This window comes from Parasteatoda tepidariorum, chromosome 7 (assembly GCF_982258835.1).
Source record: "Parasteatoda tepidariorum strain Cologne lab strain chromosome 7, Ptep-v5.0, whole genome shotgun sequence".
NCBI lineage: Eukaryota > Metazoa > Arthropoda > Arachnida > Araneae > Theridiidae > Parasteatoda > Parasteatoda tepidariorum.
Genome location: NC_141761.1, coordinates 94,612,419 through 94,878,402, shown reverse-complemented (window position 1 = coordinate 94,878,402; position 265,984 = coordinate 94,612,419). Strand labels below are relative to the sequence as shown.

At 29.3% G+C, this 265,984-nt stretch overlaps 5 protein-coding genes across 5 annotated transcripts; 2 read left to right on the top strand and 3 right to left on the bottom strand.

Annotated features, from left to right (window-relative positions):
- The first annotated feature begins 15,607 nt into the window (after positions 1 to 15,607).
- On the top strand, positions 15,608 to 36,363 carry LOC107449728 (uncharacterized). The gene is made up of 6 exons (XM_043046867.3): positions 15,608 to 16,100; positions 24,105 to 24,163; positions 28,180 to 28,227; positions 30,201 to 30,233; positions 32,091 to 32,129; positions 34,588 to 36,363. The coding sequence occupies exons 1-6, from the start codon at positions 16,040 to 16,042 to the stop codon at positions 36,163 to 36,165; spliced, it is 1,818 nt and encodes a 605-aa protein (XP_042902801.2). The 5' UTR covers positions 15,608 to 16,039; the 3' UTR covers positions 36,166 to 36,363.
- Positions 36,364 to 49,255: 12,892 nt separating this feature from the next.
- On the bottom strand, positions 49,256 to 59,054 carry LOC107441548 (uncharacterized). The gene is made up of 5 exons (XM_016054855.4): positions 58,974 to 59,054; positions 57,506 to 57,754; positions 54,148 to 54,327; positions 51,865 to 52,102; positions 49,256 to 49,592 (listed from the first exon to the last, which is right to left on the bottom strand). Exons 1-5 carry the CDS (start codon positions 59,026 to 59,028, stop codon positions 49,403 to 49,405), a joined length of 912 nt encoding a protein of 303 aa, XP_015910341.2. The 5' UTR covers positions 59,029 to 59,054; the 3' UTR covers positions 49,256 to 49,402.
- A 7,394-nt stretch (positions 59,055 to 66,448) lies between these two features.
- LOC107440577 (all trans-polyprenyl-diphosphate synthase PDSS2) lies at positions 66,449 to 75,758 on the top strand. The gene is made up of 6 exons (XM_087168297.1): positions 66,449 to 66,598; positions 71,255 to 71,640; positions 72,738 to 73,071; positions 74,235 to 74,462; positions 75,241 to 75,402; positions 75,485 to 75,758. The coding sequence occupies exons 2-6, from the start codon at positions 71,357 to 71,359 to the stop codon at positions 75,656 to 75,658; spliced, it is 1,182 nt and encodes a 393-aa protein (XP_087024423.1). The 5' UTR covers positions 66,449 to 66,598; positions 71,255 to 71,356; the 3' UTR covers positions 75,659 to 75,758.
- Positions 75,404 to 90,008, bottom strand: LOC107441550 (all trans-polyprenyl-diphosphate synthase PDSS2). Its single transcript, XM_016054858.4, has 5 exons — positions 89,273 to 90,008; positions 86,436 to 86,769; positions 85,532 to 85,780; positions 79,483 to 79,650; positions 75,404 to 78,456 (listed from the first exon to the last, which is right to left on the bottom strand). The coding sequence occupies exons 1-5, from the start codon at positions 89,575 to 89,577 to the stop codon at positions 78,304 to 78,306; spliced, it is 1,209 nt and encodes a 402-aa protein (XP_015910344.1). The 5' UTR covers positions 89,578 to 90,008; the 3' UTR covers positions 75,404 to 78,303.
- A 4,130-nt stretch (positions 90,009 to 94,138) lies between these two features.
- On the bottom strand, positions 94,139 to 259,877 carry LOC107441545 (agrin). The gene is made up of 28 exons (XM_071183122.2): positions 258,988 to 259,877; positions 218,023 to 218,238; positions 216,266 to 216,481; positions 194,751 to 194,963; positions 174,527 to 174,621; positions 171,803 to 171,917; positions 170,225 to 170,443; positions 167,391 to 167,621; positions 166,152 to 166,304; positions 158,847 to 158,939; positions 153,727 to 153,888; positions 147,403 to 147,546; positions 145,495 to 145,743; positions 136,230 to 136,391; positions 127,778 to 127,976; positions 126,273 to 126,485; positions 124,673 to 124,797; positions 117,494 to 117,601; positions 114,752 to 114,892; positions 112,562 to 112,808; positions 108,570 to 108,681; positions 106,163 to 106,469; positions 105,993 to 106,074; positions 104,389 to 104,622; positions 102,427 to 102,530; positions 97,366 to 97,661; positions 94,670 to 94,800; positions 94,139 to 94,328 (listed from the first exon to the last, which is right to left on the bottom strand). Exons 1-26 carry the CDS (start codon positions 259,319 to 259,321, stop codon positions 97,516 to 97,518), a joined length of 4,620 nt encoding a protein of 1,539 aa, XP_071039223.2. The 5' UTR covers positions 259,322 to 259,877; the 3' UTR covers positions 94,139 to 94,328; positions 94,670 to 94,800; positions 97,366 to 97,515.
- Between the last annotated feature and the right edge of the window lie 6,107 nt (positions 259,878 to 265,984).

Genomic DNA, 265,984 nt, shown 5'->3' with positions numbered 1-265,984 from the left:
ATTTAACCTCTGCTTAAATCCATGAAATAACTGGAGACTGGAATTTATTTATAGCAGCCAAGTGCATTTTATACAATTAACATGTAAGATGGTGTAACGATCTGCACAACGGATGTAATGTGTAAAATATACTAAAAATGTGCTGCTGGTCTAACTTTTGCACACAACTGTATATAATGGTAACTTCTTTGTGTGCTATTGTTTGGAAACTGCTCACATTAAAATTCAAGTCTTTCATCAATGTTACTTTAATCGATCAACAATGTTACTTTATTAATTAAGTTGTGAAAATAACATGATATTAATATTATTAAATTGGAATAGCTGTACTTTAAATAAATCTGTTCTGCAATTATAACTATCTGAATTGTTATTTGCTGCTGTGTTATGGAATGCTAGTCGTTAAATGTAAAATTATTTTATAATACTCCAGATTTTTATTTTAAATTATTGGTATTTAATTCCTGTGATGGTTTGATATTTACAGAGATTATTTTACTAAATGTTTTGCTCTTATTTTGCATAGACTTATGAAATGAATGTATTAGATAAAATAAAAAGAAAGTTTAGTGGAAGTTTAATCTGTTATTATTGTTTGTCTCAATTTATGCAATTAATGTAGACAAATTTTTAACTAAAGAATTATTGTATCTGTGTTTGAAATAGGCCATCAGCTGAATGCTTCAAATTATAATATAATGGATGTTATGTTTCATTGATACATGTATTAAAAAATTTCCGGTCAAGAATGGAGTAGATTAAACTCACACTCTTTTTGTTTGCCTGCTGTCGAACAATTCTTCTGACAAAAGTCTTAACCAATCAAATAATCTAAATTTTTATTTACATTACTTTCATCTTTTATGGATATTTAATAGTTGAATATAGATCTATTTTTTATAAATGTGCTTTGAGCTCATAAGCCTAATTTTTGGTATTAACTTTTTAAAATTTTAAGAATTTGAGAAAAAAAAACCCCATTTAACATGTTTGTTAACAAACTCAAAAGACTGCAGTCTAGTAACAAAGGCGCCATTTGATTTGCCATCTCACAAGAATGTGATTAAAATGAATTATCTTTTTAGGTTATTAGTGACTATCGAACTTATTTTTTATTGAGGAGCTATTGCATTTTAAAACATTGTGATACATTTTTTGAAAATTGATATAATATCTAAGTTTCCCTAGTTCCTTGGATGGCAATTTAGCATTAAATTTCTTTGCCTCGGTGACTATGTTGCACATGACAATTATGATTAATTCTTTAGTTAATAACTGTTGGTACTTCCTGTTACTCAATGCACTGCACTTCACATTTTAAAAGCACATTCAATTTCAGGACATTGTGGAAAATATTTCAAAGTTAAATTGATTACTACATTTATATTTTATTTTTACTGAATTTACATTTGACATGAGCTAAATTTTTTTTTAAATATAGGTTTTAAAATACTGGCACATTTTGTTGATTAGCAAAAATTTAAGTTAGAAAATTTTATTTGATTTGAAAGTTGATAAAAATTCTTTGTAACTTTCAATATTTCTTTTCTGTAAAATTCATTTTGAAATATCAAGTGCTTTTCAACCATTTGTTGTGGATAGATTTACCTCCTGGAATGATCACGGACATTAAATGATAGGCATTCAAGAACTTGTATTAATAAAGGAACAGTTTTCATCTGTATACTCCTTTGCCATCATTCTTCAATTCACACTCTTCAATTTTATCCACATCTGTAAATTTGCTCGTTGGAGGCAAAGTGAAATTAATTATTTATATGTTACACACCTTTCAATGCTTCAGAAAATAGAAAATTCTTAATATTCAGACTAGAAAAAGCAGAATTTGCCATTTTTGAAGCATATGCATTACAAAAAATTTGATTTTACGAAACAGCAATGATGATTTTATTAGAGCATGGTTTTAGCATGTTTTGATATTGTATTAGTTCGATTCTTCCAGATATGATTTTTAAAAAGCAGCAGATTTTAGAATACTGTGCTTTTATTAGTGGCGGACACTGTATTGGGTTTAAATTATTTTACAATTCTAAATATACAAATTAAATAAATAAACTCGTGTAAGACCAAAAAATAAAAAAAGTATTCCATCAATAGCCTAGTGTAGAGCAAGGGGGGTTATAGAAGTTAGCCCTTTGACGCAGCTGAAAAACCAGTGTCCTTTGCGTATATTTTTTTTTTTTGGCACTTACGAGCAAAAATATATTGCGGTATTTTTTAATAATAAAAAAACAGCAGAATAGTCTATAAAAAAATCTGTTTGATTATCGGAATTATGTTTGTAGCAAAATGTAAAATCCAAAAAAGTAGTTCGAATTTTTTTACCATTTGTATTCGAAAATGTATCAATAATTGATTTTGTAAGTTAAAGAAATTTCAATGGTAAATAACTGATTCTTAGATCTGAAAAAGTATAAAGTTGAAAAATTATTGTTTTGAAGTGATCTGTGTTAGGAAGATTTTTCCTTTTCACACAAAGAAAGTGTTTTATGCTGCATTTCATAACCATAAATTATTAAAATGCTAATATTTTTCACTTATTTTGACCTAAATTAATACAAAATAATAAAAAAATCTGAGTCAAAGGATTAAGGCTCCACAATTTCGTTACGAACAGCATGATGGTGTCAATGTGGTCAGCATAATAGGTGGCTCTTAAAGGTGATTTCCCATCAATTGGACTTAAAGTTACGACTGAAGAACTTAACCACTGTGTAATCATGGCACCAGTAAATAAGCTAGAAAGCTACTTTATTTCTTAAAAAAAAAAAAAAAAAGATTTTTATTTATTTATTGAAAGCTTGTTTGTTTTAAGTTAAAATCATTATTTTAGTACAGTCAAACTCAGATCTATTGAAAACGAAGTAGCATAAAACTATATTTTAACTTTGTAACTACGTTTAACATAAAACTATATTTTCTTCGATTGCACATGTTATGCATTCTTTAAAACATAGATAGGTATGAGATTCGAGTAAAATGGTGTTCACCAAACGTAAGTCATTGCATTTCGTTCCATAAAATTTAAGTGAAGAACTTGATTATAAATATTTAAGTTCCCAAATTAAAACATTTGTATCACAATAATTTGAGTGTATTGTTTATGTTACTTGTAACTATAGCTATACTAACTTTATAAAAAGTTCAATTGTGTATTTTTCGTCGCTTAACGTTGATTTTTCAATCGGGGTACTTGCAACTCGAGAAGAAGTGATTATGCCTAATCACGTGATTTAAATCGGATTTACTTGGATACCTGTAAACGATGTAAAGCGTGTGTGTTGAACCTGGTTGTCTTCTGACTGGACAAATGATGCGATTTACATACGATGACGTCATTTGAAGGTACCCAATTGCACAGCAAAAAAATGCTAGACGCGTAAGCAACGGACGCAACAAGAGGTAGGATCTATTATTAAATCATTTAAACGATTCCGTAGATAATGAAATTTGCACAAACAGACGAATACTTTTTTCTAACAACTTTTACTAAATTCTCTAGAAGATTAAGAAAAATTCCTTTTTAAATTTGAATTGCGCTCGCAGTAGTACTGTATTTACGTCGCACTAGATCTGCGAAATACCAAAACATGCCATGACAATTTTGATCATCTCCGGTGAGACGGCTCCCTTGCTTTTGCACTAGATCTGCGAAATACCAAGACATGCCATCACAATTTTGATCATCTCCGGTGAGACGGCTCCCCTGCTTTTGCACTAGATCTGCGAAATACCAAGACATGACATCACAATTTTGATCATCTCCGGTGAGACGGCTCCCTTGCTTTTGCACTAGATCTGCGAAATACCAAGACATGACATCACAATTTTGATCATCTCCGGTGAGACGGCTCCCTTGCTTTTGTAGCCAGACAACCACCATGCAAAGTCGAGTACTTAACGATAGAACAGGTTGAAGAGGACATATGCTATATAGACAAATGGACCCTCTGTATTTTTTTACGCTAAATTGAAAGTGCCCGAATACAAGGGGAAAACGCCTATGCCAAACTAAGAAGTCATTCAAAAGATTTTAAGAAAGGTTTAATAAGTAACCATACATTTAAACAATTTCAGTATTCTCAATATTGCGCCAAAATAAACGACTCCGAAAAATAGCGTTTATTAATCATTTCCCATGGAAACGTGCAAACTGCAGAGAAAAAAAAAAAAAAAAAAAAAAGGAAATTACGATCCAGATCGGTGCTTCAGTTTTCCAGTTATTAGACTATATCCATACCCATTCACATGTAAAGAAGTAGGTTTAATTACAAAAATGTACTTTTTACAGATGAAAACTTTAATATTTTTTGAACTATTAGTCTTACCGACTTTGTTTTGATCTCGTTCGATTCAGCGAAGGAAAATGCATAGGGTGTAATACCTCAGATACTTCAGACGCAAAAATCGGTATAATAATTTTTTTAATACTTCCATTTTACTAAATCCCTTATAACTTTTGAATCATTAGCACCATCGACTTGGATTTAATTGTCATTTGATTCAGCATAAAAACATGCGTAGGAAACAATACATCCTTTTATACCTAGGAATAAACGATATCTCTTTTTTCTTTATAGTAAAGTTCAATCCTCTTTTGAACCTCTTCAGTAAATTCAAGATGGCTACTAGAATCTCATAGGTTGAGGCCCCAAACCACAACTTTTAAAACAATTTTCATCTTTCCCCTGGTTATTTCCGTGTTTAACTACTTATAAACTGGTGTAGAATGAGCATTCTTTTATGAAAAGACATGTTATCCAGATTTGATGCGGTAGAAATACGTCTATAAATCTGCAAAACGCCTCCTTATGTTTAAAATTCGGATTAGTTATGCAGTCATTAAATTTTCTAATTTATTTTTTTAACATATAAATTATATATGGTGAAGATGGGGAGGGATACCTCATTTTAAATGTATATGCAGAATCCCCATATATGCTGTTATAAGTGTGAAAGCTGGGATATTATATAATGAAATAAGCGAACTCTTAATAGTGGAGTGATCTAAAAAAAATGAACTACAGTTCCGAGGTTTGCATCAGTTATCGGAGCCTCCTTTTATTACCACGTTTATATCAACTTGCCTTCGTATATGTCTGTTCAGGTGGAATTTTTTTATCGATTTGGATTTTAAACTAACTTTCCGACTAGCTACAGACTTCAAATTTGGCACATAGTTCAGAATTGGATGACAATGCATGAAAATGAAGAGAAAAAAGACGTACAAAGTAAAATAAAGAAAAATTAGTATTTTCACGATTGTCTTTTGTTGTCGATTCGATTATTTCAAATTAGTGTCACATATCAGTTGAAAAGTCTTGTGTACAGTGAGTAAAAAAATTGAGATTTTGGAAGTGAGTACAAAAAAAATCGAAATAAAAAATATTTTTAAAAACCACGTTTCTGTAGTGGAGAATAATAATTAAAAAATAAAAATTTGAAAAACGTGGGACGCATAAAATACATAACAGTACATATACACATTTTCTTACTCATACACATACACATCCACATTCAGATACAATTACAGATATACATACACATATTCTCATGAGCACGCATACTGTTACTCTTATGTATTTCATGCCCCCACCCCCGTTTTTCGTTTTTCATATTTTTGTTTTTTAATTATTATTTTCCACTACAAAAACGTGGTTTTTAAAAATATTATTTTGATTTTTTTAAAAATAAAATAATAATTTGGAGTATTTTTTTCACTGTTATTTAATCAGATTAAAAGCGATTTGATATGCTTCGATTATGGTTTCATTAATAGGTTATTATTTTTTGTGACAGCTGTACTTGTGAAAAAAAGAATTAACTGTATTTACAAAGTAAATTCTGCTATCACGTCAACTCGTGGTTATGCTATTTTACTTTGACCTACCTACGACTTTTCTTGTTATTGAGACGGGATGTTTTTCTTGACCGATTTGCACATCATTCTAACTTTTTAGGAATTCGGTTACCTGATAAGAAAGAAACTCAATTAAAAATTTTACGTTTTCAAATTTTTATACTGAAGAATTCAGAAATCATACTATATTATACTGCTGAAAATAATAGATCTGTTTCTTATATATGTGAATGACTGAAATTGGCGGTTGTTGACTTCCACTGGTGAATGTTTACAATCACATAGTTGCAGGCCAAGAGGTCGTGGGTTCGATACCCGCCAACCAAAGACTCCCCGTGTAGTAAATGGTGACTGATGCACGTTAAATCTGTCTAGTCACAAAGTAATCCATGTTCTCATAACAAAACATACCTCTAAGGTTGCTGATCCAGGTGTTTCCTTGTTTTCTGGATTGGTTCAAAATTACAAGGCAACGGAGTTGAACATCAGTAGTCGTAAACCCAATATTGGGTCGGCTGTTCAACGACGGATATAAAATCACATAGTTGCTTTGGTATATGTCCGAATTATTATACTAGGTCCAGTTAAGTGCCACTACCCGGTATGCCCTACAGCTTTTTTTTTTTTAGTTCAAGTTCCACTGACCAGTATGCATTTAACCTGTACTCCCTTCACTCATGTTTCTCGTTATCTATCCTCAGCAGATATTCGAATAAATATAATATCAAATTGGACATAACAAATATTTCGGACATACACCAATGCGACTATTAGATTGTTGACATTCACTGGTGAAAGTTGACATTCTTTTGATTTCGGTCATTCACAATAACATATGTACATATTTATTATTTTCAGCAAATACAAAAACGAATTTTATAAATGCGAAGTTTGGTTTTTTCACAATTATTGATTCGTCTCTTTTTGAAAATGATCGATTTGAATCAACAACGCAGAAATAATATCATACAATTTTTAAATGGTTATTTACGTAATCATCCAATATATAGTTGTTTTGCAACCGTCGATTCACGGGTTATTATTTGTATTGTAATTAATATAAATTTTATTTGTATTCAAATAGGTTTAGGTTCAAAATATTTTTCATGAATAATTGAAAACAAACTGGTTAAAAACAAAAAAAATGTTTTAAGTGTCCCACTTTTGTGTATGTAAAAATTATACCAACAGTTTAAATTACTAACCTTACCAGTTCTTCGAGTAAATTGGATTGAGAAACACTGTTCTAAACTACTATTACACTATAACGTTAACTCTGTTTTTCGAAGCTCTGTTGCCAAAGGAAAATAAAAAAGCTGTAGTTTAAGTAAGTGCCTTACACTTGAAGCAATGCGATGATTTTAAACTATATGCATAATCTTGCCTTAAAGAATTATCTGGGCCTTAGAACAGACGAATATCTTAAATATTTTAAAAGTTAAACTTTTTTAAAAATCGCCTATTTGGCGATATTTTCCCTCCTAGATAAAAATTATCAAAATCACTGCCTTATTCTCAGTTTTTGCATATTATTAAGAGCCCAGGTAATGCAGCATTGTAGTAAGTTTTTAAACATTAAAAAATTAGACCGCAAACGCTTTTCGGTTTCACAAAACTGCGGCTTTTCTCCGCGTTAACGTTTAGCGCCATTTTCAAAATAAGCGTTGACAGAGCTGGCTTTAGAACTTCACCTAACAGTCATGAGTAACAGTTGTAAACTCCCAACAGTCAAAAAAACAAAAATTGCTCGTTATTCGCAAAAGATGAATATTTACTGTGTTTTCGTTTCGAGATTGTTGATACCCTACATTAAAACTAAGTTTTGGAATCTATTACAATTTTTAGTTTAATTAGAAGGCCCCACTCCTCGTAATTGATTCTCATTCATTATCGTTTATTTCATTTTAAACGTCAACGTTTGCCGCTAAACACAGAACATTTTAATTCAAAATATAAAATTATTGTAGTGATGGAAAAATAAATTTTCCACAACAATGGATAAATAGTCAATATTTAAAGCAAAATAAAAAATCGCGTAATAAAGCACTTAGATTTACAATAGCTTTTGAACAAATAAAATTTTCGATAAAAACTCTCGTTATAGGGGTCACAGTACCCAAAAAATGCTTTTTTATTGCTTATAATAAAAACTTTTTTTTCTCGATTTTTTACAAAATAATCTATAAAAAATATTCTAATTGCTATATCAACAAATCAATGCGCAAAATTGTTAAGATGAATATTGTAAGCGCTAAGAAAAATTTTTTTTTGAAAATATGTTAAAATAAAAAAGCCTTAAAGATTTAAAAAATTTGAATTTTTTAAAATTTTTAAAAAATTAAACAGTTTAATTATTTTTTGAAGATAAATTAAAACTAGAATACAAAATGGACCATCACGTGTAACTTTTTTTTAACTACGAGTTTAGCAGTTAATAATTCTGGAACTCCTTGCACATTTTCCTACATATTTTTGTAAATTCAAAATCCTAAGTCTTATAGATTTTAAGTAGCAAAACAAAATGTTACGTAATAAAAATAAAAAAATTCGCAAAAAAAAGCATTTGAAATTGTTATAACTTTTGAACAAATAGGAATTTCGAAAAATTTACAAATTCAGTGTTCAGTTTAAATGTGGCCATATATATATATATATATATATATATATATATATATATATATATATATATATATATATATATATATATATATATATATATATATATATATATATATATATATATATATATATATATCCTCTTGATATTAACCTCTAACATTCAAACTCGGTCAGCCATTATATTATAACATACTATGCAACTATGCCAAAGGAAATAATCATACACAAATTAGGGGTCCCACAATGTGGCATAATAAGTAAGTATATGCACATGTTTATAATTACGATTTAAAGCGTAAATTACAATTAAAGCGTAATAGAAATTTTGAGCATTTTTTTAAACACGAAAACTACTTAAAAAATTGCTTGAAACATTTTAAATTTTTAAGATATTCAAATCGAACTTTTTTTTTAATTAGTTGCCAAATACAATTCACTTCAAAATTAAGATTTTTTTTTCATTTCACCAGCGCATGTGCAGTATCAAAAACTATTTTAATTGCTTATATCTTGCGCAGTTTTAAAGGAAATTTTGCCAAATTTTGAAGGGAAAAACAGTTATGGCAAAAAAATTAGTTTTTTTAAATAAAAATGTCTATTTCTCCATAATTATTTAAGATAGGCTTAAGAAGTTTTGTGTAATTATTGCTTATAATAACCAAAATAACTGTCACAAGTTGGTATTTCTTGGCATAGGGTGTTCAAAAACATTTTCCGTTTGTAATTTATTGTCGGTCTTCAAACCTTTAAACTTCATTGGTTCAGAGTTGGTCAAAAATGTAATCGATTACATTTTTTGATTACAGTAATCAATTACTTGTAATCATGATTACAATTTTCAAAAACTTTGATTACAGCTGTAATCATGATTACAATTTTGATTACAGTAATCAATTACTTGTAATCATGATTCCAAGTAATTGCGATTACAAGTAATCACAACAAAAACGATTACAAGTAATTATGATTACAAGTAATCAAAATATATGATTACATGTAATTTGATTACATGTAATTATGATTACATGTAATCTAAATACACGATTACAAGATTATATTTCACAGTAGATAGTAGAATGTATTTTATAATGATACATATTGCACGTATTAACATGTACTGCATTTTGTACGTATTTGTATACGTACAAATGAATGTAACTAAAATGTATGTACATATGATTTTATCTAGTGCATATGTTCAGACATTTTAGTTTCACACACATGTACATACACTTATATTGTAGGTATAAAATATATGTACGTATGTATATAGATAATAATTACGTATGTATGTGCAAACAATGTAGACATGTACATTTATACACAATGAATATATGCATTTTATGCAAATATTTGTGTATGTAAAATGTATATCTATGTTCATGTACGCATGTATATACAAGTACTTGTGTTTGTACGAACATACATACATTGTCTGTACAATGTATGTCCCATGCATGCATGTGCAATTTATTTATGAACAGTATAATATATGTATGCATGTACAATATAGGTATGTCTGTAGGATGTACAATATATGTATGTATACATGTACATGATATGCATGTCCAGTGTATTTATGTACATATACATAATATGTTCATGCTCAATGTATGTTTCCAAATATGCATAATACATTTGTGTACGATTGTACGTACATTGGGCGTATTTATATTTTACATATATTCATACATAAATTCGACATGCATAACGTACGTACATACACACATTTGAGATGCATATATTGTACAGATGTATATACATATAGCGTACAGATGTATATTCATATAATGTACATATGATGAAATGAACATATAATGTTCATATAATGTACATATGTGTGTACATATACAGTACATATGTGCATAAATATATTGCGCATAATTCTTTCGTACAAATTTTACATGTGTACATGCATGCTATCCCTATCTAGGCATATGGTGCAATGTATATATGTCCAATGAATGTATCCACACATGAACAATACACGCATGTTCCATGTATGCATATCCATATGTACTATATATGCACGTACAATACATGAATGTATGTACATACATTGTACATGCGTACATACATTACACGTATACATATGTACATTACATTTACGTCTAAATATGTGTACAATGCAATAAATAAAATGCATGTAAGTTAACTTTTAATGACTCAAGCAAGTTAAATGACAAAATCAAACGATATTTAAATTTAGTTTTCAGCTTTAATTGTTCTATGTCATTTTGAAATTCTTTGAATAAAGAGTTATTTTCAGGTATTTTCATGAAATGTTTGACAATACAGATTTATTATTTTTATAACATAATGCATGATTCATAGAAATTTTTTAAATGGTAAGAAAAACTGTAAATTTTATGTGTGGAATTAATATTTAGATATTCAAAATAAAATTATCGTTTGCTTTCTAAAAAATATGAGGTCGAGTTTCATATGCCTTAGAATAAATTTTAAAACAAATTTTAATAACTTTACTAATATAAATTTTTTTAATGTATGCACAATGTATGTGTATATTGTAATTACATATATTTAAATGTACGCATGTATTTGTACATTACTTGTAATTAAATACATGTATACGTTGTATGTACAGTCCGCAAAAAAAAAAAGATATCACCCTGAATAACTTTCGTTCTAATGATCCGATTTTCACGAACTAAGTGTCAATCTTAATGGTTCCTGGGGGTGACCTCAAATATGCTAATTAATTAGTGCTAACTATTAATTAAGTTACGAAATCAGACACAAAAACGTACTTTCTCTGAATAAACATATATTTTTTTTTACATATTTGGAATCTAGACACTTGAATTAGGGGGGGTAGACAAAATTTTAAAACAATTGGGTCGTAAATTGGGTTGCAATAAAGGTTTATATATTTGGCGATAGTCCAGAAAACCGCCAAAAAAAGTCGCCTGCGCAAATAAATATTTTAAGATAACCCTTGACTGATTAAAATGAGAAACGCTTAATTTTACTAGGTTGCTAGGCAACCAATTTCTGACTGTAAAAAAATTGAAATAATGTGTTGTGATTGCTCTGAGAGGTTTAATTAATAGTTAATAGAAAACACCTCGAAGTTTCTAGGCAATAGACAAGTTCATTTATGTCCAAAAAGCAAAAATAAATAAATAAATAAATAAAATAAAAAATTATTTTAATCTCTTTGGAAAAGAAAATTTGAATCGATTTATAAGTTTTCAGAATTTAAATACATGAACTTTTTATCTGATATTATTTAGATTATGCTATTTTTGCTATGTTTATTCGAGGATTTCATACTAAAATCAAATTAACATAACTTATAATAGCTATATACAAAATTTTAGGGATAATGATTTTTACAGCTTTAATCGAGTCTTCTAGGCATGAAAGTTTGAAGAAAAAAAAAGTGCATGAAAAATAAAATGTAGATTGTATAGTAATTCTAATGCACATTCACAAGGTTTTCTGTAATTTACGATTTCTTTTTTCTATAACTCAATGAATTGCTGAATGTTTAGTGGCATTTTAAAAACATTGAAATATGTTATGTTTAAGAATAAGATATTGAAATAATATGTTGCATATTGTATGATTCATTGTTTAAAAAATTGCTTCATTTTGCTAGATATTTACGTTACATGGTTTTCTTTGGATAAAGATGATTAGCAAATAGCATCCACATGTTTCGATACATTCTGAAACTTACGTTCGCAAATTCACCATAAAATGTCGCACAGCATATTCTTCAATTACGATAAGCTACATTTACCACCAAATACTGCTACTATGATTATTTTTGTTATATATATATCAGATATATATATATATATATATATATATATATATATATATATATATATATATATATATATATATATATATATATATATATATATATATATATATATATATATATATATATATATATATATATATATATATCTGATATGATACTCTCTTTTTAAACAGAGCTCGTAAGGCCCTTAAGATACTGAAATGGGGGCACGAAAACTTAAAAGATTTTTTTTTCCTAATGCCCGCCTGATTTAACATCAGTCAATTCAGGCATCTACAGGGCGACAGATATCTGTGTGGCCTAAGTATTCCTAACGAGCATCAAACATTCTCAAAATTAAGTGTTCATTCACTGGAAAATTTAGTGTTTATTTAATTTAAGAACTGTTCCTTCACTTGGTTATCTTACTACTTATTATTTAAACCACCAAAAGCTTAAAACAATATTATGTAAGTTATCTAAATTTTTTTTACATAATTTGCATTTAATAACAAATATGTAGACATGCATTTAATAACAAATACGTCATTTAGCTAAAATTACAAATTTTGAAATTTTTATGATTTTTTTTAAAGACAAGCTAAGCTTAAGTATTCCTTCACTGGTTAGTTTACCCTATAAGATTTTGAGAAATTTGCGATGTTGTGAGAGATGCTTAAAAATATTGACTGCGTATTTTTATTCATATTTATAAAATATATATTCAAGAATTTGATGAATATTTTATTCCAAATTTATTCATTCGTATGTATATTATTGAAATTTTATCAGTTATTGAGAAAAAATAAATAAAATATAATCACATTAAAGAAGCACAATCTGTTGTATAATCATATTCTATCGGAAGCATGCTTTTATAAAACTCCACATTCTCTGAATAAAATGTATTTTATTCAATAAAATGTTTTATTCAAATTTCTTTACTAAATTTCAAATAGAATTTTAGACGACTAAAGAAGAAACATCGTATTTTATAGCTTAAAAAAATAAAAATGAAAAGATAAGCAAACGATTATTAGCGAAAAAAATATGAATGAAATTTTATGCTAGGCGCGCGAAGTCAAGTTCCTCGCAAGTTTATCACATTTTAATATTAATCGCTCCATTTAATCATTTCTTCATTGTCGCCAAATTATTTTTTTAAAAATAATTAATTTTAATTTTTCTCAGCTTCTAATAAATAAAAACAGTTGAAACTTTAGATTTTTCAATTGAAAAATATGTAGATTAATATGGTATAAAAAAATTCATACCTTATGATTCAAAAATTTTTCATCCTTAATTTAATTAAATAATAAAAAATAATTAATTATTATTAAAAATTATTTTTTTCGTGAAATTATCTTTGGGTAAATGAGTGTTATGACTGGGTGAAATTTTCTTCGAATTGCTTTATTAGTTTTTAAAATATGACTAAAAACGTAAAAAGTGAAATTAACATTAAGGGGTACGAACTTTGGATCGCTCTCCTGACCAAACTATGGGGACCATATTTCCCAGATTGCGGCTACCCCCTATATTTTGAAGGTTAAAAATCCAAATATGTAATAAAAAATATATGTTTATTCAGAGAAAGTACGTTTTTGTGTCTGATTTCGTAACTTAATTAATAGTTAGCACTAATTAATTAGCATATTTGAGGTCACCCCCAGGAACCATTAAGATTAACACTTAGTTCGTGAAAATCCGATCATTAGAACGAAAGTTATTCAGGGTGATATCTTTTTTTTTTTGCCGACTGTACATGCGTATATTGTGCATATAACTATTTTTTTGTACATCCATGCATTACATGCGCATAAGTATTAACAAAGTATGTAGTTATACAAGTACATACGTAAGTTGTACATAAGTACATACTTTGCGTGCACATATATCGATGTACCTATAAATATGCATGTATACCTGTACGCATTTTATTTACGCAACTATGTGCATATATTGCACCTTTAAATAAAATTCTTGCATATTGTACGTAAATACGTACAATTTTATCTACATACGTACATTGTATATACGTGCTATTATCGTAAATTTATACAATATATGTACTTAAGTGCATAAAAGCATGCAAACGCATAAACATTATTTTCATATACGTTCATACATACATTGTCTATGTATACAAAGATACAAAATATTGCCTTTTTGTACAAACTAACATACATGCGTACATGTATCATAAATGCATAATTATATGTACTAAGCATATGCGCATTGCATTAAGTATATTACAATATAATTATGTTATGAATATTGTACGTACAAACAACGTTTGTGCATACATTGTATGTATAGGAATCGCAAATAGTACGTTCATGCGTGCGTATACATTCTATGTACATAAAAATATGTAAACACATGAATACTTACATAAAAAATTTGACTATAGTATACAATCGTAATAACTTGTAATCGTGTAGTTTGATTACAAGTAATCACAATTGCATGTAATCAAATTACATGTAATCATGATTACATGTAATCATATATTTTGATTACTTGTAATCATAATTACTCGTAATCGTTTTTGTTGTGATTACTTGTAATCGCAATTACTTGGAATCATGATTACAAGTAATTGATTACTGTAATCAAAATTGTAATCATGATTACAGCTGTAAACAAAATTTTTTGAAAGTTGTAATCACGATTACAAGTAATTGATTACTTGTAATCGTGATTACAAGTAATTGATTACTGTAATCAAAATTGTAATCATGATTACAGCTGTAATCAAAATTTTTTGAAAGTTGTAATCACGATTACAAGTTATTGATTACTTGTAATCGTGATTACAAGTAATTGATTACATAGCTGTAATTATCTGTAATCAATTACAGTTATAATCGATTACTGTAATCAACGGCCAACTCTGAGGTACGTATGGGAAATTTCGTGATCTAAACAGTTTTGAAGTTATAAAATAATTAAACTGGGATGTTTCTCTATTCGCAACACTATTGCTAATATTTATTTTGTTAGGTTGTTTTAAGTAATTATTTACGTAGTATTAAACAGTTAGTTACTTGTTAAGTATTTATTTAAAATAGTTTTGTATTTTTTATCAAAATAAAAAGTTATTGATGAAGTAATTATTTCATTTTTTTTCTCTCGATCTTTTTAGAAATTTGGCTGCAGAAATTATAAACATAAACGGTGTTTTCAATTTTGATTTGATTATACATCCTGGTATAAAGATCTTCTGATTGGGCAATTGGAGATCTTAATTTGCTTTTCGTTTTTATCTGAAAAAAAGTGTTTATACAAGTATTGCTTCTATATTATTAATACATAAATCTGCAAAATACATATCAGCTAATGATGTTTTGGAATCAGAAGTTGGTGATGAAATATTAGAAGTAAATGTTAAAACAAATCTCAAAGGTCCACATAGGGGCATAGTCCAAAGGATTATTGCTATTCTCTCATTTGCATTAAAGGCAAGAAGGTCCTGATTCAAGACTTAGTACACGCCATTTTCAGCTGTGATTATTACTATAAGATAAGTTCTTGAAGAATATGGCTTACGTTTAATTTACAATAGGTGATATCGTCACTGAAGAACATTGGTTTCACGTTCTTTTTAAGCCACTGTAAGCATGAACACCTGCCACGAGATGATTTCGACTAGATGAAATTCTTCAAGATTTTACGTCATTACAGTTCGTTAACAAAATTCTTTTTGGTGCACGATTCTCACTCTTTAAACTGGAAACTAACACTTCAAATCATTATCAATCATGAATCGCTACAGCGCCTTTGCGGTTTTGCTAATATGCATTAGTATATCGGGTTATTATGGTAAGTATGATTTAAATAATAAAATTTTTATGACAATGAACTAATTAAGCGAAACAATTTTGGCAACATATAACGAAAAGTATTATATATGGTATAAACATAAAAATTTTAATTATTAGAGTTAAGTTTGTGGATTATTTGTATTCTTTTTCTTAAAATCATTAAATGCAAACGATTTTTGTATGCAGAGTTTTCTATTTTAAATTTTGTACTACGGTTTTTAATTTGGTTTAGTTAAACGTAAAAAATTCCATTTTTCTCACCTAATAATATTACCATTCGTTTTTAAACAGCAGTTAATAATGCCGAAATTCAGCAATTGCTGTTTAAGAATTGGAGTTGTTCAAAAGTCAGTCTTATTTTTAAGATTTAGAATAGTAGGGTTGAGGTTTCTTAATTTGTCTTCCTAACTCCTGAGAATCCGCTTAACGGGGGACAACAATGCAGTTCTGTGAGTTGAAACTGTAGAAAAAAGTGAGTTAAAGTAAAACCATGTTGAAAATTGTTTTTTAAAATGCAAAGGAATTATGGCAGGATAATATAGAATTATTCATTGAGTCATTTTTGCTCAGTAATTCTTGCCATGATTCATTTACCTTCTAAATTTTTGAAAAATTGCTTTTGAAGCTTTATAGTTTACTCGTGCTTTATCTGAACTTACTTTTTTTTCTATACTTTAAATTTTAAATTACTAATGTAAGCGGAGTAGAATTTGCCATGAAGAATTTCTCCCGTATTATAGCGTCCTCATACCTTTAACTAGATATAAAGTACTACACTATTTGATTCCATTATAAACAGGCTACTTTGGTACTTTTATGAGATCGTTTTATAGATCAATGAAGAAGCTGATCTCTGAATAAAGTTCTTCAATATAGGTCACGATATCTGGTTTCAAGAAAACAACTAAATCTATTTCATTAAGTGAAAATTGTTTACAGAAATTATTATAAAATCTGTTCTGAAACTTTTTTAAACTTCTTTTACGACCATTTTTATTTGACACATCTTCCTCTCTATTAATGTGTAAGAAGAACATTATTGAAAAAACAAAACTTCAAATGATACCAATATTTTTTATTGCGTACTATTTTAGAGATTATTGAGCTGTAAATTGAGTCTTAAGAATGGCACAAAATACTCAGAGTAAAGATAAAGTTTGCAAAAAAAAAAAAGTTTTTAAGTGGTGTCTGCGAACAATATGAATTTAAGAAACCATGCAGTGGAATATTTAAAGAGTGTAATTTTTATTAATTTGTTTTACATAACAGTTAGTGATACGAAATTATGTGTTTCATTTCTTAAAATAAAACATGACATAGGCTTTAAATGTAAAGTTTATCAAATTAGAGGTGACGCCATAACTCGGATATCCCTAGATTATTGGCCAATGCTCGTTCTCCGGAGACTAATCATCGTAGCCTAGTATACTTGTTTAAGCAATATATTCGTACATAGCACTAAATTGTCTGGCATTTCGACAGTACTCGGACAACAAACTTGTACATCCTAATATATTAATGACAATAGATACAATAGTTAAAAATAAAATATCGATATTTCTCTTTTGTATAAAAATATACCGATCATATCGCATACACAAGCATCACCCAACCATGTCCAAGTAATAAGCTCTATCTCTTCACGGCCCATGGTAGGAATGGCGCATAATTTTGACCCCAGTCAGACGACGTGAGCAGCATCTGAACTAGTGCCATTCCACTTTCTACTCCACGATCAACTATTGGACTTTAGATACGACAGATTCAATGAGCACCTTGCTGCGTATATACGCTGGTTATTTAGTAGATTTCCAGGATCGAACTCACAATACGCAGCTCTCCAGAAACGGAAAGAGCAAATAAAAAGAATATAATGCGAATTTTCGATAAAAAAAAATTTGAATTCAGATCAGGAAATTTTATTTCACTTACAACTGAAACAGGGTATCAAAATTTAAAATTTAATGCTTTATGATACAAATGCTTTGGTGTTTGTTTGCCAATGTCTTAAGTGACGTAGAAACTAATAGGTGTAGGAATAAGGGCCCGTTGAGCCCTATTCTTTACTACGGATATTCAGTAGTTCTTGTAATAATTTTAAGAACATGTGCTTTAAATTCTTGCTTATTTTAATTTCAAATAGTTTTATATCTCTGGAAAGACTCGCATGAGATTCCGACATCGTTTATTTGATTATTATTTTTTAAACGATCGGTGAGAAACGCATTCATTATATGTATTTCGACTGGGTATGAGATGAACTTAATATGAAATGAATGCAGCTTTTGTATTTCATATCCTATTTCAGCAATTTCGGTGTAGTTCAAATGGGAAAAATTTTAATTTTTTTGAAGTTATACTTCTTATGCGACTTCCAACAAGGTTGCGTTAAACGTTTAACACTACATTTTTATTGGCCGGGAAATCACGTGGTAGGATCCAGTTTTCCCTAGCTCGCCGCACTTAACTATACTCAATGATCAATATTTTAGTTTGATTAGATACACATATAATTTAATAGGGTAGTATTTTTTTATTTTTAAACTTAATGGATAACAATTGTAAAAAATGAGTGAAAACAATCCCACGGACAATGCGACGGATTTAAGGTTATGTCAATGTACGTCTCTTATGAATATCAATTGATTGTTAGGTTTTCTCTTTTCTAATTGCCATTTATATTTCACCAAATGCAGCCATGAGGGATATTAAATTATTTATTGCAAAATCTTTATTGCCGCTATCCACTGCAGGTTCACAAGCTCTGGCAAACGTTGCTGGAGAAGAAATTGATTATTGTGAGCGGCCTGTGATCCTTGTAAGAGATTTTAATGTGAATTTCTAATTACCTGAAGCTGAAACATTATAAACCTTCCTTAAAGACAAATTTGGATTGGAAATGATGATTGGTAGGAATGATCCAACAACCAAAGGGGTAACTACCATTGATGCAGTTTTTGCAAGAAATATTGAAAAAATAGAACTCAAACATTTCGTATCTTACTTTAGTTATTATAATCCCATTGTAAATGTTATAGATTTGGATATTTCTCCACTCGAAAATGATAATTAAAAGATGCGATCAATTGTGAATTGTAAGCATTGTTAATAAAGTTTGTCTTAAAGAAACTATATGATTTCACTAAAAATCAATTTCTACCCCTTCCTATTTTCATTTCCACATTACGAAGTTTAACTTCCTACGCGCGGAGGGACTCCACGCACTATTTTTTTTTTAAAAGGTCGAAGTTGAAAATTAAACAAGTTGGACAAGACTATAAAATGATAACTTATCTAAGCTTAACAATTTTCTGTATTGTTCTTGAATAAAGTTCCTTAATTTTTATTTCATTTAATTTCATGGTTTGGTTTCCAGTAACCAGGGCCCGTGCTAAGGATTTCAAATCAGATGTCAGTAAATTAGCCAAATACCAAAAGTATTCTCCAAATTTTCGTAAGTTTTCGCCAAACGCAAATATTAACAATTTGTTACGATTAATTTTTTTCCCCATAGAAAACTATTTTACGGTAGTATGTTTCAGACTTATATTATTTCGACCCGATTCTAATTGGTTATGCGGTGCATTTACCGAAAAATACGGTAATCTAACAAAAAAATATGGATTTGCTTAGACACAAATTTGAAGACCGAATTAAATATATATTTTTCTTTCCAGTGGAAAAAAAAAATCATTCACCAAATCTTTCGTCCTAACACAATTTTACTCGCCAAATTTACGATTTTATCGCACAATGCGAGATGGCGAAATGGCGAAAGCTTAGCTCGCTTCCTGAAAGTGATTCATATTTTGAAATAGATCATAAATAAGCTGAAATAAAAAAATAACGTGAATAAAGTAGAAATGAAAGTGAATTAATGGACTTACTATAGTTTCAGTTCTATAAACAAGAACCTTCCTCACTGTCTAAACGTTGTTCAATCAATATAAGTGTATTAAATAAACCTTAAAATGATACCATTAAATATTATTGAATTGCTTTCCTCTTTTATAACGTAACTAAATTTTGTGTCCCTTTTGTATTTTAAAAAGACTTAAAAAAAAAAAGGAAATCAGAAATAAATGAATTATCATAATGAAGTTTTCTTCTACGATATAAAATTATTACTATTATTTTTTCTTCTTCTAATTTTGAAACACAAATTTTGAATAAATTTCGATGATATTTAAAAAAAATTAGATTTAGCGTATTATTTTTATTTGTAAATTTTTCTATAGGCACTTAGAAAACATTTTAACTTCCGAATAAGCTAAAAGGTAATAAGAAGATGGAAAGGCACTTTTCTTATTCTCAATAAAAGAAGAAAAAAAAAGGATTTGTGTAATAAGAGAGGCATAATTTCATATTTATCAAAAAATAATACATAATTGAAGCATTCAAATATTTTTGATTTTAGTGTCGAAGAGTTTATTTCCTTCCCTCATCTTTCTTATACAGAAATTTCTTCTTTGAAATATCGTTTTTCATATAGCTGTTTGTTCTGTTTCAGTTAATTTAAGTAACTATTTTTCTCTTTTTAGGGTCTTCTCTTTTTATGGAAAATCGCAGTCTTAATATTTTTATTTTGAAAAATGCGAAAGAAAGGGACCACCTTGAATAACTTTTGATCTAACGATCAAAGTTATTCAAGGTCATTCCTAAACTTTACGTTTTAGGATTCAATCTTAACTGTGCGAAAGGGCAACCTCAAATATGCTAGTTAATTAGTGCAGACGATACCTTAGATTACGAAATCAGACACAAAAACGTACTTCCTCTGAATAAGCATACCTATTTTTATGATGGATTCAGATTTCTGACCACCAAAATATAGGGAGAAATCGCAATCTAGGAAATATAGTCCCGATAGTTTGGTTATGAGAGCAGTCCGAAGTTTGGGTCCCTTAATGTTAATTTAACTTTTTGCGTATTTCACCATATCTCGAGAAGTTTTTAAGTTTTTAAGACTAATTATATTTGCTTATTTAACTATAATTCCATGCAAAAAATAACTATCGGTCAAATAGTTCTTGAGAAATAGAATTTAAAAACTTGATTTCTCAGGAACTATTCGACTGATTTCTCTCATATTTTGCTATGAAAAAAAAAGACACATTCTTTCACGTGATTTTAAAAAAATATATACCTTAAAATTAAAAAAAATTTCGACTATTATTAAATAAAATTAAAAAAAACATTTACTTGAAGTTATTTTTTGAATGGAATTGTCTTTGGATAAATATGTTACGACGGAATATCACTTTCCTGACCAGATTATAGAGACCACATTTCTAAGATTGCCGCTACCCCCCCCCTATATTTCGGGGTCTGAAATCCGAACCCATCATAAAAAGGGTATTTGTTAAAAGAAAAAAAAAAAAAGATATCACCCTGAATTACTTTCGTTCTAATGATCAGATTTTCAAGTGCTAAGTGTCAATCTTATTGGTTTTTGGGGATGACTTCAAATATGTTAATTATTAATTGAGTTAAATCAGACACAAAAACGTACTTTCTCTGAATAAACATATATGATACATATTTGGATTTCTGACCTTCAAAATATAGGGTATAGTCGCAATCTGGAAATTGTGGCCCCTATAGTTAAGTTAGGAGAGCATTAAATTTTGGTCACCTTAATGTTAATTTCACTTTTTGCTTTTTTAGTCATATCTTTAAAACTGATTAAGCAATTCCATAAGCAATTGAGCAATTTATAAATTTTTATTATTTAATTTAATTGTGGATGAAATTTTTTTTAATTACGAGGCATAAATTTTTTTATACCCTATAACTCTGCGTATTTTTCTATTGCAAAATCTAATGTTTCAACTGTTTTTATGTAGTAGAAGCCGAGGAAAGTTGAAATTAATTATTTTTGAAAAAATAATTTGGCGACAATGTTAAAATATTTAAATGAGGCGATTAATAACTTACGAGGAACTTGACTTACGCGCGCGTAGAGTAAAATTTCACTCATATTTTTATCGCCGATAGCCGAATGTTAAGTCTTTTTCTTTTCATTATGAAATACGATATTTTTTTAAAGTCATCTGAAAATTTACTTGTAATTTAGCAAAGTGATTTGAATAAAACATTGTATTCAACGGATGATGAATTTTATAAAAGCAGAATGTGGTTATACATCTACTTTTTTAATTTTATTTTTAGTAGGTTTCTGAATAATTGATACGATTTCATTAACATACATTCATATGCATTGATTTGGAATAATATATTTATCAATTTCATCAATATAAATTTTATAATTATCAAGAAATTACAACTTAAATGAAGATGAAATATTTATAAAAGGTATCGCTATATCTCCTTGAATAAAATTGTAATACCAACAATGATTATGCGAAATCGTGTTTTGAGATTCCATTTCACAGATATTTTGATTATCCATGATTTTGAATTCGATACCTTTGAGTTCGCCTTTACCTTTTTTTTTATCATCTTTTTTTTCCATACACTTTGATGCCTTTTCATGCATGTAAAATTTCGATTTGTTTTACTAATTCATAACTTCTCTGCGAAATCAGTTATTTTCGTAACTTTTAGGAATGATTGTATGTAATAGTGATGAATAAAGATTTATTAAACTGTAGGAATGTATATTTGCAACTATTTTAAAATATTTAACTCTCAAATACATACATCTTGAAACACATTTAACATTTTTTCAATTCAAACATTTTTTTAATGTATTCATTGTATCAACAACTTTAAATAGGTCTTTTGTTATTATATATATATATATATATATATATATATATATATATATATATATATATATATATATATATATATATATAATACAAAAATTAAAAATACTTTTGTATTAATAACAACATTAAAACTCTTTCGTTGTCATAAAATGTCTTTGGTAAAGAACAGGAGTAGAAATTCTATTTTGGGATTTCAAGGCTGAAAACATACCATTGAATTATAATTAGATTTATATTTCAAAGGAGGAGTTATTTTTAGAATCTTGTCCCTTTTCACTTCCATATTAGGAAGCATTGAATGATTTTCCATAATGCGTAGAGTTACAAGGTATGTATGACTGGAACCTGTTTACATCAAAATCTGTAAGTATGACCGAGTACGTATCATGTATTCATTGTAAGATCTGTCCATCCGGAGTCTTGTCCACCCCCTCCCTTGTGGAGAGTGGATGTGAAATGTTATAGTCACCAGTCTACCTTTAAATAAATCTTTTGATAACTTATGACTGCATTATTAAAGCTGAATACAACAATGATAACAGGGATGTAGCCCTGTTATTATATATATATATATATATATATATATATATATATATATATATATATATATATATATATATATATATATATATATATATATATATATATATATATATATATATACACTAGCGTGCAAAAGTTTTTGGTCAACACATGAAAGATATTTTAACCTTTCTATGCGTTTTTTTTTTTTTTTTGGTGTAGGGATGATTTCCGTTTTATTTAGTCAAGCCAACTTACATATTACATTTGATTTCAGAATTTTTACTTTACTTGCAATTTAATGTAAAATTTTATCTTCTTTGGATTAAATTTAAATCTTTGCACTCAGTTCCGTTGAATATTTCTTTTTTTAAAAATATAATTCGAGTCTTGTGAGAACTTATTCTTCAAAAATAAATGTCAATAATAAATTGAAGTTAAAATCACGATTTCCTTAAGCAAATATGCAAAACGTATGCTTATTTGTTAAAATTGTATCTTTCAATTGTATTTTCTTCCAATTCTTAGATGTAAGAAAATCGCTTCACGAAAAACAAATACCCGACTGATATGAAAATTGAATTTTGATTTAAAGTAACTATTAAAGCTAACTTTGCTTTCTAGTTGATAAGCATATCAAGAACGTTTAGGAATAAAATTATACATTATTTATTACATTTCCAATCAACCGTCTATATAATTGTGTTTGACCATAGACTTAACTAAAAATACTTATTTTTTTGCAGCTGAAGATTGTTCTTACTACAAAGTGGGCGTTCAAAACTATTTTGAGTGTATCCTATCTGTGAGTAAATTTATTAATTTAATTTTACGGTGCTCATGAAATGATCACTGTAAGATATGTACTGTAAATTTGATTAAATATTCGCATCTGTTCAAATAAAATAAAATAAAATAATACATTTCTAAATTACCAGTGCTACAAAAGTTTTTTTAAAAGATAAATAATAAAAATTAATCTACCAGTTTTGATTTTATTTTTATAAAATAAAAGAGTCATATTTCAAAGTTAGAGACTTAAGGGTAACGCAAACAAATTATTTTTTCCTATGTCCATGTATATAAATTTTTTTTCACCCCCGCAAAGTTTGTCGCAGCTTTTAAAACATCTATCAATTTTTAAAAGCTTAAAATGTAAATTTTAAATGGATGCTTTCGCACTTCGTATTAATTCGAAAACAAGAACGGATATTGTCAAATCAGAATAAATTAGTTTTCCAGAATTATTTTTCACTCATTACTTACCTGTACTACTCATTACTTACAGTTTATCAAGTAACACACTCGTTAGAAATCGTTAATAATTCTCAAAATTCACTAATCACTACTACAATCATTTTCATTGTAATATAATGATGTTTTAATTCAAAAATGTATTCATTAATAGGAAATTCGCTTACGATAAAGTTGCATATATTTTTTTAACAATCATCGTGCATAGTTCAATGCAAAAAGCATTTTGCTGAAGAAACCAAATAGTCGAACTTGATTGGCTTTCTTAATCAACAAATGCCACTTCTTATCTACGATGAATTCACTTGCCAGAAATATTTCTTAAATTACAATTTTTCTTAAATTTCATTAAAAGCCATTAAAACTGCATTTCATAATTTACTGATAATTATGCATATTATAGTCCAATTATGATTATTAGATAAAGATTTTTATATTAGTTTAAAAAAAATCAGATTTCTCGGGAAGAGATCTTATTTTTATCTTATATAACTACAAAACAATAACTTATTCAGCTAAGCTTTTAAATTTTTGTATTAATATTTTTTATTAATAATATACTATATTAATAATGATTAATTTAAAAAAAAACTTTGTAAAATAAGTAATTATTGCATAGTTATGTTAAGAAATATACATTATTACAAGGAAATTTATATTTAGTTCTGAAATCATGCAATTATTATTTCATCAAATTTGAAGGTAAGAAAATAAAATTATAATGGGTTAGCAACAAAGTTCTCACAGTTTTAAATTTTTTTTTGAAGTTCAAAGCTTGAAATATTCGATTTTTTTAGCCTGTCCCGCTACTGTTTGATATGAATTTTTGTGCAAAATTTAGCTTAATTACTATTCGTCCAACTCAACTGGGTGACCAGAATTTCGGCCTTTGAAGTCAAAATTTTCATTTTTTAATTTGACATACCAATCTCAGGCTGTTCTTTTAGCTGTTGCACTCTCCCCATACACAGCAGAACGAGCATTTTTTTCGGCCTTATAACCTTGATTAAAAGCAAAAACAGAGGTATCGGAAAATACTAAGTTTTCGAAATTTATCATTCCATTTCGTTGATTTGAAAATTAGCATAACTCGAACAAAAGTTGGGAAAAAAAACATAGATTGCTGTTGAACAAAATATCCTCTTTCGAATGATTAAAACCATTATGCCATGGAGAAAAAAAGACCAGGCAATAGGTTGATAAACGCCTCTAAATTGACCAACAATTTAGAAATTGGAACATGACAAACTAATCGTAGAAGCATTGTCATTGTTCCTAAGTCCTATCTTAGCAATACATACTATAAAAATCTATCTATCTTATTATATAAAACGCTAATAATTACGTATGTATGTATCAATAAAACCGATGATATTTCTTTTCTCGCGCTGGCAACAGTTTTCATTTTTAATTGATTGGATTCGGCGCGCAAGAGCACGTAGTGAGCATCATATGGCTAATCCATGTTATATAAAACGCTAATACGTTTTAATTGATAGGCTTCGGCGCGCAAGAGCACCATATGTTAACAATGACTTAAACAAAAAGGTTTATTTTAACTGATAAATACTAGAGAGCCTAGAGTAAAAGAGAGTGGACAAGGGAGAAACGATTCCTGATTGGTGGACAGAAAAACTTTACCGCCGGAGGCAAGAGTGGAAAATTCGCCATTGGAATTACATGGAGTGAAAATTATCTGACTCAAAAAAATTATGTTCTGTATTAATAAATGCATGTAATAAGTTCATTACTTACTTTTTTTCAATAAGAAACTTCACAGTTACAGTAAATGTTAAAATTATGGCTGAAAATTTGGATAGTTGTTAGTTATTAGAATTTATCCTTATTATCACTTACTTGCGTGCATATAAAGTTATGTTTATCTCATTGTAAAGAGAACAAGGTGATGAAATAACTAATGGTTAGATAAGAATAAATGTATTTACTTTTAATGCACATAATTTCTATCTAAATTACTTATAAATTTTAAGATTTGAGCATCTTTTTATCAAAACTTCAGAAGTGCAGAGTTGGCGATATTACTTTGACATGTTGGCGCTTTACAATGTTCGCGTTACAATGTTACAATGCGCGTTACAAAGTAGCATTTGTTTACTTTTCGTTACCAACTGTATAAAATGCTAGTTTGTTTTAAATTTCAACTAATTATGGAAATTTTTGTTGAAATAAACAATACCTTTTCAGGTGAATATGCGATAATTTTTTCCTGAAAAAGTAATAAATAATAATAAATTATATAATTTGTGTTATTAATTATTATTTCTGAAATAAATGGCATAATCATTATTAATTTTTATATTTTATTTAAGGCATTTATTAAAAGCTGAAGTCTTTTCATTAGTCTTTTTTTTTTTTTTGTCATTGACGTTAATTTTTTAACAATTTCAGATGCTAGACAATGTTTCTTAAAAAATCTGTAATATCATGTGCTTTCCAATCTTAAAGTTTATATTATTGATACTTTAGTATATACTCTTAGAATAACAGAACCTTCAGAATAACACCAAATGAGCGAGTGGCGCCAATTTCGGTGTATCATCTGGCAACCCCCTTGGACAAAAATCTGACGGCAGCGCATGCGCTCTTGGATATTGTCATCACTCTTTTCAATACAGGCACTCTAATAAATACTATATTATAATTTTAACTTTTTCTATCACTATACTCATTTTCTTACTCTTTGTTTTTTATACATTTTATATTTTTGTGATAAAATAAAAAACTTATAGTTGTTCTGCTTCTGAACATTGATGAAAACGCAAAATGATGGGCTTCATCAACAATCAAAAATATATACATTTATTTTACAAATTCCATATTAGGGTGGCGCCATTCAGAAAATTAAAAATACAGAATTATCTTTAGCGAAGCCGATGCTTTACATCCGGCGTTCAGTGGCAGACTACTATTTCATATTGTTTTACAACACATGGCTTTAGCCCTTTTGTGGGAAAGACTTTAAAACAAAACTTACAACAGTTACTTTTCTCAACAACTGAAATTTAGAATAGTGTGATTAAGAAAAATATGTGAACTGTTTGCAATTTCAAATTAATATTGAAATGCACAGGTTTAGAATTTTCTACAGTGAAAAGTTTTCGGAACTTCAGTGTTCAAAAAAGTATACAAAGGCTAGACGTTAAGAACGTATCCAATGAGCGAGCAAAGCGAGCATCGGATTGCAAAGCAATCCGAAATGAACTGCTAAAGCAGTTCCTGGGCTTGGCGAGCGCCAGCGAGCAGGGGGCGAAGCCTCCTAGTATATTTTATTTTGTGTTGTTATTTCAATAGCTTGCAATTGGGTATTTGCAACTCGAAAAAGAAGTGATTATGCCTTACCATGTGATTTAAATCAGATTTAATCGGATACCCGTAAGCGACGTCACGCGCAAGTGTCTAACTTGATTGGCCACTCTTGGAACTTGGCTGGCCAAATGTCGCTCTTTATCTACGCTGACGTCACTTGCAAGAAATATTTAAGCATATATGTTATATTGTTGTTATGCTCAATATTAAGACGTTTTATTTTTTATTTTATTTTTGCAGTGCTATAAAGAAGCATTTGTAATGGATCACATAGAAGGCACTATCTGCGTAAGTTTTTATTTTAATTTTCTAAATGTTCTCTTTACTTAAAAGCACTGAAGATATTATTGTGAAACAGTGCAGTAAGTCGTAAAAATATGTTTGCTTTGGAGTCGAAATGTTCGACAAAAAGAGCGACTCCGACTGATAAGACTAGGGAATATTTTTCTTCTTTTGTTGCATAAGATTTTTTAACTTAGAAACTTAAATCTAAATAAATTTCATATCGCTGATTTCAAATCTGCGATAGGTTTCTCTTTCCAAGCTAAGCATTTTTTTAAATAAAATTTTTAGTCTAGAGTTTGACGAAATATACAAGTTTAAAAACGTTATATACAACAGGGGATTGCGACTAACTTCTAGGGGAGTTAGTGCACATCAAGAGGATTAAAATTGCTTACTAACCAACGTGGGGAAATGCCGTCCTACGCTGCTAGGGGCGATTTCCCCTGTTATTAACTGTTTCTTCGACTGTTTCCAAAGAGTTCATACTAGGGAAACACCACTAGCCACGTACGATGACATTTCCTGGCATGGGCTTTTGTCTTATCTATGATATGTTCTAGGGGCCAAATCCTCATGATGTGCCCTCATTCGCATAAGCTAGTCGGGGATAGGGCGTTCACCTTCCTATGAGGTAAACCGGGTTCGAATCCCAGCGATGGCAGGTTGATACGATTCCCGCACCCGGCTTGCGCCGACCACAGTGCTGATGTAAAAATATCCCCAATGGTAGACGGATCATGGGCTAGAGTCCCATTGCTGTCAGGCTGACCATAAGTGGTTTTCGTGATTTTCTTCACCATGTAACGCAAATGCGGGTTAGTTTTCGCAAAAAGCCCTCAACGAAGGCCGCCAAAATTTTTCCCGATACTTAATCCAGGAGTTCCCTTGTCTTCTGGATTGGGTTCAAAATTACAAGGCTACGGAATTGAACATTACTAGTCATAAACCCCCCCAAAAATGGGGTCGGCTGTTTAAGAAAATCTGTAGCTTTAGAGACAAAACTAATTTCAGATTTGAAATCCTCAAGCCCGAATTAAGCAAGATAACTTATTTGTATGAATGAAGCAAAAAAATAGTTTCACAGTGCATTCAATTAAAATTATAGGGTAACAATTAAAGAAATAAATATTAAACAATATATTTGTCCAAATTACTGAAATTGCTCAAAAGTACTAAAGAAAAGAGTTATATATCAATATTTCCCACACACAGTATAGCATACATAAACGTTTGATGACAAATTTTATCTTTATAGTAAATATAATAAACTAGGAAACTGTTAAAAATGAAGCTTTAAATTCATTCGCTTACATTTTTTCCCAATAAGTAACGCATAAATTAGAATTTGGAATTTTTCAAACAAAATTATAACTTATTAATATTTTCATTTGTTAATCTCGATTATTCAATAGTTTTAATGATTTTCTGTGTTTTTTTGCTCTATAGTTTGGTAGTTAAATATAACTCAATGTGGTTAATTAAGTTTGTGATAAGTAATAAATTAAATTACCACACTATTCATTATCATAATATATTTATCTACATAGTTATAAATATTCGTCTAAATAATTTCCATGGGATCATCTTCTTTATTATCTCTTTTAATCTATATGACTTAACTTATACTTACTATAGAGTAGGAGTTGAAAAAATGTTTTTGATCCCTTCGAACTTCTGCACACCCCTAATTCTTAAACTTAGTTTTTTTAACGATACATACAAACATTGAAAAAAATGTTTTATTATCGTCATGCGAAAAGTAAACAAAATATTTTGAAATAGTTGTTTAATTTATTGAATTTTATGGAATTTTTCTTAGGTAGCTTTTAGAATGGTAAAAAGTGCATTTTAATTACATGTCAATTTTGTACTAACTTTTAATGAAATAATTTCAACCAATTAGCTTTATTAAACTGATATTAATTTTTAAATTTCTCAATTTATGCTAATCTACATTATTTTCCATCTTTTTACAGTCTAAACAAATCTCCCTTGGTGGCCATGCACCGGTAAGTACTAACTTACTAACTAATTACGATAATTCACAATTTTCATACATTTCTACATACGAAATACTTTACACGTCATTTATTTACGATAATTATAAATTTTATGTACTTTTACTTTCAAAATACTTTACACGTCATTTATTTATGATAATTATAAATTTTATACATTTTTACTTACAAAAAAGTTCAGACATAATTTATTTACGATAATTATAAATTGAATAAATTTTTACTTGCAAAATAGTTCACACGTCCTTTATTTACGATAATTATAAATTTTATATATTTTTTTACAAAATACTTTACACGTCATTTATTTACGATAATTAAAAATTTCATCCATTTCTGCATACAAAATAGTTCTCAAGTCATTTATTTACGATAATTATAAATTTTGTATATTTTAACTTACAAAATACTTTGCATGTCATTTATTTACAATAATTATAAATTTTATAAATTTTTACTTACAAAATACTTTACACGTCATTTATTTACGATAATTAAAAATTTCATACATTTCTGCATACAAAATAGTTCTCAAGTCATTTATTTACGATAATTATAAATTTTTTACACTTCTATTGTCAAAATAATTCACTCGTCATATATTTGTGGTAATTATAAATTTTAAACATCTAACGATCATTATAAATTCTATACATTTCTATTTGCAAAATAGTTCTTACGTCATTTATTTACATTTAATTATTCATTATTTATTTTAAAATGGATAGCAAACGTAGAAACATTTTTTACTACTCATGAACTAAGTTTTTTCCACACATTTCAGCTGCTTGGAAAAAAAAATTTATGAAGAAAAAAAAAGTTTTTAAATAATTAAAAAAAAATATTCATAAATCTTTAAAGATTAACTGTACAACAAATATCTCCAAAGTATCTCAATGTTTTAGCTACTAATAGCTCGTCAAAATAAGAACATCTTTAAATTCAAGATTTATGTTACCAATTCTGGAAATAGCAAATATTTAAAATTTTTAAATTTAGGGAAATGTTGCTATCAATGAGATACTTATTTTTGGATATTAATTATGGGGTCTGTGGGGAGAGTATTTACAGACCATGTCAACTTTAATCTATGAAAATGGTACCCCGACATAGAGTCGAGTTAACATGTCTTATATACTAGTGAATTGTAGTTGTAATTTTGTAGTGGTAGATACGCTACAGGGTCCAATTTTCCCTACTGACAGTTTTGCTCATGTTAAGGTAATTTTTGCTTTCCATACTGCGCATAAGTTACAAGAATAAAATGTTTGATAATTATTAGAAAAATAATACTAAGTAAAGTTGGCACAATGAAGGAAACACTTCATTGAGTCTGGGAAATTCCACGATTGGGCCGGTACCAATTTAAATTTTAATGCCGTATCACCTTATACTCTTTGTAAATAAAATAGTCGTCTTAAGGTTTCTCGATTTCTCTACTCTCTACACGTTTCCCCTCTCCAATACTATTTTATCGCAGATATTGCTTTTCCCCCATGCCAGAATATTCCCAGTTTTTACTGAAATTGATGTGGGGAAAAGGAAGAGTGGAAAAATGTGAAGGGTGGGAAAATTGCGGAATCTTGAGACGCCTATTTTATTTTCAAAGAATATAATACAAGTTAGTGAAATGTTTTGAAACTGTTATACGTATTAGTTATATTAATAGAATTATTAAGGAAAAATGAGTTTGCAACAGAAGACAACATTTTTAGGAAAAATAGTTTAGATTCCCAGTTTAATAAAGTTCTTTCTTTCTTTTAATATTAAATTATATTAGAATGTACAATAATTTTTCAAAATTATGTAATTAAATATATGGAACTTGTTTTTTATTTTTATTTTTAGAATGGATTTACTGCAGCCCAAGTCGAGAATTCAATCAACGTGAGTAGTTTCAATTTCATTATTTGCAAAAAGTGACTTTAACTGTATGTTTCTTTTAACGAATTTATTAGGTAAAGTAAAATGTATGAGTACGAAATATATTTATAAAGAAAAGGAAACGGCAGCATTTAATTTGAATTGGAGATAAGGGGAAACACATATTAAATTGCGCAAAATAGTGAGCACACAGAATAACTTTCGATTTAATAGTCTGTTTTACACTTTCGAAAACTCAATACAAAGAGGGGAAAAAAAGAGAAACCAATGAATTTTTTTTATTTGGTACCACTGAAACCATACCGAGAAACCACTGAATTTTTTTTATTTGGTATTTTTAGAAGAAACACGCATTTTAAAATATATATCTGCGAATATTCAGCCCAAATAATATTTGCTTACTTTCAAAATGAAAAAATTAAACAGTGCGAGTTTCAGAGTGCAATGGAAAAATGAGAAAATGCCACAAAAACTGTTGTGGCACTGGTAGTGACTGAAGGCTCAGAAGCAAATTGCTTTCGTTTGTCTTTATAGTATGCATCTGCCTGAATCTTTATAGTTCGAAAGTCTATCCCTAAAAGTACTAAATAATTCGATCATACGATATTTAAAATTCCGAAATCAGACACGAAAAAAAAAAAACACTTTCTCTAACTTTTTTCGAAAGTTTTGGATTCTTGACCCTGTGGGTGATAGCCGTAATCTGGAAAATATAGTCCCAATAGCAGGAGAATGATGGTAGAAAGTTTGTACCCATTACTATTAATTTTACTTTTCGCGTATTTCGCCGAATCTCGAGAACTTCTTATGCGAATATTTTTGTAACAATTATACAATTTGTTTCACCAAAGATGAACTCAAAAAGTAATTTTTGATAGTTATTATATAATATTATTTCAATTAATAATAATTGTAATTTTTTTTAATTGTGTGGAAATTTTACACCGCTTTAAAGTATGTAATTTTAAGTGACAAAATGCAAAATTACCTAAAAGTTTAGATATGTTACAATTCAAATGTTTTTTGACCATTGTTCAATAAAATGATAAAAGAATAACAAAAAATTAAAGTGGTGGCGTGGTAGTTCTTGCTTTCGGAAGCAAGCAGTCGGCAGAGGCTTGCATTATCTTCTTCGGCCGAAACATGGTCAACGCACTTGTCTTTACACTTGTTGAGCGTGGAGTGCCTCATAAGTTTCCACTTGTATGATACTTTTGAACAAGTTTTCATTTTAGAAAGCGCTTTAGAAAAGAATTTATCAGTAGATTTTATCGAAATTGATGTATGACACACCACGCGCGCCTGCTTGTGTGAATATTTTTTCCCGACGGAATGTATATATATGAGAAATTAATTTATAACATATAACAGTATTAATATTTCTTCAAGATTTTTAAGTTTTTGAAGAAACTGAGGCGACAGCAGAAACAGACACCGATTATATCTACAATTAGATTAGTATTATTCTGATGAATACGTTGAATCAGCAAAAGCAGCTGCATCTGCTTCCTTTGGTAGTGTTGAAGCAGCACCAGTTGCTTCTGAGAACGCATCTAAACCACCTCTTGCTCCAGACTCAGCACCTGCTCTTGCATTAGCTCCAACACCGGCTCCAGAAAAAACTCAGCACCCGTCCTTGCATTAGCTCCCGCACATGCTCCAGAAAAAACTCAGCACCCGTTCTTGCATTAGCTCCCGCACATGCTCCAGAAAAAACTCAGCACCCGTTCTTGCATTAGCTCGCGCACATGCTCCAAGAAAAACTCAGCACCCGTTCTTGCATTAGCTCTCGCACATGCTCCAAAAAAAAAAGAAAACTAACAGATGCAAATGGTAAAATGTTCTGGTCTGAGTATTGCTGTAATAGATGCTCGAACTATTTTTCTTTCAACTGCTAATTTTCGCCCAGATCTATAAGCAGGCAATAAAAAGTGGCATCAGACAAAGATGGGATATAAATACGTAACTGAGAAATTTAAGCACTCTATGTATGCTAAGAAAAAGCAGAAGTTTCGAAAGAATCCATGACATTCGAAACGACAGAATACAAAAGTGTGACGATTGCAAACTAAGGGCAGTAAAACTCAATGAAAATACCTAAAATATAAAACCAACTCTATGCAATAGTCAAACGAACGTATTTTGTTTAAAGTGCCCGCAGGCAAAATATGCGTTGAGTATTAGTGCTAATTTTAATAAATTTTTTCGACTCCGTCGAAAATTTTTTTGTTTAATCACAGAAATTACTTTTTTATGTTTGATTTCGTAACTTGAAATATAACCTGCGCTTAACATATTTGAGATCACTCTCTAAAAATCTTAAGATTGAGTTCTGGGACGTAAAAATCGAATCCTTAGATCAAAATTTATTCAGGGTGATTTTGCGCGCTGTACATTTAGTAATTATTTATCAATTGTTGTAAGTTGTGTGTAGTGTAACTAATATTTTCTTTTGTTTTAGTGTATATCTGCCAGATGCAGAGCAACTCTACCGTCAACAGTATGCGAGATCTCAACTTCTGGAGGTGGCTTTATCTTTGGAGGTGGCACTACTTCAGGAGGTGGCACTACTTCAGGAGGTGGCACTACTTCAGGAGGTGGCACAACATCCGGAGGTGGAACTACTTCTGGAGGGGGAACTACTTCTGGAGGTGGAACTACTTCTGGAGGTGGAACTACTTCTGGAGGTGGGACTACTTCTGGGGGTGGAGGTTCCAGTTCAAGCTCAAGTAGCGGTTCAACATTCGTAACAGACGCTGATGGTAATGTGTTTGAGTATTATTATGACTGCGATGAAGAAACTGAAGCGACGGCTGAAGCAAGCACCGATTATTATGATTCTGATTATTATTATTCTGATGAATATTATGAAAGTGCAGAAGCTGATGCCTCTGCAACTGCTTCCGGTGGCAATGCTGCAGCAGCTGCAGATGCATCAAGTGGTTCAGAAAGCGTGCCCAAACCAGCTCCAGCTCCTATTCCAGTACCAGTTCCTGCACCGCCACCCAAACCAGCACCCGCTCCAGCTCCTATTCCAGTACCAGTGCCTGCACCGGCACCTCTACCTGCTCCAGCACCTAACAATGGAGGAAGCTTCTGGAATTGGAATAAAGGTTCGTCTGGTAATTCCCAGGTTCAAAATAATGGAGGACAAGGAGGAGGTACTCCAGGAGTCACTCGAATTTACTGGAAATGGATACCTGGATCAAACGGAGCACCTGGCAATCAGGGCAATTTGAATACTGGTAACGTGAACCAGGGTGGATCGAATGGTGGAGGAGGAAATCAAGGAGGTTTCAATGGTTTCGGTGGAAATCAAGGAGGTTTCAATGGTGGAGGAGGAAATCGGGGAGGTTTCAATGGTGGAGGAGGAAATCAGGGAGGTTTCAATGGCGGAGGAGGAAATCAGGGAGGTTTCAATGGCGGAGGAGGAAATCAACGAGGTTTCAATGATGGAGGAGGAAATCAGGGAGACTTCAATGGCGGAGGAGGAAATCAAGGAGGTTTCAATAATGGAGGAGGAAATCAGGGAGGTTTTAATGGTGGAGGTGGCAATCAGGGAGGATTTAATGGCGCAGGCGGAAATCAGGGAGGATTTAATGGCGCAGGCGGAAATCAGGGAGGTTTAAATGGTGAAGGTTCACATACTATAATCAGATGGGTACCCACAGGAGGAAACGGCGAGAATCACGGAGCATTTGGAAATGGTGAACAATTTCAAGGTGGTGCAAGCAGTGCAGCAGCTAGTTCAGCAGCATCGGCCGGTGCAGGAAATAGTGGAAATAATAATGGAATGAGATGGTTATCACCAGGAGGAAACAGTGGAAATTTAGGAGCTCCTGGAAATGGCCAATATCTTGGAGGTGGAGCAAATAATGCAGCAGCTTCAGCGGCAGCTAGTTCAGCATCAGGTGGAAATGGAGGAAACTTCGGCCCACGTATGGGAGGTTTCGGAGCAAGTGGGAGTAATGCAGGCGGATTCGGAAATTTTGGAGGAAGTGGGAGTAGTGCTGTAGCTTCCGCAGCAGCAACTGGATAAAAATTCAAATAGTGTTCTAAGATCTTTGGCAGCACAAGGCGATAACCAAAGATCAGCAATTTTTAATAATTTTGGATGGAATGGACAAAGTGAGCCTATCACCATAGAAGGAAATCAAGCTTATTGGCACAGGAACCGATGAACACATTCCAATTGAATAGATAGTATAGTGTCAAATAAAGTATGCTTATTCGATAAGATATGTTTTTTTTTATTTTATAACATGTTGTGATGTTGTCCTAACATAGTATAAAACTAAAGTAAATAGTAAAAAATATTTTTTTGACTATACAAACAATAAACAACAATATATATTCCATAATGATATGTAAACTATTTAACATTACTTATGAAATATAATCATATTTAAAAATAAATCTTATGAAATTACGATTAAAAAACTTAGAAATTATGCTTTTCATAATTTATATTTACTGTTAACACAAAGAAAAAAACAATAAAAACACATTGAAAAATGTATAAAACTGAAAATAAAACATTAATTTTAATTTATTTGAGAAAAATAAGAGGCTATTCTGCACAGTACTATTAAAGTAATCGAGCTGTTTCTAAACTTTTCCGCAATGACTCAAGTTTTACTATTCTGGATAATACAGTATAGTGGTTATAAGCAAAATAGGAAAGTGGGGGCATGTCCTAGTATCGAGAATTTAATAGCAACTCGTGACTGAAAACACTATATTTCGCCGCTTGAGAGCTTTTTCTATTATGAGCAGGCTTCTCATGCGCATTCGGACCTGTACTTTTATTTATCTATACATCTTCAATTTTGTATATTTTTAATATTATTGTCGAAAATTGTATTGATGTAGGCGAAGAAATATCTGTTTTACCGTAATTTATCGATTTGGAGATCAAATTGGAGAGTTTCACTGGTTAGTCCCCAAACAAAAACTCGGATGAAATAGCTTTAGTTTTTGACATGAAACTAGCCGCCTTTTTGTGACCAGCTTGGCACTCTTTCAAAACTATCTAGTACACATTAACTTTATGGTAATCAAGTCGAATGCACACACAACTGTACTGATATATACACCGAAGAGCCATTACATTATGACCACTCTGCTAATAACATGTAGGACCACCTTTAGCCCTCAAAACTGCTAGCACCCGCCGTGGCATTGAGTCCACAAGGTGCTGATAGGTAGTCTGAGGTATCTGGTACCAAGCGCTCACCAACTGGTCCTGCAATTCCCTCACATTGCGAGGGGGTAGCGTGGCAGCTCGAATTTGGTTTTCCAAGCAGGACCACAAATGCTCTATTGGATTAAGGTCAGGTAAATTTGGGGGCCAAGACATGACTTGAAAGTCACTGGAATGTTCCTCGACGATTCGGCCCTTATGACATGGTGCATCTTCCTGTTGGTAAACACCATCCCCTGCAGGAAAAACTGTTGCCATGATTGGGTGAACCTGGTCTGCAACTATGTTCAAGTAGCTCACAGACGCCAGGGATTATTCTATGAGGATTATGGGTCCTAATGTGCCCCATGAAAACATTGTTCCGGGGCGAGAAACCATGAAAACCTGGGAGAGCCAATTGTTATAGATGGAGAGTGGTCATAATGTAATGGCTCTTCGGTGTATTTTGATTCTTCATCCGCCCCGTCACCTCTAATTCTAACACTTTAATTGGTTATAAACAATATATTAACCTAATTTTTTTCCGTCTAGCTGTTGTCCGTCGTTTTGCTAGCTGGAAAATACTTTCATTCCAGTTTTAACTATTCTCAAGAAATATCCGTGATATTGTCAAAGTTCATTTATTGAATTTTCTAAAAACTAATCGCACAAAACGTATTATTTTGGGACATAAAAGGTAGTAAAATAATAAAATTTATTTCTATCTTTCCTATGAGATAAGATAGAAAACTCATCCCATTGCTCTATTACGTAATTTACTACTTCCTCATGTAGCTCTCGAGCTATAACGTGAGTATCGTGTAACTTTGCCATTGCTGGAATATGGCTAGTTACGTAACCAACAACTGGTATGACAATATCCGGCACCATAGCACCGTGTATGTTTAAAACTTCAACAGCGCAATTTAGAAAGGATTAATAATAAATCTAAATAATTACTTCGTAACTAAGCTCTAATTTCTATAAAAATGAGAAATTATTCTAACTAAATACTTAACGCATATTTAACTATTCAAAACGACTTAAATTATAATTCAAGACAAACCTAACAGAATGAACAAGGTTTTGCCAGTAGATCGAGAAATACCTGACTCTATTGTGCCACATAAGAGAAATATATATATATATATATATATATATATATATATATATATATATATATATATATATATATATATATATATATATATAGCATAAAAAGCTTTTATTAATCTTTTTATGTTATTTCTTTCCTATAAAACAATTTCTTATTAGTTATTCTAATCGAAACACTTTCTCACACTTTTAAATTCACATCCTGTCCTTAAATGTACTTTTGGCTCAAGTATGCATTAATTAAAAGTAAAGACATTTCCCCCTTTACTCTTTGAGGAAATCGCGCGACCTAATTAATAAACCAATAGTAATTTCTATAAGATTTCCCTCTTTTCCCTAAATTGAGACATTTTCGGATTTTTTGCAAGATTTTCCCTACCAGAAAGACTGAACCACGATGGAGTAAACTTCACTTTTCGCTCATCATCCATTTGAAAATGATCAAATAAAATTTATTTTGCTTTTATTTAAGTCCTGTGTCTGTTTTCCTGCTCGGTCCGACTGCCATCTATTACATAAATATGGGCCGGGATAGTCTGGTCGCTGGGCCCATGTCCTAGAGTTCGTGGGTTCGAACCCCGCAGACCGAAGACTCCGCGTGCAGAAAAGTGATTGATGCACGTTAAATCTGTCGAGTCGCAAAAGTCCTTCATGTTCCCATAACAAATCAACACCTCTGGGGGTACTGGATTGGAGATCGATCGTTCTCTGATTCAAGTCAAAATTACGATCTGAGGGATGAATGAATGGGTCCGCCCTATAAACGGGTGCGACGTATGGTGTGGCAGAAGTCGAATTCTTGGCCATAAATGGCGCCACTAAGGAACTAGAAACGCTCTGCCTTAAATTTGCTCGGTTCCACATAGCAGGCTTGCCCGTGTGGAAAGTGACATTAGAAACAACAACAACAACACACAAACACATATATATGCATAGTGGAACCCCAATTTACATTTTCCGCCGGACTAGCGTCACAAAACACATGAAGCGATGTGGTATTAAAAAAAGAGAGAAAATGCTTCAAAAATCGACACTTACAAGATGAAATGCTAGAAAAGATGTGTAATCTTTACACGTTTTTTGTTCTTAGAGACAATTACAACAATATCCCTCTCAATAACTATTGTTAACAAATTCTATTTATGGTTTACTTTCGCAAATGTCTCAAAGATTTTATGCTTTCATCAGTTGAGGGTATACGCTCGGGTATGTTCTGCTCATCTTCATCGTTATCATTACTATCACCGAGAGCAGATATTAAAGGAATTGAAAAGCAATGGAACGTATGTTGCTGACGTATACACGTCACAGACTTCGGAAGCTCTTCAGACATTGATGATTGGATTTAAATGATTGGATAATTCAAAAGATTCAAAAGTTGAAGTTTGCTGGAACCAGATAGTTTAATAAAACCGAACATGATATAATCGAAAAAAAAAAGAAAAAGAAAGTTTGTGCGAACTTTGAAGAGAAGAAAAAAGATTTTAATCTGTTAGAAAAACGCATAGAGAGGGATTTTCTTAAAAAGGGTAACGTAAAGTCCGGGTTATTATTTTAACATAATGAGAACAGTCATTCCATAAGTGCCCCTAAATATAAACGATGGTGATTCTGGTTATAGATTGATTTGCAATTTTCATTCTTTATAATGTGTATTTTCCCCCTTCTAGGTTTGTAACCATTTCACAGAATATTTGTATCTATATCTGACTTGGAAAAAAAAAAAAAAAAAAAAAAAAACACACACGCACGCACGCACCTATCTATCTATATCTATATATATATAATAAATACAAGAAAACACGAAGAAAGTTAAGAAAAACAATAAGTTTAAATTTTCTTTTTTTTTTTAAATAAACTGTTTGTTACTTTTTTACTTATTATTTCCCCCCCCCTTTTTTTTCTTCATATGTCTATAATTTTTCTTTGTTTTATTCTTCATTTTGAACTTATGTATGGATGGTGTTTTCTACACTAGGGAACGCTGCAAGCTCCGGACTGCCTAAATTTCCGGGTTACTGTTTCAGTTGTATTTTAAAGCCATTTGGCATCATTGTGTTTTGAGATTCTTGCAAACAATGTATTTGATTACTTATTACTTATGTTTACAATGCTAACAATACTTGTGTTTACAATACTAAAGGTGTTAACACTAACGTAAGATGGTGCACAGCTTGCAACACGAACAAACAGTAATAAACAAATGGACAGAGGCCAAATCAAGACTGCCAAAAAAGCGAGTTATTCAAAATCTAGAAACCATGTCACCTTTTTTAATAATTAATAACAAAATAACTAAAAGACATTTTCACTCCAAACTCCCCAGAATTACATAATAACATTAATATCTTATGAAAGACGGCAGATTTGAGATCAAAAATTATCTAATTTATTTCTTTTATTGAAAACAAAATTATCCGTTTGAAAACATCGCCTATTAGAATAACGTGAAGCAGCTGCAAACTTTTTAACCGGAACTAGAGTAGGTCCCGAGCTCGAGATTGTTATTGTTTACATTTCTATTGAATATATATATATATATATATATATATATATATATATATATATATATATATATATATATATATATATATATATATATATATATATATATATATATATATATATATATATATATATATATATATATATATATATATATATATATATATATATATATATATATATATATATATATATATATATATATATATATATATATACCGCTACAAAATGAAAGCCCATCATGCAGAAAAATAAGATGAAATGTAAAGTAATTTTCTTCCAGAGTTTTAAGCATAACTTTTTATGAAAATAAGTAAAACAGCATTTAATGTTTAAATAGCAAAATTAATTGGTTACCAATGAAATTTAAACTCAGCATTTATGTATAAATCTTTTTTTTTTTTTGCTCATAGATTATGCGATTCGTGTGAGTCTTTAAATGTGGACGCAATTCAAAATGCGTATTTACGAAAATGAACACAGATCGAAGAGTGTGTATGTTTGAAAATGAACAAAATTCAAAACGATTGTTTGCGAAAATGAACATAGCCAAAAATACGCATTTTCAGTTTTTAATCCAAATTTAAGAACTAAACGAGAAATTAAACGCTTATTTAAACACTAAGCATAATCAAAACGGGCAAGCCGTGGTGGTTCAGGGAATGGAGTGCTCGCTTCTCATTAAGATGACCCAGGTTCCAATCCCAATGGTGACTGGTTGCTACGAAATCTGCTCCCGGCAAGAACCGCCCACAGTGCTGACTTGAAATATCCTCTGTGATAGACTCATCCTGGGCTAGAATTATCTTGCCGTCGGGCTAACCGTATGTTGTTTTCCTTCAAAAAGTCTTCCGCGAAAGCTAGTTTATCACAGTTCCAATCCAAGTTTCATTCAAGAATTCCCTTGTCTTCTGGATTGGGCTTAAAACTACAAGGCTTCGGAGTTAAACATTGATAATCATAAACTCAGAATCGGGTGGACTACGCCGGTTATAAAGTAAAATCAATACTGCGTCGGGATGGCTAGGTATATAATGGATGTAACTTTTCATGGGATTAGACTAAAAAAAAAGACTAATTTAATAAAATGTACCAAGTGAGTTGGGCAATTGGAAGATATCGCATTGCGAATTTATTTGGATGAAAAAGAACAATACTCATGAAAGAAGTTTGAAAAACTGTACTAAATACCATGACTATTTTCATAAATAGCTGTTGTTGTTGTTATTAATTTACGTCGCACTAGAGCTGCCCAATGGGCTATTGGCGACGGTCTGGGAAACATCCCGGAGGATGATCCGAAGACATGCCATCACAATTTTGATCCTCTGCGGAGGGGATGGCACCCCCGCTTCGGTAGCCCGACGACCTGCGCGCGAAGTTGAGCACTTTACGGTAGCACAGTTTAACGAGGACCAATATTGCACACCCTCGGTCCCTACGCAGACTGATCCAAGTGGTCACCCACCCGCACACTGACCACAGCCAGTGATGCTTGACTTCGGTGATCTGCTGGGAACCGTGTCTTATCGATCAGTCCATTGTTCATAAATAGCTATGTGCATTTTCGTAATCATGTATTTCGAACAGTGGTCATCAGGCTTATAAACTCACTGACGAGTTGCTTTTCGGATTTTAACCATTGAGCTGAATTCTGCATGTGACCGGAAATAACACAATGAACAAATATCAGGAATCCCATTTGCTCTGAAGATCGGAGTTTTGTGAATTTAAAGCCATTGACAATGGTTGAAAGGGGTGATCTCAAATGATTTAATTAGGTAGTTGCTACTATTAAACAAAATTTAGAGGCACGACAGCCCATAGAGGGCCAAGGCCTACTGTGCCCATCTCAGTTTTCTTGACCTTGGGCTCTGGGGTGCAGGAGCAGATGTTCCGGTCAGATGGTCAGCCGAACGCGGAACCCCCAGTGTTTAATTCCCAAGCATGCTTGGCACTCATTTATTGACCCACTGAATTAAGAATTAAGTTTAAATTTCGTAGAAATTTGTATGTCTTATAATTCAAGACTTTCGCAACTATTACAAAATATAATAGGAATAATAAATTATGAAACTACTACTTATTTTTGGATAAATAATGTTCCTAATTGAGTGTAAAAATGTTTTGATACTCCTTAAATACTGTCCCGCAGTGGACTGATCGTTAAAACACGGTTCCCAGCAGATCACCGAAGTCAAGCATCACTGGCTACGGTGGATGACCACTTGGATCAGCCTGCGTAGGGACCGAGGGTGTGCGGTATTGGTCCTCGTTAAACTGTTCTACCGTAAAGTGTTCGACTTCGCGTGCAGGTCTTCGGCAGAGTATCAAAATTGAGGCCATCCGCTCTGCAGAGGATTAAAATTGTGATGGCATGTCTTCGGATCATCCTCAGGGATGTTTCCCAGACCGTCGCCAATAGCCCATTGTGCAGCTCTAGTGCGACGTAAGTGAACAACAACTACAACAACAATCCTTAAATACTTCCGTAGATACAGTTAAATACGCAAAAAAGTAAAAATATTATTAAAGAACACAAACCTTAACTAAACTATAAAACTTAATAATTTATTAGGAAAATTCTGAAACGTGAGTGATAATTAATTTTAAATAATGAAAACCTTCCACTTGAGAGAATCTGCGTCGGCTTAAAAAATAATTGCATTATAAAGTTTTCATATCTCGATAATCACTGGATTTATTTCTTTGAAGTGTTATTATTTCAAAAGTGTTTAAGAAATTTGCCTCAAATTGTGGATTTTGTCATTTAAAAATATTTAACTCAAAATGGTGCGAAAATTGTAACGATGGGCAATATACGTATACCTTGAAGGTCAAAAATTCAAATATGTTAAAAAAAATTTTATTCTGAGAGAAAACTTGAAAAATATTTTATCAGCTAATCAAATAACATATAGCATGCCCTTAGAGTTATTTGCATGCCCTTGAAGCATGTTAATACTTTAGTAATTCGTTCATTAGATGAAAAGTTATGGAGGGTGTGGCATTTATTTTTTACGCTTTAAAGTTTGCAAAGTTAGCCATCAAAATATATTCTAAGTCAAATAGATTTTAGGTTACATTGAGCTAACCATGCTAAATTTTCGTGGTTTGCTACTCCAAGTGAAAAAAATAAGTAGTAGGATTTACTTCTAATTACAAATTTCTCAATAAAGGTGTGTTTCTTTTTTGAACTTAAAATATTAAGTACAAGAGTCACACGTGACTATACTGCCTTAAATTCAAGATAAGAAGTTCCAGGTAATAAGCATTCACTGGAGCATAATCTAAAAGTGCTAGGAACTATGTCTGATACGTAAAATGAACGAGTGCAGTTATAAAAAGATCACGTAAAAAAGATTGTGGAACCCGTGAATTTCTAAAAAAGATAAATAGTTCGGGTGGTTGTAGATTCAGAAGTTCCCCTGTATTTTGAACTAAAAATAGATTCAAATTTACCAGAATAGTAACGTAGTCGTTTATTATCTAGTGCGTTGATGGTGACGTGGGCGATGTTAACTGTTAACCCGTTTTGGCCTACGATACCATGTATGAAGCGAGCCTTTCAGACTCTAGCGTCCCAAGATCACGTAGAGGTGATCTTAATTCTCTACTCTCTTATTATATCTCGTATAAATATGCATACGTACGTTTTAGAATGTCTATAAAAATATGTTTATGAAAATTGCTTTACCTTTCTACTTCACCGGACAGTCAAATAGATTTTGATGCTTTTAATCTCGCTCTCCTTAATAGTGATTTGACAGGTTTCGATAACATTTTTGTTTCTTGTTCTGTTCTTGCTAGCATATTAACTTACCAGATAACGAAATTAAATAACATAAAAAATAGAAGAATAAAAAATTACATAATAATAAAAGTGTATATATGTACAATATTTATCAATTCACATATTTATCATATTTCATTCTGGTGTAAATAATGCTCGTAAAATGTTTGTTATCAAATGATTTCTTTTTTCAGTAGCATCAATTTAAAAACATATTGAAATGATAAATTTCATTCTATAAAACGAAGTTTATCTCGATCATTCTTTATATTTATTGATTTTAAATAATGGCAAATCAAACATGTTAAACATGAAAAATCTTAAGGTAATAAATTCGATGAAAGATTCTGCACATCTGTAATTTTATTATTATTTTTTTCCTTTAAACCTTTTGATACAAAATGTGTGTTAATTCACAATTTCCATACTTTTTTCATTATTTTTATTAATTTAGGTCAAAATATATTTGTAAATTATGATATAATATTTTATTTTAATAATTTATGGTTATGAAATATAGCATGAAACATCGGTGCCTTATTCTACGTTCATGATCAAATCTTCCAAACACGGCCATTTCCTAACAATAAATTTTTTTTATAAGATTTGCAACGATTTGCAGTAATTTAGATCTAAGACAAACAGTTATTAATCGCCTAATTTTTTTTTAGAAAATCAATAATTGATTATGAATATGAAAAATTTTTTTCAAATTACTTTTTGGATTTTAATACTTTTGGATTTTAGTACTTTTGAATTTTAGTACAAATATAATTACGATAATCTAACAGATTTTTTCAGTAGTTAAAATTGTTTTCTTATAATTGAAAAATACTAAAATATATTTTTGCTTGTAATTAGAGAGTAAAGAAAAATTCATGAAAGGGTCACCAGTGTCCCATTTACGTCAAAGAGTTAAAGAAACAAAGAAAAGAGTAATACTGTAAACCAGTGGTGCGCAAACTAGGGGTCGCGACCCCTGTGGGGGTCGCCAGAAGTTTTTTGGGGGTCGCCAAATTTTTATGAAATGCATTATCCCTGCATGTTGCATACTATACTGTGTACATATAAAGAGTGAAGCGCCGTCACTCACTGTTTAATTGCAATTTCATGCTGTCCACTCTTTCTTTGACCGTAATGCGTAATGTATACTCTATCTGGCTATCCGAGGAAAAACAATATCCCGTTTTATGCAAGAATGCTATCAGAGTGTTAATACAATTTGCATCAACGTATTTATGTGAAACTGGATTTAGCAAACTAGTTTCAATAAAAACTAAATACCGCTCGCGTTTAAGCCCTGAAGATGATATGCGAATTGCAATTAGCAACATACATTCAAACATCGATGAGATAATTAGATACTTGTAGCCACATACATCTCATTAAAGGGCAATTACTGATTTTTGTGTTATACAAAAAGTATTTTCTTAAAATTATAAATAAAATTAATATGAGTCAAATATGATGATGTTCTCATTCGATGCAACGAAAGAAATGCGCGAAATATACATCGTATTTGTGAACATTTATCTCTAGGGGTCGCCAAAAATTTTCTCTCTACAAAAGGGGTCGCAGTCGAAAAAAGTTTGCGCACCACTGCTGTAAACAAACAAACCGCACATAGATCTCTTTTTCATAGAAAACTCATCATGACCAGAAGAGCTAAAATTAAAACACAAAAACAACAAATTTCAAGAAAAAAAATATTAAGAAAATTAATGGACGTTACTTACTCGTTGCTATATCTCGCAAATTTGCCTGTCTTGTAATAACTTTGCTGTCTTGTGAAATTGAAATTAAATACAGTTTAAATGTCGTTGAAACTAAGTAATCTCGTAATCTCCAAACGCTTTTACTTGCTCCTACACTGAACCAATATAAAATGAACTTACATAAATGCCTTACATAAATGTAAATAACATCAACAATCATTAAAAAACTTACGCGAAAAACACAATCTTATTTTGAATTTAATAATTATTTTCATACACTTCCGACCACCTATTTCAGCGAATCTGAAAGCCTCACATTAACCAACGGAGAACCTTCCTGGCCGAGTGGCGTATCACCTGACAAACGCTGTGTAAAGCGTGGAGGTAGCGGGTTCGAATCCCGATGTTATTTTGGATGTATCTTCGTGCTTTTAGTCTCTGTATTGTTCTATCTGTCCTTCTATTAGACAAAATTTCATAAAGCAAAATTGAGCGCCCAAGCCTGCAAATGTATGTAATTCCAATAAACATTAACTAATGGGACTAGTGAGGATTAAAATAAATATCGAAATAAATTGTGTTTTTCCTGTAAGTTTTTTTAATGATTGTTTGTAAAAAAAAAAACTTTACTTTATATTTGTTCAGCATAGACGCAAGTAAAAGCGTTCGAAATTATTTAGCTTTCACGTGGCAGTGGAAAATTGTTTTTATGCCATATTGGCGGTAACGGGCTCGATACCCTTGGTTTTTAGGATCTTTAGATGTACCTTTGTATTGTCATTCTATAATTTTTGCTATATGTTTTTCAACTTGACTAAGGCCTACTATTTGAGCATACAAGCCTGCAGTTATATGTAAAAAATGAATAAAGTAAAAATAAAGAAAGAAAATTAAAAAAATTTTCCCCTACAGAACGAGGTGACTTCAATTTGAAATGCTTTAAAGATAATGCAAAAATGTCCGTGTCAATACTATCTATTGCACGATCTCAAACTTTTGCGCTTTTTACCGAATTATTTTTCAGAAGTAGTGAAATAAGATTCGAACTCCGGTTTAGAACTTCAGCAAACATTTGGTAACAGCTATGATGACTATGAATTAATTCAAAATCATGAGGCTGAAACATACTTGGAAACGCGCCTGGAAACGAACTTGAAAATGAACAGATGTCATGACCCCTTCTCCTAAAAATTTGAAAATTCGCATTCGACTATTTTGTGAGTGAAATGTAACCTTAAACAATTAGATCGATTATTTTCAATCAATCATTCAATTATTAAAATAATATTTGTTAATATTTAAAATAGATACAGTTTTCTTTAACTGAGATTTAACTATATCAGTGACGTAGCTGTTACATAAAGAATGTTTTACAATCAACTTAAGCCTTGTCTTACAGCAATTTCGGTTGAATTCAGTAGCAGTTTAATAATAAAACCTTACCGCTAGAGAAGGTTTTTGGTAAATTAGACATAGCAGTACATGATATTGCATCTTCATATTGTTCATCAGGAAATTCTTTTTAATATTTTTTAGTTACTATAAAAAGACTTTTAATAATTTATAGTCGAATAAATTCTTTAATAATTGTGCAATAAGTTAATTTCCAATATTGCTGTGCAAACTTTATATACTTAATTTATAGTTAATTGCAATTTTTTTTAAATGTATTGTATTTTTATATTTCTCACTATAATGAGAAATGATCTCTCTATCTCTCATTAATATCATGCTGATGGCATTTTTGTTTATCATTTCTTTCTCCTTTGTTTTCTTTATTTCGTAGTTTTGTTTGTTTGTACAATTGTGACCAGCATTAGCTGGGGTAGAATTGTAAATGCGCAGATTTCTGTGCAAAAGTTTAATAACAACTAAAGCAAATTTTAAAACAAGGGCAGAATTGTTATTTTATTTTTAAGTACAATAATAAATTGTTGTTTCTTCTTATACAAGTTGAATGTGGGACAAAAAAGTTGGTACATTATTATCAAATTTGTACATTTTTACATTTTATATTAAGAGCAATAGAAATGATAAAAACAACTGTAAATTTGTACATATCAAAGTTGATAATTTGAAATTCTCAGCATACTAAATGTTGGTATGAAGCAACATGCTGTTTCATAATACAAAATTTATTAAAGTCAACTCACACACACGTACAAACTTCACTTGCAAATAAATATATCAGGCAGTTCGGTATTTATTAAGCATGCATTTCATTCGCATCATTTCAATTTAAAAAATTACAAATCACACATAAACTTCAACATTATCACATGAATACAATGCGCTCTACTTTTTAACATTTAAAATTGCATTCACTCACCAAATTCGCTGTTAGCATGCAAAGCAGAAAATCTAAGTGGAAACTTATTCACAGCAAAAAAGTAACATAAATTAATAATTTAAAAATTCAACATAAAAGTAAGGAAAAAAAAAACAGCATGACAGCTGTTAATAGAATATGCGTTACGAAGGTACGTGATTTTCCCACTCTCTATACTTTTCCCTTCTCCATTTCCATGGTATCAACCAATCTTGCCCACTATTCACACTTCTATCTAAAACGAATTGCTAGGCGAAAAAGACGAGATTATCCGTTATCCTGGTAAAGGGAGAGGGAAACATATGGAGAGTGGGAAAATCGCGTATGTTTGAGATAACTATTCTATTTACAAAGAGCATAGTAAATAAAATTATCTTGCACCAGAGTTGAATTTTAAATAATTAAGTACGTAATTAAGTAATTTTAAATATTAAGATAAGTATTTGATTATTCCTGACATGAAGTATATATTCTTGACATGAAATATAATCGTACTATTTGCAGATCGTGATTACTTGTAATTACGCGACACGTATATGATTACTTTTAAACAATTGCGTTTATTCATTTTTCGTATTATTTACCTAATAATTTTTTTTTAACAGTTTTAATAGAAAAAATATTTCAAATTCCATATTATATAATATATATTGGACATATATTATATAATATTACATCTGACTTACCTGTAGTTGAAATTTCACATAGGAAAAACAACCTTTCATTGTCACACTGCACGGAACTTAAGCTCAGAGTTTTCGCATCTTCCATTAATTTCAAAACCCCACAATTTCCAAAGCCAGGAACTTCAGCTTCTTCTTCATCTCTTTACAAAACAACATTTTTTAAACATAATACAACACTTTATAATAACATAAAAAAAATTAACAATCACGTGAAATAAAATTTTTTTCAGATTAATTATTCGATGTTTTTAAGCAAGCTGTGAGAAATATACATATTAAACTCACACCCATTCGTGAAGAGCAAAAAAATAAATAATGTTAACAGATTAACGGAATAAACTCAACTGTTTGAACGATTCGATGCGCTCCACTTGTACAGCTTTCTCCGTTATTTCTGCATAATTTGATATTCTGTATCAGTTGTACAGAACCTTATTCTGAATTACATTTTATGAGTCCAGAAGAAGAACCTACTATACTGACGTGTTGTTGTTGTTGGCTAGTTTACGACGTCTATGTAGATAAGTTTGTTTACTCAACTCTCTTATTTCTTAGTTCAGCTTATTATACACTTACTAAAGATTCAAACAATAAGGATTTCGTCCAATAGAACCACCGATCTGCTTCGTTTCGATAACCTCTGGTCTCGATATAAGACTGGGTGTCCCCTTTTTTTTATATCTTATATCCGTCGTTAAACAGCCGACCCAATTTTGGGTTTACGACTGCGAATGTTCAACTCCGTAGCCTTGTAATTTTGAATCTAATCCAGAAGACAAGGAAACTCCTGGATCAGTATCCCCCAGAGGTATTGATTTGTTATGGGAACAAGGAGGACTTTGCGACTTGTCAGATTTAACGTGCATCAGTCACCATTTACTACACGGGGAGTCTTCAGCCGGCTGGGATCGAACCCACAAACTCTTGGATATGGGCCCAGTGTCCTAGCAACCAGGCTATCCCGGCCTTTGGGTACCCCCTCTATGTGTGTCCATAATGGGCCCACGAAAGCTGTAGGGCGGCGGAGGAGGAAAACAACTACATCCAAGGTTGAATAATGTTTTATGTGAGCATTTACTGTAAAATTTACGTGAAAATTTACTGTGAGCATTTTTTTTCCAAACACCAAAAAGCCTTATTTTCATATTTTGTAGAATTTTTGAAGACTAAATCGTAGATTTTATACTGATATAAAGAAATTCTCTGTAACTTTCTTTACTTGCCCTTTTCTCTATCCTCCTTCAGTTTGGCCTTGACTGCATCACATGTAAATTACATGCATAATTTTCTTAAATTGTTAATAAAATAGAATAATTAATTGATAATAAAACAGAAATGGAAGCTACCTGCTCACTAAAATTTTAATACTACTAAAGGATCCCTGCGCAAGTCTTATGGAAAAATAATACTCTGTAAAATGGGCTGAAAATTTAATATGTTGTACTTCAAAACATTCTGATCAAATGTTCTCATTGACACGAATTCCAAAACTTGATAGCTTCCGGGATGCGAAGCCTCAAACCCTAATATTCATATATAATAATTCTTAATTCTCTAATTCCGTCACGTCAATAGAATTAACCAAAGAAATAGAAAAAAAAATAGCTGTTAATGATCTTTCAAATAAGTATTGAAAGTTAAATTAAATGATGAAAAAGCTTGTAACACGCCAAAATGTCCAACGCTAAATGAGTAGCTAGAATTTCATCGCCTTCTGAAGCCAATGCTGCACTCTTCAAGCATCTTCTACCGCAATGATAGTTGCCTATATCTCTTGTGTTTGAGGCTCCTTATCTCGGAAACTATCCATTTTTAGATTCTGTGTCAATGAGAACTTATGATCAGAATGTCTTGAACTACAACATTAAATTTTCAGCCAATTTAACAGAGAATTGTGCAAGGTCTTTTTCTATAGAGTAAGAAAATGTAGCCAGTCTTACCCTAGCGGGGGTGATTTAGCTTTTTCTGGAAAGAAAAAAATTCTTTATAAGAATACCAGTACATCAACCACTTTTTAGGAGGGATACATTGTACACAACTAAACAATGAATATCTTGATTAAATTTGGCAGTTTCGAACATTTTAGCTCCAACAGACCTTCGAATCTAAGCTACCCGGTAGTGATTTTTAACGTTTAACGATCGTTAACTGGCGTTTACCGATCCCCTGTTTAGCACTTCTTTTAAATAAAAAAAACTTAATTCCTGACAATGTGTTAACTCAGGTAATACATTTCAAAGGAAATGAAAGGTTGTATTATTATCGGGACCAATTACAGTAAAGATTTAAAGTCTCCAAAAAACGAGAGCTATTCATTAAATGCCTCTAGATAGCAAATTAGATATCAGGTATTACCTCACTGCTCTCTGCATTTTTAGATAGTTTACAAATTTTATAATGATAAAATATTACCCGCTGTTGTAAAGCCAAGTTCCATCATCTTGTTTTGTCAGTCCTATGTAAATACCTCCACTATATAGGGTATTGTAGAAAGCTTGGATAACACTACTGCGATCCTCTTCAGTTTTCATAGAAAATAACTGTCCTTGTGTGCAACCATCTAAGGCCGTGTCATATATTCTCGCATCTTTTATAACTGTTAAGCAATGTCCTTCGTACTCCACATAATTGACCTCATCTAAATAACATGCTAAAAGAAAATAATTACAAATATAAATATAAAAACATCAAGGGATGTTGCAACACATTGTCAAGATATGAGGAAAATAGTCTCAAGCGAACAAAATATCGTTTGGCAAAATCACTATTGGTTCAAACACCATAAAATAGAACTTCATTCGATTAAAATAACGTTGGGTAGATTATCCTATAAATAAGATATTGAGGGACAGTCTCACTTGGTTAAAATGTCGTAGGGAAGACTAGCCTATTTATCTTATGAACAAACTGTCTAGGTCAGAATACACCTCAAGAACAAATTATCTAGGACAGAATACGTCTTATGAGCAAACTGTCTAGGCCAGAATACACCTCAAGAACAAATTATCTAGGACAGAATACATCTTATGAGCAAACTGTCTAGGTCAGAATACACCTCAAGAACAAATTATCTAGGACAGAATACATCTTATGAACAAACTATCGAGGGACAGAATCAAAGTTAAAATAGTGTAGGACATAATATTAAATAAAGGGGACAAAATATCCTATCGAGGGACAGAATCAAAGTTAAAATAGTGTAGGACATAATATTAAATAAAGGGGACAAAATATCCTATCGAGGGACAGAATCAAAGTTAAAATAGTGTAGGACATAATATTAAATAAAAGAGACGAAATATCCTATCGAGGGACAGAATCAAAGTTAAAATATTGTAGGGCATAATATTAAATAAAAGAGACGAAATATCCCATCGAGGGACAGAATCAAAGTTAAAATATTGTAGGACATAATATTAAATAAAGGAGACGAAATATTCTATCGAGGGACAGAATCAAAGTTAAAATAGTGTAGGACATAATATTAAATAAAAGAGACGAAATATCCTATCGAGGGACAGAATCAAAGTTAAAATATTGTAGGGCATAATATTAAATAAAAGAGACGAAATATCCCATCGAGGGACAGAATCAAAGTTAAAATATTGTAGGACATAATATTAAATAAAGGAGACGAAATATTCTATCGAGGGACAGAATCAAAGTTAAAATATTGTAGGACATAATATTAAATAAAAGAGACGAAATATCCTATCGAGGGACAGAATCAAAGTTAAAATATTGTAGGACATAATATTAAATAAAGGAGATGAAATATCCCATCGAGGGACAGAATCAAAGTTAAAATATTATAGGACATAATATTAAATAAAGGAGACAAAATATCCTATCGGGGGACAGACTCTAGGTTAAAATATTGTAGAACATATTAAAAATAGGAGACAAAATATCCCATCGAGGGATAAGATCTTATTCCATCAAAATATTGAAGAGACAGAATATTTCACAAACTGTAGCAAACCTCTTACTGACAAAATATCTTAGTCGGACAGATATCGTCAATCTGAATATCTTATGAACAAAATACAAGTAGTTATATAAATAATAATTGCTATAGCATTCCGTACACTCAGGATTTTGCCTTAAAAAAAGGGTCGGTGATCCTTTAACCATGAGGACATTTCCTCTGATAAAACATATTTTATGGGCTGCACTCATTTCATACAGATTCGATTTCGATTTTTGACAAACGAGGAGAAAATATAGTTTTAAATTCGTATAAAATTATTTCTATTTATTTAAGATGTATTTATGATAAACTTATTTATTTAAAGGTATGAACGAAGAAACTGTTATATTTTCTCTTTCTACATTATTTTTACAAATAACTTAAAATGAGATATAAGATATATTTTAGGTCAACTATTTCTATTTTTAGCGATAGTCATATATGTCCAGTAGGACTTAATGTGGTGCCACTCTCATGTAAGTCGTTGAGAATCTTAAAAATTGATGCCTTGACCTGCGACAATTTGATTTTACAATTTTCATCCTAGAAAATGATTGTTCACAAATATGTCCTCCAAAGTCAGAGAACATATCAGTAAACAAGCCGTTTTATGCTTAAGTACGATGATAGATGGTCATGAATAAATTGAAAAAAAAAATGGACAGTTTTGGAAAATGTCGTAAATAAATGGAATAAATAAAACTAAAGGTTAGAGATAAACTTACGTGAACTAGTTTTTTCGCACAACAGCGAAGCCCCACGACCACAATTATCAGGATTAGCTAAAAAATTATATCCTCTTCCAGTAGTTGCACAGTCTTCGCCGTTTGGATTCCTATACCAAAATGGGTAATCTCTTTCTTCAATTTCAGTGTCATCCCCATGATGCAGCCACGTTGTTTCTTCTAAAATTTAGTAATAATAGTATTAATACAAATATGAACATTTTGAGTGAACAGAAAGATAAAATCACTTAAATACTTAGGCAAAATCTAGGCCTCGTTAAAAAAAAAGCAATATTTTGTTAAAAACTTAGAACTTTGTATCCTGTATAGTTACAGTTCTCCTTATCCAGGAATTTCGGCCCTACCCTGGTGTTACTTTTCATAGTGTAATGCTCACAACAGCAAAAGAATAATTCAAGAACGATTGCTCGCATAGTTGAGTAAAAAATAAGTCTTTTCCAGATAGTTTAAAGACAATGATTACCGTACTCCTCAAACTTAATATGAATTATTAATTTCTTTAAATTTAAATAAAGGAAAATAACACAAAATGTGAATTTATTTACTATGGTTTACCTAACTCACTATTGTGCCTTTGCTTAGCAAATCTTCCAACTGCAATCTTCCAATTTCGATCACTTTCTGACCAGCTCAATCTCAATTCTATAGTCTGTTCAACGAGAACTGATAGTGGAAGTAAATATAAGGGTTGCTATTTGATAGCCAACGTTTGCCACTTCAACAGTTGCTTCACTGAATGGGCGATTTCGTTTGAATCGACAGAGCTTTCGTTTTTATAGAAAAACGATATTCGGTTTTTGATACCTTAAAGTTAGATAAGAAAGAGCAAAATTAAAATATTTGCATGAAAATAAGTTTCTAATTGTTTCAGTAAACTCATAATTTTAATTTGAGAATAGTTTTAATGTATTTTTTTAAAGTTTAAATTAAATTAGTTTTATTATATTTTGCTTAAATATCTATGCAAAACAACTTTTATAATTCCATCGTAAAAGTCGTATAGAATTGAAAGAATATGTTAAAAAAAATACTCTTTATTTTCATAATAACAATTTTTTTAGAAATTTATTAAAAGTTAAATAATATTTAAAATAGTTTTATATTTCCCCGATTGATTTAAAAATATATTTGAAGGAACTGCATTTATTTGCATTAAACTGTTATCTTTATTTTTCTAAGGGAAGTATGTGTGAAGCCTAATTTTTTTCTAACGGTAAACAAAATGCCGTTCTTTTAAAGTTTGGTAAATTAGAATCATCGTCCACAGCTTTCAGAACTTTGTTTATTGTCGGAATTTCGTTACGACGGAAAAAATCATGAACTTTTCTTCTTACAGCATTTTTGTCGAAATCGTCAATATCATCCAAAAAAGTTTTACGAGATATAGTCTTCTTCGGTGAAAGCAATATATTACCCCTTTTATATTCTTTAATAATTCTGAAAACAGAAGCTGTGCTAACTCCCGATGCAGAAACCGCATGGTCAGCCACATCAATGATTTGAACATCTGGTTTTGAATGCACTTCTGGTTTATAAATGTTCAATATTATTTCCTTCTCAGCTTTACTTATGAAAGATTTCTTCAGCCGTTTTTTAGGAGGACATAAATCTATCACTTTATTTTCCATATTGCTCATGAAACACCTGCAATAAGACACCACGGCGAAACAAACAACCCTCTAAGAAATAAGAGTTTTTGCTTGACTGATAATACTATTTGCCATTAATCCGGAGCCAAGCAGGCAACGGTATTGCGCCAAATAGCACGCCGCTTTGTTTACTTTCACTATCAGTTCTCGTTGAACAGACTATAGTGCTCAAATTTCAACCCGAGCTTTGCGCTTAAAGGCAATAAAAGTTGTTTTAATCATGTACTGATTGTTACAAAAAGCATTTATTTCCTTGTACATTCAAATAAATTTCTTATAGACAATAAAAACTTCGACCATTTTCTGACATGACAGAATGTTCTAACTACAACTGAAATTACATGCTTGATGGAAATATCTGTTTCAATAATGTTCTGTACTAGTACTCCACAAACAGAATTCACCATTATTCTGTCGCCAAAAAGAAATTCCCGCCAATGAAAATTTCGACAATTCTCTGACTTTACTCTGGATTGACAAAGTTTAATTTTTTCTTGATCGTTATAAGCAGATTTTATTTTCATTTCTCATTGAGATTTCGCTAATTTTCGGGCATTAATAAAGGAACGTTCACAAAACTCAATTGAAAAATAGTAATAATGAAATGAAAAAATGGCGTATTATGTCACCATCCAAAATAAAATCTTTTTAGTCCATTTAATATATTCTATATATATATATATATATATATATATATATATATATATATATATATATATATATATATATATATATATAGGTGTGTGTGTATAAAATTCTGTTCCTGCTAAAAAAGAAGTGGCGTAAACAACTTAAAAAAGGAAGCTGTAAATATGTAAAGTCTATTTATGTTACACGCACCTTAGACGATATGCTACATCTGCACTACTTTCTTCAAAGGAAATTAGAAATGGTAGAAAAATTACATTTAAAACAAGTACATACTTCACTTTAGTTTTGATCTCATAAAAAATTAGAAATCTCATAACTTCCTAATTGGTTACTATGTTCTAGTAGCCAATATCTTCTTCTACACAGATCCGAGATAAATTTTCTCATATTGATATTAATTTTAAATACGGTGTTACTCATCGGGGTTTCTGAAGGCTGTTGTAAAAATAACTATGATGAATACAACAAAAATAAACCTTGTTCTAAATACAAACATGCTTCAAGTTTTATGCAAAGCCCTTACATGTAAGCCATTGATCACACCATATCAATGCAATAAACCAATTTCTGCCAGGCAACATGCCACTACGATATTTATAGAGCGTTGGATCCTTTCATACAATTGGCGTGTTAAGTAAAACACCTTGTTTTATTAAGCCACGTGATTAAGCCTTTAGTAACTGCGTGAAAGGATCTTATGTACTGTCAATACCATGATGAATGAAGTTGGACAGAAACAGGACTATGCCATTGATGTCTGCCGTGTGACGAAGAACGCGCACCTGAAAGGGCTGTAAGAGCAACTTAAACTATTTCCGTAATTAATTCAAGGTTTGTATTTGCTATATTCGGCTTAAATATTTTTTTTACTTCAGCCTTTAAACCTCGAGTGGGATATATAAATGAACCTATACTTTTGCCTTAACTTTTAACACTTGCTAAAATAAATAGTCCCTGAACACACTTGATATTTTACAAATGGCAATGAGCTTTACAGTTGCCAACATTAAGAGTAGGTAACAGAATTCTGATAGTACTTGGTCCAAAGGAGTCCTCCGCTCCTTTTCTTCGCATTGCCAGAAAAACTTCACTTGGCATCCAGCTTTCTGAGGCACTTTTCATAAGTTTCGACAATCCATCTATGAGATCGTCTGGGACAGGTCTTCCGAATTGTTTACCACCTCCTTCGTTATTACAATAGAAATCCCTGGCACCATCTGATGGCTTAGGGTCACCCAAATGAAGACATGTTGCGTCAGAAGCTTTCGAATATTTAGAAGGACAACCTGAAGATTAAACAACAATATTTTTTAATTCAAAAGATATTTTAGAAAGATCTTGGATCTTTACCCTAGAAAGAAGAAAAAAGATTTTTCTTAATTTTTTTTTTAAACATTAAAGCTTTTACAGAAAGGTATATAGGTGCCTGTGCCTTACTAAACTTTCAAATTTTTCCCAGTTACATTTTCTAAAAAAGAGCCAGAACATTTTGAAAAAATTATGAGGACAGTTACCAAAACGTATATAAACATCCCTGAGGTTGATCCGAAGTGTCACAATGTTTCTTTTCAACAAGGGAGATGGTTCCTCGTTTTAATAGTTCAAAGACTTGCGCACGAAGTCTCGCACTTTACAGTCGAACAGTTCAACGAGGGCCGATACCGTGCACCCTCGGTCACTACACAGGCTGATGAAACTGGTCACCCATCCATTTACTGACCACAACCAGTATAGCTTGACTTCGGAGTTCTACTGAAAATCGCGTCTTTACGATCAGTCCACTTTGGGACATTTACTAAAAGCTTTCGCTTTTAAAAGTCTTCATAAAGCGATATTCCGTGACGATTCAGAAATCAGGGTTTCAGAATTTTTTAAAAATTTCATCATTTTTAGGCTATTTTTTTAATTTAATGAGATAAAATCAAGAAACAGAAATGTTGCACAACAGAGCTTTTTTAAATGGAATTTAAAAGATAAAACCGTGGAAGAAATATACTTTTTATATGATTTCAGAAATTTAAATTTTATTTAAAATTTTGTCTGAATCATATCTGGCATTTGATTTTAATCAATTCTAAAAATGCTTTTGTAGTAAATATGTTTAAATTCAATAACAAAACAGCTAACATTTGCTTGAAATTAAGAAGAAATTTTTTTGTGTAAATCTTATACAATATGTTATGTTCGTCAAAATAATTTTAAGAATCAATTCTGGACAATTTAAAGAACTGAAATAACAGAATGCACAATTAAATTCATCCATTAAGTTTCAAAATGAAAAGTTATAATTTCTTTTATTAATTTACTCATTTTTTAAGTAGATTATTTCATTAAACATTCAATAATATTTACATTTTGGAAGAAGTATGAAAAAATGTTTTTAAATGGGAAAACACTAGTCACATTAAGTAAAAAAATGCATAAATGAAAATATGAAATACAATATTTGACAACCGTCAAATTTGAATTGAATTATTAAAAATTGAATATTAAAACTACACTTACTTTTAGAACCGACACTGAGCAAAATTAGTATCAGAAATTTTTTTATACAAATCATTTTACTCAATCATAACCATTAATAAATATTGCTAGAATTCTGGTACAATATATATACTGGTAAAATATTGATGTTTCTTTAGCAACACAGAATTTGATGAATAATATTTTTCAAACAACTTCATAAAAACTAATCAAGTAAGTAGTTATCAACATTGATTCCAGGTATCCCTGTAATAAATTATTAAAATCCACTTTCATAATTGGGCATGCTTATGTCGTAATCTTTTTTTATTTTCGAATCTGTAACACTTTACGTTTCTAAGCAACACAAAAAGTTCTGGCAAATGTCATCACTAAGGCCCGGATTTTGATGACATTTGCATTTTTTTGCATTTTTTGCATTTTTGGACATTTTTTGTCCTTTAGAGCATTTTTTGAGATTTATAGGGCATTTTCTTTAAAATTTTGGGGCGTATTTTGCATTTTAAAGCATTTTTTAAATTTTTTGTTAAATTTTTCTAATTTTTATTATTTTTTATTATTACACTGGCTTCCAAACAATGAAGAAAATTTCTAGGATATTAACAGGTGAAGCAACATCTTTTCAAATTGAAGAAGAATTGTCAGTAAGTGTGACCGTCCTTTTCAAGTACGCACCAATAACATCAGTAGACGTTGAAAGAAGCTTCTCCTGGCATAAAAATTTGCTTTCAGACAAGAGACGCTCGTTTACATTTCAAAATATTAAGAAAAAAATTAATAATCCACTGTAATTCTGATATTTAGTAATATTATGAGATGGAAATTGTTATATTCATTTAAGTTTCTATACAAAATGAAAATGTTTTGAAGTCAATATATTTTCCTTTTTTTTGTTATTTTTGGATATAAAACATATTTGTCAAACTTTAATGAACGAACAAGTATTGCATTGCTTTATATTTTTTGAAACGACTCATAATAATTTTAAAGAGTAAAACATTGTTTTAGTTCAATATTTTTACTTCTATTTAAGTCATGTTATAAGGCACTTTTAGCGCAATTTTCGCATTTTAAGGGCATTTTTTGCACTTTTAAGGGCATTTTTTGCAGTTCATAAGGGCATTTTTTGCACTTTTTAAGGGCATTAATTAAAATTTTTTAGGTCATCAAAATCCGAGCTCTAGTCATCACGTTTTTGCTTTCTAAATGATATTAGATTGCACTCTTTTTGTATTTCTAATTGTATTCTATCAAAACTTACTAAACTCATTTTTGGAAATCAAAATTTGTTCCATAAAATCTCTGTTTGGAATTTTTATTGTTAGCATATATAGTAAGTACTCTATAGTTCAAAAAATAGTATTAGATCGCTATAGAATTTCTGATAATTTAGCACAGGGAATCATGCCTATATTTTTTTTTGTTATTGATATCTTAACAAGGCAAATGTTTCTTATTCTTGAAACGTGTTTCGCTTCTACTCAAAATGAACGATCTTTTTGATATAGAGGCCCACAGTTCTACTTTGTATTAATACAGGTGAGACGTATAAATAAAAAAAATAATAAAAACTGTCTAAAGTCGCTGGAAAATCTCATTTATCAATAATTTATATTTAGGAGGGCAAATAATTTTTCTTTACAACCTTTTCAAACTTTTTTTTTGCTACGATGCAAAATCAGGGATCATATTGGCGTGACTTTCCAAGAAGCTATGATAAAATTAATATTTTTCATATTAAATAGCATAACATATATTCCTTATTATGTAATATGCGCCGCATTTTTGGGTTTTCACTATTAAACAAAACCAGAGAGTAAGAAATAATTCACAAAATAGAATCAAGAGAAAAATAATGAGTTACATATTGAATAATAATATTACGCTATATAATAATAAAATTAGCAAATTAAATCTTTATTATCCCTTTTTTATTACGTGTTTAGCACAAAAAAAACGTTCAAGGTAGCAAAAAAAAAAAAAAAAAAAAAAAAAAAAAAAAAAAAAAAGAAAAGAAAAAAATTAATCTTCAAAGAGATTTGGCACACTGTTAGACAAAGTAGGTTGGCAACCCATGAACTTATGTTGCAAAAAAATACAAGATTATTCGTCTAAGAAAGCTTTGCTTCTGGTTTAAATAAAACGAAAAATCATGCACTTTGTTTCTATTATACCTTTGTATTCCATTGTTCATATAAAGTTCTATTTTACCCAACTACAAAAGTCTTTCGAAAGATTCTAAATTTATACCTCGAAAACAAAAAAGGAGAATGCTGAGGACACAGGGATTTATAGATCTCAGGTAAACCGGCTTCACGTGAGGGTTCATCTGTTTACTTCCTGTAGAATTGGGGTCAGAGTTAATCATTTTTGAGAGGAAGTGATCGTGTTGATGTTCAAAATTCACTACTTCCCTCATTTCGCCTACTTTCACTTTTCCAGCTAAAAAAAAATATTAAAACATTTGAAATCCGCCTAGGCACATTCTCGCCCATTTTGGCGCATTTTTCTAACAAAATGACATTGATTTCAGTGATAAAAAAATACCACGCGATACTGAAATTAATAACCGAACAATAGAAAAAGTTTTTTTAAAGAAGAAATATATGACAGAAAAAAATAAAAGACAATAAAAATAAAAGTTCATGAAGCTCTTCATTGTGATTTGTTTTTAATTGCAGTGGTTTGGGGTCGAACGATTGAGGTTAATATATCAAGGGGACCGGAAAGTAATGTCGTTTCGGTGTATTTGATGCTTGTTAATTAAGATTTTATTTTTAATCAATAATCTATTCCCTCTCATTAGCAACAACCTTTCAATGCCAGATCAAAAATGAATCGAAAAAAATGAATTGGTTTTTAAGACTAAAGAATATTTAATGCGCCGAAATGACGTTACTTTCCGGTCCCTCTAATATTAATTTCATGACTTAATTGCTAACTAAAAAGAAGAACTTTTTCTAATTATTTTAGGATTAGTTTATTTTGTTATGGCTTTCATTAGTTGATCTAATCATAAAAATAGTTCAACAGCGTATGTGGAAATTTGAGGTGGGTGTTAGAACCAGACTACTGTTAAAATAAGACAAAACAACAATTTAAAATATTAAATTTCCCAAAACAGATGTTCTTTAGTCATCTAGTTTTGTATTTTCTCAAGATATTATGATTTTAAAAATAATATTTACCCTTAACGGATCAATGCCGCCATTTAAACAGCATAACACTTTTAATTATACAATCCAATACCGTGTATATGAAGGCTAAAATCATTTTATTATTTTGACCACTTGTATTGTAGTCCTATTAGCAATAAATTTAATTGTAATTAATCATATAATTATAATTAATTTTATAATTAATTATTACAATTATTTCTGGCTGGCAGTAAACTTGAAATACTTTCGAACCGTTTCGGGTTAACAACGATAAAGGAATAAAACAAAAGTAGTTCTTTTAAACTTTTCTGACGTAAATAAAAGCAAGTTTTCCATAACCATAATTTAAGTGGCGATCATAAGAACATTTCATTTCTTATTTCTTTTAAAAAATTTCTAATATATTTAAATTTTTTTAAATGCATAATTATCATTGATATTAGGTGTTTTGTTTTTCAAAAATATGCAAAAACTTAAGAAAATGATGATCTGATGTATTAAAGCATGACAAAACGGGACATTTTTAAGACATAAAATAGCATACGAAGAAAACATTTTTAAATTCATCGAACCTTAACCTCGGTACGATTTAAGATGGATAAGTACTATATCTACATAATTCATGCGAAAAGTTAATGATTTTGGAAAATTTATTAAACAAAAACTGTGCATGAAAATGAATTATTTATTTGAATTTTGTTAGTAGTATAAATATTTGCCTTAATTTAAATAATGCACTCACAGAATGTCTGTTACACAACTTAAAAACTCATTTCTACTAAAGTCTTAAATATCCACTCGTAGAATAACACTAACAACCAAATCTAATTTTCATTTCTGTCTAAGCCTTAAAATATAATAGTAGAGTAAGGTCTTCTTGCAAGAATCCGTTGTGATTCCGGAGATATTCAAGTTCCACAGTTATATGATCAAAGGCATGATGGTGTTAATAATCAGTGCTAAGCGATGATAATGCATTGCCTTCACTATTGAGTCATTACGATTCCTAAATATGACAAAACCACAATTCCGCCGTAAAAAAGAAAAAGAAAAAAAGAAAAAAAAGAAACGTAAGTGCTTTAGAATTGAGGAAATCAGCTTGCTAACCATTTTCTTTAACTCGCTAATGGTATTAACGTTAAAATATATTGTTCGAAAAATTAATTAAAAAAAGTTTTTTTTTTTTTTTTTTACAATATGTTGCATATTATACCAAATGCCAAATAAAAACAAATCTTAGTTGTGAATTTTTTTTAATTGTTTAGGTTGATTTTTCTATTGCACGTAAACAATTTTCATGTCATACAAAGTTTTTGATTACCTGACATAGTTCAATAATTTATTAACGGTTTATATAAAATTTCGACAACCTATCACTCAATAAAATTTTATTTACTAAAACTCTTATTTATCACATTGTGGCTCTTATTTTACACATAACTGTAATTTGGAATGCCACGTCATACGTCAGTGTAGTTTGTACAATCTATTACGGTTAAAAACCAATTGGGTACTTGCACTTCAAGAAGAAGAAGATCACGGTCAACCACACATGTGACCAATTACGTCAGAAGATCGTTTATAAGTAAAATGGCGTGATTAAGTTGAGCTAAGTTTCCCCACGTAAGTTAGAATGTTAATTAACGTGATGTTAATTAAATACAGTGCCGTATCGCACACCGAATTTGTTGAAATATAATTATTTCTCGTCTACGTCTTTTACTTAACTAAGATTTACTATTTGTTGTTAAGATTACTATTGTTTACGTATTTTATTGTAATCATGATAAATTTTTGTTTCGTGTACCTGGCAACTTCAATGCATAATTAGTTTGTTTATGTTCTACATGGCTTCGTGGCAGTCTTTTGGCTAAGTAAAAAATATATAGCGAAAGAATTAAAATCTTGTGAAAGAACCTTTCTCAAAGAATATAGAATATGTCGCTTAAAAGAATTGATACTTGACGGGTTTGGCTTACTCGAAATAGAATGGAAAGAACAGTTTCGAACGTAAGCAAGTGGCACGTTTCAACAACCAATTAGGATCGAGATACCCACTCTACGTAACTTGTAAGTGTTCCATTTGACAATTCTGGGTCTCACACACGTTGCGAGGGTCAATATAGAACAAAAAAAAAAAAATTGATTTTTTTTTTTTGAAAATTGCTAACATACAAAAATGTATGACAGTTATACAAACATTTGACTCTGTACATAGAATAAAAATAAATATATTTGTTCATAATAACTTCATGAACATTCTAAAAATAATTGGTTCAATGATAAACTACAATAAAGTGCACTTTAAGTGAACCATGTTTCAGTTTTATAATTAAGTTAAATTAGTATGATAACATGATTCAATTTAACACCATATTAAGGTTACAGCAAGCTCGAAGAAGTTAAGCGAAAAAATTTTAATGCGCCTATTTCTTTCAGAAGGAAAGTTAAAAGTTGAAAATTTGTACGCAAACATAATTCAATTCAGAACCATATTAAGATTGCCACAAGTTCGAATTAGTTGAGCAAAAATTTTAATAATGTACCAATTTTGTTTCAAAAGGAAGTTTAAAAATTTGAGTACAAAGATTTAATTATATTAGAGTTTAAAACAAGTGGATATTTTCTTCTATTCAATCATTTTATGTTTATAAGGTCACGGTTGTTTTTTCTTAGATCTTATCATTAATACCTATATCATAAATCTAAATAACAAGGAGAAGAATGCTTAATTTCTTCTACATAAATACTTTCAATGAAAAGTATTTATAACCCTGATTAAATTTTTTGGGGTAAAAAATTTTATAACGGTAAGTACTAACGGAAGAAAAATTTTGTTTGTAAATCATATTACAACCACCACTAACATTTTTGAAAAAAAAATGACTTGTTTTAAAACAAGGACAATGAGTGTTAATGTTTTAGAAAAAAAAAACTTAAAACAAGACATCGTTTAGAATGTAAATCGATTAATAGGAATAAGATGTAAAATCTTCAAAAGTTAGAGGCTTGTTTTTATAGAAATTTTTGCAGCTTTTCTAATATTGAAAAAAATACAGCGAATTTAACATTAAAGATAAGACGTATCAAAGAAAACATCTACCAACTTCCATACTTTTTTAGACTGATAATGTTATAGCAATTAAGGTAAGCATAATTTTTGTTAAAAATTCTTTTCAGCATTTAAGAGCATTGACTCATGATTATCATATCTTTCCTTGAAGTATTTATTTTTTTGTAGTTATTTAAAACCTTCAAAACCAGCTCGAGGCCGGTCTTCAAGGTCATTTGTACCTAGTAGAAATTTTAAAAAGTGTCCATTTTGTTTTAAATAAGCTAAAAGTTTCCTAAAATTATATCTCACTTTAGAATTTAAAAAAAAATCATCTGACCTTAAATTTACATACTTGAGCTGTTAATATATTCTGGTTATGAAAAACATAATAAAATGTAATTTTTTATCCTAATATTACTACCACTTTTTAATTTTTTCGAGGTGCGTATGAGCCTTGGATTTTTTATGGATGGTTAAATCAATTTTTTTTAACCAACTTTTGTTAAACCAAATTTATTGAATTAGGAAACCAATAATTCTATATAAATTTTTTACCGCAAAGATACATCATGCGTCGAATGAATGCTTATTAAATGATAGCTATGCTTATAATATTAAAAAAAAAACTTTACTTTTATATACATCAAAACTCCCTCCATAAAACATAATATATATATATATATATATATATATATATATATATATATATATATATATATATATATATATTTTACATTTTCCATTGATTATTCGTATTTTATGAGTTAAGCAAGACAAATTAACAAGTGCAAAGTTGGCCAATTAGTAGCAAATCAATAAATTGGATGGAAATATTATTATTATTATTTTGAGTAACTAATTGTTTTTACAATCAGTTTGCAAGAATCTTGAATTTAATAATAAAAGTTGGTTGATTGAAAATATATATAAATACATTCAACTTTGAAATCAATTTCGCTCTGTTTGAAAAAGCTGTTATATCATATTCGATGTTCCAAATCTAAGAAAAAACTGAAAAATGGTTTAAAAAATTAACTCAGATTAGATTATTTTTTATATTTTGTAAAAAAAATTTAAATGAATGTTTGGTAGATCTAAATATATTTATTAAAATATATTAATATATTCTAAATATATATCCAGGTAAATACGGTCTACGAAAGAGTTTAATAATGTTCATATTACAGGGGAACCAACACATAATTTCTAACCGAAAAAACTTAAGCCATTATAATAACAGAGTCTGAAATTTGGCTTAAATATTGGCGACTGACTGGCCTATCAAAACTAGATGCTGCTTCCGCAATCGTCGAACTAACAATAAAGATTAAAGAGTGAAAGTGATTTTTTTCTCTGAAGGCATAAAAACACTCGACTTCTTCGAGAACATCGTTTTCCTCAAAGAAACACTTTATTTCCCTTTTATTAAATTGGTAAGTAAATTATTATTCTTTTCTAGTTATTATCATATTGCTTTATGCATAATAAAGTAAGAGAAGCGGCAAGGAAATATTGTTCTCGATTTTTTAGAACTATTATTATCTTTAATTATCTGTTGTATTAGTTATTATTTGTTTTTTCTTCTTTCAAGTCAGACGAGAAATCTCAAGAGAACTAACATGGCGCATTAGATGAATTATTAATATTTTAAGCTGCAAAAAATCGTTTGGTAAATTGAACATTGTTAGTGTTGCCACACAAAGAAACCAGCGAAATCAAACACAAACATAATTTTGTAAAAGCCGAACATTATCTTTTTTGCTTTCTGGCAGAATTAAACAATTTGTTAAGTGCAAAATTATTTTGCTTAGTAACGTAAACAATACAAAATGAATACCGTTCTTTTTAGTTTAAGTTTGATTTTATAGTAGCTAATTGTTAAGCCTTAGTACAAAATTTTGTCAGAGGCAATAAAAGAATTTTATTTTATTGGTAAAAGCAAGAGGTATTTTTCAATTTCGCAATCACCAGGGCTAAAGACAGAATCACAGACCTCATCCTCTTTACCCAGTTTAATAGATACATGATTACCTAAAAATTTCCAAGATTTTTATTATTAAAAGTTTGATTTAAGCATCAAAAATGGTAGTTTACGTCATAGTCCCCCCAATACAATTGCCCCTTTATTGTCTATGGCCTTGGCCTCTACTTTACCTTATTTCAATTGAGAAAATCTATCAAAAATTTTCTAAAAGATATAATTCTAGAGTTATGAGAAACACATTTGAAAAAGAGTAGTCAAAGTTTTATTTAAGCTAGTGTATGCATGTCACCTTAGCTATAACTTAAATTCAAAAGTTTTAATGGGGTAATTGCTATTTCGAATGAAGTTGTCATTACTGTAAATAATGCTATAATCAAAATATATTGATGGGTAGCAAAGGAAGCTCCGGTTGTAGATATTGAGTCTCGATTATAAAACTTTGATTTACATAATAGATGTAGAATGTTCGTGACCCAATGAAAATTAAAATAATAATAAATCATCATTTTAGAGCATTTTAAACTTAGGTTGAAATTAGAATAAGAAAAGATAATCTGACTACACAAACGTAAGTATAATGCATATCACGTTTCTACAAAACTATCCCTAAAGTTATCACATTTAAATTGACTATTACTCAGAACGTTCCGTTGTGACCACCTTTTAGAATTATAATTTAAAATGGATTGCATATACAGTGGGGGGGGGGGGGTGCATATGGCATTTTTAAGTTTTTTGCCGAACGTTTCATATTGACCACCCTTTAGAATCCTAATTAAAAATGGAATATAAAAGTATGCACATTAGGAGTGTGCAAATTGAAAATCAAGCTCAAAGAAGTTAAAAACGCTAACGAATCACGACTAAGGTAGATTGAAAATATTAAAATCTTTTTGACGGCTGGTAAAAACAGAAATTCAAAGTCGAAACATTAGTATTTTTTTAAAAAATGTTACTCATTTAAAAATTTATAAAAATATTTTTTAGAAGAATAGCTCTTAGTTAGCAGACAAAAAAAACCTTTTTATTCAATAAATCAATTTTTATTCAATAAACAGAAATTTAAACCAGCTTATATGGTAATTGTTATCAACATCCGATTAAAAAAAAAACATCAGTGTAGGAAATACCAGGCAATTGTCCTTAAAAAAAACATAAGTGCAAGGAATACCGGACAGTTGCTTTTTACCCAAAAATATGGGGGGGGGTAATATCTGGCAATGGTCCACATGTCAGTGCAAGGTTATTATTAAAAATGTATGTCTTACTTATTTAAAAAACAAAATAAAATATGACCCCGTTTGTTTAGGCAAGAAATTACTTCACCTAATTCTAATGAGCATACCAATTAAAATTATGCTATTTTTCAAAATATGACGGTTAATTCTCAGCATTGTGTCTCAAGAGATCTTGCTAGTAATATATATATATATATATATATAAGTTCAAAATGAAGAATAAAACAAAGAAAAATTATAGACATATGAAAAAAAGGGGGTGGGTTGTTTTTCTTAACCTTCTTAGTGTTTTCTTGTATTTATTTATTTATTATATATATATATATATATATATATATATATATATATATATATATATATATATATATATATATATATATATATATATATATATATATATATATATATATACATATATATATATATATATATATATATATATATATATATATATATATATATATATATATATATATATATATATATATATATATATATATATATATATATATATATATATATATATATTAAGAAGCTGGAAAACAAAAAAAGGAAAATATATAATCTCTTCATCAGCTCACACGATAATATCCGCAAAAAGGAGTGCTTTCTAATATTGTATCAATATAGTCAAAGCAAAATATATCAGTACAATAGTGTGAGGAGCCCTAAAAAAAATGTAAAAAATATATCACGCAAAAAACAGAAAACAGCCTGTTCTCATATTATATTTTTTTGAATTCTTAAAAACTGAATTTAATCCTAAAATTTATACTCATCAAGGATCACTAAATTAGATTTAAGGAAAGAAAAAACGAAATCTCCATGCAAATTTTACGTATCTCTACAGAGGAAGGCAGAACTAAAAATATCAAGACTTGTTTGATTGCCGGAACGTGGCGATTATTTGAAATACCTCTCAAGTCCCATCAGGAAGTAAAAATATCGTTGTTTTAACGATAAAAATATCATTAAAACAACTCAAAATTTAAGCAGTATTCTCCTAACACCTTTGGACGTTAAACACGTTTTCAAATCTTCAATACAGCAGGCCTGGAAGGAACACAGGAATACACAATGATAATAAACTACATGAAATTTACCCTAACCATGATGTCTGTAAAACAATATCCTCTGATCGCAAAACCAGGTTTTAGTTAATAGACTGCGCATCGGTCATTCCCATTTTACCCATGAACATTTACTGAAAGCCGAATTTGCACCCAGTTGTTCTCTGTGTCTTACCGACAATACTATTACACATATTTTAACGGACTGTAAACGATTCAAGCATTTGAGGAACAAACTTTTTGGTTGCTGTTATCCTCATCTTTTATTCTTACTTGGTGACTCGATACATCACAATCCTATCAAGTTTATTAAAACAATAGGACTAAATCAATTACTCTAAAAAATAATAAATAAAACAATAACCCTTAAACCTAGTGGCCTTAAACCTAGTGTCTTGAGCCAATAAACTCCAACCAACCAACAAATCATCAGGAAATCATACGGCTTTCCTCACTAGTGATGCAATAGATTTTGATACTATTTTAGGTTTTCTCTTCCTTGAATATTAATTTCAGACTCTCAATGTACAGGTTTATATATATATAAAACAAGGATACAAAAAAAAATCTACCGAAAGAGACTTTTTAGAAGAAAGTAAAAGCAATAAAAATATCTACTTTTAAATGTTTAACCAAACCAGATTGTAAGTGAAGGTATTCACGACGATGGATAACTTCGAACAGGTTTGATTAAGCTTGTGTAAGCCATCTACAAGTTGATGTTACGTACGCTGTGACGTTATTAACATGAAATTCAACTTAAACTTTCAACCATTTGGCGCAGATGGGAAAAAGGTGTCCTTATCACATATATATATATTTTTCTGTTGCTCTAGTTACAAGTAAAAATATATTTTGCAATTTTTAATTCTAAAATTGAACAGTCTAATAATCACTAAAAAAATTTGTTAGCTTATCGAAATTATATTTGTACTAAAATATAAAAAGCGTAGTTTGAATTTTTTTCTCCATTCATATTCAAACATTTATCAATGTTAGATTTCGTAAAAAGAAATTTCAATGAGGAATTACTGTTTCTTAGATCTAAATAACTGCAATTATTGTTTTGAAGTGAGCCGTGTTTAGAATATTTAACAGTTAACATTGGTGTAAGAAATTAAGAGAATTTGCACACTTGGTGGATTATCTCTAGAACTACTGAGCCGATTTTAATGAAATTTTATATGTACATACATTGATACAATACAAAACAAATAACTGTTCAACAATTGTAATACACACGCATGATCACGCGTAACACTCGTTGGAATCGGAAGGTATGAAACAGCGGTTGCAGGAATAAACAAAAAAAAAAAATGGTTGATAGGGTGTATGGTTCCCACTTACACACAAACAGGTGTTGCAACGTGACTTCATACTTGAAATAAAACAGTTTATAATTTCCTGTGACAATTGTCCTGTGCCAATTTCATATCTTCCGACTCCAACGATTGTTACTCGCGATCATGCGTGGGTATTACAATTGATGAATGGTTATTTGTTTTGTATTGTATCAATGCATGTACATATCAAATTTCATTAAAATCGATCCAGAAGTTCTAGAGATAATCGACAAAGTCTGTAAATTCTCTTAATTTCTTGTATTTCTCGCTTATTTTCACCCAAATTATTAAAAAGTAATGAAAAAAGTATGAAAAATATGTTCAGTGAAAATTCTGCGTCGAAAGGTTGACGGCAGTATCAATTTAACTGAAACTTCACATGGTGTTCCATATTAAAAAAAATATTTAATGAACTATTTCTTGAGTGCGTAACAAATATTTCCTTTCTTCGTAGAACGATTTCTCCTGGTAGAAGTTGAGATGAAAGATAGTATGACCAAACCTCCAGCAGTAATACGATGAGAATAACTCGAACATTATTCCAAACAAAAGAATCATGGCTTCTTCAAGACATTTGCTCAAATGCTTACCAATGATTTGCTCTTCAACTCCTCGATTCGGTACATTAAATTCCAAAGTGAAACTTGGTGAAATTCCGGATATTTGCACAAGAGAGGATTGGGGCGAGGCTATTAATGAAAGTCGCATGCTATTACAAAAGTATTCAATCAAACCATCGTTTGTGAATCGAGGAATGGGACGAATATCTCTACAAACAGTTATAAAAAGAATGGAAGAAATTTCTCAAAATAACGACAACTACTTGATACATACATTTAAGTAAGTAATATTTTTTTTATTTTGATGATAAGAATGCTCTATTTGTGAAAGTAACAATTTAACATTGAATGAAATGTTAAAAATGCCACCTGTCTCGTAAGTTTTGTTAAGTTATAATAAACCTAGCGTTAAGATATAATAAAAAAATATATAGTACCATTTGTTTGTATCAATTAGACAGAATCTAGAGTTTCTGAATGACAGCCGCGGTGGCTCAGGGGACAGAGCGTTTACTTCCCCATGAGGTAACCTAGGTTCGAATCCGAGCGGTGGTTGGTAGATACGAATTCACGACCACAGTACTGACGTAAAATATTCTCAATGGTAGACGGCTGATGGGTTAAAATTTCCTTGCCGTCGAGTTAACCGTAGGATTTTTCTTGGTTATCTTCTTCAAGTAAAGCAAATGCGAGCTAGTTCCATCCTGGTTTGTCCCAATGTTTGATCCAGGAGTTACCTTATCTTCTCAGTAGGGTTCAAAATTACAAGACTACGGAGTTGAACATTGAAAGTCGTAAACACAGGATTGGGTCGGCATTTTAGGGCCGGTAATAAAATAAAAAAATTTCTGAATGTTAATCTGAAGTTAAATCAGCACAAATATACGATGACTTCTTTGACAGAAGTCGAGTCGTCTCATTATGAAGGTCGCTGACATTTGGAGCATTCTCGCTATGTTCGAAAAACCGAATGAGCCACGATTGCACAGTAGTTAAAGCACTGAACCGTCATTGGGAAGAGTTGGGATTCGATCACCAGTCGCAGTTTTAGATCGAAGGTGTACCAACTTGTCTGGGAAGTAAAGGAGACCTGTGCGCAGTGCTAACCACATTGCCTCAATCTTACCGTTGATCACGAAATGGGCTGTTGCGAGAAACTGAATTGGTGAGTTTTTGCAAGTAAACGCGCTCCGTTTTTTTTTTTTTTGGTTGGTTGGGTGGAAGAATTGAAACAGACAGGTAAAATTGTTTCTAAGGAATAAGCTTAGCAATAAAATGACGTATTAGAGATCTTTTCTATAGATTTACAAGCTCTCCAGAAAATGCTTGATATCTATATTTCTCTGTCAGTCTGAATATAATGATTATCTATTTCAGGCAGCTTCTCAGCAACACAGATGATACAGCCAATGAGCTGCGATGGCCAGGCTTGGTCACTCTGATGCTGGCCAAATCCATTGGCTATCCGTTTGAGGCAGATAATTTTGTCAGTAAATCACTGGAAGATGTCATTTGGTCCTCACAAGTAACCCTTGCAGAAATCATCAACCTGCTCCACTGCAATCTTGTGTTCAGAAAGGAAATTTTTCGGCTTTCTTTAACAAAGAAAATTTCCAAGAATTCGGGAATCGAGAAAGAGTTGGACAAAATGGTGTACAACTATCTCACATCAATCGTTCTTTACAAAGCTTCAGTTCTGAATAATTACAAGGTAAACATTTTCTGTGATGGAAAGAAATTAATGTTTGGTGACTATAAAATCGATCATTGTAAACAAAACATTTAGAAATCTGTCATGGTTTCATCTTCGTTTATACAGCAATTAAGATTACTCAAAGGTTATAACTTTTAAAAAGCTAATATCCTTAATAGCATGCATATAATTATATCAAAATAAGAACAAAAAATTGCTCTTATTGTTTACTAATTTCATAAGGGAACATTTTGCGGTGCATGGGGAAATGTTTTTTCTATATAATCTATTAAAAGGAAATTTTTATCATATTCCTTTCAATATTACAAGGTAACCAAGAAAAAATTTATAAAATTCTTTAATTTTCCTGTCGATATCAAATTCTGTACGCAGATTGCTAAGCAACGGGCTTGTTTGAATGTAGAGTATTTCCTTGTAGCGAAAATTCGATTACTAAGTAACCAAAAGGTCTTAAGATTATGACGTTTCTTTCCTTCACACTGTATATACCTGTAAGTTTAAAACACACATAAATGCTATTAAAAAACTTAAGTAAATTCAATAAAATAGAATAAATTATAAAGCACTCCATTAGCAGATATCGCCAAAGTATATATACTATTTATAAAAACTATAAGAGTTTTTGAAACCCGTGTAACTCATCTGTTTCTTTACCGATTTAGCATAACACTCTTTTCTAAAGAAGATAGTAAAGTTTTTATTCTTTACCGATCAAAATACCTTTATCAGTGGTCTTGCTAAAGAACTGAAAAGATATTTTGTTTCTGTTAACTACATGATTTGTAATCTAACTCATTGTTTTTCAACTTAACTTCCAAGTATGAATGTATAAAGTTATTTATGACAAAAAAGTTACATATTGTTAACAAATAAAATTACTTCTTATTTATTACTTCTAATTGTCGCACACACTGTATTCCTGAGTTTAAATTTTTTCCAAGTACAGTTGATTGTTCTTCATATCCAGATATCCTTACATTCATTAATAAAATTTACTTACATAAAATTTCAATAATTATATATTTAATAAATAAAATAATTTTTTTTAAAATCGACTTTAAAGGAAAAAGAACAATGATGAATGAAAAGAAACTACGGAGTCTCCCAGTACGTTATAAAAAAAATAACTATTTTACTTTAAAAATTATATGTTAGTTTAGGTGGTGCAACTAATAGCTGACATATTGGAATGTTTAGTCAAGACAAGACAATCAAGCACTACAAACATTCTTTTGAAAAATCTAAAAGAATGGGAATACAACACATTTCACTCTCAAGGATTACTCTTAGCTTCTGGGTGCCAGGCTACACTGCAGCTTGCTGGTTACGATGAAACATCACAGAAAATGGCATTTACATTTGGAATGAACTTTGCATTTGCTATTAAAGTAAGTTGATAAATTATAAACAACGCATTTTGTTTTGATTTCAAAAGATATTCTGCACGCTTCAGATTTATTTTGATTTCTTCAAAATAAGGGAAAGTGCTCATTCTAGAAGAAGTCTTTTAAGTTGTAGATTAATTGATTAGTGACAATCATAGCTTTTGAATGAAAACTGTTCCCTAAAGTTTGATTTAAACTATACTGGCAGGAACAAATGTTAATAATTTTCCTTGTATCAATATATATACCTATGATATATAATAATGAAACAGTCACACACACTTAGAAAAAATAAATCCACAGTTTCTCAAGACTGATTTTATAAAATTTCCCTAATTTTTGAGCCATGTACAATCAATTTCATTATAATTTTGTGATTTATGCATTATTCTTAAACATAAAATGCATTTCAAATTACACTATACATGCCATTAGGATAAAAAAAAATATTCCAAGAGAAAGTTATCTTGAAAAAAATATTCCAGATAGGTTGGTTTTAAGGTCAGCAATGAAGTTCATAAAAGATTAGCAAATAAACCATGCAAGCTTGAAACAATGCTAAATTCAATTATGCTAGTTAATGCACTATACCAGGGGTGGCTAAGCTCCTTGATAGTCGAGCCATTGCTGTCTTCTGGATTAGGTTTAAAATTATAAGGCTACGGGGTTGAACATTAATAGTTGTAAACTCAGAATTGGGTGCTCAAAGCTCATTATAAAATGAAATAAAAATGGAATATTTTTCACCATAATAAAATATTGATTTTTTAAATTTTGTTAGGCTCATGCAGAAATACAACAACACTGGAATTATCAGAACTCTCGCAGTTCAACGATAAATATTTCAAGCTTTCCCATTGCTCTCCACTTGCAAAACCACCCGGAAACTTTACCTTTTGTGTATAGCCGTAATGAGATATTTGATAACTCAGACATTGACATGGTAAGCGTTAAAATTAATCTTTATTTAAATATAAACTTTCATTTGGTTCAACTATACATGTTTTTTTTATTATCTGTTGCAGTTACATACAATTCTTCAAACAAATTCTGCAATGAGAGATGCAAAAATGCAGCTAGAAATTTACATAAAGAAGGCACTTAGCATTTTACAGCAGTTGCAGAAATCTGGAAATGATGATGTCACAGTAAACTTGATAAAACTTGTAAACACTTTATGTAACATAAATGAGTTTTAAGCAATCTTGAAACTAGCCACAATATTATAACTTAATTGAAAATGTCAATAAGAAACAAATTTCAAGCAGAATGATAAAAAAAAAAAAAACTTTTTAAAAATTAAGCTTGAATTGTAATTCATTCGAACAAACTTCAACAGATTCTCTATAAAGATTAAAAATTGTAAAAAAGCAGGATCATTTTTAGTACATTTTCAGAAATATTTCTTAAAACCTTTTATTAATTTATATTTTGCTTAGTAATAAAAAATTAATGTTATGCAGAAAATAAGTTTTTTTTACGTTATGAGAAGCTTCCAGTAAAGCTTCTCAGGACACTAATCTTTTATTTAATTGAAGAGAATGGAACAGAAAATATAAACAATAATTTGTTATAGTATGCCACATTAATCATAAAAACACAATTTAGGTTGTAACAAAATCAAAATAATAAAAATTTTTTAGGCTTATTACAGAGTAAAAAAAAGTACAGTATTAATATAAAGAAACTGATTGTTCATAAAAGACTCTAAAATAGCACCACTTTAAAATGCAAAATCTGTTTTTACAACAGTAAAAATAAGATACATGCAAAGGTTCTACAGGAAAGTGAGTTAATGCTAGCTAAATTAAAAAAAATTATTTGTAAAGCTATTTCAAATAAGTTGAAATATAGAATTAAAATTTATTTCTTTACTAGAAAAAGCAATATTAATAACTTTTAAAATGAGGGATTTACAATCAGATAGTTTTGATTAATTACATCACTAACTAATGAATGCCATTCAAAAACAAAGGAAATAATTGATTACAATAAATAAATTTGTCATTGTATGTTATTTTCAAAAATAAAAATTATAATCAAAATTGTCATTTGTGTGTTATTTTTCTTTTACAGAAAATGCCAGATTCTCAAAAGTTTTAAAAAAAGTGATAAGCACTTCTAATTTACTACATTAAAAAAATAGGTTTTGCTTACATTAAAATTAGTAAATTAGGTTTATTTGTAACTAATAAAAGTAGGTTAGGTTATTCAGAAGTATTATTAGAAGTAAAGAAAGGGTTGATTTGATAATTTAAAAGCTTATTTCTTGTTGGGCTTAAATTCATTTTATGTTCAAAATATTCTAAGTTCAAAATATTCCTTTAAAACACATGCAGCATTTGATATACATAACCTTTAACAAATATACATTTAACAGCTAAACAACTAACATACAATTAACAACTAAACAACAAATAATTATAAATAATATAATCTGAAATGTACAATTTTCAAAAATATAAATTTAGTCATTACAACTATGAATATATTAATATTTCTTTTAAGTAATACTGTATTTTGCACTATAGAGTCTTTCTATAAAAAGCACATTTTATGAACAGAGAAACAGCAACTGATACTAATAAATGCCTTCATTGCAGTTCCTGCATATTTAATTTATTTATGTGAAAAAGTTTTATGAAATACAATACAATTTACGACTTTTTTACTATGAGACTTTAAAATTTATGAAACAATGCATAAAAATATATAATGCATCTATAAATATATGATGATGAAATATGATTAATCTATGAAAATATGATACCAAGGGAAGAACTCAAGGAAATGATATAAAGATTAAATTTCAGAAACATGATTTTAAAATTTTTATGCATTATAACTATCATATACATAATTTGTTCTATTTTTTTCACTTAATTTTGAAAACAAATTAATATTCTTATCGAACAAAAGAAAAATGAAGTGGTTGTGAATTGATTTAAAAACTGAATTTATTGCAGACTCCTAAGTCTAATTTTTTTTTAATGTGTGCCTTTTTATAAAAAGGTTGTGCACCTTAACATGACAGGAAACTTTATAAAAAATATATGACAATTTATTGTAAGACTAATTAACCCTTTATAAACCATTTTTTTGTAATGTTATGTTGAAACACTTTTGGGATTGAGATTGTTTTATAAAAAGAAAATAGTTTAGCTTATAACCTAAAATTAATTTGATATTTAAGACTATTTTCTTGGTGTAAAGTTCAGTGGAATTTAAAAAATTTGCTTCTTAAAAGAATTGGTCATAAACTCGAACTTCTACACTTATAAATAATCACATTTACTAATTCTGTGGCTATAACTACAAATAAACTCAATGAAGCACGATCAAATGAACAAACACATAATGTAAAAGCAAAAAATTGCTCCCCAATGTCAAGTATTCTTCTTGACCACACAAACATTTACTGCTACCATATGTAAATATACAAAACTTTTAAATTTTTTTTTTTGCATTTTTTGAAGTTATCAGCAAATGACCACACTAATCATAGGTGAGAAAATATCTTTCAATTGACATTTAAAAATTAATGAAAAAAGTGGGAAGTATGGATCCTGTGGCCTTATAAAGGGTTAAAGAGCTGAGTGCTACAATACATTACATAAAATAATATTTTAACGAAATTGTGAAATTAAGCTTTGAAATCAAAATGATAATTTGCTTTACATAATTATTGATTTTTTTCCATTGTAAAGTAACTTGTTTGTAGATTTGTCAGCACGAACAAAGGTTATAAGGTCACCCGCAATAACATGTTTTTCAATTTGGTAATTTTTATTTGTCCCCTCTCCAATGTTCCCAAGGTACATTTTTCTTTCAGTGTGAAAATGTATCATTTTCTTAATGAATTAATTATGTTTGAAATTGCTTTTGAGGCAGGAGAGGAACCAAATTCACTTAATAAATCTTCAGCTGCTTGAGAATATTGATGAAGAAGATCTTTTGTTTTCTCTACACTATCATCTTCCATAATAGATTCATACAGCTGAAAAGAATTTTTTCATTATACAAAAAGTAATAAAATAAATTGTGTGTACAATCAATGTTTTTTAATTTTTTTCTCCAAAACTATAGTAATGTTCTAAGCCTAAAACTATAAAACTGTTGGATATTGTATATGGGTAATTCTGCACCCATTAAACTATTATGGCAAATACTCTAAAATGACCAACATTTAGGAACACATATGAATTTTTACAATATTGCATTTAAAATGAATCACATAAAAATGATAGGAGAGGTTCTTATTAATTGACTTTCCACGTAATTTAAATATCCATTTAATGTTAAATCAAACTGTTAAAAAATGAGTATAAACAGAAAACAGGTATAAAATGAGGGCGACAGACAGAAATTTTATTCAGAGACACTAATATAAAGTCTATGCTCCAGTTTTAAAATTAACTAATTAACTTTTTTTGGTTTGTTAAATTAGCATACAAAATTTACAGACAAAATGGCTTTAATTACCCAAGTGGAGTTAAAGTAACTCAGGATGATGCCATTTTATTATATATTTTGCCCAGAAATAAAACATATATGCTTAAACAATCAGTAAAAAAAATCGTTAAAGATATTACAAAAATTATGTGTACACAATTTAAACTAAATTTCGATATTATAATTTGCTTTGAATATCTAAACTTTAATTTAAAAACAGTATTTAAGATAATGCAAATAAAATTGCAATCTCAGTTTTAAGGTCAAAATATTTTGTTTATAATGATTCTCATTAATCAGTGATATTTTCTTATGAAAAACTTTTTTTGTTGTATCTAAACAAAATAAAAATTTCTTTATTAATTCTCTTCTAATATAAAAATAAAATAAATTTTAAAAAATAAGCAGAATATTAGATGATAAAAAATATTTTATTTGAACATGGCCATACTATAAATAACTAAATGGCAATGTGTTATCCATTTAAAATATCATCATATCCAGTAAGATGACTTCTTAAAAGTAATGGTAAATATGTTAATTTCAGTAATATAATAAATCAGAAACTTACTTTTTTGAAATTAAAATTTGAAATATCATCTCCAATTTCGGCTCGGATGTCCTCAACTTTTTGTGGCTGATTTTCAAGATGAAAGATGACTGGAAGAGATACTAAATCAAATGTACAACCAGGTGGATGTCTTAAGTTATCTACAAATGGCTGTAAATCATCATAAACCTAAAAATAATAATATATTTAATGAGTTACTTTATACTTTTAGTGATGAATTAAATTTAAGAAAACACCAAATTAAAAATGCCATAGAGTAATTTTATTTTCCGATAAACTCTTCCTTTAATTTCATAAAATTAAATTTACTATCTACACACATTAAAAAAATTATAGATTATTTTTATACAAAGGTAACTTAATTTTGTATTAAAAATAATTGTGAAAAAACTTATATAAGAAAAGGGTTTAAAAAAATCATAATTTTTTTAAAAGGGAGAAAATTTTTTGTTTTGTCTTTTAATTGGATGTCTAATAGCTTTTTAAGACAATTTTCTGCAACATACAATTTAAATGTTAAGTAATAAATATAAAAGTAATAAATATGAAATAATAAATTTCAAATATGTTGAAATATACATGCAAATGCAATTAAGTTTGAGCAAAATTTTAATTATTATTTAAAATATTTCTCTCAAATATACGTATAATAAAATAATTAAATATCACATTATAAAATTACTACTTGGTAAAAAAAAAATGTTGTTCAATTTAAGAAAACACATACACAATTATTTATTTACTATTTATTGTAAGTTTTAAACACACATATTCAGAAAATGAGTATAATTAAACAAGTAGGAAAAATATTTTCTACAACAAAAAATATTACTTCTGAAAATGGTATAAAAGTTAGTTAAAACTATGGACACTGCAAAGAAAAAACAATCAATATTTCAGATAATATTATAAAATATTTAACATTTTCTGAAAATAAGTAAGACACGGACTTTATGAAATAAAACATTAATTTTTTGGCCTTTTCATTTTGAAATTTATCTCTAATTTTAAAGTGCACAGAAAATAATAAGTAAGTCTTTCACAGAAGCAGAAGTAAGAAACAGTTTAACTGCTTTTTCTTTTATTGCTTCATAAAAATTAGACTTTCAAACACGTCCGTTCCATAAGGAACATTTGAGATATAACACCTTCCTCAAGACGATATAGAAAGGATCTGCCTTTCTCATCAATTTCATAACTAATATTATAAAATTATTAGAATACTTCTCCTTGGCATAATCAAAAGCTTTATTCATTTCATTTTTTACTTCAGAAATATGGATTAACCTAATAAGCTAGGAAGCGGACTCATCATTTGTTACTGCATAGTAAAAAAGTAAATTTTTTTATATTGTGACAAGAAGTATTTTACATGATATAAATAACAAATGTATGATAATAATAACAGATGTAAAATATAGTTCTGATGCCACTGCAATATAACGCATGAGAAGGAAGGTACGCGATTGCCGCTGCGCATAGGAAATTTAAAAACAGCTTTCGTTCCCCCAAAAATTTAATCTGTAAACTTAAATTCACTGATTTCATTTTATATTAATGATAAATAGGTTTAAATTTTATTAAATTTTACATAAAAATGTTAATTAGCTAGATGTTAAATTCTTTTTTCTTTTGATTTAAATCGACAATTAATTAAAAAAAAATTCAAGTGATTAAAATCATGATTTTACTTGCAATTTAAATCGGTGAATCCTGTAAAAGACATTTAAAAAATAGTAATAAATTTTTCATAAATTTTAGCAAATGATGTAATGAATGGAATTTTTATTAAGGGTCAGTCTAAACTGTTTGAGAAAGATTCTGATTTTGGGAAAAAATCTACTTATGGTATCTACTTATTATAGTATATGTATCGAAAATCAATATTAAATCTGAATTTTTCCATCAAATTCCCGCTTTTGTAAATAATTACAAAAAAATGCTTATGAAAGTTTTCAAAAGGCGACAAGTAATTTTTTGAAAAATTCAGAAAATAATGGTTTTTCCTTTAATTTTTATAATATTGATTTTAAAATTAAGAAAATGATTGAGAATTATTAGTTTGGTTTTTTCTTTCAATAGGGCAAGATCAAGTCTTGACCGAGTTGCTCTGGTTAAGCATTTCTATTAATGATGTCACTACTTTCTCACTCTTTTTTTCTTCCTTCTGTGCATCAAATTAGAAGGTGTTGATTTTTCATTTATTTCAATTTAGTTGTTGTTTGGCAATCAGTAGTGTAATTTGGTTATGGGATTTATGCTTCAAGTAAAGTTTTGTGTGTTTTATTTTTATGTACTAGTCTTGATTTTATACTTTTGTATTTGCTTTATGTATTTTATATTTTGTATTGTATTTTGGCTTCCTGGACTTTGGCAAAATCTTTGGGGTACAGAGAGAGCAATTTAGAGATTTGCGGAGCTTTCTCGATAGAAAAGGTTTTGCAATTATGGCTGCTGAAGCTGGTTCTCCCTGAAGATGTCAGCTTTGGTTGTCGTATTTTTTCATAATTTTCATTTGTTTCATAGGATAACTAAAGTGAGTTGTTTAATGGAGGCAATGTGCAAATGATTAATTTTGGAAGTAAACACAGATTTGTGAAAAATTGTTAAAAAGACCAAAATTTTGTTAAAATCAATAATTGAAAACATAATCATTGCTGAATACAGGATGTAGTAAGAAAAAAGTAAAGACAAAATTTTTTTAAAATAACTTTACGAAAAATAAATAAATTAACAAAATATAACAAATAATAATAAAAGCAGACTTTTACTAATCAATAAATTTAATTGGTTTCAAAGTGGTTGCCTTTTATGGCAATGCAAACACCTTTTGAAATATTCAGCAATAGGTCATAAGTCTTTAACCTTTAATCTATTGCATTTCCAACAAAGCAATTGTTTTCGAGAGTCCAAACTTTAGTGTACAATGATTGTGACAAATGATTTCACACTGTGGTCTCTAGCTGGATCTTTACAGATCTTGCTTAACATCGTAAAAAAAAAAAAAAAAAAAAAAAAAAAAAAAAATTATTTTATAACTGAAGTAGTAGAAAAGGAAAGGAACACACAAATTAAAAAGAAATTAGCTAGCTACCATTTCAGGAAGTCTGATATTTTGGCCACACCCAAAAGAATTGAATATTCAAACCAATTTCTTTTTTTTAATACATCCCACAAAAGTTTAGTCAATAATTATGAAATTAATAGGATAGTAGCAGAAAAATGCATATAAACAAAAAAAAAAATTATTTTATAGCTATTAAAAAATAAATATTCTTTTAATAAAAAATGACTAAATGTGTATGCAAAATAACTCTTTTGAGAAAATTACAGTTAAAATAATAATAATAAAAATTATTAGTTACTATTAAACTATTACTATTAAAATAGGAAGAATTAGGTTTTCAGATATTAAACTTTTTAACTGATTAATTTAAATTTTACTGTTTGAAGATGCATTTATCATTCTATATTTATAGCATTCAAACCATTAAGCTCCCTACTTAGGCAAAATAAAGTTTTTCAAAGTATACAAGGATTAAGTATAAGTTTGAACAAAATAAAATAAATAAATAAAAAAACTTGGGGATAAATAATAAATTTTTGTAAAATTGCATATCTTTCAACTACACTTTATGAAAAAAACAAAGTTTTTCATGATTTGTTAACTTATAGTTTAATTATAGTTAAATTTAAGTTATTGATATATTCTACAAGTCTCAAATCTGCAATTAAAAATGGGAAACAGATTAATAATGAAATAAGCTTAACACTAAACATACCATCAAAAAACTGGTTATGGCATGTTGTGTTGTATTGTAAATTGTCGGTATGTTTAGTGTTAAGACGATTTTCAACCCTTTTTTTTATGGACATTTCTGCTTACACAGCAGAAGCTTAAAAGAGTTATTTTAGAGCATAGTCAAATAAATTTACGTTACAAATTTACGGAAACTTATAAAATTATAACTGATTTCTTAACATATTTTGAAGATGTTATAAGAAATGAAAGTATAACAAAAATAAAATACTTATTAATTAAGTAAATTTTTAAGATACAAAACATATGACTTTATATCTTCAATATAACAAGCATCAAAAAATATAAATAAAATAAAATACTAAATAAAAATTTTTTTTTTGAGTTTCAATGAAGTTTAATTTTAAAATATCTAACTTTGAATTTTCAAGTAAAAAAAAAAATTAACTCTCATTTTTCAATAAGTTAAAAAGTAAGTTTTGTTTTTATTACTTAAGTAACTTTAACTTTTTTAAGAAACTTTTGTAATATTAACTTATTGAAATTATACTGAATAAAAAGTATTTTAATATAGAAATATTACAATTAAAAAACTTGATTTATATGTAAAATTTATAAAAACTTCTTAAGAATTTTTAACTTCAACATAGACTATTAAAGTAGAAATAGGATAAACATACAAATAAAGGAATAAGAACAAATTTTAAGTATCAAAAGTAAAATATGAAAAAAGTATTTTAGGAAATAAAGAACTTTTCTTCAAATATTACAAACAAGTTTTATAAGCAGACTGCATGAATTATTGTAATTTTGTAAAATTCAAACACAATAAAAAAGCATGGCAATAAATTCAATAAAAAATTTTTTGTAAACACTGTATGCAGAATTATCATTACTACTTTCATTTTCTTTAAAAAAAAAAAAGGAAGAAACTATTTTTCACTGTAGATAACACGTTGACTATATTTTATTAAATGATTCTAAATAGCATACTTTTATGGAGGATACAATTAAAAATTGAAATATACTACAAATCATACCTACGTATAACATGATGAATTAGAATAAAATTTTATTGCCTACAAAGGCCTTAGTGTATATTTAATTTGATCAACACCCACTATGGATCTAAAATAGTACTTCATCAACTTAAGTAAATATTAGATAAAAATTATCTATCTTAATTTTTCATTCAAATAAATTGATAAAAAAATTTCCTTTTCAGTATAAATTCGTCATTAGTTTACGAGTATTTGCAATTATTTTAAATTTTTTTTGGAAATACTTTTATTTTGGTGTTTTGACAAAACTTGGCTCCAATATACTGTCAATGATATAAGGTTAATTAATAATTCACTAACTGCAAAAGATGATGAGTAAAATAAATTTCTATTACTAATTCATAACAAATAATTTTCAATTAGAATTTATTACAGAAGTTTTAACTAAAGACTTTAAATATTCATATTCTATGCACATTAATATTCGATTCGAGCAATTAATATTTTATTTATCAAATGTTATAAAGAAGCTAATAAATTTAAAAAGCTAAAGAAGTAATGGATGAACTTAGTAAATAAATACTACAAATACACATATTTCAAAACTGTTAGGATCATGTTTTCCAGCTGAGAATTTCATTATAATTACTAGAAAATCTCTTTTGTTTAAATTATTTACATTAGTCAACAATATTATTAACAACTTAAAAAATTTCTTACGCAAGGTTCATTAAAACTGGTTTTCTCTAAAAGTAATTAGTAACTCTACAACTACATTTTTCAGTCAGAAATGTCTTCATTAGTTTTTAGAATTACCTGTGTATGAAAAATGTCTTGATATGTTTGTATCATTACAAAAAATATTTGATACTTGGAAAAGAGAAAAAGAACATTAACTTTTTGTTCACTAAGTAGTAAATTACTCTCTAAATGATAAGATTAAAATATTGTTTTATAATTTTCAATTACAAGTATTAATATAATAACAATAAAAAGTATAATATACAAAACACTTTTTAGGTTAAAACTATTCTCCAGCAATATTGACTGAGTTGAGAAAAATTTGAAATTTATTTTGAAAATATTTTTTTACAGAAAATCTAAATTTAAAATTTACCTGCATATTATCTTTTAATAAAATAAATAAATCAAAAAGGAGAAACAAACAGTAATATAAAAAATGGAAGGAAATAAATTTTTCATTGACTATAACAATTAACTTCCTACTGAAATGAAAGAAATTAGTAATGTAAATCAAGGATTAGTGAAGTAAATAAAGGAAACATACTTGCCATGCCAGCGCAATGTTCTTTCCAAGTTGAAAACCTTTTTCTTGCCAAGATTCTGGGTGTCCTGCTAGCTCTAATGTAGATTTGCAGCTATTGGCAACAAGGCTGCCCATCGCTAAACAGTTTTTCTCTTCCCATGTAGCTAAAGTCATCTCTTTAACAGGTAAAGGATTTCCTTGTTTGTCATGTTCACCAAGAAATTCTGCTTGCATGAAATCGGCAATGGATTTTGACACATGATCAACCACCTAATGAAAAATTAGTTAAGTGAACGCTTTTAAATGTGCAGACTTATTGATTTATTAATAAGTAGACTATTAATAGATAAATAAAAAACTGATTAACAGCTATTAAAAAAAATTAAAGTAGTAATGTTGAAAAAAAAAGAGGTAGAAAAAAAATATCCGATCCAAACTTCAATCAAAACTTTAATGCTAAAAATTATATTTCAATATTATATTATATTCAGTCCATCAGAAACACTTTTAAAAAAATGTTGCAAGATCATAAATGTCCATAAGAAACAGATTATATACAAAAGCAAAACAGGAAAAATGGATCATAATTTTTGTAAGAAAATTTTAGAGCTAAACATCTGTTTTCCAATTACCGTATTTTCAAGGAAAAGTGAAGAAAAAAGAATAAAGTCTATCTTAATTGCCTTGTCACAAAAAAAAACTTTGATGAAAACAGAAGATTTTTAATCAAATATCTATCTTAAAATTTATAGTTTAATTTTTAGAGTTTGACAGAAACAATAGTTTAATCTAAGAGGAAAAATTTTGTCAACTTACAGAATTAGAACTTAGTCATGCATAATAATTAAATTTATTAGTCAGATGGACAATTCATAAAAAAAAATTTCTAAAATTAAAAAATTTATATTTTTTAGAATTTTCTTACCTTACAATTTTTTAGATTTGCTAAACCTTTACATGCATTTGCTAGGAGATAATCACCACTTAAAATCGAAATCTTATTACCAAATTGCAAATCATGCAGCATATTTTCATCAGGAATATTTGTAGGAGACAAATTCAAAATTCCTTTATGAATAAGATGAGCAGTATAAATCATTTCTGTGAGTTCAGCAAGCGTTTGTTGTCTTTCTGTAACACCTGAGGCAATAGCAGAATCAATGTCCGAACATGTTTCAGTATGCCCAGCAGCTTTAGACAACAACAACACAATCAAACCTCTTGTTTGCATATTTGTACGACCATGATACACAAGTCTCCTGGGAAAAATATAAAAAAAACAAGATTTAGATTTTTTCATCATATATCAAATTATATAAGTAAAGTTATTTATGGTAACAAACAGCTCCCACTTACAGAACTATGTTACAACTATGGTTAAACCTTAATTACAATACACAGGTACACAAGATTAAATTGTGTGTCTGAAAATAACTACTGTTGCATTTTGTTATGCTGCATGAAAAGTATAAGACACAGATACTTGAAATTACTAAGATGTGTTGAAAAGTACATAAATTTTTTAAGAATTATTAACAGTTTTGGGAAAAATACCATTGGGGCCGATTTACAGGTCGCAAGAATGCAAATAGAGTTGAAAATTTACATGCTGAAAAGGTTACATTTGTTTATGAGCTTTACACAAAAGTTTTTTTTTTTAAAATTTGTTCCAACATTATTGAAATTTTGAAGTGGTTTTAGTGTAAATTTTTTCCCCATTTACACTTCATTTTGCTTTGCTGCTCTAAATTTATAAGACTTAGAAACTTGAAATTATGAAGGTGTGCAGAAAAATATGTAAGGAGTTTGATGGAATAAAAAATATTATGATTCAATTGTCAGTTTAAGAATTATTAACTGTTAACCCTTTGTAAAAAAAAATAAAAACATGTATGTCAATCTACTGTCTGTAGAAATGCAACTACGTAGTTGAAGTTTAATGCGCTGATAGGACCATCTTATGTTATAATTTTAACAAAAGTTATTTTCTTAGAAATTGCTATTTGTTTGAAAGTTAATATAAATTTCAATGCTTTTTCATGATTTTTGTCCAGCTTTTTTGCATTAAATATTAACAATTTATTAATTGATGAAGAAAATTTATTTTTCAACCATGAGATCTTTATTTCATTAACTCCCGCTCAAGTAAATGACAATCAAAAGTAACAAAAAAATAAATAAAAAAAAGGAAGAAAAAAAAGAGAGATTACAATTTGCCAGTTATAAATCTTAAGTTTTGTAGAGAAATTTAAAAAAAAACTTAATTAAAGCGACAAGATTTCTCATTTGAACTCTAATAAGTTTCGTCAACGAGTAAAATTACTTCCTTCTTACAGAGTCACATATTCTGTATTCTTAAGATTAAATTGTTTAAAGAAAAGGTTCAGATGAATATTTTCCGAATCTAGAGGATTGTTCATTTTGATTAATATAATACGTCGACAAAATGTTCTAACATAAAGCTAAAATAATTGTTTATTTATATGTTTGGTTATTTATATGTTTGTATTGTTATTGTAATTCAAACCAATATAGATTCTTATAAATGAAGCAATTAAATGATGCCTTTAAAACATATTTAAAACATGCAACTCGATTCATATTCACATCATTATAAATTATGTTTGGAGTGACTTTTTATACATTATAGCTCCTAATTGCGTGATAAGTAAGTTTAACATCAAGATCCATGAGTTGTGAGTTTAACAATGTGATTAAAATTTTAAATTTTCCTAAAACTTAATTATAGTTAAAGAAAACATTAAACAGATCAGGGGTCTACCGTTTAGCGGTACCTTCACAAATTCAATTTTAGGTAAAACGGTAGTTTCACAAATTCAATTTTGGGAAAAACGGTAGTTTCACAAATTACTATTTTTCAAAATTTTATTTTTGTATCCCTTAAGAAATGATAAATCTATATTTTTACCATGTTTCAGTGTTGATTTTTTAAGATAATTTATAATTTTTCACAAATTATGTCTAAATTTTCACAAAATAGGTACCTTTCAGAAAAACAAGGTCATAAGATACTTTTAAGATTTTTGGAATTTTAAAGAAAATTTCCAGCACACTTAAAATTTTTTACCGAAATAAACATTGAAACATAGTAGTCAACTTATGCTTTTTCCAACTTTAATATTATTAATTTATTAAAATAAACAATATATCATTTTTGGAAAGCATAAAACATAAATTAGGCAAATGCATATATATATTTTTTTTTATTGAAATATGGCTCAATTAATAACATAAAATATCAAAGAAAGAGTATTTTTTGCACTTGATAAAGAATTGCTAGAAAAAATAAATAAATAAAAATATGCATACATAGTTAAATACTTCCAAAATTTTAAAATGTCATAGAATTCTTATTTCATGTTTAAAAATATTTAACAATACTATAAAAATGATCAACAATAAAATTGTACAATAATAATAAAAATGATGAAAAGAACTCTTAGGATTAAAAATAACTTGTAAATAAATAACATGTACCTCCAGTAAAAATCCACTACATTATTAATATTTTCAGTAAAAATACAATGTAACATAAATATTTACAATAAAAATACTTTAGATAAATAAAATTTGAAGTTAAAATACACTATAATATTGATATTTAAGGTAAAAATATACTACATTAAACAAAATTGCAGTAAAATACACTGTATCTATAATACTTGAGGTAAAAATACACTAGATTAATGAAATTTGTACGATTTACATTTTTAGTTAGATTAGTTGAGTTAGATTACTCACTTAGCTGTTCTTAAAATAGGATGATTTGTCCCCATTAATTTACGAAGATGCATGGCCACAGTATTAAATTCCTCACTTAGTAAACATTTTAAACTGAAAAAAGATGTTGGGTAACCAACTATTTTTTCAGCGTCAGATACAGCTCTATTCCAATCGGCAGTTTTAGTATTCGGGGACCAAATTTCAGGTCCTGAAGTAAGCACAGACATTTTAGAACTAAAAACTCTTTTGGAGACTTTAAATTCTTTACAAAATGCAGTATTTTTTGAGCAAAACAAAACCGAGCGCAGTTTACGAGATAACATATTTGCGATTTGAAGCTCACACTCGAAAGGACGGAATCAAAATAAATAAGGAGTAAAGGTCAACTGTCTTAAATAAAAATGCTTCAGAAAATTTCAAGGTGAATGACACGTCTTGACCCGATTCACCTGATGATTCCTAAAAACACCTCATGACATATAGCCGGAAGATATGCGTTGACCCACATTGTTTTTTTCAGGAGTCCGATTTTATTAACTGGAATACGTGGTCAATATAAGTGCGCTTGGTAAATAGTATTCATATTGAAAAGAAAAATAACTTTGCGGCAGTACATCAGGATCGTAGAACATAGATTCAAGTTAATTTAAGCAATATGTTAAAATTATATAAGCTAATTCCACAGAATAAACAAATCAAAAAGAGAACCAAATCAGTTCTCGTTGATTGATTGATAAGAATAGATAAAAATTCTTTCGGAAGTTATATTTTAGCTTCTAGCTTTAATAGTTTTTAAAGCTAAATTCTCACTACTGTGTGGTTGACTGAAAGTAAACAATAATAAGCTTCCTAATACCGGAAAAATTTTGAAAACTTCCGGTGTATCCCCCTGCTTACGAGGTGATGTGAGAACAGCCTTAATATTTTAAGAAGTTTTTATTATTATTTGCGTTTAATTTGGGCGTAGAATTTTACCACAAATGCGGGTTAGTTCCATCAAAAAAAGTCCTCCACAAAAGCATAATTTTCCCCAATACTTGATCTAGGAGTTCCCTTGTCTTCTGAATTGGGTTCAAAATTACAAGACTACGGAGTTGAACAATAGTAGTCGTAAACCCCAAAAAATTGGGACTGCTGTTCAAAGACGGTGCTGTTCCTTTGTAGAGGATCAAAATTGCGATGGCATGTCCTCGAATCATCCTCAGGAATGTTTCCCAGACAGTCGCCATTGTGTAGCCCATTGTGCTGCTCTAGTGTGACGTAAATAAAGTACCAACCTATTTACCTGTGATTAAAAGGAAATGAATAAAACTGAAACATATCAAATAGAGTAATCATTGTAGTATAACATTAATGTGACTTTGCGTGTTGGATGAGGAATATTTATTAGGAAATAAATAGTTCCCATAATTATATTTCTGCCATCCACTAGTGGAGAAGCCGGGATTTCATTTTATTTGAGGTTTTATTGAAGATGGTAAGAATTTAGACCTTAACAAAGGTTTATAATAAAATAAATGTTAGTGTATATACGTAATGTGGCTGGGTGGCGCAGTTGGTTTGTCATCGGCCTTGTGATCCCAAGTCTGCGGGTTCGATCCCCGGCCCAGGCACCGGATTTTCGGGATGCAGAAAATCCTCTGCGGCCATGTCGTATGATTATGCGGCATGTAAAAGATCCCTGGAGTGCCTTATTGGCTCTTGGCTTTTCCGGCAAAATTAAATTCCTAGTGCATTTTGGCATCCAAATAGAGTCTCGGTGCTGGCATCTATTGTGGCGGAAACTAGACGTCCAAATTAACATGACCAACGGTATCTCACCCATTGTGGTGGTCCTGAAAGAGTGGATACCACATCTGGAGAACACACTAGGTCTGCTCATTGGCAAAACCGATTGTGCAACTCATTGGAAATAAAAAAAAAGTTACGTATTTGGTCAACGATATATGTTCTAATATGTTTATGAATAAAGACTAATAAACAAGTTTTTGCTGCCGTTTACTTGAATCCTCACGTATATACTAAACTCACGTTAAAAATATGCTTAAATTACGTACTCAAACGATAACAATCTTGCTAGAAACAATGCCACACGCAAGAATGAAAAGTAGAGAAATTCCTCACGAAAATGAAATAACAAAACATAACACTTAAGGGTCGGAAATTAATAATGAAGCTGAAATAAAATAAAATAAAAGCCAAAATGATATTGAAACCAATTGACTTATTGGACGTGGGCTAAACAAAAAAAACTGAATTGCCAGATGAAACTTGGAGATATCTTTTCTTCCAATAATTGCCTTTCGTTGCCATTATATTTCCTCCTGCATTTAAATTGTTTTGATATTTTCAATCATGTTTTCCAAAGTTTTAATTCATTAGATTCTCATAATTTTTTGTTTTTAACTGGGCTTAATATTAAATTTCGTTCATCCTATTTGCGATCAAAATTGGCTACAGTAGGCGAAGAGCAGAACTCTATAACAACATCTCATGCTGTCACCATTAGCGTGGGGATAGTCATAGGAGAGGAAGAACGTTTTAGTTTCTGTCTTGATTTTCAAATAAATTAAAAAACATTTTGGTAAGGAAGCTATATGAAACTCAAAACTACGTTAAAATGTTAAATATAACTCTTGAAGAAAATAGACATTTAGGTGAAATATTAAAAATGCTTTCATATTCCTTCGAAATTCAAGATAGGGAGATGAATTGAAAAGCAACAAAATCAGTTTGTTAGCCTGATGAAACTTCGAGGTATTTCTAAGTTTCGTCATCAAACTCCTGTCGGTTTTGATGTTCTCGGTCCTGCTTTCCTCAGTCGTGATGAGTAAGATTTAGATGTCGTTATCTATTCCTCTTAAATATTAATTTCCATCTTCAATGTGTTCTCTTGTTTGACTTCATTTTTAATAATATTTCTAGAAATATACTATATCGTGAGGTCCTTTCTAAACAGTCCCGCAGTGGACTGATCGTAAAGACACGGTTCCCAGCAGAACACCGAAGTCAAGCATCTCTGGTAGCGTTCAATAAGTGGGTGGGTGACAACTTTGGCCAGCCTGCGTAGGGACCGAGGGTGTACTGCATCTGTCCTCGTTAAATTGCTCTACAGTAAAGTGCTCGACTTCAAGCACAGGTCGTCGGGCTACCAAAAGCAGGGGAACCATCCCCTCTGAAGAGGAACGAAATTGCGGTGCCACTTCTACGGATCACCCTCTGTTTGCGTTTCTGTCTCCCAGACCGTATCGCCAATAGCTCATTGTGCAGCTCTAGTACGACGTAAATAAAGTACATACCAAATTAGTTAGCCTATTTAGGGTTACACTCACGATCATTGAGTTTTAGAAAACATTGAGTTGGGAAAATCCAATATGGATCAAAAGAAACTTTACCACTTTTCTTTCACACTGTTCCAAGTGATTGTGAATTTCGTATACAAATTTTGTCATCCTCAGGGATGTTTCCCAGACCGTCGCCAACAGCCCATTCTGCAGCTCTAGTGCGACGTAAGGTATCTACCTAGTAGGTAGGCTATCTAGGTAGTACCTACATGCTATCTTAATGTGTTCACTTCTTTGACTTCATTTTTGATAGCATATGCATTTCAAGTTTCTTAACAGACGCAGTGCTCGAAAAAATAATGAACGAAACACCCAAAGTATTTTTTGATCATAATGATCAAATTTTCACACGCTAAGATTCAATTTTAATGGTTCAAGGGGGTGACTATAATAAGCTAATAAGTTCAATCAAATAAGCTATTTAGTTACTGCTGTCAGTATTTTAAGTTACGAAATTAGACACAAAAACGTACTTTGTCTGAATAATCATACCTTTTTTTCAACGAATTTAGATTTCTGGCTTCCGAAATATAGAGTGTAGCCGCAAAATGGATAGTGTCTCAATATTTTGGTCAGGAAAGCTGTTTAAAGTTTGGAGCACTTAATATTAATTTTTCTTTTTGTGTATTTTGTCATATCTCGAGAACTTTCTAAGCGAATTGAAAACTTTTTGCACATGATCATAACATTTGTTTATCCTAAGATAATTCCATGTAGAAAGTGACTTTCAATTAATATTTTTATTTTTTATTATTTTATATAATAATGGTCAAAAAAAGTACTCGAATATCTACATAATTTTAAATACTGCAATTTTATATTATAAACTACGAAATTTATTTGAACGAAATCGGTCTAATAGTTTGCAGGAATTCTAATTTTTAAAAATCTGAATTTTTTAAAATTCGATTTTTCGGGAACTATTTATTTAAATTTTGTATTCCGCCACATTGAATTATATTATTCAAAATGATGTAAAATTTGTATACCTTACCATTCAAAATTCTTTAACTATTAGGAAATGTTATAAAAAATAAACAGTTATCAAAAATTATTTTTTGTTCGGAATTATCTTTGGGTAAGCAAATTTTATAGTAATTGCAAACAAAAACCTTTTAATTCGTTTAGAACGCTCCTGATATATACAAAATATGCAGAAAGTGAAATTAACATTAATGGGTCCAAACTATATAGACCATAATCCAAATCCGTCTAATAAATGAAATGTTTATTCAGAGAAAATTCGTTTTCATGCCTGATTTCGTAACTTAAAATATCGCCTCCATTAACTAATTAGCTTATTTGACATAACTTTCTCGAACATTTAAGATTGAGATCTGGTAAGTAAAATTCCGAACATTAGATCAAAAGTTATTCTGTTTGGTCCGTTCATTTGTTTATTTTTGTGGCATATTTCGCCGTAAGCATTATTTTGTAAGCATTATTGCGCCGTAAAATCGAAAAAAATAATCTATCTGTCATAGGTATTATGATTTTCTAAATTTGTAAATAAGTAAAAATAACAAGGATAATAGAATGATTATTTTAAAAAGACTTATTTATTTAAATTTTTTTAATTAATATATACAAATACATAGATATAAATTTCAGAAACAGTTCTTATAGTAGAAATACCAGGCGTTGTAAGTTTTTTCACTCCATTGTATCTGTAGTCAAATAAAGGTCATGAACTTAATATAAACGTCCCTGAATGTCTTTAGGCAGCTTATCTAGAAAAAAAAAATAAACTTTATTTTTAAACACAGACAACAATTATTGAATTACTGTCTAACAGTTGCGAAATAAGGCTTTGATTTCCTTAAAGGCAATGTGATTGAGAGCTCATCTCGTGATTGCGAGACTACAATTGTTTTATTAAACATTTAATTGTATACATTTTCAGAGAACAGTACAGATTTCTCAGAATTAAGCATCAATTAATTCGTTTAAAAATCTTTGCAATATAAAATTTAAATTTTTTTATTTATAAAAAAATATTTATCTGATTCTACCGCAATCATTTTTATTGAAATTGCTCAGTTTTGCATTTGTACCAGCTTGTTGCACTAACCTTTTACACAATAATCTTTGCGATAGTTTTAAATGATGTGCTGCAATTTCACTCGCTATGGAAGACGCGTTATCAAGACGATCACCAACTGTTGATTTCGTTCATTTAAACCTCATTTTATGAACACATTCCTATAAAATTAAAAAAATAAGTATAAATAAAATGTTTTAAAACATTTCAACCATAATAATATTCACAACCATTATTACATTCAATCATAAATTTTTTTTCTTCCAAAAATTATTACTTTGCTGACGTAAATGTTCCCCAGAGAGTGTACATGGCTTTCACGGGAACAAAATAATGTTTTGTATTAATGTATTAGGAATGCCATTTTTTTTTGTATTTTGATATTCGTTTGATAATTTATCAGGGAATTGGATACCTGCAATGCGACGTCAGGTGTGGGAGGCAAATCCGATTGACTGCTGAATTGTAGCATTGGCTACATCACGATTCAGCAGCCAATCAGTTACACACTCACGCGTGACGTCGTTTGTAGGTACCCTATCATATCTGATCCAAAAATTGATTCACCGTGATAACAAATGAAGCAAAATAGCTGTAACTTTAACACTCCCGCTTGTTTACATACAATCAGCTGATTTCAGCTGTCTTCTCCTCGAGTTTCAAATACCTAATCGTGACATTCAAAGTTTTGCCAAAGATTAAGGTTAGTGGGACTTATTTAAACGTAAATAATAAAATTTTTTGTTTTGATTTAATATTTGTATTCTTTGCAAATTATGGGAAAATTTTTAGCAGAATTCCAGAAAAGTTACACACTAGGAATTGTATGCTTTTTCAGTTTTGCAGGACAGTAACGAGACAGTTACTACCAAAAAGATTTGTGATGTTTATCCAAGTGCATTTAGACATCCGTAAATTCCAAAGGTGGTGTCTAAAGTTCCAATCCGGAAATTTTGAGCTTTTTTGACTCGTACCGATCAAGCAGTCTAAACTTGAGAAAAATCAACGATTTGAGGTGGGAGATATTGTCCCATCCTCCATATTCCCCAGGAATTTCGCCATCGTATTTCCATTTCTATTAATCACTAGAAGATTTTGTGAGTTCAAACAATTTAAAATTTGGTATCTGTAGATATTTTTCTCACAAACAATTTTATTTTATCGAATTAAAAAAAAAGAATGTTGATAACTAGGTATTAATGAAGCAAAACTACTCGAATAAAGCGCAGGTTAAGAGTTAAAAATGGACAATTCTTATACAGCCTTGCAATTGAAAAAAAAAAAAAACATAAGCATTTCACGCTAGCTCCTTTAAAAAAAAAACGGCTAAACTACTATTTTTTCCAACTCTGAAATAGAATTTCAGATAACTGATGAAAAAAAAATTACTCTCGTGAATTTTTTGTGCAATATGTAGCTTAATCATATAACAATGCCAAATAAAGGTCTCGCAGTGGACTGATCGTTAAGACACGGTTCCCAGTTGATCACCGAAGTCAAGCATCAATGGCTACGATCAGTGTTCGGGTGGGGGACCACTTGGATCAGCCTGCGTAGGGACCGAGGGTGTGCGGTATTGGTCCTCGTTAAACTGTTCTACCGTAAAGTGCTCGACTTCGCGTGCAGGTTGTCGGGCTACCGAAGCGGGGGTGCCATCCCCTCTGCAGAGGATCAAAATTGCGATGGCATGTCTTCGGATCATCCTCAGGGATGTTTCCCAGATCGTCGCCAATAGCCCATTGTGCAGCTCTAGTGGGACGTAAATGAACAACAACTACAACAACAACAACAACCAAATAAAGAAAAGTCACAATTTGGAATTTTTTGTGGCTTACGCTGATTGTGTTCAATAGTTGAAAAATAATTTTTTATTTTATACTTGAAGGTCTTTTTGTTATTTTATATATGTACTAAAATAAAAATTTCGCAAAAAAGCACCTAAAATTGCAATAACTTTCGAATAAAAAGAAATTTCGAGAAAAAGTTTAGTCTTAAACAAAAATGGCCCCTTAAGCAGATCAAATTTCAATTCTGTAGTTTCAGGTCTGAACCTTGTAGATCAGCCTGCATGGTGTTTTTAACAAGCTGTTAATAATTAGCTAACTAATTACTGAATCGTAAATTTTTTAATACTATCGTACTCTTAGCGCAATTTTTTTAAACATTTTTTGCTCTTAGTTGAACATCCAAAACAGCGGCGGCACTAACGATTATTTTATGTCAAAAAATAGTAACTTTTTTTTTCACGTCGTCACTACAATACTGACAAAAACAGAATGTCTTTAAAATATTTTGCATTGGCTTTTTTTTTCATTAAAAAAATCTGGGAAAGTTTTTCAAACAAAAATTGAATTCCTTTATAATTATAAAAAACAAAACAAAAAAAGAATATAGTGAAAATTAAATAAAAAAAATTATTTGGTCTCAGTGCACTGTTCAAAAATTTTAGACACGTCGAATATTGCAATATTATACAAATATCGAATAGTGTACTGCGTAATATTGTTCAATTTCGGTTCAAAACTCATTTAAGGTCAAGTCGAACAATATTATCATGAAAATTAGTAATTCTAGAGCTTAATTATATTGTAATATGGTTCAAGTCGTAAAGGAACATGGTAACCATTCAACAACTTATTAAAGAAGCGACATACATGCCTATAATTAACTTTCAACATGGTACTAATTTTTCTGCTAGTGTTATCCTCAAAACTGATTTCACTTACATTTTTGGTAAGTACACTTTTTCAATCCTGATCCTCCGCTTAGGGTACATCACAGTTGACATGTATGATTCATCATAAAGAGATTTTGATATGTATCAGCTGGTCCCTAAAGACCAACCTTATTATTAAGGCACTCTTAATAGGTAATGATCAAAATTCATCACAAAATGTAACATCTCCAGTTCCATGCGTCATCAAATGTAGCGGATCCCCGTCTAAAACTATGGAATCTATACATCCGTTGAATCCTTTGTAATAATCCTCAGGCAGTCCAATAGGAAGGCTGGAACATCCACCTATTTATTCATTGAACATATTAGTATCACGGATATAAATTGAATAAATTTTTAAAAATAAATGTTGATTATATGGACAGTTATGTCGTTAACCCTTTGTCGCAAAACTTTTATTTGGCATAATTTTTTTACTTTTTTCATTATTTTGTATTAATTTAGTTCAAAATATTATTTAGCATCAGCAGGTAATAAGTCGGAAGACGGTTCAGCAGTAAATAAATCGTATTTTAACCTGATGCAGCTGCGTTAAAGGTAAAATCTTCCAAACACTGCTCACTTCCGAAGAATAATTTTTCAAACTTGCACATTTTTTTCCAGTAATTTAGATCTGAAAGACAATTATTCATGCTTGAAATTTAATTCACAAATAATTTACATTTGATTTTAACTTACATTTTAATTCACATTTGATTTATAAATTTTTGAATTTGAATGAAAAAAAAACAAACATTTTTCTGAACTATTTTTTTTTCATGGGTTTTATATTTTAGTACGAAGATAATTCCGACAATCTAACATTTTTCTTGTAACTATTAAACTATTTTATAATAATTAAGAGATGCCAATATATATTTTACTTGTAATTTGAGAGTCAGAAAAAATATGTAAAAAAGTACACTGGTGTCCCATTAACTAGGTACCCAGATAGCTAATACAATATGCAGCATTTAAGCATGTTTAGATGTTACAATAAAATTTTCTAATTTGGAAAATTTTTAATACCAGTTTAAAACATAATATAATAACAGTATTTAAACTGCCACTTAATTTGATTCGAAAATGGAGCAATAAGCCCTTTTTATACATAATGATAAAGTAATTTGATTAGGGCTTCACAATAAAGGAATTATGAGAAATAGGTAACAAATTGAGTACTGTTCTATAAATAAGAAATCAATCACTCTATTTAAGGAATGTTTTTTTTATCCTGTCAAAAGAAGTGTTTCTTTTTTTTCTAAAGATAATTATAATAAGCACCAGAGGAATATCCTGCCCGGGTGATTAAGAAGAGAAATATACAATAAATTTATTAAAGTAAACACAAAAATAAAAAAACAGATAATTAAGAATCACCAAATATTTAGACACATAATATACTCATGTATGGAAACTTGTGCTTACACATAATACAATAACAGTATTGAAAGAGTGAGTGCCAATAAAGTAATCAGTATTGAAAGCTTTTAATATAGTAACTATAATTTTTGTTATTATGAATACTAACAATAGTCGCATTTGAGTATTAGGCTGACGACCAAAAGGTTTTTTTTAGGGTGTTTCAATTCAGAGTTAGTGCCGTTTTGTATTATCTTAATTCATTAAAAGACCAAGCGTAGCCTTTTATTAAAATCAAGCAAAAGTAGTGAACATTAAAAAATTTTCTAATCCTGATTGAAAAGTACAGCACATTATTTGCATATGTAATTTTTTTCGAAAAATTTAACTCATATGTAAAACAATTAACAAGCACTGAAACATATTAAGCAGAATGATGACAATTTTTTATATACATATTAAAAACACTTGTAAACAATAAGTCAGAAAACTATGCGCAGGGAGAAAAACAGTGTTTTCAAAGTCTGACAAATCATTATTGAGGTAATTCAAAAAAGGAGTTAATATAAAACACTTTTAGGAAATTAAGCTTAAAGACTATTTCCTAAGGAAAACTGCACGTTTTCAGTCTCATTAGGTAAATAAACTGTATTTATAGGAATTCAATTCCTTGCTCCACTGTCTTAAGCGTAAATTTCTGTTTGATTTAACTGTCTTAAGAAACTTCATATTAGAAAGATTAGAGTTGAATAAATAGAAATACATGCTGCGCATGAGAATGGTTTCAAAATAAAAGCAAAAACTATATTTATGGCATAAATAAAACAAATCCTGCAACAGAAACACTTGCTGATAACAATGCCGCCACTTATAACATTTGAAATACTTTGACACATTACATCTGTCGATTGTTATTGAAATTTATTTTCTTTAGAAACAATCATGTTAAATACTTTTACCATCGATATTTCATAACAACTGCACTTAGAAGAACACATTTTTTTCGAATGTACAATGGGTAAAAAATGTTTCCACAATTGTTTATAACAATTAGTATTCAAACAATGCACTTCCAAAGTAACATATTTTATCGAATTCTTTTGAAAATAGGACATTTGTGAAATTAATCACAAAGCTATCAGTAACAAAAATTACGTTCTAATGGCGCTTGCTCCATGCCCCAACCCATTACGCAACCTTTGAAAAAATGTAGAAATACAATTTATAAAATGTATTTAAAAATATTTTTTTCAATGAATTAATAGAACTTGAAACAAATGAATAATTATACGAAGATCAGGCTTAACTGTTATTATACTAATAAAAAACAAAATTCCCCTGCAAGACCGTACAAGCTCATATATATATATATATATATATATGAATCAAATTTAGATCTTTGCACCTAATTAACATCTCTCGGGGTTGCATAGCGATCACCTGCCCTGCCACAAACAGCTAAATGCTCTTAATGCTTTCTTCTAATTCTACTCATTTCACTTCATTGCTATTTATTTATTTGTTTTTAACTTTGGAATCCTTTTGGTTCAATGATATTTTTATATTTTAATATTATGGAAGCCTGTTGGTTCAATATCAATGTTTTCAATGTTTTATCACGTTTAAATTGCTTTTCCTTGTCTAATTTACATTTGATCCAATGTTTCTAATGTTTACAATCTTTCACTTACCTGTTTACCCTTTTTGGATCCAATGTTATATACTGTATTCTTTTTCAGATTGTTGTTGTTAGTAATATTTAAAGATACTTAAGAAATCATGTAATGCTATATCAAATTCGTTTCTATTCAAATCTAAGGCATACAAGTCATTGTCAACTAAAATTATAGGATGTCGACTAAAATTTAGGATAAGCATTAAATATTATTATATTTACAAGTATTTATTATTCATTTATTTTTTTGTTTTATTATTCATGTTTATCATTGTAAATTCTCATCTTCTTTTGTTTTCAAACTGGAAATTGTTTTGTATCCTTTTGTTGATCAATAAATTTTCACCCCGGATGCCCCCGCTAGGGGGCGGGACGGGGCTGAGCTTTGAATATATATATATATATATATATATATATATATATATATATATATATATATATATATATATATATATATATATATATATATATATATATATATATATATATATATATATATATATATACATAACATTGGTTTCGTAATGCTGCTTAAAGTAACAAAAACGTTATTGCTTCTGAACGTAAAAAGTTGAGGTACGGTATGGTACAGGTAGGTAAGTACTTTATTTACGTCGCACAACAGCTGCACAATAGGCTATTGGCGACTGTCTTTGAAACAGCCCTGAGAATGATCCGAAGGCATGCCATCACAATTTTGATCCTCTGCAGAGGGGATGGCTCCACTGCTTTAGTACACCAATGATCTGCGCGCGAAGTGGGGAACTTTACGGTAGAAAAGCTTAACGAGGCCCGGTACCAAGCACCCTCGGTCCCTACGGAGGCTGATCAAAGTGGTCAACCACCCGCTTACGAACCGCAGCCTGTGATGCTTGACTTCGTTATTCTACTGGGAACTGTGTCTTAATGATCAGTTCACGGCCAAACTTTAAAAGTTGAATAATATAGCCCTCGTTCCTCGATCCAAAGTCCCATCTCTTTATAAATTCTTTCAAGCCACTAACCGTTTCTGATTTTGCTTGGCAACTTCTGCTGTTTATGCGCCTTGGTAGCCTAGTGGTACATTCCGAACCGGAGGGGACGGTGTTCGATCCTCGACTCCGCTTAGACCCACCGAGTACATGCGATATACGTGTTCCTTAAATCTGTGGAATCGAGAGTAATGTGATCGGTCGCTAAGCAGTATCATAGGTACAAAGATCTACAGAAAATTTCCTTCCTCTTCAGATTTGTGTCTAAATTGAGGAAGTGACCTTATGAATGAGATCTCCTCTGCAAATCAAAATTGTGATGGTATAATTTTGAATCATCCTAGGGACGATGTAAGTGCAACGAGCTCTAGTATGACGTAAAGTGCAGACTTACCTATCTGCTGTTTACCTAGCCTCAATCATAAGCCTCGTTAAAGGAAATATAGAGATATAAGTTTACGCAAAGAGCTCGTCGCACTGTTCTACAATGCAATAGAAATTTAAAAAAAATTTCTCATTGATTTAAGAATTTTATATGAAAAATAAAGTCTGTTGAACAGAAAGAAATGAAGTCCGTTAGCAATTCTATAACTGCAATGCGAGAGATTTGGTGATTGTAGTTCATTTACGTCGCACTAGAGCTGCACAATGGGCTATTGGCGACGGTCTGGGAAACATCCCTGAGGATGAACCGAAGACAAGCCATCACAATTTTGATCCTCTGCAGAGGGGATGGAACCCCGCTTCGGTAGCCCGACAACCTGCACGCGAAGTCGAGCACTTTACGGTAGCACTTTACAGTTTAACGAGGACCAATACCGCACAACCTCGGTCCCTACGCAGACTAATCCAAGTGGTCACCCACCCGCACACTGACCGCAGCCAGTGATGCTTGACTTCGGTGTTCTACTGGGAACCGTGTCTTTACTATCAGTCCAATGCGGGACGCAATGCGAGAGAATAAGTGTTATTTTCCTAATGTGATAAAATCTTAACAAACTCACAGAGTTTAGCTTCTTATCTCTTTCTCTGGAAAGAACTTTCATCGTTGAGTGATACTCACCTATCCAATATACGCCATCGGTGTTGAGCTCTGTGGCTCCAGGTTCTGAAGTGTTGCTGATGGGTGCATTATCGTCAATCGTCATTGTGCCACGTCTCATATTTCTAGACAAAGAAATAACGGATACCAGAAATTATTTTTTTTAATGCTCACTGATTAATATAACATAAAATATTTAGTAATTGTATAAAAAAAGATTAACACACAGATAGGTAAAAAGATTTCAAGCAAAAAAGTTAAGTTATAAATGTCATTTGGCAATACCAGCAAGCCTTGCTTTGGTAGAACCAAGCGAATAGAGGCAGAGATGAGAGCTTCTTGTTTTTCAATGGTGCCATCCATGGACCGGAATATGATTTTGCCACACAGGTACGTCACAGCCTCTTTTACAGGCCTTACTCGCACAACTTTCAGCCATCCGCTGATTGTAATTTTGACCTGAACCAGAGAATGATCAATCTAAAATTATGTACCCCCAGAGGTATTGGTTTGGTATAGGAACTTGGAGGACTTTGTGAGCACGACAGATTTAGCGTGCACCAGTCACCTTTATATACCCGGAGAGTCATCGGTTGGCGGGATTAGAACTCACGACCTCTTGAACATGGTTCCAATGCCCGACAAGACAAGTAACCGGAGCCTAAAATATAAAAGTCTAAAAGTTTAATAAAGGCCAGGATAGGCTGGTTGGTAGGGCACTGGGCCCATTTCCAAGTGGTAGTGGGTTCGATCCCAGTTGGACGAAGACTCCTCGTGTAGTAAATGGTGACTGATGCACGTTAAATCTGTCGAGTCGCAAAGCCCTCTATGTTTCCATAATAAATCGCACTTCTGGGGGTATTGATTTAGGAGTTTCCTTGTCTTCTGAATTGGTTCAAAACTACAAGGCTACAGAGTTGAACATTAGTAGTCGTAAGCCCCAAATTGGGTCGGCTGTTCAGCGACGGATATAAATGTTTAATAAATTTTTCATTTTAAATAAGGGTTTATATAAAAGAAATACTCAATAAGTTTCTTTTTTAAAATATGAGACAGACATTGGATACATCTTTTATATTTAAATGTATTTTATAATTTCTCATTGTATTTTTATAAACTGAGTATTAAGATGATTAAAACATTTTGAAAAAAAGAAAAACAAAAACATTTAACGTATTCAATTGCATAATATTTTCGTGATGAAAATTTGAAATTTTGTAATCTCTTTTAAAAAGTTTGGTTTACAAAGAATAAAATAAAAATAAAATAGCTAAAATGAAATGAAATATGCTTTAACAAAGTGCATCTGTATAATATTTGTAGTGCAAATTATACCGTACAACTACGAATAAAATTTTATTTGCCGTTTTTTCAAATTCCTTTCAGGAACCGTGGGTGGAGACAGAAATGCTTTTCTAGGTACACATAATCCAAGTTTATACGCACTAAAGAGTACGCATGCATATCAATACGAGAGTACCGTTGAGATCGTAAGTATTGAGATCATGTCCGTGTGATTTATTGCCGCTAGAGTCAGTAAGACTCGTTTCATTTGTGACACCGTGGACCGTGAAAGGAGAGTCGCGTGATCAAGTATAGTATGTCTTAAGTAAGAACTCCCCATGCCATTCATCTGAACCCATAGTGGTGACTATGGTAATGAGGTTTAACTATTTTAAGTAGGGGTGTGGGGTCATTTTAAGGACAGGATTTGATTCGGGTAGGCGAAAGAAGGGAAATCTTTTTTTCTTCGATTTATTGTGTTAACCCTAAAGTGAAGAGAAGCTACCCTCCCTGAAATGCTCTATTCTTGTTTCCATAACAGCAGACGGTCTCAGATTTTGTGATGCTGGGAGTTCTTACCGCAGACAAAATATACGCGTAGTCACGATCTTGAAGGGGTCAAAAACATTCTAAAACAAAAAGTGACGGTCTCTGTAATAATTCCACGGGGTAGAATCATCCAAAGAAAATAACCAGTACCTTTCGATCAGAGCTGTATGCCATTCTAAATCGTCGATCCTGTGAGCACTTGTTATGGTGAAGGGTTGTGTTTGCTTCCCAAGATTAAAACTCAACTGGAGATGACCTTTTGATATAGCTAAAGCAAGGTAGTCACCCCGGATGGTAGCTCCTTTATTAGTCCAAATTAAAAGACCACTCTCATCTCCCGTTCGGAAAGTTATTTCTATGTTTGTTTCTCGTTGACCTTCCATTCTGAAATTAAAAAGCTTAGCAATAATATAAACACAGATCTATTCCAAATATTTTTATAATATAACTAAGAGTACAGCAAATTTAAAAGCAACATGTTTTATTGTCTTTTGCGAATCTACACCATATTAAATTTAGGCTCAATTCCTTTTTAAAGAGCTTTTATAGTTGTAGTTGTAGTTGTTTAGTTACGTTGCACTAGAGCTGCACAATAGGCTATTAGCGACGATCTGGGAAACATCTCTGAGGATGATCCGAAAATATGCCATCACAATTTTGATTCTCAGCGGAGGGGATGGCTCCCCTGCATTGATAGCCCAAAGACCTGCTCACAAAGTCTAGCATTTTATGGTACGAAGTGCAGCATTTTAGCAAGGACCGTTACCGCACATCCTCGGTCCCGTCATAGCTTGATCAAAGTGGTCATCCACCCGCACACTGACCGCAGTGATGCCCCACACACTGACCGCAGAGATGCTTGATTTCGGATTCAACATTTATGGAAATTGTATTCCATAAATGTTGATAAATTCTACAAATATGATTGAATACAAACGCTATATTTAAATTACGACTTTTAAATAATAAAATTAGGAGTTATTTAGTTCAATATAGTTATTGTCTTGCGCATATCAAACTCTAGCAAATTCAAGGCAACCAATCAGATCGGTTCTGAGCTTCAATACGAACACATTATAAAAAATTCTCTCAATCCTCTAATCAGCTCTATTTTTATATTTTATTGGTAACTTAAAAGGGGATATATATTTTTAAACCTTTTGTTGAAAGTAACATACTACCTTTATGTCACTCTACACTGTAAACCACTATGGTAACACCTATTTCGAATATGATATTGAACAACCCAATAAATTGTGTGAAAAAATACTTTTTTTCTGGTAACAACAAATCGAGCTTTCATATACAATTTGAGATATTATCATAAACATTATAGCATGCAACATATAACAATTAGCTTATAAATGGAGTAAATCTAATATGTAGCAATAAATCTAAATATTTTTAATGAAACAAGCATACAACAGACTTTCGCGAATTCACATCATACTTGAATTATTTTCACCCACGAAAACGCCAACATTGGCACATTTTGGATTTCACGGTTATTTTGTTCTTAATTGAATTTAAAACAATGTTTATAATTTTCTTCCTTTAAAGTATCTTTTATTAATTTTCTGATTTCTCACCTAATTATCTATTTATATCCACGAAACATTCTGCTCATATTCTAAATCTGACATCACCCTTCAAAATATAGCACAAAGAGTTAAAAAACATATTTTATCATTAATATTTCTGATTTTTAAAGCCTGCAATAGAGTAAAAATAAAAACTTTAAAAATGATACTTACTCAGTTACAACTTTATTAGAGAAACTTAAAAATTTATGACCATCAAAAGCAACAGGCCGCTCTAAATCTTCTTTAGAAATTTCTACGGGGAAAAAAAAATAATTCCTGTTTACATTATAAAGATTTTTTTGGTAGTATTTTCTTTTCTCTCTGAATAGGTTATTTCTCACCTTTTTCACAGCGCTGTCCCCAAAAATGTATAGGGCATTTACACACAGGCACATTCAAAGTGGGGACACAAATACCATCGTTAAGGCACTGGGACGAATTATCACAGGGTGCTCCCGTGTAACGATGGACTCGATGGGACCACAAGGCACGAGACATCAGCTTGTCCCATATGTCTCCATTTACTGTAATCCTCTGAATTGCTCCATCAAGACCAACTTTTACTGCTGAGTCATGATTCACTGTCTGCAGATTGGGCACACCGCCAACAAACAAATTGCTCTCTAAATTCAATTCTGTTAGAGATGCCTAAAATGTAAAATTCGTGAAATGCTAACTCGACTTAAGCAGTTTTTTTTTACTATCCGTCCTCAACTATATGTTATTGAATATAAATAGCGAAGAAAGTATTTAAAATAATATTCTGTGGAAGTCATAAGTGTTTTAAATAAACTTACTCTTGAAAATATAGAAATATAATGATATTTCATTCTCGATTTTTTTAGTTTTTAGGCTTTTATCTAGTAGTAACATTTCTTAATATCATTTTAATTTAAGAATTAAAAATTATTTTTTATTACGGTTTTAGTAACTATATTTCATGTGTGAGAAGGTGAAATAGCTCAAGTGAAGTTTTGACGACTTTCTGACTAAGATCACTGAAATCTTAACGGTCCATTTTCTTTAATACGCGTTTTGATCTCTGTCCAACTTGTTAGGCACGTGTTTTGAGCTGCGTCCATTTTCTTAAGCACGTATTTTGAGTTGTGTACTTTTGTCAAAAACGCGTGAGTTGAGCATTTTGAGTTGTAACCATTTTCTAAAACACGCATTTAAAGCTGCATCTATTTCTAAAAACGCATTTTGAGCTGAGTACATTTTCTTAAACACGCTTTTTGAGCTACGCTATTTTGCTTTTTATATTTTCTTAAACACGCATTTCGAGCTGTGTCCAGAATGAAAAGCTCACCGGCGAGATACAAAACTGAAATGATGAAAATAATAAAATAAAATTATTATTATTTTTTTAAATATATTTGTCAAGTGTTTTTAGAAAGAGATAATATTTTTATTTTGTCATTCTTTAAATTTAAAAACTGCATTATTCGGTGCATTACCTCGTAATTTCCTCTCACGTCTTTTGAACGTGATATGCAAAAGATTTTTCGTTTTAGGCCTGACAAAAATAAAATAATTTTCTCGTTTTAAATCCAATTGAAAAACATAGTTTTTGAAACTTTTTTTTTATATTACTAGATGGCTCCACCCTAATTTGCTCCGTTCATGTGAATAGTTATTTGCTTAAAGCAAAAAAAAAAAAAAAAAAAAAAAAAAAATAAAAAAAAAATCAAAAAAAATCGCATACTTAAAACTGAAATACATCTTTCAAACAAGATGGAATTAAAAAATAAGACTTTTTTACAAAAGGTTTCACAGTTTATAATTCTCTAACTAATAATCGAATGTTAATGTTCTTATTCCATTGTACGTTTACTCCTTGTACGTACGAGCTGTACTCCATTGTACGTTTTATTCCATTCTTCAGCAAACCTTTGCAATTTCCAGTTTGTAAGCCTAAAAATTTTTGCGTAGCAAAGTAAAATGTAACGTTAATTTGAATACCTAAAACAGCGTCGGTGGTCATTACGCTTTTTAAATATTGAGAGATACTATCCTTAAATTGAGGTAATATGCAATTGAAATAATATTTAACCAAATACTTTTTCAAAGTTAATAGCAATAGTTAATTTTGACATTAGGCGAGGAAAAAAATCTTTGGAAATTATATAAGTGGTATGACGTTAATAATAGTAATTACATACAATTAAATATAAAAAGCTAGTTAATTAGCACTTTCTTTTTCTGTTTCATAGAGTCTTTAGTGTTAACGTGAGTCGTGGTGGCTCAGGGGATACAGCGTTCGGCTTCCAATGAGGTGAATTCCACTACCTGCTTGCACCGACAACAGAGCTGATGTAAATTATCTTCAGTGGTAGAAAGATTATGGGTTGCCGTCTGGCTAAACGGGGTAGGTTTTCCTCCCCATGTGAAGCAAATGCGGGTTAGTTCCATCAAAAAATCCTCCACGAAGGCAAATTTCTTCTACTACTTGATCCAGGAGTTCCCTTGTTTTCTGGATTGGGTTCAAAATTGCAAGGCTACGGAGTTGAACATTAGTAGTCGTGAACTCAAAAAATTTGGTCGACTATTCAACGACGGTTATGAAATAAAATAAAATAGTGTCGATGTATTTCATGTTTATGGCATAATATTAATATTGAAGAGAAACTTTACTTATTTGACCAACAAAATTTAAATTTTTTTTTTTTCAGAAACATAGTTTTAAAAATATATTTTATAGTGCTATTAAAAATAATTATTAAACTGTAAAAGTTATCGTTTTCTTACACTTGATTCCGCAAACAATATATCTCCACCATCTACTTGTAAAGAACCATTTTTCCATAAACGATTAACTTTCACTGAATGCCATTCATTCAAAGAAACAGGTTCCTTACTTCTGAAAAAAACCATAAAATTAACATTTTGGGGGTTACATACATGGCTGTAAATGAAAATGAAGGGCCAGAGACCACCAGGTACTGTCACGCCAGAGAGGAAACAGTAAAAATAAATTATGTTTTCCTGATTGAACTTTTTGAGGGCGAAAAAGTAACAAAATATCCATTCAACAATATATCTTACACTTAGATCTACGACTTAATATCTCTCTTTTTACGCACCCATTTTAAGAATTTATTCTTGGAATCTGTTTATATTATGAACGGTTCTTATTTGAAAATATTAGTGCGTCAAATATGTATATGAAATAAATACAAAGCAGGTCTGTTTCCTCCAATGCTCTTCTGTACAACACCACCTAGTGGCGAATAAAGACGTCGACGACCATGGGTTACTATACAATTCTGAATCCTTGTGATGTCCCCCTACATCCACTTAAAGTTTGTCCCAATAATCCAGAGGATACGGAAATTTTTTTTTCCCTTTTATTTTAATACCTCTTGAAAATTTCCTTTTTTTTTTATCAGCGGAGAAATTAAAAATAGAACAATTTTGGGTTTTCTGTGAAAATAAACCAGTGTCATTTGTCAAAAAAGGAAGTGATAATATAAGAAAATATAAAGCAAGTTAGTATTTAAAAATGTGTATCGTTAATTTCATATTAATATTTTCTACGCAAAATGTGTTTCTTTTTTGCAGCATTGTTAACAGTTTTTTATTAAGAGCTTTTATTTTTAAGAATTTTTAAATTTTGTTGGTATTTTACATAGTATTTTCGGGAAACATTCATTCTGTATCGAAAATCTTTCAAAATTATTTTAAGAGAGCGTTTTTCATATTTATATTGGAAATGTTTTTTTATTTAATTTTTTATTTCTTTGAAAACAGGCTTAGAGACAAAGTTAGTTTTGAAATAAACTGAACGTGCAGTACGTTAATATAAAACAAGTTTTTGGTTGAAACCCTCAGGGCAATGGAAAAAGAGGAAGACTTAAAAAATACTTGGAGCAGGACGATTGTAAACGAATTACGAAAACAATAAGAAAAACATGGAGGGAGGCAAAATATCTGGCCACAAATAGAGTAAGATGGAAAGCTATGATAGAAGCCCTATGCTCCAACTCGTAGTGAAGAGGAATGTCCTCCTCATTCACAGTCGCAAAATAATAAACACACCACCTTGAATAACTTTTTGTCTAATGATCGGATCTTCACGTTACTCATTCTTAAAGGTTTGAGAGTATGATTTCAGATGTTTAGTGCAAATGATATTTTAAGTTACGATATCGGACACAAAGACGTACTTTCTCTGAATTAACTTGCCTTTTTTTCCGATGTCAAATTTTGTATTCTGTTATGTAAAAATAATGTAAATAATTGTGTACCTTGCAACTCAAAATTTATAAGACTATTATTAAATGAAATAATAAAAAATAATAAACATTTACTAAAAGCTACTTTTTGCATTGAATTATTTTTGGATAAACGAATTTTGCTATTGTGTGCAAAAGTTTTTCTTTATTTCGTTTTAAAGGTTCTCGAATTATACCGAGATACTCAAAAAATGAAATTAACATTCAGGGGTCCAAACTTTGAATTGGTTTCCTGACTAAACTACGGAGACCATATTTCCCAGAGTGGGGCTACCCTCATATTTTGGGGGGTCAAAGTACGGAATCCATCATAAAAAAAAGTTATGCTCATTCAGAGTAAGTACATTTTTGTGTCTGATTTCGTAGCTTAAAATATCGTTTGCACTAATTAATAAGCATTTTTGAGATCTCCCCCTTGAACAATTAAGATTGAGTCTTAGAACATGAAGATCCGATCATTAGATGAAAAGTTATTCAGAGTGGTCCGTCTTTTTGCACACAGCAGATTATCCACGCGAAGAGAAAAATAATCATAAAAAGCCACGTATTAAGTTAGCATAAAAATTATAAAAACCTCTAACTCTATTAAATCTCGATGAGGAAAAAAAAAGAGAATATCGTTTTCAGCGTCCGAAAATAAATAAATAAGAGTTTTTATATTTGAGATATAACAATTATAGGAAATAATACGAAAACTAATATAATGTTCTAAAATGAGGCAAGAGATTTAAATGCAAATAATAGTTAGTTTAATTTATTTTTTAATACACGAAACTAAATTTGTAAAGATAATCAGTTAGATTGCGCCAACCTAATGCTAACAACGCCTCTGATTGAATGCATGAAAATACATAAAAAGTTAAATACTTCAATATTGAAAGAAATATTTCTGATTTTTGCGAAAATAATAATAAGGATACACATAAAATAATAGTAATAATGATAAGAGGCTTATTTTATACAAAAATGAGAAATTAATGAGAGGGAAAATTTTAGTATATCAACTTTTATTTTTTTCTCGAAGCAATGGAAAAATTTTATAAATAATTAGTTTTTACTAAAATTAACGCATTAGGTGAGTAGCTTAATCAATCGAAGAGTTTAATTATGGGAGATATATTTTGAATAGCATTTTTATGCCTTTAAAAATAATAATAAAATAAACATTTACTGATTTTTTCGAAGTAGGCAAATGTGAACTTTTTGTGCTAATTTTACTTATGCGACTTATTTATGTAAAATCTCATTTTGTAGAGTTTCAATTCTTAGAAATCAATTTTTTTTATATTATAAAAATATCCTGCCATCTGAAAGATCCTAAAGTTCAGCTAATTATCAAAAGGCAATTATTTGTTAATTTTTTTCCTTTTTGCAATGGAAAAACCTTTGTGCTTATTATAAAAAAAATAACGATTAAATTTCTGATTTTTAAGCACATTTCACTGTTTTTTCTTAAACTACCTATTCAAACATGAAATTTTAAAGAGAGCAAAAAAAATGCTAGAGGGTCCAAATTTTTTTTATAATGGAATCATTCCTTCCAGATTATGTTATATGTTTTTTAGCAAAGACTTATTAAAAAAAATTACAAATGAAAAAAAAATTAACTATTAAAGTAATTTTTTTTTAAATCTTAAACCATTATCTTATTGCTTTGTTTTGCAGTTTTATCGTTTTTGTGTTAAAATTTAATTTTAAATTCTCCTTCAAAATGTTAAAAAACTTAAATAATTTAATAGATCTGTTTTGAAGACATGAACAACTGTTCGATATTTTTTAAACTCTATATTTTTTACAGCTATTTCGATTTTATGTTAAAATTTAGTTTTAAATTTACTATCAAAATATCAGAAAATTTAAGTAATTTAACAGATATGTTTTAAAGAAATGAACAGTTATTCAATATTGTTTGATTCTATATTTTTGAAAGGCTATTTTGATTTTATTTTAAAATTTTCCTTTAAAATATCAGAAATAAATAATTTAATAAATGTTTTGGAAACATGAACAGCAGTTCGATATATTTTAAATTTATATATTTCTACAGCTATTTCAATTTGAAATTTTTAGATTTCCCTTCAAAATATTAGAAAATTTAAATATTTTAATAAATATGTTTTGACGATGTGAAAAAAAAATCTGTATTTTCAGTGTTTTATATTTTAAAATTATTTATTGTGTTTTTGATTTTATATGTAAAAAAAATAAACACTAAGAAAATAAGCCTGCTAAAGTGGTTTAAAAATGAAGTTTGTTACATTTACTGGGAAGTGTCCAAACTAGACAGAGAAATATGCGTCTTACTACAGGCCTTTCGAATAAAAATATAATGTGTATAAACTTTTATTTTACACAAAAATGATACAAAATTATTGTAAATTTCACTTTCCGAGTCGTCGCTTGCACACGTTGAATTATTTACGTTTACAATGTTCGGAAAGTAATGAATTAGAAATTAAAAAGTTATGCATCGAATTTTTGTTTATGAAATGGAGTGTTACTTACGAAACTGATTGTACTGAGCTTCCCAAATCAAATCGAAAAAGAACATATCCTTCAGAAATGACAATGGATATAAAGTCTCCTTTCCCAGATGAATGCTGTCCATTATACAGAATAGTTCCATGAAGCGATCGAGTTAGAAACCAAACTTCGATGTTGAATGCTTGGCGGACATTTGCGAGAGTAGGGAATTCCAGGTAAGAGTCAACTTTAAAATCAGGCACAAAAATATCCCCGGAATCTTGAGTTGCTGAAAAAAAGAGAGTTAAAACTTACAAATGAACACTCTAGAACGTTTTAGAAGAAGTCTTAATCTGACAAATCCATTGTTTAGCAAACGTGGATAAAAATCAGGTCCCGACGTGGAAAAAGAAATTAATTTTATTAAAATCTTCTCAGTAGCCTAGCAACAACATGAAATCTTTTCCAACACCTACAAGAAAAAGAAAGTCTACGCACGTATTACCATAAGCGAGAAGTCCAATCCGAGAGTTTGAACATTGAGTCATCTTTCGTATTTTTCTCCACTGCGCAGTTTTGTAGTACAGACGTTGCGACACCTTTCTTAATTGCCCCCACTGCGCACTGTATGTTCGTTACTTCAGACTACTAAATTGATCCGTGCGGAGGTCCTTTCTTTTCTTGGAGGTGTTATCTTTTATCTAAGCATCTAAATTTGATATTTGATATTTTTCCCCCTAAATACCGCAAAGTGTTTCTTCATCACAAATATTTTTCATTTACTACCAACAAATGCAGTGAAATAAGAAGAAAATTAAATTGCCAATTACTTGTCAAATAGCTAACTAATTTAATAACAAAAAAAAAGATTACCTAAAGAACTAATTGTTGCCCGCGGCTTTATCCAAGCGGAAGTTTTTTGATTTCATTTTTAATAATTTTTTGATGTCGGAGATATTGCCAAAGTTATTTATGTATTGAATTTTAGTAATAATTTAAAATCTCTCTGGCAGCCATTAAAACGTATGAATCACCGTGCGTATGAGATCGGGAGATTTCAACATAAGAGGCAGCAGAATTATTAAAATTATTTCCATCTTTGTCGTTAGAAAAGTAAACAAATGGCTCTAATAATCTTCTAAGATAGAAAATTTATCCCAAAGCTCGATTACGTGCAGTACTACTTCCTCACGCACATTTCAAACCATGACTTAAAATAATGAATGAATGATACAAGCATGATGAATGATATAAAATGAAAACACAAAATAAAATAAATACAAAATGAATACAAAATACTAAATGAATACATAATGATCCTGAATCTTAAGACAATCTCACAAAATGAATCTGTATAAAGCGTGTAATAATTATTTAACGTTACTTAAATTATTAAGACAACCTAAAAAAAAAAAGAACAAAATCAGCGGTTTTTCAGAAACTCTTTAACCCCCATTTAAACCTCTTTAAGGTTGGAATATCAAAAACTCCTTTAGTTATATCTATTATCCTTCATTATACCATAAGAGAAACCAATTGTTCGCATTTCATGAAAATACTCAAAATCAGGACAAGATTTGTGAATACTATTTGACTTCGTATCAATCGATTTTTCCTTTTAAATTTCAGACTCTTAATCGGTCTGAGTGACATGGCCTCGCCTTAAAACTTAATACATTCGCAACAGAGTATCAGAGCTTCTTATATCCATTATAAAATTTGCGTTTTCAGATTACTTCATAGACAATTAATATCGTAAAACAGAAAGCAATAAATAGCACAATAAGGTATGAAACTAGTATATATATATATATATATATATATATATATATATATATATATATATATATATATATATATATATCGGTTGCAGGGCTATATCTTCCGTAACATGTCTCTGATTCCTCACCAACCCTCCATAATGGATGGAAATGCATTTTACCTGGATTTTTGGATTTTCCCCTATCAGCCACAGTGTTTTCTTAATCTGCTTTTTCATGTTTATTTTTATTCTCTCTCTTTTCAATTTTTTCAGTTTTGTTTCTTACTTTTATTTTCCATTGACTTATTATGGGAGATAAAAAACTTTTCGTGTAATGTGCACAAAAGTTATAAGCTGGCATAGTAAATTATTAAAATTAAGTAAAATATTCCTTAAGTTAGATGCAATCGAATGCTGCAATGTGTGGTTGCAGGATATTGTATTGAATGAGCTGATAGTGGATAACTTACTTTTTTCACAGAGATCTCCGTACCGTCCAAAAGGGCACTTACATACAAATCCATGTTCTTCATGAATAACACAGTTTGACCCATCAGAACATGGGCCATTGCCATTTATGCACTCACTTGGAAAGATCTCGCATGTGCTACCTGCATTGAAATTACACGCATAATTAATTATAAAAAAATATATGTGAAGGTAAAATGATGATTCATTTTCAAGAATGATATAGCTGAGAACAATAAGACTTCCATGTAGGAAAATGGATTATTTTTATTTGGTGAGTTGTTATTCACTGGAACTTGTATAGTACCTGTCTGGAAGCAATATTAAAGAACAGTTTAATGTAAAAATATCACCTTTGAAAACCACCCAATGAACTGTCTCAAGTTCATTCTTGCTTAGAGCTTTTTATTTTTGTGCCGAGAAATGCCTTGACATTGAAAAGAAAAGAATTATAAAATGAAGAATAGGAAGTCTCAAGCAGCTAATAATTGAGCATAAAACGTGTTTTCGTGATTTAAAATTTAGTGAAGAACAACTTTCTTATTTTGTCATAATTGCACTACCTTCCTTTTTTTGTTTGTTATAAATATTTACTTTCAATATTAATTAAATAAATTATGAATAAATAAATAATAATTCTAATTGAAAATTTTGTTAATAGTTGTAAAAACTATGCTTTTCAAAATAATGTTTTTCAAGTAGAATAAATGGAGAATTTTTATTTTTTATTTTTGCTAGACTTAAAATAAAAAAAAAAAAACGTACGCATTAACACTTTCGAAAGACGCGCGTACGTGTGTGTGGAGGGATTATCGATATGGTTGAAGGGCATAATGCTTGAGAAACTAGGTAATCACATCACCAAATTTCACATTTAGTTAAACTTTCTGACAATAGGTGGCCCTGCAAGTTCTTTTCTCATGTTAAATTTCTTTGGGAATAGAGCTTTAGTTGTGTTTCAGCTGGTGATACTCCAAAACGATTAATATATTGTTTGAACGTGAATACGTTGTGTGAACGACGAACAGTCGACGCAAATTTGAGTTTACAGCTACCAATGTTCAACTTCGTAGCCTTGTAATTTTGATTCCAATCCCGAAGACAAGGGCACTCCTGGATCAGTATCCTAAGAGGTATTGATTTGTGACCCCGACAGATTTAACGTGCACCAGTCCCCATTTGGTACACGGGGATTCTTCGGCTGTCTGGATTCGAACTCCCGTCCTCTCGAACACTAGTCCAACGTCCTACCGACCAGACTATCCCGGTCCTTTGTGATTACCATTTTATTTTATATTTTATATTTTATAAACGTCGTTGAACAACCGACCCAATTTTTGGATTTACGACTGCTTATGATCAACTACGTAGCCTTGTAATTTTGACTCTAATCCAGAAGACAAGATAACTCCTGGATCAAGTATTTCTGAGAAATTTTGCCTTCGTGTAGGACTTTTTTGATGGAACTAACCAGCATTTGGTTTACATGGAGAGAAAAACCACTGGAGCATCCCGCGGTTATCCTGACGTCAAGGGGACTCTAACCCATGATCAGTTTAACACTGAGGATGTTTCACGTTAGCACTGTGGTCGGTACAAACCGGATGTGGAATTCGTATCTATAAACCATCTCTGGGATTCGAACCCGATTCACCTCATTGGAAGGCGAACGCTCTATCCCCTGAGCCATCGCTGCCCCGTGATTACCATTATCAAAATCTCTCACAAGTGCTCACAATATGCGTGGCAAAATACTGACTTGGGATCTTTCGGATTCAATTTATCTGTAGCTCTCGCATTACAGCAGCTCCACCTAGTAGCAGAAAATTTACTAAATGTGCAATAAGGTCTGTTGAAATTACCTAGTTTCCCAAGCATATTGCCCCCAACCATTCAATTTTCAATCACGTTTCGCTCTTTTAAAAAATTGATTTTTAAAATCCATTCACCATTTTTGGGACATCTGGTATTTAAACATCATATATGAATTCTTTAAGCCCAATACTAAGTCTAGAAATTATTATCTAGAAGTACGAAAAATTGTTAATTAGAACTCTTCAAAATAATCCCAGTTGATGGAATCAGGTTCAAACCGATAACTTTTATTCTTTTTGGAATTATTACGCAACATGTATTTTCTTAATATAGTGTCTTAAAAAATAAATGGTTGCTGGATTAGATTAGTTTAAGAAACATTTCTCCGAAGTTCATCAAGGTGCTGTAGCACGGATCAGTTTTAAATACTTATTACAAATGGCTGACCAATTTTTATTTTAAATTTTTTTGCGCTAGAAAAAAGTATGCTGTAGAAGAAATTATTTTTTTAGTTAAAGATAATCATTGAATCGTAAACTTAAAGCTAAAAATTCTGCTGTTAAAGCAAAAAATTAAGCCGAGAAAAGTGTCTTAAGGCCTATGTCATGTTCTTTTCTTGACACTTGTCTACGTCATGTTCCTTCCCTACTTATGCAAAATATACTGTACTTTATCTCTTTGAATTCAATAAAAGTTTTTCGTTTTAAAAATGCTATCTTAATTAAGGAGTAGACAACCCAAGCGACAGCCATAAATAAAAGAGAAATGTTTTGTAGACATGTTTTGCAATATAAACGACTTTAATTACTCAGCTGCAATTTTCACAAAAATTTCTGAGATTTCTTATGATTATTCGTCATTGAATTTAAATAAAATGAGAGAGAACTACAAAAGTAATAAATAAAAAATATGCAACATTGCAAGCTTACCGCTATATCCAGGGAGGCAAAGACACTCGAAGTCCGTGTCACTGATTGGCACACATATTGCATCATTCTTGCATGGTTGATCTATGCAAGATATTGTTCCACATTCATCTAAGAAAATATTTTTACATTTTACAAGTCAAAATATTGCTGTATTTTAGAAGCATGTAATCAGTTAAATCATTTTACAACATAATCATATTACTTTTTCAGTTCTAATTGTAGCATTCAGAGGTGGTTTTGAAAATTGAACACTAGGGGGCATTTAATAATTCAATAAAATCAGTTTATTTCTTCAATGGGTATTTAGAAATGCATGTGAAGGCATAAGTTCTATCTCAAAAAACTATTAATTGAAGAGAGCCGTGGTAGCTCAGGGAATAGAGCACTCACCTCTCAATGAGGTGAACCGGGTTCGAATGATTGATTCGAATTCTGCATCCGGCTCGCACCGACCACAGTCCTGACGTAAAATATCCTCAGTGGTTGATGGATCATGGGTTAGAGTCCCCTTGCTGTCAGGCTAACCATGGGAGGTTTTCGTGATTTTCCTCTCCATCTAACGCAAATGCGGGTTAGCTCCATCAAAAAGGACTCCACGAAGGCAAATTTCTTCCAATACTTGAGGATCTGATCATTAGATCAATTCAAATTTCTCCCAATACCAGGAGTTTTTTTGTCTTCTGAATTGGGTGCAAAATTACAAGAATATGGAGTTGAACATTGGTAGCCGTAAACTGAAAATTCTGTCAGCATTTGCTCAACGATGGTTATAAATTATAAATAAAAGAATTCATTAATATCTTAACTGATGGGTTAAATAATTAAATCTTCGATTAACCTCAAACTTTTAAAAATGTTTTTCTCCAACTTCGAACTCAAAATAAAAGGTCATTCAAACATTATATAAGCATTTAGGGGCTCTTGTAGTTTTATTCTTCGTTAAGAAAGAGGAAGAAAAAAGCAATGCGTAGGAAAGCATTATATAAATTTTAAAAATTAATAACTTACTGCAATTCCTTTGCTACTTGCTGAGGTTTAATGACAAAGGAGGGGATCTAAAACGGCAGAAACAGCTTGTGTAATCTTTGTGAAGTAGTTTAATGTGCTTGCTTTCGTATGCCTCTTAAGGCAGAGGAATGCTACTGTTCTTGTTTTCCAGTGGTGCCATCTATGGCCAAGAATTAGACTTCTGTCACACCCATGCTTCACACCAGTTCATAGAGCGGACCCATTAATACATCCATTCATTCGTCCACAGATCGTAATTTTGACCTGAATCAGAGAACGATTGATCTCCAATCCAGTACCCCCATTGATTGGACTTTGCTACTCGACAGATTTAACGTGCATCAGTCACCATTTACTACACGGGGAGTCTTCAGCCGGCTGGGTTCGAGCCCACGAACTCTCGGACATGGTCCCAGCGCCCTACTGATTAGGCTATCCCGGCCAGTAGTTTAATGTAATACGGGAGAGTAAAATATGGGAATTGATTTGGTAAATTAGTATTTTTAAAAATATTGATTTTATCAAAAGTTTTCTTTTGGCCCTTGAATTATTGTTGTCTCGATGACAAATGTTTTGCGGTGTAAGGCGAGTATACTTCATTATATTTTTGTTTACAATTTGTCAATAGTTTTGAATTCTGTTTAATATATTCTCCTAAGTTCCAGTGTCTAATATTTTAGACATAATTTGGAAATTTATCTCTAAAAAAATGATATTTAATGATTCTTTTCCTATTAGAATATTTTAACAAAGCGATTGTCAATATGAAAATATCGTTGTTTTATCCACTGTTGGTCGGAGTTTTACACTACAATGAAAAATTATAAGTAAGGTAAGAAATTCAATTCAAGTAGTTCTTTGGGCAGTTTTATGACAAATATCTTATTATCTGAATCTAGTAGCATTTGTTTCATGTACAAAACGTAAAGAAATGCACTTTAAAAATATCCAACAGTGTGCAAAAAATGATAAAAAATTATAATTCATAGTTTTTCATGCAATAATTAAAAATAATTAAAGTTGATTAAGTTTACTTACTTGAGTATTTTAAAATATTTTATTAATTTATGAGTTACATTCTTCTAAGCTCCATACTTCGAAATAAAAATCTGATTTTCTGTCATAATAACAAGCTTCGGTCTCAGGGGGTTAAATGCATAAATTGTTAGTCAAAAAATATTAATTTGAAACCATAACCTCAAGTTTTAATAGCAGGAGGTTAAATTTTTAATCAAATAATATTAATTTGAAACCATGACCTCAAGCTTTGATAGCAGGAGGTTAAATACATAAATTGTTAATCAAATTATATTAATTTGAACTGTAACTATTTCTAGAAACTTAAAACTAAGTTATTTGTTAACTTTCATTTTATAAGTTTGTAAACTGTATAAAAATATTTTTAACTTTACATATAAAAATATTGACATTTAAATTTCAATAAAGGATCTAAAATCCGAAGTATTAATAAAAATATTTGCAATATTTATCATTTATATATGCACAGCTTATTTCAATACAATAAGATGATTTATTATATTTATTGTTTATCGAAAAGAATTACTAATTGCGTGAAAAATGTATATGGTTAAAATAAATTAAAACTAGATATGAATAGAATATTTTGAATGTAATAGTCAAAGATAATATAATGATTAGAGAAATATTACAGAAAAAATGACTTGTTGGTATTTTTATAAATATTGTACTCATTATGGATTAAATCGAGTATTTATTCAGTTCAAATAAAATCCCAAAAGTCATTAAAAATAGAAATATTTTGTGCAGTTCCGATTTCACTAATTACAAGTTGAATCAACTATTTCTAAAAGTTTAGTTGCACATTTTCGAAAATAAATTGAGTGCTTTATCTCAAAGGAATTCAGGTACAAAATTCAAAGCCTTCGAATTTTTATTTCGCTTTATACCAATTAAATCACATATTTGATTTTTTTTTATTTATAAAGAATCGTTTAATGTATGTTTCAAATCATAAATGATTTTGTGAAATTGGGAAATGGATCTTTATTTTTTTACTAATTAATTTGGTTTTATGTAAAGCGCAGGCTTCTGAAATATAAATTTTTTAAAAATTATTTCGTAATCTTATCGTAATTATATATATATATATATATATATATATATATATATATATATATATATATATATATATATATATATATATATATATATATATATATATATATATATATATATATATATATATATATATATATATATATATATATATATATATATATATATATATATTATCGATTTCTTAATTCCTCCTCACTCTCTTTTCTTTTAATGAGAGTTATATATTAGCTGTCTGAAGCTGATCGGACATTCTTTTGTATTCTGTATTTTTGTGCCTTTTTCCGAGAAAGGGTGTTTCTCTCTTGAGCAGAAATCAGAAAGATGGTGGGATGCGCAAAGCATTGGTAGGAGAGCTAAAGGAATTATAGAAGCTTAAATCACAATTTATGCATATATATTATGTATATATACAGTGGTGGCCAAAAGTGTGGACACTTTTTGAAAGTTTCATGTTTTTCAACTTTGTGTGCTTGTAGAATATACGAGGGTTGCTATTTATATTTCTGGCCTAATAATGAAAAAACAAACATGTAGGATCGAAATTGGTTTTATTGCTTTTCAAAATATTCTCCATGATGATCAATACACTTTTGCATGCGTTTGAACCATTTTTCAAAGCACTTTTTCCAGTCCGATTGAGGTAACTCCAAAACATGCGTTTTGAATGCATCAACCGCTTCTTCGGGGGTCGAAAATCGTTGTCTACGTAATTTATTTTTGATGTGTGGGAATATGAAGAAGTCATTGGGTGCCAAATCAGGGCTGTACAGAGGATGACCCATCAGTTCGATCTTTCGCTCCGTCAGAAATGCCTTTGTTTGAGTCGATGTGTGAGAGCTCGCATTGTCATGATGAAGAATGATTCGCCTGTTCTTCTGCTTTTTTCGAATTTCCCCGATGACTTCTGGCAAACAAATGGTCGTGTACCTTTCAGAATCGACCGTCCTGCGTTGCTCTAACGCCACTGCTGCCACATGACCGTTAATGCTAAAGAAACAGGCAATCATTTGTTTCGATGTGCTTCTTCCTCGAACAACTTTTGTTGGTTTTGCCTCGTCTTGGAAGACCCATACAGTTGATTGCTGTTTTGTTTCCGGCTCATATGCATAGATCCATGATTCGTCACCTGTGTAGATGTTATACACAGCCTTTGATGTTCCTTGAACGTATTTTTCCAACATTTCCTTGCATCAATCAACACGAGTTTTTTTTTTTTTTTTGAGCGTTTGTCAGATTATGCGGGATCCAAATTTTTTTTACGCTCAAATGTTCATGCAGTATTTTATTGATGCTAGTCATACTAATGTCCAAAGACGCCTCTATCTCACGGTATGCCACATGACGATCTTGCTGTATCAGTTCACGCACAGCATCGATCTTTTTTGGCACAACAACGGATTTTGGACGACCTGCACGGGATTCGTCCTGGATCGAACATCGACCACGATTAAATTCGTTATACCAATTTTTACAGTGCTGTAGGATGGCGCTTTATCGCTGAATAAAGAATTAAGTTCATCGAAGCACTCTTGTCTTGACAATCCGCGTCTAAAGTTATGAAAAATAATGGCACGAAAATGTTCACGATTCAATTCCATTTTTTGAAAGAGAAGAACCTTTCAATTTACTGTCAACAACACAAATGAAGCTATAATGGTAAATCGTCTGCTGAATTATGCTATCAAACTTTCGATTAAAATCGTCTGCGGTCGCCTAGTAACACTTACTGTTGCCAAGGCCAGAAATATAAATAGCAACCCTCGTATTAATTTTCACTTAAATACAAACGTTTATATATCAAATTGAAGGTAATTTAATGTAGAATTTAATAATAAATACAGTATTACAATATCTGTATCACAAAAAAGGTTATGCAACAAATAGTCAGATCAATCTTTGATTTGCATTTTTTTAAAGTGATACTTACACAATCAATACTTAGTAGGATAACCCTTATTTTTTAAGACAGCTTCACAGCGTCTTTTCATCAAGTGAACGAGTGTTTGGAGTTCATCTTTCGTAATCACATGGTGTCAAGAATCAATTATAGCTTCAATAAGTTGTCATTTATTGGATGGACGTTTTTTTCGTACAAGAATTTTCAAACGTCGCCACAAATTTTCAATTGGATTGAGATCAGGGTTGTTTCCTGGCCATGGTAATATATCTATACCTTTATTTTGAAACCATGCTTTGCATACTTTTGCTGTTTGGCATGGAGCTGAATCCTTCTGAAAAATAAATGGTGCGCTGTTGGAGAAAAGATCCCTGATTGAACGTATCAATTTGTGGCGACGTTTGAAAATTCTTGTACGATAAAAACGTCCATCCAATAAAAGACAACTAAGTGAAGCTATAATTGATTCTTGACACCATGTGATTACGAAAGATGAACTCCAAACACTCGTTCACTTGATGAAAAGACGCTGTGAAGCTGTCTTAAAAAATAAGGGTTATCCTACTAAGTATTGATTGTGTAAGTATCACTTTAAAAAAATGCAAATCAAAGACTGATCTTACTTATAGTTGCATTACTTTTTTGTAATACAGATATTGTAATACTGTACTTATTATTAAATTCTACATTAAATTACCTTCAATTTGATATATAAACGTTTACATTTAAGTGAAAATTAATATATTCTACAAGCACACAAAGTTGAAAAACATGAAACTTTCAAAAAGAGTCCACACTTTTGGCCACCACTGTATATATATATATATATATATATATATATATATATATATATATATATATATATATATATATATATATATATATATATATACAGTCGAACCTGGCTAACTCGAACCTCGATTTCACGAATTTTTTTTTCTTAGCCCTCGATAATTTGAATTTTTTTTCCATAAATAGTGTAGATTTTTTTTTCTGGAAATGAAAAAATATTCCAAAAAAGAAGAAATTTTAAGAATGGAAAACCAATTCTCATAATGATAAGCTTTTTTAAAAAAATGGACATAAAGATGTCAGTGGTATAGAATGATGTGTCTCTCTCTACGATAATGAATGGCTTCAAGAAGGCTGGATTCATTAAAGATCACGAAAGTAGTCAAACAATCAATATCGTTAATTCTGTTGAAAACTACACCGAAAATAATTGGGACAGATTGACCGAACTCATGAAACTTGATGACTTGGAATTTCATAACTTTGTAAACGTAGATGATGCAGTAACAGTGAGTGGTCAGTGGCATGACAATGATATCATCGTTCAAACGAAAGCTTCTTGTGAAATATCAGAAGAAGAGGATGAGGAATTCGAAGATTTACCGCCCAATGTTACTAACAAACAAGCACTTTCTGCAGTGGACACTGTAAGGAGATTTATTTGAGAGGCAGCCAAATATGTCAGAGGAGACATTTAAAGCTATAGTTCACTTAGAAAGTGTTACAAACAAGCTTTCTTACACATCTCTAAAGCAAGCAACAATTGAATCTATTTTTAATTGAAAGTGTAAAAAGTGTTTTTAGAATACATATGGAATAGTAAATAAGGTATGTAAGGAGCATTTTTCTTTATTCTACCATCTATAACATGCAATTTTCGATAATTCGAATTTTTTCTCCTCTTCCCTCAAGTTCGAGATATCCAGGTTTGACTGTATATATATATATATATATATATATATATATATATATATATATATATATATATATATATATATATATATATATATATATATATATATATATATATATATATATATATATATATATATATATATATATATATATATATATATATACATATATATATATATGGAAAGATTATTTATTGCAGCCTTTTAAAAAATCTCGAATTACGTATTTAAGTTGCCATCATCGCAATTCATACGATATAGGGCATTTTTTATAGAAAAAAAGAAATAATCATCACAAAATAAAGAAGTCACGCTGCAAAAAAGTACTAAAAAGTACTGTCGCCTAAATTTCTTCTCCTCAGACAAATATAGGCGTATAAACACAATCTAGCTTGATTGATGCTACTAACAACAAAAGTTTGTTCTTTAAACTAAAGGTAAAAATCCACTTTCATACGTTAAACTTACGTATTCCGTGTCCTTTTATTATATCTTTGGAATGAGGATATCGAAGGTCCACTTCTTTTTTTCCTATTTTTAGGCGTCGAATACAACCTACCATTCCATTATGAACTGCGATGTTATCAAAAATCCTGGAAAAATAAAGAATCAATAGACGTAAACTTATAAGACAAATTAAGCATTGAAATAAGAATGGTAAATATTATTTAAAACAGTCTAAATTTTTCGCAAGTATTGCAAAAAAAGTCGGTAACATTAATATATCTTGTCCAAAAATTAGTATTTCGAGAACAAAAGATTAATATTAGTCGATTATCTCAACCAAGAAGCGTTGGCGTTAAAAGAGCCTAACCATCTTGAAAATTTATAGTGTTCTATTTAAATTTTTACTTAAATGCTTACTTTTTCTTAAGTAATCAACTTCCCCAGACTTTTGGGGGGAAATTGAACCTCGTGCAGTATATTTTAATTGATACTATCCCGCTTTTGCGTTGCATCGAAAGTTAAACATGAAAATCTTCCACAAATGTGTCAGTCTATTTCTTATACATTTCTGATGATTGTGGGGTAAAAAAGAATCAGTCATTATTAAGATCATCCTAATAAAAAGTGAATATTTTATATAATGTAACAGGATTTCCGAATCTTAAGGCTTAAGGACCACACTGATTCGGCCATTAAGTTGAAGGAGCAGGACTAAATCATCAGCAAAGACATTTTCTTAATAAAGAAAGGAGTTATCTCGCTTACCACTTTTAGGTAATTAAAAAAAAAGATTTTTTTCATGGTTATGAAACTGTTAAGCGTTTTCCATGAAATTTCGGTTCCCTTGAATAACTCGACGTAAATATTTTGACTTAACTGCTCAATAACTGTTAATCACGCCCAACATACTGCAGTTTTTGAATGCTCCTAAATTCATGTTTTGGTATTAGACAGCAATTGATTAATAAGAAGTTTTTTCTTATTACGATCACGAGTTTTCAAAAATCAATAACAGAAAAACAGTTAAAGGTAAAAGAAAAAAACATCTCGCAGCAAATTCATGTGGCAAGGTATAAACTTTTCCCCGCAAAATTCCTGTCTCTAGCTCAAAAACTTTTAAAAAGATGGCGTTGTAACTAAAAAAGAGCAACTGAAAATCACATTTTAATTTTTGTTTCAAAATCCTTCAGCGAAAGAAACTAACATTCCGATATTTTCGGCCATTACAATATTTCGTAATCTGAAGGAATTTTTTGTACATCAAAATGCAACGGTCAAAAGAGTCATCCACAGCGTCATCTGTTGGGAAATTTTTGAAATAAAACTAGGAATTGCGGGAGAAAATTTTTTTTCTTACATAAATTTTATTTAAGAACTGTTTTTAAAATACGTCATATTCATTTAGAATATTCTGTACATGGTGTATTACATATCTGGCCTATAAGGCTTGCTATGATGTCTCAAATTAATGATGCTGGTGGACCTGTTTTTCTCACGGTTCTAAGTGCAATTCTAGAACATGCAAAGTAAATTTTATGCAACATCGAGTTACACAATTTTTTTTATTTTATTTTTCGCTGATATACAAACAAATATTAAGTAATTAAAAAATATTTCTTACTCTTTTCTTTCTGTTGGTATATAACCTAAAAACAGGTTTTCTCCAAGATCTAAGGACTTTAAAGAACCTTGACTTTTACCAGCAACATCTTGCTGTCCTTCTAGTGCGAGCATTCCCTCTCGTAAATATCTTTTGGCGATTAAACGATGGAATTTACCGAGATGCAGTTTTTGGGGTGACCTAAGAACCACTGCACCATTTCCTAAATTATACCTAATTAATAAATAAATTCAAGTTATAATAATATTCCAGTTATAATAATTCTATTATAATAATTAATGAATTTTATTATAATCATTAATTAATTATAATTTATTGTATTAATTAATTATATTTAATATATTAATTTATTATATTAAATTTCTCATAATAATTAATTTATAATGATATTTATTATTAATTCTATTATAATAAACAATTTAATTAAAAAATTTTTGCTATAATCAGCCAAATAAGTTTTAGTTAATATTTTATTTATTTTCTAAAACATGTTTTAAATTAAATTTTGTTTTCAATAATGCAGAAATATTAAATGGGGCGTTTTATATCCAGCGTATGTTTGTAGTGAAAATATTAAGTCTGAAATAATTTATCAAATTTTTGATGAAGATTTAAAAATAAAATGTTTAAAGTCGAAGCCCTTCTTCACATAAAATGCATAAAATAATTTTCTGAATACTGTTTTTAAAATTTAAATATATTTTAAAATTATCTATTATATTTCTGATGTTGAATTAAAGAAAATTGCTACACTATTGCAGGAGGTTAGATATAAATGTTATGTAACAACTTAATTGTATCTACAAAAATATTTAAAAATTTTAGAAATAATTGAAGATCTTAGTAGAGGAAAGTTCTAGGTGACAATTTATAAAAAAATGAGATTTTTTTGAGAAAAGATTTTATTAAATCTCATATTCTTAATTTATTTTGTCAGCTTTTAACTTTCGCATATCATAAAGGTAGTAGTTCGTAGTTAGTAGAAGAAATTTCAAGTTTAACAAGCAGTCGACGAATCACTTTAAAATGACTCTCCTTTGCCAGCGAATTAAAATGCCAAGACTAAGTAAGCTATGACACGAACAGTTTAAGTGATTGTAAGGGATTTATGAATGTTTACAATTTAAAATTTTACAAGAAATGAAAAGGTTACTGTCAACCTATAAATTTTAAATTTAATAAAATGTGACATTGAATATCCAACAGCCCTTCTCATCAATTTTTGATATTTTTATAACTCATTTCAAAAGCTTACAGACAAAAAAATTAAAACTTTTCTCGAAAATGTATATCATAACAATTATATAAAGTAAGAAACAAATGCAAACACTGAAGACACATTTGCAATCTTCCTCAATGGCATTTTAGAAAAAAAAATGGTTAATTCATTTATAACTTATATTTTTAAATCATAGTTTAAATAATGCATATAATAAAATATTCTAGACTATTTTAATTAATAATAAAATATTGCTAAATAAAAAAAAAATTAATTTCTGGCTAACCTGAATTCTACAAAAGCATCTTTAATCGACAAGGAAACGAAATCTCCAATGCCAGTGGCTGTTTGGCCATTATACAGCAAAATACCATCTTTAGAAAATGTTCGAAATTCCAATTCCAAAGAAAGTCGAGTGTATGCTTGTAGTCTTGGAAGCTCCAAATACGAACGTCCAAAGAATGATGGAATTTCGACAAAATTTTCTTTGTAAAATATAAAAAGAAAAAGTTAAACTTAACGTATACATGTATAAACATGTAACGAAATCCGACGAAATATACATTTCTTATGCAATTTAAAATTATTTCATCAAATTACAACTAAAATTACATTCTTCAAAATGATACAAAAATTTATGTATCTTTCAAAATGTATTATACAGATACTATTCTTAAATAAAATAATAAACTATTTTTTAAATGGAATTATTTCTTTAAAAACGAATTTTATAATTGTGTGCAAAAAGGTTTCGATTCGCTTAAAAAGATCTCGAGCTGTGGTTAAATACGCAAAAAGTGAAATTGACAGCAAGGGGTTGAATTTTTGATCCTCAAATTTTTGGTTTTTAAGAGGTCTAAACTTTCGATTATTCTCCTGACCAAACTATTGTGACCATATGTTGCAGATTGCGTCTACCCATCATATTTTGTTTGACATGAATTCGTCGAAAAAAAAGAAGAAAAAAGAAAAGAAAAGAAAAAGAAGAGAGAGTTATTTAGAGAAAGCGCGTTCTTGTATTTGATTTCATAACTTGAAATGTCATCTTTAAAAATTAATAAGCATATTCAAGGTGAAGTCTTCGAACCATTAAAATTGAGTCATAGTACTTAAAAATCAGATCATTATATCAAAAGTTATGAAAGTTAGGGTGTTCTGTTTCTTACGTCTTCTTTTGCGTACTGTACATATAAATATTTTGATTGCATATTCAAGTACATGAAATTATTTGTCTTTTGTAAATTCATTCGTTCCATAAATATAAACTGCTATAATGGTTGTTCTGTGTTATTTGGGAAACTGCTGTAAAAGACATTTACCGGGATACTAGATAATTTGCAACAGATGTCTCCATCATGAGCTGAGGATTTAAAAAATCCATTAATTTAAAACGCGAGGAGATAGAAAAACCGGTTTGCAGCGTTCTGCTTAGGAAACCAACCGGTTACTTTAAAAACTTGATACGTTGTTCATCAACATCTGGCACTGTTGGTAGGAAAAATTATAAAATTATGTTTTCTGCTGCATGCTTCACTACTCTTACTGAAACAATTGCAGGGAATCTATTAAATATTGCATTACGTAGATGCTGTAATTGGTGGTTGTTTTGGAAAAATTGGTTTTAAATTTTTATCTGTAAGCAACACCATCTGGTGGGGATTTTTTGGTCAATTTTAAAACTAACGGAAAATGAATTATCTAGTTATCTCCATTTACAGAAACCTTATCACTACACAGACATGCACGATATTGCTCTTATTGTTTAATATTACTTCGCTCTTTAGTTATAGGATAAATTTAAGAACTTGGAGGAAACTTTAGATATTAGCCTTTAATATCGATAGTTGAGTAATTTTAAACACTCATTTTGGTGTATGTTGACTCAGCATTGTATTGTATATATTTGCCTATTCGCTTTGGTTGCAGAAAATGTAAGTTTATGTGAAATATTTTTATAAGAATAACATACATTTCGCCAAGTGCGCCATAACGAATACAATTGGGCGAATCACGTTTAATCCCTTAACAATCATTTCGAACAGTTATTCGAATATTATTTATTTAGAAAAATCGTGAGAGCTATCTCAGGCTTTTTAGTTAAGGGAATTAAATTTAAGAGTAATAAATTTCAAACAATTTATCCTTAAATATGTATTCAAACAATTAATATTCAAACAATCCATCCTTATAAATTGCTAACGTCTTTTCTTAAAAAAAAAATTGTAAAACCTAAAGTTACGCAATAGCTTTGGACTTTATTATTCAAAAAATATAGAATTTCGATATTATTTTTAAATTTAGTATTTTAAAATGAATCTTTTAAAATGCAAACGTAAAGTTTCTGATTAATAAAAAAGAATTTAAATTAACTCCTTTTTTAAACATACAGCAAGCAGTGTTTTGTTGTCAGAGGGACTAGTCACACCTGGTAATACATAATAATTACTTCAATAACTTATAACTTAATAATTACTTTTGAAAATTGTTTTGTAAAAGACCGAAAAAGCCAGAGTTTTAATTTTTTAAATTTAATTTTTTGAAATTAACCTTTTAAAATGCAAACGTAAAGTTTCTAATTAATGAGAAAGGATTTAAACTAACGCAACGAACATTTTTAGCCAAAGAGCAAACAGTGTTTTTAGTCTGAGGGGCGAATTGAACCTGGTAATAGACAAAACTTCGATGACATATAACATAATAATTACTTTTGATAATTATTTTGTAAGATATTAAAAAGCCAGAGTTCTAATTTTTTAAATTTGGTATTTTAAAATGAACCTTTTAAAATGCAAATAAAGTTTCTTTTTATCAAGAAAGGATTTAAATTAACACAATGACCTTTTTTTTATAGCTATAAAGCAAAACAGTGTTTTTTGTCTGGGAACTAGTCGAATCTGGTTATAGTCAATAGTTACTTCGATTACTTATAACTTAATAATTACTTTTGACAATTTGTAACTAAATTATTACTTTTGACAATTTGTAACTAAATTATTACTTTTGATAATTTATTACTTAATATTTACTTCGAAATAAAGGAAATAAACTTTACGTAATATTTTCAAACTTAAAAAAAAAATTACTCTGTTAACTGAGAAAAAAATTAGCCCGATTGGTTGGATTCATCGAAATTCTTTATCCATTCGGAATCAACTATAGTTGATTACTATAGTTGATAATAGTTGATTGTAGTTGATTCAATTCATTATGGAGTTAATATAATGTTTTAAAGTTGACATAATAATGCAGAACAAGAAAAAAAAGAGTGAAAATAGTATTGAAAACCAAGTTTTTTTACGTAACATCTTGATAAAGTGCAATTTATGCCTCAGCAGAATTAATATGGAACATTTCAAATTAAGTTCAAACATTAATTCAGATTTTGTAATCTCGTGCTTGAATTTATAAAAAATATCAACTCTTCGATTGAAAATAAAATGAATTTATTGTTAAATTATTAAAACTTAATCGTGGGCAATGCGACTTAAAGCCGGATATTTGCACCGAGACAAGCTAGAAAATATTAATGGATTTTAAGCCATCCAAAACGATGACTTTTCAAGTTTATATTAATTTCTAGTTGAAATGACAACTTTTGTAACAAGAACGTGAGTTTTGAAAGGTAATCATTAATCTTCGAAAAATGAATAACTTTTGAGTGTTCGCAAATTTTAATAACATCGAACGTGCTTTGTTCCTGTACCATTTTCACGTGAATGAAAATGACACGATAAATATTTTACATTTCAAGCACGAGATCTACTCTCATTTAAAATTAAAAGATAAGAAGTTGAATTTAAAAGAAATATTTTTATGGTTGAATATATTGTATCCAGTATGATTGTTGTAGGAATTGTTTGGTAAATGTAAGATGAGCAAAATAAAATACGGTATACCTGAATAACTTTGAAACTATTAGTTGGATTTTCAAGCAATTAAGATGCAATTTTAATTGTCAGAGAAGTAGATTGTAAATATGTTAATTTAATACTCTAGATTATATTTTAGTTTATGAAATCAGTCATAAATATATATTTCCTCTGAATACTTTTTTCCAATGGATTTGTACTTTAGATTCTTAAAACATAGGGAAAGAGGTAGTTGCAATCTAAAAAATATGGTCTTAATTTAATACTTAAAGCAGGGCCGGGATAGCCTGGTTGGTAGGACGTTGGGTTCGTGTTCGTGAAAAAATGAGTTCAAATCCCCCCGGTCGAAGAATTCCTGTGTATTAAACTGTGACTGATGCACGTTAAATCTGTCGGGGTTACAAAGTCATCCAAGTACCCATAAGAAATCAATACCTCTGTGGCTACTGAATTAGAGATTGATCGTTCGCTGGTTCAGGTCAAAATTACGATCTGTGGATGAATTACTAGTGTGTGATTAGGTCCTCTCTGTAAAAGCAGGCTGTGACGTGTGTGTGGCCGAGGTCGTATTCTTGGCCATAGATGGTGTCACTGAAAAAACAAGAAACGTACCCTCTTCCTAGCTGCAACTTAAGCGGGGTAATGGTTGAACATTTGCGCTGCTATCAGTTTCGATTTTTACGTATTTTGTGAGATCTTTTGAACTTTTTAGCAAATCAAAAAACTGTTTTATAATTATGATAGCTGAATGATTGTTCATTGTATGAGGTAAAAAAAGTAAGTAATTAATAAATTGGCATATACGAACTCTACAAATCAATACACATAACTGAATAGTGTATACCAATACAATAAATGGTGCTAAAATAATTCAAATGAATTTTTATTTGTAGGAATTCCTGGAGTCTTTACATTATTAGATTATGATAGATTAGATTCTATATAAAGAGAGCTGCAAGTTATTAAACATCACTGATATTATCTTTTAAACATATGAAGAAAAAACCCATTAGAATATTCTACAGTTTAATTTCTTAGAATGTATAATGCAAATGCAATAAGAAGAAATAATTTCTTTAAACACCTCTCTTAAACGAACTAACTGAAATTTTTGAATGAATTATAGAATCGGGTACTAAAATTACCCATTAGACTGCTTAAATTTCAGGACTATAGTACAATCGGTTCTGGAAAAGAAAGACACACCGACTAGAGCATAGAGAAACCGGAGATTCGCTCCGAGATAGCGGACAGAGGAAAATACTGAGTAGATTAAAGAAAATATGGAAGAAAAATTTAATTAGTAGAATTAAAAGTAGAGCGCATCTATTTGTCACCGCATTGCTTTCGAAAGAAGTGGAGATTTGTCACCAATTTTAGTTAGCGATAAAAGTTAATTACGGAAGTAGTGTGCCCCAATATTTTGCTTTTTAGATTTGAAAAAAAGGGAATTTTTTTCTCCTTCATAGTTTCGCTTGAAAAACACAATTCTTAAAATCTTATTTTACTTAATTATTTCCTTCTTTTTAATTTTGTTTCTGTTAATTTGCTTATGCCAGAAGGACTCCAAAATTTCGATTGTTCATAAAATAAAAATAAAATTTACTTAAAATATTTAGGAAATTCTAACTTATAGTGTCTTCAGGTACTCTTCCATTTGAAATATGAGTACCCTAGCGTGTTGAAAAGTGATCAAATTTTCGTTTAACAATTGGCTTTACAACTCTTTTTACAACTTCTGCTTGTGTTATGGTCAGAAACTGATTGAAAATTGTGTTACTGCCAGGTACAGGACCGTAGCCTGATCTTACTAGCTGGTTGGAAGGTGGTAATGATTGAAGTTTGCTTTGTCATCATGCACAGAGTTCTAACAGAGTTAAATAGTTTTAAAACAGATAGATTTAACGAGTAAAATAATAGTCAAACCTGTGGGGGCGGAGTTATCGACCATGCCAACCTTCATCTATCAAAAGGTACCTCGTGATTGAATCAAGTTAGCATGGTTTATATACTAGTGAATGATGTTAAACTTTTTGTAGTGGTAGTTACGCCACAGTACTCCCCCACCAGAATTTTATCAGAGATATAATTCGATGAACAGATCTCACTAGTTGCTGTACTTGTGAAAGACCGGGAGAGCTGCAATTAAGGTCACCGGAGTTTTGAGTGCTGATTGTGAGAGGTGTATTAACATCACAGTAGAAGTCGCTCCTGTGTTGCCATTAGCAGTCGAGAGTATGCAGGCGTTGAGAGTGTAGACGTTGTGTGAATGTTCGAGACGAGACTGAGAAGCAACAGCGCAGGGGGTGAATGATGCATTCACAAATAGCAAGTCAACCGTACAATGTGGACTATCCATCGAAGTAGGCGTAACCGTTAAGAGATTGCGAAGTGGGCGTTACTTGCGAGAGCAAATCACGTTCGAAGGTCACCAATGTGGGGGGGGGGGAGTTATCGACCATGCCAACCTTCATCTATCAAAAGGTACCTCGTGATTGAATCAAGTTAGCATGCTTTATATACTAGTGAATGATGTTAAACTTTTTGTAGTGGTAGTTACGCCACAAACCTCTGAAAACAAGACAAACTCTTTCCCACACAGTTAAAGAGTGTCAGCAGTAATAATAATTAATATAATAAACTACAAACGCGTGTAAATTTGTCAGCATCGATCAAATCAAAGTGATATTTTAAGATGCTAACTATATAAGAAAAATTTTTTTTTGTTTAAAATTGAAAATAAAACTTAATCCTATGAAAAATTTTATACTCTTAAAAAATGTCTTTGAAAAACATTTATTATTATATCTTTAAAAAACCTAACTTTTTAAGCACATTCCAATGATTCTGTTCTATTATTTAAAGGATTAAAAAATCTACATTTGAAAGGAATTATCCCCAAAATGTCTGTATAAAGTTTGTAAAAAATTTATAATTTATGAGGAGGCTCCCCTGCATATACTTTACTCTTTGAAACAATATACACAATTATAAATTATTATCTAAAAATAAATAAATATTTATATGAGTTCTTATAACCTAACCTCTTAAAAATATTTGTTGCATAATGAAGCTCTGAAATTGTTGATACAACTGATACATACATAAATAGTCAAAGAGGTTCATAAAAAATTTTGTGATATGCATCTATGTAAATTTTATACAGTGGAAGAGTTATCAAAACGTAGTAAATCTAGTAATGGGATTTAGACAGCTTTGCGCTTAAAATATTCAAAAATAAATAGATCATTCCCTCTTGGAAAAGTGGAGAAAATATTGAATCAATACTTCTTTAAAATTGAAGGCAGCAGTTTCGCCTTCCTCTCTCCGTAAAGAATAAACAACTAGCTTTAATGTATTTTTTGTTAAATGTATGCATACAGAATGATGCGAAAGTATTATTGGCTCTCATGCAAACGTATGCTTGCATGCGTCTTCACTTTTAAAATATATCAGTTACGTTCCTGAACATGTTCTAAGAAAGATGCGATTTAAAGGAGTATTTTTGATTTTAGAAAAATTAGTCGTAGTTGTGGTTAAGGTTTCCAATCACTTCACCACAGTTTCGATTCCTGGTAGTTTTTAATCCCAATTGGTGCTCCAATACTACCCACTTCAGATTAATACGTACCAATTTGTTTTCAAAGTAATGACTGTTTTTGCGCAATGTCACGCACCATGCTTTACTTTTTAAAGTACTAATTGGAAAAATTATTCATAACCAGCACTGCAATAATCAAGCGTAATCCAATTCAGTAGTATGCATGCTAAATAGTAGGGGTTCCACATTCTGTTGACTACCCAACCGGAACATATTCTTCTGCTCCCAAGAGCCCAAGGTCAAGAAAACTTTAATCAGCTTCGGCCCTCCATTAGCTGTCACGCCACTGAATTTTGATTTTACAACACAGTCCTAAACCTAGTGTCCTAATGAAGCCTTAAGATTTCGCGACATATTTTAAGACATTTCTTCTCTTCAAAGCAATTCTTTAATCCTTCGGCTTGTAATTGTTTCAAAAGGTGCGAGGAGATCACCCAGTTTCAAAGAGTACCGGTTTGTCTGGGAAGTAATGACGGTTCGTGTGCAATGTTGACTACATTGCCCCCCATCTACCATTGGTGTTGGTCACGAAATTGTGAAGTCTTAATAGTAATACTGTAATAAAAACTGTATTTAGAAAAAAATTATCGATCGGGTAACGCAGAGACTCTGCAATTTTGCAACGAATCTTGAAGCATTTACTAGGTGTTGTTATTAACATCCAAGTAGGATCTAATATTTCCTGAATTACATCACCATTGAGTTTGTTACAAAGTAACATCCATTTTCCATAACATATCTGTACTTGAATGTAAATGTTTCAGAATAGAACTTTAGGTTAGGAATGCTCTTAAATTCTGACTTCGATAATTTTAAGTCTTTTTTCTCTTCTTTACTATTCACCACAGTCAACATTTTTTTTATTTACTTCCGAAACTGAAAACTTTGCTTAAAGAGCAAATTTTAGAAACAACTTCGGTTCAGAAAACTGTTCAATTCCATCGTGAGAAGTTTTGTAATGGATATTTTCCAAGTCTTGTTCCCTTGACAAAGTTTTTGTTTTTGGTGGTGGAGAAATTAAAACCATTCACCATTAACCCTACTCTACATATTTTATTTGAAAAATTTGCTTAAGGAACAAGGTTTAAGAATGACGAAGACATTAAGAATGTCAGGATTGTAGAGGATACCGAAAAGGCTTAAAAAGTTGTTTCTGAAACTTCTGCATCTTGAAACACATTGAATGGGTTATAAGATCAATCTTGGAAATTAATAGCTGCACCTAGTACAATTCAACTGTATCAAGATAAAGACGAACAAAAGCATACTTAGAGGAATCGGTGTAGCCAGTGTAGGTTTGGCAGGAGCTTGTTCCATATTAGACAGTCCAAGAGTTATGTCCCGAATCGTCTTCGTTTCAGAATAATCTGCTGCAGTTCGTAATGCTGTTGATCTTCGCACAGGACTATTCGTTGGGGATGAATGAGGCACTGTTGAGTATAAATAAAAATATATATTCCACAGTGTGCCAAATAAAGAAAATGGAAGATCTTAATAATTTTTGATATAATTATCGAACTTACACGTACGCAATAATAATAGCTCCAGGGACTAACGCTAATTAATCTAACTTGACCTAAGCTTAAATTAGTTATTTAGTATTTTAACCATTCGGTCCCACTGAGATATACACTACCCTACAATACTGGAAGAGACGCTTACATTTCTTGATATTTTTTCAAATTTATCAAGAAATACTTAAAGGACTATTTTATAATTTTAGAAGTGATTAGTTCAAGCGATTTTTCATAATTTGCAATAAAGTTTAAAGCTTTCAGAGGTTTGAGGGACCGACAATAAATTACAAGTATTTCTTTCAAAGAAACAAAGAAAACAAGTATTTTTTTAACAATCTATGCCAGAAAACAGAGCAATAAATTTGTAACTTATATCGATTACTTTGGTTGTTACTCGAAATAACTGCATAAAAGTTCGTAAATCTAGTTACGTTCCGCAGAAGAAAACCTCACTGGGATGTAACCAGTAAAAAAAAAATGACATATATGCCCCAGCCCTCCAATTGCCGAAATAGTAAATTTTTATTTTATACGGCTTATAATATTTAACTTATTTTATCATTTAAAGTCATAATTTGTCTCTTTATTGGAAAAGAAAAAAACTAGTCTTGAATGGGGTAAGTTAGAAAATCAGACCTAGAAATATACTTTTTAGCAATATACATACCATAATAAAATGTTCTGGGGAGCAACACACTTATTTTTAATTTCTGGGGATAATTTTTTCGATTTACGATCTCAAAAATTCTAATAAATGCAAAATGCAATGGCAAATATACTTTATACCTAAATGTCACTGACTTATAGTAAAAAGAGTTGTTAAACGAGTTGTTTAAAAAATTAAGCAAATATGCATAAAAAAACTATGATTGATGATCTTATGCCCCTGAAATATGCATATAAGAAGGAAATTGAAAAAGTAATATGAATAATGAAACTTTAATTGAAAGTTTCAATATGATTTAACATATTATTTTGTGTAGTTTTAAAAAACTGAAACGTTTATGTTTCTCTTTAACAATTCTTTTGTTTTTCTAGTTGACTTTTGTCGTTTTCAGATGAAAATCGGTAAGATTTTCATCTGAAAACGTTTTCAATATATTTGATATTCGTCAATGGGGCAACTGTTTTGAAAATCAAAAAAATTATAGCAAAAGAATTTTTATAGCATAGTTTTATTATGAAGTTCCAAGCGATGGAAATGACCTACAGTTTAAAAAATAATTTAATTCGTTTTAGGAAAAAATAAAAAATTTTGAGGGAAAAAACTACGGTTCACTACACTGCATCACTTATTATTTTTCACTAAGTTATAAAATTAGTCATTTAATTCGATAACAGGTGGTGCTGCTGACAGGGGAAAAAATAACTACAAATATTTGTTTTTTGTTGTTTGCCAAACTAATCAAGCTGAAACGATTTGCACGTGTGAATTTAGTCATCAGCCTGCACCACGTTGTCGTTGAAACTGGTGTTTAAATTGAATACAATCTTTTCTAGTTTTCAGCGCCATCTGCTGATGAACTTCAAGTTTAAAAAAAAAATTAGTCAGAGAAAAATCTCTTTTCTTAAGCTAAACAAAGCAAGCTTTATATTTATATTTGCCTTCATTTTCCGTTTATTTATTTTTCAAGCTATTGGACATGTTTACGATACCTGGTAAATAACAAATTAAACCACTTAAAACTTTAAAAAAAGATTTTATTTTAAAATTTTTTTTAAATCAAAACATGAACTGTCAAACAAAATGTAATTTTTTGAAGACAAAAATAGGAATTAGTATTAAAAATTAGTATAAATTAAACTCGAAGCTTAAAAACGAATCTTTTTTACATTTTCTTATTTTTCAAAGTAGTAAATAGAGTGAAAAAGATTAATTAATTAAACATCAAGTTTATTTCATTTTAAAGTCTTTTTTGCAAAATGAGTTGGGAAAATAAATCAAGAATAACGTCACAAACTTCTGCTACATCCTGCTAAAGATACAAAAGTTAGTCTTTAATAATTTTTAAATAGAGTTATCAATTCTTGAAAAGTAAAATACCGAAAGAGCTTTCACATTTTGGGAAAAATACTTTTTGACAGTTAAGAAGAGAGCTAATAATCTCTTTGCAGCATTAAAAAGTAATTTTCTTTATTATTCAAAAACAATGACAAATCATACTAAACAAAATAATTCATTTTCTTTTTGTTGCGCCTAGAAATTTGTCCTTGCATGTAAAAAGAATACATTATTTCTAAATCTGTTTAAAGTTAAATATAATTTACAAATCAACATTTTAAGATGTCGTCTTTTACTACCATTATAAAGTCTTCATAAAATTTTTTTCAATTTAAATAAATAAGGGAAAAAAAACAGCAACTTTTGTATGGTTTAGCACTAAAAGGTAAAAAATGAAATATTGATTGTGACTTATATGAATATAGAGTTGATATATTTCGTTGAGTAAAAAGTCAATGCATTTTTTGTGTGCAACAGATTGCAGTAGTGCAGTTTCTGAAATACTTGAAGTATCTGCAATAATAGTTTTTATGCCATTGCTGACAGCTTAAGCTTCTTTGTAAAGAACAAATTGAGACGTTTCGTCGAGTTTTGGAGATTTGACAGCACATTGAACATAGAAGATCAAAGTGTTCAATTTCTCCATATTTGACCACTCTACTTCCGTAACGCGTGTGAAACATTGTGGAAAGTTTACTGTGACTATGAAGAAATTCCGAGCTAGTGATTTTGATTCGGAAAGTGATCCTAGTTTAGGAAGACTTACCCGGATTGACGATGGCAAAATAAAGAACTTCAAACTTTATGATTTATTACATTGAACGAAAAAAATTAAATCAGGAACAAATTAAATATAATCACTATTTGTTAAAATAAATAATCTATTAATTAAATTAAAAATGTTAATGGAGTGTGAATCCACCAAAATTTGAAACTTTCTTTCCCGTTTTGCATTAAACCTCTGACAGGGGTGATTGTGAGCCCAACTCAAAAATCCTGAAAATTTCTCGAGTAAAATCAATAATGATGCATTTCAAAAGATTAATGTCTTCATAAATTTAAATCATTTATATTTTAAAAACATGAAATTCTAAATAAATTATATGCAGCATAACTTAAATGAATAATTATGTATAAGTTTACTTTTATGCCTAATCACATTTATTATTCCACGCGAAAAAATATTTACAAATGACAGAGATGCCAAGTGTAAATTCTAGTTCTGATATTTCTAAATAAAATATACAAGAATTTTTAGACATAAATGTGATCGATGATTTCTTGAAACTTCCAGACCTTGAATTATTGGAAACTTTCGGATCGAAGTTAACGAAAAATCTGGAAATCCGGTTTTTTTCCGGAGCACAATCGTCTCTGCTCTGACGAAGTTGGGACACTGGCGTCCCTTTTATATATTTTCTTCTGATGCTCTCTAACTTCAACCAAAAATATATTTATGAATTTTTTTATTATAAGAAAAAAATTTGTATTATATTCTGAACAAAATCTATTAGTCTATTGGAATAATATTTATTCTAAATTACAAAATTCAAGAAAAGTAGTTTGAAATTTTTCAATTCATATTCAAAAATTTATCAACAACTGATTTTGAAAGTTAAAGATAAATTTCAATGATGAATAACTGTTTTCCAGATCTCAATAACTGCAAATTTGAAAAAAAAATATTGTTTGGTAGAGAGCAGTGTTTGGAAGATTTTATCTTTTACGCAGAAAAAGATACCGGTGTTTCATGTTGTATTCCATTACCCTTAATTATTAAAATGCCAAATTTACTTATTTTGACCTAAATTAATTCAAAACAATGAAAAAAGTATGAAAAGAATTTTCAATAAAAATTGTGCGCCAAAGGGCCAATCAATCCACGTACCAATCGCTATTAAATCACTCTTTCCTACAAAAAATGACAGAAATCGGAAGATCGTAGTAAAATGGAATATCTCCGACACTTCAAAACGCTATAGATCTTACAGATATGTAAAAGATTAAGATATTACTTCCAACAACTTCAAGAAGAAACTCTTAATCAGGTGCGATAGTCTATCTATAATGGATCAGTGGATAATAAAACACTTGGTATTGCAAAGATTAATGATCCTCAAGGAATAAAATAGAATGAAGGAATGCGATTCTTTTCTTCTTTTTTTGCTCTAAGAAGAAAAAGATCCATTTCCATCTCCCAATTCCAATCTTTCGGATTCCAATAGTAAAGATTTTTTTTCCATCAATAAGTCGATGATGTATTTTTCATATGACATAGCATGTATCAGAATTATGGAAATTGCTTCAACTTTATCTTTTTTCTTTTATGTGTTTTTCTTTATGGATATGATTTCTTTTCGTAGAAGAACTGATGGATAAATGTTACAATTTTGGAAATACTGTTATAAATGACTAGATTTGTTTTCAGATAGATGTGCTACTAGTTCTATTTTATTATATTTGGATATTTTTTTTATTGCAAAAGAGTTCTTCACGTAATTGTAATTTTCAAAAAAAAGAAAAAAAAACTTCTTAAAACAGGCTATTAGAGCAATTTATAGAATCTTACATTTTGTAGGATATTTTATTATGGGGCTATAAATCAGAATTATTATTTTATATACAAATTCAGATGATTGAGTATGAAAAACGATCACCATTAGTTTCAGACAACTACACCACTGCTTTTATTGTGCATTATTTACTTTTTTGGGTAAAATTTGTTCGCTTAATTCTTCATACAATTGTAACAAGAGTTAAGGGATTGATAAACATAAGTTAGTGTTATCATTAAATCAAGTTGTACAGACAAATCTTGAAAACATGAATTTTTCAATATCGGAAAAAATTTGCATTCCCTTAGTATTTGTTATCCAGATGATAGAATGAAATTTGTTTTAGCCAAACACATTCCCGGAATATTTTTGAACACAAAGAAAAAATATTCCTCATTTTTGAGAAATTAATTTTTGTTTTCTTGAATTCTAGTTCTTAAGTTTTTGAGTAAATTTATGAACTGCTTTTTGAAGCTCAAATTAAATAAAGAGTACCACATTTTGAAAGAAATTATCTGAATCATCCCCACCAAAAAAAGTAGACGTCTAAGTTTGGTGTGCGAAGTTAATAATGTATGTTCATAACGCTAGAAAAAACGTACTATCTTAATAAATTCATAAGAAACTATTATGGCCTGTTCAGAAGCCCGCAAAGAAACAGTTTATAATAGGAAGATGCCCCTAGTGGCGTATGATGACATTTTCGGGCATAGGTAAGTATGCAGTTTTAAAACTAATGATGTGTCCTAACTCCCCTAGTTTTACCCATTTCTATGTAACGTTTGCAAAGCAACAATCAATGCATTGGGCCTTGAATCTAGTTTTAAAAATCCAAGACAGGCTTCGTCCCAAAACTGACAATTTGATGTTTATCAGTACCTACAAATATATTTTACACAGAATGATGGTTTTTGAAGCATGAGAATGTCGAGATGAACAACGAAACATAAACGTGAAGAATTTAACAACGCAAAGAATGTAACTTTAACTGACAAAATACGAAATTTGAGCAAAATCAGGCGAATAGGTACTGAAAAATCTAATTTTCAAAATACTATTTCTCAGGCCTCTTACTCGACCGATTTTGTTCAAATTTCGTATTTTGTCATTTAAAATATCATTCGTTAAAATGATGTAAAAAATTTTGCACCTTTCAATTAAAAATTTTTCAACTGTGTTAAATGAATTTAGAAAAAATAACAAAATTTTACTAAAATGTATATTTTGTGTGGAATTATTCTTATAATAAACGAATTGTATAATTGTGTGCAAAAATGCTTCAATTCGTTTTAAAAGTTCTCGAGCTGGTGTGAAATACGCAAAAAGTAAAATTAACATATAGGGATCTGAACTTTGAACTGCTCTTCAAACCAAACTAGTGAGACTCTATTTCTAAAATTGCGGCTCTATTTTGAGAGTCAGAAATCCGAATTCGTCATTAAAAAGATATGTTTATTCAGTGAAAGAATGTAAGTTTTTGTACCTGATTCAGTATTTCAAAATATCGTCTTCACTAATTAATTAAAATATTTGAGATCACCCACTAAAAGCTTTAATATTGAGCCGCAGAACATGAAGTCCCAATCATTAGATCAACATTAACAACAACAAGTTATTCAGGACGTTTTATTTATTTATTATTATTATTTTTTTTTTTTGCAAACTGTATAATACTTAGTATTTTTCTAAAATTTTTGTTTATTAAAATCGGAACATTAATAATATATAAAATAAAAAGAATTATTTTTCCATCCTTTTTATATAATTTTATTTTATTATTTGTAGCTTATCTACCTCTTTTCAGTCATACATTTTTTTTGTATTAGTGTTTTTGTGAAATTTTCAAATTTTCTCTCAAAATTTCTCCGAATTTCAGTTTCTTTTTCCTTGACAAGTTTTGAGCCATTTAAAAAAAGGTAATTAAAATTATAAATGTTGCAAACATATCTTATAAATAATCATACAATGTAATAACTTAAATTTTTTTGTGTGCATGGAATTAGATGAACATATTTTCCTCCGGCATAACGTCACTGTAGAAATGCCAAGACTACGTGTTTCGTAATGTCATGAAAAAAGTGGCAGCGGGAAATACTTCTTTCCTCACGTTACAGCTCCGAGATATGGTATTTTATGTAGCATTTGTATTTATTTATTTAATAAGGAAACGCATCGATATTATTTTTGATTCCCTTGATTTCAGGTTAAACGTGGGAGGTTTTCGTGTTTTTCCTCTCCATGTAACGCAAACGATGATCCATGTAACAACTCCTTATGAAGTACTGTTTTGCAATCACACATTTACATTTTCATTTTTATTTTAATAATTATGTCTTATTTCTATTATATAAAACAAATTTGGTTCTAGCTGCCTTGTGCGGTTTTTCCAATTTGATTTAATGATTTAATGTTTCAATGTGTTTATTTACCTCTTATGTATCAAAATTGACTTCGTAAATTGAATTGATTTTATGATTAGCAAACGCGGGTTAGTTTCATCAAAAAAGTCCTCCACGAAGACAAATTTCTTCCAATACTTGATCCAGGAGTTCCTTTCTCTTCTGGATTGAGTTCCAAATTACAAGGCTACGGAGTTGAACATCAGCAGTCTTAAACCCTAAATTGGGTCGGCTATTCAATGTGGTTATAAAATAAAACATTATTTTTGAATACGTTTAAGTATTTTATTTTCATTAGAGTAGCATTAATGAATAAAATAGAATGATCTCCTGCGACTCCAGATTAATTTAATTCATATCTAAAAATACTTTTAAACTACTGACAGACCTTCTACAAAACATCTTGTAAGATTTCAATTTCCGCTAACTCTCCATTTTAATAAACATTTCTTTAGGAAATACACAAAAAGAAATAATTTGTAATATTTGGAGGTCCTGTGACAGTTAGGCGCACCTGTATTGGCGAGTGGTGGCCATTTGGCGATGAGATGGTGAGTTGGATCCGCAAAGTGAAAATGGGAACACTGTTTCTGAACGTTCTCTCACTCGAAATAAATTTTTTATCTTATTTGGTGTTTTATCTGTATGTTACGCTTGTTTGTATTTGCGTGTGTTGCGGAAATGAGAAGATTTAATAAATAATAGATTTCTAATCCTGGAATACTTATTTGCCACACATTACAATCTTTACTTTGAAATTGTTAGAATATTTAAATTCTTAAACTAAGAACCGTGAAAAGATGGGAAATCCCTTCCTCCCAACCTTTTAGTTCAAGCTTCAAAACAAGACTGAGAGAAACACTTGCCGTTCCTCACAGGGAAAGATCCATTATTTTATTTATCAAAAATATCAAATCAAGCTAATGAAGTTGGGAAGAGTGATTTTAAATTGTTAGTCAATACATAATCAACTGGAGCTCACATATTTAGGGCAAACCTTAACCTCCAACGATGGGATTCTTATCCAAATATTAAACATCAGACTATCTATTTTAAGAATGGGATTTTCGCTCAACTGCTTCTACGGGGAAGCAAGCTTACTTATGTTGAGAAAAATAATCGAAGACAAAATATAAATTTCAAAACTATACAGACTTGAAAAGCTTGGAAGCACGTAATGCTCATACTTGCATTGCATTCTCATTTAAAACGTGTTTTTTCAAAGTGTTGTGAAGCTGATCGTTTTAAATTAGTTAGTGGGATGCGCACATCATTGTAGTTTTAAGCATATTTTTGGTTGTCTCAGATGCATCTTAATTTGGATATGATCTAGTGATAATCACCGTAGAAAAATGAATTATACCGCTTAAGAGAAATTTGATTTATTAATTATTAAAAATGGCCATAATTCAAAAAAAAATAATAAAGAAAAGATATCCCTTAAAGAGATCCAGTTAAAACATTCTCTTACATCGAGAATTTTTAGTTGACTGGGATGCCTTAAAGAGCACCCCCATAAGCCGAAAATTGGTAATTGAAAGTGAATGAATTGTTGCCAACTGACAGTTAGGAGAATGGAAAGAGATCCAAGGATAGTGATTTATTGAAAGATAACATCGCCAAAAATAAAGCCAACCCCATAATCAATATTAGATTTGAAAATACTTTGGCAATTGCGTGTCGCCAACAAGACTGTGAGAATTAGTATAACCATGTAACTGAAACATAATGAATGTAACGAAATAATGAATAAAGAGTTATAAATAGATTTTTGTTTTCGATTTAGTAAATTAATGAGTCTTACATTAGTATTGAAATAAGAAGTTATTGATCGAAAAAAAAGAATAAAATATTTTATATTCGCTCTTAATAAATTTTAATAAAAATTAAATAATTGAATTAAAGTTTGGTTAAAAATGATTAAAAAAAATAAGTTTAAGAAATTAAATAAATTTTTTAAAAACTAGGAACTATGTAATGCCTATTGTGGCATCATAAAAAGATTGTTATTTTTAGAGATGTAATGCATGTATGGATGCAGTTGAAATGCAGTAACTTACACTGTCCCCTCTTACAAGCACCTTCGAAAGCAACTGCGATCTGTTTTTGGTATTTGCAACTGAACTCGTTAAGTTGACATTTTGATGCGTATGTGCTGCCGTCTGATCCACACACTGCATCTTTCTTTTCAGGTGTAGGGCAAGTGATGTTGCACAAACATTGAGCAATTCCATTCTTTTCCTCACATGTTGCGCCATTAATGCAGGAGACATCAGAGCAAGAACCTGACATTGGTTTTGATGTGGACACTGAAATTGAATTGTTATTTAAATTGATAAACATCGAATTAAAACGCATTGAATTGTAATCGTATTGTTATTTAATTGAAAAACATTGAACTGAAACAGTAGCATTGTCAATTAATTAAAAAAAATTATTTTTTTATTTAATTGATAAACATTATTATTATTTAATTGATAAACACTGAATTAAAACGGTAGTATTATTTTTTAATTGTAAAACATTGAATTGAAATATTAGTATTGTTATTTAATCGAAAAAAATTGAATTAAAATAATAGTATTGATATTTAATTGAAAAATATAGAGTTTAAAAAGTAGTATTAATATAACATTAAATTGAAACAGTAGTATTATTATTTAATTTTAAAGTAATATAGATCAGAGAGTATGCTACATCAAGATATAAAGTAAAATATTAGGAAGTTCTTGTAAATTTTATTGATTGTGGAATAACCATAGTACGCCAAAAAATAAAAACAATCTAATAAGAAATAAATAATACTAGTGGGCTGCGCCCCCTGCTCGCTGATGCTCGCCAACCCCCAAAAATTGCTACGCAATCTTATACGGTTTGCTTCTCAAACCAAGCTCGCTTCGCTCGCTACGTTGCAAATGCACAAGTATGCTTAGGTACGTTGCAAATGCACAAAATTCTACGAATTCAAAACCATCATTTAAATCCATATAACAATTTTTTTCAAAAAAACAGTTACATCTTTTTAGTAAATACTAAGTCATTAAAATAAATTTGAATTCAAATAAATGACATGTAATTCGTTAAACCTATTAGAAATGTGCTATAGTATAAAATCTTAAAGCGTAACAGCACGACTGAGACTCATTTTCCAATGAATAACTAATAACAATAACAAAACAAATAAATTCGTGATATAAATCAAAAAATCGTCAAATAAATTCGTAATATATAAATTCGGGAAAAAAAGCGCTTTCAACAAAATACTAAAGTAGAGATCTATCGACAAAGACTACTCACTTCTGCCAAGCTTAATAGTATGAGATTGCCGCAGCTGATAGGGTGAATTTCGGAAGAGATCACATTTGCTGAGAATGCTCTCTCTGGTTATTTCAGTTTCCATTTCTAAAAGCACTATTTGTTGAGCCACATTAGCTAGATTTGGTATGTGACATTTTTAGCGGCAATCATTGGTCGATTTTCTAGCGTTGCCATTCGGGAGTTGTAATGAGGCTCTTTTTTGTCGCCGTGTACGAGAAATATATATATAGATAATGCTTTTAATAATGCAATGCTTCTAAATAAAGTAATGCTTTTAATAATGCAATAGTTCTAAATAATGTAGTGTTTTTTAACTATGTAATATTTCTAATTCAGATAATGTTTTAGAAACATGCAACGTTTCTCAACAATGTTACGTTTTACAAATAATATAATGATTCCAAATAACGTGAAGTTTCTAAATATTTGAAGATTTTTTAAGTAATGTAATGCTTTTAAATAATGTAATGTTTCGTATAAATGCAATTCTTAAATATGCGAAGATTTTTAATAATGCACTATATTTAAATTATTATAATGTTTCCAAATGAGAAAAAAGATAAATAAATTACGTAATAATTGAAACAATGCACTGTTTCGAACTAATGTCATATTTTCGCATGAAAAAAAATTATTAATCATAAACTTACCGTCCGTGCATCCATCGCTGCCCAAAGCAGTACCCGCAGGACATATATCACATTTCATACCCATAATTCCTTGCTTACAGACGCATCTTCCGGTCATTTGTTCACAGTCATCTCTAACAGATCCATGTTGATTGCAGTTACAAGCTGCAAAAGAGTATTCTTTGAAAACAGCAAAATCATGAAAATCAGCAAAATCCTAGTGATTAAATTCTAATTTTCTGTTTAATTACTTGCAATTATAGATTTCCCAAAAGTAGTGGAACCAGTTATATAATAATGGTACTACTTAACTCGCTTGTTGAAAATGAAGAAAAGGCTATAACACAAATGATTCTACGTTTGTACGGGATGCATACTTCTGCTCAAAGTTAATTTGATATTTGCTTAATACATTCCACTTAAAATTACAGCGTAATGGTTATGACTTTATTCGGAAATGACTTTATAATGCATGCTTTCATTTTTACTAATTGAGATTATTTAATGATGCTCATTTCAAAACGTTGATGTGTATACTTTTTACAAAGTTGCGGGATTACATTTGTTAGTTTTAGAAATTTAAGCAAATGTACTTTAGCCTTTCTTTCACGCCTTACAAGGTGAGTATTAAGTGAAATTAAACTAAAATAATCTCAATGAAATAAATTGATAGTGTTTATTTTCGTTAGATTTCCTCCACTAGCAGTGTCGACGTAAAAGGCTTAAAAACAATAAATATTTTGTGAAATTAAAGTAAAGGGAATCATATTGTTTTTAATTTCCGTTATACAATACTTAATAAAATTAGATTTTTCTTCAGTTATGGTTTGAAAAAGATGGTATTTAAACAGCTCAACTCCATTTGCGTTTGACGTTATGTTGCAATTACTGCTCTTGTACAATTAAACTCTAAATGCAACTTAACTCTTGTAATCTGGAAACCATATATTCGATCTTGTGTATATGTAATCTAAGTTTGTAAAGCCTTATATCTGCATAAAAATTATTATAAAGTTATCAGTAGAAAGTATTATGAAAGTATTATAAGATTCATTAGTGAAAAATGCATAAAGTTTGCGGATATTAAATGTGTTGTTGTTGTCGGGGTATAGAATAAAGGTAAGTGGGTATTAGTTCAGGCATCAAACTCATCGTCTTTTAAGGACCAAACTAATGTGATTTTCTTGTGGCAAGTCTTATCTTGTCGAACACTGAAAAAAAAATTCTGATCAAATTACGGTATTAAGTACCGGCACTTTGGGTGCGTCATCCATAAAATCCATTTCACCGTAAGATCTATTTTACAGTTAAATCTATTTTAGCGTTAAATACTATATAATTTTTACAGTAGTATTTCAGTAATTTCAGTAGAGTGATTCAGTGATTATTACTGTAAAAATTGAGGTACATCAGAACTTTTGATCGATAATATGTTCCGGTAAAAAGGAATTTTACAGCAAGAAGTACCGGTACATTTTACTGTAATTTGATCCATAATTTTTTACAGTGCAGAAAATTGTTTTTTCAGAAAGGTCTCTGAAAAAAGACCTTCCAGGTTCTTCAGCATGGCTGGGAGGGGGGAGAATTTTAGCTTCACCCTTCTATATATCAACAGTCAGTTGTTAATCAAGTTATCTCCATAATAAGATATCTTAGTAGAGTTGATTGTACCTCTCCCTGAAGAAACTAGTTTTCTCTACGTCATTTGATTGAAATCATTGTTTAACCCCTTAACATATTTCAGAAAAATCGACCAAAAATAGAAAATTTTTTTGACTGTTTAATTTTGCTCTTCATATTATTATAAAAGTTAGAAACTGGCTTTTTATTACAAAAATAAAATTTTAAATGCAATAACTACTGTATTTATAATTTTTACATACACGTAAAAAAGTAATGGATTACACTCATATCTTATTCATTTAGAGCAAATTAAACAAAATTTTGAAGCTAAATGTAATATAACTAGTATAATATAATATAAAAACACAACAATATGATTTTTTTAATGGCGGGCACTTGGGATGCATTGTCCCATTGGCCAGGAATGCCACTCTCTTCTCGTTACCCAGTGGCTCGTTACCAGAAGCCACGGCGGTGGAGCAGCGTCGCCCACGTCACGCAACCACAAACCCGTTTATATGGCGGGTCACATTCACGCAATCACACACAGGAGAAAGAACATAGAACACAGAGAGAAAGAAACATCCATGCCCTGAGCTGGATTTGAACCCGCAACCATCGGCTCCGCATTCAGGCACGTTAACCACTCGGCCACCTGGTCGGCACAATATGATTTTCAATACATAAATTTTACAAATCTTTTACAGAATGTTATATCCCTAAACACGGTCCTGCACACAAGCCCATATCGCACTCTTCGCATCACCCACATTTTCCTTCCCTCGACAGAAGTCATAATCTGTGAAAAGCTAGGAACACTGATGCCATCTATTAGGAAAATAGTGAATTAAGTATCCTAAAGTAGAAACGAAACAGCTCGTACTTCACAAAATATAAACGTTAAATTTTCTCCTGTCCAAAGTCACTTCGGGCATCACAAATACTGCACACAATATTTGCTCGAACTGGATTCGTGCGACACTGACAAAGGGGTTAAAATCTTCCCTACGCAACTCAGGTATTATTCGTAACTTTAAATGCGATTTTTGTTTCCCTCGAATCTCGACAAAAACGTTTGTATACCGATAACATGCGGAAAAAAAAGTATTTGTTACAAAAACATTTACAAGCATGAGAACTTATCTATAAAACTTTTTGTTTTAATATTAAAAGTTATTGCTCATTAAAGTCGGGAAAATAATGTTTAAAAAATAGTCATTTGCAAATGCATAAAAAATTCCTTTAAAAAAAACTGCAATTGATGTTTTGAAAAGCATTGTTTAGAAAATAATATAATTGTACGCAACCAAATCTCTGTCAATGTATTTAATTATATATAAGGAAATTAACCAAAACAAAATTCTTAATCGATGGCTTTTAAATATACTTAACAGGAGAATATTATCTCTCAATTATCATCTTGACTTAAGTTTAAAATAAGCACTAATTAATTCCTTTTTGACTGACTAGGCAGTGATAAAAATATAATTAATTTTATTATTCCGCATTTCAATTACATTGAAATAGAAAAAAATGTATTTCGCTTATCTCATTCTTTTTTTTACTAGTTTTCTTTATTAATAAATTAATTTCTTTATTGTTTAAAAGCCTGACACATTTTGGAAAATGTAATTATATTTTTCGGAAATCAAAAGAAAATTTTTAGAAAAAAAAAATTGGTGTTTTATTTAAACACTTTTAAGTTTCAATTTATTATTATATTTTACATTAATGAATAAATTAAACATCAAGCGGTTTTGCAAAAATTGTTTGAGAATATGAAATTGTTTTAGGAAAAGAAAATTTGCAGTAACTGCTTTATTATTTACGAGGTAGGTTTTTTGCTATTTATAGAAACTGAAAAGATATATTATTTATTCAAGGTGCGTTGTAACTCGAATAACGAGAATTCGTTTTAATCCCTACAAAAGGGAAATCGACGAATGCATTTTTCCTTTTTCTCTAACCGACGTCTAGTTCAAACAGATATGAAATGAATTAGTCGTGATGAAGATCATCTCTTGGAATCAGATTATCCGATTTGCAAAGATAATGGAAATTAATTTGAAATTAATTAGAAATGTAATGTTTAAGTAAATGTTTAGTGCAATTTTAAACGGCTGCAGCTATAATTATTAAAAGTGTTGTCCAGTTATATTGAAATGGTAGTAGGCGCCACACTGTTAAGATTCTAATTTCCAAAATTATGGTAAAATAAGTGGCAGCTGTCTGTCCAACCGATTAACCGTAAGTTTACGGTAAAGAAGATTTTTTCTTTATGGTTTTGAAACCATTTACAAAAATTATGGTAATAAAACTGTGAATACAAAACTGTACGGTTTTTAAACCATTTACAACTAGTATTTTTCAAAGACGTAATAAAAAAAATAATTATTTAACTAAACATAGAAGCTCGGCTTTTCGTAAGGCGATGGGCATTGGACTGTCCCGGATATTGGATATTCTTCATGTGTTGAAGGGAATGGAGGAAATATTGCGGTGTCAACACTAGGACTCGAACTCCAGATCTCTCGATCATGAGATTGACAGATAAGCCAACTCGGCTCGTACGCAGTTGTAAAGAACTAAGTAGCTTCATCAGGTGGTTCTAATTGGTGCGATAAAATTCTGACTGTTTAACCGTATTGGATGAAAGCAGTTCATAAACAGTTTTTCTCAAACTAAACAGTTTGATTACCACTTCAGTTATAGTTATTTGACTGTTTTGAGTAAATATGGTAAAATAACCATTCAATAAATTGTTATTTAACCATTTTTTCCGAGAAATTTTTAACAGTGTACAATTTCAGATCACCTACGATCTACTTCACCTACGACCTTACTACGACCTACGACCCTACTACGACCTACGATCACCTACGACCTACGATCTACTTCAGATCACATGTTCGAATTCTGTGGAATAACGGTTTGTATCTCGAAAGCAGAACGTTACAATGTAGGGGAGAAAAAAGTGAATTATATCGTTGGAGAGCATTTGACACATTCTGGTAATTTGTTCTAAGAAAAGACTTGAGTTTTCTTACAGTGTGACGTGACAAAATGGTTTCCGTACGAAATAAAACAACAATGCATCCATCACAAGATAACTTTATTTTTAATGTAGCTTAAGGAAAACTTGGTTGGTTGGTTCGAATGCCACTTGCCACACGGGCAAGCTTACTTGGTGAAACCGAGCAAATTTAAGGCAGAGTGTGCGATTCTTGTTCTTCAGTGGCGCCATCTATGGCCAAGAATTCGACTTCGCCACATCATACGTCACACCTGTTGGAAAACCTCAAATAAAGGTAAACAGTAATTAGTTATTTTCCGAACAGATAGTTGTGCGTTTGAAGCGCTCTTACCAATCATGTCCACGAGGTGTTAATTCGTAGTAAATCAGTGATGTTTTACAACTTTGTAATTCCCTTTTCCCCTCATATATTGCACATTTCTAAAGTAAAAAGACTAACAACACAGTTTTCAAAGAAATGATGTTTTGAATGGTTCATAGCCACTTTATTTCACCCGGATACCACTTTTGTAAATACAGTCTCACCCCTTCATCGCTTGGAACTTTAAACGACAGTTACGGGCACAGAGCTGTAATGGAAGTAGAGCAAGTATACTGTTATTATTTAATTGTAGCCCACTACTATTGTTTCATTTCTTAAAAAAAAAGTTTAGACAGAAAAAACGTTAACACTGTATATTTGTAATAAAATTAACTTTAGTTCCGAGTTTTTGAAAATCATAGCAAAAACATTTTAAACTACCCCCCGTAATTATTTGTGCATTTGCATGATCCTGCTAAAAAATATTTTCATACTCATTTTTAAAGTTCTAAAGGTTAGTATCTTAAACACATTGTTAAATTGTTACTTTTGTTAGATCTTATTATTGAAAATGATATAAGGAGAAACTTTTAAACTTAATTATCACTTTAAAAACATTCATTGGCGCTTATAACTCGCCTTTTTTTAAATTTTGTCCATTTTCCATAATTTGTTTTACTCATCATGGTCGTATTACTGGATATCCGGGTGGGTAGGGCACTGAGCCTATGTTCAAGAGGTCCTGGGTTCGATTCCCGCCGGCCGAAGACTCCCCGTGTAGTAAACGGTGACTAATGCACATTAAATCAGTCGAGTCTCAAAGTCCTCCATGTTCCCATAACAAATCATACCTTTGGGGGTATTGATTCAGGAGTTTCCTGGTCTTCTGGATTGGGTTCAAAATTACACGGCTACGGAGTTGAACATTAGTATTCGTAAACCCAAAATTGGGTCGGTTGTTCAAAGACTGTTATAAAATAAAAAATACAAAATATTTCTGTAAAGGTTTGAAGTTTTCATTAAGATTTAAAAAAGAAAAAATATTTAATACATCTTCTCACGATGAATATTTCGTCGTAATTTTTAAAGTGATTTGAGGTCTTGTCCCCAAATAAACATTTTTGTACCCATGTCAAAGTGAATAAATACATTAAACAGTATGTTTCTAAAACATATTGAACATATGATTAATGTCTCCGGAAACCTAATTACTATGATTAGTTTTATTGTAGACTCTACACTATTGAGTCAGTTTATCACAAATATGGTGAGAAAAGTGAATAAAGCATATTCTTTCCATTGTTTAGTAATATTGCTTTATGTTTAGTCGAATTATTTCATTGTTTAGTAATATTTTTTGATTGTTTAGTAATATTGAATTACTTACAAGAACATCCACTATTTCCTTCAGTGGCCATATGAAGTCCCCAGTACCCTGGTTCGCATCTGTCACACCGTATTCCACCAACACCTGGCTTGCAAGAGCACTGTTTGCTTTCAGGATCACATATTAATCCGTAGGAACCTAGTTTATTACAGTTGCATTCACCTGAAATTTTTAATAAATTTGACATTTACAAATAATTTTAAAAGCAAAATTATCAAATGTAAAATGTAAGTTGTGAGTTTGATGTATTTACAGTGTTGGGATTTCATGCACATGGTAATTCATTAAAAAATTTTATAAGTTAAAAGGCTTGAATGTAATTTATAAGTATAATTTAACATTTGATTAGTGAAAAATTATAAGCATGAAAAATATTCTATGCGCAACAAAAATTACATTAATTTTGTAAATGTGGTTAAAATTTAAACCTTTAAAACTTTAATCTTTTTAGAAAAATTTGCTTTTCATCTCATTCGATTTAGCGGGAGATAATGCTTGCCTTGGGAGAAATGTGAAAATCATTAATAGTTGTAAGTCAATTGTACTTTTTTGTACATTATGTATGCTAAAAGTCTTGTAACTTTCAATACTGTTAGTTGTATCAGTTTTATTTCTTATTTATTATTGTTTCGCCTTTGATTAAGCATTTAATTTAGCTTAACAAAATACTTACGAAAAAATACCTCAGTTGATTAGTTAGAAATATCAGATACATAAATAGGCATGCTTAAAATTTTTTGCTTTGTATACATAAGGGCCTTGTCTTAACTTATAAACTATCAATTATTTCAATTTATTTAATATCGTTTAATTCGACGTAAAAAAATAAATCGGAAACATTCGTTCACTTGTTGCATAAGAAATTCAGAGAAGTGAATAACTATAAACACTGTAAAAAATTCCGGATCTAATTACGGTATAAAGTATCTGCACTTTGGTTGCATTCTCTTTAAAATCCATTTTTAACATACAATTCATTTTTACTGTAAAATATTACATCATTATTTTTAACGCAAATTATTATTTAATTAGTGTGATTCTGTGATTTTACGGTAATTATTACAGTAAAAATTGCGGTATATCTGATTTTCTGTTACGTAACATGTTTCGGTAAAATGGATATTACGGTAAAAAGTACTGGTACTCTGGGAGCCGGTACTTTTGACAGAAATTCAATTTCGGAATTTTTTACAGTGTACTATGTATGCGTACGACACATTAAAAACGTTTATACGTTCTTAACTAAACTCTGTCGACATAACATTGATATAATTTGACTCAGATCTTATCTTGACATTTATCTTATTTGAAAAAATAAATACGATACAATACTGAAACTGTATGGATTAAATTTGAACATTTTTTAACCCTTTCCCTTGACTGAATTTAAGATGGAACTTAATTTTATACGGAAAAGGGGGGAGGGGTAAATTTTTCAGACATTTATATTTAAGGTTAACTAAAAACTTTTAAGACCCTTTCAGCTTTTCTCTAGTTATTTTCGTATGGGATAACTAGATCTTATTCATTCTTAGTATTCCTTATTTCATTGATAAAGGAACTGGCCTAGGTTGAAAATTTGAAAAAAGCTTCGATTATTTAAGAATAAAAATCCTTGTTTTGAGAAAATGCCGTAAAGTTTACGAACGATTTTTTAAAACTAAAGGCTCTTAATACTAAAGGTTGTATCCTTCTCATTTATATCAGCTTCATCTAAAACATTTTAAACAATTTTATTAAGCATGTTTACTCTAAAATTTATAGAGAACAAATAAAAGAAAATAATGTACATAAATTTTAAAAAAAATCCACCGTAATGTTGAAATTATTAAAAATTTAAATTGATTTATTTATTCTTTAATATTTTATATTGTCATGCATGAAAATTTTTCCTTTTTCTGCTGCTTAAATAACATAAACGAAAAATATATTGAATATTTAGTGATTGATTTTGCTAAAATTAAACTACCAGAAAAAGGCACAACGATTTTTAAGTATAGAAGTAATATTGTGTGTGTGTGTGTTTCCTCAAAAGAAAATTTTAATTTCGAATAAAAATGGACTCTCAAGCATTTTTCTGCTTTATCGTAAAAAAATTATTTCCTCAGACAATTTTAAATATGAGAACAATTTATTATTAATTTTTGAAATTAAGTTACTGTTTTAATAAAGAGGTACTAGACACATACTTCTAACATCATTTACCCCTTTTATTTTACAAGACTAATTAAATGTTTATCTTCTTTTTGAACTCATCTGCTTTTACATAATAGCCTAATTAAAAGTAATTGTTTGAAACAACTTATTTTAAAGAAAATTTTTAATCGTTTAGGTAAAAAATGTTGATAAGAGGATAATAATTGGCTTTGAACTTATTTATTTGTTATTTTCCTTTATATTTGTTTGAAAAATAAAAGAAATATTTCTTTCTCCTTTGTTCAAGAGGGTGGCATGTTTGTAAAATAAATTATATTAAATTGTGGATTATAAGCTTCCGTGCCGGAAAAAAGAAAAATTGTTTTTGAAGAGTTTTTTCTTCTTTTTATTTAGTTTCAAACCAAAAATATACTTCATTTGACAAAGAGTCAAGACATTTTTTCTTTGCAAACGAAATGATGTTAATGGATAGATTTGTATTAAGTTGAATTTTATTCCCTAATTTAACAAATTTTGCAAACGATTATTATATAAATAAAGCTAATTTTAAACCTTGTTTCTTTCGTAAGGAAAATATTGCATAGGGGGTTTTGATATAATTTTTTAAATTTCATAATTTTCTTTTAATTATAGTTTTACAGTTCCATTCTATTTTTATATGAATACAAATGCGTTTCATTTCATTGAACTGTTAGAAATTTCTCGGAAAAAATATTAAATAACTATTTATTTAACTGTTATTTTACCATATTTAAACAAAACAGTCGACTAACCATAAATAAGGGGTTACAAACTGTTAACTGTGAAAAAAAAAACGTATATTGACTGCTTTCTTTTATTACGGTCAAACAACCCGAATTTTATCGCAACAACTGGGCTCAACGTAATGAAGCTATTTAGTTCCTTGCAACTAGATGCACATTAAAGCCGAGAGGGCTAATCTGACAATCTTATGACCGACAGAACTGGGGGTTCAAGTTCTAGCTTTGACACCACAATATTTCTTCCATTCCCTTCAACTCATGAAGAGTTCCCAGTGTTTTGCACTTCCACATTTTCAACCCTAGACTATAGACTATAATACTCTCCTTCATGCATAGATGGCAGCACCATAAAGCTGTCAAACACAAAAAGTCTAATATTTTTCATCTCTTACGATAGGTACAACAACCAGATAAGTTTTATTAAACCACATTCCACGGTTCATTTGATTAAAAAAAAAAAAAACTCAATCCCAACCTAACACCAATGACCTTTACCTAACGAAAAGTGCAGCTCCAATGTCCATTTAAATGTCTTTTCTATGGTTTTAAAACCATGCTAGTTGTAAATGGTTAAGAAACAGTATAGTTTTGTATTCATGTTTTTTTAACTATTCTGGTTGAAAAATGTTCTCCACCGGTAAAAAATGTTCTTCCCCGTACATTTTACGGCTAATTGGATGGACAGACGGCTGCCGGTTACTTTGCCGTAATTTTGGAACGAAAATTCTAACAGTGTAATATAAGTTTTAAATTTTTACAATTAAGGTTTTATAATTCCATTCTATTTTTATATTAAAATAAAACTGGTTCATTCAATTGTTTTTGTTCACATTTTATTCTATATTTCTATATATAATATTTCTAACTGCGTTTTTCATAAATAAAAGTTTCATCTCTTTATTGTAATGATTTTTCCCTCTTAAATAAATAAACGAAAGCAATTTTAAGTTACAAAACGAACTATGAAAAAAAGACGCATGCCTTATCATTTGCTTATGCCTTTAATCAGCGTTTAAATAAAAAAAAATTTGAGAAAATTTAATAAACAAAGGAGCCAATATTGTAATGAAAAGGTTGTTAAATAAATAACAGGTTTAACTTGTTGGTTAAAAAAAACTCACTTTTCAATGGTAAAAGGAAATTTATACAATTTATTGAAGATGTGTTTTTAAAAATGAATATTGGTTGAGAGAAAATATAATCGTAGTCAAAAATCAATTGAGTCATTATTTTTGAAACTGAAATAAGTCCATTTGGAGCTTAAATGTCGTTTATTTATTTATTTTTTTGCGATTTTACTACATTGTCATTGTTGCGCGTTGCTGCTTTATTAACTGCCAGCATAACTATTACTAGATTATTATGCTATAGACATAAAAATATTTTCTTCAATGAAACAGTAATTTTACTTGTGCTCGGAAAGGCATGTAGGCATAAACAGAAATTTTAAATATTACTCATACTTTAACGAAATATAGACGTTGCTGAAAAATTAAATTGAGCAACTATGAGTACAATTAAAAAACTTTTTCATATTATAAGCGACTTTTCTCATTTTCTCAAAACAGTTATAAACGGAACTGTTTCTGTATTTCTTAATTTTTAAATTTAGTATCTATGCTTTGTAGTTAATACAGCTTAAACAAGAGGAAGACAAACAGTTATTTAAGCATAATATAGCATATTATAAAACGTTTATCACGAATAAAAACTTTTATTCGTGATAAACGCTTCAATGGAACATAAGTAAAAACTAGCTAATACTTCTTTTTGTTAGCTAAGCGGTTAGCAATAAGAGAAACAATAACACTGCTTCGCAAAAAAGACGAATTCGATTAAAATGAGTAAAAAGAAGTTAACTTAATCTCAAAATTAGAAAATTTAGCAATAGCAATGAATTTTACTAAGAGAGACATTTTTCTTTTTAGTTTCGTTTTGAAACATTATTAAGAAACTAGGACTCTGATTTAACAATGTTACATTAAAATTTTACTTTTTCATTATTTTTCTGCTTCGTATAAAATTAATTTTAGCTTAAAATTTCAAAAACTAAGAAAAAAAGTGAAAATTTAATTTTATATAGAAATTTTCTTTGGTGTATACATTGTTAGACATATTTCAGTACAACCAGTTTATGATGAATCTGTCATCTAAGTTAAAAGAAGCAAAAATAAATCAAAATCAACTTAAAAGACTTACTTGGACATCCTGCATTGTTTGAGCCAGGTGCGGCTGTTTTACCGTCTGGACAACAGCCATGAGGTGTATCAATACACGTTTTAATTGTAACAACTGGAAAAAAACAGATAATTTCATTTCACATATATTTTAATTTATAATAATTCAATGGTACAAAAATGTAAAAAAAAATTTTTACCCCCAATTCCAAGTTAGTGCTAGACTTTTTTTTTGTTAGACATTATTTGTTTAATTTACTTTGTCTACATTTTATTACATAAATATGGCATACACTATAAAAAAGGCTAAAGTAACTAAACAGAGAAGCAAAAAAAGTTGGCCAACTTATGATTTGCACTTTATGCACTTTATGCACTTGAGCAATGAAATGCCTTGTTTGTACGTGTTTACAATCAACATACGTAATCGTATGTTTGTAGCACTTTTTCGTTCGTATAATATTATTTTAAGTGGGGGAAAAAAACTCTGTTTTACATTGTCTTTTCTCCATGGACTTAGTGAGGCTAAAAAAAGGGAAAGTAAATTTTTGATATCACTAACAGCAGCTACAATGGAATATTGTTGATTCAAACTAAACTAAAAATTTCGAAATAAACAGATATGAGCTTCTTTAATAGGTTTTAAAGTTAAAACAATGCTAAAAATCGTATTGATTACAAAACAATGAAACAATGTTATAATGGAACAATGTCTTCTTGAAACAATGTTAAAAAGACGTCCTACTCGCCAGTCTTGAATATTTTGTCACAAAAAGCAAGCTGGTAAAGGAAAACTTCGTTTTTTCCTTACAACATTGTTCAACATTGAAAAGAAAAAGTGTAAATCAATTTCTTTTCAGGAAATGTAGCTTTTAAAATTTATTCTGAAAATTCTAAAATAGTTCAAATTAAGCAAAACAAATATCCAGGAACAATACCTTTAACAAAATCCTTTTACAGGGCCCTTTTTGATTGATTTAAATTGGAATTAGGCTTTTTAATTGTTTTCATGACCTTAAAATTTCTAAATTAAATGCTGCTTATACATTATGAATGGAAGTATTTAATCCAGCTTACAGTATTTTTTGATACGTTAGCTTAATTTGACAAAATCGTTTTATTAAATTGTTTGAATTGCCTTAAAATTTTCAAATTAAATTCTGTTTATGCATTATGAAATGAAGTAAATAATCCTGCTTACAGTATTTTTTGATACTTAAGCTTAATTTGATAAAGTGATTTTATTTAATAGTTTGAACGATCTCAAAATTTCAAAATTTTATGCTGTTTATGCATTACGAAATGAAGTAATTAATCCTGCTTAAATTATCTTTTGATACGCAAGCTTGATTTGATAAAATGATTTTATTTAATAGTTTGAATGACCTTAAAACGTTCCAATTAAATGCCGTGTCTGCATTATTTAAGTAATAAATGCTAAGAGTATTTTTTTTATTCGTAAGCTAGATTGGACAAGGTGACTTTTTAAATTTAAAAATGAATTATTTTTCCTACGAAATGAATAAAAAAGTTTTTATTTGCATACTTTTATTTCTATGAAATTTAATTATTGTGAACGTAGCGTAAATCTACAATATTTTTAGCTCACATTTAAATGAATGTTTATAAACTAAATTCCATGTACATAAAATTAAGCTTGCTTTTAAGTACAGGCTAAATCACTTTACTACAAACATTTATACGATTTCTCTTTCTAAATTTTAATGTAAAGTTTACGAGCAGATTATTATGCCATAAATTCAGCAGACGCTCCAAGAATAAATGGAACGGCGTTGTTTAGAAATTCGAGGCAAGTTTAGTTCATTCAAACAATTTAGGATTTTAATATACTCGGCTTCCCCTGTAGCCTTTCAAATTCAATAGCTAATTTTAGCTTAAACGCTTGAATCATTGCAGAATTACGTAAAGCCATATTTTTGGCTGCTTTATAAATTGTAAGAATTGAAAAAATCCAATTATAAATAAACTATATTCAAATTAAGTTACTTATTTTTTAAATCAATTTTGACTTCATTGCATTAAAAGAAAGTAATTTCTATGTTGAAAAGTTCGTTAAACCATATTTGATTGTACGGTGCCTTTGTTAACCTTGCTTGATATCAAATTTGTGTGATATTATGCATTCTCGGAAAATTAGATTCAAGATTTAACTATAACTGAAACCACGTTTTTTTTAAACTTTAAAAAGATAAGTTGCACAACTTGCTTCAACTGCGCCCATGTCTCACATAGATGAAGATTAAACTACGTGATATTATAGTTCATCTATCTAAGATGGCAGCTGTTTCGCGCAATATTACGGTTCAACGTATACTAATATTTATAACAGTGTAGACACAACTTTTAACTACTGTTTTTGTAGAGTGTCCAGTGATGAGCATTGCATCTGCTCTCAAATTTAAACTTGTTTTTTATTGTGCCTATGGTGTTGAATATATGACCCATACAAAGACTGGGTAATTCTCAATATTTAACACCGTAGAGTTAAAAATTTATTTTTAAGAAATTATTTTTAGGGAAATTAAACGACGATTGCATTCTACGGAAAGGAAAACTATAAAATCCTCCCGCTGTTAGCTCAATTGCAAAGTTACTTAAACCCCAGATTTGTCAGCAATTATGGAATATTTTGCGCCAGTGCTTTGGTTGCTACAGTGCGGAAAAAATATACGAATCGAGAGTTACATTTTCATTCGCCGTAGTGAAAATGTTTTTAGAAAAACAATGTTCTATGAAAACTATATCTCAGGTACGACACTGTTTTTCTAGGATATTTTTCACCAGTGAATAGTGAAATATTTTTAAAGAAATCAGTTACAAGTGATTGACGTGAATTGGCAATTTAAGATAAATTGGCAGTTATTCTTCTGAAAAAAGTTTGCAATTTGATGCCTGCAAGTAACGTCACGCGTGAGTTAGCCAATCAGGTTCGACGCACACGTGTGACGTCTCTTGGCAGGTATTCAATTAAATCTGATCTGAAAACTGCTTCAGTGTGATAATAAATCCAAACCTCGAAGGTGTAACGTTAACAGACCACGCACAACCATGTGATTAATTTGAAAGTACCCAATCAAACCACAGAGCAAAATGCATATGACAGTATAGAAAGTCTATGCGCATGACAAAATTTCGTTACATTTTTATTTTATTAATGATGTATTTAATATTTAAAATTCAGAAGAATAAAATTTCGGTTCAAAAATAATAGTTATATAAGCATCGATGGATAATTTTGTATAATTCGATTCAAACTGATAAATTAATAAATACAATAAGATTAAGAGAATTTAAGGAAAAAAATATAGCGTGAAAATTCCTTTAGAGATAAAAAAATTTGCTTAAAAGTGGGCGTATCCTGATCTTAAATCCCTGACCTTAAACACCACAATATTTTAAAGTTTATCAAAACAATATTTTCCATTTTAGAAAGTAAGATTTGTGTATTACACTAGTGACTGGCGCAATGTAGTGATATCTGTCTCTTGTGCCACTAAATTTTAACCAATAAATCATTTACTTATTTACGCTCTAAAACATTAAATAAAGATTAACTAAATCAATAAATAAAATTGGAAAACAATTACAATTTAAATTACTTGGTTCATCTGAAGAAAAAAACTGTTAACAAACAATACGGAAAAAAATTGAACTCAAAACACAAAACTATAAAATCATTAAAAGACTCAGGGTAAACTAACAAAGTATTTTCTTTCTCTTTTTTTTAATGCGGCAAAAATTCTTCATTTCATCCTCCATTAAAAAACTCATTAAATCTTCTTAGAAGGAAAATATACAAAAAAAAATCTCATTTTTCTGAAAATTATTTGAAAAAAGATCTTATATAAAATACATTCATTTTCCGCCGAGCTCCAACAACGAAAATAGCCAAGCTATTTCCCCAACGAAGAATGGCAATCTAATCCGGGCAATTATTTCTGTTGCATGCGCAATTTTGACATTTTATTACATTAAATTAAGGAAACAATACATTAAGAGAACAGTGGATAAAACTTCTAAGTTAGAAGACATTTGGAAAATTTTAAATAGAATAGAATTAGTGTATTTTTACGTTTCGTCTTACATTTAAGCTTCATGCATTGTAAATAAAGGCAAATAAATCATTTAATTCTTAAATAAGTCCATGTATTTTTCAAAATCTAAGAAATAACTACACAGTAGAAAAATGCAGTAAATTTAACCTTAAAACGATAACCTTATTTTTTGCTCCTTAGCTGCACTGTGATTTGCGGAAATATTTTCAGAAAAATGAGAAGCTTAAACATTTTCGGGAACTATAAAGCCCTATTTACACGAAAACTGAAAAAAATGCGTCTGGAAGCGGTCTTCGGACGACGCAAGCCTGAAAAAAAGCTTGTCAAATTCACACCATTCCTGATATTAAGAACCCCTTCTTGCAAATATTATATTTTATTTTATAACCAGATTATATTTTAGCCAAAGATTACATTTGAACCAAAGATTATATTTTATTCGTTGAACAGGCGACCTAATTGTTGGGTTTGCGATTACTTATGTTCAACTCCGTAATCTTGTAATTTTGAACAAAATCCAGAAGAAAAAAGAACTCATGGATCAACTAGTTTGAGAAATTTTGCCTTCGTGGAGGACTTTTTGATGGAACTAACATGCATTTACTTTACATGGGGAGGAAAACCTCCCACGCTTAGCCAGGCAGCAACCCATAATCTGTCTACCACTGAGGATAATTTACGTCAGCACTGTGGTCGGTGCAAGCCGAGTGTGGAATTCGTATCGACCAGGCATCACTGTGATTCGAACCCAGTTCACCTCATTGGAAGGCGAACGCTTTATCCCCTGAGCCACCATGACTTCGTACTTGCCTTACATGGAGAGGAAGACCACAAAAATCTCCCAGGGTTAGCCTGACGGCAAGGGAACTCCAACGCATGATCTGACTACCACTCAGGATATTTTACGTCAGCACTGTGGTCGATGCGAGTTGGGCGTGGAATTCGTATCAACCAGAAATTGCTGGGATTTGAACCTGGTTCACTTCCTTATGAGGCGAATGCATTGTGCCTTGAGCCACCCTGGCAAGATTAGTAGAAAAGAAACAATTACGCAAATACGCCTTTTTACTTCTAAATGATCCTCGGACGTCACAGGCCTGATGTCAGGCCACGTGTAAGTAAAGGTGTGATGCTATGGAAAATCTCTGTCATTTCTACTCATCACCGGCTAATGTGTAGCCATTAGAGAGATATAGTCATGTGATTGATGGGATTCAAACTCGGGATGCCGGATTCAGAAGAAATAATTGCATACCCAAAATGAGCAGGTCAAATCATTTGGAACATCATGCATCGTAAAAAAATCCAGATCAAATTTATCACTCAGAGGGTGCCGGTACTTTTTACCGTTAAATAAATTTTTAACGGAACATGTCATGGAACAAAAATCTGATATATCATAATTTTTGCAATAATAATTACCGTAAAATCATTAATCAGACTAATTAAATAAATATGACTTCAAAATAAACGGGTTTTATTGTAAAAACTATAATTGATTATTATAATTATAATTTTGTTTATTTATAATTGATTATATTGTAATAAATTATAGTTAACTATTTATGCTAAAATTGTATTTAATTATAATTGATTTCAAACATTGAAAGTCAAAATTTGAAAAAAAAAGTTAACTTTTGTGGTTTTTGTGAAAGATTTTTTCTCAGTGCTAGTAAAAGTTCGTTGTAAAAACATTAAGGTAAACAAAAGTGAGTTTAGTTCAGCAAACACACTGTAAAATATTTTTGATAAAATTACGGTTAAAAGTACCGGCACTCAGAGGGCAAGTACTTTTTACCGTGAAATTTCGTGGAATGAAAAAAAGCAAGAATATACTATGAACCCGTATAAACTAATACGGAGAAAGACTTGGAAGCAAAAGTCTCAAAATACATAGTAAAAACAAATAAACGAACTATACTGCTAAATGGAGTGCAAAACTTGGGTTTTTATATTTATAAAAATAAAATAAATCATATTTTGCACATATAAAAGCGTCAAGATCCTTCATTAGCACTGCTTAGAATATAAAATCCAAAATATAATTTATAAATTTTAAGCCAAATTTATTTTCCACGTTAAATAACGCAGCCATCAGTTTCAATATCTTATTCACGTTTCTTTGAAATGCAATTCGAATAAATTTATTCATTCCGAAAAAAAATTCTGTTCGTGCAATAAGAATATTTATGGTCACTTGACTGGATACACGATAAATACGAAACATACTTCATTACGATAAACAAAGTCATAAAATTGAACTAGTGGATCATTTACTATCCTGTGTTTTATACAAATACCGTTTCTCCCACACGGCGTGTAAGATTTGATGAACAATTTAGTTCATTGTTCGGGAGAGGGTTCATTTTATTTAGGTCTATTTTTGTCGCACAGCTATTCGGCTAATAGACGAGAGGAGAAAGCGTATAAACCTCTTTTTTGCTCAGCAGAAAATTTATGTTGGCTAAATTTCGCTCCAATATCGTTGGCTTGTTGCAAGAACTCGCACCCTAAATTGGATTTTAGATTGAAGAAACTAAAATGAGAGATGAAAAAAAATAAATAAATGGATTTCCTTTAAATTTTTTCCCTCTGTTCTGTTTATTTACTCTGAAAGCGAAGGCTGTATTTTAAGTTGAATAAATAGCTGAGACTTAAATCGGTTTTACTCTAAATAAATGATATTAAAGAAATGTATATATTTCTACTTTATTATCTTTTATTTTATTTGTTTCACAGAATTTTTTTATTTCGAAAGAAAAATTATCTTTATTATTCAAATTACTTTAGTACGGGTCGTGGTGGCTCAGGGGATAGAGCGTTCAACTCCCAATGAGGTGACCTTAATTTGAATCCCAGCAGTGGCTGATCGATAAGAATTCTGCTCCTGGCTCTTACGGATCACAGTGCTGACGTAAAATATCCTCAATGGTCGAAGGGTCATGAGTTAGAATCTTCTTGCTGTCGGGCTGGAGAATTGTAAATGTGGGTTAGTTCCATTCAAAGTCCTCCGCGTAGACTAGTTTGTCAAAATTACATAGCTGCGTATTTGAGCATTGATAGTCGCAAGCACATAATTGGGTCGGTTGCTCAAAGTCGTTTATAAAATAAAATTAAATTAAATTTAGTATTGATTGGTGGAATTAGTAAGATCACTTATACAAAATCCGTAACAGTTGGACTATTCGTTTTACAATTATAAATCAAATTTAAGTACATAATGAATAAGATCGTTCCAATACAGCCCATACCTTCTCTACAGCATTTCGCAAATGATGTGGTTCTGTGGCAGTAGCTACTTGGTGGACAGTAGTTAAAAGCATCCTCTGTTCTGCAACTATATTCTCCACCAGTAACAGGATTAACTAATGGCCGTTCACCATCACAGGGTACTTCTTTATATTCTAAGGAAAATTTAATTAAACAAGCACTTAACTAGAGATATAAAGATTCTAATCAACTTATATATCTATCTATTTATCTAACTATCTATCGATCGATATATATATATATTAGACACATCATAACAGACACATTATAAAGAGTAATTTTTGTCTTAAGATAATTATTCTTTATTTAGAAATATCGTATTTATCGCAGAGGAATGTGTCCTGATAAAGACAAGACCTTTCCCATTAAAAGATTTCCTATTTTATTTTATTTTATTCCTCTTTGTGTTTATACACGCACGCACACACGCACGCACACACGCACACACACACACACACACACACACACACACAAATAAAAAATTCTATTTATTATTAATTTTTATCTGCCACATCTTGTACTTTTTAAAAAAAAAATGCTGTTATAATTTGAAATATATATCGCTAAAATCAAAATATGAATGTTATGAATCAAATAAAAAAGGCATTGATAAGTTAATCAGCTTGTCGGTATTCTAAATAAATATAGGCAATTATTTGCCTGCCTATTACTAAAATTTAGCTACGGTAGCTGTTCCGTTATCTTTCGCCTGCTTTTGAATTCTTTTCAGAAATTTGAAAAAAATGTTGGATAATAATGCCATGTAACAGAAAAAAACACGTAAGTGCTTCACGATTGTTTCCGAGAAAAGTAGCTTGTCATCTTTTCTTAACAGATTTTTTTTGAAAAGTTTTCTTTTGGAATAATATGCAGTTTACCATATAAAGATGTCAAATATATAAAAAGCTAAATTTTGAATTTTTCGTCACCTACGTTGATTTTTCAATTGCACAACAGAATAATGGTTACGAACATGCATTGACAGGTAGGAAAAAATGCTACAAAAATTTAACAAATTACTATTGAAGGAGGCAAGATTGAAAATAGTATAAATTTGGGTTTCGCATGAAGCTTAAAATGTACCTACATCTCATAATATAGGTATAAGATTTCAATTTAATGTCCTAAAAAAGAGATATTTTACGGTTACAGTGCTTCATGTTACAGTTTTATGTCTTTCCAAGAAAAATTCCCGGTTTGAAATAATTCAAAATATTTACCTTCACACAGTGACATGGGCAAAATATAAATCTGAGTTTGCTGACGACAAGATTCTTCTTTCAATGCGCAATCATTGTCATGGATAACGTTGTCTGAGCCACATATAGGTTTTCTAATTGGAGGACAATTGAGGTTGCATACGCATTGAGGTAACCCTTTTGTGTCCAGTTGGCAAGTCGCCCCAAATTGGCAATTCTTTTCCACACATCCTTTGGTGCTTGTGCTCATATCTATAAAGAACAAAATAAGAATTGTTACATGTTATTTAAAAATTTGTATTAACTGCTGATTTTTCGCTGTCAGATTAAGGGTTTAAGTCATGGATAAAACTCATTATGTGCGTGTAGTGTAGATGAGAAAGCTTTAGCCAAAAGAGATGCGTTCGCTTTACATTATGAAGTCCGAGATCGAAAAGTTTTTCGTTCTGTTTTTTTGTGCCCTAGCCCGACCGATTCTGAGAGCGGAGGGTGAAATTCAAATTCACTGGAATATAGAGCTAAAACTTTCTAAGAAAAGGGCAAAATAATTTTTTTAGATTATTTATTTAAGAATACAATGTGTAGCCACGGAGGCTCACGGGGAAGAGTGCTAGCTTGGTTCCCCAGGTTCGAATTTCAGCGTTGGGTTCTAGCTCGCACTGACCACAGTGCAGACGCTAAGTATCCTCAGTAGTAGACTGATCATCGGTTAGAATCTCTGTCCCATCGTGCTAACCATGGGAATTTTCCTTCTATGTAACGCACATACTTCTTAGTTCCATCATGAAGTCTTTCATGAAGGCTGGCTTGTCCTTTATGCTTGATCCAGGAGTTTCTTTGTTTTATGGATTGGGGTCAAACTTACAAGGCTTCGGAGATAAACATTGATAGTCATAAACTCGGAATTGAGTCGGCTGTCCAACGCCGGTAATAAAATAAAACACTGCATTGTTAGATATATACACATACATGATGTAAATGAGAGAAAACACGTTTTCAAGTTTTCATAAAATAGTAAATTATGAATTACGTTTATTAAAAAATCACTTGGTAAAACTTTCGAGATTATTTTCAACTTTAAAGGGGCGAATAGTCGTTTTATCCCTCTTTGGCTAAATCCCTTGTCCCGTTAAAGCAGTTGTTAAAAAACGCAGTTACACTGATCGTTTTACTTATTAGGGTTATAAGTTAAGTGATAGAGAAAATAAAACCTAGAGGCGTCTATGTAAATTTAACAGACTACTGCAACTAAATCTTCTAATGCTGTAGTTATTTTTAGAAAAGGCAACTGAACGAAGCTCTTCGTTGACATCGCCAGAAAGGAAATGTCTTCGATTTTATGACCTCAAGTATAAGCGTTTTATATAATATAGATCAACGATTTCATTTCGAAGTAAACCATAATTTGTCTCATTTTATTCATTTTCAGTTTATGTATGGGCACCAAAAACAAATTCACAGCTAGACTAAGTATAGTACAAAAACTGAAAATTCAACTGTCGGCCAGAGATTTTGCCAGAGATTTGTTTGAGAGATTTTGAATGGAGTTTGTCTTATGTTAACAGTAACAATATCTTTATTTTTTACTTTTTACAGGCATTGTTATTTGTATGGAAATTTGCGCGCATGCACTGTCAAGGTCATAAGTGCTAACGTTAAGGCTAGGGAGGACCGAAACACTTTGCAAAATCTCTCTATTTTCATTGGCAAGAATTACTCAAATATTGCAAAACTATTCTGAAGGGCAAAGTCACTCTTCAATTATTTTACTAACGTTGAATAACAATCGTGACTCAAATATATCACTCAAAACCTTAAGCTGAGTTTTAAAATATACTAGTGAATAGGAAAATACTTATCTAGATGTTATGCTATGCAGACATGTCTAATTCAATTTTTTTTAATTTAGCTTTAAAATAGATACTTGCGATTTTCATAAATAATATGTTTATTTGGTATGGTCTCAAGATATTGAAATTTGTGACTAAATAAAATGGGATGCTGTTATAGTGATAGAGAAAATAAAACCTAGAGGCGTCTATGTAAATTTAGCAGACTACTGCAACTAAATCTTCTAATGCTGTAGTTATTTTCAGAATAGGCAACTGAACGAAGCTCTTCGTTGGCGTCGCCAGAAAGGAAATGTCTTCGATTTTATGACCACAAGGATAAGAGTTCTATATAATATAGATCAACGATTGACTTTCGAAGTAAACCACAATTTGTCTCATTTTATTCATTTTCAGCATATGTATGTGTACCAAAAACAAATTCACAGCTAGACTAAATATAGCATAAAAACTGAAAATTCAACTGTCTGCCATAAAACATAATTTTAAAATTAATAGTGATAAAACAATTAAAAATTTTTATACCTCTAATTAAATATTTACAAATAGTCTTTTATAGGTTATAACGTTCACAAAATTACCTTAATGAACTTTATTTATGAAGTCGGAGTTCCGCCGAAAAATTGTTGATCATTTAGAGTTTCGAAGCCGAAAAAAAATGGGAACCGGTAATGTAGCTCTATTTACGGTAAGTGACCGTAGGTAGAGCAATGTTTAAAAATGACCTGTGTTTAAAAACACATTAAAATTTTATTTAAATAAAGCATCGTTTGTATTTTATACTTGGCTTTAAAAAATCTAAATATTATATTAGTCATAAAAATTTATTTTGTTTTTCTTAGGTTCTTCTATAATTTATTTTTAAAATCTTTAAAATGAACCCGTTAGGGAACGGAGAAAGCATCTTCGGACAAATAATCTCCTTTAGTTAGTGCTTCTTTGGATCAATGAATAACATTTTTTACCACTAAATAACTATATTATGCTCTGAAAAAAATTTAATACCTTGACCAGAGCTGCTAATATCTTCGCATTCTCCATAAAACATTGCTTTTAGGTTTCTGTTGCTGATGCAGGCTGCTCTTCTCATTTTGCATTCATTAGGATAAGATAGACCATTGCTAGCACAAACTGCTTCGTAAGTGTCTGGGCAGTTTACTGGACAAACACAATGTCCATTCTCACATCGAGCTCCGTACTTACAGTGAACATTTTGGCACAAATCTAAAGTTGTGTGAAATGATTAAATCAAATTGATGAAAAAGATTGATTTTTGTTTATTATTTAAATATGCTGAAAGAAACACTCTAGAATATACGATTTACGAATCAAAAATCTTTTTATTTTATTTTACAAAAGAGAGAACAACGCCTCGCTTTTCAAAATATGTTGCATTCGCTTAAGCTATAAAATGCATATTTTATTTTCTTGAGAAAAACATCATAATATATTTGAAGTTTCATTACCTTCAAACTATTAAATTGAAGAGAGAGTAAAATTAATATTTAAAATTAAAAATCATTAATAGGAAATTTTTTTCTAACATGTATTACTATTTCTATTCATCAAATCACAAAAAATCTGCACCATTGTTAAAATTTTCATCACATATAGTAGCGAAATACAGGGAGCACCCATAGAAGCAATAACCGACATTAATGTAGGCTGTTTACTAAAGTCTGAATTTACTGCCTAATTAAAATTATCTTAAAACGAGGTACGGGCAGTACTAGGGAAAAATTTCCCTTTACTTCCTATACAGAAATTAATTTAGTTGAAATTTATTAGTTGAAATTAATTAGTTGAAAGAAGGCTCTCACCAAATCTAATAGGTACAGGGAGTACTGGGATAGTCTTTTTTGCTTTCAGTTATCTTATATTGAGTCAAGGTGGCTCAGGAGATAGAGCGCTCACCTCCCGAGGTCACCCGAATTTGAATCTCAGCAGTGACTGGTTGATGCGACTTCCGCACCTGACTCGTACCGACCACAGTGATGTACTATATCCTCAGTAGTAGACGGATCATGGGCTCGAGTCCCCTTACCGTCAAGCTACTTGGAGGTTTTCCTTGCTATGCAATTAAAATGCTGTTTAATTCCATTAACAAGTCCTCCACGAAGGCAAATTTCTCCCAGTACTTGATTCAGAAGTTCTCTTAACTTCTGGATTCGGTTCAAAATTATAAGGCGACGGCGTCGAACATTGGTAGTCGTAAACTCCAAATTAGATTTGCTGTAAGCGACGGTTAATAAATAAAATGACCTCAGAATAATATTCGTATGATTGTCTAATTTTCCATGAAAGATTTTCTTATTTTCATGAGTGTCTGATTTCCATCACATGATTTAAATGTTTTTATTTTAGCTTGTTTTTTTATGCGAGGGTGAACAAATTAATTTAAATAACTTTATAAACACTAATCACACATTTTTCAGATAAATTTCTGTTATTAGTTAATGCATGAATGCTTTCTATTTTTTATAAATATTAATAGATGATTAATAAATATAATAAAATAATAATATTAATACAATTTTTTAATAACATAAGTGTAAGACAATAGACAGGGAATCAATATCATACCGCAAGGTCCTTTTGATCCTACCACAACATATTGTCTCTTGTTGCAAGCTGATACTCTCATTTCACACTCATTTAAATACGTCATGCCATCTGTACCGCAGACAGAGGACTCAATCTAAAAAAATATTGATTACTAATTTAAGACACGTTAAGACACGTCTCAGGTAAACGTTTCAGAACATCTCAGAGGAGTAAGGTGCATCCTCACGACTCGAAGCAATGCAGGATCAGAAATGCTCTCCTGAAGCTTTGATGCATGTCATAAGCATACCGTAAGTGACTATTGGTCTTTAATAATAAATGTACAAACATAAAAAGAACTTGAGTCAAATGGGTAGCAGGAAAGTGTTCGAAGTTTCTTCTACCGACTGCAATGTCTAGAGGTGAGTTCGTGCTCGCTTTTGGAAATCCAAAACCACCCAAGATTGAAGATTTTAATCCGAGTTCATCTGAGGCAGAGTTATAAAGGATTACTTAAAGCGCCTATTTACACGAGGATGAGATACATGTAGGATAAAAGCGAAATTTTGTGACCTAGTGACTCAGCCTCTAATTCCTAAATAAAGAAATTAATAATTAAGATCTTTTTATCAAAACTAATTAATAAATTGTTCATTTTTTATACTTAATAAATGCACCAAACGTTTGTTTAAAAGTGCTAAAAAAAGTTCATGTACATTTTATCATGAGTCCGAGTTCACCCTGAACCTTTTTACAGTACGTGTCTGGCCCAGGCTTGGGCTGAGCCAGTCTCTAATCTTGTGCAACGAAGCATGGAATTATCCATCTGCTTCTCTGGCCAAAATAAAAATTTCCTGCAAGAACGCTCGGAACAATCGCTCAACGCCGTTTCAGGAAAACATTTCCAATCCTGCATTGCTGAGTTATTTCAAGTCCTACTCCTCCTACCTACCCCTCTAAGAAGTTATGAAGCGTTTGACAAAGAGAATTATTTTTGAAGAATTTTCCGCCTATATTCAAATTCATATAACTCAGAAGTAAAGTTCAAGCAATCAAAAATCCAATTAGATGGATAATAGTCCTTTAACTACTAACGGGACTCATTTGTCCCAATAAAAGTCGATCACTGCAGGTGGGACATATGTATCCCACCATTGAGTACGGCAGGGTACATGTCCTAACCTCTAAATTGATAACCGCTTGTCAGAAAAATCCCAAATACTAAATTTACCTTATTTGTGACCTAATTTGTCATTTTAAATAATAAACGGGACAAGAAAAATCATTTTTTATAATTCATAGTCAAAGGGTTAACCTGAATACTACTAATAAATCTTATAGTTTTCTTATAACCCATCAGATTTCTCTTAATTTGCTTGGAAGTAAATTATTATACCTGAGAACTTAATTACAAAACATATCTGTAATTTAAGAACTTGAGGCTATATAGTGATAAATTAAATTATTTTGAAATGTTAATAGTTTTCACCAAACTGTTCCTTAATACTGATTCCCGATAGATACTTTTCAAATTTCCAAAATTTACAATAAATGGCTGCACAATGCGTCGAAAAATTTTATGGCTTGCAAAAAATATCATAATGATTTTCTACAAAAATAATCACTTTGACAAAATACGGCTGATCCTTATATTACCCCAAAACTTTATTTTCAGTTATAATCATTTATAATGTTTGTTCATTATCGGATTTAATTAATTGAAATAACAATATTTTGTAATATGTAGCACTAAAACTTAATATTACTTCGGTAAAACTTTTCTCAATAATTAAATAAAATGGAAAATACAAAATTAATATTGACATTGTAAGCCGATCGTTTTTCCCATGGATTTCAAATGATTTTAATACCTAAACTCTTCATTTTTTAATTTGAGGATAAATTTGCACAGTCCCTCAAATCTCATCATTTTAATAAACCATAAATTTTAAAGATGTTTAAAATTTAAAGGTAAAAAGAATAGTACTTTAATGAACTTACCTACCCTATGATGAAGATAATTTTATTGAAGTTTTACCTTTAATATTTAATAACATCAAACAACATATTAGTGATATAAAGTAGCGTTCCACTGACGTCTCATATTTTATTACTGAGAGGTTGTCATTTTAAGTGAATGATCTGAATTATGCAATAAATTATTCTTATTCATCTCGCTAATTCTGGTCTGGAATGAAAAGCATTGAACCACTCTGTATCTCAACCGAGCCAGTATCGTTTGAATAAATAATAAATACTTGTTTCAACTAATCAATCGCCTAAAGGTTGATGAAACAGGAAAAAAAATCGTGGTTTTGGAAGGAAAAAAAAGGGAAAAAATGATAAAATATGCAATTAATCTAAGAGGGTGAGCACTGATTTTTAGAACAAATGCAAAAAAGCAAATTTTTTATGTTTGTTTTGTCATTGTTTGTAAAATATTTCGTGAAATTTAATATAAAAAATTTGATGTGGAGTATATTAACATTATGTTTTTGAGGATTTAACTGTAGTTTAATCCTCTAAACAATACTAATTATGACAGATTATTTGACCTCACTATCTCTACTCATTAAAAGTTCATTACATTTTTAGATCATTCGAACATATTTTAGAGCTCTCTGAAGTGGGAAATCAATTTCTCGCTTACTCTGTACTTTTTTTCAAACTTAATTCTTGCTTTTTAAAAAAATTATTTATCGATCATACCTACATTTTATTCTAGATACAAAAACATTTAAATGAAAATCTTTAAATGATTACCTTCACACAGGAGTGTGGACAAACACATCTGGCTTCATTGTTTCCGTTGCTTTCACAAATAGCATAGAATTCACACTTCTTGCTTTCACATCCATCTACAGTGAAAACAGAACGGAAAGTCAGAACAGACTACAAAAATGATTTCTCAAAATCAGGATATTATGGGCAACATTAAAATTGGTGACAGTATAATTTTGTTAATAGCTTTTTCTGGAAAAAAGAACAACGCAAAATTCAAGTAGTTTAGATAAAATTTGCATATTCATTACTTTAATTAAATTAGCAATTGTTGGGTGATGGGTGGAATCAGTTTATCATATAAGATACTAACAGCCTGGTTTGAGGTAAGAATATTATTCGACACTGAGATGCATTATTATTTCTAATCGTAGTTGCACTTTCCTTTGAACGCATAAAAATAAGACAGAAAATTTGGTATCGTGTCAGTGTGGAAGTTAGTTAGTTTATATCATATAAGATACCAGAGTTGGCCGTTGATTACAGTAATCCATTACAACTGTAATTGATTACAGATAATTACAGCTATGTAATCAATTACTTGTAATCGTGATTACAACTTTCAAAAAATTCTGATTACAGCTGTAATCATTATTACAATTTTGATTACAGTAATCAATTACTTGTAATCACGATTACAAGTAATCAATTACTTGTAATCGTGATTACAACTTTCAAAAAATTTTGATTACAGCTGTAATCATGATTACAATTTTGATTACAGCAATCAATTACCTGTAATCATGATTCCAAGTAATTGCGATTACAAGTAATCACAACAAAAACGATTACGAGTAATTATGATTATAAGTAATCAAAATATATGATTACGTGTAATCATGATTACATGTAATTTGATTACATGTAATTGTGATTACTTGTAATCAAACTATACGATTACAAGTTATTACGATTGTATACTATAGTCAAATTTTTTATGTAAGTATTCATGTGTTTACATACTTTTATGTACATAGAATGTACGCACGCATGAACGTACAATTTGCGATTCCTATACATACAATGTATGCACAAACGTTGTTTGTACGTATAATATTCATAATTATATTGTAATATACTTAATGCAATGCGCATATGCTTAGTACATATAATTACGCATTTATGATACATGTACGCATGTATGCTAGTTTGTACAAAAAGGCAATGTTTTGTATCTTTGTATACATAGACAATGTATGTATGATCGTATATGAAAATAATGTTTATGCGTTTGCATGCTTTTATGTACTTAAGTACATATATTGTATAAATTTACGATAATAGCACGTACATACAATGTACGTATGTGTATAAAATTGTACGTATTTGCGTACAATATGTAAGAATGTTATTTAAAGGTGCAATATATGCACATAGTTGCGTAAATAAAATGCGTACATGTATACATGCATATTTATATGTACATCGATATATGTGCACGCAAAGTATGTACTTATGTACAACTTACGTATGTATTTGTATAACTACATACTTTGTTAATACTTATGCGCATGTAATGCATGGATGTACAAAAAAATAGTTATATGCACAATGTACGCATGTACATACAACGTATACATGTACATAATTACAAGTAATGTACAAATACATGCATACATTTAAATAGATGTAATTACAATATACACATACATTAAAAAAAATTTATGAGTAAAGTTATTAAAATTTGTTTTAAAATTTATTCTAAGGCATATGAAACTCGACCTCATATTTTTTAGGAAGCAAACGATAATTTTATTTGGAATTTCTAAATATTAATTCCACACATAAAATTTACCGTTTTTCTTACCATTTAAAAAATTTCTATGAATCATGCATTATGTTATAAAAAAAATAAATCTATGTTGTCAAACATTTCATGAAAATACCTGAAAATAATTTTTTATTCAGAGAATTTCAAAATGATATAGAACAATTAAAGCTGAAAACTAAACTTAAATATCGTTTGTTTTTGTCATTTAACTTGCTTGACTCATTAAAAGTTAATTTACATGCATTTTATTTATTGCATTGTACACATATGTAGACATAAATGTAATGTACATATGTATACGTGTAATGTATGTACGCATGTACAATGTATGTACATACATTCATGTATTGTACGTGCATATATAGTACATATGGATATGCATACATGGAACATACGTGTATTGTACATGTGTGGATACATTCATTGGACATATATACATTGCACCATATGCATAGATAGGGATAGCATGCATGTACACATGTAAAATTTGTACGAAAGAATAATGCCCAATATATTTATGCACATATGTACTGTATATGTACACATATGTACATTATATGAACATTAAATATTCATTTCATCATATGTACATTATATGAATATACATCTGTACGCTATATGTATATACATCTGTACAATATATGCATCTCAAATGTGTGTATGTACGTACGTTATGCATGTCGAATATATGTATGAATATATGTAAAATATAAATACGCCTAATGTACGTACAATCGTACACAAATGTATTATGCATATTTGGATACTTACATTGAGCCAGAACATATTATGTACATGTACATAAATACACTGGACATGCATATCATGTACATGTATACATACATATATTGTACATCCTACAGACATACCTATATTGTACATGCATACATACATTATTACTGTTCACAATTGCACATGCATGCATGGGACATACATTGTACAGACAATGTATGTATGTTCGTACAAACACAAGTACATGTATATACATGCGTACATGAACATAGATATACATTTTACATACACAAATATTTGCATAAAATGCACATATTCATTGTGTATAAATGTACATGTCTACATTGTTTGCACATACATACGTAATTATTATCTATATACATACGTACATATATTTTATACCTACAATATAAGTGTATGTACATGTGTGCGAAACTAAAATGTCTGAACATGTGCACTAGATAAAATCATATGTACATGCATTTTCGTTACATTCATTTGTACGTTTACAAATACGTACAAAATGCAGTACATGTTAATGCGTGCAAAATGTATCATTATAAAATATATTCTACTATCTACTGTAAAATATAATCATTTATAAGAATACAATAGTCTTGTAATCGTGTAATTAGATTACATGTAATCATAATTACATGTAATCAAATTACATGCAATCAAATTACATGTAATCATGATTACATGTAATCATATATTTTGATTACTTGTAATCATAATTACTCGTAATCGTTTTTGTTGTGATTACATGTAATCGCAATTACTTGTAATCATGATTACAAGTAATTGATTACTGTAGTCAAAATTGTAATCATGATTACAGCTGTAATCAAAATTTTTTGAAAGTTGTAATCATGATTACAAGTAATTGATTACTGTAATCGACTATGTAATCATGATTACAGCTGTAATCAAACTTTGTAATCACGATTACAAGTAATTGATTACTGTAATCAATATTGTAATCATGATTACAGCTGTAATCAAAATTTTTGAAAATTGTAATCTTGATTACAAGTAATTGATTACTGTAATCAAAAAATGTAATCGATTACATTTTTGGCCAACTCTGTAAGATACTAACAGCCTGGTTTGAGGTAAGAATATTATTCGACACTGAGATACATTATTATTTCAAATTGTAGTTGCACTTTCTTTTGAAGGAATAAAAGTGTGACAGAAAATTTGGATTCGTGTCAGTGTGGAAGTCAGTTAGTTTATATCATAAAAGATAAGAACAGCCTGATTTGAGGTGAGAATATTATTACAGACACTGAGATGCATTATTATTTCTAATCGTATTTGCACTTTACTTTGAAAGAATAAAAATGTGACAGAAAATCTGGTATTGCGTCAGTGTGGAAGTCAGTTAGTTTATATCATAAAAGATAGGAACAGCTTGATTTGAGGTAAAAATATTATTACAGACACTGAGATGCATTATTATTTCTAATCGTAGTTGCTCTTTCCTTTAAAAGAATAAAAATGTGGCAGAAAATCTGGTATCGCGTCAGCGTGGAAGTTAGTTAGTTTATATCATATAAGATACTAACAGCCTGGTTTGAGGTAAGAATATTATTCGACACTGAGATACATTATTATTTCAAATTGTAGTTGCACTTTCTTTTGAAGGAATAAAAGTGTGACAGAAAATTTGGATTCGTGTCAGTGTGGAAGTCAGTTAGTTTATATCATAAAAGATAAGAACAGTCTGATTTGAGGTGAGAATATTATTACAGACACTGAGATGCATTATTATTTCTAATCGTAGTTGCTCTTTCCTTTAAAAGAATAAAAATGTGGCAGAAAGTCTGGTATCGCGTCAGCGTGGAAGTTAGTTAGTTTATATCATATAAGATACTAACAGCCTGGTTTGAGGTAAGAATATTATTCGACACTGAGATACATTATTATTTCTAATCGTAGTTGCACTTTCCTTTGAAAGAATGGAAATGCGGCAGAAAATTTGCTATCCTTGTCAGTGCTAGGAGTTAGTCGGAAAATTTTCTTGCTCATTCTGTGTGCTGCAAGAAAGAATGTTTGTTTATCCTTCAAAGTTACAAAAAAAGATTGTTAGAAAAATTCACCAACCTCCCAGAACAAGTGAGTGGGAATTTTATAATAAACGCCTATTAGTATTTTACATTATAATTATCAATATTAACGAAAGGATGTAGTTGCTTAAATATAAATTATAATGCAGCTCATATTAAAAACTTCTCTTTGGGAGATTTATTTTGAAAGAAATCTAAAGCTGTGTATGGAGAAAATACGAAGCGTATTGCGCGGAAATTTGATTTTCGAAGCATATGTGTGTTTCACTTCAATACATTTGACGGTAGCTTTCAAGCATTACACCATCATCATTAAATTGAGGTAGATATTTATTGCAGTTCAGTATTGAACATTATTGGAAAGTTAATCGGTTTTTTTACGTGTTACGTATTCTTAGAAGTTAAAAAGAGTATCAAATATGATGTGAACACATTTCAACCTGTCTAATATAAAAATTTTGGCATTGAATAAATAAGAAAGTGAAAAATAAACAACTTTTATTTAAAGTTTAAATTTCCTGCTCTGAGAAAAAAACTATTTTCAAAACTACCATATGGTAAAATTTGTCGTGTTTCTGTCGCTATGGCAGTGTCAAAAAGCTCTATAATGCTTACAGAATCGCTTTAATAATCATTTTGGTAAAATTCACAATAAAATATGGTTTTACAATATGTGATAAAATTAGGTTAGCGTGGTAAAATTTGGTAATTTTATTGATACCTTGGAGAATGGCACAAAAACTGGTTAAATTTACCTTTCAGTTTTGTATTTTGTACTAAATGTGTGATAATAAGAATAAATGCGTGGTAATTTCAGGTAAAAAGTTACCATATGAACGGAAAAATTACCAAGCGAATTATTTAAATACCGTATATTTTGATTTTATTAATCATAATTATGGATTTTTTTAAACCAGAACTGTCATTACCACACAATAAGGTAATTTATCAAAATTGTTTTCTCCCTTTGATTCTATTGGTTGAAATATTGTTACTATTATGTGTTTAATTAAGTTTGCGGTTATTTACTATTATTATTTTTTCATTATTGCTTTGTTTAGAGATTAAAAATATACATGTGTATTACTGCTCTTTTTTCTTTTTTTTAATTTCATAACTTTTGTTATAATTTTTGATTTTAATTTTCAGGAACATATTCTTACTGTAAAATTTTAGTACCAAAAAAGAAAAGAAAAAAAGACAGTGCTACACAAAAGTTATCCACAAATTTCCCCCCAGTCATTAGACATGGTAATGCCACCATAGTTTGGAGGTTAGTATTGAAATCCGAAGAAACTGAATGGACTCAGACAACTTAGTTTTCTCAGATACTGATAGGCCACGAATAAAATGGAAAACTGGCAGGCAAGCTAACAAGGGTGAATCTAAAACCTTCAATCAAATAAAGGTTATCGAATAGGTCCCTAAAATAAATCCTCAATCAATTAGAGATAAGAAGAGGAGACTTGAAGACAAAATTGATAGCATATATCACCTGGACAACACCCCCGACAGCTAATCAACTGGTTTGTTTCCGCCTTTAAAACCACATTTTCATGTAATTACTGGTTTATCAGTAGTTCCCTACGAAGAAAGTGGCATTTATTTTCGATATCATATTTGTTTATTACAGGGCGCGTAGCCAAATCTTGTAACAAAAAATAAGCACCTTTTAAGTACTTTTTAAGCACTCAAAAAGCATTTTTAAGCACTATATACATTAACAAAATGCAAAATAATTTTCAAAGGCTTCACATGATCATTATAAAGTAACTAGTTTTTGATTAACTCTTTTTAGTTGATTATATTAGCAATTAAAAATGATCAAGAGTCAGAAAGAGATTTCAGAGGGTGGAAAATGAAGCTTGGCATTGATAATATCAAGCAAAATGCAGAAGAGTTGCACGTGAGAGTGCAATAATCTCACAGATCCCAATTCACTATACGCACATGCGAACTCGCAAGTATTTCATCAAACCTGTACAATGACTGGTGCTTTCATATGCTATGGACCGACGGCACGCTGAAATATATTGTGGATAAATGAATTGTTAGAACGTTGAATAGAAAAATGCGAAAAGCACGCTTTTGCATAATACATGGTGAAAATTGGCAAGGCAAAGAAAAAAAATCTCATTTTCAAAAAGAGAAAATTAAGCACTTTTTAAAAATACCCAATGAATAAAGCACCTTTAAGGGCATTTAAAAAAGGAAAATCTAAAATAAGCACCTTTAAGCACTTTTTAAAAACGCTACGCACCATGTATTAAATTGAGATACATGTCGAATGAATTTGAACAAAAAATTATAATCTTTCTCGCGTATCTGTAATTTTAAAGATTTTATCCACAGCTGAGCATAGTTAAGATCCCATAATCAATAACATTAAACTGAAACACTCAATTTCTTTAGAGATAACAAATCTTTCTTTCTTTAAATGCAACTTCAAAGCATAACAATTATTCAAAATAAATAAACATGTCGTAAACATCTCTGAAGAGTCGATTGCATTTTCATACGAAATCATTAGTTTTAAACAAAATTTTATTCAGGAGCTGAGTTATCAATTTCTTATTAAATATTTCTTGAACACCCGTGTCAAAAGTAAAATAAAAAAAGGCATGCACATAAGGAGTTACAGATTAATATTTAAGTGCGAAAGAAGCAAAATCTTTATTAAAATCTATGTCAAATCACCAATGAGAGAGGCACGACGAAAGACAAAAAAAAAAAAAAAAAAAAAAAAAAAAAAGAAAGAAAAACTAGTTTGATACCCTTATAAAACTTACGACGCGTTCCTAATAATCATTTTTCAAACTCTCACATGATTACCGGGGAAATCAAAGAAGTTATGATATTTAAGTCCTCCCTTCCCCTATAGTGATTGATTCTGCGAAAAAGTTTATATTAATTTCTGATTTAAATATTAGATTGTGACCCATGCTTTTTCCTTTATTTTAGACAAGAATTTAAACAAGTTTGCAAGGATGTTAGAGTGTTTGAAATACTTGATTGAACCGCCTCTTTTAATAGTGATTATTTTTGTTTCGGAAATATCCATTTATTCCTCGCGTGATTCTCCCACTTCGGAAGCATATCCGTTTATTCCCCGCTTGGGACTCAATATCTAAATAATCTTTATTTCAATTTTGACAAAGATTCTGAAAAAATATATTTAAATCGGTTACAACAGATTATCACGCAAAAGATTTTTTTAAAAAAATATTTAAGATTACTGCAGAGAGTTACATTAGTAAACATAATTACAAAAATCTGCAAGCTTATATCAAACGAAATTATTATTGAAAACATGTAAATATATATATATTTACTGCTATGATTAAAAATGTATCTAATTTTGAGAATGCGCACCATTATAATTAAGAGCACTTCTTTCCTGAAAATTATTTTTTTCCTGTTAGAAAAAATATTTTTTATAACATTTTAATTAGGTGTTCCGGCGAAAAAGTTTATACCGCAAAAAAATGAAATGTGCTCGTAAGTATATATGAAAGAAGATTAGTTTTTTAAAAGTTAATTACGCGCATAATTAGAACTGTCCTAAATGAGAGAGTGGCTTTCGATTTCTATTAAACTTACGTAATATGATTTAATTTATTTTGAATCTCGAATAATTAGTTCTAAAATTGCTCCAAAAAATAAAGTTTGATTCTAATGAAAAAAACTTTTAAATTATTTTGCATTTCTGGAAATCTCATTCAAAAAAAATTCAGTTTTTGAAATAACTTATTCTTAAAAAGATGCACAGAATTAAGAGCGATATTCGAAATTCGAACTAGAATTATCAACTCTAAATCTTAAACCGTTCGAAATTTAGAAGCATGATGAGTCATAATATGGTACAAGAATGCTGCAAACTTATTTTGTTTCCATGTTGAACCATATTGTCATACTTCTTAATCTAGATTACATGGTGATACGGTTTAACATAATAACAAACACGGTTGAAATGAACACATTGTTAAATTTTTTCATATTATGGTTCAAACTTTCTGCAACCTTAATTTGGCGTTAAGTTAACATATTATCGTACTTCTTATACTTTAGTGCATTTATTTCACGGTGACATGGTTTAACTTCATCCAAAACTCGGTTCAAAGGATGACTTTATTAAATATTACACAATATCATGTTTTCAGGTTGAACCGCCTTTTTAGAGAGTAAATTATTCCATGCACTGTTTGAAATTTCTCTGAAAAAAATGGTTAAATAACAATTTATTTAATAGTTATTTAACCATATTCAAGCGGAACAGTCAAAGAGCCATAAATAAGATGGTATTCAAACTGTTAACTGTGAGAAAAACCGTTTTTTAACTGTTCTCACCTAATACGGTTAAACAACCAGAATTTTATCACACCAAAACGCCCACCTAATGAAGTCACTTTGTACCGGCAGATGGGTATATATTATAATCCGTCAATTTCATGACCGACTGAACGGGGATTTGAGTCCCAACGTTGACACCACAATGTTTTCTCCATACCGTTAAACATCTGAAGAGTTCCAGTATACTGCACTCCCGAATTTGTGACCATGGGCAATTAGAATACGATATTCTCATTCACGCATAGATGGCTCCCCATAAAGCTGTTAAACTATCTCTAATGTCCAGTTAAATTTTTTTACGGTTTTGAAACCAGGCTAGTTGTAAATGGTTTCTAAACCTTAAAGGTAAAAAATGTTTCTTTTTTCGAAAATATATACGGTTAATTGGATGAGCAGACTGCTGCTGGTTATTTTACCACAAATTTGGAACGAAAATTCTAACAGTGTGAGCAAATCACCACGAATGTTTTTTCGGTACTTACCACTCTGAGAAAAAAAGTATGATCTAAGCTACCAGAATATGGTTAATTTACCGTATTTCTGGCTCTATGAGATCACAAAAAGGCCGTGTATTTATATGTGCAAAACATATAATAAATAGTGATAAAATTTATTATAAATGTTCATTACAAACATCACTAAATACATTACATTTCATTACAAAAATCACTAAATAAAGGGTTTAAATTTCGTATATTTATGTTTTTATTACCGAAATTATGTTTTTCTTCTTACTAGAAATATCATTACAGTACGGTAATTTTACCGATTATAGAGGACGTGTGTTTGCGACTGCTTTTCCGAGTTGTCTTGAATTTTAATCATGGATTTTAGTATTGCGATGTATAGTCCAAAAATTATAGATATTTAATGATATATCACAATATTTTTCCAATTTAACAAGTTTTTATTATTTTAACAACGGTCAATATTTCAGTTTTCCAGTCAATTCAGTTTTATCATCAATAATTATCGTAATGTATTCGATTCGCGATGTTATCTTTTAGATTTGTTATATGCTATCAATTATGGTCGTGATATTATCGCATTCGATCATAGTTATCCCTAATGATAGCAATATTTTAGCACTTATTATTGACCTGTGTAAGCTAGACCAATCACCTTTAACACGACCGGTGACCATAACTGATGACCTGTGGAAACACGGTAAATTTTACCATATTCTGGTTGTTTTGACCATACTTTTTTCCATTGGTGGCATCTATTAACTTTTTTAAAAGAATGAAGCTCTTAGAGTTTTCGAAAATGTTATTGAAATCAAAAATGTCAATAAGAGGACTAAAACTACATTTAAAGCTTATAGTTACCAACATACGAATATTTAATGTAAATGTCTAAACAAATTTTACTCAGAAACCAATCTACAAGAGAAATATCCATTTAATAATTTATAAACATCTATAAATTACCAATTCATTTCGCTTTCAAAGGAAACCGATAAAGGACTTAAATTATCAAACAATTTTTAAACAATTTTTTTAAAGCAATTTTTAAAAATGGTTTAAGTGCAGGGATGTATTAATTAATAGGTTAGATAAATAACTAAATTCCTTGGAAATGAATAAACACATAAAAATGCGTCGTATATCACTAAATATCTTAAGGAATTTAAGAATGGTGATACACTTGAATAAGTAGAGATTATATTTTCTCATGTCATGTTTTATTACAATTTAGACGTTTATTTAATCTATCGAATTAGTTCCAAACTTTTCAAAATGTATATCAAAAGAAATTAGAGAGGTTTTTTTTTCAAATTATAAAAAAATAGCTCTTATTTTATGTTTGAAAAACCAAGCATACATATGAATATTTCATTCAATCTCCTTTCATAATTTAATTATTTTTACTTTACTGGGTTTATGTTAACTCACTTTTGTTAGTGAGAGGTTGGAATTCTGCATTCAAAGCTTCAATCACTTTTCAATTAGCTAGAGCACTTCTACTGGAGCTCTAAGCTCGATAAAAAATGCAAGTTTCATCAGTTTTAACTGGTAAGAGCTAAAACGACCAGTGACCAACAAACACAAATTAATGCGATATGGAATTTACTGTCACTATAAATTCTGACAATTTCCCGATCAGATTGAGCACTCGAATTTTAACTGGAACTCTGTGATGAGTGCAATACAAGTTCTAATTATTTTCTGATTAAAATAGTATAATTTATTGCCTTTTATCTTCAAAAGAAATTTACGATATATCAAAATTTTCGCTAGTTTCCGATTAGCTACAGTACTCAAATTCTACATCTCATGAAACACATGTTACATTGTTTCCTAATGTAACAAGCAAAACTTATCTCCATTTTTGATGCTACTCTAAATTTTGGCCACTTTCCAACAAGCACAAACAAAAAGATTCAAAACTAAATCGAAGAAAAAATGGAATTTTCAAAAACCATGCTTTTCAAGTGGTTTAAAAAGGAGTTCTATTATTCTCTCATAGTTCTATTTTTCTCTTCTCTTAAACTATAGGCTCTAAATGGAGGCTCTACTGTTCCCTAAACATCTGACTGCATGAAGGCTTATAAGTAAGTGGTAAGAATATCTAGAAGACCAGTATTAGTTTCAGAGAAAAGTGTAATAAGCTATTCGATACACTTCAAAATTATTTTTTTCTTACCCCCCCCCAAAAAAAAACCCACTTAAAACTTTAATTCTGCTTACGTTAGTTAAGCAGTTGTTGATGCTGTAGTTTAATGAATTTAACTATAAAAAATGTGTAAGTCTTTTCTTTTCTTTTTTTCTCCTCCTTTAATATCACGAACTATCAAATTAATTTGAAATTATTTGTTTTTCATTCATTATTATCATAGTGTAATGATAGTCTGAATTTTTTATAATGATTTCTTTAAAAGCTATTTTACATTCTACAATAATTCAAGGCGAATAATCATTTTTCTTCATAAAGTACAATACCCTTTCCTAATTAAAAGGTAATGATGATTCGTATTCATTAATCCTTATTACTTATTACTTTCAAAGAAGGCTTTTAGGCAAAAAAAAAAGTTTTTTTTCTTTTACCTGCAATATCTTCTAAGGAAGTTAGGGAGACTTTTAAAAAATCGATATAAAGACCACTTTCTATATATCTCACATTAGAAATATGCCATTATTTTCTTTTTATATATATATATATAAACAGCCGACCCAATTTTGGGGTTCACGACTACTAATGTTCAATTCCGTTGCCTTGTAATTTTGAACCCAATCCAGAAGACAAGGGAAAACTCCTGGATCTCAAGTATTGGGAGAAATTTGCCTTCGGGGAGGACTTTTTTGATAGAACTAGCCCACATTTGCGTTACACGGAGAGGAAGACCACGAGAACCTCCCACGGTTAACCTGATGACAAAGGGATTCTAATCCATTATCCGTCTACCACTGAGGATATTTCACGTCAGCACTATGGTCGATGCAAGCTGGATGCGGATTCGTATCTACAGCCATTGGTGAGATTCGAACCCGGTTCACCTTATTGGAAGTCAAACGCTTCATCCCCTGACCCAACGCGGCTCAAACATGCCATTATTATCAAAAGTACCAATAGGTAAAATGATCACTATTGAATAGTTTTTAAGTATAGTTTATATAATTTATCAATACATTCAGTCCCTGGCCAAATAATTAGACGCACTATAAGATTCTATGTAAAATCTTAATTGTCAGTTGATACTATACAGCTTTATTGTTTTTACGAGACTGAAACCGGTTTGCACTTGCTTACATTCGTGTATCAATTGGTTAACATTGTAATACAATATGCTAAAAATTACATTTATGTTTAAATATAAAAGTATTGTATATAAACTCGTGCAAAACATGTAATTATTAAAATACTACTGTATTTCTAATAATTTGGTCTAATTATTATAATATACATATAACACCTTATATAAAAAGATATTTTATATTTATATAATATATCAGCTAATTTCTCCAATAGTCGAATTTATATTATACACCCTTGTGCAAATTAATTGAAACAAACTTTTTTTTCGTGTTTTTTAAAGAAGATATTTTGGGGTTGTTTCGGTTACAATGGGGTTGGACCTTTGCAGCCTATTGACAGTATGATGCGTTCTGAGCAGTACATTACTATTCTGGGTAAAAAAAGTTGTTCCAGAGTTGAAGAAACCATACCTTGATGGAACAGGAATTTTTCAATAGCATTTAGCTCCTTGCCATACGTCCAAAATTGTCAAGAAATTCATGTCTGAGAATCAAATTGAGACATTGGAATGGCCAAGGAACTCTCCGGATATCAACCCAATTGAGAATCTCTGGGCCATATGCAAGAATCACCTATTAAATATGGACTGTAAAACTATGGAGAAGCTAATCACGGCGTTAATTCATGCGTGGTATAAGGACACAAATATTATAAATGACTGTAAAAAATTAGTGGAATCCATGCGAATCGTGTCCAAATGTTAATAAAGTGTCGTGGAGATCATATTATGAACTAAAACTTTTTGAATTTGTATAAAGTTAAATAAAATAGAATTTTCTCTTAGTTTTCTGAATTTATTGAGTTTGTTTCAATTAATTTGCACAAGGGTGTACATCGTCTAATTTAACCAATTGATACACGAACGTAAACAAGTGCAAACCGGTTTCAGTCGCGTAAAAGCAATAAAGCTGTATAGAGTATCACCTGATAATTAAGATTTTACATAGAATCTTAAAGCGCGTCTAATAATCAGGGATGAGATTAGCCAAAAGGCAAAAAAGCTGAATTTCCACGATAGTAAAATTTTACGCAAGCGCAACCCTTTAATAATAAATTCCTGACAGTTTAAGGTAATAAATAATGTGTTGACATACAATTGAGTACTAATCTATTATTATATAAATGATTACATTGATACTTAACATTTAGTGAAAATAAAAATTATCAATTGAAAAAATAAAGCTGGAAATTATATTTTTCCTCAGTTCACAAAAGAGACAATTATTACTTGAAAAACTACCTGGTTTAGCAAATTAAAACTACTGAGAATATACATTAATATTTCATTTCTTTTAATAAATACTGTTATGTGATTTATAGTAAATATATCAGTAATATTACTTTTTAAATTATACAGGGAAAAAAAACTTTAACAATGGACCGAATCATTATGTTCATATTATAGTCTAATCTAACTAGAGCCCTCTGAAACATATCAATAATAGTGAAGTAGAAATATATAGTAACTCCTTAACATACAAAAATTGCTATTTTAGTTTGAAAAATTACATGACAATCAGCAACTGTTAAGATAATTGTTTTTTATTTGATAAGAATTTTGCATTTTATAGCATAAATAACAGCAATTATAAATAAAATTTTGATGATGAGTTAATTAACTCTTTTTCCAAAAAAAAAAAAAAAAAAAATTAAATTAAATCCCTTTTTAAGTGATTGCTTTTGTTTGCTATATCTTTTATGTTTGCTATATTTAGTCGTTAGTCCATCTTCAAACATCTTGTGACAAATCATATTTTTTCTTCTTTGCAAGCACAGAATGTAGGTTTTGAATATATTCCCTTCCAGTTTCTCTGATGTTGTAACACTTACATATACTAATAGTCATTGTTAGAAAAACAGTCACCTTTATAGTAACATGAATATGAAACTAGATATACGATTTTGAAAATGAGAAAATACAAACTGGGATATTGAATTTTTAAAACGCATAAATACAAATCGTGATTCATAATTTTTAGATCGCATAAATACGAATCATGATGCGTAATCTTTAGATTGCATAAATAATTTTGCATAATTTTGGAAATATGATGCATAATTTTCAGAATGCGTGAATGCGAATCCCAATGCCTTATTTTAAAATCACGTATAAATACGAAAATCAATGTTTCATATTATAAACCGCATGAGCAAATCAAGACATTGAATTTTAAACTTGCGTGAATACGAATCGCTACATAGGTTTTTAAAAAGGCGTAAATACGAATCACAATATCGGATTTTCAAATCTCGCAAATAAGAATCGCAACGTACAATATTCAAATCGCGTGAATAAGAATCGCAGCAGGCAAGTATGAAAAGCTATGTTTGATATTAAAATCATGCGAATAAGAATCGAGATATTAGCAGATTCCAGGCTTGGGACCTCTAAAAGGCTTGTCAGAAGCAGCGTCGTTTGAACTACAAAAATCGGATCTATTTGGAGGGCGGGTAAAAAATTCGGAAAATCTTATCTGCTGCATGTAACAGGGGAGGAAATAGCTAAAATAAGTAAAAATGAGAAAGGATTGGTAGCTATGTAGTGTGAATTTTCCATTTCTCTTTGAAAATTGGTGAATTTTCTGAAAAAGCGGAATACTTATAAAAAAAAGTGAAATTTTTAGAAAATCTGAAGTTTTGATTAAAAAAAAGCTGAAATTCAAGAGATAAAAGCGAAAAAAGCGGAAATCCGCTAAAAAGCGGAAAAATCTCATCCCTGAATAATTTGGCCAGGGACTGTCACTGGAATATACACAGGAGTGATATTTCATTTTTAATTCATTACATCTAAACAAATATTAATACCTAATTACAAACATTAATAGTAATTTCTCTTTTAAATATTTTAAGCAGTTATTAAATTTAATCAGTCATTGAAAATAATGTTAGGACGACAAAAAAAAATTTCGAAATTGTTTGTCAAGAAATTTGTACGTATTGTATTTAGAACAAAAATGATAGATTTCAAGTTATGAATCTTATCTCTTTTACACAAATCTGTATAAAAAATGCAAATTAATATATAAAAATGACTTTATTGATTATTTAGTTTAAATTTCAAAATGATAAAGTATATTTATATTTATGCAAATTGTTTAAGGTTGGGAACACGTTCATAAAAATTTATTTAAGAAAAATTTCTATTTTGAATGCATACATTGGCCAATAGCATAGATTATACCAGATTAAGGGCATGATTAAAAGTGTACCACAATGAAGATGTTAAACAAATTTGAAAGAAAATTTTTTCTTTTTCCAGAGGGCGGTGAAGAAATTTTGTTTCGCTGCCGGTGATTCAAAACTAGAAAGACTGAAACTTAGTATATACCTATATAGCCCAAAAGCAGTCACAATGATTGGATTGTGAAAAAATAACTGATGTGTAAAGCAATTTGTTTAAAATTAACTTTTAATATTTTTTTAAATATTATTTACAATTACATAACAAGTTATTAGCAAATATCAGCAATAAAAAAATATATTCATAATATATAAAAAATACATTACATTTTCTTGCTACATTTTTTGTTATCATTTATTTTTAAAATAAAATGTTCAAAATTAAAAAAAAAGTATCTTAAAAAGAAATGATTTTTAAAATTCTTATTCTGAAAAAGACAGCAGAGATAAAAAGTATGGTCAAATCTACAAGCAGAATACGGTAAATGGAAGAAGAATACGGTACTCCATGGGAACATCAAAATTGTCATCAATTTCTACCAAATTGCTCAGATAAGGATTTTGATAAAATTAACAAGAAAATATGGTTTTATAATATGTAATAAAATTATGTAAATCTAGTAATTTTATTATGATACTTTAAAGCATGGCGTAGAAGCCATTTATTCGGTTTAATTTACTTTTCAGTTCTCTATTTTTTACTAAATGTGTGGTAATAAGAACTATAATTTTGAAAACCAGAATTTCTTGCAAATCGTTACCATATGAACGAAAAAATTACCAAATGATTCGCTTAAACACTGTATATTTTCGTTTTTAATACTAAAATTATCATTTTTTCTTTTATCGGAAATGCCATTGCTATGCAGTACGGCAATTTTAACAGGATTTTTTTCACACTAACATCAGACATCAAATTTTTAATCAGAAAAGCATTTGTTGAAAGAAAAAGTAAATATTTATAAACCCAAAAAAACTAGAGATTATTAAGTTAAAAAATCTTGCACGTTTTTTTTCGTTTGTTTTCTTTCTTTTTAAACAAACTTCAAAGCAATTACATTCATTTAAGCATTCAATTATTTACCCAAATAAATACCATTATAAACTAAGTAATTTTTAATGCATCGAATTTGTCTTATTATAAACAGATTTAACTCGCTATCTATTGCTTAGAATTTTTTTTAATTCAAAGTAAATGTTAGTAAATTATCTTAAAAGCAAATGCTATTCCTATTTCAAAAAATAATAAATTTTTAATAGAAAATCAGGTGAAAGATTAATATGTATGAAATACCATTGCCTCAAATTAAATCTGTTTAAAAAAATAATTTAAAAATTTGTAATAAAGTTTAACAATCAATTAAAAGATTAATGTACTTCTTTCTCATTCTTGAAAATCTTTTGAAGTATTTGTATTATTTATAGCATAATTAAAGTTTTCTAAGCAAACTTTAATTCTTTCTATAAACTATAATAAATACTATAATACAGCATACAACTATCATAAAGCATTTTAGTATTTTTCATAAAAATAAATAAATAAATAAAGCTTCTATTTCTGTTGGTATTCATTTCTAAAGTTATTTTAAAATATCTTTAGCACAAAGACGGTCCTTTTATATAAAAAAATGTGATCTAATATCACAAATGAAAATAAGATGGGATTTTGACTAGAAAAATACGACTTGAAGTCAAAAATGTGACTTTTATTTAAGAAATGCACTTTTAACTAGAAAAATGCCTTTTTCTTTTATGAACGGTTGAACTTTTATTTCAACATAGTGAGATTGGTAATAAATGTAAATTTGGTTGCTAAAATGTGGTCTTGGCTGACAAAATGTCATTTAGATATAAAAATTGTAATTTATTTGGTAGGAAAAATGTTATCTAGGTTACAAAAATGTGGTTTTGACTGACAAAATGTCATTTAGATATAAAAATAGTAATTTTGGTTAAAAATTGTTATCTAGGTTACGAAATGGACTTTTGAACATACCATGGTGATTTTGAACGCAATAATGTGATTTTTATCATGATTATGTAACTTTAACCAATGACGTAGCTTTGATCAAAATACTGTAGTTATTTCTATCAAATTCAAGGAGTTTTTATCAAACTGCAATAGTTTCAGAGATACAGTCAGTGATTTTGCTGAAAACAAAGATTTTTTTTATCCAATAATGAGATACGTAATACAAAAAATTATTTTTAATTCATATTACTTCGATTTTTATATTGAAGCAATAATATTACTTTGATCACAATAATATATTTATCATCAGTAAAAATTTCTAAGTCTTTTTTTTATTTATTAGTGATAAACAGTATTTCCTTTTATTGTAAATATTTTCTTTGCAATATTGTTATTAATCCTATTTTAATATTTTTACCGATAAAAAAAGTGTTTTTTCTTTTCATTGTTCATCAGTTTTAAAAACCCATTTATTAACTCGAATTCTCGATGAACAGTTTTTATTGTTTTTTACATTTTTCAACCAATAAAATAATTAAAACAGAATGAAAGCAAAGTTAATTAAGTGTCTGTTATCAAAGCATCAAATTCTTCTTAGTCGCTTGTCATTAGTTGAAAACTTAGAAAGTTAATTGGATTTTTAAAAATATTCTAAAAGCTCTAGCTTTTTACAATAAATTTATTTAACTGCAATTGAGAATATGTATATTCAAATTTAACGAACATTAAAAACTGAATAAATTATACCTATTAGAAATTTATTATTAGGAATTTAGAAACTTGCATTCATTAACAGAGACTTCCAAAATTTTATGGATGCAAATAAAATTTAAAGAGCATCAGAAAATTAGAAAATTAAGTTAGCACGAGAAAATTAAGAAAAAACAAAAAAATAATTTTGAAAAAACTCTCAAAACTTAATAATAATAATTTTGAAAAACGTTAAATACCATTAAAGTTTTGTAAAACACAATTGTTCGTGTGAATAGAATTTTTCGAATTTAAATCGAATTTAATTTTTTGAATTAAGAATTTTTCGTTCAAAGAAATTGCAAAATTGTTTCTTATTCGATCAATTATTATTAATTCGATCAATTACAAGATAGGGACGCATTCGTAAAATTTATGTTTTAATTTATGCTATAATTTACATCTTGTAAAATTAAAATTTGTTCATAAATGATAAAATAGATTTTTTTTTGAAACAAAAGGAAATTCTTTTTCCATAGATATTTGACATTTAAATAATATGAAACTAATTTTAAAAAAATATTTAACATTTTATAAATTCTTTAAAAACTATTCGTCAGAATTGTCTCCTTTAGGCGTAACAAATGTATTAGTTATTTAAGTATATCATAAAATCCAATTTTGTTTTTAAACTCGAAATTTTAAGCGTTTTGACACATTCTTACAGTAATCCCTTCAATTTTGACAAGTTTCAATACACCAAATATTATTTTATTGATGATACTACTTCTTCTACTTCTATTATTGATTTTATTATTGATTATGTCTTTAGCTTTGTCTTTACTTATTGATGATGCGAATTTTTTTTGACTGTAATACTTTTTTAATTAATTACTAGAATTTATAGAAATTTCATTATAATACAAATGCATATAATATCATCTGAAATTTACTTTTACTTCTTCAAACCATTTAAGAAAATAAAATGTAAAAAATATATTTCTTTACGAAATTATTTTAATAACCTATTTTCTTGTTAAAAGAAATTAAAATTTGGAAGAAAATGAGCGTAATCATAGCTGCGATAAATGCACATACAAACGTTAAACTTTTTTTCTTTGTTATCCACTTTTCGTGACTCATATACAATCATTTTCGCCCACTAAAACTAAGTATGAAGACAATTTAAATAATATTAATACATTGTTCCAAAAGATTTAATTAAGTTATTTAATTGCAAGGAATACATCTTAACAACAATATTTGCCTTAACATTTAAATAAAATAATTTAAGCCTTTTGTATCATTCCCTAAGAACCCTAAGAAACCCTAAGAACCCGGAAACTCTAAGAAACCTATCACCACAATACCTAGGTATTCAAATATTCAAACAAATTTTAAAGCAGGAAAAAAATAATAAAATAGAATATATGTGTGTCTGTAAGACAGCACTTCTTCAGGGGACGCACAGTCTACAAACTGTCTACAAGCCCACAGGAGCCTTTCTGTTGTCAACCTAGGTTCATATTGATACCTAGGTTCATACATTAGTACAATAAATCCCTATTATCATAGTACTTATTACCTCAGTTAACTAAGCATCAATATCACCAATAATAGCCTGATAATTTATTTACGGCCCTCGTAAACACAGTCGTACCAAAATAAATGAATTATACATACTGCAAAGTCCTGTATATGCTACATCAATGACTGATTTTTGAGCACATCCTGCTTGCTTTAGTTTGCACACATTTGTATAAGATACTCCATCAGTTCCACAGACGGGTTCATATTCTTCATTGCAATCTGGGCATTCGCAAATTGCATAGCCACCTTTCACTACGCAAATAGCACCAAAATAGCAAGGATAATTGTGGCAAGGACCACGTTCACCTGCAAAGAATCAATCTGTAAATTAATTATAAGTGCCTTATATGCTATTAATTGAACAAAAATATACCAAAATAGCAATGATAATTGTGGCAAGCGCCAAGTTCATCTGCAAGGAAACACTCAGCTAATTAATTATAAGATTTAAATGTCGCTAATTGAGCCTAAATATATAAAAAAAAACATAATTGTGGCAAGAATCACGTTAACTGACAAAGAAGTAATCAGTTAATCTATTATAAGCCTCAACCGCTGAGAATTGAACCAAAATATACCGAAAGAGCAAGGATAATTGTGGTAAGAACCACATTCACCTACAAAAAAGAAACCAGTTAATTAATTATAAGTCTTAAATGTTGTTACTTGACCAAACTTCTGTTGCATTCATCTTTTCTTTCCATTAATTTGTATTTTAAAGTTGTTTTTTTTTAGAAGAAATCCTTCTTCAGTTTTCTAAAAATAATAAAAGCAATTTTCTTTTTTTATACAATTCCTACTTGTTTAGTTCAACTTTGAATTTTTAAAAACATCCTTTATAAGAATATAACCTGATTTCTTTATTTTGTTAAACATATGTTCTGTGTTTAAATATGGATGATAAATATTATCCTTCACCATAAACTTGAATTTGTACCTGATTCAATTTCAACTAATTTAGCTGGGATTTCTAATTTTTAGAAACAGTCAATATCTAATGAAACAATCTGTATAATATATTTTCCTATTTATTTATTTGGTTAAAATGATGCTCTGTGTTCAAACAGGAATGATAAATATGATCTTTCACCATGAACTTGAATTTGTACCTGGTTCAACCTCAACTAATTTAGCTAACAACTTTGAATATTAAGAAATAGTCAGTATCCGATAAAATAGTCTTTATAAGTATATATTCTTATTTCTTTTTTTTGGTAAAATAGATGTTCTGTCTTTATACATGGACAATAAATATTATCCTTCACTATAGACTTGAATTTTTACTTGGATCAACTTCAACTAATTCAGCTTCAGTTTTGAATTTTTAAAATTAGTCAATACCCGATATAACAATCTTTAAAACCATATTTTCTTATTTCTTTATTTTGCTAAAAAATGTTTTATCTTTAAATATTGATTATAATTATTATTCCTTAACATGAACTTTTCGATCTGGATCACTTTTTAAAAAAATTAAATACCCCTTTCAAAATGTTCAAAGCTTGCTTCGATAAATTTGGTGCCGAGACAAAGATTGTTTTCAATTGTCCTTGAACGTAAATAATAAGTATTTCATCATCAGGAATTTCAATTTCTACAAAGAATTTTCTTTTCAAGAGTTAAATACTTACTGCTTCCAAATTGCACTAAGTTTACTTTTATAAATTAGGTGCTGTGACCGTGATCAGTGGTCGAAAGTAGCACGCTACAAGTAGCGAAACTACTGTAGTTGCTACTTTTTTCGTAGCTTGTAGTATAGCGTGTTACTTTTTCTTTTAAAAAAAAGTAATGTAGTGAGTGGTGCGATACAAGAAAACAGTAGTTTGTAGTGATTTCTGGCAACTACTTTTAACGTTAGTTAAGTAAAGAAATAAGATTTAAACACAGCTAATTTTTCGAATGTCATTGATACAATCCTTCGCGGGAAGAATTGTAATGAAACTAATCAGAATGCCTTTGTGGCTAAGCAATAAGAATTACGTATTAATAATATTAATTGAACTAGCCGATACGGATATTAGCTAATTTATTGCCTCAGCAAATGCTAATTTATTTACTCACGAAAACAACGACGACGTTATTTCAGTGTAGTTATTTTCTTTATTAATTTCGGTGTGCTTTATTTCTTTAAGTTAATAAAAGAGCGTTATACACAAGGTTGGCAAGTTTCTGCCGAGGTGGTTAAAACCACTGGTAGAAACCGGTTAGAACTGGCATGGCAGAAACCCTTTTCTGCCACATTTGTGGCAAAAATTCAGAAAATGACATAAAAGTACTGAGATTGACATACAATGGATAATTCATAAAAAAAAACAATTAAATGTTAAACAAAGTACAATTTATTTTAAAAATTATCACCATTCAAAATCAAATATTTCATTGTTTGCACTCTGCGTTAATCTATAACAAAAGACAAGTTTTGATACAGTTTCTAAACAATTTCTCAATTTGCTCTGCACAAACGAGAAATTTGAGAAGATTCTCTCAAATCCAGCAGAACTAGCAGGCATTGCCATCAAGAAACAAGCAAGATTTGTGAAACTTTCATCTATTGCATTTTTTTTTAAACTGGACCACCATGTAGCAGCTGGGGTAGTTGTCAAAACTTGACTTGAAAAATAAACTTCAGGAAATGGGGCCGATTTGTTTTGCAAAACAATGACATAAGGTACGTCTGACATAAGGTAAAATCTGGGTTAATATTGGCGAGTAAAATTCTGGCACTTTCTTCTTGAGCACATGATAATTTCAATCCCAATGCAGCATATAAGTTAGCAAATGATAATCAGTAACTGCCTGTTTAAATCTGTATGTCACTTCTTTTTTATAAACAGCCATAAGATTCTCTTTACTTAATTCATTTTTCAGTTTACTTAAACAAAATGCCATAAAGCAATTACTAGAACTAATATAGACTTTTTTTTAGTTTCTGCCAGTTTTTGTCGGTTTTTACCGGTTATAACCACTTTCTGCCACTGGCATGGTAAAAAGCAGTTTCTGTCGGTAAAAAGGCAACGCTGATTATACACATGCGAATTTTCAATTATTGATTATTTTCTAGCATTTCTTAAACTGATTATTCGCTGTCGAGAAAGACATAAAAAGTAAAGTTTAAAAGAACGAAATCGTAAGAAATGGTTTAGAATAACAAATTGGCTCATGTAAACATGAATAAATATTTTTTAAACTATCCCTTATGTTTAAATAAGCTAAATTTTTATTCCAAAATCGTTCTGAACATGGATGTAAATGAGATTTTCCAGCAAAATTCGTCTCCTAAAAGTAGTGACTACATTTCAAAAGTAGTTTGTAGTCACTACATTTAAAAAAATAGTTGTTGTAGCTTTAGTTAACTACATTTGTAATAAAGTAGCTGTAGTTAACTGCAAAAATAATGTAGTTTTTCCAACCACTGACTGGGATTATTATTCTTCAATTGTGTTTAAACATGAATGACAAATATTCGATCATCGAAAACGTGAATTTCAATATAAATCTTTCTTCATAAAAACTAAATACTATTTTCAAACTGAGCGAATGTTGGCACCACGATTGTGTTTAATTGCTCGTATTTTTAAGAGGGTTTTATAAATATCTGGTTTAATATATGCGTTTTATGAATTTTAATTAGCAATAATATTTTACTTTATGCAAGAACTTTATATGGTTTGTCTATTCTGTAGCATTAGCAACGATAGTTTTACTTTATACAAAAACTCCATATACTATGCCTATTCTGCAGCATTAGCAACAATAGTTTTACGTTATGCAAAAACTTTATTCTATTCTGTAGCATAAGCAACAATACCTTTGCTTTTAAAAATCTTTATATAGTATGTCTATTCTGTAGCAATAGAAGTAAAACACCAAATCAACTCGCATAAGAATAACTTGGGTGCCTACAAAAAAAGTGTGTTAATATATCCAAGATATCTTCGTATACTGTGTAATCTATCACAAGAATTCACAAGGGATTTGTTATAGATCTTTAATCTCACAAAGAAATACAATGCAATTCCCAAATGTTTTTCAACATTTAGGGAATACAAAATGAATAAATGAAATGGATGCTTTTATTGTATCACAAAAATAAATAAAATAAGTTTTCAAATCTGCAATCATAATATATTTGTAACATTTTATAAATAGACCATTAAATATAGTTATTGTAATGTTAGATTTTATACTCGATTGTTGCCAGTTCTAATTGTTGATCCAATTCTAATTCTAATCTTATTTAAAACTGCCAAATATAATTACTATAATGTTTTCCTCCAATCAATTACTACTTATTTAAGTTTGGGACCGTTAATGAATGATGTCACAATCTTTTCAATAATTTTGACCCCTCCTCCCCTTTGTCACAAAGTGTTACCCCTTACGTACCCTTACCCCCTCTTGTCATATGTCACGCTGTATGACATAAATATATACTCGCAGTTCAGAAGAAAAAAACACCACCTTATAGATAATATTTAAAATTTTGTTTGAAATTTCGACTGTATGTTTAACTGATATAAGTGAGCATAACAAATATAATTACTATTTTAGTAATTACTATTAATTATTTTAATAATTACTATATTTGTAAACTTGTTTTGCTAAAAAAATATTAAGTTTGCTGATTTTTTAAAACTTTCATTCTAACCAAAATATAGGATGTCACGCACTTCCCTTGTCACAAACTGTCACTGTATCACAAACTCCCCTCCTCGTCAAGAGCGACACCATTTATAAATAGCCCCTTATTCCATACTGCGGAAAAAAGTACGGTCAAAACTACCAGAATACGGTTAAATTTACCATGTTCCTGGCTCTATGGGAGCACCAAGAAGTTTAGGAATTTTTATCGAAGCGCATTGATAATAATTTTGATATAATAAATATGCTTTTATAATATGTGATAAGTTTAGTAAATGTGATAACATTTAGTAATTTTATCATTGGAGCATAATATAGAAATATGGAATAAAAACAATTTATTTTTCAAAAGTTACTTTTTTGTTTTTTTACTCAATGCGTGGAAATAAGAACTATAATTTCAAAATCCAGAATTTTTGGTAAACCGTTACCATATGAGAGAAAAAAATACCAAATGAATTGTTTAATTACCGTTTATTATGGATTTTAGTACCATAAATGTTATTACCATACAGTACGACTCCGAGAGATCTTCTCTAAAGTTGATTAAATATAGTCACTAAATTTATAAATTTTGTACTCAATTATTGTTTATTATAATTTATGTTATTCCAATATTTTTAAAAATCAACTGAACACAGTTATTGTAATGTTAGATTTCGTAATTAGTACGGGCTAATTTGAATTTGAGTCGATATCGTTAAAAATTAACAGCAATGAATGAGTGTAGCATTATTGTGAATGAACTTCAACAGTTAAATTTAACTGAAACATCTACTATTGCTGCAAGAAATAAAAATTAAAATTTAATTAAAAAAATAAAGTAAAAAAGCATGCGTAAGGCCTTTAATTAATGATTTTAGCCAGAATGGATCAAAGGGGCTTTCAAAATCAAAATGTTATTTCTCCCGCCTTCTACTTTAGAGATTCGTTACGCGTTATACTTACCTCAATTCAATAATTTCAAGTTAAAACTTATTCCAAACACAAGCATTGCTTAAAAAAATTCAAAATTGTCAAGGAACTTACATTCATAAATATTATTTTTTTTAAAATATCATCAACGATAAACTGTTTCAAAATTTATTTTTCAACTGCTTAACACAAAGTCATAAATTATTAAAATAGGTTACGTTGTTCACGTGGAGAGTTAATGATGTTTTTATCGGATCAATTTTTTACCGATCGAAATATCCGCCGTGAAGTTATGAACTCGAGATGAATGTTATCTTTATTAGAAATTAAAATGAATTATGAGCTTATAATCAATACTAAATGATCCGTGATTCCTTAATGCATTATTCAAATTTTTATCAAAATGATGGTGTTACATTAAGATCTATTCTATTCATTCTATTTTTATTGTTAGCAATTACATTTTAAGCAATGGTTCAGTTGTCTATTTTTTTAGATGCGGTATGTCAGTCGAGACGTGATTATTTTTAATTATGAGTATTCTGTTGAATATTTTTACTGTTACAAGAATTTCATAGTATGTTTTAAAATGCTCGATTATGTGTCAAATTAAAATTCCTTCTACGATGTAAAAATTCTTTTGTATCCTATGTTCTAAAATGCTCAATTATCTGTCGAATTAAAATTCTTTCTACGTTGTAAAATATTTTTTTGTATCCTATGCCATTTTTTTTTGTATCCTATTTTTTGTCTCTGTCAAATTAAAATTCTTTCTGCGCTCTAAATTATTTTTTTGGATCCTATTCCCCAAAAATGCTCTATTATCTGTCAAATTAAAGATCCCTCGACGTTGTAAAATTTTTTTGTATCCTATGCTCTAAAATGCTCTATTATCTGAAATGCTCCTAACATGCTCTTTATTCTAAAAATGCTCTTTGTCAAATTAAATTCCTTTCTACGATGTAAAAATTCTTTTCTATCCTATGCTTTAAAATGCTCAATTATCTGTCGAATTAAAAATCTTTCTACGTTGTAAAAATTTTTTTGTATCCTATGCTATTTTTTTTGTATCCTATTTTTTTGTTTCTGTCAAATTAAAATTCTTTCTACGCTCTAAATTATTTTTTTGGATCCTATTCCCCAAAAATGCTCTATTATCTGTCAAATTAAAGATCCCTCGACGTTGTAAAATTTTTTGTATCCTATGCTGTAAAATGCTCTATTATCTGTCAAATTAAAATTCTTTCAACGTTGTAAATTTTTTTTGTATCCTATACCAGAAAATGCTCCATTATCGTGTCAAATTAAAATTCTTTCTACGATATAAAAATTCTTTTGTATCCTATTCTCTAAAATACTCTATTATTTGACAAAATAAAACTCTTTCTACGTCGTAAAAATGCTTTTATGTCCTATGCTCTTAAATCTGCTATTATCTGTCAAATTAAAATTCTTTCTACGTTGTAAAACTTTCTTTGCATCCTATGTTCTAAAATGCTCTATTATTCTTTCAGACTATTAAATGATGCCCCATTATCTGTCAAATTACTACTGTTTCGAATTAAAGTAAGTGTATAATAATAAAAATTTCTAGCGTGATTTTGTTTTGAGGAGTAGAATTTTAAGTCATACTGGGCTAGTCCATGGTAACTTACGTTACATTCACAGAAACTTTATTGCACTGAGAGCTTAGAAGCAAACAAATAATACTAATATACAATCTAAAATAAAGTGATTTCTTAAAATTACAATCAAAACCAAAAGGAACCTAATTAGAATAATTAATATTTTTCAATTTAAGTAGAGTAAAAATCTAAAACTAGTGTGGTAACTTACGTTACTGAAAAAGGAATGGCATAAATTTGCAATATGCTTGAAGGCAAAATTCTGTTCTTATACAAATGTTAATTGATTAAGATTATATGTATCATTTTACTGACAAGTTTAAATATTTATTATGCCTAGATTTAAGATTTTATTTCAAAAGTTAAATTAAATATGATTTTTTAAATGGGTAACTTACGTTACAGTAACTTACGTTACGAACTTCCCTTTGCATCAAATTTTTACTCCAATAATGTACAAATGTAAATTAACATATTTAAACAGTATAGTGCAAGGGAGAAAAAGTGTACATGAAGTAAACTCAAAAAACTTTTGATTTACACACTTAATTCAGACATTACTATGCACACTTATAATGTCCTCTGTTATTAACTAGTATAGGGACTACACAGATTAACTTTTTCTGACGCTTCTTATTATCTTCTGGTGTGATTTCTACCATATTTATTTTTGTTCAATGCTCTTGTGTTCAATGCCCAAACTCAGAGACATTGATGGCAATATGTTTTCTTTTCAATACGACATTTCTTACACTTCCACTACACGACTTTTCTTACACTTTAATAGATCCACCTGTCCCATCAACAGGACTCTTGCCGTGTAACGTGGCAAAATAATTCCACATCAATATTTTTCCATGATGAATCTCAAAAACAGGTAAGACCGGAGTTATATATCGATTCTTGAACTGACTCCTTGGCCCATCTGACCAGATGTGAACATTTTTGATATCCACCGGCACACATTCTCCAGACCAGCACTCATCTGTTTTTTCTGAACATAAAAATAATTTTCTGAAGAATTGCGTAAGATGGAACATTATGGAATTTTCTGAAGGTTTCAGCAGCTTATCCGAAGTTTTCGTGATGCTTACAAAGACAAACATTTCTAGGAGGTTTGTTACTAAGCAAGACATGCTTTGGACGGAGCTCAAAGGACTTAGTTTTCCAATTTTGCATTCTCGATTTTTTTTCCCATAAACATTTGGTACATTTCTCGAACTGAATGAAGAAGATAACGTGCTTGTACTTTCTTCTTGCCACCATTAGCTTGTAGAGAGATTTCATCCAACTTTGAAAACATATGAATGCCAACACCCAATAAAATGATTTAATGCAAAGATTTTCAATAAAATTAATATCCTAAGGCAGTGTTAATTTATTTAAACTTTGTTCTTGTAACTGGATACATCTTATTTAGTTTATATGCCAATTTTCAAAAGAAATGAACTCATTTCACATTGGTAACTTACATTACATGCAAGTCAGTAACTTACGTTACATGTATTGAATAGTGCACAAAACAATAAATGAATAATATTTGAAAGCAAAACTATTGCTACTTAATTAGTGCTAGCCTCTAAATAGAAAAAATAATATTCTTACTTTTGTATCACATGTTTTTTTTTACACATAAAAACTTTTCCTAGTTTTTGGTAACTTACGTTACAGGCATTAATGTTTAGTTGAAATTTATATAATTAAGTGAATTTAACAACAAAAAGTTATTTTAACACTGCACAATACTTCTACTAAGTGTAATAAACAATATTTATTCTTTGGAACATTTTGAAAGGAAGATAATGTTAACTTACTGATTTTCAGAATCTGACCATGTTCTTCACCCAAATCAGAACAAGCAAATGCCAATGTTCAATGGGGTACCAACACTAAAAAACTGAATTCTCAAAATTTTTTTTTATAAATTATCAAACTTCAAACCTTTCTAATTCAGAAAAATCCAAAATAATAACATTATTCTTATTTGAATTTTCTTATGCTTTTCCCCTTTTTCATGGAATCGCCCTACTCATATTGTTAAACACTTTTGCGGTTTCTAAAATTTCTGAGTTTGAAGTACTGTTTATCAAATGAAGATTGCTTCATATTCCTTTTTTTTTAAGTGTATAACTGCAATTTCCATCACGCGTAACTTTTACGGTACATTTTAAAATTATGCTCATACTGTTGAACATTTTTACTGTTCAAAAAGTTTTATCGTAAGCTTTATTATAGCCAAATTTTAATCTACGAATTGAAATTGAATTGTATTTTTAAAAAACTCTTTAAAAAAAGGTAAAATACAAAGAATTTAAAAATATTCATCTTAGATTTACTTCTATTTCCGATTTCCTTAGTATACACTATACACTATCTAATAACAATTTTCAAACATACGAAGTATAAAAATGTTATAAAAAAATCATAACTTTATATTTTCACAGATTACTGATTTTTATCTAAGTTTCCCTCATACATAATAAAGTTAAATTTATGGCTTATGATTATTTTTTAAAATTTTATTTGCATTTTATAAAAATAAATTTCCATCTTATTTACTTTCTTTTGAATTGCTTCAATTTTGTTAAGCTATATAAAGATTCGAGCGTCGAAATGAATTCGCTTAATTTAATGTTTATAGAAAAGAAAAACATATTTTTCCCTGGGGGGAAAAAACTGAAATAAAATATATATATATATATATATCCCGAACTCTGAAATAAATGCGTTTCCTTTAAAATTATTTTTAAAGAACCTAAACCTAAAATTTATCTAGATAAACAAACACTATTTTTCAAATTGCCATTATTTTAGATGGCATTTTAGTTTAGGTTTCATGCGAATTGGATTTGAACGGATTTACATTTCAATAAAAATATTTATTATTTGGAAGAGGATTTGTAAAAGGACGCTCTGACAAATAGAAATAGTATTTCAGAATTTTCAAAAACTTTGTTTTTGTTAACAGTGTTTTAAGCAATAAAAGAGGCGATTTTTCATTTATTTCTAACAGTAATTTTGATTAAATCAAATGATTTGCCTTTGCGTTTTGATTTCGATAACCAACTTACTAAAACGAATATTATGATATTTCCCCATTGTTTATTAAGATTGGTTTTATAAAAAAGGCACTGTCAAAAACTTATTTAAAAAATTAATTATTAAATTATATATAACATTTGTAATTGATTTAACACACGTATAATGATATATTTTCCATTGTTTCTTAAGATTTTATTTTATATAATTTTATTTTATAACCGTCGTTGAACAGCCGACCCAATCTTATGGGTTTTTGACTACTAATGTTCAATTCCGTAGCCTTGTAATTTTGAATCCAATTCAGAAGACAAGGAAACTCCTGGATCGTGGAGGACTTTCTGATGGAGCTAACCCGCATTTGCGTTACATGGAGAGGAAGATCACGAGAACCTTCCACGGTTACCCTGACGGCAAGGGGACTCTAACCCATAAACCGTTTACCACTGAGGATATTTCACGTCAGCACTGTGGTCGGTGCAAGCCGGATGCGGAATTCATATCGACAGGGATTCGTACCCGGTTCGCCTAATTGGAAGGTGAACGCTCTATCCCCTGAGCCATCGCTCTTCTGTTTATTAAGATTGGATTTATAAGAAGCGCTGACAAAAATCTCATTTTAAACATTAATTATTGATTTATCTACAACATTAGCGATTTAATTCACACACGTATAATGTTATTTTCTTCACTGTTTATTAAGATTGGTTTTGCAAAAACGCTGTCAAAAACCTATTTTAAAAAGCAATTATTAAATTATATATAACATTAGCGCTTGATTTCACACACGTATAATGATATTTTCTTCACTGTTTATTAAGATTGGTTTTGCAAAAACGCTGTCAAAAACCTATTTTAAAAAGCAATTATTAAATTATATATAACATTAGCGATTGATTTCACACACGTATAATGATATTTTCTTCATTGTTTATTAAGATTCGTTTTGCAAAAACATTGTCAAAAAATTATTTTAAAAAGTAATTATTAAATTATATATAACATTAGCGATTGATTTCCCACACGTATAATGATATTTTCTTCGTTGTTTATTAAGATTGCTTTTGCAAAAACGCTGCCAAAAACCTATTTTAAAAAGCAATCATTAAATTATATATAGCATTAGCGATTGATTTCACACACGTATAAAGATATTTTCTTCATTGTTTATTAAGATTGGTTTTGCAAAAACCTATTTTAAAAAGCAATTATTAAATTATATATAATATTAGCGATTGATTTCACACACGTATAATGATATTTTCTTCGTTGTTTATTAAGATTGGTTTTGCAAAAACGCTGTCAAAAACCTATTTTAAAAAGCAATTATTAAATTATATATAACATTAGCGATTGATTTCCCACACGTATAATGATATTTTCTTCGTTGTTTATTAAGATTGGTTTTGCAAAAACGCTGTCAAAAACCTATTTTAAAAAGCAATCATTAAATTATATATAGCATTAGCGATTGATTTCACACACGTATAAGGATATTTTCTTCATTGTTTATTAAGATTGGTTTTGCAAAAACGCTGTCAAAAACCTATTTTAAAAAGCAATTATTAAATTATATATAACATTAGCGATTGATTTCCCACACGTATAATGATATTTTCTTCGTTGTTTATTAAGATTGGTTTTGCAAAAACGCTGTCAAAAACCTATTTTAAAAAGCAATCATTAAATTATATATAGCATTAGCGATTGATTTCACACACGTATAAAGATATTTTCTTCATTGTTTATTAAGATTGGTTTTGCAAAAACGCTGTCAAAAACCTATTTTAAAAAGCAATTATTAAATTATATATAATATTAGCGATTGATTTCACACACGTATAATGATATTTTCTTCGTTGTTTATTAAGATTGGTTTTGCAAAAACGCTGTCAAAAACCTATTTTAAAAAGCAATTATTAAATTATATATAACATTAGCGATTGATTTCACACACGTATAATGATATTTTCTTCGTTGTTTATTAAGATTGGTTTTGCAAAAACGTTGTCAGAAACCTATTTTAAAAAGCAATTATTAAATTATATATAACATTAGCGATTGATTTCACACACGTATAATGATATTTTCTTCGTTGTTTATTAAGATTGGTTTTGCAAAAACGCTGTCAAAAAACCTATTTTAAAAAGCAATTATTAAATTATATATAACATTAGCGATTGATTTCACACACGTATAATGATATTTTCTTCGTTGTTTATTAAGATTGGTTTTGCAAAAACACTGTCAAAAACCTATTTTAAAAAGCAATTATTAAATTATATATAATATTAGCGATTGATTTCACACACGTATAATGATATTTTCTTCGTTGTTTATTAAGATTGGTTTTGCAAAAACGTTGTCAAAAACCTATTTTAAAAAGCAATTATTAAATTATATATAACATTAGCGATTGATTTCACACACGTATAATGATATTTTCTTCGTTGTTTATTAAGATTGGTTTTGCAAAAACGCTGTCAAAAACCTATTTTAAAAAGCAATCATTAAATTATATATAGCATTAGCGATTGATTTCACACACATATAATGATATTTTCTTCGTTGTTTATTAAGATTGGTTTTGCAAAAACGCTGTCAAAAACCTATTTTAAAAAGCAATCATTAAATTATATATAGCATTAGCGATTGATTTCACACACGTATAAGGATATTTTCTTCATTGTTTATTAAGATTGGTTTTGCAAAAACGCTGTCAAAAACCTATTTTAAAAAGCAATTATTAAATTATATATAACATTAGCGATTGATTTCCCACACGTATAATGATATTTTCTTCGTTGTTTATTAAGATTGGTTTTGCAAAAACGCTGTCAAAAACCTATTTTAAAAAGCAATCATTAAATTATATATAGCATTAGCGATTGATTTCACACACGTATAAAGATATTTTCTTCATTGTTTATTAAGATTGGTTTTGCAAAAACGCTGTCAAAAACCTATTTTAAAAAGCAATTATTAAATTATATATAATATTAGCGATTGATTTCACACACGTATAATGATATTTTCTTCGTTGTTTATTAAGATTGGTTTTGCAAAAACGCTGTCAAAAACCTATTTTAAAAAGCAATTATTAAATTATATATAACATTAGCGATTGATTTCACACACGTATAATGATATTTTCTTCGTTGTTTATTAAGATTGGTTTTGCAAAAACGTTGTCAGAAATCTATTTTAAAAAGCAATTATTAAATTATATATAACATTAGCGATTGATTTCACACACGTATAATGATATTTTCTTCGTTGTTTATTAAGATTGGTTTTGCAAAAACGCTGTCAAAAAACCTATTTTAAAAAGCAATTATTAAATTATATATAACATTAGCGATTGATTTCACACACGTATAATGATATTTTCTTCGTTGTTTATTAAGATTGGTTTTGCAAAAACACTGTCAAAAACCTATTTTAAAAAGCAATTATTAAATTATATATAATATTAGCGATTGATTTCACACACGTATAATGATATTTTCTTCGTTGTTTATTAAGATTGGTTTTGCAAAAACGTTGTCAAAAACCTATTTTAAAAAGCAATTATTAAATTATATATAACATTAGCGATTGATTTCACACACGTATAATGATATTTTCTTCGTTGTTTATTAAGATTGGTTTTGCAAAAACGCTGTCAAAAACCTATTTTAAAAAGCAATCATTAAATTATATATAGCATTAGCGATTGATTTCACACACGTATAAGGATATTTTCTTCATTGTTTATTAAGATTGGTTTTGCAAAAACGCTGTCAAAAACCTATTTTAAAAAGCAATTATTAAATTATATATAACATTAGCGATTGATTTCCCACACGTATAATGATATTTTCTTCGTTGTTTATTAAGATTGGTTTTGCAAAAACCCTGTCAAAAACATATTTTAAAAAGCAATCATTAAATTATATATAGCATTAGCGATTGATTTCACACACGTATAAAGATATTTTCTTCATTGTTTATTAAGATTGGTTTTGCAAAAACGCTGTCAAAAACCTATTTTAAAAAGCAATTATTAAATTATATATAATATTAGCGATTGATTTCACACACGTATAATGATATTTTCTTCGTTGTTTATTAAGATTGGTTTTGCAAAAACGCTGTCAAAAACAAATTTTAAAAAGCAATCATTAAATTATATATAGCATTAGCGATTGATTTCACACACGTATAAAGATATTTTCTTCATTGTTTATTAAGATTGGTTTTGCAAAAACGCTGTCAAAAACCTATTTTAAAAAGCAATTATTAAATTATATATAATATTAGCGATTGATTTCACACACGTATAATGATATTTTCTTCGTTGTTTATTAAGATTGGTTTTGCAAAAACGCTGTCAAAAACCTATTTTAAAAAGCAATTATTAAATTATATATAACATTAGCGATTGATTTCCCACACGTATAATGATATTTTCTTCGTTGTTTATTAAGATTGGTTTTGCAAAAACGCTGTCAAAAACCTATTTTAAAAAGCAATCATTAAATTATATATAGCATTAGCGATTGATTTCACACACGTATAAGGATATTTTCTTCATTGTTTATTAAGATTGGTTTTGCAAAAACGCTGTCAAAAACCTATTTTAAAAAGCAATTATTAAATTATATATAACATTAGCGATTGATTTCCCACACGTATAATGATATTTTCTTCGTTGTTTATTAAGATTGGTTTTGCAAAAACGCTGTCAAAAACCTATTTTAAAAAGCAATCATTAAATTATATATAGCATTAGCGATTGATTTCACACACGTATAAAGATATTTTCTTCATTGTTTATTAAGATTGGTTTTGCAAAAACGCTGTCAAAAACCTATTTTAAAAAGCAATTATTAAATTATATATAATATTAGCGATTGATTTCACACACGTATAATGATATTTTCTTCGTTGTTTATTAAGATTGGTTTTGCAAAAACGCTGTCAAAAACCTATTTTAAAAAGCAATTATTAAATTATATATAACATTAGCGATTGATTTCACACACGTATAATGATATTTTCTTCGTTGTTTATTAAGATTGGTTTTGCAAAAACGTTGTCAGAAACCTATTTTAAAAAGCAATTATTAAATTATATATAACATTAGCGATTGATTTCACACACGTATAATGATATTTTCTTCGTTGTTTATTAAGATTGGTTTTGCAAAAACGCTGTCAAAAAACCTATTTTAAAAAGCAATTATTAAATTATATATAACATTAGCGATTGATTTCACACACGTATAATGATATTTTCTTCGTTGTTTATTAAGATTGGTTTTGCAAAAACACTGTCAAAAACCTATTTTAAAAAGCAATTATTAAATTATATATAATATTAGCGATTGATTTCACACACGTATAATGATATTTTCTTCGTTGTTTATTAAGATTGGTTTTGCAAAAACGTTGTCAAAAACCTATTTTAAAAAGCAATTATTAAATTATATATAACATTAGCGATTGATTTCACACACGTATAATGATATTTTCTTCGTTGTTTATTAAGATTGGTTTTGCAAAAACGCTGTCAAAAACCTATTTTAAAAAGCAATCATTAAATTATATATAGCATTAGCGATTGATTTCACACACGTATAAGGATATTTTCTTCATTGTTCATTAAGATTGGTTTTGCAAAAACGCTGTCAAAAACCTATTTTAAAAAGCAATTATTAAATTATATATAACATTAGCGATTGATTTCCCACACGTATAATGATATTTTCTTCGTTGTTTATTAAGATTGGTTTTGCAAAAACCCTGTCAAAAACATATTTTAAAAAGCAATCATTAAATTATATATAGCATTAGCGATTGATTTCACACACGTATAAAGATATTTTCTTCATTGTTTATTAAGATTGGTTTTGCAAAAACGCTGTCAAAAACCTATTTTAAAAAGCAATTATTAAATTATATATAATATTAGCGATTGATTTCACACACGTATAATGATATTTTCTTCGTTGTTTATTAAGATTGGTTTTGCAAAAACGCTGTCAAAAACAAATTTTAAAAAGCAATCATTAAATTATATATAGCATTAGCGATTGATTTCACACACGTATAAAGATATTTTCTTCATTGTTTATTAAGATTGGTTTTGCAAAAACGCTGTCAAAAACCTATTTTAAAAAGCAATTATTAAATTATATATAATATTAGCGATTGATTTCACACACGTATAATGATATTTTCTTCGTTGTTTATTAAGATTGGTTTTGCAAAAACGCTGTCAAAAACCTATTTTAAAAAGCAATTATTAAATTATATATAATATTAGCGATTGATTTCACACACGTATAATGATATTTTCTTCGTTGTTTATTAAGATTGGTTTTGCAAAAACGTTGTCAAAAACCTATTTTAAAAAGCAATTATTAAATTATATATAACATTAGCGATTGATTTCACACACGTATAATGATATTTTCTTCGTTGTTTATTAAGATTGGTTTTGCAAAAACGCTGTCAAAAAACCTATTTTAAAAAGCAATTATTAAATTATATATAACATTAGCGATTGATTTCACACACGTATAATGATATTTTCTTCGTTGTTTATTAAGATTGGTTTTGCAAAAACGCTGTCAAAAACCTATTTTAAAAAGCAATTATTAAATTATATATAATATTAGCGATTGATTTCACACTCGTATAATGATATTTTCTTCGTTGTTTATTAAGATTGGTTTTGCAAAAACGTTGTCAAAAACCTATTTTGAAAAGCAATTATTAAATTATATATAACATTAGCGATCGATTTCACACACGTATAATGATATTTTCTTCGTTGTTTATTAAGATTGGTTTTGCAAAAACGCTGTCAAAAACCTATTTTGAAAAGCAATTATTAAATTATATATAACATTAGCGATCGATTTCACACACGTATAATGATATTTTCTTCGTTGTTTATTAAGACTGGTTTTGCAAAACCGCTGTCAAAAATCTATTTTAAAAAGTAATTATTAAATTATATACAACATTAGCGATTGATTTTACACACGTATAATGATATTTTCTTCATTGTTTATTAAGATTGGTTTTATAAAAAGCACTGAGCACTGTCAAAAATCGTAATTTGGAAATTTGTTATTAAATTTTGAACATTAGCGATTGATTTCATAAACGTATAATGTTATTTTCCCCATTGTTTATTAAGATTGGTTTTACAAAAGGCACTGTCAAAAACCTATTTAAAAAATTAATTATTAAATTTTATATTACATTAATGGCAGATTTCAAGCGGAGAAATGATTCTTATAAAATTACCACACGGTGTGGTACTGACATTTCTGTTAGAAAGGAAAAACCACAATTCTAGTAATAAAACCAAAATATATGATAATTGCATAATTCATTTGGTAAATTTACTGTTTATATGGTAATGGTTTACCGGTACTTCTGCTTTTCAAAATTATAGTTCTTATTACTACGATTTTAGTAAAAAATAAAAAATAAAAAGTAAATTTAATGAATAAATAGTTTTTAATGCCCTTCTTTAAGGTATCATGATAAAATTACCAAACAGTAAATTACAAAATTTTATCATATATTTTAAAACCCTATTTTAATGTTAATTTTACAAAAATCATTACCAAAACGCTCCGGTAAGAGTTACCCAACTTTTTTTATGTTCTCATTGAACGAAAACACGGTAAATTTTACCATATTTTGGTAATTTTGACTTTTATTTCAGTGTAAAAGTGACCATTGATAATGGATCAGAGTATTATAGGTGTTGTGCTTAAATATCAATTTTATCAGTTCTCAAGGTTTACTGTTATTATTGTATGCTATTTCAGTATTTCATGGGTTAAAACAAAACTTCTCTTAAAACAAATGATTAGAGTTTTCTGAACAATAGGTCGCAGAAAGTAAAATTGAAGCATATAATCGAGCAATTCAATTCCTTTTAAACTTGATTTTACCAGACTAAGTTTCAACTAAAATTGAAACACCTTTCAATTAAATATGTTATAAATATCACTGCAATTTTGCACGATATTGCGATTTTAAGTACCTATATTCAACTTCAACATTGGTCAAAGTTTCTGCATGTTGCTAGAGGATTAAAGGAGTAAATCATTTAAGGGGTAAATTGAAACTCGATTCGAAACAAGATCGGTGCATTAGATTTGAAGAAAACGTGACAGCAATGAGCAAACTTTTTCTTCACTAAAATCAGTTCCCAATGGTTAAACTTTTAGCATTTTTAACTGAAATATTCATGAAATTCAAATCTTGTTCTTTCTTTTGTTTTTGACTACTATGAATAATTTATTAGGTTGAAAATAAATGCTTTATAAATTTTATAAGTTGAAAATGTTTACAATGTATGTCTTTGCTGCATCACTCAAAAATACTTTGTTGGTTAAAATTTGTATTAATACTATTTCTAAGAGGCTGCTCGAGTATTGCATAAGTATTTAAAAGGAAGAATTTAAAAGACGATTTTACAGATGAAATTTTAAATTATGAAGTCAAATACAAAACGTACTCTCGGTGAATAAATTCAAATCTGTGATTTACGAATCAAAATGCTTCGTTTTTAATATGCTCGGATTTAAAAATGCTCGGATTTCGTATTTTTAAAATTTGATTTCTCAGGAACTATTCGACCGATTTTGCTCAAATGTCTTATTTTGTTATGTAAATTTACTTTCCTTAAAATTATATGAAAAACTGCAGACTTAGCAGTTACAAAGTTTTCTCAACTATTATTAAAAAAATAATAAATACATTTTTGTAAATAATAAATTTTTTGTATGGAATTATTTTTGGATAAAATTTAATAATGTGTGCAAACAATTTTTTAATTCACTTAAAAAGTTTTCGAGATGTGGCAAAAAATGAAATAAACATTAAGGGGTCCCAACTTTGGACCACTCTACTGATCAAACCTTTGGGATCATATTTCCTAGATATTTTCCCTTATATTTTGAAGATCATAAATCCGAATTAATGGAAAAAAAGGTACGTATAGTTAGAGAAAGTACGTTTTTGGGACTATTTCCGTAGCTTAAGAAATCATGTGCACTAATTAATTAGCATATTTGAGCTCACCCTCTTGAGCTACTGAGTTTGAGTCCAGGACGAGAAAATCCGATTGTTGTGATCAAAAGTTTTTCAGATTGGTCTATTTTTTATTTTTTTATTTTACTTGCTGTACATGTTTTTAGTTTGAAAGTATGCTTAAGAAGAAAACAGCAAACATTTAACAGCTATGAACAGCGTGCTTGTAAGTTTGTCTTAGTAACATTAACCACACTAACGTAATGAAAAAATACGAAGCATCTAAATTAATTGCTTCAAATCTTACATACGGGAGCTTACGAAAGCATGCATAAAATAGCAAAATATCCCTATTTATTAATAAAAATTCTTAAAATTAGATTATTTCTGTTAAAATTTATCTTTGGTAAATATAGTTAACAGTTAACATTTTAAGTAAGCATGTAGGGGGATTGATGTCAGAAATTTTCTAAAAGATGTTTGCGTATTATTTGAATAGCCCCTCACTTAGATTTTAACCTTTTGTTCCGATCTTTACAATTGTAAAGGCCTAAAAGTTTTGGAAGTTTTAAAAATAGTATTTCTTGAAATATCTGAATATTGATCATAAAGTAAAAAATAATAAGCTTGCTTCTATATCAAGTTTCATTTTGATTGAAATATATCAAAGAATATCTGCTTTCTCTGAAATTTGTAATATGCTAAGTGCAGCAATAACTCAAACCTGAAATTCGAAGACGATGGATACTCTATATATCCTAATACTTAAAACTTTTACAGATGTATTTTTATATCCTTGTTTCCGCAGTCATTTCCAGTTAGCTGAGATTATATCTTTTCCTGGAGGGTAAAAAAAAAAGAATGTAGAGTTAAAGAAAATCTGTCTTTAGCTCTGTTTCGTAAAAAAGTATTACCTTTTTGTTTCCTCTAAGGTTTTGTTCTGTCTTCGGTATGTTCCATTAGTTTTTATAAATCGCAAGAGAGACGAAGAGTAGGTAATTCGTTATTTTTTTGAAGAAAAAAAAAGCATGTTAGAGATTTGTTTTGAGATTTAATAACGCAAGTTTCGTATCATAAAATATTCATTGTAATAACTGCTGGGTTGAAGACAGAAATAATAATTCAGTATACATTTTTGCGATTACTGCCTTAAAGAAGGTGTAACTTGTCGGAATTGTATCAATATTTAAGCTGCTGAAAAGTGTTTAAATTCTGTATATTTTATAACTTACAAGTTAGATTTTGCTCGTTTGAAATATTCAAAGTAAAATATTTTATTTCCCTAAAACAATTATGAGTAAGTATTTGTTTGTCAAAAAAATGCTTCTTATCATCGGACTTATCAATATAAAATTTAAAGAATTTCTTTTTTCAAAATATTGTGAATTAGTATTCTTAACTGCAGTGATTAAATTTGTCTCATATATTCTTAAAAACTATTTAGAATATCTTCACGGAGAAAAAGTTCTGCTAAATTTAACGTGCTATATGGTAATAACATTTCTGATAAACACATATTTAAAAGAAAGAAAGAAAATTTTTGTCAATTCAAAATTCAAAATTTCGTTGATATAATAACGGTTTACCGGAAATTCTGGTTTTAAAACTATAGTTCTTATCACCACACTTTCGGAAAAAAAATACAAAATTTAAAAATAAATTTTACCGAGTAAATGGTTTTTGTGCCATGCTCTAAAGTATCATGATAAAACTACCAGATTTACATAATTTTATTACATATTATAAAACCATATTTTCTTGTTAATTTTTCTAAAATCGTTAGCAGAGCCACGATGGCTCAGAGGATAGAGCATGCACCTTCCAATAAGGCGAACCGGGTTCGAATCCCAGTCGATACGAATTCCGCATCCGACTTGCACTGACCACAGTGCTGACGTGAAATATTCTCAGTTGTAGACGGATCATGGGTTAGAGTCCCCTTTCCGTCAGGCTAACCGTGGGAGGTTCTCGTATTCTTCCTCTCCATGTAACGCAAATTCCATAAGAAAGTCCTCCACGAAGGCAAATTTCTTCCAATACTTGATCCAGGAGTTTCCTTGTCTTCTGGATTGGGTTCAAAATTACAAGTTGAACATTAGCAGTCGTAAACCAAAAAATTGGGTCGGCGTTTCAACGACGGTTATAAAATAAAATAAAATCGTTACCAAAGCGTTTCGGTAAAAAATGCCGAGTCTTTTAGTGTTTCAATAGAACTAAAAAATTTTACCGTATTTTGACAGTTTTGATGATATTTTTTTCCTCAGTAAACTCATACTTTTTTCTCTATATTAATAATATCTTCAATCTGCAAATTAATAATATTATTAAAATGGCTATAATTTACCACATTCTCCTTGGTAGGCAAGAGTGACTTCTCTCCTCTTGAGGCAGGATTGTCGATGCAAGTCACAGTCATTCTGATATGTATGACCATCAGTTCCACAAACTGGTTTAACGACTGTCTCACAAACTGGAGGACACTGGCAAGTTGCAATGCCGAATCGATCTATATCACATTCTTCATTAGGTCCACATTCTAAACTCTCACATGGATTGGCCCCTGGAATCGATTCCCAATCCTTCTTATAACAATGCATAAAGCCATTACTCTTTTAGAAATAAAACTACATTGAAATTGTAAGATTATTCACTCGTTTACTGCAAAATAAGTTGAACACACATTTCTTTACTTACATCTAAAGATATTATTCGATTCAGTTTCATAGATTAGCGATATTTCTTTTTAAATTGATGGTATCTGAAACATAGTTATATATTAAGACCGACAAATAATATTGCAATTATGAAGGAAAAAAAACTTTCATTAAAAACGTAGTAAATTTGTACGTTCGTAAATTCAAACTAAGTAGCATTTTTTTTTATTTCCTACCAGTTTAAATGTTATAAAGTACCTTTCTCTGATTCAAATGTATATAAAAATTTATGTAAACATTTATATTATTCATATATTAGTCGCCTTTGGCTACTAGCGTGGTCACCTTTCAAAATTATCTTGCATAACATTTAAAATTATCTTGTAAACTTAAATGGTGAGCAAGCCGAATGTACAGCACAACAGTGTTTATACTAGTCCCTTGATTTCAATTTTAAAATTTTTTTCAGAGATGTTCACGATATTGTCAAAGTTGAATACGCATTGAATTTTAGTAATAGAAATTTTAAATCTTCCCGGAAGTCATTAAATTGCAAAACCCACTACAAGTATGAGCTCTTAAAGTGTTAAAATTATCTCCCTCTCTGTTTGTCTTCAGATAAAATAGAAGCTCATCCCACTGTTCCATTGCGTGCTGCACTGCTTCCTCACGCATCTCTCGAGTCAGAAACTTAAGTATCGTATATATATATATACACCGAAGAGCCATTACATTATGACCACCCTTCTAACAACATGTAGGACCACCTTTAACCCTCAAAACTGCTAGCACCCGCCGTGGCATTGATTCCACAAGGTGCTGATAAGTAGTCTGAGGTATCTGGTACCAAGCGTTCACCAACTGGTCCTCCATTTCCCTCACATTGCGATGGGGTAGCATGGCAGCATGAATTTGGCTTCCTAAGTAGGACCACAAATGCTCTATTGGAGTAAGGTTAGGTGAATTTGGGGGTCAAGACATGACTTGAAAATCACTGGAATGTTCCTCGACGATTCAACCCTTATGACATGGTGCATTATCCTGTTGGTAAACACCATCCCCTGCAGGAAAAACTGTTGCCATGAATGGGTGAACCTGGTCTGAAACTATGTTCAAGTAGCTTACAGACGTCAGGAATTGTTCTATGAGGATTATGGGTCCTAATGTGCCCCATGAAAACATTGCTCTTAGTGGAGACACTATGAAAACCTTGGCGAGCCTATTGTTATAGATAGAGGGTGGTCATAATGTAATGGCTCTTTGGTGTTTGTAGATGGATAGATAGTAAGATTATATTAAACAGAACAATAATTTTTCTTCAAAATAGATATTAATAATTAAACGCTTGTGTTACCACTCTTTAATTTACTCAAAGAAATATGTTCTTCTACGAAAAGACATTGTGGCTAATTAGGTAATTTGGAATAATTACAGAGAATAATCTTACCAGCACTGCACTCTCCAGCATAAATAATTCGGATGCTCTTCCTAGATTTACAAGCCTCCACACGCAGTTTGCATTCATTTGTGTATGTCTTCCCATCTGATCCGCATACAGGTCTGATGTCTAAACTGCAGGAAGAGGTACATCTACAAATTGGATTTCTGAGCTCATCTAACTGACAGACTTGAGATGATGGACAATCAACGCCCTCACACGGATCTGAAAATAAAATGACCACTCTTTACAAAACACTGACAAGAAATTTAGATTATTCGTTGAAAGAACTTATCTTTCAAAACTAGTTATCTAAATGGTAAATACCACCTCATGATCAATTTGCCTAGAAGGAATATAACTACTGCATCTGAACTACCGGTTGGTATTCTTCATGATCAATTGATTGGCCTAGAATGCAGGTAACTGCAGCTTTTTAACTTAGATTATTCTATAAAAAAGATTGGTCTTTCAAGACTAGTTATCTAGATGGTAAATATAGTTTGGTATCCTTCAGGAACTATTTATATAGAATGCGTGTACTTTCTTCACTTAAACTCAAATTATTGTTTAAAAAGAATGATCTTTTGAAATTAGTTATTTAAATGGTAAATACAGGTTGGTATTCTTGATGATTAATACGCAAAGTATATATTTGAGGATACTGAAACAAAAATTACATTAAGATAAAGTAAATAAAGTTTAGTATAGAAATAACTATTATTACAATTTTAGAAAATTTTGTTTAAGAAATTGTTTTCACATGTAAGAAAAATCTCTTGAAAGTATGTTGTGTTTTCTAAAATTTATATGTTATAAGGATAATTTTTTACTTTGTCTAAAAAACAGCACTTCAGATAACCGTTTTGTTCTACAAAAAGTAATTTACTTTTTTTAGACAAAGTACTAAAATTCGAGCAGTAAAAACCCTTATGCAAATATATTCCTTTACAGAAGAAGATATTCCTATTTCAGTTACACAGTAATAAACAAGCTCCTATTTCATAAAGTGGTTTATAAAAATATTTCCCGATCGTGATTTTTAAAGTTATTATTCTGCTAAATTAACCTACATCAAAAAGCTTTTTTGGAGCTATTGAATCATATTGTGTAATCCTAAAATTGAATAAACACAGAGAAAACAATCTGGTTAAACCACCGTACTGTATAGAAATATAACATTTCTGGTGAAAAAAGCAACAGCGTAAATCTGGTTTTAAAAACGAAATATCCGATATTTAAGACATTTAATTTGTAAATTTTCCTGTCATATGGTAGTGGTGAACCAAAAATTCTGGTTTTCAAAATTATAGTTCTTATTACCACACATTTAGTAAAAACTACAAAATTGAAAAGTAAAATTTTACCAAATGAATGGTTTTTATGCTAAAATTACCCCATTATAACCGAAATTTTTAATGTTCCCATAGAGCCAAATACAAGGTAAATTTTACAATATTCTGGCATTTTTACCATACTTTTTTTCTCAGTGTGCTATTGTATATTTTAATTAAGCAGTACAAAGTTCAAGTTAACACTTTATTAAAATTAAAATAATTGAATTACATGTTTGAAAGTACTGTATAGTACACTCAAAATCACATAAATTTTTTCTGAAATTTTTATGAACCTTTCCATGGCTATTACCTAAAAGGGAGACTGGTTTACACTGTTAGAAGTTTTAGAACTTGTAAAACCACAATTTCGTTCATATTTTCTACAATCCCTGTATGATACTAATTTAAACCATGCTGTCATACTTCTTAAACTTATTAACACAATGATATGTTACAACTAGTAAGGAAACACAGTTCAATTTAAAACCTTATTAAGATTGTTGTAAATTTGCATCGTATTATAGTCATTTTGGTTCAACACTAAATCAATTTTCCTGAGAACTTACATTAGTTAGACACTAATTCTTTCATATGTTTGAATAATAACATTTACCTTTTGTCTACATATACTAGATTTATAACACTTAACACTAGCTTGTGTCTTCTTTTGTTGAGAGTAGAGATTATGTCTTCTACTCCCTATAAATTCTAAGAGGTCACAGCTTAAATTCGCTGACCTCTTAGAATTTATTGGGAGTGGGAGAAATACGGAAATGGAACAGAAACACCCGTAATCAGTTCCACTTTGGATTCTTTAATCACCCCTGTTGGTCCACTAAAGTTAAGATTTAAAGAGATAGATTTCTTGGCTGAAACCGCTTTGAAATAAAGCTCTTCTTGACAGAGCTTAGGACATTCAAGTTAATTGCAGTTGACCATTATAATGAAACTTCTAAATGTGTTGGGGGACAGCTATGCGAATCAGCTAGCTGTTCATCCTCAGTAATGAAATCGAATAAAATGCGTAGAGGTATAATATGCTTTAGTACTCATAGATAACTTTTGATTCATGGTATTTGAAGCCTAAATCTTTTGTTATTAAATGCACAAATCCAACAACGACAATGTTGCTTTTGATTTAAATAATTTTATAATTGTGTCTACTTTTTAAATATATCCCGTAATTCAGCTGGGCCAACTTTAAAAAAGTGGGAATTATTAAATATTATTTGAAAAGTTTCTTTTAACTACAACGTGATTTGGTATCTGCAACACCGAATTATAGATAGTTAAAATGGATGAGTTAAAAAATGGCGAAGTTATCACTTTAAACGTTTTCTTTTTAATTGAATTAATTTGGCCTTAAATTAACAAAGGATTAATGATGATTTAATAAATATTTCCATGACAACCGCGAAATATAAAAAAATTTAATTGCCTACATACTATAAAACATTTAGTGCATTTTAACACCAAATGAAGTAATTATTTTATACCAAAATTGCTGTAGTGCAATACCAGATATGATTCTTGATGAAATCAATCATCAATCTTGGTGTCATAGAATACCAGGAATATTTCCTGGCAATAATTTTATGCAAAGTAATTGCCATCATTTTTTATGTTCAGTAACACTTAAGTTTATAATAAAAATAAGGTGTAATACACATATGAATCATTAAAATTGCCTTTATAGTGCAATTTAAAGTAAAAACAGCTAGTTTAGAATGTATACAGACACTAATTCCTAAAATAAAATTAATTTATGAATTTAACATAGCAAAAAATAAATATGTAGACGAACTCGAGTTAGGCTTAACAGAACAAAAGCTCTTATAATGATGGCAAAAACTCCGTTTTGCACGTAGATTAAACTCCTGTATATTTCTAATTTTTGAAGTTAATCTGTTATAATCATTACACTCCAAAATCGATCATTAATAAATTTTCGGACCCCACTCCCACATCTAATTTTCCATGCACATGAAGCTGAATTGGTCTGACTGTGTGTATATATGTTTTTTTTTTCTTCTGAAGACTAAACAATTCTTTCTTAAACTAAAATTCAAAAGTATTTGCTAATCATGTGACTAAGTGTTTTCGATTCTGTTTTTTTTTTCCTGTCACGAAAGGAGTACAGGCAGTATTACAAAATTTTCTCATTACTATGTTGGATTAAGTGAAATATTTGTTTTTTTTTTTTTGTTTTTTTTTGTCTAGGTAGCGCCGCATCTTAATGTAATTACACCACACATTTTTTGTGCAATCACGAGCTCTATATGTTTTTCCTTAAGTGCCATTTAAATTACAACTTATTTCGCAGTATTTTCTGCTATTAAATAGCATGTTTATGTGATTCAACTAATATCCTTGAGGAAATAGTCACATCGATCACGTCAACCTTTATCCATGAAAAGGTACTCCAACATAGAATCGAGTTATCACGTCTTATATAGTGAATCGAAATCTTATTTTTGTAGTGGTAGACGCACTACAGTACTCACCCACCAGAATTATATCTGTGATAGAATTCGATAAATGGATACCATTAGTTGATTCATTGCTGTTTTGTGATAAGCTGAGAGAGCTGTATTGAGATTACCGCCCTTTTAAATGCTGATCGTGAGAGCTGTATTAAGTTCACTGTCGTGGTTTCTCCAGTGTTGCCATTAGCAGTCGAGTGTATACAAGCTAACGCTGTGTGTGATCGAGACTGAGTAGCAACAGCGCGAGGAGGTGGATAATGTCGCAGTCACAAGTAGCAAGTCAACTGTTCAATGTGTACCATCCATCTAAGTAGGCGTGTTTAAATCGAAGTTGCTAGTTTCTGCAAAGGTAGGCGTGTTCACATCACGTACGAAGGTCACCAATATGAGGAGTGTCATGTCAACATTCCTCTATGAAAAGGTTACCCAACATAGAATTAACATGTCTTATATGCAAGTGAATTGGAATCTTATTTTTGTAGTGGTAGACGTACTACAATCCCTTTTATTTGCAAACCTCTAAGTAATGAAATTAAGTTAATATTAACTATTCAAAATAAAATAACTTTTGGCAGTAGCATTTCAATATTAATCCAATCCCAATTAATTAAAACACTTTATGGTACAACGATATAGAGTTTTATGTACAAATATGGAAACTAATCTAATTGGATAAAATCAAAACGAGTTTTATGAAGAAGCTGCACTAAAACCAAGAAATAAGGCGTAATTAATTAAGAAACATCGATAATAATGAGATCATGAAACTGAAAGAAGTTAATTATTTCATTAACACGAACTTGTTAATAAGGAAACTTAATTATTAAGAACGTGTTAAAATATCTATGAGCAAGCTAACAAATGACTGTTCGAAAGCGGTTTCTGTGTAAAAGAAATCTTTTGGCGATAAACTTTTATCACTTCTGGCAGATTGTCGCGTTAAGAAATCTTCCCTCTTTATAAGTTCTCAGAGAGAACGTGACAAAGAAAAGCTCTTCATTTAGTTCTTTTTTCCTGCATGAGTATTCTTAGATAGTATGTTTTTTTGTGATAAGTTGGCGAGCCAATACGGTATAAGGGATACAATAGAAAGGTTTGGCGATAGTTACTGACAAGGGATTTCCAAATTTGCCAGCCAATCTTTTGTTTATTTATCGATTCTTTTATGAAGTGTCACGATAATCAAAAAAGAATAACTTTTTATATTTTTTAGGTAAAGTAAAACAAAAGACAACTTTTTTTTTGTCTTATGTTAAGAATATTTTACGATTATATTTTAGTATACATTGTTTTTGTAAAAAAAAAATCAGTAAAATATTCGTGAAAAAAAAACTCAACTAAACTCAACTTTAAAATCATTATTTTCTGCTTAAAAGTAGCATTTATGTTTAGGAATTGAATGTAAAACGAATTTTATTTTCATTTTTTATGCTTAAAATGTGACTTAATATGTAAACATGACTAATGATCCTTCTATATAGCATGGTCGTTAAAAGATATAGCCCTGAGATACTTTCTAGGTGCTTGGACATGGTTGGATAGAGATGCTGTTGCATCAAAACTTAATATACTCTATAAAAAAAATTTAACGTTAGCCGACAACAAGTTTTCTAATTAAAATAGAAATAGCTATAAGACATAGTTATTTTGAAATATACAAGTATAGGGCATATAATACGTAAATACAAACTTAATATATCACATTCTTTGCAAACAATGCCCTTATGTCAGTCTTGGCAAGTGTGATGATATTTTATACCACATATAATCTACTTGTATTTGTCTTATTAGTTATATTTTCATTTGTTTTGTACCTCTTTTTTTAGTTTAAAAATAGCCATTCTTTCTGTATTTTGACTTTTTTTATACTGCTAAATGTGTCATTAGCATAAGACATACTGACTCATATGTATTAAATTTAATTTTTCATTTATTCTATTTAGAGCTAATGGCAAACAGTTACAATGTCAAGCAATCATGAAGTATTTTATGAAAAGTATTATTTACCAAGTATTATTACCAAGCATGCTTGGGAACTAAGCACTGGGGATATCGCGTACGGCTGACCACCTAACCGGAACATCTGCTCGTGCTCCCCAGAGCACAAGGTCAAAAAAAATGAGATGGGCACAGTAGGCCTTGGCCCTGTATGGGTTGTCGCGCCACTGAGTTTAGTATTATTTGCATAATCATCAAATATATAAATAACCACAATGGTTCAAAGGCATTAATATGCATATTTTACTATTTATGCCTCAATTAATTAATGCTACTTAAGAAAGATAAATGCCGCGAGGTAATTAAAAGACAAGTGTCATCTAAATAACCGTAAAATTAATAGCCATTGTGACTCATAGGCATTATTATTTATCTTTTACTGTTTCTGACTTGATTAATTAATGACACACAAAGTAAATAAATAAAGTAATGCCACGTAATATTAAAAGACTGCTTTTGCCCCGATTAATTAATGCCATGCAATATTAAAAGACATTTACTATTTAAATAGTCGTAAAACTAATAGCGATTGTGGCTCATGCGTATTAAAATTCATATTTTAGTGTTTCAGATCTCGATCAATCAATGCCACGAAATGTTAAAGACAAGAGTTGTCTAAATTATCGCAAAATTAATAGCAATTGGGTATAATATAGCCTACGTCACAGGTTGTGTTGTTCCTACTAAATTTAACCCATGAATGGCATTTTCTGCGAGCCTAACTTCAAGCCACAAATAAACAAACGAAGTGTTCGATCGTTTAAATAGCTGCTCGCCAGATTTTATTGCATTATAAAGAAAAGTTATTGAAACTAAATACAGCTAAATAAACAACAACAACTAAAGCAAATAACAACAACTACTAATAACAATAACTAAATAAACAACAACTAAATTCCATTCGTTTAGCATTGCGTCATATGTTGTTCCTACTAAATCGAAGTAGTTGTGTTTTTTTCATATTATACCCAATTGTGACTCATAGATATTAATGTTCATCTTTCTAAGTTAATTTAGGTCTCGCAATCATGCATGAAATTAATTATGCTACGAAACGTATAATTTACTTTGCTACTATGTATTTAGAAATAATTGCTCAAGTGCATATAAATTCACTTTTTATTTTTAAATGGCCAAAAATAAATAACGCCATGCATTTAACCAGTACCAGAAGAACCAGCGTAGAAACCAGTATGTAATGAATACTCAAGAAGGGCAATACCAAACATGTTAAATGGCTTCCTAAATAAATATGGGGAAAATGAAAAGTTAAGCATTTTCATAATATTTTATCGTAATAATTCAAATAAAACATTTTAATGAACTCTAGTTTAAAATATTTAGCTATTCCATAAAAATTAATGTTCAAAATTGAAGAAAATAGGAAAAGTGGTCCACGGGCCAAATGTTTATCAAATGTTATTTTTAGTTTATTCTGCCTTGAGAAATATAATGCTTCCCAACTAAAAATAAGAACAGAATGCTACACAAATGTTACGCAGTTGAAGTCGAAAATAGTATGAAACAAATACCTCAAGAAGGATGTTTCAAAATCATAAAATAAAATAAACTCTTAATATATATATATATATATATATATATATATATATATATATATATATATATATATATATATATATATATATATATATATATATATATATATATATATATATATATATATATATATATATATATATATATATATATATATATATATATATATATATATATATATATATATATATATATATATATATATATATATATATATATTAGATAAAAATTAAAAACTTCCAGCAATGTTTTGACACAGAATTAAAAATAAATTCCTTCAAACTTTTTTCTTGTTTTCAGTTACTTAAAAAATAAAAGTTCTTAAATTACCAAAGTCTTATAAAGAGTTTTAAACCTCGAATTCCATTTATTTTGTTATTACATTCCTATTTCATGGTTTACTTTAAATTTAATAGTCATGTTATATTCATTTAAAATTGACTGAAATATCATACACTTAAAATAATACCGAAATTGAACTGGAATATGAAATAATACGGCCACTTACACGCGTTTCATCTGTCTCAAATTAGATTTACTGCTTCTACGTCAATAACTCCTTCTCAAACCATTTATTAAATGAAAATATTTGTTCGCGAAATGTGGAATACGAATGAATTTCCAATGAAATATCGCTTAATAAGCATCTTTTTCGTAGTGAACGAGATTTCTGAGGGAATAAATTAAAAGCTTTGTTTGCGAATGATGTTTAAGTTACCACAATTTTTATCCCTGCATGAATAATAATCGTTGCAGCGTCTGACATAATTACGGATGAAAATTTCAAAAGATAATTACTACCAAAAGGTTTAACGCATAACTGCTGATTACAATGTCAATATACGAGTATAAACTGAATATCATCCGATGAACGAAATTATGAGTTTGTACTTTGAATCCTCTAAGAAAGAGGTTTGTGTTAGAAATGTTAAAGCTCAGAACGATTCAAATTGAAAATTTTAATTGGTAATGCTTGATAAGGTATATTTTCTATAATCACAGTTATTCTCAATTTATTAAATATATAAAAGATTTTAAACATTTTATTGGGTAGAGTTATTTGCATGCTAAGCATTTCTTTTTCTAATAAAACATTTAATTTTTTTCTGTATCGAAAATTCTATTTTATATATGGGTATTTCGAGAATCAGGGTCATTTTTTTATAAAAAAATAAGTACCATGAAATTTATAATATTACATATAATATAAGAGATCTTAATATTTTAATGTAATCTTAACGTACAATTAAGTATATATTCAACTTAAACCCTTTGATGGAATCTTGAAACGTGAAACGTGATTGGCCAGAGGTCACTTAAAAGATACCAAATAGTTTTTGTGAAAATAAAAGTAAAAAGAAAAAAATATGCCGGAGCACAAGTCTCGAATATTTGTATGTAATTTTCCCATAAAATAAGTATGTTTTTGAGCTTAGATCCTTGATTGCCTATTTTAATGTTAAACGTTACTAGTGTTCACAATGCCTTTCGCACCATGTAAGTTGGAAGATCGTTGGTGCAGGTCTTAAGACCTGCACCAACGATCACGAATCATCAGGCTCCCGCCGAGAACATTTTAGACCTCTTCAACAATCTTATGGATCTTGCCTGACTTTGTTCCTGTCTTTTTTTAAAGAATAAGCAACAACTCTCTCAATTTTATAATTATATTTGCAAAGTTCGAGTGTTTGACTACCAATACTGAGACAAAATGCTGAATTACCGAGTATATGGTACAATTTTTAAGTATAACATTTGTAAAACTATTCGTATTAAAAATTGAGTTTCACGATGCGTATAAGTTAAATTATTATCAAAAGTGCACATCTTAACGATAAACGTGCAAATATGTTTTCAGAAACGAGCAATGCTGGAAATCTTTATTGCTCAAGATGGAAGTAACCGACACCATTTTGTAGAATTAAAGTCGAAAACATTATTCATCGTTAAAAAAGAATTATAGGTATCAAGATGCAAAGTTGCAAAATGAGTTCTATACTAATGACCATCGCATTGTAAATATATAGCCATACTACTGTGAACAAGAAGTACGCGGAATGGAGACATGAAACAAAAAATATCAATATTAATTAGCCAAACTTTAATTAATCTCTTTGAAAAAACTCTTCTCAGATTTTGCATTCCATTGCATTGTTCTTTAGAATCCTAAAATCATGCCTTAAAATTGCAAAGTGAAAAAGTGAACCTCACGCAACGAAAAATATTAAAAAAATGTCCATCATAATGAACAGGATCTGAACATTGCATGTTTTGGGCAAATAAAGACTTTTTTAAACAATTTTCTATAGACATTTCTTATTATGGTATAAGCATTTTATGCACTATTATATATATATATATATATATATATATATATATATATATATATATATATATATATATATATATATATATATATATATATATATATATATATATATATATATATATATAAATATATATAAAACAAAACCGAACTAAAAACGGAAACAAAAAGAAAACGAAAGTAAGTTAATATTAGATTTTATTTTTTATATTATTTCTTATTTATTATTATTTATTATTTTTTATTATTTTCCATATTTTCTCAATATTTTAGCTTATTTTATGAGTTTTATATACTTGCAGCTTATGCGCAGTTAATAAAACTTACTAATTTTCTTAGTTTTTCTCTTTGTTTTTTATTGCACTATATATATATATATATATATATATATATATATATATATATATATATATATATATACACGCACACAATTCATATTATTGATTGATTATTGATTTTTTTCACAGAGAGAAGGTTCTTTATATTGCAATATCGAATGATTGGAACATCGTATAAACAATTACCATATTATTAGTAGAAGTTTCCTTAATTTGTTTAGTAGGGAAAATTATAAGCTTTTTTTTTCACTTTGTTCCACAATTAAGATAGAATAATTTTTGAAACATGAGCCACCACTTGGAAAGAATAAAGAAAACGAAATCGAAACTTCTGAGAAACTTAACAGGTGAAAATCGAACTTGTTTGTTGTTTCCAAAAATAACTTAGGGGGAATACTGTCAGCTTTTCTATCAGCTAGAGAAAAATAAGTAGTTTAAATCTCTAAGATATCTCTTAAACTAACGAAACTACTCTGAATCACGCAGCTGATACAACTACGCAGAATTATGTGCTCAACTATTAGGGATTTTAAAACCTTTTGTTAAAAAAATCTGAAATGAGCGCTTAGGAAATAATAAAATTAATTACTGTAATTACAAGCATTTGTATTGAAAACATTTTGTAATTCACATAATTTTGTCCTATTATACTGAAGCAAACACAGTACATTGTTGAAAGATTCTTAGTTCTTAAAGATTAGTACAATCGATTAAGTGTCCTCTCAAAATAAACAAACATCTTGCTTTTATGCTGTAAAAGATTATTTCAACGAACAAAATTATGCAGAAATATAAAACTCGAACAGAATAAATGGAATTGAAATGCAAATTATAATTTTAGAAAAGGCCTTTTCTGGTCAGCAAATCATTAGATTCTTATTCTCAAGATTTGCAAGACGTATTCACGTTTTGCGAATCTTGAGAATGGATGCGTATTTTTGAGCGCTTCGAAACATATCAACGTTTACCACGTTAATTTGGAAGAAAATAATGTTTATACATTACCAAGCATTTATTTCGTCTTCAGTATGTTGGTGTAATTCATTTAATAGTCTACTATATTATTAAATAAATAATGCTCAATACATCATATAAAATGTCGGATCAAATTATGGTAAAAAAGTATCGACACTCAGGGTACTGGTACTTCGTACTGGAGCATATTAAGGAGCAAAACATCTGATGTATAGTAGTTTTAAGAGTAATAATTACTCTAAAATCACTCAATCACTTCAATTAAATATATATTACTGTAAAATTTATGCTATAATGTTTTACGGTAAAAATGGATTTTACGGATGATTTAACCTAAATGCCACTATTTTATACCGTAATTTGATTCACAATTTTTTAAATGTATATTATTAATATTATTATATTATTAATATTACAGTCAGGAAAATATACTACAGCTACAATATATTATAGGTATTATTTATTTTTTTTATTTTATAACCGTCGTTGAGCAGCCGACCCAATTTTTGGGTTTACGACTACTAATATTCAACTCCGTAGCCTTGTAATTTTGAACCCAATCCAGAAGACAAGGGAACTCCAGAATCAAGTTTTGGGGGAAACTTGCCTCCGAGGAGGACTTTTTGATGGAACTAAACAGCTTTTGCGTTACATTGCGAGGAAAACCACGAAAATCTCCCATGGTTAGCCTGATCGCAAGAAGCCTCTAGCCCATGATCCGTCTACCTCTGAAGATATTTTACGTCAGCACTGGGGTCGGGGTCGAGCCGTGTGTGGAATTTGTATCGACCAGCAATGGTTGGGATTCGATCCCGGTTCACCTCATTGGAAGGCGAATGCTCTATCCCCTGAGGCATCACGGATCCATATTATAAGTATAGTGCAGAAAAATATACTACAGCTACGAAATACTACGATAGACGTCACTCTGTCTATTTGCATCTATTGTGCAGCTGACCTATGAATCGAAATATCGATAGTTGATTATCAAACTTAATAGTTCTGAAATACGTTCTTTTTTTTTTTTAATTTTTTGTTAAAAGAAAAGAGCCAAGAAGATTTTCTTTTTAATCTAAGTTTTTAACTAGAAATTAATTTAAATCTTACTGAGTATCGAAGTTTTTCGGGGAAAAAAATCATAGAGAATATAGAAGAAAATCTTCAGAAAAATCAATTTAAAATAAAAGTTAAAAACAGATGCTTAAATTCTAATTAACAAATTTTGAGGGTTTTTAAATAAAACAAAATGTGTTAGTCGCACTTTATGTTGTCTTTTCATTCGCTGTGGGGTTCAATCCCTAGTGGCGGCTTGAGACCAATTCGGCTTTCAGATCAATGGGTATTAGCTTGTCTGGGAAGTAAAGGGGACTCGTGCACAAGAATGACCATACCGTTGGTTTCGGAATTTTTGAGCAATGGCAGTAATTTTAGCGACCCTTTCTGATCCACAACGGGCTGTTGCGGAAATGCTTTTATATTTTTTAATTAACTATATTTATTTGAAAAGCTTGCTAAAGTTATAATAATATGTTCGTATCAAACATGAGTGTAAATAGCTTCGCGTATTTGTTAAGTTTTCATTATGCTTAAAGTAAGCTAGCTTGAAGGGAAAAAAACGCTCTTTATGATATGGAAATAATTCGTTTTAAAATATATAAATCACGCAATGCGCTAATATATAAGAAATAAATTCTCCGATTTAGCACAATTAGTTATTCTACAACTAGATGGTGCATTAATCGATATAAAAAAAATTCCATCCAAACATAATTGCTCAATTCTGTCCTGATCGCATTTATTCAGAAATGTAAAATAAATTCTTCAAGCAATTTAACAACTCAACTCGTATGTCAATGGGAAATTCTGCTTATTATGCCCTCATTACAAAACGTCAGATACATCATTAAAATAGTTAATCGAACTAAATCTTTAAGTGTAGGTAATTACTTTTTCCCTCCCAGTTTTGTGTGAGTAAAGAACATGGTTTTAACTCATATTTAATCTATTTGTCAAGGAATGAGCATGAACTAGAACATGCATTTTTTCTGTCGATTTAATTTCGTTAATAAAATTAAATTCGTAAAGATTAGTGGAATAAGGTTAAATGGCACTTCTGAAGAAATTGAGATTTTTCTTATTTTAGTCTTGCTCAACTTTATTTAAACAGATCATTAAAATTCGATGATTTTAGATAAAGGTATCAAACGACAATCTTTGAAAGTTTTTAGAATAAATTAGGTTTCAAGTGTTTTTGACTACTAGAGACAATGAGTTACTAAGAAAGTCTGTCTTTTGGTTGTAAATCTAAGTTTCAAGAGTTAAAACACTTTGAAGCGAGCAGTTTAAATGAGTTACTTGATAAAAACCACCATTAGCTTCAAAAATATACAAATTGAAAAATAACAAACGACACATTCCTTGCGAATATTGAAACATGTCGACTGTTATTTCAAATTAGTATATTTTTGAAGCAAATGAAAATTTCAATCAAGTACTATCTTACCGCTTCAGTTACTTGGGATTATTTATTGTTGTCGTCGGCCAATAAGGCAGAGGTGGTCCGATTGTTCCTCCAGTGGCGCCATCTATGGCCAAAAATTCGACTTCTGCCACACCCATATGTCATACCCGTTTATAGGGCGAACTCAGTCATACATCTATTTATTCGTCCAAAGATCGTAATTTTGACCTGAACCAGAGAACGACCAATCTCCAATTCAGTACCCCAAAGATATTGATTTGTTATAAGAACATGGAGGACTTTGTGACTCGACAGATTTAACGGGCCCCAGTCACCTTTTACTACACGGGGAGTCGTAGGCCGGCTGGATTCGAATTCTCGTTCTCACAAACGCGAGTCCAGTGCCGTGCCAGCCAGGCTATCCTGGCCACGGATTATTAATTCAATTGATTAAATGAGTGTTAGGAATCTACTGATTTTTTTAAATCAGAAAAGGGCAAAGCTTAATCTTTGTTTTATATTCTTAGCGTATAAACTATTGAACTAATTCACTTAAATTCCTAAGAATGTTACTCAAAAACACTTTATTCACTTAGTTCTTCACTTATGAGTTCAAAAAAAACTTTTTAAAAGATTTGCTTTTTAACCGTTGGAATTTTTCATTAGCAAACATTAAGAATAGTTTAGAAGATTTCCTTACAAATCACAGAAATTAAAACTGGATTTTCCTTTTTTATATTCATACATTATGCTTCAATTTTTGAAAGAATGAACGCGTTCACAAATAAAATTTGAAAGAAAAAAATATACAGAAAACAGTTAACTCTTAAAAATCGAAAGCTTAATCGGGATAATAGAAGCCATTTTCTTTCACCAATATCCACAAGCGGTAAAAAACATAGCGGCAAATATGTTTTTAGGTTATTATCGGAAGAATCATAACAACCTGCTTAGTGAAATAAAAACACAACAAGAAATACTTCATGAACTAAAACTATTTGAACTGGATAAATATAAAAAAAAAAAACGATATCTGATACGAGCTCAATATGACTTTTGTTACTTTCATCAAATCGTTAAACGGTTATGGTGAAGTGGTGTATTAGGGAATGATTTTTCGCTACTTTTCTCTTTTAAGGAGCCTCGTTATCTTTGAACATTAGATAAATAGCTTCTCAGTTGGAACGACAGAATGGTGTTTCCGAATCAAAGGAAAGTTTGTATTTTTTTCCTTAATCAGCAATTTTATCACTCATAAAGAATTTTATGTGGTGATAAAACACGAGTTAACATTTTTTTTTTAAAATGAGAGAATCAAAAACTTTAATCAGTAACTGCATTGTTAGTTTTTATTGTCATATTTAAGTAGTTATAAAGAGTTGAAATTTATGAAAGCCATATTTAATCAGCAAATTTTTGTACACTAAATACACATTTCAATGACGCAAACCGTGCTTGATTAGCACATTTTTCTACACTTAATTAGACATTTCAATGACGTAAACAGTGTTTGATCAGTAAATTTTTGTACACTAAATGAATATTTCAATGACGTAAACCGTGTTTGATCAGCAAATTTTTGTACACTAAATACACATTTTAATGACGCAAACCGTGCTTGATTAGCACATTTTTCTACACTAAATTAGACATTTCAATGACGTAAACAGTGTTTGATCAGTAAATTTTTGTACACTAAATGGATATTTCAATGACGTAATGACGTAAACCGTGTTTGATCAGCAAATTTTTGTACACTAAATACACATTTTAATGACGCAAACCGTGCTTGATTAGCACATTTTTCTACACTAAATATACATTTCAATGACGTAAACCGCTCTCCATCGGCAAGTTTTATGCAATAAATGCCTATCAAGTTAATGTATTTGATGTTATGAAGTTTCCTGGAGCAGGTCCTTTTCTTTGTTTTTGTTGAAAATTGCATAAGCTATTATGAGAAATGTGAAGCATTTATTTTAGCTAAAATATTTAATAATTCAATATAAAAAAGAATTATTGTAGTTAAGTATTGTTATTAAAAATTATTATGTATTGTTATTAATAATTATTGTTCAGTTTTACTGCTGTCATTCATCAATGTATTATAATTTATTCTTGTTAGTATTTTCACTGATTTTGAAAAATTAACAACTGTATTTTTTATTTTTGAAACACTTTGGATACTATAGCTTTGCACTTTTAGAATCATAATTTTACTTTACATCAAGTTTTAATTAAAAAGTTAAACTTTACCTAGTAAGAATAAATATTAAATCTGTATAGAAACGTACCAATTACTCGTACATATCATAAGGTAAATGGGTATTTATCCATGTAAGTATTTTCATTGATTTTGAATGAATTAACTTCTACATATTTTTGTTTTTAAAACACACGCTATAGCTTTCCACTTAAAGAATCATAAATTCACTTTACATCAAATTGTAATTAAAAAGTAAGTTTTCCTTTGTCAAGTACAAAAATCAGAAAAAGTTTAGAAATGCACTAAATACTCTTACCTATCACAAGGTAACGGGCAATTAAGACCAATTTTGTGACAAAACTTTCGAGTACTATTCCATTTATAACCAATTAAACAGTCAAGTAAATTTACCGAAAAAACCAGGATTTGAAAAAGGGATATTAAAGTTGTTTGAGGGAAATTCTTAGATTATCAAACCAAATTCTCAATAAAGGTATATAAACGAAACGTGTCCTAGTGAAGCATAAATATCTTAAAAAGTATTGAAATGTATCAATTACCCATACATATTATATGGCAAATAGGTATTTATATATGTCAGAAATTTGCATTGATTTTGAATGAATTTACAATCATATATTTTTTTATTTCTGAAACACTTTGGACACTATAGCTTTGGAACATTTAGAATCATAATTTCACTTTACATCGAGTTATCCTTAAAAAGTAAATTTTATCCAGTCAGGCATCATATCTGTACAAATCTAGTACCAATCAACTATACCTATCTTATGGTATATGGGTATTTCTATTTATTTCTTTTAGTTAAAATTGAAATCCAGGACTTCATGATTACTACCGTAAATTATGTGATCCAGAACAATTTTTTACTTATTTTGTTTAAATTACTTATATATATATATATATATATATATATATATATATATATATATATATATATATATATATATATATATATATATATATATATATATATATATATATATATATATATATATATATATATATATATATATATATATATATATATATATATATATATATATATATATATATATATATATATATATATATATATATATATATATATATGTATATATATATATATATATATATATGTATATATATATATATGTATATATATATATATATATATATGTATATATATATATATTTATATATATATATATATATATATATATATATATATATATATATATATATATATATATATATATATATATATGTATATATATATATGTATATTTATATATATAACCGTCGTTGAACAGCCGTTCCAATTTTCTGATTTACGAGTACTAATGTTCAACTCCGTTTCTTTTGTTAGATTCTTCTCTTTTTTGTTAAGCATACAATTTCAGGACAAATTACGGTAAGAAGTACCGGCACTCAGGATGCCGGTACTTCTTACAGGATACCAATACTTTTTACTGGAACATGCTACGAAACAAAACTTTTGATATTCCTTAATTTTTACAGTAATAATCACCATAAAATCCATGAATCACTAAAGTTGAATAAATATTACTGTAGAATTACGGTATATATATTTTGCCGTAAAAATGGATTCTAAGGTAAAAGGGATTTTATGGATGAGGCAACCAAAGTACCGGTACTTTATACACAGTGACTTGATCCGGAATTTTTAACAACATACTTAATAACACCGTTTTGTTGTTATCTTGATATCATAATGTTACACGCTTTACGTTGAGATTAGCACAGCAAAATCGCTTCAGGCTTTTGTGCTACTATTATGAAATCACCCAATCCTCATTTCCAGTTTAAATTAATTCGATAAATACAGGTGTCTAAATATATATAAGCAAATTAAATGAAAATTTCTTATCAGTTCAATGGTAAGAGTGCGCAACTGGAACACTATTACTGGTACTACAAATTACAACGAGGAAAAGTTGAATTGCAAAGTCGCTGACAAGCAATTTACATTTTTAGAGAAACGAAATGTCTTGTTGGAAAAAAGAGAAAAACTCGGAGCTGAAATATTGCAAAGAAATCTCAGATATTGAATTCTGATTATTTACTCTTATATTAACGTTTCTGAATTTTCTAAAATGATAGAATCTAACATCTGGTATAATTTCCTCTTTTTTCTTTCAGAAACGCAATAATAGAATAGTTATAGATTAAAAAAGTAAAAATAAATTTTGCAATCATGTGTATCTTAGTATAAATGCATAAACATTTTTTTTTCTATTTTTGAAAAGGCAATTGAAAAGATTCCTTTATTATATTTCATTTCTTTATTTTTGCAAATAAAAAAATAGCTCACGAAACATATTTAAGCATGATGAATTCCTTGTTTTCTGTTAAGTTAGAGAATAGGCGAAAAATTATTAGCTATCCACTTTTTTAACTTAAAGGAGACGTAAAAAAGAGATATCAAAGTATAATTTCGTAAATATTTAGAAAATACTCGTATTAAAATAAAGACGTAGAATATTCACCTATGAAAAAACTTTTATTTTAATGAGAAAGCTGTTTTTTCTCAACGAAAAAGCTGATAAAAATAAGCCATTTTAAAAGACTTAGACTGAAACAATGCTTTAAGCACACAGTTCACTACCATGTTAAAAACAGAATAAAATAAATAAAGTTTGAAAAAGAAATTAAGTTAAAGGAAAACATTTCTTTTTCCTTCATAAAGAATAAAGTTTTTTAATCAACAACTTCAGAAACTAACAGCTGGAAATAATTTCAGAAAGCGGTTAAAAACTAGATTTAAAAATGAAAGATATTAAAGATTTTCATCAGGTAAAAAAAACCATAGAACCTGAAGTATCATTTGTTATTATTCCTTAAGACATCTTTGAAATTTCCTGAACTTTTAAAAATTTATTTTTTGCTCCGATAAAAAAACAGAAGATGCAAATTAAAGAATAATTTTGACTCATAAAACAGGCAGCGTTGAGAATTTTATATTTGAAAGGATGGTTAAAAAGCCTCATACCTTTAAAAACTTCATTCTTTTTTATTTTACTTTGGAACAAAAAAATAGCTCTGCGTCTTTAATATGATAGAGCTTTACAAAATTAATTTTTACTGAATTAAGAGGAAATTATTACAATGATGTTCATTTGAAATAGATTGTAAGTTGTTTGAAATACCTTTTGAATATTAAACTCAGGAATAATCGAATTCCGGGAAAAATGAAATTTTCTGTCGGATGAAAAACCGGAATTTCTTCATTTTTTTTTTAATCTTAAATTCCTGTCTAAAAAATTAATTAATTTTCCTTTTTATGTTGAACGTCTCAATTTTATGACAAAACTTTGGAGTAATTCCATTTATTATCAATTAAACAGTTAAGTTAATTTACCGAAAACACCAGGAGGTGAAAAAGGGATTTTCATGTTATCCGGGGGAAATTCTTGGATTATGATTTAGATGTTAGATTATCATAATACTGGAGGAAAATAAGCATAATTTTCTAAAACTTTTAGCATATAAGTAAAAAAAAAGATTTCAATGGCGTTTTTTCTTTAAAAATATTACGTACTGTATGATAATGGCATTTTTTGGGGGGAAAAACATAATTTCGGTTAACAAAAACAAAACATGTGGTAATTAAACACACCGTAAATTTTAATTGCTTTTGGAAAGAGTGTGTCAGAAATTCTGGTTTTCAAAATTGTAGTTCTTACTGCCACACATACAGTAAAAAAATAGGAAACTGAAACGTAAATTTAAGCGAATAAAGAGTTTTCATGCGATGCTTTAAATTATCATGATAAAATTACCAAACTTTACCACATTTACTAAATTTTATCACATAATATAAAGCTATTATTGTTAATATTGTTGATTATTGTTAATTTTAACAAAATTATGACCAATGCACTCCGGTAAAAATTTCCGAGCCTTTTGCGTTTCCACAAAGACAAAACTTACCGTATTCTTGTAGTTTAGATCAAACTTTTTTTTTCTTCAGAAAACAAGTATAGAAATGTACCAACTACCCATTCATATCTCAAGGTAAATGGGTATTTCTATTTATTATTTTTCATTTAGTGAAAATTATATATGAATTCATGACTTTTTGATTACTATAAAAATTAAGATCGTCCAAAACATTTTTTTCTTCTTCATTTTCTTAGATAATCCTCCTTCATCTTTTTTTGTTAGTTATACCTAAAAAGACCGTTTTCTTGCTACCTTCAGTACGTAATGTTGCAATATTTAAATTGGGATTAACACAGCAAAACCGCATCCGGCTTTTTAACTCTTATAATAAAATCATGAAACTATCATTTAAAATTTAATTCTAATCGATAAATAAAGAACCCTATACAAATACAGACACATTAAATAAAGATTACCTACACTTCAAAAAAATCTGGATCAAATTATGATATAAAGTAGCGGGAACTTTGGGTGTATCGACTGTAAAATTCAGTTTTACAACAACATCGTATACAGTAATTTTTAAAGTAACATTTATTTAATTAGAGTGATTCAGTGATTTTACGGAAAATATTAATGTAAAATTACGGTATATCAGATATTTTTATTCCGTAACATGATCCAGTAAAGATGAAATTTACAGTAAAAATTACCGGCACCCTGATGGTACTTTTTACCGTAATTTTTTCTAGATTTTCTTACAATGTAGAAAATAAAAACAGCAGTAGCAAGAATGTGTTGTTAAAACTCATAGTGTCTGTACAAATAACGATGAGAGAAAGTTGAATTTAGAAAACCGCTGACTATTTTCCCTTATATTAACACTTATGAATTTTGGAAAAATTTAGTACCCAAGATCTCCTATTATTTCTTTATTTATAGAAGCGTGATAATAGAATAATTATAGAATAGAATAGCAAAAATAAAATTTACAGCCATGCGTATATGAGTATAAATGCAGAAACACAAAATTTTTCCATTTCTGAAATGGCAAGTGAAAAGAGTTCATTGTTTTTTTTTTATTTCTTAGTTTTTATAAACGGTAAAAATGGCTCACGAAACAAATCTAAGCATGATGAGTTTCTTTTTTTTCTGTTAAGTAGGATAATAAGTGATAAATAATTATTAGCAGTCCGCTTTTTTAACTTAAAGATGCGTAAAAAAGGATATCAAATATGTAATATTTAGTATATGTATAAATTGTAAATATTTAGGCGTATGAAAATAAAGATGCAAAAATAAAGATCTCCTCTAAATATCTTATAAAATAAAGATCTCTTCTAAAGATCTTATAAAATAAAGATCTCTTCTCAACGAAAAGCTAATAAAAATAAGGCATTTTAAAAGACCTACGCCGACACGATGGTTTAAGTACACAGCTCACTGCCATATTAGAAACAGAATAAAATAAATAAAATTGAATAGAAAAAATTAAGTTAAAAGAAAATATTTCTTTTTCCTTCATATAGAATAAAAATTTTTAATCAACAACTTTAGAAACTAATAGCTGGAAATAATTTCAGAAAACAGTTAAAAACTGGATTTAAAAATGAAAGGTACAAACTATGGAGCCTTAAGTATCATTTGTTGTTATTCCTTAAGACATCTTTGAAAGTTCGTTAATTTTTATAAATTTATTTCCGATTAAAAGCAGAAAATGTAATTTTATATTTTAAATGATGGCTTAAAAGTCTCGTACCTTTAAAAACCTTAAAACCCCATTTTTAAAAAATTTTACTTAGGAACAATAAAATAGCTTTAAATCTTTACTATCATAGAATTTTACGAATTTTAATTTTTACTGAATTAAAAGGAAATTAGTAAAATGATGTTCATTTGAAATAGATTACAAATTGTTTGAAATACCTTCTGACTATTAAATTCCGAAAAAGTGGAATTTTCTGTCGGATGAAATACCGGAATTTCTTCATTTTTTTAAATTTTAAATTCCCGTTCAAAAAATTAATTAATTTTCCTTTTCCTGTTAAACATATCAATTTTATGACAAAACTTTCGAGTAATTCCATTTATAATCAATTAAACAGTTAAGTGAATTTACTGAAAACACAAGGAGTTGAAAAAAGGATTTTAAAGTTGTCTGGGAGAAATTCTCAGATTATCAATCAGCTATTAGATTATCATAATACTGAACAGAATATAAGTATTTTTTAATAAGTCACTCACTCGAACCCCACCCTTTATCCTTTAAAAATCATTGTGTACTCTATAATACTTACATTTTTGGTAAAAAAAAAAAAAGGAAAAACTAATTCTGGTTAATAAAATCAAAATATAAAGGATTTAAACATTTTATTTAGTAATTTTTTAGTTCATGTGTTAATCGAAAATGCTATATTTCAAAATGGTTCTTATTACCAGACATTTAGTAAAAAATATTAAGCTAAAACGTAAATTTAAGCGAAAAAAATTTTTTATGCCATGCTTTAAATTATAATGATAACATTACCAAATTTCACCACATTTACTAAATTTTATCACATATTATAAAGATATATTTTGTTGTTAATTTTACCAAAATCATGACCAATGCACTCCGGTAAGAATTATCTAGGTTTTTAATGTTTCTATACTGCTAAAAACACGGTACATTTTTTAATTTTCTGGTAGTGCCATGATTTTTTTTTCTCACTGTAAAATTCAGTTTAACATTATTTGTTTGTCTGTTTTTTAAATTTTTTTCGTAATTTACACAACTCTTTGTGTACAATTTTAAATTAAATAAAAAAGTGGTTTTATGCCTTTCTGTAAACTTTCATGATTAAAATTAAAAAAATTTATCTCACTAAAAAAATTTTTTTATCACATATTATAAAACTATATTTTATTGTTAATTTTACAAAAATCACTGGCAAAACGTTTTGGTAGAAAATATCGATTTTGATGGTGATTCCATAGAGCCAGAAACACGGTAAATTTTACCATTTACTGGTAGTTTTAATCATATTTTTTTCTCAATAATATATATTTAGCTTTTCTTTGTTTTTTAACGAATTTGCGGAATACCTTCCCTACACTCTTTATGTGACCTACCCCTTCAATATAATGACCAATAAATTCCTGTTAGCTATTCCATAGACATAATGTTATTTTAACCCATTCTCCCCTTTTCAGAAAAAAAAAATTATAAATTAGCATGAAGTAATGCATAAATGCAATTTTTTTTTCAGATTACGTTCCTAAACTTCTAAAAAATAAACGATATATTATAAAAAAAAAGACATCAAGCTTCATTCCTTTCACAAAAGAAAGACAAATGGTAAGATTATTCAATTCAATAGCCGTAATAGTTTTTAAATGAATGACAAAATGAGGTTTGCTTTGATTTTTTGAAAGAATTATTCAAAACCAACTAAAGCTTGGGTGAAAAGATTTTTACGTATTGATTCAAACATTTGCAGAGAAAAATAATGCTCGTCTTTTCAAAGTCTAATTATTTTTGCATAAAGGTTTTACACGTTCTGAATAAGTAATCTTTTTTTTCTGTAAGTCTTATAAGTAATTTATTCTTCATTACTTAAGGTTTTCTTAATCGCTTCCTTTTGTTGTATTTAAAGAAATTTCTGAATGTTTTCTCTATTACAAAGCCTGTTTATACAGATAATGTATATGTTAAGGTCAATAAAAATAATAGGTTATTATTATTAACCTCCGGTTATTATCGATAATAACCAAGGTTAAAATTATCAATCTTTAAGAGTTTTTAACATTTACCGGTTATTATTAATAATTACCTATACAGTTTTATCAGTGTAATAATTTTCAACACATTTAGCTAGATTTAGTGGTAATAGTAATTTCCAGTACAAGCAGCTAGACAATGTCAGTCGCTTGTTTACTTTCGATGTAGATGCCTACTCTTTTTGTGCATTGTTCCTTTGAAGTACGAATGCTTGAAAATTTTGATTCTTTATATGTTTTTTGCATTTTCAATTTCTTTACGTATTAGTTACATATTAATTACAAATTTCTTTACATATTAGTTATTCTTTCACAATAGAGTCATTTTGACTGCTTTTGGGTAATATGTGCATATACTAAGTTTCAGTCTTTCTAGTGTTAAAGAGTTATACCAGGATGGAATTATATGAGCTATACTGAGAAAAAGTATGGTAAAAAAATACTAGAATATGGTAAAATGTACCATGTTGATGGCTCTAAGGGAACACAAAAAAGCTTGGTAATTTTCACCGAAGCTCTTTGGTAACGATTTTGATAAAATTAACAAAATATGGTTTTATAATATATGATAAAGTATGGTAAACGTGGTAAAATTTGAAATTTTTTTCATGATACCCTAGAGCATGGTATAATTATCATTTATTCGGTTACATTTACTTTTCATTTTTAAATTTTCTACTAAATGTGTGGTAATAAGAGCGATAATTTTGAAAACTATATTTCCAGTAAGCCGTTACTATGTGAAAGGAAAAATTACCACATAAAGGGTTTAAATAACGTATATTTTGGTTTTATTAACCGGAAAATATGTTTTTTTTTTTATCAGAAATGCCTTTGTCATTCAGTATGGTAGTCTTACCAGATTATTTTCTCCGTGTAAGATAAATATTCAAATATTGAGAACTATTCATTGATTTTAATGATTTTCATCAAGGTGAAAATCTTGCTGAACTGATAATAATTAAAAAAATTTCATGCATTAGTACTTAAAACAATTTTCCTTTTTAAAGCATTGCCAATTATGTCCTGCTAGACAGTATATACGGTTTAAAACTAAAAATTTACTCCTTGTGTGAAGAATTCTAACAGCGGCCTTTTTATTTTCATTGGCGACAGAATTTCGAAAAATGCTCTTAAGCAAAAGGAAGTCTTTTATTGTTTTTTTTTAACTTTGTTATTTATTTTTTTTAATCAGGAAGATTCCAAAAGAAAATGAAGTAAGTTTATTTATGAAAAACTTGAATGAAAATGAGAAAATTAAAATAAATAAAATGTTAAAGAAAATAAAAGTTTATTGGAGAATGAAATTAAAATGTATTGGTGATTCCAAGGATATCGTATGAAAAAAAAGGAACAAAGTTTTAAAATCCTAAAAAACTTTTGTTATCTTTTGCTCAAAGGGAACAGAAGGTAAAAACAAATAATTTTTTTTCTCTCTTAAGAAAATTTAGGTGTCTTAGGGTGATAAAGACAATGATAAAACAGTAAAGCTATAGAAGCTTTAATACTTTTTATTAAATCTAATTAGCTGAAATTTCCTGCTATTACCAAAAAAATTGATATTTTAAAAAGCATTATTTTTAAAGTATTATTCATTTATTATTCAATCAAAATAATGTTTAATGAAGTGGCAAAATTTATAATAGCTTGTTTGTTCCATAAAAAATACTTTAGAAAAGTAACAAAGCGAAAAGAAATACGAATTTTATTTTAAATCTTTTTAAATTATTCTGAAATTATTGGAATATTAAATGACAGCAATCAACTTAGTATATTATAAGTATGCGGAAATTTCCTGTCATTTTAAGGAAATATAAAATTTATCAACATTAAAATTATTATTTATTAGTATTATTATTCATTAGTATTATTATTCATTTATTTATTATTCAAATAGTATAAGGTTTAATGAAGTGAAAAACTTATAAAACTTTGTTTTTCAAAAAAAAATAAATAAATAAATAATTGAAAGAATAACAAAATAAAAATAAATATAAATTTCGTTTTTAAACCATTTTAAAGCATTCTAAAAGTTTTGGAATAATAAATGAAAGTAAGTAGCATACTAAAAGTATACTGAAAATCTTTCTCATTCCAAAACACGTAAAATTGATCATAATTTAAAAGTATTCATTTAAAGTAAAAATTCTCTGTCATTCCAAAAATTGAAAAACTGATTATCACTAAAAAGTATTATTCATTAAAGTGTCATTCATATATTATTCAATTTATATAATATTTAATGAAGTGACAAAAATTATGATACTTTTCAAAAAACTTTAAATGAGTAACAAAGTGAAAAGAAATACGAATTTTGTGTGTAAAAATTACATTTTAAAAAACCTTAAAAATCATTTTAAAGTATTCTAAAAGTTTTGGAATAATAAATGAAAGCATACAATTCAGTATACTATATGTAAGCTGATATTTCCTGTCATTTAAAAAAATGTAAAATTGATCATCATTAAAAATTATTATTCATAATAGTAATATTTCTTTCTTATTTAATTAATACAATGTTTAATAAAGAGGCAAAATGTATAAAGTCTTGTTTGAGCAAAAAAAGTACTTTAAAAGAATCACGAAGTGAAAAGAAATACGAATTTCAAGTTTAAACCATTCTAAAATAATCTAAAAGTTTGGGAATAATAAATGAAAGCATACTATGTAGTATACTATAAGTATACTTAAATTTCTTGTCATTATAAAAAATGTAAAATTGATATCATCATTAAAAAGTATTATTCAATTAATATAAAATAGAAAAACTTATAATACCATTTTTGCCAAGCAAAAAACATTTTTTATGAGAGTAACAAAACAAAAAGAAGTACGAATTTCGTCCTTAAACCATTTTGAAGTATTCTTAAAGTTTTGGAATAATAGCTTAAAGCATACGATGAAGTATACTAAAAGTTTGCTAAAATGTCTTGTCATTTCAAAAAAATGTAAAATTGATCTATTTTAATAAATATTCTTCATTAAGATATCACTTATTCATTATTTAATTTATATAATGTTTAATGAATTGGTAAAATGTATAAAACCTTGTTTGTGCAAAAAAAAAAAAAAAAATGCTGAAATGTCCTATCGTTTCAAAATATGTAAAATTGATCATCATTAAAAAATATTATTCATTGTAGTATTTCTTTATTATTTAAGTAATACAATGTTTAATGAAGAGGCAAAATGTATAAAACCTTGCTTGCGCAAAAAAAGTGTTTTAAAAGAGTAGCGAAGTAAAAAGAAATACGAATTTCGGGTTTAAACCATTTTAAAGTATTCTAAAAGTTTTGGAATAATAAATGAAAGCATACAATGTAGATGTACTTTTTACGAACATTTGACAAATGTAAGAATTATTCAAGTCAATAGCAGTAATGACTTTCTATGGAAATGCAAAGTAACTTGTAGGGGAGAGGGGGGCACATGTGAGCAGGGGGTACATGTGAACATGGTATGTTTTACCAATATGATTTGAAATAAAAAATCTCGAAACATTTTCAATTGATGGCAGTACTAGTCCTACCTCTCTGAAAAACTTTCAGAACAATGAGACATTTTGTTGGTCTATTCTGACAATTTCTTTGTATCAGCTGGTGTTGCATATATTATAATCACTCGCTTCTCCAAGTGAAAGCATAATATAAATCAACTAATAAACTAAAATTAACTATTGCAGATCATTATATGAACATTCAGGTAAGTTTATGACAATTATTCTTTTTTTTTACTCAATTAAAAGTTCTTTATTTTTCAAGTTAGGTTTAAAAAGGATGATGGGGGCACTTGTGAACAAAACATCTGGGGCAGATGTGAACAGTTCACAAGTGCCCCTACATAGTATTAAGTTACAATGATTATTATCCTCATGATATTATAAGTTTAAAAAATATGTATGCATTTAAAATTATCATTATTTAATTTTCCATAATTAATTTATTATTTTTTCCTTTAAAAATTTTTTTTTATTAAATGGTTGATCGCGCATCACGCATATTAACTGATACACCTGAGAAAATAAAATTGTTAAAGCTACAAATGAAAAGATAGAAAAAATGAAAATAAAAGCATGAAAGAGTATTAGAGAGGAAAGAAAAAGGCCCATTACAGCACCCGTGGAACATGAAGTTGCGAAAAACCCAATTACGGATAAATTATTGTACAGCTGAAAAATTATTTTCTTATTGACAGTACTGTTGTACAATTTAAATTCACATAGTATGCTACAACCCCATCAGTATAATACGTATCTATATCTGTTATATTAAAGATTTTTTTTCTTTGAAATATGATGATTGCTTTGTGTTTTTAATCTTGTTCATATGTGCCCCAGGCCTGTTCACATGTGCCCCCAATAGGGGCACATGTGAACAATTGAAGTCATTTTTCTAAAATATTATAAAGTAAAGAAATATTTTATTGAAAAATCTCAAAAAATTCCACAAGACGAAGAAAATACTATTTAAACATATGGACTTTTTTACTATGAAAAATTGATGATATTTTTCGAAAAGTGAAGAAATAAAAAAATTTGTTCACATGTGCCCCCCTCTCCCCTACTTTGATTTTAAAACGAATTATCCGAACTTGGCGTTAGCCGAGATAAAACCAGTTCTTATGAATTTATTCAAATACCTAAAAAGTAAAAAGATTGGAAACACGTGTTGTGGATTGAATAACCGTCTTCAACTAACGGGATTTTTGTCTTCTAACTGTGTAAAATTCTATTTAAAATAAGATTTTAGCATTTTCGAAACGACAAGTCTTAGTTATTTAAGCAAAGAGCAAATACTGATAAAAAGAAAAAATTATTTCGTAGCTACAGAAAAATGTTTTTAAAAGTTTTGATTCTAATGAATTTGCAGCTTTTTTTAAATAAAAAAACACTTAGAATCGTTTTTAAACTATTATAATTGTTATTGAGTATTTGCATTCGGATTTAAACGAACCATAATAAACTAACTTCAACTTTAAGAATAGAAATTCTGTCTTTGAATTGTTATTTTTGCAAACCTCAATTAACTGTATAATCACAAAAAAGCGAGTGCTATTCTTTTTGCAAAAACAGCTGTACGCTCGCCTTTAAAAGTAAAACAGTCATAATTTATTTTATTTCAACAATTACAAAGATAAATATTGTTCGTAGGCTAAGAATACTTATCTTAAATTGAAGGTTTTAAATTCGTATTTAAGTATCTTAATTAAATCTTTAGCATGCCATGGTTCTTTCTTTCTTTTTCGTTATTATTGTAGTGTTTCGTTAGCAAACATACTGTTTTTTTTTTGTTTCAAAATCAAGAAAAAATTTTGGGCTTAAACAAGAAAGCAAAAGAATGAAAATAATAATAAATTAATTAATTAATCCGATTCCATTATTTATTTTTGAAATTAAGTTTTTTTCCTTGCTGATTTTTAAATCTTACGAAAGCACACCTCAAACCTATTATCCTGAAAGAATAAGTGATTTAAACAGTTTATTTACTCAGCTAATAAAATTAAATAAACAAACTTCAGTTGATTCAAATAACAAAAAATAGATATGTTTTAGAGTGAAATCAACAAAAATATATCTAGACTCTTCTAATTAACATGATCTAATTAAATAATTTTTGGTATAAACGAAAAATGATTTATTAGATAAGAAAAATGATTTATTAGATAAGAAAAATGATTTTTACTTAAGAATATGAAATATTCTAACACTGTTCAGGCAATTGATAGGTTTAAGGAAAAAAAAATTAAACTATTGCTAATAGAATGTCTGAAAGTGATTAAATAGTTACACAAATAAATTTTAAAAAAAAATTATTAAATTATATTCTTCTTTATCACCTATTGAGTGCATATTCGTAAATTTACGAAGAAAAGTGAATATATAATACAAAAAATGCTGATTTAATATCTAAAGCATTAATTATTCGTATTTTGTATCCGACAATTGATTCAAAAGAATTCCTCACTGAAAGAAATATATTTATTTAGATATTTGCAATTCATTTATTTATTTAAATTTAATTTTTTTATTTAAATTTAATTTTTTTATTTAAATTTAATTTTTTTATTTAAATTTAATTTTTTTATTTAAATTTAATTTATTTATTTAAATTTAATTTATTTATTTAAATTTGATTTACTTAATAATTAATAAATCAATTTAAAAAAATATTTTAAACTAAAGACTCCTGTTCGGAACATAGTTAAATGTTTACTGTCCACATTAAGTAAGGTAAAATGTAAGCACGGAGAAAATGAATGTTGACAGTTATAAAAAAATATATATTTTGTCTTAAAACACATCGCTCATCATTCCAGCCAAGATTGCGGATTTTAAAACTCCCAGCAGAACCCTCATTTCATATACAAACAAAACTGAGTTTGGCACTCAATCAAAACCAGGTTAGCTATTAAATGCACTGGGTTAAACATTCAACCCACGATTTCTGACGTTCAATTAAAACCCATGCATCCAATGTACCGAATTAAACGCTCAATCAAAAATAAACGCGTACACTCTCAAAAAAATATTTTCAACGTAGAGCTAGCTAGAATGAAAATACCTTGAACCGTATTACGATATAAATTTGCCGCAACCATAAATTAATCCATATTATTCAGTTCAAGTTGACTCCAAGTGTCATATTATCAATTTTAAACTGAAGTTCGTACTTACATTTGACATGCATAGATTGCACAGATGTAGATACATTCGGCATGCATAGATTGTACATATGTACATACATATATTCGACATGCATAGATTGTGCAATATACATTCGACATGCATAATATATCTACATACATTTTACATGCATATATTATATTTATGTGCTTACATATATTGTAAGTATGTGCATACATATATTGGACATATTTTTCGTACAAATTTTACGTATGTACATACATGTTATCCCAATGTATACAATATGCGCAATGTATTTATGTCCAATAAATGTATCTACACATGTGCAATACACGCATGTACAATACGCGCATGTCCCATGCATGCATATCCATACGTACATACTTACATGCGTCTTATTTATGCAACTACATATATAAAGTGTACCCATAAACAACATTCTTATATATTATACGTAAATACGTACAGTGTATATACATACGTACCGTGTATATATGTGCTATTATCGTATTGCATATACTTACAATGCTTATACTTACCTACATAAATGCATGTATACGTATATACATTATGTTCACATACGCCCATACATATATTGTCTGTGTATACGAACATACAAAACATTGCATTTTGCATACAAACTAACATACATGCCTACATGTATCATCTATGCATAATTATCTGTACTAAGTATATGCATATTGAATTATATATATTAAATTATAATTATGTATATTGTACGTACAAACGACGCTTGTACATACATTGTATTTGTATATATAAGAATCACAAATTGTATGTACATGCGTGAGTGCATTCTATGTACTTATATATATGTATCCTCATATCCGAAAAACATATTTACATAATGTATTTACATATAATATGCAATCGTAATTACTTGTAAACGTACAGTTTGATTACGAGTAATCACAATTACTTGCAATCATGATTACATGTAATCACATATTTTGATTACTTGTAATCATGATTACATGTAATCATATGTTTTGATTACTTGTAATCATAATTACTCGTAATCGTTTTTGTTTTGATTACTTGTAATCATAATTACCCGCAATCGTTTTTGTTGTGATAACTTGGAATCACGATTACAGTTGTAATAAAAATTTCGGTGAATTGTAATCAATTAATTACTGTAAGTAATTGATTACTGTTAGCGACTATTGTAATCATGGTTACAGCTGTAATCAAAATTATATTCACTATTACAAGTAATTGATTACTGTAATTGATTGTTGTAATCATGATTACAGCAATCAATCTATCGATATGTTATCTAGTAATCATATGTTATCTAGTAATCATGATTTCAAGTAATTGATTACTGTAATCGAAAAACATAATTGATTACATTTTTGCCCAACTCGGTTCTCAAGTTAGTTTTTGCAATGGCAAAAGTGGTTTTTAAAACTCTCAGCACCAGGTTCTTACATTCACTTGCATTCAGTCAAAACAGGGTTTGGCATTCAATCAAACTGGGTTAGATGTTCAATCTAAACCGAGTTTAAAACTTAGCGCAAGGGGTTGTTATTTAGATTAATGAACATGACTAGTTAAATTATTTGGATTCATGAACATGAATTTGATATCCCTCCAAGAACAATAATGAAAGTTCTTTCTTATAAAATTTATTCTCTACAATAAAACATGCCAAAAGTAAATTGATATTTTAATGCAATATAGCCTTTATAATTTCTAAGCTTAACTTTTCAATTATTTTTGTCAAGAATGTGGTAATTGAAACTCCCAACACCAGAGTTTTGCATTCTATCAAAACCACGTTCGGCACTCAAACAAAACCAGATTTGGCATTCAATCGAAACTGCCTTTGGAACTGAATCAAAACCAGACTTAAAATTCAGTGCACGGGGATTCTAAACCTAAAATAAATGCTCCAAAGTTTTTAGCGGTAGATATTCTTAATTTTCTTACTAAACCAACAACAAAACATTTATGTTGATGAACATTAATTTGATATCTCTGCAAGAACAATAAGAAAAATTTACTTCTTACAAAATTTCTTTTCTACTCAAGAAAATGCCCCAAAATAAATTTATATTTCAATGGTATTTAAATTTTTATCATTTCAGGAAATGAAAATCTTTTCTCTAAAAAATGCAAGAAATGTCATCATACAAAATGCATTTCGTGCTTCAATTTTGAATTGAAGTTCTTCTGAATATTACTTCCCGTCTACAAGAGATTTTCGCCGTCCATCTCTTTTTACAATCATTTAAATATTGGAGATCTCTTGCTGATATCTCTATGCAGGGGTGCAATTGTTTCGAGAAAAAAAAAGAACATTTTATAAAGGAATGACAAAAGAAAACAAAATATTTCATTCGCATTTTTCATATCATTCTCGGGCTTTCAGTTATTCAAGACAAATATATGAATCGAAAAATTGTGTTTCTTTCTTAGAATAATATTTTGCTTTTTGCCTGTTTTTAGCAAGTTTTTGTGGTTTTTACACAACTTAAATACGTGCCTTGACTAAATTAAATTTGAAAAAAAAATTCCTTAAATATTTCTTTTCGAATGTTTTTTGTAAGATTGAACTGGAGCTAAATTTAATTTCAGTTAAGAAAATTTTAATATCTTGTATTTCTGAGTGAGTTGACCACCTGGGGATGCATATTGAATTCTTGAAGATAGTTTATTGAATTTTTGAAGATAGTTTAAAAGTGAAATTTGAATAGGAATTTTAACTTATGAAGTATTTTAGTTTTTTTAGAAAACGGGTTTGTAAATTATGAATATTTAATTTCTCTTTCGATAATTAAAGTTATTTAAGTTTTTTGAGTTGAATATTTGTAAAATCTTTATGATTAGATATAACATTTGCATGAGTTATTTATTTACCTTTTTAAACAATTAAGATCATTAGTTATGTATTTAAAATATTATAAGGTTTCAAAACTTATAATAATATAGCATACAATATTGAAAATAATATATAGAAAAATTTGAAAATCAAGATGTAAGGAATTCAATAAAATTTTAAAATTTATATTTTAGAAGATTTGTCTCTTTAAATGATATTTCAAGAAAAGGCATTTTTAGAATTATTTTCCTTTTTTTCTAAGAACATTTTATCTGGTAAAAAAATCACAATACCATATTTTCTGATTTTGTTTTTTCACTCGCTCTATGTATAAAAAATTTTAATGTCCCAATAATAAAATTATAAAAAAAAAATCACGTTTCATATCCACTAGTCCCACTTTTTAAATTTCCTAGATTTGAGAGTCGATTTTATTTTAATAGTTAATGGCTTTAAATATTAATAAAGTTTAATTGAATATAACGTTACCAAAAATATTTCTTTATAAGTTATTATTTACATATTTTGAACGTTTAAACATTCTGTTCTGCAGCGGTTTTAATATCTAACCCGAAAGCTTTTTCTGAGGAAATAAAAAGCATGCATGTCGTAGAATAATAGGAAAATAAGCCCTTAAAAGGCCCTTTGCCCTTTAAAAAATAATCCCTTTAAAAAATAAGCCCTAAATAATAAGCTTTGAAAATAAGCTTTAAATAAGCTTTAAAAAATAGCTTTAATAATAAGCTTTAAAAATAAGCTTTAAATAAGCTTTAAAAAATAATGCCCTTTAAAAAATAAGCCCTTAAAAGGATTTTGTGATTCATCAGTCTTCAGTATCTTCCAGACTTTTTACAATCTGTCTGTATGCAATTAAGAAAACTAAGAAAAGTGCAACGAATCACTTAATCAGATTGAATTCGCTCAAAGCAAATTGCAATAAATCTTCAATCATCCTTTGCTACTCAAGGCAAATTGTAACCTTTATGAAATAGAATTTGCTCAAGCTCATTTCAATAAATCTTCAACAATCGTTCGCTACTCTAGGCATATTGCAACTTATATGAAGTAAATCAGGCTGATTTTCCAATAAATGATGCAAATTTAAGCCCCTATTAAGCTTGAAATATGCCAGACTGCTTAAAAAATATTCTATAAAAGTTTCCAGTTAGCCTAGTGCATCGAAAAATAACAATAGTTGATTGAAAAGATCCGAATTAACCAATTAACTTACTACGTGTACAGTTTTCTTTTTTTCTGTCTATATTTTAAATAAGTTTATAACAGATGTAAACAGCAATGTATACATGTATGTTTTTCAAAATAAATACAAACCTCATTTCATTACTGTAAAATTAGCTACACTGTTTTTAATTAACTGTTTCACATTAATCCCAAATATTCCTTTACCATATTTGAGCACGCATGTTAAAAAAATAATATTTATGTTTTTTTTAAATACAAACTTTATTTCAAAACCATAAGATTAGTTAAATTGTTTTTAATATCTCGTATTAAACCCAAATAACTCTTTTGCCATTTTTGGATTAATGCTTCCCGTAAGATCTATATTAAATGAAACTTTGAACTTTCAATTTCCTTCTTTATTAATAACCACTCAAATGGAGACGTACATTAAATGAGTTTATAATCCGTGGATCGATAAGGCGGTATTCTTCTTGGAGCAATGGCCTTAAATATTTCTTAGTTCAGAAGTAATTTATCCATGCAAAAGCAGCAATTTATAAGTTTTAATGTAAAGAGTAAAAAAACATGTTTCCAAATCTTTATGAAAAATTTTCTCGGCAATTAAATTTTGTTATTTTTTCAGTGATAGCTAATTAAACGAACGAAATGATGATTTCATTTTATGTATCCTTTCTGTGGAAAATCATTTCATTTTATATATATATATATATATATATATATATATATAATATATATATATATATATATATATATATATATATATATATATATATATATATATATATATATATATATATGAAATATATATATATATATATATTTTCTGTGGAAATTGCCCAAATTCATTTTGGGCTTTAAAATAGTTAAAGTAAAACAATAAAGTATCTTTTATGAAAGTTGAATAGCGCAATGATAAATAAAGGAGCAAGTTGAAACTAAAAATATTCCTATTGTATATCTGAAACACGCTTTTAACGATTTTTAATTATTTCATAAAAAAAAACATGTGCTAGAATAAAACTATTGATTTCTGTACACATTTTTGAAACTATTAAATGTAATCGTTACAAATATACATGTTATTAATTGGAAGCTTTTAAATATTTACACGGAAAAATTTTGGTAAAATAGCAGTACTGTATCGTAAAGACATATTTGGAACGAAAAAAAAACATAATTCTGGTTAATAAAACTAAACTATACCATATGTATTATACTATATATATAAAATATATATTTAAACAATTTATTTGTTAATATTTCTGACCATCTGCTAATGGTTCACCGGAATTCTGGTTTTTAAAATTATGGCTATTATTACTGGGCATTTAGTAAAAAACATAAAACTAAAAAGTAAATTTAAGCGACTAAACAGTCTCTATGCCATGCTCTAAGGTATCATGATAAAATTATCAAGTTTTATAACATAAACCAAATTTTATCGCCCATTTTTAAATCTTATTTTATTGCTAATTTTGCCAATAGTATTTCCAGAACTCTCCGGTAAAAATTACTAAGGTTTTCGGTGCTGCCATAAGGCCAGAGACACTGTAAATATTACCTTATTATGGTAGTTTTGACCATCCCTTTTTCCTCAATGTCAAAATAATGTGATTGTTGATTTCTGATTCGAGTATGGATTTCTGAAAGCCGTCCTTCCGAACTTTTAAAAGAAAATAGTTATAAGGTTTCCTTCACAAAAGGAGATGCATTAAATGCAGAAGTAGTATAAGAACTACTCAGAAATGTTGTATAAATAGAAATGTAATAATTATATATATATATATATATATATATATATATATATATATATATATATATATATATATATATATATATATAATATATATATATATATATATATATATATATATATATATATATATATATATATATATATATATATATATATATATATATATATATATATATATATATATATATATATATATATATATATATATATATATATATATATATATATATATATATATATATATATATATATATATATATATATATATATATATAAATCAGTTCTAATGTTTGCACCACATAATATAAAATATAATTAATAATTATTTCCCGCTCCTATAGTAATTTTAATTTTCCGAGCATTTATGGAAAAGATTTAAATTAAATTTCTACATGAAAATCGAAATAATGTCATGTTTATTTTATCTCATCGTCTAAATAAATATTCGATTAAAACGAAAAATGAATATATATTAGTTATTGAAGTCAGAAACGAACGATGCGAGAAAAAAGCGTTTTCGAATCTACCAGAATGGGGTAAAATGTACAGTCTAAATGTGTGGTAATACGAACTTTGAAACCCAGAATTTCCGATAAACCGTTACCAGATGAACAGAAAATTATCAAATGATTCGTTTAAATACTGTATATTTAGGTTTTATTAACCAGCATTATGCTTTTTTTTACCAGAAATATAATTACTACACAGTACGGTAATTTTACCAGAATTTATTTCGATGTGTAGTTTTCCTGACATTTCTACCATAAATAACCAATTCGCTTTTTTTTCCTTCCAATTTTCAATTAGTTTAAATAACTATAAGTGTATCAAAGTGTGTGATAAGTTTTAGAAATTTGGTTGAAAACTTTAAAATAATTATTTCTTAAATTGCGTTTAATAATATATATTGTTTAAAGCAAGAAGATCTTACAAATTCTGCAGGAAACAAAATTTTTATTAAACTTTTTTTCAACCGAGATTCAATGAAAAGGTTTCTTAAAAGAAAATTGTCCACAAGTTCACTTTTTTTAATCAGATTCCATTTAACGTGCTTGGGATCTTAGGAATACTTATAAGGTTGTTATACTCAAACTCGTTTAATAATTGGAAAGTATCTAGTCTACTTTTCTCCTCACATTGCACGTAGAGTGAAAGTGATTCTAAGAATACTTGTAAGGATTTTTATTCTCAAACTCGTTTAATAATTGGAAACCACGAAATCCACTTTTCTTACTCACATTCGACTATCATGCTAGTGATTCTAAGAATACTTGTAAGGTTTTTATACTCAAACTCGTTTAATAATTGGAAAGCACCAAGTCCACTATTTTTAATCAGATTCCATTCAACGTGCTTGTGATCCTAAGAATACTTATAAGGTTTTTATATTCAAACTCGTTTTATAATTGGAAAGCACCAAGTCCACTATTTTTAATCAGATTCCATTTAACGTGCTTGTGATCCTAAGAATACTTATAAGTTTTTTATACTCAAACTCATTTAATAATTGGAAAGCACCAAGTCCACTATTTTTAATCAGATTCCATTCAACGTGCTTGTGATCCTAAGAATACTTATAAGGTTTTTATATTCAAACTCGTTTTATAATTGGAAAGCACCAAGTCCACTATTTTTAATCAGATTCCATTTAACGTGCTTGTGATCCTAAGAATACTTATAAGGTTTTTATACTCAAACTCATTTATTAATTGGAAAGTATCTAGTCTACTTTTTTCCTCATATTGTACGTAGTGTGAAAGTGATTCTAAGAATACTTGTAAGGATTTTTATTCTCAAAGTCGCTTAATAATTGGAAACCACGAAGTTCACTTTTCTTCCTCACATTTCACTATCATACTAGTGATTCTAAGAATACTTGTAAGGTTTTTATGCTCAAACTCGTTTAATAATTGGAAATTATCTAGTCTACTTTTTCCCTCACATTGGGTGTAGTGTGAAAGTGATTCTAAGAATACTTGAAAGGATTTTTATTCTCAAACTCGTTTGATAATTGGAAACCACGAAGTCCACTTTCCTCCTCACATTCCACAATCATGCGAGTGATTCTAAGAATACTTGTAAGATTTTTATACTCAAACTCGTTTAATAATTGGAAAGCACCAAGTCCACTATTTTTTCTCACATTCCAGGCAACGTGCTAGTGATCCTAAGAATACTTGTAGAATTTGAACTGCTCAAAACGTTTCAAAAAACCCAAAAAATATTTTAATTTACTCCATTAAAATTTAGATTAACCCCCAATACTTGAGGCGGTTAGTCTTGAAAACTATTATTCACCTTCTTGAACACGTCACAAATAAAGACAAAATGCTTCAAATAGTTTCAAGGGCAATGATCTAAAAAAATATTCTGATCCTTGTTTATTAAAGTGTAGCTATGTTAATTCATCAACAGGGATTAAAATAACGTCAAAATATCAGTCAAAACAGACTTAACTTTTTTTTTTATGTATGTCTTATTTTAGAAAAGAAAATATTTAATGATTCACCTTTTTGTCTCACCTAAAAAAATCTAAGAAGGATTAAATATGTTTACAATATTTTATTTACGTTTTCTCAATTTTAAACAGTGATTTGAGTTAGCGTCTCCAAAATTCTGATATATTCTTCTATCCAGTACATCGACATCGAAACAAAGGCGGAATTTTCGGCAATTATTAAAAAAAAAAATTTCTTGTATGACATGTTTTTAGCAGATTCGAAACAAATTACATTTATAACCAAAATGAAATAGTGAAATGAATAAATAAATAATATCCAAAAATTCTATTTCATGCTCAACCGAATTTTAATAAAACCAGGAAATGTTTTTAAAAAGTTTTAGAATTCGTGACAAAATGTTTCTGAAATATAATTGGAACGTTTTATGCTGCATAGAATATAATATTTATTGCACTATAATAATATTCATTGATCAATATTTTAAAATATATATATTTTGGAAAATATATATATATATATATATATATATATATATATATATATATATATATATATATATATATATATATATATATATATATATATATATATATATATATATATATATATATATATATATATATATATATATATATATATATATATATATATATATATACCGAAGAGCCATTACATTATGACCACCCTCCATCTATAACAATGGGCTCGCCCAGGTTTTCATAGTTTCTCGCCCAGGAACAATGTTTTCATGGGGCACATTAGGACCCATAACCCTCATAGAACAGTCCCTGACGTCTGTAAGCTACTTGAACATAGTTGCAGACCAGGTTCACCCATTCATGGCAACAGTTTTTCCTGCGGGGGATGGTGTTTACCAACAGGATAATGCACCATGTCATAAGGGTCGAATCGTCATGGCATTGGTTCGAGGAGCATTTCAGTGAGTTTCAAGTCATGACTTGGCCCCCAAATTCACCTGACCTTAATCCAATAGAGCAATTTTAAGTCCTACTTGGAAAACCAAATTCGTGCTGCCACGCTACCCCCTCGCAATGTGAGGGAATTGCAGGACCAGTTGGTGAGCGCTTGGTGCGAGATACCACAGACTGCCTATAAGCACCTTGTGGAATCAATGCCACGGCGGGTGCTAGCAGTTTTGAGGGCTAAAGGTGGTCCTACATGTTATTAGCAGGGTGGTCATAATGTAATGGCTCCTCGGTGTATATATATATATATATATATATATATATATATATATATATATATATATATATATATATATATATATATATATATATATATATATATATATATATATATATATATATATATATATATATATATATATATATATATATATATATATATATATATACTACTTTTTTATCCAAAATTGTCATTAATTTTATGAAATACAATTCGGAGAAAATAATTCTGGTGAAATTACGACATTGTATGGTACTGCTTAAACTTCTGGTAAAAAAAATATAAATAAAATAAAAAAATAAAATAAAAATATATAATAGCTAAGAAAATCAAAATATATAGTATTTAAACCCTTCATTTGGTAATTTTTCCGTTTACATGGTAACAGTTTACCGGAAATTCTATTTTCAAAATTATCGTTCTTATTACCATCCATTTAGCAAAAAATACAAAACTGGAAAGTAAATTTAACCAAATAAATATATTCCATGCCTGCCTTCAAGGTGTCGTGACAAAATTACCAGATTTTACCACATTTACCAAATTTTATAAGATAATAAAAAGCACATTGTATTGTTAAATTTATCTAATTCACCAAAACGTTTCGGTAAAATTTACCGAGCATTTTGTTGCTCCCATGGAGACAAAAAATACTGTAAATTGTACCATATTCTGGTTGCTTAGACCATACTTTTTTCTCAGTGTATAATTATTTGAATCATATACCATTATTATTTTTATCAAATACTATTATTACAGTATTTAAATGCAATTATTAGTTTCACTCATTAATTTTTTATCAAATACTATTATTCCAAACAAGCACAATAATAATTTCAATCAATTGTTAGTATTATGATTAAGCAAGTACAATTATTATCAAGTATTACTCTATAAAAATTTCCAGATCAAATCAGGCTAAAATGTATTGACACCCAGAGTTCAACATCTATAAAATCCATTTTTATCGTAAAATTTCATACCATTATTTTTACAATAATATTTAAAACAGTGATTCTGGGATTTTGCATTAAATATTACGGTTAAAATTATGGTATATCAGATTTTTTGTTCTGAAAAATTCTACGCTAAAATGTACCGGTAAAATATACCGTTATGCCTTAATAAGATAAAAGTTAAAGTAATACAATTATTATCAAGTAAAACACTATTAAAAATGCCGGTTCAAATTGCAATAAAAGGTACCGGCCACCTGAGTGCAGCATTCGTAAAATCCATTTTACCGTAAAATCTTTTTTATTGTAAAATTTTATACTGTAATTTTTACAATAATATTTTTTTCTATACAGTGATTCAAAGATTTTACGTTAAATGTTTCTGTAAAAATTACGGTATGACAGATTTCTTGCTCTATAAATTTTTGCGATAAATAAGGATTTTACGGCAAAAATTACTAGCATCCTGAGTGCCAGTACTTTTTACCGTAATTCAATAATTATTTTTAAATACATTTTAATACATCATTGTTAAATATTGGACTTACCACAAAGCCCCTGGTACTTGATAATAATTTCTCTAACTTGCGTGCAAGCAGCTTTTTCAAGCTCACATACATTTGGGTACGTCGTACCATCACTACCACACACCGGACGGGAACCACGACTATCACCATATGTTGCACATTTTTCTGAACAAACACACTTAGCAGATTGATTATCAAGGGATGGTTTACACTTGGATCCATAGTGGCACTCTTTCCCAGCACATGGGTCTTTCACATCTGCGGGAAATTTGTAACAACCGAAAGTCAAACGAAATAAAACAGTTAATACTATTAAGCTGTTTAAAAAATAATTTAATAGAGGCTTGAAGAACATGTTCTGATTTTGCTTAGCTTAAAAAAAATTTTGTAAATGCAAAGATTATTTTTGAATTGTTTTGTATTTTACATAAATGTTTTCACTAGTTGTTTGTATTTTTTAAAAATTATTTATGGAACAAAGCATTTTATTTAAATTATTTTTTCTTAAAAGCGTAAAAAGCAATTATTAATATACAGCAATAAGTATGAAGTATCATTTTTGTTTCTAACATATTTTAAAATACTATTAAACAATAGTTCTCTCCCCCAAAGCATTTGCTTTTAAATTATTTTTTTTTAATTAGTGACATTAAATTAATCTTTCAAAACTTCTTTTAAAACTGCTAAAAATACGCAAATAAAAACGACGCATATTTGCAGGAGTTTTTCGAACTATGTCAGATACTAATTAAACTTTCATTTAGCTTTATCGATATTTTAATGTTGTCAAAAAATTGTTTCTCTGAAAATCTGCCATTTGATTAATTTGAAATGGAATTGCTGCTAGCCGAAATTTCTTCAACCTGTTCAGACGCGAAACTGTCGTTGATATGATTTGAATTTCTTCTGTGCCTCATCACAACGATGCTCTTCCAACTGAGCTAGCGCATGCGCCCTCCTCGATTGTTCCATCTTTTGATTTCATCATAAGACGTGCTTATATCTATTGTTCAAAACACCATCAAGCAGTTTCTGGAGTTACAAGAGGGACTGAATTAATTCTCCTTCAATGAACATTTACAAAACTTTCAGGATAAATATATTCTTCTATTTGCTTTTAATATTAATCACAATTTTAAATGATTTATTTTCTGCTTTAACACTTTAGAAAGATAAAACTTTAGAAATAAATGAAACGTTATGCATATTTTATTTTAAGAATACACAGAGAGCAAAATAAGAAAGAACGGATCATCTGAGCAACTTTTGATGTAATAATCTCATAAACATGCAATTTTAATATTTTGAGAAGCAAACTTTCAATATACTTAGAAAATATATGACTATAAAAACGACTATAAGGATATTTAATAGTTATAAGATATTTTTAGTTTAATATAAAGATATACGACTGTAAATCTTTGGTATTTAACTAAATTTTTAATATTATTTAAAAATAATATAATAAAAATACAGCTTATTACTCAGAAATTATTTGACCGATTCTACTCTAAACTTTGATTCTGGTCATTTAAAGTTATACTAAGCATAAAGTTAGGTATACCTTAAAATTCAAAATTACTTGGATCATTATTAAGATATATAATAAAATATAATAAATGATGTTAAAAGATTGTAGTTTGCATGAAATTATCTTTAGACAAACGAGTTTTATGGGAACAGAAAATACATTTGATTCGCTTGAGTAATTCTATGTGTAAAGAGACGCAAAAAGTAAAACTAACATTACAGAACCTTAACATTCAATCACTCTCCTGACGAAACTGAAAGTTATATTTTTCAGTCCGAATCAAAAATTTAAATCTTTAATAAAAGAAAGAAAAAAAACTGAACGTTATTTTAATAAAAGTGCATTTTCGTACCTGCAAATTTGAAATACAATCATCTATATTAATTAATTAGCGTGCCTAAGGTTATTCTTTTAGATCATGAAGATTGCAAATTAGTGCAAAATAATCCAATTATTTGATCAAAAGATATTAAGGTGTTTCATTCTTATTAGGGGGACCGGAAAGTAATATTGTTTGGGTGCGTTAAATATTCGTTCTTGAAAACCAATTCATTTTCTTCGATCCGGCATTGAAAGGCTGTTGGTAACGAGGGTGAATACATTACTGATTAAAAATAAAATCTTGATAACAAATATCTAATGCACCGAAACGACATTACTTTCCTGTCCCCCTAATATTTTGCGCACTATACACTAAGTGGTAATTATTAAGTATTACAAGTCTAAATTACACTCTCTCTAGAGAATTTGGTATACTTCCAGGTTTATTTTCAAAAAAAAAAATTAAGCTTTTAAATTATTTCATCAGTCAAACACATATTCATTTAAAATTTGTTGAAATTCTTTTGTTAATTTCTAATACTGTACAAACGTTTTGGTGCTTAGTTGCTAACATTTTTGGTGTTGAAGTAAATTTTCAGATTTTTTATTTACTTTTACTTTTTTATTCAATTATTCAAATAATGTAATTTATTACTGAACAAGAAAATAATTGTTTAAAAAAAGTGTAATATATTAAAAGAAAAAATCTGTTGTATTAGAAAGACGCTGTCGAGCAGATGGTTAAACCAAGGTTGGCAAAAAAACCAGGTTTTTTGAGGAAAAAACCAAAAAAAAACATTTTTGGTTTTTTCCAAAAAAACAAAAAACAACCAGTTTTTTGGGGAAAAACCATGGTTTAAACCACATGCCAACCATGGATTAAACTAAAGTAAAAATATTGGAACAATTTCAGGATTCAGTCTATTTAAAAAAAGAAAATACATTAAAACACTTAAAATTGAAGAATTCTTGCTTACAGAGTTATGACATTTTATTTACATGTAGTATAATACAAATTATTTATCTGCATACGTAGATTCTTTTTAAACTGAAGTTAGAATAAGATTGAAACAATCTATAAATTATTTTCGATATTTGGTGTAATAAAATGCATATGACACGTGTGGAATCAATCTCTGATTGATGATAATAATTAAGTCTTTTTTCTTACTCTGCATGCGTTATTAATGCATGTAAAACTTTTTCATTCATAAAATATTTATAAATTCGTTTTTACGAAATGCATCAGATAAAAAACAATTTTTATTTTCATTTGGTCTTGCCTTATACTTAATCTAGAAATCAAAAGTAAAGGATGCAGAACTAATTATTTTTCGTAAAACAGTGTATATCAAACATTTCAGTTTTATTTTAAAGACAAGTTTTCTGTAGGATTACAACCGATCCCAGATTCCAATACTGTGTATTATGTTAAATTTATAAGGCATATAATTATTTTGAAACCTCATTATACCAAATTTTAAATCTAATAGTTTCAGGGCAGAAAAGCAAAATGCAACATTGAGAAAAAAAAATTTGCGAAACAATTCGTAAAAAAAACAGTTAAAATACAAATTAATTAAAAAAAATTAATATGTTTAAGTCAGAAACGAAATTGGACTTTACAACAGGTCAAATTTCAACTCTGTAGTTGTATTCTGCGGCCCACAGAGTCACCTGTATGGTATTTTTTCTTCGCGTTTAAAAGTTTATAATTCTCATACTAACAACCCAATATTAATTGTTTCGATCTATCGTACTTCTTGTACATTTTTCTACAATTCATCGTAATTTCAAACTTCTAAGTCTAATAGTTCTTACGCAGGAAAACTTGAAACTGATCACCCAAAATAGCAATGTCGGCAATAGCAATCACCCAAAATAGCATTGTCGGCAATAGCAATCACCCAAATTAGCGATTTGTCAATATCTGGAAGGTTCCAAGTAAGGTTTACGGATTATTAGCAGCAAACCAAGTCATTTAATCTCTCTAGTTTTCCTAGCCTTTTCCAAGCCTATTGAAAAAATTTAATTGCTGAACCAGGAAAAAATGCACGTCATTGTAAAGAATTATGGCATGGCAGATTCTTGGACTCATCTCCCTTGCATGTCCACACTATTAGGCAAGCATTGAATTCGATATATATATATATATAACAGGACATTTAAAGACAACAGCAAACGTCAGACCGTGGAAGATGTTATAAAGTTGGTCAATACACTTAGTCGGTAAATTTTATCTCATCCTCCTTACTCCTCAGATATTGACCCATCAGGCAATATTTTTCATAAATAACATTAAATTTAAAACATATTTTCCAGATGTATTTATAAATTAAACAATTAATAAAAAATTAAATCATTGTTTATTACCGAATCATTTTTATTTTTGTTTGTATGAATGTACTACCGCCAACGTAAAATAATATATTCAGTAACTGTACATTTTATTTTTATGTAAAACATGCAGTAAATTACCTATATCTTTTCCAAAACAGGCAATCAATTATTCTATATGCAAAAGTATTAATTTAATTACTGCTCAAAATACAAAACTTTATGTGTATATTTTTTAAAAAATATTGTTGTGAACATCACAATACCTATGTTACTATACTTTTGAAATTTTATCTACGTTTTAAACGATATCAATCTTTTTGCCTAATATTATCTGAAAAATGTTCGATAAAATATAGTTCTTTTGTAAGAATATCATTTTGTTCAGAAGATGGTATGCCAGTTACGGCTGATAAAACCATCAAAAAAGATCTTAAACTGCTGCGTGAATTTTTTAAACTTTATAGCTTTTATTCTTATTTTCTTCCAGCGAAATTCGAAAGCTTAAGAATTTAGCCGCTGGTTCAAGTCATTTTCCCAGATGTTGCCTATACGATAGAACATTAAGAAGGAGTTATGTGACAAACTGCTGAAGGAAAAGAAATATACCTTCTCTCTTTAGGTACTTGGAACTTTTCTCATACTATCATAAAACTAAAAGGAAGATTACAACACAAAGTTGGCTCATCCTTGCAATGTTTTCTACACAAAAGATAATCCTCCCTTCAAATGCTTTAAGCCTTAAAGTTTTTGAAGAATTTCCTTACATATTCACCACTTTATTTCTTATGGTTTAAAGTAGAGATTTGTTGAAATATTTTTGAAATCCCAAAAGATATTAAAATGTAGTTCACTGTAAAAATTCTGGAGCCAATCAAAGTAAAATGTACCAGTACTTTTTTAAAGTAAGAACCATTTTAACCGGAAAATATAGGCCGGGATAGTCTGACTGGTAGGACGCTAAGACTCATGTTCGTGAGAATGAGAGTTCGAATCCAGTCTGCCGAAGTTTAAAGTAAAGAAGTCGGCTTAAGTTTAAAGTCTTATACGCTGTTCTGAATTTGAAAACTAATTTGAAAATAAACACTTGCTTTGAAAGTTAAAAAAAAGTGAGAAATGTCAATGACGAAAAAAGAACAGATTTTAAAAGAGAAAACGTAAAATTTCTAACAAAAAAAAAACGAGGAAAATAGAAAATAGGTGAAAAACCAAACTTTTTTCAAATATGTTGTTATTCATGTCTAGCGGATCTTAAGAATGAGCGCTTACATTAGAACGAACGTTTTTTTTTTTTTTTTTTTTTTTTCACTTTTATACTTTTTTGAAACTAGTGAAATTTTTACATTACCATGTATATCTTTTCATTTCAATTTCTTAGGACTATTTTTTTAAATTTAAATACATTTCTTAAGAAAAAAATGCATGCATTTCGCAATTTTTCTGTATTGTAGAAATTCGCGTTGCTATAAAAAAAAAAGAGTCATTCACATTAATGTTGTTCTTGTAAGTTTCAGTATTTGAACAATAATATTAATACTCAAAAAATCAACTACGAATATTTTAAACAAATTTTGAATAAATTTTTTTCTAATTGAAATTCTAAAAAAACTAATTTTAATTAAATCAAAAATTTTAATTTTTAATAATTTTAAGAAATGCAAAGCAAGATTTAAAAAGCCTATAAAAATCTAAAACTATAGTACAATGAATTGCGATAAAAACATGTTTACAAGTGATTTTAACAAAACGTTTTGTAAATTAAAATAAATAATAAATAAACAAACTAAATATTACTTTTACTTTTGACATTGCGAAAAACTACTGTAAAATAAAAGAAATAAAAGAATAAGCTTCAATTGATATAAATTTAAAAAAAATTAATGCTTAAAAACAGTTTTAATCAAATTTAGTTCAGAAACGAAATTTTTATGATCCAATTCATTTCCATTACTATGTACCCATTTTAGAAATTTTTTAGTCAGAACAAATTATTTTAGAACTTTTAAAATATATTAGTCGAATCTTAAGTTTAAGTCAGAAAAGAAATTCTAAAGGGTTTATTATAAACTTTTAAAAGTTTCCCTGAAAAGGACAAATAACTGGTTAGTCTTTCATTTACTGTTTATTTATATTCTTCAAATTACTATATATTTTGTTACATATTTTTCTAATAAAGAAACCTTACTGTTGTCATTACTTTACGTCAATTTTGGAAAGATATATTTATCAATACTAGAAACTTTAAATTTTTTAGAACAGATTGGTTAAACTTGCAATTTAAGTTGAAAAAGTGATTTTATGAGCTTATTATTATGTCCCTAAAGTGGACACTGTAAAAATAATTGTTTAGTCTTTCAGATACTGTTTATTAAATTCTTGTTTTTCTTCAAATTAATATACATTTTATTTCAGATTCTACTAATAAATAAACCTGTCAGCAGTCATTGCTTTCTGTAAATTTCAGAAATGTATAGATCAAAATTAGAAACTTTAAAATGTTAAGAATATATTGCTGGAATTTTAAATTTAAGTCGAAAAAGTAATTCAAGTCAGCTCTAATTCAATACTAATAAAAAATTCAATATTCTTTTAGAAACGTCCCTAAAAAACGGTGGAAAAATAACTGGTTAGCCTTTCAGCTGCTGATTATTTATTTTTCTTCAAAACACTATATATTTTATTGCTGACTCCGTTAATAAAAAATCTTTCTATTGCCATTGCTTTGTGTGAATTTTAGAAGTACGTAGGTCAAATCTTGAATAAATTTTAAATACACTGCTATTGCTTTAAATTTAATTCAGAAAATTAGAAGTGCTCCTAAAAAGATTT

Bases quoted from the DNA above. Each gene is read 5' to 3' on its own strand.
- LOC107440577 (XM_087168297.1), top strand. From the start codon at position 71,357: ATGGCTTCTTCAAGACATTTGCTCAAATGCTTACCAATGATTTGCTCT. The intron at 71,641-72,737 runs GTAAGTAATATT...TATCTATTTCAG, and splicing joins TACTTGATACATACATTTAA to GCAGCTTCTCAGCAACACAG. The intron at 75,403-75,484 runs GTAAGCGTTAAA...TATCTGTTGCAG, and splicing joins ATAACTCAGACATTGACATG to TTACATACAATTCTTCAAAC.
- LOC107449728 (XM_043046867.3), top strand. From the start codon at position 16,040: ATGAATCGCTACAGCGCCTTTGCGGTTTTGCTAATATGCATTAGTATA. The intron at 28,228-30,200 runs GTAAGTTTTTAT...ATCTTTTTACAG, and splicing joins ACATAGAAGGCACTATCTGC to TCTAAACAAATCTCCCTTGG. The intron at 32,130-34,587 runs GTGAGTAGTTTC...CTTTTGTTTTAG, and splicing joins AAGTCGAGAATTCAATCAAC to TGTATATCTGCCAGATGCAG.
- LOC107441548 (XM_016054855.4), bottom strand. From the start codon at position 59,028: ATGATTTGTATAAAAAAATTTCTGATACTAATTTTGCTCAGTGTCGGT. The intron at 57,755-58,973 runs GTAAGTGTAGTT...TTTAATCTTCAG, and splicing joins GCTCAGTGTCGGTTCTAAAA to GTTGTCCTTCTAAATATTCG. The intron at 54,328-57,505 runs GTACTATCAGAA...ACTAAATTTTAG, and splicing joins GGAGGACTCCTTTGGACCAA to AAGAAACAACGTGGCTGCAT.
- LOC107441545 (XM_071183122.2), bottom strand. From the start codon at position 259,321: ATGTTCTTCAAGCCTCTATTAAATTATTTTTTAAACAGCTTAATAGTA. The intron at 218,239-258,987 runs GTAAGTCCAATA...TTTTATTTTCAG, and splicing joins CAAGTACCAGGGGCTTTGTG to ATCCGTGTGAGGGCGTTGAT. The intron at 106,470-108,569 runs GTAAGAAAACGA...TTTACATTTTAG, and splicing joins TATTGTTTGCGGAATCAAGT to GCATCTCTAACAGAATTGAA.
- LOC107441550 (XM_016054858.4), bottom strand. From the start codon at position 89,577: ATGTTATCTCGTAAACTGCGCTCGGTTTTGTTTTGCTCAAAAAATACT. The intron at 86,770-89,272 runs GTGAGTAATCTA...TATTTTTCCCAG, and splicing joins CCTATTTTAAGAACAGCTAA to GAGACTTGTGTATCATGGTC. The intron at 85,781-86,435 runs GTAAGAAAATTC...ATTTTTCATTAG, and splicing joins CAAATCTAAAAAATTGTAAG to GTGGTTGATCATGTGTCAAA.